This window comes from Phocoena sinus, chromosome 1 (assembly GCF_008692025.1).
Source record: "Phocoena sinus isolate mPhoSin1 chromosome 1, mPhoSin1.pri, whole genome shotgun sequence".
NCBI classification, from domain to species: Eukaryota; Metazoa; Chordata; class Mammalia; order Artiodactyla; family Phocoenidae; genus Phocoena; species Phocoena sinus.
In genome coordinates, this window is record NC_045763.1 from 115,072,227 (window position 1) to 115,353,860 (window position 281,634).

The window sequence follows — 281,634 nt, forward strand, 5'->3', positions numbered from 1 at the left end:
TCTCATTCCTTTCAAAGCAAACTGCTTGTTTTTCACAACATAAATAATGTATGTTCTTTAAAAACATAAAGAGAAAATACAGATAAGCAAAAAGAAGATATAAACCATCCACAACCCCATCTCCCAGACGTATATTTACACTTTCAGATACTTCTCTGGGTTTGTACACGTAAATGCAAAAAATGGCATTTATATTATTTGCAACCTGCTCTTTTCACTCTGCAGTTCATCATGGCCATCTTTCCATGGCACTAAATGTACTTCTGCAGCATCTTTTTAAATGATATCACAATTTAGATAACAACAACTATAATTTGTGTAGTGCTCTATAGCTTACCAAGCACTTGGTGTCCATTATCTTATTTCAGCCCTCGGAGTTCTCTCATGGAGGTCTCTCCCTTAGGTAATTCTCCTGCCAAAAGAGGCCGCCCCTGCCTCCTTTGCCCCCTGCCCCCCGACCCTGTTCCCCGGAAGTCTTAAACAATTTTTTTTTTTGTGGTACGCGAGCCTCTCACTGCTGTGGCCTCTCCTGTCGCGGAGCACAGGCTCCGGACTCGCAGGCTCGGCAGCCATAGCTCACGGGCCCAGCCGCTCCGCGGCATGTGGGATCCTCCCGGGCCGGGGCACGAACCCGCCGAACCCGCGTCCCCTGCATCGGCAGGCGGACTCTCAACCACTGTGCCACCAGAAAAGCCCCCTGGAAGTCTTTATATAGCTCCACCTCCATTCTTCCTGCTTCAGCAGCAGTTTCTACTCCAATTGCCGTTTGGAGAGATGCATGCTGGCTAGACCCCTCTCCTTCATCTCTACTTCTTCCTGCCTGACCCAGCTGTCAACCTCTGTCCTTTGGTCCACATGCTCTCCTTTCTCTGCCTCCTAGAGAGGAAGGGGCCTCTGTCTCATTTGCTTAAAAATCCTTCTGCCTAGTCTCAGAATGTTGTCCCAACTGCCACCCTAGCCATCCTTCCCCTCTCTCCCCCTGCACCTCTGCCCACTTCCCCTCTCCTGTCCAATTCTGCTTGAGGACCAGCTTGACACAACCTGAGAGGGTGGGAACCTGCGTGACCCTCTGCTCCCTCAGGATGTGACCCCTCTTCATCTCCAGATACAACCAAGCACAGAGTTTCCCTGTTGTTGCTCATGAGTGGGGATGGGTGGGGGCCAGACCCACAGAGAGCTAAGGGACAGGCTGGGGTGTCCTCAGAGCCTCCAGTGCATGTGTGAAGAGGGGTTCTGAACTCCTGTCTCCCTGCCTCTCTGGGGCTCCTCTCCCACACCCCCTTCCTCTGCCTGTTTGTCCCTCCTCACTACCTCCCCAGCATCCCCATCCTTTCCTGTCCTCCCTCTGCCTGACATCTGACAACGTCCCTGGTGCTTGAGAGCTGCAGCCACTGGGGGCGGGGAGAGAGACAGGAGGGAATGTCTTGTGCCCCTCCTTCTTTGTCCTAGGATTTCAGTTGACATCTTTATCCTGGGAGTGCCTCCCTCTGCCCACCCCCACCCTGACTGGCGGCCCCATCTCCCCTCTGTGGTGGAAGGGAAGATGGGAAGAGGAGCTCCTGGCCTGCTCAGTCCAAGACACCAAACTCTTCAGATGTTCTGCCTTCCCAGGACCAGATGAGGAAGCTGAGCTGGAGTATCTACTCAGCCAGCTACCATCCTGGGCAGGGGGCTACCTCTCCTGGCTTTGGAGAAGGGCAAGTGCCCCTGAGTTTGGGTAACCCAGATATTCGGGCCCAGGGGGCACTCCACCCCTCACCACACCCACCCTGAACGCCTGCCCCATGGCCCTTAGGCCTCCTTTCCACAGCGAGGACATCAAAACTCTTAGCTGTGTGGCCCCTTTGAGACCCTTCCTTCAGCCAGGCATCAGGGGTACCTGAGCACTTGATCTCAAGCTCCTGATCACATGCCCAGGGGCTCACCAAATGCCCTCCCTTCTGGCTCCAACCCAACCCCAACAGCCTGGATTCCTGAGTTCGCACATTCAGTGTCACTTCCCTCACTCTCTCCAGGGACAGATAGTGTCACCCTAGTGTCCACTCACTAGTCGTGCCTTTAGATGAGTGACCCAGAGGGGCTCCTGTTCATGGAAAGCAGCCGGAAGAAGCCCCAGGTGTTCAGGCCCTCTGACTCCTGGGCAAAGGTCCGGAGTGGGTAGGAGGTGCCAGCACACTGCCCATCGGCCTCACAGGGATGAGAGGACCCCCAAACTCTCCTTTGTGCCCCTGGGGGCGGGCACTGGTGGCCTGAGGAGTTGGGCATTGAAGCCTCTTGCTGGAAGGAGGAAGACCCTTGCTGTGGGGTAATGGCTGTGACTAACATCTCCCTTGTCCTTCACCTCAGCTAAGGTTGGAGAAGATGACAAACAACTCCTGGACCAGAGGAGGGGCTTCCACAGCATTGTTGACACTAGGCCAAGGGGAAGGTCCAAGTTTCTACTCCAGGTTTGCGCCCTGGCTGGGCATCTAAGACCTGGTGCCCCGCCATCCAAACTCCCTGGGACTCGGAGGGAGTATGAGGCTGTGGGGCTGACCCAGGAGCAGCACGCTGACCTCTCCTGTCTTCGTACCTGCTCTTCCTCCTACGTGATGATAGCCAGGAGCCACCCTGGCTGCAGCCTTCTGTTCTGTACCCAGAGCCTAGAGGAAGAGGAACTGTGAACACCCCTATTTGTCCTGCCTCAACCAAGGCCTGGTCCAGTGGCACAGCTCACCTGACCCCGGACCACTTGACCTCGAACCCTCCTGCCCCAGGCCTTTGGGCCTCTCGCTATGGAGGACTCCAATCTCTTCCCCACAAAGATGCATCAGTTGCTCCTGAGCTGGGAGGGGGTGGGACATGAGACCTAGAGCCTCCAGCATCCCTTTGCCCAGGTGGGGGACTTGACGAGAGGGCACAAGAACAGTTCCAAGGGGGTAGATGGTAAACATGTAATTCTTTGAATGCTAATCTGTTTCCACACCATTTCCTACCCTTCCTAGCCAGCTGCAGGTTATTTTTTCTGGACTTCTGTCTGAATCGGGGTGTGGGGGGGAGGAGGAAATCAAGAAAGTTGTTTCTGGATTATTTTAGTCACTGCCCTCATCCTTCTGCCTCTGTGGTAGGTGTCCGTCACTCTCCTTCCCCGGGCCAACCTGTTGTCTGTATTTAGCTGTCGCTGAGAGAGGACACTTCTTCCCTCCACAAAGCTTCTCTATATAGTTGGGAAGTCCCTTCTGAAGTCTAACCACCATCTTTCTTGCTACCTTATTACATCTACTTTTTTTTCTTTAATTTTATTGGAGTATAGTTGATTTACAATGTACATCCACTTTTTTTCTAGGACATAGATGGCAGCAGAGTTTGTCTTCCGGCATCCCTACATCTTTCTCCAAAACGTTCTTTTGGGCCAGTCACCACCTGCCCATCTTTGGAGGTGAAGCACAGGCAGTGTTTTTCTGAAGCCCTCTTTTCTTCAACTCCCAATCCCTTCTTTAAGCCCTTCCACATCCACATGCCCAGCGCTTCCTAAGCACGCAATGTCCCATCCTGTGGAGGTTAGGGGACATGGGTGGTGGGGAGAGGACTTGACCCCAGTGCTGCCCTCTGGGCCTGTGCAAGTGCAGGTGTGCTTGTCTGCTGTGCGAGTGTGTGGGTCTCAGATCCAGGGCTTATGTGTGGAGTCTCTCCTCCCTTGTACTCGCTGGTGGCCTGACACCAGCCACTCAGGGAGGGGAGGAGAGAACAACCTTCCCCACTCTTTTTTCCCTAAGCTGTGGTTCCGCCAGCAACCATTAGGGGTCACTGTTGCCTTAGCTAGCAATGACAGGCAGGGACAGGGAAGGGCAGGGGCGCGTGCGGTGGGACACGTGGTCCTTGCTGCCCACCTGGACCCTAACAGGATAGTGTCTGAGTTGTGGTTAGCATAGAGACGGCCTCGCACAGACTCATGCATACTCCGCTCATGCCTTAAGGAGCTGTGGTTTTCCGGACGGGTGCTGGAGTGAGCAAGTATAAGTTTATACGCTTAGAAGTATAAACCTCCGCAGAACCCCTGTGTGTGGCAGCATGGGAGCTCTGGCCCTGAGGACCTGGATGCAGGAAACGCTGATACAGGATGCGAAAAGGCCTTGAGCCAGGCCCAGCCCCTTCTGCTACCACCCCCTTCACCAAGGATTTAAGTCGTTCATCTGCAGCTCCTCCCCTTCGAATGCCCTGATGGCACTGGCATAAGAGCCTGGAAACAGACTCCCATGTGCTCCTTTAACCTGCCTCCGGGGCATCTCTGCTCCTGGGATGGAATAACAGTAGGGAGCCAGACACACAGACTCTGCTCTGACGTGTGTCCCCTGCCTTGCCTGGGGGGCATCCAGCACGGACTGGTGATGTCATCAGTACCCCTCCCCCACCCCAAGTTCTGCCCACTTCAAGTCTGTCCTGTGATACCCCAGGAAATGTCTGCCCAGTGGAAATACGGAGGGATGAGGTGTAGGGGACGGGTTGGTGAGGCTGGGAGGCCAGATACGAAGGTTTCCCTGCCGGGCTCCACCACTTCTGGCCACCCGAGCTGCAGATAATAGCAGGACGGTCCTGCTTCACTGCCATGGCAACCCTGGCTGCTCAGTCCTCACGGAGGTGGTGTTTGACAGCAGTGTATTTATCCTATATCACTGCCTCAGGGTCACCACCTCAAGTCCCCAAGGAGGGAGGGAGGAAGTTCATCCAGTGTTAACACCATATAGATGGAGAGATAATGGGCTGCCCCGGACCAGGGTATAAACAGACCTCGGCCTTTATTGTGCCTTCTCCAGTCTTCCCATGAGAGGCAGGGGTGGGGGGCAGAAGTGAGGGCAGGGAGGAAGCAAGGCTATTAAAGCCTTAATAATCCAAGGGTAGGAGGGGGATTGAGGGGGAAAGGACTGGGAGAAGGGGTGAATCTGCCCCAAGGGAACGCCCTGGAGAAGAGGAAGGGGGAGCACCAAGCTTGGGGTCTTTGGGTATGGCAAAGGAGAGGAAGTGGGGTGAGGGCAGGCCTCCAGGCCAGGCTGGGAACCCACTTGCCCGGGTCCCTGGGTTCTCCTCACAACCCCTGCGGAACGGGGCGGAGGGGAGGAGGTGAGAGGAGCAGTCACGTGGATGCCCAAACCCAGCCTCCCAAACACAGACAGAGAGGGTTCCAGCCCCGATTCTGGTTGCTCATCTGGTTTCGAAACGCGCTGGTGGCCCCAGATGCCCACGGGAGCTCCGAAGCCGAGGGTGGGGTTCCCCAGACGCTGCCTCTGGGGCGGGCAGGTCTCTCTTCCTAGTCTGAGTAGGCTCTCTCACTCAGAGGGCAGGATGTCTTGTCCTTGGTCTAACCTCCACTTCTGTTGTGGCCTTGATTACTTCCTCATGGAGGATCAGATTCCTGAGAAGATCTGTCCTGCCGTGACTCTGCTCTGCTCTCCCCGTCACCCCCGATCTGTCCTGCTCCTGCTCTCTGTGCCCCCCTCGGCTACCCCCTGCCCTGTCTCAGCATCTCACGGCTGCAAAGGTCAGGTCCCTTCCTCTCTGCCCATGGGAGGCCAACCAGCCAGGGAATGGGGTGCCCCTCAGTGCCCTGGACCCCCATTTTGGGGGCTGAAGTCTGAGGAAGCCCCTTTAGGGGTTGGCAGGGAGTCGGGCTCTGCATCTGTGGGCAGCAGTGAGGCCCGGGCCCCCCGGCACTCTGGGCTGTAATAGAAGGAAAGGAGGCGGAATGAGGGCCGCAGCTCTTCCTGTATGCTGTCCAGGATGTGGGTAAAAGTTGGGCGCAGGCGCGGGTTCTGCTGCCAGCAGCGGTGCATCAGCTCCTGCCTGGTGGAGGTGGGGGGCAGTGTCAGAGGCGTGCACACGTCCTGCCTCCTGCACTGAGAGGGTCAATCAGTGTGATTGTAGGGGGGGTCATGGGGGATTATGTCTGAGAGGGTCACAGGGGAGTAAATGGGGGTTGTAGTGGGGATTTTGAGTTGGAGGGCTCAGAGCTGGGGATCAGTGCAAGTAAAAGCATCAGAGGAGGTGGGCCAGACTCACGGGGGTGGGATAGGAATAGGCAGGGCAGACTGGGGTGACTCACAGCTGAACGGGACAGCTCTCCAGCTCCTCTAGGACCCCGCCATCCATGACGAACTTGAGCACCTGCTCATTGGATAGGCCCTGGTAGGGTTGTTCAGCCAGGGTCACAATCTCCCAGAGCACCACGCCAAATGACCTGGAGGACGCGGAGGAGGGCCTGAGCCCAGCACCCTTAATGCAGCTCAGCGCACCCTAAGGAGTGCACCCAGGCCTCTCCCAAGGCCCTGCCTCCACACCCCCTGAGCCCTCTGCTCCAGCCAGGCCCCACCAGACATCCGAGTGGGTGGTGAAGATTCCATCTTTGAGGGACTCAGGGGCCATCCAGCGCACAGGCAGCAGCCCCTTCCCGCCCTTGCGGTAATAGTCTGTCTCATACACATCTCGAGTCATCCCGAAGTCTGGAAAGCGAGGGTAGACGGGGTGTGGGGGAGCAGAGCCATTCACCAGCTCCTGCCCCAGGAATACCTCTCCCAACCCTCTCCACCTCCAAGAATCCTGGAATGTGAGGGCTCAAAGGACCTCAGAGATCATCCCATCCAAATCCTGCTGCTCTCGGATGAGGAGACTGAGATCCAGGGTGGGGGGCTATCAGGGACAGAGCTGTGGGACAGGCCTGGGTCTCCTCAAGCCTCGCTTAGGGGGAGTCACTCTACCCAGGCTGCCCCCACCCGCCTGGCCCCCTCTGTACCCCCGATCTTGACAGTGAAGTCCTGGGACACCATGCAGTTTCGGGCCGCCAGGTCTCGGTGCACAAACTTGTTGGCAGCGAGGTAGGCCATGCCATCTGCGATCTCACCAGCCATCTGGATCATATCTCCCAGTGCTGGCTGAGGGAGCCCAGGGTTGTTCTAGAGCCAAGAGAGGGGGCTAGTGAAGTAGGAGCTTGAGGCTGGACTCCTGCCCAGTGATTACCCCTACAGCTGTGCCCAAGTCCTCTCTAACTCCCCAGCCCCTCACCCAGGATCTTCCTGGTCCCTACCTCTGCCTCAGGCCGCAAGGATCGAAGATGGCTCTTGAGGTCCCCTCGGGTCATTAACTCCATGATGACCAGAGTTGGCTGGCCCTGAGACACCACACCCAGGAGACGTACCTGGGATGGATAAAGAGCCTGGTTGCAGCTCTACCCAGCTCTACCCAGCTCCCTTGATCTCCCTGGCCAAAACCTTGTTCTGCTCTCACAGCTGACCCAGACACCAACCCTCCTAACCCCAACCATGACCATAACCCTAATCTTGACCTAACAATGACCCTGACGCTAACCCATGACCTTAATCGATCTATCATCCCAATCTTCATGATTGAACCAACTCTGACCATGATCCGAATAATGATGTGAACACTCAGTATTGACTTCCACCAGGACTGATTTCAGCCCTAGCCATGATCCTACCATGGTCCTATGATGACCCTGTTTCGACTCTAACCCCAGCCATGAGCTTTACCCCAATTAGGATCCTAACCACAGGCCCAACCCTGAACTTGATGGTGCCCTGAAATCATCTCTGATCTTTTCCCTCTTACCACATGAACTTCACCCTAATTTTGACCCTGACAATGCCCTTGACCCTCCCTTACCACATGGTGACACTTGAATGCCTTCATGACAGAGGCTTCCTTGAGGAACTCAATGCGTTCTCGTGGGCTGGCCAGCTCATTCACCGTCTTCAGGGCCACGGGCGTGAGCTCCTCTCCAACCTCAAGTCCTTGTGCCAGCCCCTCGTATACCATCCCAAAAGAGCCCTGGCCCAGTTCCCGGATTATGGAGATCTGCTCCCGAGGCACCTCCCACTCATCAGGGATGTACACTGAGAGGAAGTGGGAGTCACAAGGCAAGGGTACTGCTCTCTGCCACACCTCCACCCACTTCTCTTCTCTTCTGAAGGGCTCGGGTCCCAAGGCTGCCTTCTCCAAGATGGTCTGGAAGTCTGCCTCTTCTCCCCTCCTGTCTCCCTTTCCCACACCACCCGTCCAGCCACCCCCAGACCTACTATGAGAGGCACTGAAGTACTCCGGATTCACAGAGGTATACAGCGTGCTGTTTCTGCAATGGGAGGTGAGAGGGTCAGGCTGGAAGGGTCCTCGGGAAGGAAGAAGCAATGTCAGAGGACAAGGAAGAGGGACATTCCAAGGAGGAAGGAAGTTGCTGATCATAACCCCTAGCTCTGATCAGGGTGACCCCTGCCTGGGGAACACCAAGCACTTTCCAAGCTAGTCTTGGTCCTAGTCCTGGGATCTGGGATCTGACAGGCTGGGAAAAGGGAGGACAGAAGTAGAGAAGCTGCTGTCTGCTCAGCTAGTCCTCAGAACCCAGCTAATCAAAGTCCTGCCCTCAGTTCCCTCTCATATCCAGCCCTAGGGGGATCTGACATCAAGAATCCCAGGATCCCAGGACACATCCTGAGGTCTCCTGCTTCTCCCCCTGCTATGATAGGACCAGTTTCATTAGTTCTCAGGCTAAGAGTATGGTGACCAACAGACCCAGTATGCCCAGACTGAGGGGTTTCCCAGGATTTGGGACTTTCACTACCAAAATCAGGAAAGTTCCAGGCAAACGTGGACAAGTTGGTCCCCCTAACTGAAAGGTATGTCTCTTTCCTCCATGCCGCCCCCAGGGGAAGAGTTACTGCTTCTAAGGAATTCCTTTCTGCTGTCTCATCTACTACCCTCTGATTGCACTGACCTTATGATGAGGGCTCAGGGAAGAAGGGGGTTGGGAACCAATATGGGACTTGTCATCACCTCTTCTTGCCGTAGAAGAAACCGAGGGCAGCAAGAATGATGAGTAGCATGAGGCCCACGGGGGTGACAGTGAGAAGGACGCGCAGCCCCCCGGAGTCTTCCTCCTCTGGTGGCCAGAAGGGTCAAAGATGGAGAAGTCAGAGGGTAGAGGACACTCCTCTTTCCACAATGGGAGGTGAGGATGGGGGAGGGATGGGGTGGAGGGGCCTGTGGTTTCCACAATGGGAGATGTGGCTGGGGACCCAGGTGGGGCTGTTTGGGAGTACAGGTCTGGGACAGCGGCTCTGCACACCTGGGCCAGGGATGTAGAAAGCGACACCGTCTGTCCAGGAGCCATTGCCAGCCAGGGAGGTTGCCCGAACTCTGGCAGAGTAGTTTCCAGGAGGCAGCAGGGCCAGGTGGACGCCCCCAAACTTGGCATATCGCAGGCGGGACACACACAGCACTGTGGCCTCCTGAGGGCAACACAGAAGAGCCGGCTGGGAAGAGGATGGAGGCACAAATTGGGGCTAGGTTAGGGTGTTTCCTGGGGTACCTACCTCTCCCAAGCGGCGGTACTTGATTTCGTACTTGAGAATGAGTCCGTTGGGGTCTGGTGGCTCGAGCCAGCGTAGGAGAACACTGCTCTTACTGGCTGCCTCCCAGGCCACCTTCCCTGGGATGCCATCAGCCTCTCCTGCGGGAGAGGGCATCAGGCAGCCCGGCCACAAGTATTTCCTCTCACCTTCATGTTCAAACCCAAGGGCGCTAAACTGGGAGGTTTGAGGAAACGCTGGGATTATGGGGACTGGAAAGGTTGAGCAAACTGCGGTCCTGAGGTTGGCGGGAGGTCAAACTGGCTGGTTGGAGCACTAATTGGTTAGGGTCCTTGGGGTCGGTGTGTGGGCGGGGTAGAGCTGGGGGGGGGTCACCTACTGTGGGGCATGGTACGTGCAAAGACGAAGGTGGCAGCGCTGCAGCCCACAGTGTGCGCCGCGTGGTTGCAGGCATGGATGTCGATCCGGTACTCTGTGAAGTGGCGCAGGCCCTTCAGCACCGCTCGCTCCCGGGGCACTTTGTCCTCCTGGATCTCGAAATCCGAGCTGTTCCCCCCAAGCCGGAGGGCCCCGGCTGCCCGGCGGTGCCTCCCTGAGTCCCTAGGGAGGGCGCGAGTCAGAGCCAGGCCCTGGTCCCGGGAGCCACGCCTCTCGGCCCCTGCTCCGCCCCCGCTCACCTTTGAGGGCTCTTATTGATGGACGTCACCTTCCAAGGGGATCTGGGGAGACCGGGGGATCGGGGGTGGGGTGGGCCCTGTCAGGCCCGCCTGGAAGGCGCCCCAGTGCCCTCTGCAACGGCGGACCGCCTCCCAACCCCACCCACAACCCAGGCCCCGCCCCCCCCGCCCCCGCCGCCCCGCAGACCCCGCTCGTCAACACCCTGGCCTCCCGGCTCTCTCGTGCCGAGACGCACTTGGGGATGGTGATGGCGTTGTGTAGAAAGTTTTCAAACTTCTTCTGGAAGGAGGCCTCCTGTGCCTCCAGCGGTGGCAGGACCTGCCCAGGAGGTGGGTGCTGGCAAGGGCAGCAGCCAGGCTCCCTGTCGGCCTCGAGCTCCCCGTCTTCGCGGTCGAAGCGGGGCTCGTTGTTGCTGGTGGGCAGCCTCAAGCCTGGTGCGGCGGCGGCGAAGGAAAGAGTTAGACTGGCAGCGCCCGCGGCCCGACGCCCCAACCCCTCCGGTCCGCGCCTCCTCCTTGCGCACCGCGGTGGCAGTAGTCATTGAGGTAGAGGTCGCTGTCCTCTGCCAGGCGTTGCCACAGCACCAGGTAGTAGGTGATGTTTCCGTTGCGCTGGGTCGGTGGCTTCCAGCGCACCAGCAGGTGGGAGGAGGAATTGGACGTGGAGATGACGTCCTGGGGCACTGTGGGTGCTGGGGGTGTGAGTAGGGTACAACTGAGGGGCTGCAGATCCCCCTTTCAAATACTGTCTGGTTATGGGCCCTTCTCTCTGAGGTCCAGCCTCCCAGCCTCTATAGGCCTGGTGTTCAGTGACCCAGCTTCTCTATTTCTGGTGCTTGGGTTCCCCCATTCTCACTAGGACCCAGGCATTTAGCTCCAAACCCCCTTCAAAGGCTTCAGCCTACCTGCAGGTAAGGTTCGGAGGTAGATGATGGGGCTTTGGGCTCCTTGGTGGGGGCTGTCCTCTTCAGTGGTCAGCGTGATGGCCCGCACAAACACTGCGTACTGTGTCCAGGGCTTCAGCGGGGCTAGGGTCACACCTGGCTCCTGGGTGCGGCTTAGGGGCAGTTCCACGTCCAGTAGGTTCCAGCTCTGGGCCCCACATGCATCTGGACCTACATGCTCTGTGGCATTCTGGAATGGGCTGAACACCCCATCCCTAGAGATGAGGGGCAGCTCAGCCCCAACCCCGGTTTCTAGCACCCCCTCCTCTCTGAATCACTCCAAGACTGTCATTGTCATGCTTCTTCCAGTATGAGGGCATTCAGAAGCAGGTGTGGGTCTGCCCTTTGGGGCAGGTGCCTTGTGGACATGACACACTCACTGAGTGGGTCTGCTCGGAGCTGGAATTGAGCCAGGATCCCCAGTATATCTCTAAGGGAGCACAGCCATAGCCACACCGCAAGGCAGATGCTAGGGGAATTTCCTGAAAGACCTCGAAGATTCTTTGCCCTTTGAGTCCAAAGGCAGTGGTGTATAGTCCTGCAGAATGTGAGCTGTACAACCGGTGGGTAGGGGTGGGAGGTCGGGGCTTTACATTGCAGTCCATGTTAGCATTCCTTAACGTGCGGTCCATGGCCCAGAAGATTCAGCATTACCTGAATGCTGAAGCTTGTTAGAAATGCAGATTTATGGGCCCTGCCCAGGACTAATGGAATCAGAATCTGTGGGAGCGGGGCCCAGGAATCTGTATTTAACAAACTCTCCAGCTCCTCGTGCTAGAGTCCTTCATCTTCCACTGAGGCCTAGGAGAGCCTTGGCCCTGTGAGCAGGCCTCCCACCATTAGTTTTTCTCCCTTCCTCCCAGGCCAGGCCCTGTGCTAGTGGGCAACTAAGATCTCTCCATTTTAATTCACAGGAAATGATTCCAAACCAGGTGGCTCCCATCTTCTATCTACCACAGAGGGTTAGTACTCCTCACTCCTGCTCTCCCAGCTTGCCTTCCCAAATCCATCTCTCTCCTCTAAAGAGTTCTATTTTTGATCCCTAGCCATGCTTTTGGAGAAGTTCTTCCTGTGGTCTAACCACTATCCATCCTGCTATGGTCAGTACATTCCCTCCAAAGAAAAGAGCAGCTGGTCCTTGGTTGTCCCTGCTCCCTCCCTTCCTCAGACTTTAATGAAATGCTGGCAAGGATATGCATAACACTGACCAAATTAGTGGGTACTTCCCAAACCGCTGCTGTCGGTACAAAACATTAGCCTAGTGAAGTGAAGTTTAATTATCCAGGCCTTCCCAGCAGGGCGCCTCTCCTGGGCTTTCAGAAATCCTGATTGTCCTCTCATCACTGGTTAAGGTGAAACTGAGGCACGAAGGGATGAAGAAGGTGAGAGGAGAGAGCCAGACGTGGGCCCTACGAGGGAGTACGACTCTGGGGTCCTGGCTTGCTGGCTCTCCACAGCCCCCACCCCGGGGCTCTGCCCTCACCTGCCTGCGGTCGTGAACAAACTGACGTGGTCGGGCTCTGACCCCGGCCCGCTCTGGCCCTGGCCCCGCCCCCGCTCTGGCCCCACCCACTCTGGCCCCGCCCCCGCCACTCACGACTCCTTGTAGTACACGATGAAGCTGAGTAGGTCGCGAGCCTCCAGCGGCTCGAAGCGCTCCCAGCGCAGCAAGATACGGTCGGCCTCCGTCACGTTGGACACGAAGCGCAGGGTGCGTGTCTGGCCTGTTCAGGGTGAAGGGCGAACACTTGCTCTTGACCGTGTTGAGAGCACCTGCTTGAGCCGCCTACTCCCAACCCCCACCCTGACGCCGCAGCATCCCACCCCCAACGTGGCCTCTGAAGAGAAGTGATCACATTGTCCCCTTCAAGCGTCCCCTTCCACCCGGGAGCATGTCTGGTGTATTTCAGTGTGTGTGAAAGTCAGCGTGTGCGTGCGTCTGGGTGTTCCTTGGGGTCACATCTCTCACTGCCAGGGTGCCAGGGGTTGGGGTATTGGGCCTCACAGGCAGCTCGGTCTCCGTTGGTGCGGGGATTGATCTCTGCCTTGTTTTGCCGTCCCTTCGTGCCAGTCACCTCCTCCAAGCGGTAGATGTGTTCCAAGCAGAGGCGTGGGTTGAAGGCGAAGTATATCTTGCCCACGGGAATGGTGAGCCCCGCAGCCACCCAGGAGCCCAGCTGTTGCAGGTTCTGGTTGTCCAGCACGTACAGAGTGTAGTTCCTGGGGGAGGCCAGGGAACCTTGCTCTGCACGGTTCTTGCCCCCAGTGGGGGCAAGGGGTGAGGAAGGGGATGTCTTACGGGTTCTTCCTGAAGGGGCTGCACTGGGGGCACAGGGAAGGAGCGGCACACAGCAGCCCACTCACACCAGTACACACGGGGCATTCGTACACACCCACTCGGTGCCACTGACCAGAAATGTGAGGTCCGGCAAGTCACCCACAGTCTGTGTTTTCCTCATCAGTGAAATGGGGTCAACTGTTTTTCTGCCTCCCTCCTTCCCTCATCTCACATTAATTGAGCACCTGCTACGTGCCAGGCTCTGTCCTGGCTTTGGGGACACAGGGAGGAGTGGGACTCAGCCTGGGGCTATGCCTCTCCAGCTGGAGTGGGGGCACCCCTGGGGGTACATGAGAAACCACTTGGCTGGATGGTAATTTAAAACATTATTTTGAAAAATCCTGGCTACATTAAGGGTAGGCCTCGACTGGTAAAGGTAGGAATGGGTTTCAAACCCAGGCAGTCTTGCTCTGCAGCTAAGAGGATCAGATGATAGCAATTATAGCCAATACATATAGAGTTATATGTAACTATAATTTTATGTAGTAATATATACTTTGTTTCAGGCTCTGTTTTAAGTGCTTTATACATAACAACTTAAGTAATATTCACAACAGCCCTAAGAAATAAGTAGAGTTATATTAACCCCATTTCACAGATGAGAAAGTTGAGGACCAGAGAAGTTAAGTAACCTACCCAGAGTCACACAGCTCGTAAGTAGCAGAGCTGGTTCCCATACTCTTCACCACAGTTCTGGGAGTGTTGGGGAGGAGATGAGACAGAAGGAACTATTTCTGACCCCTTACCCATCCACCATGGTGTCCCCCCGGATTAGTTTGAGGTTCTTGAAAAAGCCTAGGGACACGAGGGCAAAGGAGTGCTTGATTTTGAGGAAGCCAGTGATGGTCTCTACCAGTCCCAGGCTGCGCTGCAGCTCCAGCTCCAGGTTATCTGGGAATGGGGAAGACAGGGCTGGAGCAGGGGCAAGGAAAGTGATGGTTCCATTGGGAGGGGGGAGCTGAATGGGGGCCAAGGGAAGGGGGCCCTCAGGGCTGGGACCCAGGATGGTGGAAAGCGGTGCTTTAGCTGGATCATTGTAAGGGGTGTGGCCTGGAGGAAGGGTGTGGCCAGGAGGAGAGGTATGGTCCTGAGGAAGGCACTAACAGCCTTGACGAAGATTGAGGATGAGGCTCCCTTCCACGTGGGTGCAGCCCACCAGATCCTGGGCTGCCTGGACAGAGTCGATGGTCTTGGTGCCCACTTTGCACTCTTTGGGGCATAGCCCCTCGCATTTGTGGCAGAATATGCTAGTAGGGGCAAGCAGAGGATGTGGCATGAGCCCTGGACCAGTGTGGGCCTCCTCACTGCTCCAAGGGTGCCCCCCCCCCGCCCACCTGACACTCACCTGCTGTCATTACGGGTGAAGCCTGGAGGGCACTGGGCCAGGCAACTACCCTGGTGGATGCCAAAGGTGGAGGCGCGGCCAGGCACAGAGCGCAGGCTGGCACAGTGCTCCGCCGTGACGCAGCGCCAGGACTCATGCTGGTAGGTGCCTGGAGGGCACGCCCTGTGGCAGGCACCCTGGAAGTAGAGGTGACGGCAGGCGACACAGGCATGGGGGTCTTCTGGCCGGCTGCAGCCTCCCAGGCATTCAGTGTGGCAGCACTCACCCCTAACGGTGCAGGCCAGCCCACGGGGACAAGGGCACACTGTGGGCAGAATGCTGCATTAGACCTTACCCATGCCTCCTTGGTCCTAGCTCCACCCCCTCCTCCTGGGCTAACACTCTTAGTCTGCACCCAAATCCCTCCAGCTCAGATGACACCTGTTGCCGACTCTGTTTTCTGCAGACGGGGGCTCTTGAAGATAGGGACCGTGGCCCCTCTCTGTGACTCCTCACCTCCCACAGTGCCTAGTCAGGGGTGTCAGAGCTCAGGACCAAGCAGTGACCTTGTCTATCAGGGCTGCTGCTCCCCAGCCTGCTGTCCTGTCTAGGCCTAGTGCCCAGATCATTGCCAGGCATGGGGCCAAGGTGAACAAGTCAGCTTCTCCTGAGGAGTGAGGTCCAGGGCAAGGTGGGTCTGGGAGTGTGTAGAAGGAGGGGCCGTCCCTGGTCGTTTGACCCATGCCCCTGCCCATACTTCCTCCCTCTTCAGCGCTCTGCCCTGGGTGGGAGGTGGTCCCAAGCAGATGTGGATGGGTTTGCGGCCAGGTGCCAACGGCCTGGCTACCCTGCACAGTGGCAGCTGGATGTCTGTGGGAGCGATGCGTGTGGCAAGGGTCAGCCAGGGCGTGTTGACACTATACAGAGAGAGGACATGCAGCAGCTGTGTTTACAGCCAACAGGGAGATATTGGGGAGGTGGGGCCCAGTGGATACAGCAGGGATCTGGTTACTCTTCTGCCCTCACGCTGAGGCATTGGGGTGAGGGGAGCTGACCTCCAGGAGCTGCATGGCAAGAGCCTCAGCTTGGGGACCCCAGATCTGCTTCCAGTCTCTGAAGGTCTTCTTTCCCTCCCCTATAACTTTCACTTCCTCCTCCAACCATCCCCTCCTTATTCCACTCCTCCTTTTCTCCACTCTTTCCTTCTGTTTCCCCTCCATGTACCTTACCTCCTAAAGAAGATCCCACGTCACATTATTTGTCCTCACCTGCCCTGTCATTCATCTGTCACCTCCTCCTTTCTCCTTCCACCCAGCTCCCGACCTTCCCATTTCAATACTGCCAGCCTGTGCTGAGGCCATTTTCATCAGAAGCATAGAACTGTGAACATGGCCCAGGCACTGCTCTAATGTTTTACAGAATAGCTCGCTCTTCATCACAATGCTCTGATCGTTTTACAGATGAGGAAACTGAGGCACAGATTAGCTAAATAACATAGCTGGTAAGTAGTAGAGCCGAGAGTCAGACACAGGCCAGTCGGCTTTGCTCTTGTCCACTGCCCCATACTGCTGCTGTGTACTGACTTGTATCCATTCATGCCACCCTTCCCCTCCTCACCACGTCCAACTTATACCTATCTTTTACTGTCTCTCCGTAACTACCTGATGCTGTCTTGTGCCCACCCCTTGACTGCCTTATGCTACATCAGTTGTTTAACTTTTCTGAGCCTCAGTTTCCTCATCTGCAAAACTGGAATAGCAACAGCACCTCCCTCATAGGATGAGTGGGGATTAAAATAAATAGTGTCGGCAAAGTACTTACCCATACCATCTTATGGCCAGCCAGCCCCATTTGACCCTGCCCCCTCTGTGCCCCCAGTCATGTTCTGTGCCAGTGCCCACCTCTCTGGCAGTGGCTGGAGGTCCAGCACCTGTAGTCGGTGTGCCCGCTGAAGGTGGTCCTGGCACAGGGCTCGCCAGTGGCGCCCAGCACGCCAGGGCACACGTCGGGACACTCCTCGCCCAGCTTGTTGCCCACAATATGGTTGGCGCCAGGTGAAGGCTGCAGCAGGCCCCAGTCAATGGTGGAGAGGTGGCAGAGCTCCTGGTTCTTCTCCACGCGCACAGCCCCACTCAGCACGGCCCCCAGCGCTGGCAGCCCCACGTCCCGCAGGTGCGGCATCTCGAAGATGACCAGCGCGTAGCCCAGGAAGAGGCGGGCACCGCGGATGACCGCTAGGTTGGGGAAGAGGTCACGCAGGCTCTCCAGGCCATAGACACGGAAGAGCAGCAGGTAGTCGGTGACCTGAATGAGGCGTGGGAAGCTGAGGCCATGGAAGTCCTCGCCGGTGGCCGTGAACATGAGTAGGATCTGCAGGTGGCCCTCCACCACGCTGCAGTTTTCCAGTCGACGCAGCTCTGCCACCTCTGAGCGGATGTCCAGGCTGGGGCACACTGTGGGTACAAGTGCAGGTAGCCCTCAGTACCGTTTGGGCCAAGCACCCCATGCGTGACCTCTTCCCCGGGCCTCAGAGGCCTCATTGGCAGCTTGGAGGATCCCCACCAGATGAGCCAACATGGGCAAAAGTGAGCTTCTGAACTTCCCTCCCAAACTCACGTCCCCTTCTCAGTTGACTGCAACTTCATTCTTGCAGTCAGACTCCAAAACTAAAGCCTCCATGATTCCTTTCCTTGTCTAACCCCTATACTCTGTGGGCTCTACCTTTAAAATGTATCCAGGGCCACCTGAACTTCCTTCACCATCATCTTCTCCTGGCTTTATAGCAATAGCTTCCTAAATAGTCTCCTCACCTCCACCCTGTCCCCTCTTTCTTCTGTCTTCCACTCTATAGCCAGAGTGGAAACACAACGCACAAGTTGGATCACTTTCCTCCACTGCTCAAAACTCCCCAATGGCTTTCATCTAGCTGATGAAAAGCCAAAGTCCTTACCGCAGCCTACAGGGCCCCTGCAACTCTCCAACTTCACCCGCTTTCTCTCTCTTCTTCAGACGCACTGGCCACGTTGCTGTTCCTCAAACAAGCTAGCCAAGCTTCTGCCTTGGGGTCTTTGCACTTTCTGTTCCCTCTGGCTAGAACACTCTTCCCTCTCAATGGCTCCCTCACCTCTCTTAAGTCTTTGCTCAGATGTCACCTTCTCAATAAGGACTACTCTGACCATCCTATTTACTATGGCAACACTCCCTACTCCCCTTCCTACTTTTTTTGGTAATAAATAAATTTATTTATTTATTTATTTTTGGCTGTGTTGGGTCTTTGCTGCTGCGTGGGCTTTCTCTAGCTGTGGTGAGCGGGGGCTTCTCTTCTGGCGGTGCATGGGCTTCTCATTGTGGTGGCTTCTCTTGTTGTGGAGCATGGGCTCTAGGCACGCGGACTTCAGGAGTTGTGTCACGTGGGCTCAATAGTTGCGGCTCGCGGGCTCTAGACTGCAGGCTCAGTAGTTGTGGCACCCGGGCTTAGTTGCTCTGTGCCATGTGGGATCCTCCCGGACTAGGGCTCGAACCCGTGTCCCCTGCAGTGGCAGGCAGATTCTTAACCACGGCACCACCAGGAAAGTCCCACTCCCCTTCCTACTTAATTTTTCTCCAAATGCTTAACGCTGGCTAATATACAATTTGCTTATTTATTTTGTTTATTGTAAGCTCCAGAAGGGCAAGGATCATTGTGTAATTCATTGCTGTATCCTTGGTGCCTGGTATAGTGCCTGGCATGAAATTGGTGCTCAATAAATATTTGATGAAGGAATGAATGAATGAAATCTGTGACTGGGCAGCAGTAGTCTGAGCTTCAGACACTCCACTTCTCTCCCAGGCCTGAGAAAGCTAGATGCCTGGTCCCTGCAACTGTTTACTCTCGAAGGGACATTCCGTCGCTCCCATTGCCAAAAGTTCAAGTTTAAATTCCTCAGCCTGACATTCCAGGGTGTTGATAAACTGGGCCCCGCTAATACCTCCAGCCTCAGAAGAGTTCCTTGGCCTGCCAACACCCTCAGTTCTTGCCCTGAAAGCCTCAGGTCAAGCCCCCACCTTCCCTGGCCCTCTGAGTTAATCACTTCAGGCTCAGCTGCACTTAGTCCAGCACCCACACCAGAACACCTGGGGTATTGCCCCAACATTGCTTTCTGTCTGTCTGTCACCCCCTCCAAGGAGGGAGGCTGCTAAGGGTAGGACCCTTGTTAGTCAGCATTCCCACATGGTGCCCAGTTCAGGGCAGGAACCACTGGGCACTCAGGGGTTGTGGGTTGAATCGATGGACATCTGGATCCCAAGTCCAATCCTCCCTGGGGGACCTGGGTGTGTCTGGCTTCTCTGGATCGCAGGGCCCCAGCCCCCCTTTTCTTTCTTTCCCCAAGGCACATAGGACCATTCTCCTAATGGGCTGGATACCTGGTCCCTGCACTCACTTCTCCCAAGGATACCTTCCATGTTCCCCACTCGGGAAGAGTCAGGTCTGAAACCTTCAGCTTGCCATTCAAGTCCTGCTAACCTCTCCAGTCTCCACTCCCTCCCTTCCTATCCAGCCCTCAAGCAACAAGGCACCCATCATACATACCCAGGCCCATTCCCTGATGGTGAAAAGGGGGTGGCCAGGCTAGGCTGGCTCCCTGGGGCTTACTTCACACCTTGTCCCTGTTGTCATTAACGGTCCCTGTGCTTGGCTCTACCCAGCAACTGTGTGTGTGTGTATGTGTGTGTGTGTGTGTGTGTGTGTGTCTGAGCACATGCAGGTACACATGCATACACACAGACAGGGAGAATGAGAAAACACTTCTAGTCCCTCCAGGCAAAGGCCAATCAGGCTCTGCAGGCAGATGGGGGGTTCTCTCAGGAGCCCACATGCCACTTCCCATCATGCCCCAGCCTCTCTAGGGCTCCCCTGATGGGAGTCATTTGGAAAAACAAATCTACGACCTTCACAGGTTAACCCCTGCCTGCCTCCCTTCAGGACATGGTGGTGTGCAGAGCTGCACTGGGAACAGGACATCTGGGTCCCCTGACCAAACACCGCCCTCCCCCGCCCCCTGCCCCCAGGGCCGTGCTCCTGTCCTGACAACTGTGCTCCTGGCTGGCATTTGCTATGCCCTGTCCTGGCACAGCAGTGGAGGAGGCGAGGGGTGGAGGAGGCGAGGGGTGGAGGAGGGGAGGGGTGGAGGAGGCGAGGGGTGCAGGGGTGGGGCTATGCCTTGCAGGCAGTGCCTCTGTGACTAGCACTCTTCAGGGGACCCCCTGCCCCAACCCACTCACATCACTCCTCTGTCTCTGCAGGAAGGGGAGACTCTGTTCTGCCCCTGGAAGTCCCAGTCTGAGGGCATCACGGGACCCCTCAGGCAGGCACAGAGAACTGGATTCCTGAGTTTCCTCAGTCTGGAAGGGAATAGTGGGTGTGGGGAAAGGGACATCTCTTCATCCTTCCGCCTTTGAATCTTCCACCCTCAGCACTTTTTCCTCTCCCTGCCAAGCCCCCAGCACCCTCATGAGGACCACTTCGTCTACATGGTCCCAACCCCCAAAACCCTACACATGGGAAGTGTTTAGCCTGGGGACTAATTAAAAGAAGCTCCCTACCCCAGCGGATGGGCCCTCAAAGTGGGGGACATGGGACAGAACCTGGAGACAGGAGCCCAGGACCCCAGCCTATCTTGATCTCTCAATTCTCTGAGCTTCAGTTTCCTGTCTGCACAATGGGTTCAGTTACTTAATGGTGCCTAGTTTTCAGCTCCCCTTCCCATCCTGGCCCCTTTCCCAACATTCAGTGGCTCTAGAAAAGACCTCTAAGACTAATCCCCTCATTTTGACTCTCATTCAGGCTTTACTGGGATCACTGTTTCATAAGCAGGAATGGAGGACATCTATTCATCCCTGTTTCAGGGTCCTTCTCATTTCCCAGGAAACTGAGAGGAAAATGCCCACCTCTGGGAAACTAAATGCTCTTCCTGGTGGGAAGTCCTTCTGAGACCTAACCCCAGTCTTCATGTCGAAGTAAGTAAATAGACGTGTTCTGGCTGGAAGCTCAGTGTTTGGCCTCCCAGTCTGCTGGAAGGGAGATGGGGCTCCAGGAGACAGTGCTGGGGACTCACCCTCGCGAGTGTCCAGGCTAAATCCCAAGGAGAGGAGGATCACAAGCAGGCAGGCCACCCATGGCCGCAGACTGGGCACTGCCATTGTCTTAGTCCTGCCTTGTGCCCAGTCCTGGCTCTTCTCCAGATGGCTCCGGGGAGGAGAAGGACCTGACAGGCCCTAAGGGACACAGAGATGCAAGCTTCAGAGGGAAGGGGAAGGGAAGGGGCAGAGTGACAAAGAATCCCACACAGAGATGGCAGGAGACAGAAAAAAAGTCATGAGAGCCACAGAGACACAGACGGTGACAGGCCGCTGGAGCCAGAGACTCAGCGTGAAAACAGAGACAGAGAGATGAGGACAGAGATGCAGACAGCAACGGGAAGAGACTCAGAGAGGCTTCCAGGGAAAGAAAGTCACACGGTGCAGAGCAAAAGGCAGCGCAAGAGGCCGGTCAACCCCGAGGGCGGAGCAGAAGCCCGGGGCGGGGGCGGTCCCGGGGAGCGCGGGACTCGCCGGGGACAGTCTCCCCGGATCCCTCCGGGCGCGCTCGGCTCCCCAGCGCCAGCTGGCCGCGCTGCCGCTGTATCTCCCTGGGTGGCACGCAGGGGCCGCGCCCAGCTCCCGCCTCCCCGCCCCAGACCGAACGGATGGGTTTGCCGGGACCTCTCTGTTCTCTCCGCCCCTCCCGCCAAGCCAAAATATTTAGCCTGACAACTCAGGGGTGGACAGGTCTGTTGGGGAAATAAGGCCAAAATACAGGGGGATGGTGGGCCAAGAACAGAGCTCCCCCCAGCCCCGCTGCGGCTGAGGTGGGTCCCCCCTCCCTCGCCCCTGCGGACTTCTCCCAATTGGGGCTGCACTGCCGGCCGAGCGGCGGCAAGAGACCGGGCCCCTCGGGGAGGGGCGGTTCTAAGTCCGCCCACCTGCTGCCTTGACACCTGCGGGGTAACTGCTGGCAGCAGCGACCCGGTGAGCTTGAAACCCGGCGGGAGTGCGACCTGTCTCCGGAATAGTCAAGTCCTTCGCCTCTTTGAGCCCCTGGCAACCTCCTTAGGAGCCTGGCACTTCTGCTTTCGGGCGCAAGGCTCTGTCCTAGTTAAGTCCCTTAGTTCCAACCAAAATCCTCGTGGAGAGGGCAATGACCCCGTGGGGCCCCGCTTCTGTCTGGTCACCTTCCTGAATTCAGGCTACTTGGTCGGTCGGTCTGTCTCTGTCTCGGGAAATTGGGGGACAGTCTGTGCTGGGTCCCTGGTGGAGAAAACTCCTCTCGGAGGGCTTCCTTTGCGGGTTCCTTGGGCCCTTCTCTGCCCTACCCTTCTCCAAAAGTCCCTCCTCCAGAACCCCTCTTCCTTCCCCTTTCCCCGGCTTGAGGCCCGCAGGGTGAAGGGGCTGGGACCTGCCCTCTGACTGCTGCTGGGGACCCGGGGCTTTCCGGGTTCGCGGCTTCCTTGGACCGACGGGTCCCCAGCTCCGCCCGCGGGCGGCTCCCGCGTCCGAGGAGCTAAGAGAGCTATTAATTTCTCCGCGCAGAAATCGATGCTCTTGTCAGAACGGCGATCGATGCCAGCCCAGCCCAGCTTGGCTCTGCCCAGCCTGGGGGCCAGTGCCGGCTGGCCCGGGTCAGTGGCTGACGCTGGGTCACCAGGCGCCGCGCAGTGGGGGCTGCAGACTGCGCCCCCACCCACCCAACCTCGGAGGAGCTCACACCTTTGCGCGCGGGCTTCCAGCGCCACCCTGTGGCCTCTCCTGGAAATCGGCGTCTCGGCTCCCGGGTCTCCATTCGCCTGCTGTTTGGGGGCGACACCTTCCCTTTCTGTCTCTTTTGTTTTCCTTCCCCAGGTCCTGCGTTTGGTCATTTGGGGATCCCTTCCCATTTATTTCTAGGCTTTAGAGAGTGTTTCACCTAATTTATCCCAAGTGACGTGCACAGTCCCTCAGGCACGCGCCCCGTGCGGAGTGAGATCTGAGGCCGGGGGCTGGCTAGGATGACCTGGACAGCAAGCTTTCCCTAAGCTCAGTCATCTCCCCTCCCACCTAAATACAGCTTCTTTAGGCTGGGAGAAATAATGTATTAACTTCCCAGTTCCCCTACTTCCAGCAGACACCTCCGAGGAGTTCTGCGGCTGCCCTTCCGCGTCTCCTGGAGCTGGGGGTATCTTGGGGGAGTAGGCTGCCAGGGTGGGGGGCAGAGCTGGGGACTTAGAATAGGAGGGGGAGGGGTTGGAGTCAGGGGGGCGGAGCGAGGCCGGGCGGGGGCCGCTGGCTCCGCCCTTTCCTGGCGGCTGGGTCTTTAACACTGCCCAGCGCACATGTCGCGGGAAGCCAGGCAGCCGCTGCTGGAAGCGCACAGACGGCTGCCCGGCCGGGGCGAGGCGGGCGCCGCCGCGATGCTGCGAGGCGGACGGCGCGGGCAACTCAGCGGGCACCGCCGGGCTACGGGGCCGGGCAGCCTGCTGGCCTGGCTGATGCTGGCATCTGCGGGCGCTGCACCCTGCCCCGATGTCTGCTGCCCCCACGGCCCTTCGGGGCTGCTCTGCACCCGGCCTGGGGCCCTGGATAGCCTCCGCCACCTGCCAGGCGCCGAGAACCTGACGGAGCTGTGAGTGTCTGACGGGCGAGGGGGCGCAGGGACAGGCGGGCATAGCAGTGCCCCGTGGGCACTGGCTTGCCGCTTGCTTGCTGGATCAGGAGGGGCGGGCGCGGCGGGAGGCTGATACCGTGCAGCCCGCAGCTGTGCCTCGGCTTTCCTCCGCTGCCCTGGCAGCCTCCGCAGTTACTGCCTGGAAGTTGGGCTCAGGGCAGCTGCGGTGCCAGCTTCGAGGAGAGGAAAGGGGGCTCTCTGTGGACCAGACCTGAGAGAGCCCAGCCTTCTAGAAACCGCTTTCTGGAGCTCAGCCAGGAGTCCACCCTCTGCCCTATGCAGGGGCTGGTTATCCGCAGAGACATCACCCCCCACCAGTTTGGCATCCTCACCATTTTCCTTTTCCAGGGAGAAATCAGCCCCCTCCCCTTTCCTAGTCATGACCAGGCAACACCAATTCTCTCTGGAATTGGGAATTCAACTGGAATAGGTGGGAGGCGCTGAGGAGCCATAGCTTGGTGGTTGAGCTCTCTTCTTCCCACTTCCACCATCTCTTGTCCACACCACCTCTTGATTTGGATGTGGGAAATGAGAGCCCCACCTGGCTGCCCTCTCCCCACCCCATCTCCCTCACCACCCTTGTCTCCCTACTTTGGGCAGGGAGTCAGGGGCCTTGCTGAGAGACTCTCCTCCCTTCGGGACCGGAAACTAAGAGGAATCTCCAGCAATTGCAGTACTCTGACATCCTGCAGTAATTGGTTACAAAATACTCAAGTACTTTTTAGCAGTGGGTGAAACCTATGGGAGTATTCTGTACTTACTGGCCTAGAGGTACTCAAGCGTCGCATGGTGGTGGCTGGAAAATACTTGAGTATTCTATGTGGCTGGCGGGGCCAGCAAGACTTCTAGAAGAAGAAAGGAACTGCTAGAATATTCTCCTCCTGTGGCCTGGGGTTAGCGAATGGGCAAGGAGCCCTGGCCTCAGGTATGACAGGCTGGAAGGTATCTGAGGCAGGGGCCATCGATGTCTGGAAGTGACTTGAGCAGCCTGCGATAATTGGCACTGAGTTACTTGGGTATCTTGTGGTAATTAACAGGAAGGTACTTGATCTCTCTCCCTAATGGCCCTAGGGAGATGAGGAGGCAAGATGGCCTTGTCTTGGTCTGGACCTAGGTTTCTGCATGATGGGAGGGGGCCTGAGGTCCAGACTGCCACCCCCAGTCCCGTCCATTCATCACTCTGGGCCTTCAAAGCAGGGCCCAGGCTCCTGAATGTTCCCCATCAGCCCTCTCTTTTCCTGATTCCCTTCCAAGCCCCTAGTAGGTACAGCTGGGGGAGGGGGTGGAAGTGTGGACAGGTTGGGGCTGGGGGGGGTGGGAGGCATGCAGGGTGGTGAGCTGAGCTGTCCCTCTGGGTGGGGGGGGGCCGTCTAACCCCTGCCTCCGCCTGCAAGGTCCCCTCCTCCTCCCTCACCCGCAGAGCTAAGGAGGAGATAATGGACTCGAATAGACAGATTGATTATGAATCCAAACGAATGAGGCAGCTTTGAGCACGCTGCCTGACAGTTTGCACACACCCGGCCACACTACGTTCTCACCCCCTCCCGGGCTCCCTATAGCTCTAGGTCCTTTGGGCAGGGGCTGGTGGGGGGTTGGCAGGACAGGGACCTACTCTCTCTCAGAGTCACTGGAGTTTTACTCCCTAGACCTCAGGGGACTGAGGACCTGATGCCTGGCTGTCCTGCAGGGGCCAAGTCTGGGAAGGGCTGGCGGGGAGGGGTCATTCAGGCTGGTCCTGGTTCCCACAATTGAGGAAAGTACAGGGTAGAGGGGGAGAGTTCTGAGAACAGACAGTGAGTCAGGGGCCCCTGTGTGTGTGGTGGGGGCAGGCCTGACGTGCCGCTGCAGGGCAGCTGACTTCTCAGGAACTCCCTGGCGTGCTAGATCCAGAAGCTGGACAGGGCCTGCAGTGTCAGAAATCCCCCAGCCCTGCACGCCTGCTTTTACTTCTGTCTTTCTCTTCCCATCTTGCTTTCTCTGGCTCTCTGTGCTTATCTATCTGTCCCTCTGTCTCCATTTTCTTATCTGTCTCTCTCCTTGTATGTCTCTGTCTCTGTCTCGCTGCCTGTCTCCTCCTGTCGGTCCCTTCCTCCTAGGTGTCCCCGTTTCGCTCTTTGTTTTTCTGCACCCTGCTCCCCACCCTCAGCCTTCCCATTGCCCCCTCACTGTGAAACACAGCCACTCGTTGCCTCTCCACTGTCCCCAACTCTGACTCCGTCCTCTCATTGCCCCTCTCCTCTTCCCTGGGTCCCTCCTGGGGCAGGGAGGGGCTCAAGGGGTCCCTGACTGACAGCCTCTATGCCTGTCACTCACTTTGCTGAAAGATGGCGGGGGCGATGGAGGGGTTGTTTCTTGAGTGTGGGGAGGGACCAGCTTTGAGGGGGAGCGGGTGGGGTGTGTGTGTGTGTGTGTGTCTTCCCCTGTACGCGTGCACGGCAGTATGGGTGAGCCCAGACGGTGGCCCCTGAGCGGTGTGTTCGGGAGCGCATATTTACATGGCCACAGGGCTTCCTTTGTGCTGGGTGGGGCAGTGGCAGGGATGAGCGCGGGCCCTTTGTGGAAGCAAGCGTTTCAGCGTGACCCCCTATTGCTGAGCGTGCGCAGGGCTCTGTGTTTAAAAGCAGAACGTTCTCACGTGTGTGCGCGCATGAGAGCTATGCAGCGATGTTTGTCCCCGTGGGACAGCGTGAACATGCACACGGGCACACCTGTGGGTTCATGCATGCATGTGTGGACGTGTGTGAGGAGATGTGTCTCCGTGCGTATGTGTACACATCTGTGTGTGTGCATGCGAGTGTGCACGTGTGGCGGTGTGAGGATGCATGCACGGGACGGTGTGGCTGTGTGAGGTGGTGGGTCTCCATGCATACGAGGCTGCACGTGTGTGGGCATGCCTGTGCACGTGTCCGCGTGTAAACAGGTTTCTGTGTGACTGGGTGCATGTGTGCACACGCGCATGTGACTGGGAGGGAGGGAGGTGGGTGGGTGTGGGAACTCGAGTGTGGGCCTGGGCCCCTGTGACTCCCATCCCCTCTCCCCACAGCTACATCGAGAACCAGCCGCATCTGTGGCAGCTGAAGCTCAGTGACCTGAGGGGCCTGGGGGAGCTGAGAAACCTGTGAGGGGCTCCACACAGGGCCTGGGGGACCAGAGGGTCAGGGAGGGCTCAAGGGGCCTGGGAGGGGCGGGGGAGGACCTGAGAGGCTCAGGACGGAGGGGCTGGCCGCTCAGTGAGCTCAGTGGTCTCAGGGGTCCAGGGTGGCTGAGAAAGCTTTGAGGAGGGTGGGGAGGGGTCCAGGGCTCAGCACGGGGGACCGGAGGGCTGGCATGGGCAGAGAGTGTGACCCAGGGGGGCTACGACCCTCGGTGTTGATCCTGCTGCACCCTCCCCAGCACCATCGTGAAGAGTGGTCTCCGTTTCGTGGCGCCAGATGCCTTCCATTTCACTCCTCGTCTCCGTCGCCTGTGAGTGGCCAGGGCTGGGCAGAGGGGGGTGAGAAGACACCTAGGCTTGGGTGGCTAATGGGCTTGGCCCTCCCCAGGGAACTGTTCTGAGGAAGGCCCCAGCCTGGTCAGGGAAGTCGTTCCGCCCGTTCTCCTGGGGCCTTCTTCTCATCCACTTCACGGATGGCGGTGGCCTCAGCTCCCACCCCTGCCAGCTGGAAGGTCCTTCTTGCTGTCACACTTCCATGCTTCATGCTACAGGGACACTTCTCATAGGTGCCTGCCTCAGTTTTCTTCCCAGGGCTCAGATACACACCGGTCCAAAGGGAGCAAGGATCGGGAACAGGGCCCCGGGTTCTGGCTGGGACTCTATCTCCCACCTGCTCCCTGGCCCCTGGGATAGCCTGGGAGCTGCGGGATCAGATCTACCACTCGGTGTACTCCCCTGGGAGTCACAGCCACCCCTTCCGTAGAGGAGAGGGAGGGGCAGGGGTGGGCAGGAGACACCTCCAAAGGAGAGACCCTTGGAGTCCCTGGCAGCCCCTCTGAGGGTAGGAGTTCAGCTCCTCCTCTCACCACTGGCAGGTGGAGAGACGGGAAGTGTGGTGGGAGCCTGCCATTCAGAGTTGTGCTGGGTACTCTAAACTCTCTGTGTGTCCGTGATTTAGCAACAACGACGACAAAATGAGGTGATGTTACCCTCACTGACTGTGTACTAGGGCTTCAGTTAAAAATGTGTACTTGGGCTTCCCTGGTGGCGCGGTGGTTGAGAGTCCGCCTGCCGATGCAGGGGACGCGGGTTCGTGACCCGGTCCGGGAAGATCCCACACGCCGCGGAGCGGCTGGGCCCGTGAGCCATGGCCGCTGAGCCTCCGCGTCCGGAGCCTGTGCTCTGCAACAGGAGAGGCCACAACAGTGAGAGGCCCGCGTACCGTAAAAAAAAAAAAAAAAAAAAGCGTACTCAGTGACACCTCACGATACTTAGGTCAGTGAATCTTCACAATCAACCTGGTGAGAAAGGTAGTGTCATCTCCATTTTATAGATGAGAATTCTGAGAATCAGACGTGTTCAGTTTCTGGGCTGAGGTCACGCAGCTGTAAGTGGCAGGACAGAGGCACACTCAGCTCTGTCTGGCGCTGAAGCGGGTAGTCTTTGTGATCCCCCTGTGGCGGCTACCCTCCATCTCAGCCTCCACAAACTGAAAGACAGCTAGGCAAGGGGAGGGGTCAGGGCAGACCCCGCAGAGGCAGAGGGTCCCCGGAGTGGCAGCCTGGTGCAGGGTGTAGAGTCCTGGAGCTGGCCCCTCACCCAACTCCCTTTCTCTATCTCTACAGCTAGGGGGCTGGGGGCCTGGGGTCCCTTGCAGCCAGCTTTCCTTAGTCCCTGAGGAGGGGAAGGAAGGAGGAGTGGGGAGGGAAGCCGGGGAAGGACTGTGAGATCCTCACCACTGCGTCCGGCAGGCGGCAAGGGAGTGTGGAGGCCCCGTGATCCCCCTCCTCCTCTGGCCCCGTCCTGGGCTCTGTGGACAGGCAGCACAGATGGAGCCCCTGCCCCCAGCTGGGGCCTCAGCACTTTGCCAGCTGGGGCCAAGGCTTGGGGAGGGGTAGCGGCTGTTCCCTCAGACCACCCCGCTTCCCTGGGGTCTGGGGAGGGGGTTCAGTGTGGTTAACCCTTGTTGTCCCAGGGAGAAGAGCGGGACTCAGAGAGCCCAACCGGTCCCCCCTCTCCAGTGACTTGCGGGCTAGTTGTAGTTGCCAGGGCTGGGGTTGGGGGAGCCAGATGTCAGCTTCCTCCTGGCTCCTCCCCTCCCTCACACTGGGTCAGAGCGAGGTCGCTCGCTCACAGGGTCTGTCTGCTCTGTCTCAACTCCCGCAGGGATCTGTCCTTCAATGCTCTGGAGTCTCTCTCCTGGAAAACCGTCCAGGGCCTCTCCCTACAGGAACTGTGAGTGTGGGGACTTCCAGGGTCAAGAGCGGCAAGTGTGTCTGTGTGTGTGTGTGTGTGTGTGTGTGCACGTGTGCCCTCGGGCACTTGAACCTCTGTGTGACGGTATGTGTCGCTGTGTCTGTGTGGAACTTTGGGGGTGGGGTGTACTCTCTGGGGCCGCGTGTTTGGCTGTCCATATGCATGCTTGTGAACCCCCCCCATCGAAGCAGAAGCTGCAGGCCCACCCATTGAGGTGGTGATTGCCCTGGGCACATTTGGGGTGGGGGGTGGAGAGCTGGCCTGGACAACTGATTGCGTGTGTGCTTGGGGGGCTGGGGGCTGGCATGGTTCTCGGGGCCTGTGCACACCGGCACATCCTCCCACAGTGTTCGTGGGATGGGTGGGACGGCAGTGGTCCATGTTTGTTTGGTGGGCGCCTAAGACCTCTGGGTCACCCCGGAAGGCTGTGCCCTTCTCTCCTTGTCACCCTACTTGGAGACCTCACCTGGCTTGTCACCCTGGGGAGCCCAGGTGAGGGAATTCCACGTAGCCCACAGCTGGCTATCTTAGACTTTCGGCATTCTATTCTATAGGGGGGTCCATGAGAGGAACTTCTCCCGTGTCCCCACTCCTTCATCTCTAGACAGTCCACCCTGCTGTCTAACTGCATTCCCTCTTGCTGTAGTACTCCTTCACATCTGCCCTTCCCCTGACTCTCTTGGTGTCCCCCACACCCACCAGAGTCCTGTCGGGGAACCCCCTGCACTGTACCTGTGCCCTGCTCTGGCTGCAGCGCTGGGAGGAGGAGGGGCTGGGCGGAGTGCGGGAACAGAAGCTGCAGTGTCCCGGGCAGGGGCCCCTTGCCCTCATGTCCAACACCAGCTGCGGTACGTGCTGGAGGTGGTGTGAGGGGCTGGGAAAGAGCACCATGCTTGGGGAGAGGGCACTGGGCAGGGCTCAGGGGGTGAGCCCTGAAGAGGGACTGGGAAACGGGCATTGGCAAGAGCTGGGGGAAACTGAAGGTTGGGGGGCAGGGGCAGGGTCTCTGAGGAGGGTGGGAGAAGGAGCCCCGCCCTTGGGCGGGGCTCGGAGGCAGCTCCCAGCTCTAACGCCCCTCGGGCATCCTGGGCCACCAGGTGTACCCACGCTGAAGGTCCAGATGCCCAATGCCTCCGTGGACGTGGGAGACGACGTGTTGCTGCAGTGCCAGGTGGAGGGGCAGGGCCTGGAGCAGGCTGGCTGGATCTTCACGGAGCTGGAGGAGTCAGCCACGGTGATGGTGAGAAGCCCTCCACCGCCCGTGCCCCCATGCCCCCCTCCTGATTCGAGGCCTGCACAGAGCACAGGAGACAAAGACAGGGAAAGAGAGACAACAAATAAGAAGCACATAAAGGATGAGGGATGGACAGAGATGGTTTAGACCCCGGGACTAAAGCTTGTGCTGCTGGGCAGCCGCAGGCATGCACATGCCCTCAGGCCAGGCCCCGGCCCAGCAAGGACCCCAGGCTCCACCGATCCGCCAAAACTTAGGTCCCCACTCTGGGATCACGGTGCTGGCCACAAGAGAGAGGGTCACAGAGCCCTCACATATTGGAGCTGAGCCGGGGAACCCAACAGACCAACTCTCCCATCCACCTCCTTTCTAGATAAGGAAACTGAGAACCAGGGACAGGGCACAATATTTGCAGTCCTGCACCCAGGCCAGTTCTTGGGGGCCTTTTGGTCGTTTTCTAGAGATTCTGGAAGGAACATCCTCTTGAATGTGTGATGAGCATATTAATAAAGGAGGCACAGGTCTGGTTCCAGCTCTCTCACTAATTAATTCTTGGAGTGACTTTTGGAAAAATCCCTCAGTCTGCCTGCATTTTGGTTTTCTTATCTGTCAGCTGAGGAGGTAGACATGATGGCCTTCTGATGTCCTGCCTGCCTCTGGGCACTCTCTGGCCTCTTATCCAGATCGGTCTTTGGGCATCTTCCCAGGTCTTGCCCTTTGTCCTCAGGCTGGCGACAGGCAACTGAGAGTAGCTGTAGTTGACTCAGGAGGCCTCATGGACAAGGTCAGCAGGGGCCGACGTTGGGCTGTGCCCACCCAGAAAGCTGGCCCCTCATGGGTGGACACAGAGGGTCCAGTCCCTGGAAGGAGCTGGGTCAGTGAAAGCAGGGGTGTGGTGTTCAGTTTGGAGGCCCTCGCTTTGGGAGTGGAGTCAACCCCAGAATTGCTGGTTGCCCCTGGAACAATATTGAAGGAGGAATCACAAGCCACTGAGTGGTTCCTCCTCTCCTAGAGATCAAAGCCACTGAGAGTGAGTAATGGAAAAGGGGACAAGACAGGAGCAAGAGGCTGGGCATGACCATCTGTGGAGAGACCTTTGATAAGCTGTTTTGGGAAGTTGCAGGTTTTTGCTTTTCTCTTTGGGAGCTTCACATGTTTGCTACCACTTCTGTTTTCTGGAGACTTCCTATAGAAAAGCCACAGCCTAACTGGGTTAAATGGAGGGGAGGGGAGGCTGGTCCCTCTCAGGAGTGTGAAGGGTGGCAGAGCAGCTCCAAGGGAAGAGTTCACGGGACCCCGTACCCCAGGGTGACTTGGAGGAGATGGGACAGCTGAGAGAAGCTAAGGGCAGGGCTTCCCTTTGGGGTGGCTGGAACCCAGCCCTTGCATAAGAGGCTGCAGAGCTCCTCTGGAATCTTTGAGCTCACATATTCCAGTGGAAGCCCAGAGAAACTTCACCTTTCGTGGTATTTACTCAAGGGATTCCACATATACAAAATTTCCAGGTAAATCAGATTTGTCCACCGCTTCATCTATTTTCATCATTTTATGAAAATAGCTTTCTAAAATGTCAAAAGATCATTTTGTTTACCTCTTCAGCTTACAAAATAAGAAAATCTTGGTTCAGCAGGATTAAGAATTGTCTTAAGGCCATATAACGTCCATGGTGTCTTAGGAAGAGAATCTGAATCGGATTCAGTCTTTTGATGGTGATTCAGAACCAAGTCACTTAGCTTCTCTCTAACTTCACTCTCTTTTTCCATCTGCCAAAGGTAGTCACCATGATTCTACCGTTGCTTCTAAGTGCTGCCCTGTTACCAGCACCATCTCTTTGTTTCTGATCTTCCTTGGGCCGAGACTAAGTTTCTTAGAACTATGTGTAAAACAAGAATGAGTAGGTGGTGAGGTCCTAGCTGGTTTTCCAATTAGTTGTGCATGTGTAGTACTTGGGATTTGTGACATCTGTTTAGATGGGTGGTTTTATGGCTTGGGGTACTTTGTGCCTATCTTGAGGTTATTGGTTGTGTTCTAGAGTTTTCAGATCATTAAACAAATGATCCAGGAGACTCTGCAAACAAGCTCTAAAGGAGGGCCATTCTCTGCTATATTCTCTCCCACACCTTCTTCCTTCCCCTCCCTCCCGGCCTTCCTCCCTTTTCCATCTGGCCCAGAGGGGCTCCGCAAAGACATCAGCTCCAGCCACCCTGCCTCCAATCCCAAGCTAGCTGAAGCTTTTCTTGATTTTCCCCTTTCTTCTCTGACCCAGCAATCTGGGAGTCTGCCATCCTTGGGACTGACCCTGGCCAATGTCACCAGTGACCTCAATAGGAAGAACGTGACGTGCTGGGCGGAGAATGACGTGGGCCGGGCTGAAGTCTCTGTCCAGGTCAACGTCTCCTGTGAGTCCCAATGACTGCCCCTGCGCCCACCCCCATTCCTTCTTCCCTGAAAAGAGGATGTGAGCGTGGGGGGCTGCAGGAAAGGGGTGGGATGTGTGTGTCCACAGCTGCTCCCTCCCAGCTGTTTCCAGATTCCCATGAAAACCTGATCCTTTGAGGGAAGTCCTGGGGGCTCGTCAAGGCCAGAGGGATGGAGATGGATTTCTTTTTGGCCCCTGCCCAAGTCTTGCTACCTGAAGCCCTCAACACCAGCTGCCTGCCCGTTCTCACTGCTCTGCTCTATTTCTTCATGCCCGTTCCTCCTTAGAACTTTTGCCCTACATCCTAGTTTTATTTTTTTAATTTTTAATTAATTAATTAATTATTTATTTATGGCTGCGTTGGGCCTTAGTTGCGGCACGCGGGATCTTTCATTGCGGTGGGCGGGCTCTTCATTGCAGCGTGCTGGCTTCTCTCTAGTTGTGGCCCAGGCTTAGTTGCCCCTCGGCATGCGGGGATCTTAGTTCGATCGAACCCGCGACCTCTGCATTGGAAGGGGGATTCTTAACCACTGGACCACCAGGGAAGTCCCTACATCCTAGTTTTTTTTTTTTTTTTTTTTTTTTTGCGGTACACGGGCCTCTCACTGTTGTGGCCTCTCCCGTTGTGGAGCACAGGCTCCGGACACGCAGGCTCAGCAGCCATGGCTCATGGGCCCCGCCGCTCCGTGGCATGTGGGATCTTCCCGGACCGGGGCACGAACCCGTGACCCCTGCATCGGCAGGTGGACTCTCAACCACTGCGCCACCAGGGAAGCCCTACATCCTAGTTTTAAAAGAAGAAATTCCCCATCTAAGTTCCCCTTTAGGCTTACTGCCTAATTTCCCTAGGTCTGCCACAAATTATTTAAAATCTTCTATGTTATGTACATTTTTCTTCTTGTGAAACATAACATACATAGATATGTACATAAAATATATACACCTTAAACAGTAATTATTCTCACCAGCAGTTCAGAAGACACTCTCTTCCTCTCCCCATTCAGAACCCCATCCTTCTCCTCCACCCCATCCTGACTTTTGTGATAATCATTTCCTTGCTTTCAAAAAGAATTTTACACACGTATGCTTCCCTATCAATATGGTGGAGTTTTGTCTGTTCTTGTACATTATATAAATGGAATCATACCTCGTAGTATTTTGTGTCTAGTTTCTTCTGCTCAACGTTATTATTTTTTAAGATGTATTTATTATTTATTTTATTTATTTTTGGCTGTGTCGGGTCTTAGTTGCGGGATCTTAACGGGATCTTTGTTGAGGCACGAGGGATCTTTCGTTGACGTGTGCGGGTTTTCTCTCACTAGTTGTGACGCGCAGGCTCCAGAGCGCTTGGGCTCTGTAGTTTATGGAACGCGGGCCCTCTTGTTGAGGTACGCGAGCTCAGTAGTTGTGGCGCATGGGCTTAGTTGCCCCGCAGCATGTGGAATCTTAGCTCCCTGAGCAGGGATTGAACCTGCGTCGCCTGCATTGTAAGGCAGATTCTTTACCACTGGACCACCAGGGAGGTCCCTCAACATTATTTGTGTAAGATTCGTCCACGTTAATGGGAGTAACTATTAGTTCATTCAGTTCACTGCTGAGTAGTACTCCATTGCATGAGTGCTGGCTGGAATTCCAGTATCAATTGTGTGTGTGTATGTATGTATATATATATATATTTTTTTCCTATTATTGAGGGGCTTTTGTTTCTTTCAGGTTGGGTCTATTTCAAACCCATATCTTTTTTCAAAAAGTTTTTAAACTGTATATATATATATATATTTTTGTTTGTTTGTTTGTTTGTTTGTTTGTTTGTTTGATGTTTAGGCCCCCTTCCCGATCTTCTTAGGCTTGATTACACTTAATTTTTCTGGATCCCTCATCCAAAAGACTCCATGTCTAATTTCCATAAGCTGGTACCCTACTTCTCTACGACTGTTACTTATTTTCTTTAAACCCACCACTTAAGTTCTTTAAGCCTGAGTTTTATGTACCTGCTGCCTGATTTATTTCAGATTTACTGCCAGCTTTCTCCAAAACGTCTCTCCTTATGAATCTCTTAGGGCCTGCTGACCAGTTTCTCTTAGGCCTACCCCCTGATTTCCAGCTGTCCACTCCCAGCCCCACCTAGGATTGGTCAGGCCCGCAGCTGCTCCCGGACTCTGTCTGTCCCCCTCTCTGGCCCACAGTCCCCGCCAGTGTGCACCTGCAGCCGGCCGTGGAGCAGCACCACTGGTGCATCCCCTTCTCGGTGGACGGGCAGCCCACGCCCTCTCTGCGCTGGCTCTTCAATGGCTCTGTGCTCAACGAGACCAGCTTCATCTTCACTGAGTTCCTGGAGCTGGCAGCCAATGAGACCGTGCGACACGGCTGCCTGCGCCTCAACCAGCCCACCCACGTCAACAACGGCAACTACACGCTGCTGGCTACCAACCCCTTGGGCCAGGCCGCCGCCTCCGTCATGGCCGCCTTCATGGACAACCCTTTCGAGTTCAACCCTGAGGACCCCATCCCTGGTGTGAGGGCCACCCTGAACCCTGCCCCCTCTCCCTGGGTTCCACCTGGGTACAGATCCAGGTGTCCAGGGATGCCTGGCCCACTTCCTGCTGTGATCCTGACCTCAGAAGTTGGAGTGCCTGGTCTTGGACAGAAAGAAGCCTGGGGTTCTGGTGTCCAGCTCTGCGCTGTCCTCCTTTGCCCCTGCCTCCCCCAAACCCCAGGAGTCCTGAACCCCTGAGCTCTTCCATTCACTTGGGCTGGCTGAAGAGAGAGCCACGCACCAGGGCATCCCTGGCCCAGCTGGAAAAGGGCCACGTGCGTCTTCTCCCTTGAGGTCCAGCAGCTCCACCTCCCCACCCCAGCCCCACCCACGAAAGGATGAGTCCCAGAGGGGGAAGGGGACGGACGCACTGCTCTTTTCCCCATCTGATCGCTTTCTCTCCTCCCTCCTGCTGCAGTCTCCTTCTCGCCAGTGGGTGAGTAGCCCAGGCTGGAGGGCAGGTTCTGTCTGGTCCCTGGAGCTGCGGCTGGGGCAGGGGGTACAGTTAACCCGATCCTTGCGGGGTCAGCTGGGGCCAGGGTGGGGAGTCGGTAGAGGAGACACCGTGTGTGCCAAAGCCTATCCTTCCTGCCCTGTGTCCCCACAGACACCAACAGCACGTCCGGAGACCCAGTGGAGAAGGATGAAACACCTTTTGGGGTGAGTGTGGGAAGTGGAAGCTCGTCCAGGACTTTAGATCAGGAGGCCGGGCTAGAGGCTCATCTGCATGTCGGTTCTGGTCAGAGCACAGAGATCAGTAGAGTCTGGCCTGAGCTTAATCAGCCCCCTTCACAGCCGTGACCCAGGGGAGGAGGAGGCAGGTCTGCGGGCCTGGCTCTGGGCATCTATGCAGGATGGAGAAACAGTTTGCTATGGGGGAGCTCTGAGAGTGCAGACAACCCCCAAATCTGACCACCCCACACCCTCAGGTCTCCATGGCCGTGGGCCTGGCTGTTTTCGCCTGCCTCTTCCTTTCTACGACGTTTCTTGTGCTCAACAAATGTGGACGGAGGAACAAGTTTGGGATCAACCGTGAGTTGGGGGGCTGCAGAATGGCTGTCTGTCAGTCCGTCCATCTGGCTTTGTTTCCTGCTGGCTCTTCCCCACTCTGTCCGCTGTGTGAGGGCCTGTGCACACGTGGAGTTCTACAGAGTGTGTGTTTGGGGTATATGAGGACAGGCTATGGGGCTTGTGAATATGGGTGTGTCGGTGCTGGAGCTGGGGTAGTTTCAGAGGTAGCATCTGCTAATTGGTGGCTGGATTGTAGTCAAACACTAAGTGGGTCTGGGAGGTCTGGGCTCTGCGGGGGGAGCAGTGGGGGAGTTCTCTGGTGGCCCACGGGGCCTGGGGTTGGACAGGAGCCAGACGGAGAATGGCCATAGTGCCTCCCCTTCCTCCTGCCTGCTGTCTGGCTTCCTAGCTCTTCTGTTCCTCCCATGCAAGTTATGAGGTGGGGTCACCTGGCACCCTGCAACCTGACAGGAGCTAGAGTGTGTGCCTGGGCTGTGACCCCTCCATGTTACTGTGTCTCCTCCCAGGCCCCACCGTGCTGGCTCCAGAGGATGGACTGGCCATGTCCCTGCATTTCATGACATTGGGTGGCAGCTCCTTGTCTCCCAGCGAGGGCAAAAGCTCTGGGCTCCAAGGCCACATCATCGAGAACCCACAGTACTTCAGTGATGCCTGTGAGGGGCTGGGTCAAGGGTGCGGGCGAGCCTGTGTGTGTGTGTGTGTGTGTGTGTTTGTACGTGTGTGTGTGCATGTGTAGAAGCCCCTGTGTGTCACTGCCTTTGCCCACCCCAGGCCTGAACAAGCCTTCCCTCCCACCCCGCTGCCACCCGTGTCCACATCATGTCGTGGGGCTTGGTGAAGGTGTGAAGGCTCACTTTCAGTGTCCATCCTCCCCTTTGCCTGGAACCCCCTGTGCAGAGCACAGCCCTGCTGGACAGTCCTGTCCTTGCCCCTGTCCCATCCTTCCCAAGACTGGGTCTCTGGTCTGACCCTGCAAGCCCCCCGCAGGTGTTCATCACATCAAGCGCCGGGATATCGTGCTCAAGTGGGAGCTGGGCGAGGGCGCCTTTGGGAAGGTCTTCCTAGCTGAGTGCCACAGCCTGCTGCCTGAGCAGGACAAGATGCTAGTGGCCGTCAAGGTAAGACCTTGGCCAAGCGATATTGCTGGCCCGGGCCCCCCTCCCAGAGCACCATCATTCCAGGATGGGGTGCTCAGGCTGGTGGGTGGGAGGCTGGGGTCCGGCACGGTTCACGCCTTGTGGGTGGATGGGTCACCTTGGACGTGGGGAGGTCAAGGCTGGGCCCTCACCCAGGCCTGTCCCCGCCCCTGCCATCCAGGCGCTGAAGGAGGTGTCTGAGAGCGCCAGGCAGGACTTCCAGCGGGAGGCCGAGCTGCTCACCATGCTGCAGCACCAGCACATCGTGCGCTTCTTTGGCGTCTGCACCGAGGGCCGCCCGCTGCTCATGGTCTTTGAGTACATGCGGCACGGTGACCTCAACCGCTTCCTCCGGTAGGAGGGCCCGGCCCTGGCGCTGGCCCCTGGCCCGTCGTCCCTTCCCTACAAGCACATCCCTGCTTGTCCGCTGAACTGCGGGGGGTGGGACACCAAGAAGAAGCAGGAAGGCCCTGTCCGCGAGGCAAATGTGTGAATGTGAGGAGAGTCCGTGCGGAGGACAGAGCGGCACTGTCAGGGAGGTTGCCTGAGCAGAAGTCAGGAGCTGAATCTTCAGGATGGGTGGGCTTTGCAAAGTGTGTGTGCACTTGCGTGTGGCACAGAAGCCAGGCCTGTAGGAGGTGGCAGTTTTGGTAACTACGATAACAGCAATAACAGGCCTTTATCAGGCACTCTCCACGCTCCAGGCACTATGCTATATATTTTATAATTCATTCTAATTATGACTGTCTGTGCTTATACATATATGTCTGTATAATAATATAAACGTATATTTATTTTTCATAGTTTTTTAGCATATATGGCAGTTTACACTTGAAGAAAGTTACCAAAAATTCGTTTCTTTGGCTTTGGACAGAACAACTCTGATATGTTAACTAATTTGTACTGATAATTTTAATAACTTCAAGAAATGTACCCATTTCTCAGATGAGGCTTACAGAGGTTAAGTGACTTGCTCAAGGGCACACAGGTAACAAATGGTCCAGGGAGATGTGACCCCAGGCAGAGCCCTGCTCTCAACCCCTGACTGTGATGGCCACATATTCCCTTCGTCGAGTCCTACTCCGATGAGGTGGACCCCCTGTGAGGTTGGGGCAGTGTGAGGCAGGGAAAGGGCCAGGGTTTGGAATCAACTGTGGCTGATTAGCTGAGCCTACTTTGCCAAGTAGATTTCCTCTCTGACCTCAGTTTCCCTACCAGTAAGAGGGACAACGGGGGACTGTGGTTCTGGATGAGTGTGTTTGTACAGCTGATGGTAGTGATTTGGTCTCCAAACATCCCTTTGGGAGTGTCAGGTCGTTCATGTAGAATTTTGCCAGGCTGCAAAATTCAGCTGGGAGAGACCCCAGAGTTTGAGCTTATCTTGAGCATGGGGAGGAGCCAATGGAGGATGTGGAGAGGGAAGGAGGTGAGGGCAGACCTGAGGTTAAATGTGGAGGTGAATTGGCTCAGAGGAACCCAAGTCAAGAGGAGGCCAAAGGGGAACCCTTCCCCTTACTCACCAGATGCGGTGTGGGCTCTGTGCTAGGGACCGGATGCAAGCCAGGATCCATCTGGGGTCCAGGATGGAGGAAAAGCAGCTTTATTTAGTGGAGAGAGCACGGGGAAACCGAAGGAGGGAAACATGAAAGCTCCTAGATGAGTCTGGAAGACTTCCCCTAGGAGGGGCCTATTTCTATTTCTACTCGCCTCTGGGCCTCTACCTCTGCCTGGTACACTGGGTCTCCTTCCCATGCCCCTTCACCCACCCCTGTCCCCGACCCCTTCAAGTGGCTTACCCACCTCCCTTCCCAAGGGCTTGAGTCTCAGTTTAGATGTCTCTTCTTCCATGAAGCCTTCCCTGACTTCTTCCATCCCTACCCTGAGTGCCCATCAGGTGCTCCCCACATTGCACTGCTGTAACCTGTTTATCTGCATCCTACCCTCCACTGTAGCTCAGGTGCTTGGCACATTGGAGATGTTACCCAGAATAAGTGAAGAGATAAATTGTTGAGGAGAAAGTTGGCCAGTAGGAAAGGGCAGTACTGACAAAACCATCAGCTCAGACAGCTTCAGAAGAAGGAATATTTGGGGAATGGAGATGAATGATCAGGTACTGGTCTAGAGGGATGGCTGTGGGGAGGAGGAGGGCATCCTGGAAACCTTTGGAAGGAAGGCTGGATACCGAGGGCAAAGGTGAGAGAGACAGGAATCGAGGACTACCAGATTTCAGGCTCACAGCCTGAGTGGGGGATGTTCCCTTCACTGAGTCAGGGGCAGGCCTGGGGGAAGATGCTGAGCATCTTCGCAAGGGCTGAGTCGGAGGTGTACCCGGGCAAGAGATGTAGGGGCCAGTGGGCAGCTCCAGTGGGCTTGGAGTTCAAGGGGGCTGCCTGAGAGGAAGGCATTACTGTGGAAAGTGTGGGCACCAGTGGAAGCTCTAGAGGTGGGGCACACCAGCCGGCCCCCATCCCGGTCCCTCCAGACAGCTGCCTCCCCTGTTCTTTCCTTCCTCCATTCCCTGAGTCCCTTCCCCCACCCCCCCACCCCCCAGCTCCCTGGGCTCCCTTCTCTCAGGCTCCTGGGGGTTCTCTCCTCCCAGCCTATGCTTCTCCCTCACTCTTTCTCGAAGGTCCCACGGGCCTGATGCCAAGCTGTTGGCTGGTGGGGAGGACGTGGCTCCAGGGCCTCTGGGCCTGGGGCAGCTGCTGGCCGTGGCTAGCCAGGTCGCCGCGGGGATGGTGTACCTGGCGGGTCTGCACTTCGTGCATCGGGACCTGGCCACGCGCAACTGTCTGGTGGGTCAGGGACTAGTGGTCAAGATCGGCGATTTCGGCATGAGCAGGGATATCTACAGCACCGACTATTACCGCGTAAGTCTTTCACCCCGACCCCTCCCACAGCATCCAAACTGTAGACACGCTAATGCCGAGTCCCCCTCCAGTGCCTGCCCTTGCTGGGCACGCCCTCCTCTTCCTCAGGCGGTGTGGTGTCTGAGACTCTCTGGCTCTGGTTTTTAACCCTCCTCCTACCCCCTCGGCCCCCAGTGGAGGAGGGTCTGTCTCCACTATCACGGAGGGAAACGGGCACCATCGGTTTTTCCCTTTTAGCCCTGGGCGGGAGAGCCACTTCTATTTATTTTTAATGACGGGACTGGGGGCGGGTCTGCGTCATGCGTCAGGAGAGGCTGTCCGCGGTGGGCGCCCGCAGGAGGTGACTCAGCGCCCGCACGCCGGCAGGTGGGAGGCCGCACCATGCTGCCCATCCGCTGGATGCCACCTGAGAGCATCCTCTACCGCAAGTTCACCACCGAGAGCGACGTGTGGAGCTTCGGCGTGGTGCTCTGGGAGATCTTCACCTACGGCAAGCAACCCTGGTACCAGCTCTCCAACACAGAGGTCAGCCCCGCTCCATGGGTCATTCCCTGCCGGCCACCCTTTCCCCGCCCCTTCGGGTCGCTTTTTCAGGAAATTCTGTCCCCTTTTGCCCCTCATCCCACTGCCGGCAGGCGGGGCACCCACCCAGCATCCTGCTGACACTGCTCTCTCCACCCCAACCCTGTTCTTTTCTCACATTCTTCCTTCTCCTATTCTAACTGGCTCCTGGGGGGACCTCAAAGCACTTATAAATGGAGCCCAGACCTCCATCCCTAGCTGCATTTTATAGACCTAGTAGGCATCATCAGGGTGAAAGGGAGAGGCATGGAAAGAGGAACACAGCACGAGAGGGCCTGACGCTCCAGCAGGGAGGCTGGAGGTTAGACTGTAAGAAGGACGGTCCTACACCTCCCCTTGCGCTCCTGGCTGGACACAGGTGTTCCCTCTCCCAGAGCAGCTCCCCCCACCCCCTCCTTGGCTCGCAGCTGTCAGTTTCCATTTCTCCTCCTAATGCAGTCTGCTCCCTGGAGGCTGGTGGCGTGGGAGAGAGGGTTATAGATTTTAATTTTCTCAAGCACTGAGAGAAGGAATGGAATTAGTGCCGCCCATAACCCAAGCCCTCTAATGGCGAGGGAGGGAAGAAGGTGGGAAGAGACTCCAGGCCCTTCAAGCATCTCCCTGCCACAGTCTCTCCTTCTTTGGATCCCTTAGCTGCTCTTGCAGTCCTTCCTGGAGTTTAACTTCGATCTTTCCTGCTGCAGTTGTCTTTTAAGAGCAGCTAGGTCCCCACAGACTGGCACCTACAGAAGAGAAAAAAAGTGGGGTTGCCCTCTACCTTAAAATGCAAGCCAGCCACTTTTCAAGGCCTTTACCTGCAACCCTGATCTGTTTTCTTTTTGCCCTCTGGAGCTGAGAGATGGAGAACCCTTCCCTTCTTCCATGCAGCCCTCGACATTAAACTGATGGATTTGGCAAATGCCTTGGCCCCTCCCCTTCCTTAGCCCACCTGGCAAGTCTTCCTAGGGTCTGATTCCAGCCCTTTGGGATACAATTCTACCCCAGCCCAGCCCTCCCAGGGTCTCTCTAGCTTTAATCCTTCCACTGCTCAGTGTCAGAGTGGAAAGGAATCTTGGGATTCACTGCATCCTTTCAGACTATTAGTAGCTACGAGGCCCAGACATATCGTATGACCTGCCTTGGGAGCTTCAATGAGGCAGAGGCAGAGGTAGTGCTGGGTCAGGCCTCACTCTCCTGCCCCCAGCCCAGTATGCCCTCTTCTCTCTCCCTCTGGTGGCCCCAGGCGATCGAGTGCATCACACAGGGACGTGAGCTGGAGCGACCGCGTGCCTGCCCACCGGAGGTCTATGCCATTATGCGAGGCTGCTGGCAGCGGGAGCCCCAACAACGCCACAGCATCAAGGATGTGCACACCCGGCTGCAAGCCCTTGCCCAGGCGCCTCCTGTCTACCTGGATGTCCTGGGCTAGGAGGCTGGCCCAGGGGCTGGGGCTGAGTAGCCGGAATGCTGCAGCCTGCCCTCAGAGACCCCCATGGCTCCCAGCAGCCCCAGGGTGATCTCAAAGCATCTAACTCACCCTCAGCATGCGGGAGGGGACAGGTGGGGTCTGGGAGCGGAGGATGTTCCTGCTTCTCTAGGCAGGGTTCCGCGATAGCAATTATATTTATTATCCCTTGGCTGTGTCTCTTGCCAATTCTTGGGATGATGTCGTTCTGGGAGGGGGTTATCGGGACTCAGGTAGGGGGATGATTCTCTGGGATCCTCCCCCTCTCTGCTTAACCTCAGCCACCTACCCCTACTGCATGCAGCTCTCACCTCCACCTCGTAGTTGTGGTTTGCCTCCCAGTTCCATGGTCATCTTGTCCGCCTGGCGGTGAGGCAGCCTCAGGTCAAGCTTCCCGGACCTTCGGACCCTAATTGCCTATCTCTGTATTTCATTCAGGAAGGCTGCAGTAGGAGGGATTGAAGTTAGATGTGGAGGTGGACAGGATGGAAGCATTGGTGGGGTGAGTGTTCCTTGTATTGGTGCACCCAGAACAGAGCAAGCACACAATACAACAAAAGGTTGAGAAAGAAAAGGGGGGGACAGCTTGCGTATGTGGGCGCATGTGTGCATGAGAGCGCACGTGCGTGTGCATGCGCACGTGTGTGTGTGTGTGTGTGTGTACATGTGGCAGGGACAGGGAAGGAGTAGGATAAAGGAATGGTTGAGGGAAGCAGGACCCCTTGTTCCTTCCCCTTTGTCACTCTTCTTGGCTCTAAGTGCTTTGAGATCCATACCTGAAGGCCAGGAATTGAGCAAGGTGGCTATTTCCTAAGGACCAAGCCATCTCCCCATTCCATTCTGCCCGAGGGAGGAGGTAAGCTCTCCCTTCCCCTCTGTCCCTTGGAACACCACTGGCCCGAGGCTTCTGTCAGCTCCGAGGCTGGGTGAGGTCCCCCACCCCAGGACCTGGGCCCCGCCCCCATCTTCCTCACCCTGGAGCCGGGGAGGAGCAATTTTCTCCCACCCTCAGCCCCATCACTTCCAATCACCTGCCCAGCTCCTGCAATAACCCACGCTCCCCATGGCTCCTCAGGGCTAATGGCGTGGCTGTCTCATGTCCCTGGGTGCCCAGCTCTCCCCACCCGGTGATTCAATCTGGGTCTTATCACCCCTAGGCCTAGCCCGATGGTGTCTGCCTCTTGTCCAGGCTGGTTAGTGCTAATGGAGGTCTGACCCAGGGCTGCGGGCTGATTGATGGGGGTTCTGGTCCTTGAGGGCCAAGTTCAAAGGACCTCCTCTCATGCCCTGGGCTGGGTGGGGCTGCTGCTGCACCACCCCCGGGAGGGAGGGCTTAAGCAGAAGTGATTGGGAGGAGAGGAGGTTGGAATGTGCTGGGAGAGACAGGGTCAGGGGGTCAAATCCAACAGGTGAGCCCAGAGACAGTGCAAAGAGAGAGACAATGCAGACACAGAGAGGGGCAGGACCTAAAGACGTGGAGACAGGCTGAGAGTGCAAACAGAGAAGGAGAAAGAGACACACAGACGGATGGACACAGATGAAGAGACGGAGGCACAGATGAGTGACGTAAACAGACACAGGTGGGACAAGCAGCTGAATCAGAGTGTCCTGCCGAATAGCGTGGCCTCCTTGGAGGGTGCCTCTATCTCGCCCACACTCCCATCCTCTCCAACTCCTCAGGCCCCTTGAGCCTGTCTTCAGGGCCGAGGAGGGAAGTGGTACACACTTCCAGCCTTGGAGACTCTGTGGGTAGAGGTGTAGCGGGCCTGGGGTTTGGCCCACATTGAGCATCACTGAAGCAGAGGGGATGGAGATCAGGTGGCAGAAGGGACACGCCAGGGCATGTGGAGTGTTACCAAGGTCAAAAGCATGAGAGTCTCAGAGGCTCTTAAAACCACAGCTGGAGGTATTGCTGGAAAAGCTGGACAGGTGAGGTGAGGGGTTCTGGGAACAAGGTTAGGACAGGGAAAGGAAAATGCTGGGAGACTGTGGGAGAGGGAATTGGATAGCTTTCATCGATCTGGGAACAGGAGCCTAAGCTAGTGACTTTGATTCCTTCAGGCAGTCGGGGCCTGGGGCCTTGTCCTGGGTGGTAAGGAGGGAGCTTGCACCCACTTTGCCAGCTTCATGGCCTAAAACCCCTGTAGTCCGTTCCCTTCATTGATGGGCACGTAGATGAGCACATTGACAGGCACACCAGCCTACCCTGCACAGCCAGGAGTACACATGCAAACGTGTACACGCATGGCACCTCCCCCCTCCCCGACTCATAACTGTTGGATCCCATTGTCTTTAATGGTGCTCCCCCCACGCCACTGTGACACATGCCCCGTCCCTGTTAATCACTTCCTGGCTGTGCCAAGTCCATTAACTGCCATGCCCACCCCTGCCACACACACACCAGGGGCTAAGCACCAGCTGAGACGAACGCCTGCAGGGGGATCAATGGAATGGGGCCCTGAGGACCCCATGGGGAGCTGGGACAGGGACAGCCACCTGAGGCTGTGGGGATCAGACATCTGAGTCCCCCAGACCTGGTGTAGTTCCCCACTACCCCTCCCTCTCAGAGATAGCTGTCTTGGTTGGGAGACACAGGCTCAGATGAGGTGGTGGCTACTGCAGGAACACCCAACATTGAGGAAAGAACCCAGAACTCCCCTGTCTAAGGAAGCTTCTGCCAGCATCTCCACAGGGCTCTGGAGGGAAGGAATCGGTGATGCAGAAGCCAGTGTGGCTCCCCAGGGGCCCCCAGCAGGGGGGATGGGCTCTCTACAGAACCCAAGGGTCCAAGCCTTCCAAGGCTGACCCCCTCAGCCTTCCTAACCAGCCTCTGCCTCTTTCCTGTCTGTTCCCTTGGGGGCTGGATTCCCGACAGGAGGGCGGAGCATCTGTTCAGGTTTCCAGGAACAGTGCAGGCAGAGTGCTGGGACAGCCTGGGTGGAGAATGTCCTGTCCTGGGTCCCCTTGAACCACCAAGCTAAAGAGAGATCCTAGAGAAATTCCAGACTCCATAGGCCCTGGACTCGCTAAGTACCAGCTGGAGAAAGCCTGTTTTGCCCAATTCCTAACGTGGCCTTAGACAGGCTGTCCAATGAGAGAGGGGCTGACAGTCCCAGGAGGAGCCAGGACCCAGAAACCCCAACTTTCAGTCTACAGCCAGGCTGAACCACCAGGCAGTCCAGCCCCACCCCCAGAGGGGAGTGAGGAGAGGAGTGAGGACTCCACAGCTCCAAGCATCAGTCCCCTCCCAGATTCTCTCTCAGTCCGGCCCCGCCCTATCCCCCCGCCCCACGCCAGCTCTGACAGACTCCAGTGCTAAGATGGAACGTTTGAGCAACTCTGGCTCTGGGGCAGTGGGGAGGAGAGAGACCTGGAGCCAGGAGATGGAGACAAGACAGGGCCAGAGCTGCCAGAAAAGCCCACTTAGGGGCAAAGACAAGGAGAGAGGGGGCAGCCCGGAGCAGTGCAGAGAAACAAGAGGTACATGCATAGGGCATGGAAAAAAAGCAGATAGCCCCAGCTTTGGCCCAGAGCCCTGGGGCAGTGTGTTTTACTCTGAGCCCTTGGACCCAGAGGCTCTTTAACACCCCCTCCTACTCAGCTGGGTCCCTTCCTCTTTTTCGAGGGCTTGGTTCGCTGGAGATCAAGCTTCTAGACTCTGCAGCCAGAGTGCCTGTTTCTGTACCTACCAGCTCTGTGCTTAGCAATTTACACAGCCTTTCTGTGCCTTAGTATCCTCCTCTACAAAATGCAGATAATAATAGCGCTAGGGCTTCCCTGGTGGCGCAGTGGTTGAGAGTCCGCCTGCCGATGCAGGGGACGCGGGTTCGTGCCCCGGTCCGGGAAGATCCCACACGCCGCGGAGCGGCGGGGCCCGTGAGCCATGGCCGCTGGGCCTGTGCATCCGGAGCCACTCAACAGTGAGAGGCCCACTTACCGCAAAAATAATAATAATAATAATAGCACTAATCTCCTAGGGTCATCATGAGATTTAAACAAGTCTCATGTGTAAAGATTTTCCAATGAGGCCTGGCCTGTGGTAGGTGCTATATAAATGTTTGCTGCTTTCATTCCTCTCTTTTCCGCACTTCTTCCTCCTTTTCCACCTCCTCCTCTCTATCCTATGACAGGCTTTGAGCACCCCAGTCCCAGGCCTGGCCCTGGTCTTTGGGGTGGGATAGGCCAGGCTGGCAGGAAGAATATTTTGGGGAGATAGTGCTCACAGAAGAGAAGCTCTTGTCCCCTGATCCCAACCACCCCCTCCAGCTGCACCAGCTCCAGAGAGGTCTAGCCTGGCTGTGGAGTGTGTGAGGGAGGAGAGGGCTTCTCTCGCCCTCTGAAACCCCATGGGCTGTGGGTCTCTGGCTATCCCCCAAGCGGCCCTGGTGGAGGATGGGCCCCAGGTCTGCAGGGATGGCAGGGCCAGAGCGGCCCCCACTCACCGCCCCATCGACTCCTGTCCCTCAACTCTCTGACTTCCCCCAGTGGGAATTCCCCTCCTGGCTCACCTCCTCTGGGAAGCCCTCAGGGATTACTCGGACCTTGGTGCCCCTGTAGTGTGCTTCTAAGGTCACAGATCCTCCCAGATTCTGAGTCAGGTCTCCAGTGTACACATCCAGGAGTAGGAAACATGCTTCTGAGGCTTTCTACCCTTTAACCCTGCGGCCTCCCACTCCTGAGTGTCAGGAAGTCTTTCTTGCTGTCTACCCTCCTGCTTCCCACCTGGATCTGAAGGGGTTACTCAGCTCCAGGCCTGCCCACTGCAGGTCCCAGATGCCTGGGGCCTGTGGTCAGAGCTAATGTAGGAGAGAGTTGGAGGACAAGAGGGGATAAAGTTATTAGCATCTTCATCTTTGAGGGATATCGATTGTCGGGTCTCCAGACTCGCTTGGTCTTATAATGGGGCTCACGGGGGTGTTGGGAGGGGCTCAGAAAAAATCTCATGAAGCCTCCCCACCCCTTATCCTTGAGTGGGAGCTGGGCTGCCTGGGTTTTCTCAAAGGAAGACATGCAGAGACACAATGTGGGGGACAAGGGCTGAGACGAACGCAGAGGGGCTGAGAGGGGAGTTAGGGCTTGGTGCCCTGGGCAGGGAGCAGACTGTGGGGTGGGAGCTGAAGTAGACGTGGGCTTGGTTTCAGTTCACTGCCCTTTGCTTTAAGGGGTGTGTGTGTGTGTGTGTGTGTGTGTGTGTGAGAGAGAGAGAGAGAGAGAGAGAGAGAGAGAAAAGGCAGGGATCCCTCCTTCTGAGGCAGAGCCTCCTCCATTGACACATGAATGTTCTGTGATACGTTACCTGCCCCTCTCCAAGCAGCTGACTGAATGTTTCTGGTGTGATTCTGTGTGTGGTGGTGGGCAGCCCCTCCCAGTGGAGTGTGTCGCCCCCTTCCCACCCCCAGGGTGACTTTGGTCCCAGTGCGTCAGGTTTTGTGTTCACGTGTGACAGTCCCCGCGTGCTGGTTTGTGTGAACTGGGCTCTCTGCCCGTGTCTGTGCAAAGTCTTGCTCCTGACGAAATCACCAGGGATGTAGGCAGGGGAAGGGGCCGAGGGATCTGACTGCCCACCTCATCCAGGGGGCCCCTCTTCCAGCCAGAGGTTTTTTAGCTCCAGGCTGACTATCTTCACGGGTGGGGATGGAACTTAGATGGCAGAGAGGCTCCAAGGGGTGAGAGCCTCGGAGAGGGAGATGTGGTGCTGCTGGACACAGACGGGCACAATCTCCCTCCCTTCCTTCTGTCCCTCCCTCCGGATTCCTCTCTTCTCTTTTCCTTCGGAAGCAGGGAGGAGGGGTGGGGGAGTGGCTGCTTGGGCAGGGGGTCAGACTCTGTTCCTTTGGCTCCGGAGGGGCTGGCTTCCCCTCTGCTGGGCTGAGAGAGGAGGTAATTAATGGCAGGGAGGCCAGGAGGGGAGTGTGTTCAGGGCTAATGTTGGTATTAATCAGGAGCCGGTCCCCAGTGAGGGATAGGATTCAGCTGGGGCACTCGTGTGTGTGTGTGTGTGTGTGTGTGTGTGTGTGTTGGGAAGTGGGGGGCTATGGAGCACCAGGGGTTCCTGGCTCATCTTGTCAACCTCCCTTCCTCCCCAAAGTGCCCCCCCTCCCTTGCCCTTGTTTTTCTGGAAGTCCATCCTGCTATCTGTCCTCCAACCTCCTGCTGAGGGAGGGCCAAGATCCCTCCTCAAGTCCAAGTCCACCCCTGGATGTGGGGGGGGAAGGCCACCCCCCACGCCCAAACCCTTCACTAGCTCTTATTGCGGGCAGGAGGGCACATTAGGTGATTCCCGAGGCTGTCAGCCCTGCTAATTGCCTCTCAACCTTCCCTTCATCACCAAGGCGGCCCCCCCATGAACTCCATTAGCCACCCCCTCCCCTGATAGCCCCTAAATCAGCCCCAATTATTCACAGGAGGGGAGGCCGGGCTGAGCTGTGATTACAGCTAGAGTGGAGGGGGTGAGGGACAGAGCTCGAGTGCCACGCAGACGGGCGGGCAGGCTGGAGGCAGGGCTGGGAGGGGGAGAGTAGGGCGTGGGGACCTTTGGGCAGATTCAGGGCAGAGACCACCCAGGGAGGGACCTGGGAGCCTGAAACAGGGAGGGAAGGTCAGGTTGGAAGGTGGGCAACGGGCAGGGTGTGTGTGTGTCATAGTTTGTATTTCAGTGCGCCCACCCCCCATTAACACCCAGGAAGGTGAGGGAGAGGGTCAGCTGGGCACACGTCCTGTCAGTGGGTCGTCCTCACCAGTGTCATCAGCATCCTTGCCAAGCGTTTATGACATGCTTGGTTGGAGAGGCAGAGAGAGCAGCAAGAACGTGCTATCCTTTCTCCTTCTGGGCTTTCCTGAGAGGACCTCAGGGATCCTTTCGGCTCCCGTGGGCTGCGTGGGGCAGAGGCCGAGCTACCCGCTCCGTCCCTGTGTCTGCGTGTTCCGGAGCACACCTCTGTGCAGCTGAGGCTGAGACAGGGAGTGGCCTGCGACGTGTGCGCTGACGTCCAGCCTCCTGAGGTGAGTTGCGTGTCCAGGAGACAGTGAGGCCAGCCCCGTGTCCCACTCAGCCCCTCTTTTGAAGCTGGATCGGGGAGCCCTCTCCACCCTTTCCAGTTCCTTCAAGACCTCAGCAATCCCTTGCCATCCTGGAGGGAAGAGGCACCCGCTCCCTCTGTGGGCACGTGCTGCTGTGCTCTGAGCTCACGCATTCCTCGGCACCTCCAAGCCATCGGGTTGCTCCCTGGATCAGTGCCGTGGCCTCCTCCCCAGTCTCCCTGCTTCCACCCATGCTCTCTACAGCCTATTCTCAACACAACAGTCATTCTTTTAAAACCTGAGTTGTCCCATAACCTCTAGTGACTCCCTGTCTCACGCAGAACAAAATCCAACAGCCTTACCACAGCCTACAAGGCCCTGCAGATTTGACCCCCATTACACCTCTGTCCTTGACATCTCCCACCATGCTCCCCGGCTGCTCACTCAGTTCCAGTCTCCTAGCTAGTCTGTGAACATGGCATATGCTCTGGCCCCAGGGCCTTTGCACTTGCTCTTCCTCTGCCTGGAATGCCCTTCCCTCAGAAATCTGTGTGGCTCCCTCCTTCACCTCATTTAGGGCTTCACCTGGAGGATACCTTTTCAGTGAGGCCTTGCTGACCACCTTTCCAAAAACAGCACCCTCAGCCCTCCCTATCACTCTTCCTGTTTTGTTTTTCTCTATTTTTGTTTGTTTGTTTGTTAGAACACTCTTTTCATTGCCCATCGATAATTTGGTTTTATTCTATAGCTAATTACAGGAACAATCCTATTAGAGAAAAACATTGAAAACTCTTGTGTAGTTAGGACTAAAGGTGATAGCTGAGAAAGGCTCACTGAGGAATATTTCAAAGTGTATAGTGATTTTATAACAGAGTTTGTGTTGAGTGAACAGTAATCACTTGCTCTGGAGAATTCCAATATGGTAATACGAATATTCCTTCAGGGTATAAGGCGAGGAGAGAGATTCGTACAAGTCAGTATTCATTGCAATGGACAATGAATGTTGTCTACATGTTTTTCTCTAGTTTTTATGATAACACATCATCTAATGCGTGATGATTTTACTGATTTCATTTATCACCTCTTCACCAGCACTATTACTAGAATGAAAGCTTCATATTTTTACCTTTCATATTTAGGCAGAGATTTTTGCCTATTTTGTTCATGTCTCTAGCTCTTATTCATGAATCAATGAGGGAATAGTTGACTCTTTCCCCGATTAGCATGTGAGCTCTTTGAGGGAGGAAACTTTTATTTCTCCCCTAAATAAGTTAAATGTGAAGGTCTTAAAAGTGTGCCTAGGGGACTTCCCTGGTGATGCAGTGGTTAAGACTCCGTGCTCCAATGCACGGGGCCTGGGTTCGATCCCTGGTCAGGGAGCTAGATCCTATACGCATGCTGCAACTAAGAGTTCGCACATCACAACTGAGGAGCCCGCCTGCCGCAACTAAGACCCGGTGCAACCAAATAAATAAATATTAAAATTTTTAAAAAGTGTGCCTAGTAATCAGTAGGGTTTGTTTAATAAAAGTTAGTAGTTGCCATCAACATCATCATGATGTCATTTCCTCTGTATCCCAGGTGCCCGTATCAGGCCACCCAAGATGGCTGTTCTCTTGCTCTCTGTACATCCCCCGCTTGACCAGTCCCTGCTTCACCTACACCCTAGTCCGATGACTGACCTTCCCTCTTAATCGTAGAGCCTAATTAGCAAATGCCTACATACTTGCTCCCGGCCCCAGCTAGTGATTGCTCTAATCTTTAGATCAGAGCTATCTTCATTATGGTAGCTTATCAAAAGGCGGGGGGGGGGGGGAGCCCCCTCTGCTGGTTACCCTGGTAACTGATGAGCCAACCTGACATCATTCCCTCTCTAACTGGAACCTCCCTACCCCACCCCCACCCCCTGCCCCGTGTCGCTCCAGGACCTTGCTTCAGATGTGTAAGATCCCCCATCTATTAAACCGTTAATGCCTCTATCAATGACTCCAGGCTCTTTCTTTGGTCTTGAGGCCGGGCAATTACAGGGCTTGCAGGCCTGCGGATGCAGCCCAATACCAGGTAAACACAAAACAGGTGCTACTGAACAGAAGGATGAATGAGGACCTTAGGCCCCCTTGTACCTTCCACGGAGGCAACAGGGGAACTTCCATCCTTCTAGCTATAGGGCTGGGCCCGGGAGGCAGAGTTAGGGCCCAGGGACCCTGGAAGAGCATTGCACGGGGTGGCAGCCCTTTAACGATTATTGCGCACTTACTTGTGCCAGGCCCTGAGATCACAAAGATGATTTGGACCTGGCCCCAGTCCTTGAAAAACTGAGAGTAACAGAGAGAGGGGCGAGTTAAACTTTCACATGCACGAGTGGGATGCGGAGGGAGAGGCAGAAGCTGGAAAGGCTCCCAGAGGAAGGAAAGTTGAGCTGAATGGGAAAGGATGAGAACAAGTGACCCAGGTGAAGGAGGGAGGAGCGCATGTTCTTCCTCTCTGGTCCTCAGTCTCTCCATTTACCCCTCGAAAGTGCTGGATCAGACAACTTTCAAGGCTCCTCTGGCCTCCGACATGCTGCAACTCTATGATCTTTGGCCTCTGGACCCTGGATCTGTGCTCAGGTTTCTACTGCCCCCTGTTGGAAATTTTTGGTAACACTGGAGTCAGGAAAAGCACCGCCCAGCCTTGCCTTCTCCTTTCCTTCCTTCCCCAAAGTGAGCAGCACCATCCAATCCGCGCCTTCCCTTCACCTTCCACCTCTCAAAGCAGCAAACTAAACAACACTTGCTTGTATGTCAAATAGAGAATATTCTCAACACATTTTTTAAAATAAATTTTAATAATGGTTATTTTTTTTTGTTTTTTTGCGTTACGCGGGCCTCTCACTGTTGTGGCCCCTCCCGTTGCGGAGCACAGGCTCGGGACGCGCAGGCTCAGCGGCCATGGCTCACGGGCCCAGCCGCTCCGCGGCATGTGGGATCTTCCCGGACCGGGGCACGGACCCGTGTCCCCTGCATCGGCAGGAGGGCTCTCAACCACTGCGCCACCAGGGAAGCCCGGTTATGTTTTTTTTAATTAATTAACTTACTTTTGGCTGCGCTGGATCGCCATTGCTACATGTGCGGGCTTTCTCTATTTGCGGCCAGCGGGAGTTACTTTTCCTAGCGGCGCGTTGGCTTCTCTATTGCGGGGCATGTGCTCTAGGTAGTGGACTTCAGAAGTTGTGGCACATGGGCTTAGTTGCTCTGCGGCATGTGGGATCTTCCCGGACCAGGGCTCGAACCTGTGTCCCTTGCATTGGCAGGCGGATTCTTAACCACTGCGCCACCAGGGAAGTCCCTCAACACATATTTTTGACAAAGGTCTTGAAGCCAGAATACATGAAGAATTCATAACTGTTATAACCCAGCAATCCCACTTATTTTTTTAAAAGAGAATATTTATTTGGCTGTGCCGGGTCTTAGGTGCGGCACGCGGGATCTTCAGTTGCGGCACAAAGGATCTTTAGTTGCGTCATGCGAACTCTTAGTTGTGGCATGTGGGATCTACTTCCTTGATCAGGGATGGAACCCAGGCCCCCTGCATTGGGAGGGCGGAGGCTTATCCACTGCACCACCAGGGAAGTCCCCCCACTTCTAAGTAGAACTGGAAAAAACTCAATGCCCATCTACTCATGTAAACACAAATTGTAATATATCCATACAATGGAATACCACTCGGTGATAAGCAAGGAATGAAAGCCTTATGGTAAATGAAAGAAGCCAGATGTAAACTAGTACATATTGTATAAGTCCATTTATACGAAATTCTAGAACAAAAAATCTACAGTGACAGCAGATCAGAGATTTCATAGGGCTGGGGTTCGGGAGCGAGGATGGAGTAGTGGGTGGGGCGTTATCTGCAAAGGGGCACAAGAGAAGTTTGGAGAGAGGAAAATGTTTAAAAAAAATTTTTTTAATTGGGTGGTGGTTACACAGATGAACACATTTGTCAAAACTCGTCAAACTTGGGGGAAGTTCCCTGGTGGTCTAGTGGTTACGCCTTGGCGCTTTCACTGCCCTGGCCCGGGGTTCAGTCCCTGGTCAGGGAACTAAGATCCCACAATACCCATGGTATGCCCAAAACAAACAAACAAAAAACAAAACTGCATCAAATGAGGACATCGAACTAAGTGAACATACATCGAACAGTGAACATACTGTAAGGACAAATATTGTGTGATTCCAGTTATGTGAAGTACCTAAAGTAGTCAAATTCATGGAGGTAGAGAGTAGAATAGAGGAGTTGGGGGAGGAGGAATGGGGAGTTATAGTCTAATGGGTACAGAGTTTCAGTTGGGGATGATGAAAAAGTTATGGAAATGGATCGTGGTGGTGGTTGAACAATATGAATGTACCTTATGCCACTGAACTGTACACTTAAAAATGGTTAAAATGGGGCTTCCCTGGTGGCGCAGTGGTTGAGAGTCCGCCTGCCGATGCAGGGGACACGGGTTCGTGCCCCGGTCCGGGAAGATCCCACATGCCGCGGAGCGGCTGGGCCCGTGAGCCATGGCCGCTGAGCCTGCGCGTCCGGAGCCTGTGCTCCGCAACGGGAGAGGCTACAACAGTGAGAGGCCCGCGTACCGCAAAAAAAAAAAAAAAAAAAGGTTAAAATGGTAAAACTTATATTATTTATATTTTACTATAATAAAAAATGTAAAAGACCCTCATCGAACTGTACACTTTTAAGTGGGTACATTTTTAAATTTATGTCAATTATACTTCCAAGAAGTTGAATTGTAAAAGGCGCCAAAGAGGAACATACCTGTCTTACTCTTCCTGAACTATTGTAGATTTCTCTGTCGCGGGCGGTGGTTTGTAGTGGGAGCCCTGTAATCAGACGGACCACAGACCTTGGTTCAAATCCCGCTTTTGCCGCTTACGGATGTCCTAATTACACGAACAATGTCATGTAAATAGAACCTGTCTCGAGTTAAGGATTGAAAGAAGCAGCACCTAAAGGGCTAACGATGATGAAGGCAAATGTTAGTTGTTATGAAAATTGCCTCTGTCTCCTCAGAGACTGAGAAGGGAAGGGTGCCCCAAGAAAGGTGGGGTACAGGTTGGCGGCCTCCGGAGTGACGCCTTCTCCCAGGTTCGGTGCGCGGGCTGTGGGGAGGCGGACGCTGGCCGCGAGGTGGCGCCCAGCTCGGGTTGCCTCCGCGCGGAGGCTGCGGCGCGAGGTGCACAGAAGCGCCCGGGCCCTGGACCAAGGGGGCGGGCACAGGCGGAGACTCCGCCGAACACTGCTTCCCTGGATCACACCCTCCCTCAGGGTGCTTTCCGGCGGCCAGAGAAGCGGAGAGGGCTTTTCCCGGTGCTCCTCTCCCAGTCTGGGATGCTGTCGGTCGGTCCCCGGGTTGTATCTTTAATAAGGTAACGGTTGTTGGGCCTCAGTGGGAAGGTGCCTGACGTAGACGATCTCACTGATTCCCCTGCACCACCCCACTTTGCAGATAAGAAAGCTGAGGCCGGAGAGGCGGAGTACCCCAAGGCCGCACAGCTGGTGAAGAGTCGAGGAGGGACTCGGGCCCGGGGCCCCTGCTCTTCTCCCCTGCTCATCCCCTCTCTGCGCCCGATCCAGGCTGTCGGGTCGGCCCCGCCGCTCGGCCTCAGGTCCCACCCCTACACAGCCTCCCTCCCGGGCATTCTGGATCTCCCCTCCCCCGGCTCCCGGTTTCCTTGTCAAAACTTCCTGCCTTGGCTAGGGCCCGAGTTCCCACCCCCTTCCTGCCCCCCGCCCCTCCGCGCCCTTCCCCGCCCAGCGATCCACAACTTTCGGCCACTCCGCCGCTCTCGCAGTCGGCCTGGGACTCCACGCAGGGACCCCCGCCCTTTTCTCCTCCAGGCCCACCCCGGCGGTCCCCACCCCAGGCGGACGGCGAGATAGGGTCCCGAGGCAGGTGAGTGACCGCGCGCCCCTGGTCTCGCGACCACCCTGCACTGGGGGACCTCTGGATGGGGGGGAAAAGAGAGACCGACAGAGAGACCTGAAGGGGATGGGGCAGTGGAGAGGGGCCAAAGGGGATTGGGGGTTTCCATCCATAATGAAACAGCATGTAAATGACATGCAAATGAAGCTGTTTCCTAGCCCCTTATATGAGACTTTGTGTGTCCAGCGGCTGCCACCACCCCACTGGCCCCCTTTCAGGGCTGGAGAGAGAAGCCCTCTACTTGGCTGAAGGGATGTGTAGTGCTAAGAGCACCCACATTGGAGTCAAGGCTGCCCAGGTTCGAATCTCGACTCCTCTCCTTACCACCTGTAGGATCTTGGTCAAGAGACTTCACCTCTGTGTCTCAGTTTCTCATTTCTAAAAGGGGAATAATAAGATATAGTGCCTACGTTATGGGGTTGCTGTGAGGCTAAGATGAGCATAAACATGTCTCCTGCTTAGAACCGTGCCTGCTCAGTGTTTATTACAGTGTTGGCCCTCTCCCCACCGGGAGACACGTTTGAGGAGGATGGAGGGAAGGGACCCAGGTTTAGAGGTCCCTAGGGCTCATAGTTTTGCCGGTTTGAGGACTAAGAAGTTGGCCCAAGGCCTCAGGCATGTGGATCCCCAGAAAGCCCCATGGGCTGGTATGTGTGAGGGGGAGTGAGGGTGGGGGGCCCCGGAGCCCAGGCCCCAGCAAGGCCATCCCTAACCCCCACCCCATCTCCGGCCTCCAGTAGTGAACTTTCAGCTGTCCTGCTCTGGCCTTTTATGAGTGGCCTCTCCCGAGCTTGGGCTGTGACCCTAGTCCCCGGGGATGGGAACAGCTTGTGCTGGTCCGAGTTTCCCAGGCTCCCAGACTCAGCCAGACCTCGGCTCCAGGCAGGATTGGGCAAGGGGTCAGCTCTCAACCCTGGCCTAAGCGGGGCCTGGGTGGTCGGGGAGCTGTCTGAGTCCCACCCCATCCCAATCCATGATACAGTCCCTCTGTGTGGGCACGCGGGAGCCAGGGTGTGGGACAGCTCTCCTCTCTCCAGCTCTCTGTCTCCTGTTGCTGCCTCTCCCACTTCTGAGGTCTCCCAAAGTCTACCCGCTAAACTTGCCATTGCAGTTGGGGCTACCCTCTCTGCCACCTAGGAGCTGGGTTAGCCAGGCTCCCCTCTGTCTTCCTCTCTTCAACGGGAGGTGAAGTCGAGGGTTAGCATCTGTTTCTACACTACCCCCCCGACACACACACCCGCCGCTTCCATCCCCTATCAGACTTTCCCAGAAGAGGAAATCAGCTCTGCAGGCAGCCCCATCCACAGTTCGGAAACCTGGATAGAGATAGAGGTCGCTGGGCTGCTGTCTGCCTCCTCCCACCAACACATTCTGCTGGAGAGGGGACCTGGGCCAGGCAGGGCCTCCACCACAGTGCTCGGAGCTTCTCCTTTGAGCAGCCTTGGAAACCTTGAAAGAGAGTCCTCCCGGGATGCAAGAGGGGCCCTAGGGCCCATCCTAGCTCTGGGGAGGGTGTCTATACCAGTCCTGGGGGAGGTACCATAGAGGCTTCTCTATGGGGAAGAAGCCAGCAGGAGGAGCAAGAGAAGACGGGGAGGAGAGAGGGAAAGACAACGACAGAGATACAGAGAGACAGACAGTCACCAACAGACAAGGAAAACACAGGCAGAGGCATAGAGACTTCTGGAAACAACAAGGCCCAGAGGGAAGCGAGAGGCATATTTGGAAAAACAGAGCAGAGACTGAGAGAAAGAACAAGAAGGTGGTAGAGGAGGTAAAACAGGAGGAAGTCCGAAGACCAAAGAGAAATCACAGGGATAGAAGGACCTAAAGGGAGCAGCACAGCCTTCGGAGCTTGATAGACGTGGTCCAAATCCCCACCCCGCCTTTGGTGGGCTGTGTGACCTTGGGCAAATGACTTAACCTCTTCGGGATTTCTTTTTTCTCTTCCTTCCTTCCTTTCTTTTCTTTCTTCCTTCCTCCCTCCCTCTCTTTCCCTTTCTTTCTTGCTTTCTTTCTGCTTCCTTTCTTTCTGCATGGCTTATGGAATCTTAGTTCCCCTACCAGGGATTGAACCTGGGCCCTCGCAGTAAAAGCGCTGAGTCCTAACCACTGGACCGCCGGGGAACTCCCTGGGATTTCTTCATCTACGTAACAGGTGGCATAATAGTACCTACTTTCTAGGACTGCTGAGAGGATGAAAAGAAAGGATCCAGCTCACAATATGCATTTAACAAGGGGTAGGAATTAGTGTTAGAGCACCCACACATGGCCAGATGGAGGTCTCCAGAAACAGCACCGGGTGGGTGCTGGGCCATGGAGCTCGTGAGTCCCCTTTCCTGCCTGTGCCTCCTACCCCACCCCACATAGTGGCATCTGAGGCCTAGTCCGTCAGTGTAGGAGGTGGTGTGTGGATGGGCAGTGAGGGGTGTAGTCCCTGGGCCGGAGGTTCAGGATAAGGGCTCAGGCCCTGCGTGCGGGCACACTCCCTCCTCTCCAGGTGACTCAGTGTCCTGCACTCCCATGCACTCAGCCCAGAGGAACTTGGAGGCCAGCCCTGAGGAATTCCTGCCTGAGGTCGGGAGAGCAGGTCTGGAGACGCCTTTTACTGTGTAATGTTGGGAAGTTCTTTCTGAACTCCACCTTCCATCGACTTGCCAGTGTTGTGTCTTGAGGGCCCTAGAAGGAAGGTCCTGCTGTCTGGTGAGCCGGGGACAAGCCACAGCCTCCAAACGTCTCTCCCTGTCCCGTTTCCCACAGAGTAAGATTGGACTTACTCAAGTCGGAAAGGATTTAGAGTTTATCAGTCCATCCACTCCACACCATGTTTAATTACTGCCCACTGGGTGCCAGGCACCCTAGATGCGTGTGTGTAGGTGCTGGCCAGTGCTGGGGACACAGTGGTCAGGCAGGCAGAGAAGTGCCCTGACCCCACGGTGCTCCATTCCAGTGGGGAAGACAGACCTTAATAAAAATATAATGACCACAGGATGGGAACCTTGAAGGAACACCTGGGGGGCAAGCAGCCCACTAATAGAGCCTGGGACAAGAATGAAATTGGAGATTGTCCCAGCCTGGTAGGGAAACCAGACTCGCAAGCTGGCAGTCACAAGATGGGGTATATTACCTCATCCGTCCATCAGACTTGAGGTGCTCCCGGGCCTGTGAACTCCTGACTTGACCTGGGTTAGTCCCACGTGCCCCCAGAGGAGGGACACTGGTGCCTTCGGGGAAGTGAGTTTGGGGAAGTGTTGGGCCTCTCGGGGACTGGTCTATGTCCAGTATGGAGCCGGCCTCAGGGAAGAACTGGGGTCCTTTGGGCCACAGGGGTCCGTGTTGAGTGTGCTAAGAGCCTGGAGGAAGGTCCAAGGAAAGGGAGGAACAGGTGAGGTGCGGAGCCACTGAGGGGGCTTCCTGGAGGATACTGGCCTAGAAGGATGGGTAGGACCTGGGCATTCCAGGGGTGGCCTGGGCAGAGGTGGCCATGTGGTGAGAGGCATGTCCAGTGTGATGGGAGCAGAGGCTGGCCACCTGGGCCCTGGGCGCCCTTTCCTGCAGCGTGGGGAGCCCCAGAGGCATTAGAGGGAGACAGTGGCCAGAGCAGAACTGTGCTTTCCAACAGTATCTGGGGGTGGCAGTCAGCAGGGGGAGCTGCTCCCCGGCCTGTGTCACCCCAGGGCTTACCTCCCACCCCCCACTGCTTTGTTCTTTGAAGCAGATTCTAATCCTGCTGTTGCCTCTGCCGACCAGTTGGCCCTTGGGCAAGTCTTCTTACCTGAGACCCTCCATGGTCTCTCCTGTGAAATGGAGAGGGGTAACAATCACTCCACCTGTGGGTGGTGGTGAGGGTCCGGACTGGCTCTAGCTTCCAGTAGGCACGTGCTGAATGTTTGGTGAGTCAGAATCCCTGCAGTTTCTCTATTTCCTGATGAGTAAACAGGTCGGGCTGAGGACCCTCTAGCTTCTGTTTCCTGAGCCACAGAGAACACAAGGCCGGCCCCTCACCCCTGCTCCCTCCCCGCCCAGCCTCTGGAGCACATGCAGGCTTCCTGTCCCTCCATCCGGCAGACATGCCTGGCGTGCCGAAGGCCTGGCTAGGCTGGATGTAGGAGGGGCTCTATGTGTGTGTGTACAAGCGTGTACACGGGTGTTCTGAGTGGCACGTGGAGCAGAGAAGTCTAGGCTGCTGGCGGAGCTGGGTTAGAGGGCATCCCTGTATGGGGAGGGAAGGGAAGTCTTTGGACTCAGGATCACACTGCTGAGTGGGAAGGACTAAGTGATCCTGTCTCCATGGCAAAGAGAGGTTAGGAAAGGGCACAGAGGACAGACACAGACACAGGGGAGATCCTGAAAGACAAGAGAGCTACAGGGCGAGGCAACCTTGGCACCAAGCTAAGACACAGGGCTCGACTTGTGGATCATGGCTGGAGTTCAGCCTACACTCCATACCTGAAGGTGGATTCCCTAGTGCAGTGAACATACTGCACAACTGTACATGGTAGCCTTGATATAGAAAAGGAAGGAGAGAGGCAGAAGAGACCAAGAAACTGATGGAGGAAGAAAAACAAGACAGAAAGCAGAGAGTTTCTGATGAAGAGCAAGGCAAAAGGCAAAAAGAAAGAGGCAGAGAGCCTAGAACTTGGAGGATTCTGTTTTTGCATCGACACATGTCCACTGAGCTGCCTCTGGTCTGAGGCTCAGTTCCAGGATGGTCGTTGGAACCAACAGTTCCAACCCCCACTGAACCCTGGGAGATATGGGGTGTTATTCTCCCATTTTACAGATGAGGAAATGGAGGCTCACAGGGCTCAAGTGACATGCTTGAGGCCGTACAGCTTTTAAGTCCTAGAAGCTTTGGCCTTCAAGATGGGAAGTGGGGGAGAGAGAGACAGAGAGGAGGCACCAGTGGAAACAAGCAAGAAGCTGGAGTTGGTGCTCAGGCTGAGGGCTGGGGGGAAGTAGAATCCAGGCGTCCTGCCTCATCAACCGCCTTTGGCTTGGAGACATACCTGGCGGGCAGCCCATCGTTCTGGGGGATCAGGTTCTCTGGGGAGCCTAGTCCCCTCCCCTCCTCACTTCCTTTCTCTCTGTCAGCATCTAAGGCCCTATTCCCATTCCCGGATCATCCTGGGGGTTCTTCAGGAAAAAAAAAAAGAAAGAAACAGCTTTTCCTGGAATTCATACTCAAAGAGTATGACAGTGCCAAGGGGAGTGGAGAAGGGGTGTGATAGGTGCAGGAGGACTGAGGCTGGGGGTGCCATCGTGGAGACTGCAGTTGTTCATTGAGCTTCTTATGTAGCTCTCTAAACACTTATCTGTATCAACTCATTTATTACTCCGCAGAACAGTCCTACAAAGGGAAGTACTGTTATCCTCTCCATTTTAGAGATGAGGGAGCTGAGAGATGGGATTCGAACCCAGTTTTGAATGGGGGTGGGGGGTGGGAGGGGATGCAGAGCTCAGAGGGTATCCTTTGCTGTACCACCTCCCAGAGAAGAGCAGCTGGAAGGGAGCTGGTGGGGAAGTTCCTCTTGCTGTCTCACTTCCATCAGCCCCACTCTTGTTCTCTGCCTCCTACAGACATGGATCATCTCCTGTCCACTAGGAACTCTACTCGCCTCTCAGAGGCCCCAGACTCATCCCCCTCCTCCTAGCAGGGTTAGGATTAGAGTACAGTGAGGGTAGAGGGACTCCCCACCAGAGGAATCAGGCTGAACAGAAGAGCAGGGGAGGCGAGCTGGGTTGGGCCCTGTGTGGGCTTGGAGGCCGAGAGGGCTTGGAGGCCGAGAGGGCAGGGATACTGGGGGCTCGTGCAGGCGGGACTGGGGACTGGGTCGGGGGGGGGGGGGCCTGGCCAGGCGCCCAGCTGCTTTGCATCTCGAGGTGAAGGAGAGAGAAGTGTCAGCTCATTCTTGACTGTAAACACATCCCGGTTCCCACGCCTGTGATCGCGTTCTTGCGGCAGCCCCCAGCCTGATCCCCTTCTCCTGTCCAGCCCCCTGCCAGGCTCCCCCTCGCCATAACCAAGGCTGTTAAAAAGAGATGTAAAGCCCCTGGAATTCCCGCCTGGGCTCGGGAGAGCCTGGAACCGCAGGGATGGATCTGCCAGTCTGGGTTTGGATCCCAGCTCTGATATTACTGGCTGTGTGGCCCTGGGCAGGGAACTTACCCTCTCCTTGCCTGTTTCCTCATCAGTAAAATGAATAATCATACCTACCACAGTGGGTTGACATAAGCTTTACACGAAATGATCCATAGAAATTGCTCAGCACTCTGCCCGTGCCAACACAGTGAACAACATACGGGGTCGCACTAGTTTTCCAATTGTGAGGGAAGGTGTGTGGGTCCCTCAATCCAGAGGTGCCACGGAGGAAGGGGGCTGAGTAGGGGAAAGGCAGGGGTCATCTGTATGGGAAGAGGGAGAAGGGAGCCTACAGTGGGGGCCCCTGGGGTCAGATGGGGAGCCACTAGTTGTCTGATTTAAACCCCTTGAAGGGGCACGTGTGATCACAATAGCCCCCGTTCTGCTGGGACTGGAGGTGCTGGGGAAGGGTGGGCCAGGGTCTCAGGTTCCCTAGCCCCTCAGGGACAAAGGCTTAGATGGGAACAAGCCTAGGCAGCCAGGCTGGAGCTCTGGGCTCCTGGTCTGGCCTGTGTTCCCTCCTCAGGGTCTGGGGCTGGTGAGGCCAAACCCTGCCCCTCTCTGCCAGGATCCCCATCTCATCTCTCCCCTCCCTGCGGACCACCCACTGATCTCACCGACCCCATCCTGGCTTCCAGCCCCTTCCACTGACCAGCTGAGACCTTCTCTGTTCTCCAGTCCCACCCTGAAGCCCTTGGGAAAACAGAATCTCCCCACCCCTCTAGTTATTAGAGTCAACCCCCTGGGATTAGGGTCAGGCCCTCCACATGCTCCCCTGCCCATCTCGAGGTCCCCCTCAAAGTCCCCCGGGGGGAACCATTTCCTCCAGAAGTTGGTTAAGAGGAGGTGGCTGGTGGGAGGGGGCTGCTGTAGATGAGAGGAAGGACAGCCCCTCCCCTTTGCACCTCATCAGGGCCTTCCTGCTGCAGGTCTTGTCCATGTCACCGCAGCCTGGAGCTCCGCGGACAGATCCAGGCCCAGGTAAGTCTGGGGGTCCCTGTGTGGCTGGAGATGAGGCTCGCCCGGGGACAAGGGTGATGACCCTGTATCCAGACAGATTGAGCTCCAATTGGAGGACAGGACCCGCATGCCAGGGGCACAGTGGGGCTGCAGGAAGAGGGGAGTGCGGACCAGACTGAGGGATGAAGAGGGGGAGATACGTGGGGGGCTTGGGGTCCTGTCCATGGGCTTGCTGCCATGCACACTCGAGGGAGAAGTGGGGAGAAGGTCAGCTGGGATCAGACAGGGTGGGCCTGGGAAGGTGACCAGAGCAGGGCTGGGGTGAAGGGCAGAGTCTGGGGATATTGGGAGAGGGAGCCAACTGTTGGGGAGGGAACTGGGGGTTGTGTGGTGGAAGGTCCAGACTATGAAGGGCTGAAGGGCACTCCTGACTGTGGCCTGGCTCCCTGAGGCCAGGCTGCACCCCTCCCCCAGCCTCCCCCACATCCTACCTTCCAAGTTCAGGGTGGTGGGAGGACAGAGCCACCCCACGCTCTGCCCATGACCATGCTGCCTGCGGCCCTCCCCACATACACACATTCTAGCCAGGCTCTGTTTCCTGGTTTCAGGCTCCGTATCATGAGCACCGGGATCCCCCAGGACACTCTCTGGGCTCCTCAGGCCCAGGGGCCCAAGGGCCCTGTCGCCCTGCCCCTGGCTCACCTGAGTTTCTCAGGCCCCAGGATGCCATAGAGGCCTGGTGAGTTACCTGGGGACTGAGGATGGATGGGAGGGACACAAAAAAGACTACAGGTGGAGATCTGCCCTGGCGGAGCTGTGATGGGGCCACTAACCAGAGTCATGGGCAGGCCTTGCTGCTTTGCAAGACAGGAGGGGGGTGGTGGGTAGAAATTTGCGGTGGGTAGGAGGGAGCCTGGGGAGGAGAGGTGGGCCAGCCCAGCTGCTGAGAGGGTGGGGAGCAGGCTGGAGGGTTTACTGCTGGGGCAGAACGCAGCAGTGGGGTGCGGTTAGGTTAGGGAGCATCCCTGTGAGCGCTGCCCTGATGGGAGCTGAGAGCGGCCCGCTGGGACCCTGGGAGTGTGTGGGTGGAGGGCCTGGGGTGGGGCCTGGAGGCAGGCATTCCAGAGATACTCAGGGGGCTAAGGGGCCAGCTACCACGACCTTTCTCTCTTCTCGGGGAAAATTATAAGCAGATGTGGACGCCTCAGGGCGGCGTAGAGGAGGGAGCCGGGCCGGGGCAAGTTAACAGAGAATCTGAAACTGGCGGGGTGGGGGGCGGCGGGTGCTCTAGGGCCTCAGCTGCTCCTGAGCTCAGGAGCCAGAAAGAGACTCCTCTGAGGTCCTGACCTGCTTCCCACCCACTGGGCGAGGCCTGGGGGTGGAGGAGAGGGGGAGGAGCCCATTTCCAGATGGCTGGTGGGTGGTCACAGGGAGGTGGCGGCTTCTCCTGAAGCCTGAGGCCAGGCTGGGGACTCCCTGGGTGATAGCACCTAGAGCTGGGTGCAGAGGTATGCTGGCAAGGCTTTAGCAACCGGCTTCGGTGGGGGGCTGGGTGGGGGGATGGCCGTGATTTGTGATGTTTGCTGATTTCCACCCCCATGCTTGGTTTCAAGCTACTACTGTGACAGCACTGAACAAGGAGTTGGGAAGAGAAGTCATGATTGGCTCTCAGAAGTCAGTATGCGCCCTGCCAGCGCACCAGTGGTGGGGAGGGGCCTCCTTCAAGGTCACCTGGACCTAGCCCTACTCCCACCCCATAAAGCAGGAAGCCCCTAACAGCATCAGGGTGGTTTTGGCCTCTGCCTGCCTACATCCAGTGATGGGGAGCTCACCACCCGAGGTCGCTGATTCCATCACAGAACTGCTTTGACCGTTGGAAAGTTCTTCCTCTAACTGAGCCCAAGTTGGCTTCCCTTATAACTTCCCTTCATCGGCTTGGTATAATATCAAAGTGCCCTGGGTAGGGGCTGTGCTGGGGACTGGGAATTCAGGCACAGGTCCCTGCCTCTAGAGGTCATGGTCAGGGAACAGGCACTAGAACAGTGGTGTGTGGGTGAATGGTGCTGGGGGTCCCGGAAGGGATGGGTGGGGGCAGTCTGCCAGTGTGGATCGGGAAGCAGGGCAGGGAAAGAGGGGTGTGACACTTGGGCTAGACCTTGGAAGGTGAGTGCTTAAAGTGAAGAATGGGGGGGAGGACGTCCAGACAGAGGAAACCGTGTGAGAAAGTCTCAGAGGCATGGCCGTGCTCCATCTGGTCAGGAATCAGACCTGGAGCCTGGGAAGCCTGGGCCAGAGGACCAGAGCCTCATCTCTTCTGCCACCCCTGCTTGGTCTCTGCAGAGACTTGGCCCTCCAGGTTTGTGGCTGCAGTGCCCCTCACCTGCTCCACACCTGGCCCTGTCACAGGCCTCAGCAATGTCACCACCTCTGCGGGCCCTCTTTCTCCTGGCCCTGGGCCTGGGGCTGGCTGGAACCCTCAACCCCAAGGACCCCAACACCTGCAGCTTCTGGGAAAGGTGAGAGAGGGCCCCTGCTGTGCCTTGAGGGCTGCAAGCCCCCAGCTCCCCATTCTCCCCACTGGGGCTCCTCTTTCCAGTTCCCTCCCTTGCCTCCTTCCCTTTCTCCAGCCCTCACCTCCCTCCTATTTCTGCTTCTACTCTCTCTGCTCCCCTAGATGGGATGCCTCTGATTCCATCCCCATCTTGATCTTGTCTCAGTCTCCATCTCAGCTGTGACCCTGTCCTTTCTTTATCCCCATCCCTTGGTCCCTGTGCGAGGCTAGCTGCAGGACAGAGCACAGGGTAGGAGCCATTCACTATGGGACAAGCAGAGGGGCTGGCCCAGGGAGAGCCCAGGGGACAGGGCTGGGCAACAAGGCCCAGGGCAAGATTTGGCCAGAAGTGCTTCAACCCATCTCCATCAGCTGGGCCCAGAAATCGGTTCTAGCTCAATTTCCCCACATAGGGAGAAGGAGGCGGTGGGGACTGGAGGGCTGGAATGGAATATTCCCAGGAATATTCCAACTCTGGGAGGATCCCTCCAGATTGAAGCAGGACAGATGGGGGGGTCCATCCTAGGCTCGAGGGAGCAAGCCTAAATATCCCTCACTGTGGCCAAGCCCTCTCACCCCTGCTCCGCTCTGCCAGCTCAGACCTCTCTCCCTGCCCTGGGCCCCGACTCCATTCCCTGTCTTGCAGCTTCACCACCACGACCAAGGAGTCACACTCCCGCCCCTTCAGCCTGCTCCCCTCGGAGCCCTGTGACCGGCCCTGGGACAGCCCGCACACCTGCCCCCGGCCCACGTGAGTGTCCATCCCCCTCCATCGGCAGATGGGTGCCAGAGGAGCTGCCTCGGCCCGGGCCTTGCCCCTCTGTACCCCCATTCTTTTCTCAGAACCTTTAGAGTTCAGAGGAAGCATCTGGCCTCAGGGCACTCAAGGCATGTTGTGTGTGGGGTATGTGTGTTTGGGGTGTGCAGGTATGGTGTACTGTGTGCATGTGTGTGGCCAGATGGGAGGCAAGGAGGGAATGTTCTATGCTACTCCAGCTCAGAGTGTTGGGCAGTGCCCCAGGCCTCCCCCAGTGCCGCACTGTGGAAGGTTGGAAGCCGGGGCCTCTGCGGGGAGGACTGAGGGCCACCTCTGGGTCTCCCCCAGGGTTGTCTACCGGACCGTGTACCGCCAGGTGGTGAAGACGGAGTACCGAATGCGCCTGCAGTGCTGCCAGGGCTTCTATGAGAGCAGCGGAGCCTGTGTCCGTGAGTCCTGGGTGGGGCCGTGGAATGAGTGGAGCCTAGGCCACCTAGTCCTTCCCTGCCCTCACCAGGGTGGGGCTACTCCTCTGCTCTCCGCTGGCCCTGTTGTCTCTAGGGACAAAGCTGCCACTTCATACCTCTGTCTCTAGCTGTCCCTATGTCTCTCCCACCCTCTCTCTCCATGTCCCTCAGCAGTCTCTGGCTCTGCATCTCTGTCTCTGGGCTGCCTGTATCTCTCTGTCAACGTGTCTCAGGACTCCGTGTCTGGCACTCTCTCTGACTCTTCCTGTCCCTGTCTCTCTGTTGCTATCTGTCTCGACCTGTCGCCGTCCAGTCTCTCCTGTCCCCCGCCCCCAGCACCCTGAAACCCCCAGAGCAGAGCCCGCTCTGTCTGTCTCTCTCCTTCTCTCAGCCTTGGACCATCACCAGCCCCTACAGAGACCCCTGCCCAGCCTGAGCCCCCAGCCCAGCCCCTACCCTCTCTCTGGACAGCATCCATGTCTGGTCCCTACGTGAGGAACCCCGCCTGCCCATTTCCCAACAAGGTGCTTCCAGAATTTCACAGAAAGGAGCTCGGGAGTCCGGAATCCTGAGGTCTTGACAAGCTCTGACCTGAGTTGCTTTACTCTCAGTCTCTTTGCATCTTAGAGGCAGAACTGCTGCTTGGCGAACTCCAGGTCCCTGGTGTGGGAGGAAGCTGGGGTTAGGCTTCAGAGAATAAAAGGTGGGTACGGCAGGGGTGGAAGCATCTTCTCACACACACCCCACCCCATCTCTGCCCCAGCGCTTTGTGCTCGGGAGTGTGTTCATGGCCGCTGCGTGGCACCCAATCAGTGCCAGTGTGTGCAAGACTGGCGGGGCGACGACTGCTCCAGTGGTGAGTGGCTGGTGACGGCAGGGCATGACCCCTTGTGCCTCCAGGGATGCAGAAGCCTTGGGCACACCCTCCCTACCAGGGCACAGGTGCTTAGGCCCCCAGGGCGATCACCCAGCAGAGTCCCACTGCAGCCAGCAGCCTTTTCTGGAGGTGTGGTACAGGGGGAGGGGCCAAAGCCGGGCATGGGGGCATGTGTGGGGGCCAGGACACAGAGACCGGAACTAACTGGAGGCTGGGGAGGGGAAAGACCCCTGGTGACCCCCTTCCGCTCTCCCATCCCACAGCTTGTGCCCTGGGAGTTTGGGGGCCACAGTGTGACAAGCCCTGCAACTGCGGCAACAGCAGCTCCTGTGACCCCAAGAGTGGGGCATGTTCCTGTCCCTCTGGGCTGCAGCCTCCACACTGCTTTCGGCCCTGCTCCCCTGGCCGCTATGGCCCTGCCTGCCAGTTCAGCTGCCAGTGCCATGGGGCACCCTGTGACCCACAGACCGGAGCCTGCCTCTGCCCCCCAGAGAGAACTGGGCCCAGGTGTGTAACAGGAGGAACACACACTAATGGGATCGCAGACACAGGATGCACGGGCATATGTGGGGACACAAGGGGACTCAGCATCCCAAACGTGGGGTTGGAGTCAAGAGGCCCAGACCCTGGTCCCAGCTTTGCTGCTCGCTGGATGAGCAACCTTGAGCAAATCATTGACTCTTCACGTGTTTGTTTCCGGTCTGCAAAATGGGAGCAGTATCGTCCACCTAGAAGGTTTGCTGTGAAGATAACATGAACTAGCGTGTGAGCGAAAGCACGTCCCAAATTGGGGCTGAGACAGGGACGCAGAGAACCCTACTGCAAGGCAGGGTGCAGGGAGAGCTGGGGAGTCACAGGAGGGAGAATGTGCATCTAGCTGGAGATCAAAGATCCAGCTTCATGGAGGAGCTCTGGCGTTGAGCCCTCAGGATAGAAAACCACGGCAGGCAGACGTGTTGCCCCCAGAGGGACAAGCATGAGCAAAGGTAGAGGTGGAGCAGAGGGTGCGTGGAGAGCACACGGCACCCATGGCTCTTCGCTCTACCCCTCCTGATGGGGCTGGGTGTCCCTGCCATTTCCAGTCCTGGAAACGTTTGTTTTTTGATCCCTGCAGTACCCAACAGGGAAGCGGGGGTGAGACTCACTGAGCCCTGGGGTCGGGCCTTCCTCTTGGGGAGGGCCTGTTTGTGGTTGACCAGTCCTTGGAGGCAAAGGGGGAAGCAGGTACTGCTTGTTTACATACTGACCTCACCCCCTCTGCCCAACAGCTGCGAGGTGTTCTGTTCACAGGACAGTGTTGGCTTCTTCTGCCCCAGCACCCCTCCTTGCCAAAATGGGGGTGTCTTCCAGGCCTCTCGGGGCTCCTGCAGCTGCCCACCTGGCTGGATGGTATGAAGGGTGGGGCCTGTGGGTATGAATTCTGTGGGCGGTTCTCTATAGGGCTCCCAGGAGGATGTGTGTGAGGTGGGTAGGCTGTGTGGGCCCTGGAGAGGTTTGAGGGTTTGGGATGTAGGGGTATTGACGGGTCCTGTGGCCGTGGGGAGAGGGCTGGGCTCCTGGGGCTCTGTCGACCTCTCACCCCCACAGGGCACCATCTGTTCCCTGCCCTGCCCCGAGGGCTCCTATGGACCCAACTGCTCCCAGGAATGTCGCTGTCACAACGGAGGCCTCTGCGACCGGTTCACCGGGCAGTGTCGCTGCGCTCCGGGATACACAGGGGACCGGTGAGTAGTGTTGGCCTGGGGTGCGAGTGGCCTGGGGTGGGCCGGGAGCGGCGGCGGGCTGCGTGGCCAGGCTCACTCCCACGAGGTGCCCAGGTGCCGTGAGGAGTGCCCCGTGGGCCGCTTCGGGCAGGACTGTGCTGAGACTTGTGACTGCGCCACGGGCGCCCGCTGCTTCCCGGCCAACGGCGCGTGTCTGTGCGAACACGGCTTCACTGGGGACCGCTGCGCCGAACGTCTCTGCCCCGACGGCCTCTACGGCCTCAGCTGCCAGATGCCCTGCACCTGCGACCCGGAACACAGTCTCAAGTAGGCCGCGGGCACTGTGGTCAAGGGGTCTGGAGGCCAGTGGGAGAGGCCTTCGGTGCTGAAGCCACCGGAGTCACAAAAAGGACTTAGGGCGGGGCAGATCTCACAGAAGGGAAAAGGGAGGGGCCTCGGGGACGGGGAGAGACCGCTCTCAGAACAGCACCGAGCCTCCCCGATGTCCGCCTCAATTCGGCGATGCTCGGCTCCCACCACGCGGAGGGGGCGGGGAAGTCGACCTGCGGACCCGGCCTCAGACCGCTCCGCGCCCCCGCCTCCGCCCGCAGCTGCCACCCGATGAGCGGGGAGTGCTCTTGCCTGCCGGGCTGGGCGGGCCTCCACTGCAACGAGAGCTGCCCGCAGGACACGCACGGGCCCGGCTGTCAGGAGCACTGCCTCTGCCTGCACGGCGGCGTCTGCCAGCCCGACAGCGGCCTCTGCCGGTGCGCGCCCGGCTACACGGTGAGGCGCGCCCCGCCGCGAGGGAGGTGCCGGAGAGGCCCGGGAGCCCGCCCGCTCCTCTCACTGGTGCTCCCGCCCGCTCTCAGGGCCCGCACTGCGCTAGCCTCTGTCCCCCTGACACCTATGGAGTCAACTGCTCCGCACGCTGCTCCTGCGAAAATGCCATCGCCTGCTCGCCCATCGACGGCACCTGCGTCTGCAAGGAAGGTAACGGGTTGGGATCTCCCGGAAGGGGATTTGGGGGCGGGGCCATGCGAAGAAGGGAGGGACCAAGGGTAGGGGCAGGCCAAGGGTAGGGGAGAGGCTGCAGGGTAAGGGTGGAGGCACTGGTCAGCAGCTGGACTGCTGGGAAAGTAGCCAGGCTACTTCCTTCCTGGAATATCCGCTTTGCTTTTTTTCAAACACAAAAATCCCAATTGTCCTTAAAGGCCCAGGCCAGAGGTACCTCTTTGCAGATCATTCCTCATCCTCAGACATACAGAATCACAGAATGGCAGCTCCAGCAAGGGCCTCGGAGATCTACCAGGGGTGGCACGTTGGCAACCTTTAGGCTAGATTCGGACACAGATATGTTTTGTTTGACTAGCTCTCTATCAGATTTAACAAAAGTCCAGTCTCCAGTCCCCACTCCTCCCTATTGTCTTACACATGATCTGGAGAACTCATTTAGTTACCTGTTGGGGCCTCTGTAAGCATTTGGGTTTGCTGCCACCCTCCTTCATTTTGCAGAAGAGGCAACCAAGACCCAGAAGGTGGTGGTGCATCCCCAGCGGTCTTTCAACCTTCTGTCCAACATCCAACAGTTTCTATGCTTGTCTCCTATGCGGTCATGGGCATCCCCACCCCCAGCCCCAGCTCATAGTGCAGAGCCTGGCAGAGCCAATGCCCAGTGTGTGCTTGCTCAGGAGGGGAGCCAGGTCCCCATGCCTACTTGCAAGTCCCCTCTTCCAGGTTGGCAGCATGGTAACTGCTCCGTGCCCTGCCCGCCTGGAACCTGGGGCTTCGGTTGCAATGCCAGCTGCCAGTGTGCCCACGAGGCAGCCTGCAGCCCCCAAACCGGAGCCTGTACCTGTACCCCTGGGTGGCACGGGACCCACTGCCAGCTCCCCTGCCTGGTAAGTGCACAACAGTCTGCCTGCCTGGGGGAGGGAAGGGCACAGCACCCCCCAACTGACTGGCGTATCCTACCCTCCACTCCCTCTCCAAGAAGGGGATGTTTGGTGAAGGCTGTGCCAGCCGCTGTGACTGTGACCATTCTGATGGCTGTGACCCTGTTCACGGACACTGCCAGTGCCAAGCTGGCTGGACAGGTGAGCGTTCTGGGTGTCCAGGCCCCAGGCTTACTGTGGAGTTGAGGGGTGCATCCCACAGGACATGTGTTCAGAAGAAACCCTACGGAAGGGGGGGCCACAGGCCAGTCTCATCCTACCCCTCTCACAGGTACCCGCTGCCACCTGCCCTGCCCTGAGGGCTTCTGGGGAGCCAACTGTAGCAACACCTGCACCTGCAAGAATGGGGGCACCTGCATCCCTGAGAATGGCAACTGTGTGTGTGCACCTGGATTCCGAGGCCCCTCCTGCCAGAGATGTGAGGCTCCCTCCCCTCCCCCTGCCTGCCAGCAGTAATGGGCAGTGTAGTGTCAGATGCCTGGAGCTCCCACTCTACCCCTCTTGGTCTCTTGTGCTGACTCCAGTCTTTGGGCCGGTTGCTGCAGTGGGAGGGAGGGAGGGAGAGAGTGGGGTCATGGGCTGACTGAGGGTTGGCCCCTGCCCCTGGTCACCACGAGCCCCTTTCGCCCAGCCTGTCAGCCCGGCCGCTACGGCAAACGCTGTGTGCCCTGCAAGTGTGCTAACCACTCCTCCTGCCACCCTTCGAATGGGACCTGCTACTGCATGGCTGGCTGGACAGGCCCTGACTGCTCCCAACGTATGTGGTGGCTCATGTGTCAGAGCATGTGTGCATGCTGAGGGGGTGGGCTGAGGACCAGAGGCTTCCTTTCCCCTGCTCCTGGGTATAAAAGCCTCTGAACCCACCTCGATTCAGCCATTTATATAAACACTATAAACAAAAATTTATTGGGCATCACCTACATGCTGGGTATTGTTCTAGGTGCCTAGGATGCAGCAATGAACAGATCAGGGAAAAAAATTCCCTGCCCTTCTGCATGGGAGGCCTGAGAAAAGCAGTGTTTGTACGGGGGCGGGGAAAAACATGAGCTCAGTTTTGGACATGTTCTTTTTTTCTTTTGGATTTGCCAACTTATTTTTATTTATTTATACATGGCCTCTTTCCCACATAAATATAAGAAGGACATCATGGAAAAGATTAGTCCAGAAAACTGAGTCAAACAAATTTTGAAAAGGGGAAATGAGAAGCCATTACCACGAAAAAGATGGGCAGGGTAGAGGGAAGTAATCTTGGACAAGAGTTTTTCCATAGAATTCAGTAACTACTCTTAGATTTTTTGCTAGTGTCAGATACACAAAAATTATGCCTTGAATAGTGTAGACACTTATTTCTCTCTTATGTTAAAAAAAAAAAAGGTCTAGAGCTAAGCAATATAGGATAGTTTGGAAGCCTTTGGTTGTCTGGCCCTGGTCACGTTATTTTGAAAGTCTGTCAGATAGGCAAGTGCAGAAGTTAAGCAGGCAGCTGGGCACGTGGGTCTGGAGTTCAGGCAAGACACAGGGCTGCGGATAAGCATTTGTGAGTCATCAGTGTGTAGATACGGTTCAAAGCCTTGGTGCCCCTGGGGAGACCAAAGCTGAGCTGAAGAGTTCAGCGATGCTGGGGGCTGAGAAATCACTCAGGGGGGGGCTGGCCCTGCCCGCCAGACAGGCTCCAACCTTGTCTCCTGCAGCGTGCCCTCTAGGACACTGGGGGGCCAACTGTGCCCAGCTCTGCCAGTGTCGCCATGGCGGGACCTGCCACCCCCAGCATGGGAGTTGTTTCTGTCCCCCAGGCCGGACCGGACATCTCTGCTTGGAAGGTACCAGCAGAAGGGGAACTCCATGCCCCTGCCTCCAAGTCAGCCCTAGCCTGAGGAGGGGACCGCTGTTCCCTGGCCCCTCTGATCCCCGCCTGCCTCCTCGGCTCTCTAAACAGGCTGCTCTCCAGGGGTGTTCGGTGCCAATTGTTCCCAACCATGCCAGTGCGGTCCTGGAGAGAGGTGCCACCCAGAGACTGGGGCCTGTGTGTGTCCCCCAGGGCACAGTGGTGCCCCCTGCAGGATTGGTGAGTTCTCATCTAGCCCCCTCCCTACCCACACCCCGCCCCGCACTGTCCCCAGGGAACCAGGACACAGGTACATGCCCAGGTCTCTGCTAGGTGGTACCCTTGTATCACCCTGCCCCTCTACTGGGGCCTCTCCCATGCATGCATCCCCAGCTCACCAGTAGGGCCAAGACACTGTCCTGAGTGACCACCCCATCCCCCACAGGAAGCCAGGAGCCATTCACCATGATGCCTACCTCTCCAGTGGCCTATAACTCACTCGGGGCAGTGATTGGCATTGCAGTGCTGGGATCCCTGGTGGTGGCCCTGGTGGCGCTGTTCATTGGCTACCGCCATTGGCAAAAAGGCAAAGTGCACCATCACCTGGCAGTGGCCTACAGCAGCGGGCGGCTGGACGGCTCTGAGTACGTTATGCCAGGTGAGCTGGCCTGGGGGCGGGGACGCACATGAGTGGCTGGCTTTTAGGTACAGGGCAGATGGGGTGCGGGGCTCCTGCATCCCTCCCTGGACCTTGTAGGTGGGAAGCGGGGAGTTGGAGAGAGTGAGAGAGGTCAGAAGGCTGATTAGGGATCTCCTGGAACAGGCCCAGGCTGGTCTCTGGCCGGGCAGGTCACCCTGCAACTGTGTCTGTCTGTGCAGATGTCCCTCCGAGCTACAGTCACTACTACTCCAACCCCAGCTACCACACCCTGTCTCAGTGCTCACCTAACCCCCCGCTCCCTAACAAGGTCAGTGTTGGGGGTGGGGATGCACTCTGGATGCCCTGTGGGCACAGCCCGGTTCTCCGGAAAGCTCCAGCCGTGCACGCTCTCCCTGTCCCACCCCTCCCCTGCCAGGTCCCAGGCAGTCAGCTCTTTGCCAGCCTCCAGGCCCCTGAGCGGCCAGGTGGAGCCCACGGGCATGATAACAACCACGCCACACTGCCTGCTGACTGGAAGCACCGCCGGCAGCCCCCTCCAGGGCCTCTGGACAGGGGTAGGAGCCTGGGGCCCAAGGCCTCTGGTGAGGGGGGATGTGTACAGCCCAGCGTCCTGCTTCATCTGAGTGCGTGTGTCTGTGGAAAGGGATTCTGGGCCCCAGTTCTAGAGGAGGTGGGACCTTGGGCAGGGGACCAGGGGCCTGATTGCAGGTTGCTTTCTCCTCCTCAGCTAACAGCCACCTGGACCGAAGCTACAGCTGTAGCTACAGCAACAGGAATGGCCCAGGCCCCTTCTACAGTAAAGGTGAGGGCAGGGCAGGGCGGGGGAGCGAGGGAGGGAGCTGCGCTGGGGTTTAGGGGCCAGTGCCTCCACCGAGCCTGATTTCTTTCCCCTATCTTTAGGGCCCATCTCTGAAGAGGGGCTGGGGGCCAGTGTGGCTTCCCTGAGCAGTGAGAACCCCTACGCCACCATCCGGGACCTGCCCAGCCTGCTAGGGAGCCCCCGGGAGAGCAGCTACATGGAGATGAAAGGCCCTCCCTCAGGGTCTCCCCCCAGGCAGCCGCCTCAGCTCCGGGACAGCCAGAGGCGGCGACACCCCCAGCCAGAGAGAGACAGTGGCACCTATGAGCAGCCCAGCCCCCTGACCCATGGTGAGCCTTCCTTCTCCACTGGGGCAGAGAGAACAGGGACCAGGGAGGTGGGAAAAGAGAAGGGACCGAGGGCGAGAATGCGGAGTGGGCATGAAGTGGCAGCAAGAGCAGGGCCTTTGGGGGTCAGACTTGGGCTCAAACCAGGCATGACGTTTGGGAAGTCACACTGCCTCTTAGAGCCTGTAGGTGGCGGTACCTCCCTCAGAGGGCTGAGGATTTGAAATGGTGGTTTTACAGCACCTGAGCTGTAGACTTGATACCCAGAAAAGGTGGGAACAAGGCAGGTGACAGAGCATCTTCCTATCCTGTGAGGTGGGCGGGTCGAGATGGGCTCCCCCACTGGCAGCTGAGGAGCTGCACAAACTGGCCTATAGCCAGGCACTATGCATCCGTCTTCCGGTAGAAGAGGCTGGAGAGGGGAGGAGAGTGGTGGGAAGTGGGAGGAGCCGCCTCCTTCTCATCTTCATCCCTCTCTGTCTCCAGACCGAGACTCTGTGGGCTCCCGGCCGCCTCTGCCTCCGGGCCTGCCTCCTGGCCACTATGACTCACCCAAGAACAGCCACATACCTGGACACTATGACTTGCCTCCAGTACGGCATCCCCCGTCACCCCCACTTCGGTGCCAGGACCGTTGAGGAGCCAAGATGGTGTGCAGAGGTCAGCACACCGGTTCTTTGCTGCTCAAGGCTAAGGACAGAGCCCGCTGTACCCTGCCAGGAGCAGGGAGAGGACTGGCCGGCCGTGAACATGAACATGTTTAATAGAGGAAGTGAATGGAGAGGAGATGGGAGCCTGGCTCCCAGGTTCTACCATGGGAAACACTGGTCAGCAGGAAACCTGTGTTCCTTTTCCCCAACCCATTGCTCCCCAAGGCCCCCAGGGCCCTGTATACATAAACTGGTGGGTTGAATGTTGCTGGATAACTCTGATTTCAGATTGCTGTAAGAAGTGTATATTGGGTAACTTTTCTGTGCACTCCCGGGCTAGGCTCTGTGTGTGCGTGCATGCGTGTTTTCAGAGGCGTACCAGGCACTGATCCTGTCCTGGGGCACTCACTATATAGTGGAGAGGCAGCCCAAACCCAGTTAACTCTAGAAATAGCGTGACTGGCCTCCCTGCATTCATTTGGTACTCCCGCCAACCAACCGCTTCAAAATACAAGCTGGTTAGGTTACCCCTGCCTGAAAGTCTCCGTGGGTGCCCCATGGCCCTTGGGCTACAGTCAAAATTGTCCAAGGCCTTAAAGGCTTTGCTGGCCTGGCCTGCCTGTCTCTTCAGCCTCACTCTGAACTGTGTTCCCTGTCACTCTGCCCCAGTCACACTGGCCTCTACGTCCTCCTATCAGCCACACGTCTTCCTACTACAGGGACTTGGCACATCTGGAATGCTCTTCCTCCCCCACTCACCGGTTAACTCCTGCTTGTCCCTCACACCCCGTGTTCTCTTTCACAGCACTGGTTACTGATGTGTTCATGTACCAGTTACCTGCAGAAGGCCTACAGGGTGCCAGGCACCTCTGTAATGTGTTTTTTTTTTTTTAGTGTGATTATTTGATTAATCTCTGCCCCCCCCACCAGACTCTTAAGTTCCCTGAAAGCAGGAATCCTGTGTTTATGTTCAACACTGGCTCCCCTTGGCACATGGTAGGCACTCAATAAATGTTCCCCCGAAGGCTGAGTGGCGGAGTGAGTTAAAACTATCAGTGGTAAGTGCTGGCAAGTGCTAAGATAGCTGGGCAAACTGGTGCTCTGAGAGCTGAAAGACTGCATAGGTCAGAGTCTTCCCCAAAGGGTGGCGTTTCTACAGGGGAACAGCGCAGAAGCTCAATGGTGGGAAGGTCTGGGAGTGGTGGTCGGGGAGGGTAACAGACTGGAGTGGGGAGGCTGGAGCCCGGAAAGCAGAGGGGAGAGAGCATACTCTGATGGGGGCCCAGTAGGGTCTAGGCTACCTGAGGACTTTGAATCCAAGATTTCTTGGAAGCGTGACCCGCCTCCTAAACTCGTTAGCGGATCAACTAAGTCCCCAGACCTCCAGGAGGCTACATATATATGGGGTCGAGATTACAAACCCAGAGCCACGCCAGCTCGCTAACTCGGTGGGTCTCTCTGGGCCTTTTCCATCAGGAGTCCTCTCCTTACAGGGTAGGAGGGCCGACCCCAGAGAGTGGATCTGTCTCCAACCGGACCCTGTTTCCCTAGATTCCTCCGACTGCCGCTATCTCTAATACACGGGGTCGGATCCCGGCTTTCCCCGGTTCAGTTTCTCGGGTGACTTTGGACAGCTCCTCGCCCGCCCCCTAGCCCCGCCTCTCCGTCCTGGTCTCGCTCTAGCCCAGCCCCCTCCACTCCGGTCCAGTCCGGTATCCACTCATCTTCCTCCGCCACGGCTCCGCCCAGGTCCTTCTCCTTCCGCACAGGGTCCGCCGGGTCCGGCCCTCCAGGGCTCCAGGGCTCCCCTGCCCCTGTGACCCAGGGCTGCCCAGGCTCCGCTCCGGCCCCGCCCTTCTCGGCTGCCCTAGTTCCGCGGCTCCGCCTTCCGGGCTCCTTCCGCCCCCTGATGACTCTGTGGTGCCCCCTGTCGGCCTCGCGTGCGCTCTGTGGTTGCCCCTTGCCCTCGGGCCCGCCCACCTCGCGTGGTTGTCTTGGAGAGGGACGCTGAGGCGACGCCGCGGCAGGCGGGTCCCGCCTGTGGACGCGGAATAGAGCCCCTTGATTCGGCCACCTCCAGGGCGAGCCGCACAGAATCCCGTCCTGCCTCCTTGCCCCCGTGAGTGTCCCCAGAGTCTCTGCGGACGGCACCAGCATGTCGGGCGAGGCGAGCGCACCAACAATGGCCTCACCCAGGGCCCCGCGTCCCGGGATCCAGAAGTCATCCGGTGCAGTGACCAGGAAAGGGGACCGCGGGGCCAAGGAGAAGCCGACGACCGTCCTGCCGCCGGTGGGGGAGGAGGAACCCAAAAACCCTGGTACGCTGGTGGCGGGGTTGGGGGATCAGGCCTCTAGGCTTCTCCGCGCGCTCCCAACAGCCACTCGTCGCTCGGGTTAGCCAGATTGGATGGGGCGTCTTCGTTGTGCCAGGCAATGGCGGGCGAGACAGACGAGCCAGTAAATAATAACAGAATTTCTGGCGCTGAGGAGCGCTATGTGGAAGAGGGCTCCACCAGCTGAAGTTCCTGGCACATGGTAAGGGTGTTCTGAGTGGTCACCGTTGTGAGGTGTGCACGTGTTACTAGGCACGTTTCTTCTCTGTAGTATGGAGTCCTGCCCTGCCTATCACTGGGAGGTACAGTAGAGTTGATGGTGAGAAAGGATTTTATAAACTGCAAATTCACTTGTTCACTCAACAAACGTACATTGTGCACCCACCCAAAGCGCCCTGCTCCATCCTGGGACATGAATCACAGTTTTAGTCCCAGCACAGTTCCTGAGACTCAGCTTGGCAGACGTTTGAATTGAACTTGATCTTAACGAAGCCACACTCTGGTTTGGGATGCTGACAAATACAGTAAGATGTGCTAATTTCTATCAGAGAAGAAGGTCCAGGGAGTGGTGGAAAGACACAGGGGCGCTGCCGGGAGGTGCCTCTGAGTTTAGTTTTATAGATATTCATTCATTTATTCAACAATTACTTTTTGGATGCCTGCTCTGTGGTCAGGTCCAATAGAAAGAGAACGAGATGGACACAGTCCAGCTGGAATGGAATTTACATTCTCTAGGAAAAGAAAACCATTGGAAAAGTACGCATATGAGTGTGGCTCTTTATGTTGCAAGTGATAGAACCCCAACCCAAATTAATTATCCGCAAAGGGGAATTGATTGGAAGGCTTCTTGATTCAAATCTACCAGCTTTGCCTTCAAAGAGGGACAGGAACTTGCTGTCTCTGGACTCAAGGAAAAACAACTTGGGAAAAGACTCTGATTGTCAGACATTGGTCAGGTGCCATCTCCTTGTCAGTGCTGCTGGCTGGGCGGCGGGGAGGAAGCTATGGGAGCTGGAGAAAGAGCATTTTCCAGAAGGAGAGACAAGACAGGATAGAATCTCCTACAGATATGAACCTAGTTACATTAACACACACACACACACACACACATACATACATACATACACACACACACACTCACACCACTCTGGCTGCTGTGTGGAAAATGGAGTGGCAGAGGGAGAGAATGAAGGTAGGCAGCTGAGTTACGAGGCATTTCAATAGCCCAGGTGAGGGACAGTGGTAGTTGGACTCGGGTAGTGAGGCAGATGGGTTAGGCTCCTTGGAACAGTACTTCTGAGGTAGAAAAAGAGTTGGTTGAAGTAGTGGATGGGGTGGAAAGTGGGGAAGGTAGCAAGAATGATTCCATGTTTCTGTACTGGGCACGGGGTGGGTTAAGGTGCCATTCATGGAGACAGGCAGGCCTGAAGGAAGAGCACGTAAGAGATCTCCAACGGGTGATGTCGGCTGAGCAGCTGCATGGAAGCGTGTGGAGCGGTGAGAAGATGTCAGGGCTGGAGATGTGAATTGGGGAGCTGCTGATGTTTGGGTGCCTTTAAGCCCTGGGAATGAAAGAGATTCCCCTGGGGAGGGGGGAGTGGAACCGGAGACAGGAAAGGGCTCAGGACCCAGACTCAGTGATCTTAGAGGAGAAGGAGCTCCCCCAGGCAGGGGGAACCAGAGGGGTTGGAGAGAAAGGGAGTGATAACAGGACAGGGCCACACGGTCACAGCGGCCTTAGCAGCCGCTATCATGTGTTGTGGCAGGCAGGGCTCAAATGGGGTAGCGAGTGAAGGCAGTTGTAGGAACGTTGATAGATTGAGAGGACATCGCATCTGGTGGCTTCTATTTCTCAAGGAGCTACGAGGCAAGGTCATAGCGAGTGTGAGGAGGGAGTGTGGGAGGGGAGGAGAGCAGGAGCAAGGCCCTTTCGGAGCTGTGCTGCCCACTAGGTCGCTGCTAGCTACAGCCCAGAGGTGGAACACTTCCATCGTCCCAGTATGTCCTGTCGGGCAGTGCTGGTCTAGAGCAGCGGTTCTCCCTGGACCATCTTTGGCATCATCGGTGAGCTGGTTAGAAATGCAAATTCACAGACTCTACCCAGCCTATGGAATCAGAATTTGGGGGCATGGGGCCCAGCAAACTGCTTTAACAGGCTTTCCTACTGATTCTTACAGAAAGATGTTAAAGTTTGAGAACCTCTGTTTGGGGAAAGATGGTGTGAGTGAAGCAAGGAAGGACCCACCCAGCAGAGGGAAGAGTCCGGGAAAGCAGGCAGCGTGCAGGAGTCAGCTGTACGAGGGGCTCCCCTAGCCTCCCAATGCCTCCTCTCATCAGCCTCGTCCATTCAGCTAATGTCTCTCGGGTGTCTGTGTTCCCCCTGATGTCTGGGTGCCTGTGTCTCTCACCCTTTTGCCACGAGAACCCCCAAACCTCTCTGCATCTTGCCCCACAGTGCTGAGCACACGTCCTGCCAGCTCCCCTGCACCCTCCGGGCAGGCTCCCTGCTGTTGGCTGCAGGGGTTCTGTCGGGGGCACAGTCCCTGCAGCGCCTGCTGCCTGTGGGGCTCCAGGCTGTCCTGCACTTGGAAGAGCAGGCTGGCACCAAGCCCACCCTTCTGCCTCCGGTTTCTCGCCTTTGCCAGGGACACCCCTTCCCGTCTCAAGGAACCACTTCTTGTTGGGATGCCCATGCAGGAGCAGGAAAGAGCAGGGGTCTTTGGGGACTCAGGCACCTCAGGTTTGCATAGCCCTCAGGATGGGAAGTGGTGGGCATCTGTCTGAATTAATAAAACTCTTGAATGAGTTAAGATTTCCAAAGCATATATAGAACCGTGTGGGACAGGAATAAGTGCTATATCAATGTTTGCTAAATAAATAAAAGCCTACCACCTTGCTGGGCCTCGGTCTACCCGAGTGCGGGCGTGGGGATGGGGGTGGGAGCGGGGGCAGGTGGAGAGGTCCTTCTGCTTTCCTTCCTTTGCTCACATCAGGCCTGGGCCTTCTTTCTCTGTGTGACTCTGGGCAGTCCCCGCAAGGAAGGAACGTGGGAGGACGCTGGGCTGGGGAGGAGGAGGCCCCCCAGGGAGCGGAGAGCGGGAGTGGAAGCGGTCTTGACCCACAGGGTGGGTGGACGAGCCGGCACATAAAAGAGGCGCCCTCATTGTCTACATTCCACGCCCTTTAGTCCCCTTCCTCCGAGGTCTTGATTTCCCACTGTTTCCTCTCAAGTGTTTTCAGTGTCGGTCTCTACAACGCATCTTACATGTTAAAAATGGCTGTGAGGACGTCTGCCTCGATGGAGGGGCCGCTGCCCGCCCAGAGGCCCGAAACCCCGCGCGGACGAGCGTGGGAACGCGGCGCAGTGCGCCGATCCCTGGCGGGCGGGGGCGCGGGGCTGGGTGGGACGTCCTCTGGTCTCTGCTGCCCTCTGTTGGCAGCCTTGGGCTACAGGCGGCGGGCGCGGCGCCGCGCTACGCTTCCCCTCCCGCTCTCGTCCCCGCCCCCACAGAGGAGTACCAGGGCACCGGCGTCCTCGAGGTGGACTTCGCTGAGCTCTGCACGCGGTGGGGCTACACGGACTTCCCCAAAGTGGTCACCCGGCCCCGCCCGCACCCGACCTTCGTCCCCTCCGCCTGTACGTCGGAAAATCCCACCGTAGGTGAGTGACAGTGGAGACGCCGGGGTGTCTGCCAGGCCTACCGCGTCCATCCCCCATCGCACGGCGGGCCGAATGGGGGGGACGCGGGGCAATGTGTGTGAGTGAGCGGGGTGGATTCAAGGGGGCTGGTGGGGAGGTGGGGGCGCTCTTCCGTCGTCCTTGCCAAACCCTTGCAGATGTGGCTCTGGCGGAGTCCTCCAATCCCGCGGCTCCCTGGGAGCCGTCCCGGCCTCAGCCTCTCCGGCTCCCGTAGGCCGGCCGGGGCGTGGGGCCTGGGGGCGGTGACTCTGCCCCCTCCCTCCTTCCCCGGCTCCTCGCACCCCTGCCTTCTAGACGAACAGCCGCTGTCCGGGTCCTGCAGCTTCAACAGCCTGGAGAGCAAATACGTGTTCTTCCGGCCCACCATCCAGGTGGAGCTGGAGCCCGAGGACAAGTCCGTGAAGGAAATCTACATCCGCGGTGAGGTCCGCCCCCCCACCCCCACCCCCCTGTCCCTCTCACCAGCCGTCCACCACAGCACCTCTCCGGGCCTAAGGCGCCTTCTTCCTTTCCCTTCCGCAGGTTGGAAGGTTGAGGAGCGTATCCTGGGTATCTTCTCTAAGTGTCTGACCTCCCTCAGCCAGCTTCAGGCCATCAAGTGAGGAGACATGGGGGTGGGGGAGGGGCAGGAGGCCAGTGTTGGAGACGGGCCACCAGTGGTCTGGGAGAAAGAACTGAAGGGGCATGGAAGGCCCTGGGGACTGTGTGGAAGGTGATAAGGAAGGGTGTGGCTGGGGTGTCAGGGTGGCTGGAGAGGACAAGGTGGGAAAGAGGTGGTGCTCCAGCTGCGTTTCTGTGCTTCCCACCATCTCCAGCTTGTGGAAGGTGGGGCTGACTGATAAGACCCTGACCACCTTTATCGCCCTCCTGCCTCTCTGCTCATCCACGCTCAGGTGAGCAGAGGGGAATAGGCAAGGGGGAGGCTACCTGGGTAGCCTGGCTAGCTGGGTGGTCAGAAGTGAGCGGTTTGGAGACGGGGGTGACAAGTTCCAGCTCCTGTGGCCTGGGCTGGCATCCCTGTGGAAAGAGGGTGCTGCCACTGTGTGTTGGGTTTTGAAGCTCCCATCTGACAAGCAGTGGGGTCCCTTTTTCTGCCTACTCTGGTGCCTAAAGAGCCTACCTTTGGGGCCTTATCCCCTCTCCTCTCCATCAGTCCCACCACTACCCGCTCTCTCCCTGGAGGTTCCTCACTGCCTGGTGTCTGACACTGTACTAGGGACTGGTTCTTATCCTACAAGGACTGGCAGTCCAGTGAGGGAGGGAGAAGGGCATAGGAGTGGATACTGCACGGCACTGTGGGGACTGTAGTGGTGGAAGAATGGTTCATGAGAGACATGGAAGGCTGCCTGGAGGAGGTGGTGCTAAGCTGAGCCTTGAAGGAGGAATAGGAGGGGGCCCCCTCGGCAGGGAACGGGGAAAGGGCATTCTTGTATAGGAGGGAGCCAGAGCAAGATGTGGAGTAGTATAACCACAGGGGTGGTTGCTGTATAAAGGACACAGCTGATTTGGCTGCCCTTTGTTGAAGCTCCCCCAGCGCCCTTGACTTCTCCTGCTTCACAGAACCACTGTCACTGGCTTGCCTCCTCACCTGTCTTCCTCCTGTAGATGGGATGGATGCTTCTTGAGGGCAGGGATTGTTTCTCCTTCAGCTGGAGGTCCTTGGGTGCTCTTTGTCTTGAACACCACAAAACACATATTGTATTCCGTCGTGGGAATTAGAAACAATTTAGCCAGCAGGAGAAAAACTATAGAATTCATCTTAATATGTAAAAATAAGTCAGGTCAACATGATAAAAATAATTAAAAATAAATGCAATCAAGTTTAGATGCTAGATGAGCCAGGCTGAAAGGTTGGGCAAATATCATGAGAGAAACTTTTAAAAAATTAATTAATTAATTTTTGGCTGCCTTGGGTCTTCATTGCTGCACGTGGGCTTCTCATTGCTGTGGCTTCTCTTGTTGCAGAGCATGGGCTCTAGGCACATGGGCTCCAGTAGTTGTGGCATGCGGGCTCAGTAGTTGTGGTGCATGGGCTTAGTTGCTCCATGGCATGTGGGACCTTCCCAGACCAGGGCTTGAACCCATGTCCCCTGCACTGGCAGGCAGATTCTTAACCACTGTGCCACCAGGGACGTCCAGAGAGAAACTTTTTTTTAATAGAGAATTTTCCAGCCATTAATTTCATTTTTTCTTGTGACTTGGAAAAACACCTCCATTTTCTCAGTACTGTTGGAGAAGCCACTGCTTTGTGGAGGGGTCATGTATTGGGTACCTATTGCTGTGTAACAAGTTACTTCAAAACGTAGTGGCTTAAAAAAAAAACAAAAAACAAAAAACGTAGTGGCTTAAAACAACAAACATATATTATCTCACAGTTTCTGTGAGATAAATCCGGGTGTAGGTTAGCTGGCACCTCTGGGTCGGCGTCTTGGTGAGGTTGCAGTAAGGCTGTTGGCTGGGTCTTGACTGGGGCTGGAGCATCTGCCGCCAGGCTCACTTATGTGGCAGCTGATTGGCCACAGCGCCTCCACTCGGGAGCCTTTCCACAGGTCATCTGGGTGCCCTCACCACTTGGCAGCTGGTGCCAGAGAGCACCCGGGTTGGAAGCCACAGCCTTTTTGTAACCTAAACTTGGAAGTGACAGCCCATCGCTTTTGCCGTATGCCATTCATTAGAAGTGAGTCACTAGGTCCAGCCACACTCAAGGGGAGAGGATTACATTGGGGCACGGATACCAGGAAGTGGGGATCACTGGGGTCATCTTAGAGGCCCTCTTACCACACGTCACTAACTCTGGGGAGTAACCCCTTCACATGGCACACTTCTGGATTTCTAGTCTGGAGAACTGTCACATAATTGGGTGGGGCGGGTGTGTGTGTGTGTGTGTGTGTGTGTGTGTGTGTGTGCATCCTTTGCCTCTGTTTCCAAGCTGCTTCCCAGAGCTCCACTCTTCCTCTTTGTCCCCTTCCCTCATCTGGCCTCAGTGGTGCCTCCTGGGTCTCAGATCTCCCCCACCCTCAGGAAGGTGTCTCTGGAGGGGAACCCGCTGCCGGAGCAGTCCTATCACAAGCTCATGGCAGTGGACAGCACGTGAGACTCCTTTCCCTCACCCCCTTTCTCTGGGCCTGCCCCCCATTCCAAGTCACCCTTTGTTCCCACGCTTCCTTGCCCCTCCAGCACCTCTCCAAGCACCCTCAATTCCTGCCTCTCCACCCTCAGACCGAATGGCCCTCCTCATGCCCCCGTTTTCCGAGGTTCCGGGGAACGCCCAGGACCCCGTGTTTCCTGTGACCCGCGTTCTCCCTCCTGCTGCCCAGGATCGCGCACTTGTCTCTGCGGAACAACAACATCGACGACCACGGGGCGCAGCTCCTAGGCCAGGCTCTGTCCACGCTGCACAGCTGCAACCGGACCCTGGTCTCCCTCAACCTGGGCTTCAACCACATCGGTGACGAGGGCGCGGGCTACATCGCGGACGTGCGTGCGAGGCCGGCAGGGGCTCCCCCGCGCGAGCTGTGGCGGCCCGGGGCCAGCCAGCTCACTGCCCCTCCCTGACCCCGCAGGGCCTCCGGCTCAACCGCTCCCTGCTCTGGCTGTCCCTGGCCCACAACCGCATCCAGGACAAGGGTGCCCTGAAGCTGGCCGAGGTGGGTGTGCGGGCTGAGCGGGGCTGGGGAGAGACCCCCACATCCTTCCGCTCCCCGGGCGGCTGAGCGCGAGGTGCCGCCCCGCCCCAGGTCCTGCGCCCCTTCGAGCTGACGCACACCGAGGTGGTGAAGCGCCGGCGCCTCCTGCTGGAGAAAGGTTCGCAGGAGCGCTTGCGATCGGTGAGGAGCGCTCGGAGCCTGAGACCTGAGCCCTTGGAACCGCTGCCCAGGTCGGCTGCTTTCAGCCAGCTGGCCGAGTCTTAACCCGTCCTCTCTCCCTGTGTCGTGACCGTTTTGCTCTCCGACCTGTGCACAGATAAAACAAACGTTTGGGTTCTTACTGCAGAACCACTCCGCAGATGGTAGAGTGTATTGGTTAAGAGGACTAGATTTAGACCGCAGGGACTTGGAATCTGGCTCTTCCACAAAACAGCTTGGTACCTTGGGCGTGTGACTTAACCTCTCGGGCCTCAGTTTCCTCATCTGTAAAATGGGCATAACTGTACCTAGCTCATAGGATTGTTGACAGGATTAAATGAGTTAATTCATCTAATACACCTGGAACAGTGCCTGGCACTTAGTTAAAAATATGTCAGCTACTGTTTTCTCCCTCAGTATGAGTCTGAATGCCACCTCCCCCCACCCCCAGCTCATCCCTGGGTCCCTCTGCCGTTTCTTCCCAAGAGCACCTGCACCAGAAGGGTCCCAAACAAATTATGTTAGCATTTAGGCAGGGAGATTGGGGTAGGGGTGCTGCCTGTCCGACTGCCACCCAGGCATGAGGCTTCCCCTCACTCCTCACTGGGGAAGGGGCGCCGGATTCTTCCTCCTCCATCCCCTCCCATTTGTGAGCACAGCCTTCCACCTCTCGACATGGGGACTCCAAAACAGAGCGTGAGAAGAATCAGCTGATGAGGGTCAGCAGTTTTGCAATGGTGGAGAAAGACAAGATGCAGACAATGAAGACCTCTAAGGGTCTGGGCAAGAAAAAGGAGAAGTCCGGGGTAGGTGTGCTGTGGGCAGCAGAGCCCTGGGCGCTGCAGGAACAGGGCGGGGCGGAGGGAGGAAGGCCTTTGAAAGTCCACCTCTGGCCCCTCCCACACCCGTTCCCCATCTGCCAGGGAGGTAGGACTCTCATCTCTCTTCTTACATCCCCCACAGGAAGTGGTGAAGAAAGAGGAGAAGCCAGGGTCTGGGCAGTCACCCACACAAGGAACCCCTAAGAAAGAAGACTCCACAAAGACAGGCAAGGCGAGTAAGTGCTAGCACCCCTCTGCGGTGCCCACTTGGTGTGGAGGAAGGAGGAGCACGGGGCGGGATGCGGGAGGCCTGCGCTGAGCTAGTCTTCTCACCTTGATGTCGGAAGCCCCAACCGGCCCCATCCACGGCACTCCACACTGTTCCTCCTGGGCTGGACCCCTGTGGCCCTGCCCTCGGAGAAGAAACCCGCCTACCTAGCTGGGGGTCCCCCCCTTCAGCTCTATTTCTGTTGTACCCAAACCCAAAGTTTGAGGAGTCCCCTTCCTCGCCGCAGTCCATTCTCTCTGGGGAAACTGAGTCATATCAGAGGTCTGCACTGTGCATTCTGGCTCCTCTTCCCACTCCAGAGGTAACCATCCCTGAGCAGAAACTAAGCAAGGGAAAAGGGACCAAGACTGGGAGCAAAGAGAAGCGCAGCATCCTCCTGGAGACGGAGGTAGGCTGCAGGAGAAGCGGGGGCGGGGGGGGGGACACGTCCCTGGGGTCCAGTCCCCCAGCCTTCCTGGGATGGAGTCTCCGGCCCTGTACTGTGGCAGCAGCCACTTCAACTCACATTGTGTCCTCAGTCCTGGCCCCCTCCCTAATCCAACCTGGGCTTGCAGGGGGTAACAGAGCTCAGTGCCCCCTCCCCTTCTACCTTTACTTGCTTATTAGGAGCCCACACTTTTGATCCTCTGCCTCAACCCAGTCTGCTTCCCGAAAGGCCATTTGTTCTTCACCAGCACACCCACGGTTGCTCGTACAGTTGCACAGGGAACGAAGCACATTCTCCTTTGCCCCTGCCAGCAACTCCCCAGGAGGGCAGGGTGTTTTCCTAGTCGTGGTACTACGCCCACCCTGTGCACAGCTACTGGAGACCCTCTGTCCTTTGCCCCTGGAGCCTCCCTTTTCTATTTAAACTTGGACCAACTTGTTCCTTGCTTTGGAAACCTTCCTGGACTGCTGACTCCGTAGCTCCCACCCCTCCGCAGTGGAGTCAGCTAACCCTAACCCTAACCCGAGGGCTATCTGTCCTTACACAGGCGTACCTTGTTGTATTGTGCTTTGCGGATTTTTTTTTTTAATACAAACTGAAGGTTTGTGGCAACCCTGCATCGAGCAAGTCCGCTGGTGCCATTTTTTCCCCAAGAGCATTTGCTCACTTCGTGTCTCTGGGTCACACTTTGATAATTCTCTCAATACTTCAAGCTTTTTCATTATTATTATATTTGTTATGGTGATCTGTGATCAGTGATCTTTGATGTTACTACTAGGATTCGCCGAAGGCTCAGATGATGGTTAGCATTTTTTTTAGCAGTTAAGTATTTTAAAATTGAGGTATATACGCTGTTTCTTTAGACATAATGCTATTGCACACTTAGACTGCAGTATAGTGTAAACATAACTTTTACACGTACTGGGAAACCAAAAGAATGTGACTCGCTTTATTGCGGCTGTCTGGAACCGAACCCACAATATCTCTGAGGGTGTGCCTGTGTTCTGTCATCAAAAGACCTCCCCACCTTGTCAGGGAACGGCGCCTCCACTTTTAGGAGTCTTCTCTGGCACCCAGGACAAGATCTTACAAAAGAGGAAAGTCGGGTGGAGAAGGCGGGCGAGAGTTGCCTCTCAGTGCGTTTTCTGTCCCTGCCCCAGGCTTGATCCGGGCTGCTGATTCTCCCCAGGACTCTTGCATTTTCCTCTCATCCTGCCTTTAGCGTCATCGCCCTCATTGCTCTACCTGTTAGGAATTACTTAGTGAATGCCAACACACTATTTCATGCCTCTGCACCTGCTGCCACCCCCGCCCCCCCCATCTTCATCTGACAGGGACCACGTACTATTCAGATGTCAGCTCACAGGCCACCTCCTCCAGGACCCCTGCCGAGACCCGCTAGCTGTGGCTCCCCCATGCCCCCAGAGTACTGAGCTTCCCTCTGTCAGCTCTGATGGCATACTGCATTGCTCTCTCACTCTCTGGCTCCCCTGCACACAGCTGCTTCTTGAGGGTATGGGCTTATTTATCTTTGTATCCCCAGCACCTGGGACAAAGCCTGGACTGTAGCCGGCCCTCAAAGCATGTGTGTTGAATGAATGAATGAATGGCCTGTTGACCAGCTCCCCTCTCCTCTGCTGCAATCAGTATTCTGCCTGAGCAGGTGGTTGGGGAAGCTACTGAGGTGGTCAGCCCTCTCCTGGAGCCCGTGGAGCACCGAGATGGGAAAGTTTTCATGCCTGGGAACAGGGTCCTTTTGCATCTCAACCTTCTCCGTACGTTGGCTAACCCCGCCACGCCCCACCTTCCTGCCACGAGGCTAGCTGGGCCCCATGCTGTCACAAGGGTGCCCCCGCCCTGGCTCCACGGAGCGGAACCTGGTTCTCCAGTGGTTGGGCATCGTGATGGTGAAGGCCCTCTGGCACGGGGCTTTGGGGTGGGGGTGAGGGAGGTCAGACAAAGGAGGCGTCAGAGAAGTAGAGCTGGAGTGAAATTAGTCCTAGGTGAGCGACCTGGGGAGCTGGGGGAGCAGGGGGTTCGTTTTGGAGTAAGAGGGTTCGCAGAGGGTGTCCCGTGAGGGTGTAGGCAAGAAGGAGGTTGGTAGTGTCGGAGGCCACGTCGTCTGCTTCTTCCACCAGGAAACCGCATCACAGAGGTGGGGCTAGAGGCCTTCCTAACCGCAGTGCAGTACCAGGCACAGTTCTCCGAGTCCAAGAGCGCGTCCAAGGGCCCCGTGGGGCTGCTGTGGCTGTCCCTGGCGGTGAGTCCCCAGGGACTGCAGCTGCTGCAGGCAGCTTGTCTCCCTGTTTCCAAGACAGGCCTGTAGTTTCCCTTATTCTTTTTTTTTTTTTTTTTTTTAAATTTATTTTTTATTATTTTTGGCTGCGTCGGGTCTTAGTTGTGGCATGTGGGATCTTTCGTTGTGGCACGTGGGCTCTTCGTTGAGGCACATGGGCTCTTCGTTGAGGCACATGGGCTTCTCTCTAGTTGTGGCATGTGGGCTTAGTTGCCCTGCGGCATGTGGGATCTTAGTTCCCCGACCAGGGATTGAACCCGCGTCCCCTGCACTGGAAGGCAGATTCCCAACCACTGGACCACCAGGGAAGTCCCTCCCTTATTCTTTATATCACAACACAGCCTTCCTCTCTTGCTGTGAGATGGGCGGTCGCACTCCTTTGCCTTTTCTCCATGTCCTCCAGCCCCCAACCCACCCCGTCCCAGGAAGTGGTTTTCTCCCAGATGGTTAATCTTCATTGCTTTTGTCAGCTATCAGCCTTCCTTTTCTTCCTTCAGAAAAACTGCTTCTCCCCGCAATGTCCTGCGTACACCACGATCCAAGAGCTGATGCTGCCAAGGGACCCTGCCAGTAAAGCCAAGCACAAAGAGGAGGCGGCTGTGGCTTCCTCCACCTAGTCCCCTCCCACCTTCTTCCCAGAGATTCTGGGCCACGGAAGCACCTCCTTTCCATGTGTGGGTTGGACTTCCCACGGGAGAGCTCAGATCATTAACAAAGTCTATCGCTGTACTTTTTTCCTTGAGGTTGTCTGAAAACTTTGTCCCAGAACTACTGGGAATATTTGGACTTTGCGCCTGTTAACAGCGCGTTGACATGGCCAGAAATGGCCGAATGGCTTTATGGCTCTGCTGGGGGTGATCTCAGCCCCTCTGGTGGTGGCCGACCGGGGGTGTTGCTCTCCTGCCTCCTCAGGACCTAGTTCTTGCTTGCCCAGACCAGTCACTACCCGTACCAGCCGTCCCCGTTCCCTGGAGGACACGTGATACACGAGGGTTTGCACTGCCTCTGCTCTCAGAGGCAGAAGGGAAAGACTTGGGATAGTAACGTGCAGGCTGAGTGGAAGAGCGGGTGGGGCAGAGGGATGGAGCACGGGGCTCCACCCTTCCACCCTCCTGGGCCCCGTCCCCCTTCTGTTGCTCCATCTGGCCCACGTGTCTGGACTGGTTTGGAGGAGGGGCAAGGGCTCAGCTTACGAAAACGTAGAGTTGTCAGGCTGCTTTAGAGAGGGTGCTGAGTCTCTTCTCTTGTCATCTACGTAGCAAAGTCCAAGCACTAAACACGAACCCTAATGACACTGCCTGCTGCTGTCAGCCGCCTGAAACCAGAGCCACCCAGACAGTGCGGGGGCCAGAGGAGTCAGTCAGGAGAGCTGGGGGCCCCGACTCTTCACCCTCAGCGCTGCCTCCACTGAGGTGACCCGACCTTGCCCCAAGAGCACAGGGCCGGCTTCTGGGGAGCTGACATCCACTCTTCGGGGAGCGTCCCTCCTTCACCTCTGGTCACATCCTCTTGGCCCCGACTCCGCTTTCTGTTGCCTGGACAGAGCCCTGCTGTCCCTGCCAGCGCTGCCTCTCTGCGGGGCTCCGTGGCCCTCCACAGTCCTCTCTCTGCCTCTGACCACCTGTGCTGCTGCTCAGCCTCTCGGCGGCTGGCTGAGCTTCTGCAGGGAGCAGCTCTTTGAATTCCCAACACTGAGCACATAGCAGGAACTCTCCAGTAACGTCTAGCCTCTCCAGTTACCCCTGCCCGAGGCCTTCTAAAGCTCCAGTGGATCTGTACAGTTCTTGTCTGCACCCCTACACTCTATCAAGAACGAATCGTGTATGTATTCTGATGCCCAACTAGACTGTAAGCTCCCAAGGTCAGCACTCAGCACCATGTTGGGTTTGGAGGAAAAACGTCAGTTGGGGGAAAGAGAATGTGTCCCTTAGTCCAACGACGACAGCAAAGAGAAGCAGTTTGAGTGGTTACAGCCCTGGGGGTGTGGCCACGTCTGATGAGCTGCTTCCAGGGGGTGCCTGTGGGAGGACGCGGAGGACGGAGGACAGCAGCTGGCCAGGCCTCTGAGATGACCCTCCCCTGTGTATTGCCTTTAAAGTCCTGAAGCTCACTGAGGGCAGCTCACGAGGGCTCTTGATGCTGGGGCCACTGCGTGCGCGCGCACGCACGCGTTGTCATTTTGTGTTCTGGCCACGGGGGCTGTATCGCTTAGTCTGAAGTTCAGAGAAGTGCACATCTGGAACTTCGGGAGAGAATACGGCAAGGCCTGGGTCTGGGGCTGCCTTCTGTTCCCTCTACTCAATTCCCATCAGTCTCAGAGGGAATATCACAGTATCTCTGATCACAGCGGTTCCAAGAATCACACACACACCACCACAGTTGAAGAATATTTAACTTTTCTTAAAAAAAAATCTTAACCATGAAAGGAAGAAAATAAAAGAGTATACATTATTTTAACAGCAAAACAGTCATTTCCATATCTGTATTTTATATATATTATATATATTTATATATATATATGTATATATACACCTAGCACAGTGTGTATATTCTATTAGTCTGTGGGGAGTGGAGTGGATGTGGTAATAGGGGCCAAAGCTGTGGTGGCCCCTGGGGATGGTCCTAGGTTAGTTTAGGGACTCCAGCATTCAAACCCCTACTCCTACCTCCCTGGGGCCCAGCTTTCAGCTCTGTACCTGATACACTGGTTTTCTATAGGGAGAGGGTGGGGCAGGGTGGACACAGGTGGGGTAAGAAGTTCCCCTGAAGATGAGAAGTCCTAGGAGGGAGGGAGTAGCTCAGCACCGAGCTGCAGAGGCTAGGCTCTCTGGCCAGGCAGGGCCGGAAGCTGGAGGCCTTCTTGCCTACGGGAGGTTGCGGGAGGGGGGGCGGGGCGGAGCGCTCAGGGCTGGCTCCACCTTTGGGCCCTGATCCTGGAGCCGGGCTGCTGACAGAGATACAAGTGAACCTCCTCTTCCCTCAGCAGTCCCTCTGTAACTGCCTTCGGCACGCCAGGATCAGAAACAAAAAAGGTCAAAGTTATTTACAATAGCAAAGATGCACATACAATACATACATATTTATAGGAAACCAAAGTGACAAAGAGAGGAGAGGTGGAGACACCCACCCCAGCCTTGGGGTCCTGTGGAGACGGGAGGGGAGGAAGAAAGTGCATTTACACTGGAGCCGCCTCCTTTCACCCGCACTGGCTTGTCTGAGGGCACCCACACATACAGGCGCGCGCACATACATGGGACGAGGGGGGCCTTTCAGATGCAGTCAGCATGCTTAGGAGACACAAGGCCTTGAAGGGTTGGGCTGAAGGGAGGGGAAAAGACACTGAAACTTGACTCCAATCTGAGCAGACCAAGCAACATGCGCATCTCCCCCCCCGGTCTTGGCTGGAGCTGTCTCTTCAACCGCCTGCCTCCACCGCAGGGAGGAGGTTTGGGCTCTCCCCACCCTGAGCCCTGCCTCAGGCCAGTCCCTAGAGGAGGAGTCGGGACGCGGAGGATTCGGTGGTTTGGACAGCTACGGTCCTGGGGACGTGGCCGAGTCCGCCGGGCCGTCTTCCAGCGGGGCGTTGTGGCCTGCAGGGATGTGGGGATGGCAGTGAGGGGCTGGCCTCTGAGATGACCCTCCCTCTGTGTTCCGCCTGCAAAGTCCTCAGGCTTGTGAGAGCAGCTCTTCAGTGCCATCCTTCCGTGACAAGGCATTCTCCTCCTCCAGAAACCCTGGAGTTCCCTGTGTGACCCGGAAAGGGCTGCGTACTGAACCCCACTTCTGTTCTCTCGGCCCCCAAAGCCCCACGGGTAGGTATGGGTCTGTCTTCCTAAGCTGGAACACAGCCATGGCCCTGGCCCATGCAATCTGCTTCTGAACCGCTTATTAAGAACAGGTTTCAGATGTGAGACGAGGCTCCCCCTGGTTTGTTATCTCCATAACCCAAGGGAAAAGAGGGTTCAGTTATAAGTTTCCCAGTTTTAGGGGAGCTTCCGTGGGCCTTCCCTAAAATGACCTCTTTCTGAAGCTGAGGGAACGAATGAATGAACTGTACTCAGGGGGAGACGAGGCCCCTTCTCAGAACTCCCGCGTCCTCACACTGCATGGCAGTGCTTCCTCAGGAGACGGAGGCCTTCTCCCTGCACACCCCACCCCAACCCCGGAGGACTTCACTCACCGTCCTCAGGGCAGGGCCCCAGTTCACAGCTGTCCCTGGAGTCAGAGGCCAGGTGCTCCTTGGCTGGAGGGGACAGGGAGCTGTCTATCCATCTAGCTGCCTCTGTGTGGAAACCGCCCACAGGCGTGGTGCCACCAGATGACTCTCCCCCGAGGGACCTGAGCAGCTCTTTGTGGGCCAGCTCCATGTCCTGGAAGAGTTGTAGAGGGACATCTGCTCTCAAGCCCCTCTGTTCATGAGCCCCTGGGGAAGGGGCAATGCCCTCTTATCCGTGGGGTCCAGGGGGTGGGGTTGTGCTTGAGGGCGGCTGGGTGGGCTGAGGGTAGAGCCCCAGGCCACGAGCTAGGGCTCCCATGGAGACACACTGTGTAGCTCACTCGTGTGGGTGATGGGTCTCGGCGCAAGGGACTGAGGCCTCCAGGGTCCCAAGCCCTTACCTTGAGCCTGTTGAGCTTGACGGTGAGCTGCTCGATGGTACGGAAGAGGGCCAGGCTGGGGGGAGAGCGGCCCAGGCGCCTTTGATCTTCATTGCCTTCCCGCAGCGCGGGCCGAGGCGCCGGCTGCCAGGCAGGGAGGCCATCGGGCTGGGAGGGCCCCACGCGTGCCCCCGAGGGGTCAGTGCTTGAGTCCAGGGGTCCTGCCGGCATGCTCACGTAAAAGCAGTTTCCTGTCCCCAGCAAGACAAAGCGATTAGGAGGCAAACAGAGAGGAAGTCTAAACCGTCTTCCGCTCCCCTGGTGCTCCCCAGGCCGGCTGACGGGGCCAGGGAAGCCATCCTGCAGACGCGCTCGGAGTAGGCTGGCCTCGTGCTGCCTACCAGTCTCCCAAAAGCCCCTCTCTGCCAGAGAGCCTTTGAGATGGCGACTTTGCTCAGCTTGGCCCAGAGCAGGGGAGATGCTTAGTGGTGGAAGCTAAGGGAGAAGGGGCAGGGTGGTCGCGTTTCTTCTGGGAAAGGGGAGCGGCTCCCATTCCCTGAAGGAAGGGTAAAGAGGGCGTGGGCTGGTTTTAGGCACTACCTCCTCAGGCTCTGCCCCATCTCAGGCTCTGCTGCTGAACTTCGACACGGTGCCCTGCCCCAACTGCCATCTATTTCACGATCCTCGAGGTACCTCAACTCATCAGAGGGGGTCGGGGACACACAGAGAAGGACGTAAGGCTGACTGACAGGGCAGTAAGCATAGGTAAGTGCCCAGGAGACTGGAAGGCCACGTAAGCCCTTTTCCACAGTGACACTGGATGGCGGCTAGTGTCGGGGAGAGGTGGCTCAGAATGTCGGGCTAAGGACACTGGGCCCTGGGCACTGGGCCAGGCTTCCCCGCCCCCTTTCGTGACTAAGCAGAGCTGCTTGACCCTACTGCTTTGAGCCGCTCTCGGAGAGGGGCTGGCACAGGGTCCATCCTTCCGTCTTCAGGCCCACGTCCTAATCCTCACCCATTCCAGACAGTTCAGGGAGTATGTACGGAGGTGTGTGGCCACGTGACTGCAGGCAAGGGTCTAACATCTGAAGCCCAGTTCTGCCCCCGTGGGCCTGCATTCTAGCCCTGGCCTGTCTCTGGCTCCAAGGAGAAGTTCATTACCCGTAGCCTTTGCTCCGCCTTCCACTTCGGGTGGCTCAGGCTCTGACTGGCCACTCTCTGGTAGTGCAGGGACAACTTTGCTGCCTGCCACCTCAGCTGCACCGACACCACCACCAGGGACAGTAGAGACTGAGAGAAGGAGAGGGAAGGGAGAGAGAGTAGGAAGGAGAGGGAGAAGGAAGGGGGGAGGGAGCGGGGGTGGAGAAAAAGGGAAGAACAAAGTGAACGCAAGATCACACATGATTATACCCCGGGGAGCTGAAGACAGCCGCTCCACCAATTCACCAGAGGAGAGAGCAGGGAGGTCAGGTCCCAGAAACCCAGGAGAGAGCACACACCTTGGGCAGATGGAAAGAAAAATGCTCCTGGAAAAGGAGGCAGAGCTGGGCACTAGGGGAGGAAAGGAGACCCCCTAGCACTAACGTGGACCCCCCCACCCCCCCACCTCAACCCCTCGAAAGCATCCCGCGCTTCGGTTCATCTTTCCTGCTGTGCTCCTCAGACCGGGCTGCCCTCTCTTCAGCTTACTCTTCCCTCCCTCCCCCGAGCTCTGGCCAGACAAACCTGCCCTGAGTCCCCATCCCAGCCAGTCTGGGCTTTTCGTGTCTTACAGCCTGCCGGGCGCTCATTCAACACAGCCCCACACTCCCCATGCGTCTCCCCAGCCTTGTCCTCAGCCCCTAGTCTTGGCTCCACCTCTAGTCCCGCTGCCACCTCCATCCTACACGCCAATTCCTTCGCTGCTCTCTGGAGTCACCGGCTGCAAGAACCCGCCCTTGTCTTTCTGGGAACGAAGCTCCTGAGAAGAGCCCCACTTTTCCTTAGAACTGGAAGAGCAGTGAAAAGCGCTAGCAGAAACTTTTATTGACAGTTGATTTGTGCCAAGCAGTAGTAATATCCTTACATTGTAGAATGAAGTCCAGAGGTGATTCAGATTTTTGCCTAAGGTCACACGGGTACTAAGTGACGGAGCTAGGACTCTGCGCCTAAGCTGTACGACCCCAAAGCCTTTGCGTGACAGCAACATGTCTCCTTCCCCCAGGATCTGGACGAGCCTCTGCACACATGGTTTGCAGGACAGAGGCGGGGAAGGAAGTAGCCATCTGGAAGACTCAGCGCTACCCTAGCAAAATTGGGCGTGTGTCTCCCCAGTGGACACCCCAATTTCTTGTACCTTTTCTCACAACTTTGTAACTTCCTGTCGCCTCTGTGCTCGAAGCTTCTTCCTCTGGGTTCCTGTCCAGCTCAGGAGATTCCCAGACCCCAGAATTTCTGGTCCTTGGGCGCAGGTGTTCCAGAGAACAGAGAGCCATGTCCTCCTGCTGGCCCCGCTCTGGCCCTGAGAGCGGGGCATTGTCCCCTTCACCCCCAGTGGGAGCTCGCCCTGGGGAGCCTGGGTCCCAGGGGTGAGAAGTGATGCTGATGACGGAAGCTGTAGGTGTCAGGTCGTCCTCGGGCTCCCCGGAAGTCTGTGGGTCCACGGGGCGAGCTGGCAGCAGGCTCCACAGGATCAGGTGCCGCAGGTTCTCCACTGGAGGGGAAACAGGGCGATGGCTTCCTGGAGACAGGACTACACACCTCGCCAGTCGGGGGAGGGTGCAGAGGTGGCAGGAGGGCCACTGCTCCCCTCTCCCGCAGCCTTCTTGGTGAAACTGCTTCAGTCACAGGGTGGAGCTGTGGGACTCGGGCCAACCAGCTGGGTGGGTGGGTGGGGGGACAGGAATGACAACTGTCTCTCTGCATCCACCTCTCCTCAAACACAACAGGGAGAGCCTTTGAGCAGGTAAGAGAGTGGGGTGTCTGCCATGGTGTTCACAATGGCCATGCTACTGGGGCACCAGGGGGCTGACGGTTGGGGCCATGAGGCACTCACCGTCCTCCAGGGCTGCATCGGCGAGTCCTTCCATGAACAGAGGGCCTGGGAGGGGCAGGAGGATGGGGTCCCTTGTCCTGCTGCCCCTGTTCTCTCCATCCAGGGAGGCAGAAGGGTGAGGCAGGGTACCCAGCTCCTCTTCTTCTATGCTGCCCTCCTGCTTGGGGCCCTCTAGCAGGACCGGGTGCTTCCCTTTGACCCTCTGCTGGGGCCCAGTGCCTGTTTTGGATGGGAGGACAGTGTAAGACAGGGAAAGAGGGAAGGCACGTATGGGTTGATCCCAGGCCCAGCTTTGGGTTCAAGGGGCTGGGAACATTGCCTGATTCCACAATGTTTACTGAGTACCTACTATGGCCAGGCACTGTCCCAGGCTCTTGGCATACATCAGTAAATAAAACAGAGATCCCTGCCCTACGGAACTTAAATTCTAGTGGACGGACATAGAGAAAAATAAAATAAGTAAATTGTCTACATAAATAGAGAAGTGCTACAGGAAAGAAGAAAACATAGCGCAGGGTGTGGGAGGTCAGGAATGCTGGTATTAAACCGAGTGGTCAGAGAAGGTCTATTGGTGCAAAGCTGACACCTGCACAAAGACTTGAAGGGCGTGCGGGAGTTAGAAGCATTCTAAGCAGAAGGAAACAGAAAAGGGAACCCAGCCAGGGAGCCCACCGGGGAGACTTCTCTCTAAACATGAGACCCTAAGTTATTTCACATAAAAACTCAACGAGAATTCTGTCTGAGACCCTCCTGCCCCTGCCAACCCCATCCCGGTGACTGTACCTTCAGCCCTTTGGGCTCCCTATCCCTGCCCCCACACGGCTCCTGTTGCCTGCAGGTCTGAGTGCATTCTGCTCTCCGTTAGGCACCCCCGGACCTGACCGCCCCTCTCTTCCTCCCCTGCTCGATACCTGGCACCCAGAGAGCCCAGGTTGAGAGCTCTGTTCAAGTGAGCTGGCCTACATTCGCTTCAGCCTGTTCTCTTTCCTCTTCCAGACTCTTTCTTCCTCACTGTTTCTTCTCTACCCTTATCAAAACCTCACACCTCTGGCCCCGACAGCCCTCTCCCATCACCCCCACAGGCACACCTGACCACCTCCCTACTGTGCCTACAGAAAATGGAATGGGTTGGGCTCCCAAAAAGACAGCTCAGGGGACTTACCTCCAGGTACTGTCTCAGGCTCTGGCTCACTACGGAACACCTCGGAGTCATCCAGTCCTTCCCTGAGGGAAGAAACAGCCCAGGGTAAGAGAGGATCGCCTGCTGGGAAGTCTGGCTCTCTGCCAGCCTGGAGGAGGTGGCCGTGTCGTGAAATTCCACTCGGGCCTCCTGAGTTGGGATGGGCAATGAAGGAGCAGGGCCCAAGGAGGGAGGGGTTTAGACTCCGGCACCTGCCATCTGGCCGGCAACCCGGAGGGGAGGGTGGGTGTCGGCCAAGCTTCTCCTGGTCACGATTTTATACCCCCCACCCCACTTCAGGCACAGTCTCTACTACAGCCGAGTGGGGGGCTGCGGGGGGAGAGCAGACGGCGACGGAAGGCAGAGATGTGAGGGTACCTTCCGCCACCTGCCCGCTGACGTCTGCCGCTGAGGCTGCCCATCCCCAGGGGTGAAGGGCTTAGAAGCAGCAAACGAGTGGCCTGGAGTGGGGATGCTGAGGGGGCCTGGAGGGCTAAGCACCTGCTGGGTGTGGGGCTCTGGTGGGCTGGCTCCTGGGGGCCTGAGGGCGGCGGGTGGACGGGCTTTGGGGCGGCTCCAGGGTGCCTGGTGGCGTTCCGCACAGCCTCTTCTAAGAGCTCCATCCATCTGTTGTTCAGCAGGAACAGAGAGGACTGGTGATGAGAACAGGACCGAGGCACACAGCCTCTCCCCTTACCGACCCCCTGCGTCAGAGCTGCGAAGCCCTTCGCCAGGCCCTGCTCTGAGGACCCCCCCTGCCCAGCGGGGTCCCCTTCCTTGCAGATCTGACTGGCTGCTCACATTGGGTTAGATTCCTCGCACCTACCAATTACTGAACACCAACCCTCTGTTACTCGTTGTGCTAAGCATTCTATATCTATCTCTCTCTTTTCTTAATTAATTAATTAATTATTGGCTGCGTTGGGTCTTCGTTGCTGTGCATGGGTTTTCTCTGGTTGCGGCGAGCGGGGGCTACTCTTCGTTGCGGTGCGCGGGCTTCTCATTGTGGCGGCTTTTCTTGTTGCAGAGCACAGGCTCTAGGCACGTGGGCTCAGTAGTTGTGGCTCGCGGGCCCTAGAGCGCAGGCTCCGTAGTTGTGGCTCGCGGGCTTAGTTGCTCTGCGGCGTGTGGGATCTTCCCGGACCAGGGCTTGAACCTGTGTCCCCTGCATTGGCAGGCGGATTCTTAACCACCGTGCCACCAGGGAAGTCCCTCTATATCTCTTCTTTCTCTCAAAATAACTCTCAAGAGGTAGCATTATCCACATTTCGCAGATGAAAACCCGGAGTCTGAGAAACTGCCTGACTCAACCTATCTCCTCCCACCGTGCCACGCTGCCTCTGGCTGGCCACTGTTGGGAATACGGGTGACTGAATGCCCCGGGTGGGGATGAGGGTCCCGGAGGCAAAGGCCTTCGAAGAATGTGGGCATTTGCAACGCTTGATGGGGGAAGGGAAGAAAAACCCCAGGGGAAAGAAGCGGGGCCAGAGAAAGGAAAGCAGCCTCAGAAAGGCTGGAAGACTGCTGGGGACTCCTCCTCCCTAGGGCAGGCCTGCTCATGGGGTCAGGGGAGGTGACACTGTAAACCTCTCTACTCCTGTCTTATCTCCCACTTCCCCTCAAGGCCCCGTCCTGTGAATGCTCTGGGGCACAGCCCTGGCCTCCCTGTCCACATCCTCATACACCACCCTGGTCCCAAGGGGACGGCAGTTACATGGGACCCCCCCGCCCCCGCAATCAGGCAATCCTCACGTGTTCTTGTCTGATGACGTCAATGCCACCAGCTCGTAGATCTGGGGCGGGCCCAGCTCGGAGGTACAGATAATGAAGAAGGCCCGTTTATCTGTGTGAGAGAGAGAAGGCAGACGGGTCTGCATTGGCGGCGGCAGAGGCACGACTGCAGCCTGAGCCGAGGCGGCCAGAGTGCGGACTTGGAGTCCTCGCCCTCGGCCAGCTAAGAGTGCAGCGCCGGACGGACCTGGGTCCTCAGAAGCACCTGGGGCTCGCTCACAGAGGACAGAGGCAATTCTGGGTCCCCTAATGCCATCTTCACAGCCACCCCCATGACCTCTCGCTTTCCGAACGGCGAAGGCTGAGGGGTGTACGGTGCTCAGGGTTTATAAAACTGCATCACACCCATCCTCCCTTTACACCCCGCTCCAAGAGACAGACCTCACCCCCCGTGTTACAGATGAAGGAAGCGATGAGCCCAGAGAATCTGGCTGCCTGGCTCTTGCTCCAGAGCCCTTCTTGTACACATTCTGCTTCTCACTGAAATGCTCTGAGCACCGGACCAGGCTCTGGACTGTGGGCGCGTCCGTCTCTGCAAGCGAGCTCTGCCCGTCACTTTTGCAGCAGGAAGGCTTGTCCTGCTCTTCTCTGCCCAATTCTGCTACCTCATCCTCAGTGCCCACATCCCATCCTGCCTGAACCACGCTGTCCTCCCTCATCTTGGTCCCCCTCCTACCCATCACCCTACCCCACGTCGGACCACATCCTCCTGCTTCAGTGAGTCAGGGCTGGGAGGAAAGGAACACAGGTGGGCTGATAAGTTCTGTACAGCCCCAGATCGGCCGCGCACCACCCAGTGCTCGCTGGACACGAGTAACAGGGCTCACGGCCCCGGGGTGTGGGCCGGCTGGGACTGTCTCCTCACGGGTACCTGTGGCCACGGAGCGGATGAGCACGGCATTGAGCTTGAGCACCGGGCTGAAGGTCTGCTTGCTGTCCGAGGAGCCCACGGCTGTCTTGCTGTGGCACTTCAGCAGCAGCTTCTCATCCTGTTTCTGCAGCAGCACGAGGAGGTCCTCCAGCAGCAGCACATGGAGGTCTGGAGGGGTGCGGTGCTTGTGAGGTGTTGTTCTCTGTGGCCCACTCATCCCCCATGAACACATGGGGTACCAGAGGCTCTTGGACTGTCATCTGCAGGATCTAGGAAGCCCTGGAGTCTGGTGACCTCTGACTGCTTTGTTTTTGGTCCTTCCTCCCCGTGCTGTGCTTAAGGAGCCCTGAGCTCTCATCCCCGGTCGTGTTTCACGCTGCCTCCTTACCATCCCTTTAGAGCACCGGGTACAGGGCTTATGATCCAGAGAGGGAAGAGCCCAGGGGCAGTGCTCTAGATTCCCTCTTGGCCCCAGTCCCCTGGCACTTACCCAAGGTCTTATCTTTGCTGATCCTCCAGGTCAGGGGCCCCTCATGGATCATCTTTCTGGTTGTAAGATCCAGACTCTGTTAAGGAGACACCATATATTCAACAAGTATCTGAAAACCTAGACCTTGTGCTGAGGTGCTGGGCATCAGTGGTGAACAAGAGTAGTCCTTGCCCTCACACTCCTGTGGGGGATGCAGACAAGTAAAAAGGCAACTACAGAGTCACGTGCCACGTGCTGTGCTGGGGGATATGCCGATGGTTCTGGCAGGGGTCTCTCTCCCCGCTACTACGTGCTGTGTCCTCTCCCAGGATCACTCTGCTTCACCTGCCCTTTCCCTCAGCTTTGTGTTCTCCCGAATGACCTTCACCTTTACCTTGAGTTTACTCCCATCCCCCGCTCTCCCAGACTGAGTTCGAACATCTAGCCTCTATGGTAGGGCTGTCTGCCCTTGTCTATCTCGGGATGGGGTGACAATGGTAACCGGGGCTGTGTGTATTCCAGGGCCCCCGTCGCGCCATCCTATCACAGACAGGCCCGGGTCTCCTCCCCTCCACCTCCTCCAGGTCCTGACTGGAGCTCTGCTCCTAAGGGCGCCCAAGAGGTACGTGCGCCATGTGGGGCTGACAACGCTGCAACCTCAGCCTCCTACCTTGAACTCCGCCGCCAGGGGGTTGCTGGCCCTCTCCAGGGAGGTGGTATCCAGACGTTTCTGGTAGCCCTCTAGACGGTGCCGGTTCTCTGTCTGCTTCACTGCTTCATTCACGTACTTGAGAATTTCCCGGCACTGATCCCGGGCCCGGCAGAGTTTCTCGTGCTCAGAGGTGCCACCTACCCACGGGGCAGAGAGGAGGTGGTGAGGGCTCCTGCCTGAGAAGTCTGTCAGAGCCTGAGCGTGCCTGGCTACCGACAGCCGCTGGCCAGTCGCCGACCAGCAGGGATGGGTGGAGATATGCCACCCTTGCCTAACTTGGACCTCAATCGTAAGGACAACTTACACTGAGGGTCCTTGTGTTTCAGACCAAGGCTCTGAAGACACCGATAGCTCTTGGGAACTCCTGCCACAGCCACTCTACAGGTGTGGAGGACAGGAACGCGGACAGGGACTGTGGGTGATGACAGTGATGGGGTGTGTCTCCCTCTAGGAACACCTGCTCAGATCAGGTTGTGGTTCTTCCCACTTCTACACACTGACGCCAGCATCCCACACTTGAGGGTGGTGGAAGCTGCTCAGGATCCCAGGGACAGTGACAACCTGCGGTTAGACCCCCCTGTCCAGCATGGTCCCCTACTCCTGTGGAGTAAGCACGCATGGCTGTATCTTTTGTGCATCGCACAGAGACGTCCAGCAGGGGGATCAACAGGGCTAAAATCCGGCCACAGCCTCTGGCGTGGGACCACGATCCTCAGAGGAGCCAGGGTGCCCTCTGTGCGCTAACCTGTGTCACTCAGATGCTTCCCTCTGATCTGCACAGACGCCCCACACAGGCCAGAGGCAGCCCTTACCTCCTCCTGCTGCTCAGCACATTGACAATCGTTACCTTCTTTGAGAGTGACCATAACAACACAAGGACGAAGACCCTGAAGACCAGAGAGGTCAAGTGACTTGCTAAGGACACAAAGCAAGTCAGTGCTAGAACCAGGGTCTGAGCTGCGGGCTGCTGCCTCCCAGGGCCAGCCTTCCGTGAGCCCTACCCTCCGTGTGCTTGATGATGTTCTCCAGCAGCAGTGGGTACTTGGTGAGCCGCTGCATCTCAGAGATGATGAGGTCTCTAAGCTGCAGCCGCCGGCACTGGGGGTGGCTCTCAGCCTCCTAGACACGAGGAGGAACAGAGGAAGACGACAGCCTGGGTTACGAGCTGGCTGTGAGCTCAGGACACGAGGACCGTGCGAATGCCGAGTAGGGCCTAATCCCAGAGGATCGCTCAGAAACGGAGGTGGCAGCTTCTTGCTTAAATATTTAGGGGAAGGTTGGTGGGGGCAGGAAGACGGTAGCCCAAGAAGGGGATATGGTCAAATAAGCCACGTAAAGCAGGTATTATTCCCACTTTATAGACAAGGAAACTGAGATCCATCTAAGTAGATACAGGCACTGGTAGGTGAGCGGGGCCTTCCGATGGCCAGTCCCGTGTCTCCGTCTTGAGAGCGAGTATGTGTCAGTGTTTCTGAAGAGGGGGCGTTGGGGAGGGTGTGGATGGAGCAGCAAGTTGCCGTTTACCCTCCCCTGTAGAGAGAAGAGGCCAAGCGCCTGGAGCTGGGGGCCAGGAGCGGAGTCTGGGAGATTGTGGGTGAACCCGGTTAACTGTCCCCCTCCGCCTCATTGGGTGAGCTACGACTGAACTGGCTGCTTTCGGTGGCGATGAGGCAAGGCCGAGCGTACCTGCATGAAGAGCTGGAACCGGCTCTCCTTGCGCTGCCTGGTCTTGATCAGCTCCAGGGCGATGGACTGATAGGAGCAGAACTGCGCGGCCACCTGCTGGAGCTCCTCCCGGGCGGGGCCGTCGAACTGCGAGGCAGAAGGGACACCACATGGCCCTGGCCTCACACCCCTGCCTGGGACAGCTCCCCCCCACCTCCTCTGCCACCTCCTCCAGGCCTGGGCAGCCGTACCCGAGCCAGCATGAGGTCACTGACTTCTTTGATGATGGGGCCCTCCTCCCGGAGTTTCCTCATGGCTTCACACCAGGAATCTGGGGCAAGGAGAAAAGACAGAAGTGCCTGGGGTTGAGCCGCATGGCCAGGCCCTTCATGACGAGAGAAGAGGGATCTGACGGCAGGGCCGTGGGGCAGGGCCTCAAGTCATTTCACTTGTGGGGGGCTGGTATGCCGATGTTCAGGCTGCACGTCAGGTTCTCCCACCAAAGAGGGCTGTTGGGGGCTATCCGCTCGGGGGGTCCTGGCATGCGGGCAGAGCTGGGGCAGAAACCTGAAGGCTGGCCAGGGAAGGGGGCAGGCGGGGTGGGCTCCTCACTGTGGATCTCGATGAGCTCGGGCAGGTTGGGGAAGAGCCGCGCCAGCTCCTCCCGGGGCAGCAGGCCCTCCTTCTTCATCCGCTGGTAGAAGATCAGGTCCAGCACCCGGAGTGTGCGCAGATGGGAAGCCTCTGTCACAAACAGCTCTGAGCGGGGGCAGTGACAAGAAGGGGCAGAAAGGCAGAGGGAAAGCCCGTCAGCAAGGATCTCGTGGCCTCCAAACCACCTTTGGTGCTGGTTTCAGATGGTGCGACAACTCCTCTCTCCCCAGGGGCCGCTCTCGCCCCCAGGCCCCCCACTGTTTTCTCTACCACCATCTGCGCCTGAGGCGCCCTGCAGCTGTTCCCGCCTGAGTCTCACCGTTGATGACCTCCTGCCGGTCAATCTCCCTCTGGCTTAGCCCAGCCACCACGTCCTTGCCCACTGCATGCTGCCAGTTTTGGGCGTCGGGCTCTGGCTCCAGGTCAGACAGCTGGCCCAGATCATCTTCTAGGAGGTTGGGGAGGAGGGCATCTGTGCCGAACCCCAAGCTGGGGGACTCAATGCTCCTGGGGGAAAACAGGCAGCTCAGCGTCACACGGAGCAAAAACTCAAACACGGGGTTTGTCCCTCCGCCTCCTGCCCACCCTGCTTGCCCAGGGCCCACGGGAAGCCAGTGGGCCACGAAGAGGAGCTGCACCGCCAGCTGGCCCCTGGAAGGGGAGCGGGGGCAGCTGAGCACGGCTGGGACACGGACACCTAACAGGAGCTACGGCACCCATCACTCACCTGCGGCCCATTTTGGGGGTGAAGGGAGGGGTTGGGTTCTCAAGAGACCTGTGGAGAGAATGTCAACTCTCAGCCACCCTCTGCTCCTGCCCGGCCCCCAAGATATCAGCGGGCTGAGCCCCTGAGCCCCACCCACCTGGTGGAGAGGCTGGAGGCAGAGGACGAGGCTGACTGGTGGAGGCGGGCGGCCTCTGCGGCCGCGTCCATGTCCACGTCGCTGCGAGAACGGGGCACGTTCTCTGCCTTCCGGGACCGCTTCATCTCCTCCCGGCCCTTCAGGCTCTCAGAGCGGCCCAGGCGAATCTCTGAGCGAGAACTGGATGGAGGGGGCAAAAGACCTTGGGGTCTTACATCTGGCCAGCTTTGACCTGCTGCCCCATCTCAGGGGTGCCTCAGCGCTTCCACCCCAAACACCAGACCCAAAGGGTCCCAACTCTACAAAATCCTTCCTTTCCCCAGCCCAGCTGGATGGAGAGAGCCTCTCAACTTCCTTGCGACTGGTCAGGAAGGGATCCCAACAGGAAGGTGAAATCTGGGACTAACAGAATCAGACTTGTGGGGTGTCCGGATGCCAAAGACCCCAAGTCCCCGTCAGGAAAGCTGTGGACACCAAAGTCCCTCATCAGGGACGACAAGGTCCCACCTTCCCTGCCCCTGGCCATCTCATGGCCAGCTCATCTGGCCCTCTGCTCTGGAACAGGTCGGCTCCCACCTTGGACTCTGCTTGAGGCGGATCTCTCCTTTTACAAGATCTTTTAAGAGGGAAGTAAGAGCACCATCTTCACACACTCTAGTATTCTCCACACTGCCTGTCAGAAAATTCTATCTGCTGTTGAATTCCCACCCCTCCAGTTGTGATGTGGATTGTGGATTTCTTCTGTTCTTATCCTGACAGCATCCTTCCTAGGCTTCCAGTCCCCTCTTGGGAGCAGACCAGCTTGGGAGGGTGCTTACAGGGGCCTGTTTACTGATGGGCAGGAACCTGCTCCCTGGCCTACCGTGCTTGGCCACTGAGTATCTGTGGGGCTTGATGAGATGCTGACGACTGGGTGTTGCTCTTTTTTGAGTCCTGCAGTGCATCAGCCCTGTGACAGCTGGCATCTCTGACCCCTGGCTGCCCCAGGATGGTGCCTCCCCCCATGGTCCTGCTGGGCTAGTTCTTTGCTGACATTATTACTAATCTACATCCTGCTCTGCCTCTAGGACAACAGAAGGCCTGGAGAGTCTGGAGAGCTCTTAATAGCACAGCAGGTTGCTGCAGAGAAGGAGCCAAATGCCTTGGTCTCCGTTCATCAAGTCTCTCTGAACTGCCAGAGGATCCCAATGCCGCTCCCCCGCCCAAGTCCTGAGGGTTTGTCTGCAGGGTTAGAAACCATACTGCCAGCTGATGCCCTACTGAACTCACCCCCTGAAGTCTGACAGAACAATTCCAACACAGACTAACTCAAAACACCTTCACCAGTGCCCCACAACGGGTCACTTTAGCACCACAACAAACCTCATGCCATGAGGCTCCTGGGGCTTCTTTCAAGTACCCAGAAGTGAGTAATGATCCCACCAAGAAGTGAGGCATACAACCCACCTCCGGCCAAAAATTCCTGGACTACTGCTGTCTACAATCGGGGGCTTCTTATACCCGTTTAGTTTCTACGACAACCTCTGACCCACCATGTGCCGCTGCCATTTCTTCTAAGATTGTCAGTGAACTCATAACCATCAAATCCAAAGGCTTCTGCTGAGAGTAGACTCAGAATCCCAGTGAATGTCTCAGGGCAAATTTACCTAACAACTTGAAGAATACGTTTACAAATGGTCTCAAATATTGCCTCAAAATGTTGATAGTGTATCTTATAATTGTACATTTGATACATCTGTAAGATCACACCTACCCCAGCAATCATATAATTTGTATATTTAATTTACTCAGTAATATTAGAACTCAACCTCTGACCCCAGTACAAATCTAACCTTTATCTTGCCTAAATCTTTGTTAATTCTCACTATGGCAAAATCTTTTAATGAGTATTAAGCTTATAAAGGCTTAGTAACAACAGAAAGGAGTAACCCTGCATACAAGCAGGAACATTTGACTTACAGTTTGATGATTAGTTATTTCAGGGGTAAAACAGTTTGACTAATCAGGCTGCTGCATGCTGGCTTGCCTTTGGGTCTGCCTTTAGTCCAGCTCAGCAGTGTACACAGGAACTAGTTTTGCATACACAAGACCACATTTACTGTACCTCAAGTGTGCCTTAAGGAATGTGCAGGGATGTTTCTGACTACAGGCAGTTCTCACTTCAAGTGCTGGCTACAGAATTTCAGACGTGACCTGATGGCTGCCGTGCCACAGTCAAGAGCAAGTCTAAGAGTACATTTCACCAGCAGAGAAGGGCTCTTCTTAGAATCCGGCCAGAGGTGGAGAATGTGAGCAATGTCACAGCCTCCATTCCCCTTTTGCTTCTTGAAGGAAGAGCAGTTTGTTTTGAATCAATGACCTTTCTTTTTCTTCGCTGAGATGTACATCTGAGGCCCAAGTTACACCGTCTGCCTTTAAACCAGCCAGCAGAACCTCATCTCTAACTCTCTTCTTCACCGACGCCCCAGACTGTCTTTAGCCTGACTTCCTTATTGCCCAGGATTTCCCTTCGCCCCACTCTGTACTCTTCTCTAGCTTTGTCATTTAGGGTTTCCCGACTAGCTGCTTTATAACATAATCTAGCTCATTCTTGGGGTGGAGGCTACTGCGTGGCCAGGGGGTGAACCCAAAGGAAATTTTAAAGGCATATGGTTCTCGGACTGGAAGGTCAGGGGCCCTGCTCTCTCTCCCGCTGGCCTGATCACCAACACATAGGCGGGAAGGCTGGGGGAGAGGGAGAGAGCTCTACAGTGGGAGCCTTACCGTCTAGTGGGGGGTAAAGTAGCTGGCATTGATTGAACCTTAGCCCCGAACCCTGCCCACGCTCCCCTCTCTGGGCGGCCAGCAGGCCCCAGCCAGCCGCTGCTACCTGTCGCTCTCCAGCAGGTCCTCGGGAAAGCTTCCTGTGGAGAGTCGCTGCGTCCCGGGCTCTGGGGCGTCGCCCTGCTGGCTGTTCTCAAAGTGCTGAATGATGTTCCTCACGTTGCCTGGCTTGACTGGAAGCAGAAGAAAGATGATGAAAGATACTCTGCTCTCTGTTCAGGGATGACTTCTCGGGGCCCTCGCTCCCCTCTAGCCCAGAAGACAGCGATGAGCAAGCACGGATGAGAACAGCATGGGGCTGAGGGTCAGGAGACATGATAGGAGCCCTGGCTCTTCTACTGTGTGGCGTGGCGCGGGCAGTCCCTCCACCTTTCTGGGGGCTGCTCTTTCCTGGGATGCAAAATGAGAGGGTTTGAAAGTGCATTTGCTATGGATATTTCTTTTGGCTCTCACATTCTTTATCACAGTGGTGTTCATGCTTGAGAATCGTTGCTAGGTTATTCCCAAGAGCCATATATGTGTTAAAAAAAAAAAAAGATATCCAGGAAGACCAAAAACACGTCAACCTTGGTATAATTTGGCCAGGTTGCCAACTTTACCAAGCACTTCTCAAATTTATACTACTTTTAGAGTTCACTATTTCTGGTTTTCCTTGACTCTCCTTTCTGTTCTTTCTGCCCTCACCCCCAGCTCTTCCTCTCCATCATTAAAGAATCAGACCCTCCATTACCAGTGAGGGGGGTCTTAGGAGGAACAGAGGAGAGATGTCACTCTCTGGCATTCAAATTCCAGATGCTTTTCAAAGCTAAGACAAAAGAGAGCTGTTCTCGTTCAAAGTAGAGAAGGCGGGTAAGAGAGTAAAAAAGGCATAGGTGATGCCATGTGGAGACCCTGGAGAAGAGAGCTCAGGCCCAGGGGCTCAGTGGCTCCTATCTTCAAAGTTGATTAGCTCAGCTCCAGGTCCAGGAGGTCAGAACAGGAGTTGGGCTCAAGATGCTGCTCTGCCCGGACCAATAGGAAGGATAATAGGATGGGGAAGGCAAGACAAACAGCCCCGGGCGCCAGGCCCTGGTCCTAACCACACTAACCAGAGATTCTGACATCGACATATACAAACTTATAAATCTCCCTCTGTATCTAAACTTGAGATTCGTAAGAAAATTTCCAAGCCAGAGGAAACAGAAAAACATTTAGCTGGTCTCTTCAAAGCTCACAATTTCATATCCTTTAGGCAGGTCATGTTTTTCTAAAACTGCAAAATAGGTGACTGTGTATATGTGTTAGGAGTAGGGACTGTTACCATCACTCCCATTTTGGAGATTTGAGTCAGATCTGCCTGTCCCAGACTGTGCATCTGGGCCTTGGGGCAACTGCAGCAGCCAGGGTCAGCTGTGCAGCCACAGCCCGGAGCATCCCTGGCTGGGTGATGACTTGGGAGCTGGGGAACGTCCTATAATAGAATGCCTCCGGGCAGAGCCCATTGTTCCCTCTCCCAAGGGCCACTTGGAAAAGGCCCAGTTCTTGGGATATAGTTACACCCTAGCTGTGACAAGGAACAGGTGTGGCCCTGAAATTTGGTATAACTGAATAACCCAGAGTAACAGGGGAAAAAGACATGTAGAAAGGAATGCGTTTTTTGAAAAGGGCAAAGTTTTCATCAGTAACCTTTGCTCTCCCTTCCTCCATTCTCTGAATAACAATGAAACTAAACAAAAGTGAATTATATGTCACTAACAATCAGATACATTCACTGATAAACAGGGGCAATAGCGGATGATCCTAAACAGCAAGGTTCTCAATGCTGAGAGGCTTTCTAGCTTTGGTGGGTGTTCGGTCTTTAGATACGCATACAGACTTGTCTTGATGTCCTGGGAACTTGAGAACATCAAATCAAACCATGAAATGACAATAGAAAGATATGACTCAAAGAGATGGTGAATACCCAGCATACTTATCCTCCCTTGGGATCAGCAGCCCTACCCTGGGTGTTCCTGTTGCCTCTCAGGCTGACACAAAGCAAGCAGCTTGGGCAGGGCTGCTCGTCTCAGGCCTGCTGCTTGCCTCATGCCTGCCTCGGGCAGGGTGGATGGGAGGAAGTATGTGTTAAAAACTAAGGGCCTGGGTTTCAAGGCCATTCTTTTTATTTTTTCCATTGTTTTATAGACTTCCCCCCCCTAATATTTCTTTACTTATATTGCTTAAAATAGCATAACAAGTCTAGGAATTTAACTTTAAAAATAATTTTGAAAATCATTATCTTTAATTGTCACTTTATATAAGGTGAATTCTAGCAACAGATTTCCTGATTGCCTCTCACTGCTATCTCTCCCCTGGATTTACTACAGAACCTAGAAAATATTAATCACTTTAATTGTATGCATATGGACCTCACTGATGGGAAATGAACCTGCCCAGTTCTAGGTTCTAAGCTCCTCTGGGTTAATGTCTGTTATATATGTATTTATTTTTGATACATAGACTCTAGAAGATATTAGGCCTCTAACATACATTCGTTAGGGTCAGTCTCTCTCAGTGACGCTGTGCTGGCAAAGGTAAGAGTCAGGAGATGAAGGTGCTACAGTGAAGGACTTAAACAAAGGAGATGATAGAAATGAAAATACCCCAAGGCAAAACTGCTGAAGACCCATTAGGTACTAAAAACAACCCCATATAACACTCAAAACTGAGGATTTTATTATTATTTCAATTGAAAACAAAAATGTGAGGAACTTGTACAGGACATTGCAACATGCGAGGGTTTCCCTCATCTACATAGAGCCCCAGACTTTTGCAGCCGCATCCACGGAGAGCTGACAGAATGAGAGAAAGGCCGCAGGCCGTGCACCAGTCTTGGAGGGCCTAGAAGCTGGCCTCTGCCAGCACTGCCAGGAGGAGCTGCACGGTGCCGGGGGGCAGTGCCCCGGCCCCTCCCACCCTGCCTTAGGTAGGCAGAGTCCTGCGCCCAGCGTGAGGGCAGGAGCCCCTGGGCAGGCACCCCTGGGCAGGCGTTTGTGTCATGGGGAGCTTTAGCAGCATGGAGGAACATACAAGAGTAATGGAGTGAGGAAAGGGAGGGAGGAAAGAGAGCCAGGACAGGAGGCGATGAAGGAGAGGGGAAGAAGGGCAGACAGGACTTGGGAAATGGAAACTCAATGCTAATGCAAAGAAAAACCCAAAGAAAATGGTCCTTTTACCTTCCACAGGGGACAAGGGAATATGAAATGCTAAAAGAAAACAAACAAAAACAAAAGTAAACCATGAAAAGTCAAATTAATGTTTCAAGAGTCAAAATAAAAATTACATCAAGCTGGAAAATGAAAGGTAGTGGCAAAAATCAGGGCTGATCTAGTAGAGTCCCCTCCTCTCCCCTTCCCCCAAGGCAGCGGTTTCAGGAAAGGCAGGAGGCCCATGCCATGGCCCTTCCCAGATCCCCAAGACTAACACTGGGGCCTTACGATAATGACTGGGAGGGCCAGCAGCAATGTCCAGACAGATGACACACAATTGGGAAGAGATCGGTGACAGGATCCATGGAGGTCTGGATTACCGATGGCATGAGGGGAGCCTCTGGGTCCCAAACCTGCTCCCTTTCCACCTAGTTCTGCTTAATTGAAACCCTCCATCAAGGGCCCATAACTGCTCCCAACACACAGGCCCTCAGGAGGACAGACAAGTCCATGGATGAAGGTGAAGGAGGCACTGACTGTCAACAGGGCAATCTTGTCAAGGGGGAAATACTCCTCTGCATGGCTGTTCAGTATCTACAACTGTCTCTGAGTTCCTAGACCCAGGGACTGGCTTGGCCTCCTTGGCTCTGAAGCAGTTCCCTGTACCTCAGGGGCCGTCACTGGGTGTGGCAAGGGGAGAATGCAATAGCACCAAGAGGAAGCTGCGACCTCAGAGTTTGTTTGGGCCTTTGGCTGCCTGAAGCACAGGAAGGCCCTCTGCCAACATGCTGGCCTGTGAAGGGGCCGAGGTCCCTGTCCAAGGCTTTGCTCCCCAAATACTCACTGCTCTGGGAAGAGCTTTTGGGCTTCCCGATGTACTTGAGGATGGGGTTTCGCTTCTTGTCCTCCAAGGCATCCTTTTCTTTCTTGGAATTGCTGCTCTGCTGAGATAAGAGACACTAGGGTTTGGAGAAGGTCCCAGTACCCAGACTGGGCCACTGGTCACCGTGCTACTGCCTCTATGACTAGCCCTAAACAAGCAACAGGAAAGCAGACTCATGCTTGTATCTGATCTAGCACATCTGCTTCTGGTCTGGGACTGCAGGGAGGGAGAGGGCTGCTCTAGTTTGGGGATTCTCAATGACTCTCCCGGTCTGCCTCAGCGCAGGAACCGTGCCAAGAGATGATTCTTTCTAGGGGAGCTCTGTCACCTTCTTGGTCTTCGGGAAGAAGGGTAGCCACTTGTCCTTGTCAGGAGCGGACTGGGCCTTTTCAGCTGTGTTGGAAGGTCGTGCTTCTCGAAGACGGATGCCCGCATGGCTCATGTAGGTATTGAGGGCGAAGTCCATGGGGGCACTGTAAAAGAGGAATGGGGGCGGTGAATCGGCAAGCACCAGCAGGTGGAAGGGCTGGGACTGCTTTACACAAGCTCCTCACCACCACCCAGTGGGGTGGCGAAGGGCCAGGGCATTCAGCGGGAGGCCCAGAATATTCAGATGGGACAGCAGGCAGAAGCCGGAGAAAAGTCTTGGCTGGCATGACTCCCAGAAGAAATCGTATTCTTCTCCTACGCAGAACGCTCCCTAACGAGGGGACAGTGGTCAGCGGAAGGACGTGTCAGTTCCCCAAAATATAAGCAACTAATAAGCCATGGGCGACGGTTGAGGCCCACAGCTAATGTCCTCAAGCGTACACACAGGGGTGGGGTGGCAAAGGGATGCGGAGAAACGCCAACCGGCCCCTGCAAGTCCAGGTAAGCTGCCTTTGCCACCACCCACCCCAAGTACAAGGAGAAAAAGAGATGGAAATGATCTGTCAAGTAGCTTCCAACTGCCACAGATGAAACTGTCCAGAGCTCTGTGTTTAAAACTGTATTTGCCTCTCAATTCGGCAGACAGATTATCTACTTTGTGGATTCAATGAAGCAAATGTTTCGGCCCTGGCTTTCGTCTTCTCTGAAACAGACCTCTAACCCCATCTTCTCTCCCTTATTGAGTGCGTGTATGCTCAAGGAATGCACCCTCGTTTGAACACTGGCTACTGAGAAACAAAGGGACATGTATATAGGCTTCAAGGAAAAAAAAATGTGTCAGCAGAGGAAATGTGTTGTACCCTAGCTCCCCTCTGCAGGTGCTGCTAACACAGGCTGATTCTATCACTGCTCCTTCTTTCGGTGGTTTACGAGAAAGAAGTGGGGAGGCAGACACAGGGCTAATGTGGGTGGAGAAGAGGAGGCCAGGAAGGGGAGTGTTGGCAGCTTGGTGTCTTCACACTGAGGAGCAGACCCACGTCCCAGGCAGTGATCCCCGAGTACCAGGGCCTGGGCCTCGTGACCTCCTTGTGGTTACACAGACATCTGGAAACTAAACTTGGACAGATGGTGATCCTCTGGAGCTAGGGATTCGCCTATGATTGGCAGAGATGCAATGCCCAGTAGCTCAACCCCACTCCTTCCCACCTTGATTCAACCGCACAGACTCACTCACCTCCTGTCTTCCTCGTATTTGGACCTGGAACAAAAGAAAAGAACAGATGACTCAGACTGCAAAGGCAGAGGCTCGCCCGCCTGTGCAAGACTGGGAGGAGGGTAAGTTCTTTCCTAGAGGAAGGGAGCGGGTGAGGAAAGGGAGGAGGATGATAAAAGGTCAGACTCAGACTCCTGGTCTCAGCTTTGGAGCCAGCTTGGGGCTCAGGAGGTGAGGGCTCTCATTCCTCCGAGGGGCTCAATTAGCACAGACTGATGGTGATGATGGTGTCCTTAGCCAGCTAAAAGGAAGGGGAATGAGGCAAATACAGCTTCTCGCTTGGTATCTGTTTCAGCCTCTGAAGCTACCACGGAGGAAAAGGCTCCTCTTTGTGTCCACCTAGAACTAAATTAGAAGGGTTGGGCTGACACTGAGGCAAGAGGAAAGAAGATGAGGGCGCAGAGATAATACCTTGAGACCTGATTCAGAGGAACCTATTTAAAAGCGGTTAATGGTAACAGCAACTAATGCTGAGTGCTCACTACGGGCCAGGCACTATTCTAAGCTATTTACACGTATAATATTTACACGTATAATTAATTACTCAAAACAATAGGTCTCATATCTCCATTTAATGAGGCTAGCGCTTCCTTCTTTTAAATAGAAGCCTTTATAAGCAGGGTGCCTGTGCTGTCCATTATAACCCCACAGAACTCTGTGGTGTCTATGACCTCAGAATAGGCTCGGTCAGGTTTTGCCACCATCCCTGGCATGGTCGGGGTGATTAGTGCCATCTGACTGCTAGGGAAACTAAGGCCCAGAAAGATTCAGGGTTTGGCTGAGGGCCAGAGGGTTGTTTTCAAAGAATATACCCTTCCTGTGGGACCTCATCTGGTCTCATCTCCAACCCGGATCTCTTGTCAAATGCCAGACTCATCTATGCAGTTGTCTACTCAAATCTCCAGTTTGATGTCTAAAGATCTCAGATTTTGACATGTCCGAGACTGAGCTCCCGGTTTTCTACCACAGAACTGTCCCTCACACAACTGTCCCTAACTCGACTGATGGCACCTTCGTCCTTTTAGTTGTTTAGGTAAGAACTGTGGAGTCTTCCTTGGTTTTCCTTTCTCTCACATCCTATACATCAATTTTTAGGAAATCCTCCTGTTGGTTCTACCGTCAAAATATACTTGGAGCTGACCTCTCTTCACACCCTCCATCGCCAATTCTCTGGTCGGAGCCCTACTGCGTGGGTTCCCGTAACTGATCTCCCTGTTTCGAACCCCTCCTTGTTCTCCCATCACCCTCCACCCACCCTCGAGTCTCTCACAGCTCCAGTGGCTCCTCATTCACTGAGAGAAGAAAACTAAAGACCTTAAAACAGTCCACAGGCTCTGCGAGGCTGCTCTTCCTGTTACCTCTCTGATTCAGCACTGAGCTTCTCAATTTTCTCTGGCCACACTGGTCTCCTACGGTTCCTCAAATACGTCAAGCACATTCCTACCTTGCCCTGTTCCCTCTGCCTGGGATGCTCTTCCCCTAAGATATTTCCAAGGATGACTCCCTCACTTTCTTCAGTTGCCCAAATGTAACTTTCTGGATGAGGCTCTATTTGAAATTGCAACCCACTAGCTCAGGTGCTCCTGACTCCCCTCAGCCTGCTCTATTCCCCCCCACCCCCAGCCTTATTTTCTAACATAGTATATAACTTACTTATTTATTATATACTGCTTTCTCTTCCCACAATAACATAAGCCCCACAAGCACTGCTGTTTGTTTATTAATGCATCCAGGAGCCTAGAACACTGCTTAGCGTCAGTGGGGACTCCACAGAAATTTGCTGGATTGAAATATCACTCTTAGTAGAGACTGTTGAGATCATCTAGCCCAATCTCTGTCATTTTAGATGAGACCAAGGTAGATGACATAGCTTGATCAAGGTCACACAACTACTCGGGACTTCCCTGGCAGGCCAGTGGTTAGGACTCTGCGCTTCCACTGCAGGGGGTACAGGTTTGATCCCTGGTCAGGGAACTAAGATCCCACATGCCTCACAGCGCAGCCAAAAAAAAAAAAAAAAATCACACAACTATTGAGTGGAAAGAAGTACTGGGGTGAAAAATCTACCTCTAAGCCTGCAAGTGTCCCTACAAAGTCATCCCAGGCACCTGGGACACTTATAGAAAATAAGACTGGAAAGATTCAACCACAGCAGCTGCGCCAGAAGTTCCTTAATAAGTTTAGTTAGGCTAGTCCTCTGATGTGATTAGTTAAAAATAGTCCAATTTCCCATGAACCACCTGCCTCCTGAAGGAACTTTATTCCCTGGAGAATCACAGCGTGGTTCTCACACTCAGCATCAGATATGACCTTAGAGCAAAAAGGAGAACCGTCAAGAAGAGGCTAGGGAGGGGAAGCAGAAAGCTCCCTGCATTCCTGGAGCCCGTGGTTTGTCATATTCACCAAATTACTGTCAGGAGCCCCAGGCTCTGCAACTCCCTTGAAATTCCTGCAGCCCCAGCCTGAGAAATGAAGCAAGAGGGCTGGACCCTCCCCATCCTTCAGGGAAAGACGGATCAGGCAAGCAGTGGAAGAGGGGGAGAGGTTGGGAAACAGACCCACAAAACACGTCAATCTGTGCAGCATGTTCGGGGGTAGAAGTGGATCGGAGACTCACAAAATGTCTCCTAGGGCAGCCAGCTGCTTCTCTGCCACCTGGCGCTCGCGGAGAGGGTCCCCATCCAGGTCCAGAAGGTCATTTTCACCATACAGGCTTCCCAGCCCCAGAGTGCGCTTTGTTCTGAGCCAGAGAGACACACAGAGAAAGAAACACATGTACATCATTGCTGGACAGAGAGTGAGGCACACATACACACATCACAAGAGATGCACACACACCGCAGGGGAAAGAAAACGGGCGAGGAGGCAGGGGAGAGAGCAGGACGGGGGGCGCCGGGCACCTGTAGTCATGGATCTGCTCCTGGATCTCTGGCATGGCTGCCTCCTGAGCCTCACAGAGAACAGCGCGCACGTCCTCACCATTCCGCAGGCGCAGGTCTGCGGTGGGAGCCGAGGGGAGACAGATAGGGGAGGGATGTCAGGAGGAGGAGGTTATATCTGCTGAGCATCTTCAAGCCTCTTAGCTCCCTGGGGTACCGCGAGGGAAAGCTGGCTTTCTGCCCTCCTGTTAACCAAGGGAAGTGGAGGCCTGGACCTACCAGGTCATTCCTGAATTCAGGACCGGAATCCTGACATCCAGGTCCCAAGGCAAGGACAAAAACATTTTCAGGGTGTTCTACACTCCATTAAGTGGGGAAATATTAAAGTCCCTCTTTGGATGTGTCCAGACGCTGCTGCCCTCTGACATCATGTGCAAACCTCTGAGAGGCTCATTCTCCTTCCACTGACCCAGGGCCAGCTCGCAAGGCTGAAAAAGGCAAGGAAACCTAACTCCCCACCAGAAACTGGAAGGTGTCTCTCCTGTCCCTACATTCACCCTCTGCCTGTGCCCATAAGCTTTCCTATCATCTGGGCCCGTAAAGTGCCTCTTTTCCAAGGCAGCTTCAAACTATTACGTCTAGAAAGCTCCCATGATTAGCCTCTCAGATTAACATCCTCTTTCTACCACCTCCCTCAGCTCTTCTAGTCGTGGCTTGAGAGTGAGACGGGAGCAGAGCAACTGCCTCATTCCCTGCCTCCTCACTCTGTGTGAGTTGAGGAACTCACGCAAACGAAACCAAAAGAACAAAAATACTCCAGAGATCCTGACTCTCAGGTGGGGTGGAGTGAGGCACTGGTTTCTGTATTTTTAAAGAAGAATTCCCCAAGGGATCCTGATGCTCGACCAGGCTTAGGAATCCAATTTCCTCTTTGTACAGATGAGCCGACTGAGGCCCAGAGAGGTCACATGGAAGGTTGGTAGGAACGACCCCGCTCTCCTAACCAAGCCTTGTCTCCCTGCGACAAGCTCCCAGGCAGGGTCCGTTCTGTCTGTGCTTGTCCATAAGCTACCGTGAGGAGTTCTGGAGGAACTGTCCCTGTTTCCCCCTATCTGAGAACAGCTGCCCAAGGCAGGGACTATGTCCCCCCGACCCCTCGTCCCTTCCTGAGGGCCCAGCACAGCAAGGCGGACACCAAGAGGAGACTAACCGTCCTAGGTGCCAACTTACCAATTTCAGCCTGTAACATCTCTGGGACCTTCACTCTCAGAGGCTAAAAGACAGAAGGGTGGGGGCAGAAGTGGTGAGATCCACACACCCCAGGGGATGTGGGAGATACTGTGCAGAGGCAAGGAGGGCTCCAGAACACCAGCTTCTCTCCCCCTTTCCCTACACTACCCTACCCTCCACTCACCTCTCTCCAACTGAATTCTAGGCTCGGGATTTGAGAAGTGGAATCTGAGGTGGCAAGGCAAGTTGGGACTCTACTCCGAGGGTGGCACCTGTACTCTTCCCACTCTTATTTCAAGGACATCAAGAGGCATGGAATGGAGAGGTTCCCCAAAGTGGACTGGTACCAATTTAGTAGCATGGGAGAAATCTTGATGAGGCGATTTGATGGGCTTCCCCGCTCCTTCACTCCCAAGGGAAAACTGGCCTCATATTACCAAGTCTTCCAGTGAGCACAGCGCCTGGCTTTTGCTTTACGGCTACCTGCCAGCTGGACATTGCGGTGGTTCCGTAACAGCCAACAGGGAACAACGAGCAGCTCTAACCTCCTTACTCAAGACCCACTGAAGGGGGCAAAAATAAAAATCTTGGGGAAAAGCCGTTTTTTCCCCAGTCTCATTAGTCCTAGTAGCTTACTGCCAGATGAATAAAGTCATTTTGGAATTAGTTTAGTTGATCAGATTAGAAAGTCTAAGATGGGAACTGCCCTCTGCAGGCCGAGGTGCTGCCGCCGGGGGGATCCCTGACACATCCCTGGGAGCTATGTCCAGATGCAGCGTGCTATCCACCCCAGACACTCTGGGGTCCCCTCCCTCTGAACCCTGCCTTGGGGCAGTAAGAGCACGTCAGGCAGAACTTCAGAAATCTGGGCTTGCCTCTTGGCTCACTGATTTCTACCATCTGATGTCTCTGGGCCTCTGTTTCTGCATCCCAGAGATGGGCAAGGCAAGGAGAGTTGAAGGGAACCAGGGCATTGATCCAGGGGAGAGTAATTAGGACTTGGTGCAAGTTCTTTTTCTCCAAACATTTCAGAGAGAGGCAATGTGCACTCTACCTCGCTACATGTGGGCAAAAGAGGTCCAGAGAGGAGATCAATCTTTAGAGTGGAGCTAGGAACAGAATCCAGGAATCCTCTTTAAGAACCTGTCTCCAGGGACTTCCCTGGCGGTCCAGTGGTAAAAAATCCGCCTCCCAACGCAGGGGACGTGGGTTCGACCCCTGGTCGGGGAACTAAGATCCCACATGCCGTGGGGCAACTAATCCCGCGTGCCACAACCACCGAGCTCGCACGCCTCAACTAGAGAGAGAAAACCCAGCCGCCACAACTAGAGAGAAGCCCACGCACAGCAACAAAGAGCCCGCACGCCGCAACAAAAGATCCCGCATGCCTCAGTGAAGATCCCACGTGCCGCGACTAAGACCAGATGCAGCCATAAAAATAAAATAAATATTAAAAAACCCCCCAAAACCAAAAAAACCTGTCTCCATTCGGCCTGAGTGTTTTGCTTAGTTTTTCCTCTGCCTCTGAATGGTCAAACAATATAATAAAATTGAAAATTGTAATCCAGTCTATGACCGCCTTACCGCATTTTTCTCCAGGAAAATATTCCAGATGTCTTTTCCCAAGCTTCGGGAATCCTTGGGGTTTGTTTGCTGATAAACTTCTGCACACAAGTAAAAAAGCTGGGAGAGAGAAAATGGATTAGAGCAGTGATTCTCAACCAGGAGTGCTTTTGCCCTCCAGGGGACAGCTAGTAATGTCTGGAGGCATTTTTGATTTATATCTGGAGAGGTGCTACTGGCATCTACTGGGTGGAGTCCAGCGATGCAGCTAAAGATACTGCCATGCACACGACAGCACCCCACAACAAAGAATTCCAAAGGTCAGTGGTGCTGAGGTTGAGAAATCCTGGCTTAGCACGTTTCAGAAACCTGTGGTAAGTCATCCCCACCCCTTGGCGCACGCACACACATTCCCCCAACGCAATCTCTCCTCAACCCTGTATCCTCTCCACACTTGACATTTTGTCTTGTACTTGTTTATCTGTTGTTTTAAAGGGTTCAGGTGTTATTTCTCTTTGTGCTGTGCCTCGTCTTCATTCAGGAATGCTTCTGAGATACCAGCGCTTGGGATGTACACGCAGGTGTTCACTGAACACCTGTTGAGCAAACGGATGCTGACTCTGGCTTCTAACAGTGGTAGCCCCGGAAAGGAAGAGCCGCAGTGCATGCCACGGGCAACAAGTTTATTCTGGAGAACGTGACAGCAGCCTCTCTCCTTCATCCCCCTTCCTAAGCAGCTGAGCAGAACGACAGAAACTGGTAAAGCTGCTGGCTCTGGGCAATGTCGCAGAGCACCCCGACCTCCATCCCACCACGATCTTCCTTGTCATCACCTTCAGACTGAAGACCTTTTACCACCTTCCCCCTCTGCCAAGCTTTCTTGCAGTAACACTGTATACTTGCAAAGGGCTGCTCTCTCAACTCCCCACTGTCAGTCTGTACCCACCTTCATTCCAAAAACCTAGAAAGACCATCTCCTCCAAGCAGACCCAGAACGACAGCTTTCTTGGCCCAGCTCTCCTGTTCCTCCCTGTGCTATCGATGCAGTTAGCAGTGAAGAATCCCTTCCACCTAGGTTGCACCTTCTTTTCTATTTTGTCTCTGTCCTCGAGATGCCTGACCATGCCCATGGATCTGACTTATGACATCTACAGAGCAGGGACAGAGGCCAAGCACAAGCAGGTACTCAATCGAGACAGATACTTGCGACTTACCAGTGGACTGGGGTCCGCCTGAGAGAAGATGTACCGTAGAAAAACCCCCAGGTGAGCCGGCCGTGACTTAAGTTTCTCAAAGTCCTGGAATATGATGTCGCTCTGGAAGGCAGAAGGACAGGCAGGGCTGGGGGGCAGAGAAGCACCGCCTGCCCCAGCTCAGCCCCCATGCTCCCTGCCTGCCAGGGCTGATAAGCGCGGCCCCTCCCGTACGCCCCCTCACAGCTGGTGCCAGTCCAAGCGCTTCTAGTCCAGAACAGCAGGTACGACAGAGAATGAGGAAAGGAAAAAATCAAGAAACTGTTACCTCGTTGTTGAAATAACCCGGGTCATAATCTTCCTCTGGGCCAATAATTAAAGGCTTTGGGCTTTGATCTACACCCTGGGGGAGAGAGTCGAGTTGTAGAGATGAGAGGTCAGAGGAAAGGGATCCAGCCCCCTCAGTGGAGTTTGGTTAGTGACAGCATGGCACTGAAGGGGAAGGCCACGCGGGGCTGGTAAACACCGGCATCTCACTACCACCCCCCAAATCTCAGAGAACAGAAAGAATGATTTCCACTTGCAAGAAGGCAACTGCTTCTGGGTGGGGCAGGGCAGACTCAGAGCAGCCTGGTCACATGACGTATGAAGATGGGAAGTGAGAGAAAGTGCTCTCTTCCTGCTTGTGAAAGATCTGAGGAGGGAGTGTCAGCCCACAAAATAAGAACCTAGAGCTTCTGCTGGACTGGTGGGCAGGGGCTCTGTTGTTCTCAACAGACCGCCCCCCACCCCAAAAACACGCCCTCCAAACCTAGTGTCTTCCACAGCGCTCCTCTACAGTTTCGGTGTGCCCTCTACCCCTGCTGGAGGAGAGCTTTGTGGTCCATCTCTGCCTCCTTGAGCAAAAGGGAATGGAGCTTTGCCTTCTCCAACAGCGTCTCCATCACCTTCCCTGCCTGCTCAAGAATCTATGGTAGATTCCCCATTTCCAGTCTAAAATCCAAGTTTCTCAGCTTGGCTTTCTCTCTTTCCCCCTTATGCCATCGATTAGGTCTGATGAGAGAGTTCATACTGTATAAACGTTTTAGACGCTTCATTGGACAAGCCTTTCTCCTAAAGGTTCCTTGAGCTTTCAAAGATTTCCTACCAACTATATTTTTCACTCAATTCACTCTACCTCATTTTCAGTGATTCCTCAACAAGGACTATGCTCTGGAACCCATCTGGAGGAGGCACTTCTCATGGCTACTTTTTCTCAGGCCCCAGACACCCTCCTATTCCACCTTCTCAAGGGGCCTTTCCTGACGGTTCCTCCCTGACACACCTCACTCATTTTTGTTCTCCTGGGTATTTACAGACTCTATGCTCAGAATGACTGAGTACAGAACTCGAGAGACCCAGGATGCATCTCAGAGATCAGAGTCTAGCACTCACTTATAATGGCATGCTGGAAGTTGCAGAGTCAGGCCTGATGTGCTGGACCTGAATTCCTCAGACACATCCTGAGTATCCTCCTCTCCCCTAACACCTTAGTCTCTGAATCCCTTGGGATCCAGGATGCCCAGGGGGTGTGGGATGATCACTTCTGTCTCTGCTTGGCTCTCTAGTGAAACCTGAAAGCACTAGGTTGTTGCTTGTTTGGGCGGGAGGATTTATTTTTTTAAAGTCTTTACAAACATACAGTTTTTCTGATTGCAAAAGCAGAATATGTTTATCATAAGAAAATCAAACATTGCAGAATTACGTAACAAAGTTTGAATTCCCTATGATTCCATCCCCCAGCTGCTGCAAGTTTCATGGATAGCACAGGTTTCCACCTTTGCTCTTACTAACATAGATTATTATTAAGAAACTGGAACTATACTATATTTGCTCTTATCACTCAAAAATAGCAATTTAAATAGTTTTCGGAAGTTGAAACAAATTCAGAGGAGGAAAAGGACTCCAAGACCAATTACTCTACACCTGCTTCTATTAGCCACCTAAATGAAAACCTCCCTTAAGAACACCATGTGGGGGCTTCCCTGGTGGCACAGTGGTTGAGAGTCCGCCTGCCGATGCAGGGGACACGGGTTCGTGCCCCAGTCCGGGAAGATCCCACATGCTGCGGAGCGGCTGGGCCCGTGAGCCATGGCCGCTGAGCCTGCGCGTCCGGAGCCTGTGCTCCGCAACGGGAGAGGCCACAACAGTGAGAGGCCTGCGTACCGCAAAAAAAACCCAAAAAAACAAAAAGAACACCATGTGCACCTGACCCTGCCTGGAAAGCCTGACCTTGGCCCTATAGTACTACTAAGGGGGAGTGGTGGTGGTGGTGGTGGTAGTGGAGGAGTGGGAGGGGTAATCAAAGAGCGTCTAGGACAGGAGGCAGCCCTGCACTGGGGCTCAGGAAAACTAAGTTCTAGTCTGATGCTGCCATTAGCAAGCTGAGTCCTTGAATGGTCCCTTAGCCTTTCTCTGCCTCAGTTTTCTCACTGAATGAAGATTCTAATGCCTATCTCCTTTTCTGGTGGTAAGAATTAAATGAGATTTGTTCCTAAAAGATCTAGCACAGCAGCTGGTGCACTAGGCATTTTAATACATGTGAGATCCACTTCCCTGCCTTTCCCCCTCCAAGATCTGAAAGTAACTAAACTCTATCCTATGGGGAGAACTAGCGCATCAAACGGTGTTTGATGTTGGTTTTAATATAATGGCAAATTTCCTTTAAAAATAAATTTAAGTTTTAAAAAGTGAGTTAGCTTAAAGAAAAATATTAAGTAACATTATATAGTTGGTATGAGGATATGGAAAAAAAATTATGGTGGTAGCAGATGAATTTTAAGAAACACTGCTTTACAAAACTCGGAGCTTTCTTGCCACTGTCTCTAACAAGGAATGACCTAACCTCTGCCTGAACAATGACAGGCAATTCCCGGGCTCTCAAGTCAGCCCATTCCATTGTCTGATAGCTCAGGTTCTTTGCAAGCTTTTTGCATGGAGCCAAAAACTGTCTTCCTGAAATCTCCCCTGGACCTAGTTCTACCCTTGAAAGCAGTGGCTTTCAAATCAGGCTTTGCAGAACCTTAGGGCTCCTGAGAAGTACCCCTGAGGTGGGGGCCGAGGTGGGGAGATTGATTAGGAAAAGTCCCAGATAGCTGAGCATTTATTTGTTTTCTGTATTAGGGTACCAAATAATAAGATTTTGCTCAAGAAAAGGATTTTGCTAAAGAAAGAGAAGATTGAAAATTAGTGTTCTGGAGAAACACTGAACCAACCTATTTCCCATTCTATACAGACATTAAAAGAAAGACCAGCGATCTGCTCCTTGGACATCACTTCCCTACAGATGCATTCACGGACTCTTCACCCAGAAACTGAGATAGCCTTACTTCCATGTATGCATTTAAACCATGTTCTCCCTTTACTATTTGTCCTCTAGTGTCTATCTCAAAACAGGGTTTAGTCTGATCGTTCAAGGCCACGTATGGGTAACCCAGTTCTGAAAACAGGGAAAGCAAAAGCGCACGGTGGCTCTGATCACTCACCTGGTCACCGCTGGGGGGAACCAATGCATCCGAGCCCTGCCGCCTGTGGTGCTGGGCCACCCGGGCCATGATCACAGGGGAGGTTCGAGGACTGTCCGGCCCAGGGTCTGACAGTACTGAGTTCCGATTCACCAACGACTAGAGGAACAGAGAATTCTGTGAGAAGAAAACTCGTCCAGGGACTTCCCTGGTGGCTCAGTGGTTAGGAATCCGCCTGCCAATGCAGGGGACACGGGTTTGAGCCCTGGTCCGGGAAGATCCCACATGCCTGAGCAACTAAGCCCGTGTGCCACAACTACTGAGCCTGCGCTCTAGAGCCCGCGAGCCGCAACTACTGAGCCCACGTGCCTAGAGTCTGTGCTCTGCAACAAAAGAAGCCACCACAGTGAGAAGCCCACGCACTGCAAAGAAGAGTAGCTCCCGCTCGCTGCAACTACAGAAAGCCTGAATGCAGCAACGAAGGCCCAAACGCAGCCGAAAATTAAAAAAAAACACAGAAAACCTCATCCAGAAGACCCTCAGGGCTCTGCTCGTTGGCTAATAAAAGTCCAGGACTTACTCTGTGCCTGACATTATACTAGCCCTTGGTTATGTATCACCTCATTTAATGCTCACAATAGCCCTTTGAGGTAGAAACTATTATTCCTCCCACTTCTCACACAAGGAAACTTAAGACTTGGAGAGGTTCTGGGACTTGCTGTAGGTCGAATAGTTAGTAATGTGGTATTCCCTGGATGCAACCTGGGCAGTCTCAACCCACTGCCCACTAGGCTGCATTGCTTCCAGATGTGGAGCCCGCAGGGGAATGTCAACTGTGGATTATTTAGGACCCTCCTCCCCCTTCTTGGTGTCTTTCTGACATACTGATCCTTCCACGTACATTCATCATCTTCCCACGAATAGACAGGAGCAGTAAAGAAATAAAATTCCAACTATTATTTAAAATTAGGTTTTAAACATGTTTTCAATTACTTATTCACATATTTAATTAAGCTGGCTAAGTAAATATTTTGCTCGTACCATTATTACTTCTTCCATTCACTCTTATTTTTGTATTGCAAGTTTATATTTGCAATTAATATATGCAGACTGAGAACACCCAGAAGACAACCTTTGAAGCCAAAGCCTGAAGTTCTTCTGACCACTCCAGAAAAGATAAGTTGTTCAAGTACAGAAAGATCTGTGACAAAGAAAGAGAGGCTGCCACCTCCGATTAGGCCAGGTTCATTGTATTACTCCAAGATGGTGTTATTCGCAGCCAGCTGGCAATGTGTTTTTGGTCCAGTCATTGTTTTAGGGAATTTTCGTCTCTGCTCCCTTACACTCAAAAAAGGCTTGCTACAGTTAAAGATATGGCCTCTTTCTCCACCCGACTCTGTACTACAGAGTTGACGATGATAAAACAGAAGCTAGATTCATTGATCTTGAGTGCAGGATGCATCTGAACCCCCTTTTTTTGGATCCCAGAGCAGAATGACTAAAACCCTTGGAACTGGAACTATACCAGAGGGCCACAGATGACAGGCCAGAGGCCTTGGTGTAAGCAGTGAGCATAGAACTTTTAGGTGTTCAGAGAAGGAAAACTGAATGTATGGTTTTAAAAGGGGCTCCCCCCGCTTTGGCACTCACCTCGCCGAGGGAAGGAAAGCGCTCTGTGCCAGAGTCCAGGCCACTGTCCCCCTCCTGGGAATCCAGAGAGAGTCGGCCTGAGAAGAAAAGAGTTTACACAGTGAGGAAGGAGCTGTGGCCTGGGGGAAAGAAGGGCCTTTATTCTGGGAACCTGTGCCCAGGGCAGGAGGGCGAAGCTGTCACCTGCCTTTCTTTCCCAGTTTCCCTTCAGCTCTCTTACACGACTCCCCGAGAACCTTTACACCTAGCTTTTACCTACCTGTACACCTGAGCCCAGGCAGTGTCACCTCCTAAAATAATCCTCCACAGCTCTACCTTGCAACGAGTGCTAGCCCTCAGCTCATCCCAACCCTCTTCTGGTTCCCATCCATCTCCTCTTACGACAGCATCTCTTGAGCTCCTAGCTGCTAGGTGCTGGGAGGCATGCTGTTGTCTGGACCACCATCATTCTAGTATTTCCCTGGCACTTATCTATCCAGGGCTACTGGTTATACACTCATTTCTACTGAATAAGTTGTATCCAAGTTCCCTGTCACTGGTACTGCTTTCTCTCATTATTCTATTTCTCAGAGGCAGGGACTATACTTTTTCCCCCTGAATCTGCCCCAAAGGGACGGGACAACAGAATAGATAAGAAATGTAGACTAGAGATGTGCCAGAGAAAAAAGGCGTGCTGACGGGACTCACCTTCTGATGATCTCTGGCCGGTGTCACCATATAGCGGAAGTATGTCCTAAAAAAGAAAGGTCCGGAGGGTGGACATATGCTGTGAACCTCTCTCCCTACTGTTTTCCTCCTTCCCTCAGTCTCAGCAGATAACATCTGCTTACAATTAGTGGCCTCTTCTGCTTCATTGCCTGAAAAATGCCCCTTTGGAAGAGCTATTGCTTCATTTGTACAGTTTGAGGAGAATGGTGACCCCTAATGGTGAAAAGGGAGCTTTACTACTAGTAAAATTCTAAAAACTTACTTGATTTCTCACCCTGGACCTCAAAGCGTCTATTGCCTTAGTTGGGCTGGACACAGAAAGAACTTCCGAACTATCAAGGAGTATGAAAAGCTCTAGAAGATGGAAAGCTCTGCCTCTAAAGATCTTTGAAGACTGACAGGCGCTGGACTGGGGCTGACCAGCCATTTGTGGAGGGAATTATGTTGCCAGTGCTTTACTGTTTATGACGCACTCTTGTCTATATCTCATTGAGTTTTTCAACAACTCTGAGGCAGGTATAGTACTCCCATGTTATAAATGAGGAAACAGAAGCCCAGAGATTTTAAGTAACTTGCCCAAGGTACACAGCAGGTAAACTATAAAGCCAGGGTTGGCGCTCAGACCCCTAGATTCCAAGCTGAATGTTTCAGACTCAACAACTTACAGAGCACACGAGCACAGAGGGAGCGGCAGCAACAAACATGCACTGGCCCCGTGCTGAGGGCATCCTTTAATTCTGACAGTACCACTACTAGGCAGACCCTGCCGTAGCTCCATTTCATAAATGAGGACACCAAGGCTCCCAGGGATTAAGTCACTTGCCCAAGAGTCTTAAAGCTGGTGAGCACTATAGCTGGGAGGTGAATCCAGATGGTCTAAGTCCTAAACCTGAGCTCCTATCAACCGTGTGATACTGAAAGCCCTTCAGAAAATAAAAGTTTAAATTTGATTAGCCTGTGTTTCCCAGACTTCTTTGATCTTCTGAAAAAGAAAGTAGATAATCCTCAAATAATTTCTATTGGCTTTGGCAAATATTATTCTTGGAGATCTTAAAGTTTTTGGAGAGTTACTTATTGACCCAAAGAATTAAGACCTGATGGAGAGAAGTAAGACACTAATTAATACTTATTAATTAATAAGTCCCTGACTAGAACAGATAAGGAAGTGCCTCCTCTCTGGGATTTCCCACAAAGTGTGGTTAGTACTGCTACAGATCCCTCTCAACTGACGGGAGATCCTTTACTTAGGCTGACTTTTAAAAGTGCTCGTACTTCTTTGAGAAGACCCATTACTGGAGGGAGAGGTGATGGGAAAAGCTACCAGATGAATACTGAGTAAAATTAGTGTCGGAATATACATCAGCTATGAGGAAACTACCCAGAAGGGGATGGATAATTAGGAGATTAAAGCCGACAGTCTGGTTTATTTCATATTTCTTTCTTTCTATTGCAACTGTAAGCTGCTGGAGGGCAAGAAACAGGCTATTTCTTTTTATGGGATCCCAAGTGTCAGGACAGTGCTCAGTCTCTGTGGTGCTATATAAAGAACTGCTGACCTCTGTTTCTTTGTAAAACACTAAACACTCACTAGCTCAGCCCTGCGGTCCTGTATGACTCGGGAAGCCTCTGTCCTAGATTTCTCCCTCATTCTCCCCTCCGTCCACCTGCACGTGCCCTTCCTAGAGCTACGCCTATCATCACTCACCACTAAGCCACCAGTCTCCTGCTGGATCTTCAGCTGTAACTGAGTGACTCGCCGCCGGGCGCCTTCGATCTGCTCTTCCAGCAGGCTGCCGGGGTTCCGGCTATACACCTCACAGATACGCTGGGGGGCGGGGGGGGGGGGGCAAGGAGGACAAGGAGGAAGGGAAAAGGCAGAGGAGTGGTTAGTAGAGAATGGATGACTCACCAGTGGGGAGAGTAGGCAGTTATCCCAAAACAAAGAGGAGAGAAAGGAGATCTCTGCCTCCTAGGAGATACATGTTATTTCACCATCACTCAGGAGCAGAAAGAGGTATAAATGGTGAGAAAAAGAACACGAGGCAACTAGAGAAAGAAGACATGACACAAAGGCCCGTCCTAATCTGACCTGTTCTTAAGGCCTACTTGCTAAATGAGGTCTTCCTTGACTGCTGCCGAAGGGTTAGATATTTAAGTGACTGGCCAGGCCAGCACACACAAAAAAGTGCTAAGGAGGAAACATACACACAGTGAGAACCACAGGAGATGAGAGGAAGAAGCACCCCCGTCCCCCAGCCCTGTAGCTGGGAACCACTCTGAGACTTATCTAGCATCCTCCCAGCATACGGCAGAGCACAGCATGTGTGTTTAGGGCTTGGGCTTTGCAGTCAGGGAGGCCTGGCTCTGAATTCTGGCTTACTAGCTGTGTAGACTTGGGCAAGCTTTACTACGTCCTCATGGATCAAATGGAGATGACGGTACCTGCCTTTGGGGATAGCTGTACGTTCTGAATGAGATTACGTATGGAAAGTGCTGAGCAGAATGTCTGGTGCATGATTACTTGACTGAATACATGGCAGCTATTATGTTTTACTACCAAATGAAATGCTCAGTGAAGTTGGCGGGTTAAATAGTTAAATAAAGACATCGGGTGCACATTTTCTCCAAGATCGTCTGGGGCCATACTTGCCGTCTCATCTTCTCCACGCCTCTCAAGCCCCCAACCCTCCTCTTAGTCTCTGCAGATAGTATCGGCTGGTAAGAACTTTCCCAACTTTACTCCATTTCAAGGCATCCGCAGCCACCCTTTCCCTCTGCCTCAGAATAGAAACTCTGTCTGAATCTTCCACAAGGTTAGTGCCTCCAGCTGCCTCGGGCTCCTCTTGGGCATCGTTCAGGTATCTCCAAAGTCTCCTCTTTCCAATGGCTCCTTCCCCTCACCCTACAAAAATGCTCGTTTCCTGTCTTAAAACAAAAACAAGCCACTACAACAAAACCTTTTCCATCAAGTCTGATTATTCTTCAAGCCACCGCCTCAGTCTTTTCTCTTTCCTTTCACAGCCACATGTTTCCAAACAGGAGTCTCTATGCAGAGCCCAGACTCCTTAGCCTTCCAGCCACTCTTCAGCATACACAGCCGAGTTCCGCTCATCACCTCGCTCTTCCAAAGGCGAAATGACCCATTGGCTGAATCCAATGGTCTCTTCTTAGTCCTCATCTCTCCAGACTTCTTTAAACACCCACCTCCTCCAAATGCTACCCTCTTTTGACTTCTTAACTCAACACTGTCTTGGGTCACCTCACACCCCTCTCCCCAACCACAGCTTTACCCCCTCCTCCTCTCTTCAATCTAGGTGAGCCTTCAGCCCCGCAAACATTTACAGGGAGCTGATACACACCAGGCCCTGTGCCAGCTGTGCAGGAGGAATATGCAAATGTAGGCATGGTCCTGGCCTTTAAGGAACTTAGCCCAATAGAGGAGGACAAATAAATAATTAAAATACAAATACAACAGCAACTGGTGTGATGTTAGAGGTTGGTGCGGTGTGCTACAGGAGCACGGATGTTCCGAAATTCTGCCCTCAGCTCTCTCCTCTTTTCTGCAGTGGTGCCCTAGGTGATATTGTCTAGTCCCCAGTTTCAACTACCACCTGTATGCTGAGGCCACCCGAATCTCTATTTCAACCCAATCTTTTCTTCTGAGGTTCATCCTTGTTATCTCCATGTGCCTGGTGGATGATCTTTTTATCTGAACCTCCCATGGGCGCTTAAACTCAGTACGTCCAAAGATTACCTTCACTCCTTTCCCCTAAACCCTGCTCCTCTCTTCCACCTCACTCCATCGATGGTATCACCATCTATGTAGGCACACAAACTTGGGGCTCTCTTTGCTTTCTTCTTCTTTACCTCCCCCTTCCAGTTGATAAGTTCTCCTGACCTGACCCCTGAGATAGCTCCCATTGCCAACCCTCTTTCTGTTCTTTTTCCTTTTGGCCACGCCGAGTGGCATGAGGGATCTTAGTTCCTCGACCAGGGATTGAACCCATGCCCCCTGCAGTGGAGGCGCAGAGTTCTAACCCCTGGACCGCCAGGGAATGGAGGGAATTCAATGTGTCTCACATTGCCATCCCTCCTTCTGTTCTTACTCCTGCTGTTCTTGTTAAATCGGTCATCATTTTTTTTTTAAATTTCTCATTAACTTTAGTTTTTTATTTTTTTTCATCATTTCTTTTTTTTTTTTTTTTTTACTCTTTTTTTTTTTTTTTTGTACACGGGCCTCTCACTGTTGTGGCCTCTCCCATTGCGGAGCACAGGCTCCGGACGCGCAGGCTCAGCAGCCATGGCTCACGGGCCCAGCCGCTCTGCGGCATGTGGGATCTTCCCAGACCGGGGCACGAACCCCCGTCCCCTGCATCGGCAGGCGGACTCTCAACCACTGCGCCACCAGGGAAGCCCCTCATCATTTCTTATCTACTGAAACAGCCTCCGAGATAGTTTCCTTATGTGTCAATCCACTTAACACACTTTTCTAAAGAAAACTGATTTGAAGATATGATCACTTCCCTACTCAAATCCTTTGATCAATTCCCACTGCTTTCAGAATAAACTTCAAGCTCATCATGGTACTGAGGGCCCAAAGCACATTCCAGAGTGAAAAAGACTGAACCCAACTGGAATGTCATCTCATGAAGCCTCCTCTGATCACTGCATAATTAATTAATCCTTCTTTGGGGCTTTAATGGCATTTAAAAAATATTTAAAAAATTATTATCGACATATAATTCACATAACCTAAACTTCACCATTTTAAAGTATACAATTTAGGGGACTTCCCTGGTGGTCCAGTGGTAAAGAATCCGCCTTCCAAGGCAGGGGACTCGGGTTTGATCCCTGGTCGGGGAACTAAGATCCCACATGCCACGGGGCGACTAAGCCTGCATGCACACCAAAACCAAGAGCCGACGCACGGCAACGAAAAAGATCCCGCAGGCCGCAACTAAGACCCAACGTAGCCAAAAAAATAAAGAAAATAAATAAATATTTTTAAAAAAAGTATACAATTCAGTGGTTTTTAGTATATTCACAGAGTTGTACAAACATCCCCACTATCTAAGTCCAGAACATTTCTATCAACCCAACAAGAAAGGAGTCACTCCCAATTTCCCCTTCCTCCACCTCCTGGCAACCACTAATTTACTTTCTGTTTTTATGGATTTACCTATTCTGGACTTCCACACAGATGGAATCATACAATATGTGGCCTTTTGTGCCTGGCTTCTTTCACTTAGTCTGTTTTCAGGGTTCTTCCATGTTAAAGCATGTATCAGTACTTCATTCCTTTTTATGGCTGAATAATATCCCACTTTATGGATACAACACATTTTGTTTATCTACTCATCAGTTAATGGGAATTTGGGTTGTTTCCACTTCTTGGCCATTATGCAATTAAGCAATGCTATTATGAATGTTTATGTACACGTTTTATGCTTTGAACTCTCTTGGGTATATACTTTGGTGTGGAATTGACAGATTGTACATTTAATATTTTGAAGAATTGCCAAACTGGCTGCACTACGGTGGAAGTAGATTAGGATAGCGGATATGTAGACAAAATATAAACAAACATTTCTCCAACTTCTCCACATGCTCACCAATAACTGCTATTTTGGCTCTAGCCATCCTAGTGCGTGTGCAGTGGTATCTCATAGTTCTGGTTAGCCTCTCCCAATGACTAATGATATTAAGCATCTTTTCATGTGCTTATTGGCCATTTGTATGTCTTCTTTATTGGACTGTGTATTCAAATTGTCTGCTAACTTTTAAATTGGGTTGAGTTTTAAGCATCTATTACATATTCTGGCACTAGACCCTTATCAGATATATGTGCTGCAAATATTTTCTCCTATTCTGTGGTTGTCTTTTTACTTTCTTGACAGTGTCCTTTGATGGATAAAAGTTTTTAATTTTGATGAAGTCTAATTTATCTTTTTTGGGGGGTTGTTTATGCTTTTGGTGTCACAGCCTAGAAACCATTGCCTCATCTAAGGTCATAAAGATTTATACCTATGTTTTCTTCTAAGAGTTTTATAGTTTTTAAAAATAGTTTTAGCTCTTACATTTAAGTCTTTGATCCTTTTTTTTTTTTTTTTTTTTTTGCGTTACGCGGGCCTCTCACTGCTGTGGCCTCTCCCGTGTGGAGCACAGGCTCCGGACGCGCAGGCTCAGCAGCTATGGCTCACGGACCCAGCCGCTCCGCGGCATGTGGGATCTTCCCGGACTGGGGCACGAACCCGTGTCCCCTGCATTGGCAGGCGGACTCCCAACCACTGCGCCACCAGGGAAGGCCCTTTGATGCACTTTGAGTTAAATTTTGTTTATTGTGTGAGGTAAGAGTTCAAATTCATTCTCTGCATATAGATATCCTGTTGTCCCAGAACCATTTGTTGAAAAGACCATTCTTTCTCCACTGAACTGTCTTGACACTGTCAAAAACCAATTGACCATAGATGTATGGATTAATCTCTGGACTCTGAATTCTATTCTACTGATCTATAGGTCTATCTTTATACCAGTACCACACTATCTTGATTATTCTATGACTTGCATCAAAATGCAAGTATCAGCACTTATTATAGTGCAGTACAACTTTATCTTCATTCATCCATTGATATTCTACTGGATTATAAACTCCTTAAAGGAAAGATTCATCTCTCACCTATCTTTATAACCATTCTAACCTTTGTCCCTAGCACTGGCCCATGCCTCCACTGCAGCACACACACAGTACCTAGCACACAGCAGGAACTCAAAGTTTGTTAAATAAATGAGTGTATTTTCATGTCTTGGTGCCTTTGACCTATGCTGTCCATTTACCAGCATTCTCTTCCTCATCTCTTTTGCCTACTGAGCCCTATCCTTCAAGGCCCAGCTGAAATACAATCTTCTCAGTGAAGTTTCCCTCACATTTCCCATTATTAATTAACTGCTCTCTTCTTTGTGCTCTTATTGCAAGCTCTTTGTTCCTCCCACTCTCTTACCGTAATATGAATTTTCCCCATGAGATTGTAAACATGTTGAGGGCAAGAACTGTCTAATCGTTTTAATCTCTGTATACTGTAGGAACTAAAGCAATGCTTTACATACAGTGGGAACTTAGAAATTTGTTGAATTGAAATGAAGGGGCAAGGAGCCCACTGTAAGCCATGGCTATTATAGGAATCTGGTTATTCCCGTCCAGCCAAATTAATCTTCTTCCTGTTCTCCCTGTGCATCATTCCCCAGGCCTGGAAATCTCTCTGCATCCCCTCCTCCATCAGCCTGGCCTGGCATTCATCCCCCACCCCCACCTTCCTTCCCTCTTATCCTTCCCTTCCCAGAACCTCTAAGATCAATTCCAACTGATTTTCCTCAGTTCTCATGTCCCCTCATTTTATTCTACCTGTCTCATCACTTGTTTGTATTCTCTCTACATAGTCACCATTCTAATCTATTACCATAAGCTCTATTACCCTATTCACTCTATCCATCAAATTCTGCTTTAACAAATTCCACTGGCCTACGACAATTCTTTAGTAGTCCTGAAGTTTGACTTTTTAAGGTTTTACTGTGATAGGATATGGCCTGCAAATTAAGTTGTACACATTGGCAGATTGCTCTGATAAAGTATTATTTCATTAAGGCAATGGCCAGTCTACCCTCAGCAGCGACCTTACCTGTAACTCTTTTTCCTCCTGCCTCAGCATATTCCTAAGGATCTGGGTGGCATGCTTTTGAAATTCAGGATCCTAAGAATGGAAAATACGACAGTAGTGAGAACTGGGGACCAGATCAATAGCTTTTATTCTCGTCTACTAGCTGATTCCTGGTCGAGGAAAGCTATGAGAGTAGAGCCTGGGTCGTAAGAATGTTTTGTATAACACTCAGTATCTCACTGAAATTCAGTAAACATAAAATCTGATTTTGATTTCATTCCTAATTTCCTAGAAACCCTGGCTGTAATCACATCTGTTATCAATTGCTCTCTGAAGTCTCCCAGGACTTGCTGGTCGGTCTTCTTTCCAACCAGAAAATCCTGTTCCCTATTCCTACCTGCCTCCTGTCCTCTTTTAACGCCTCACACAGGTTATCCGGGTCCTTGGGTTCTCTCCCTACTATTCTTGTCCTTTCCTGACTCTCTCCCCTACAGACTAGGCTCCATATTTCCTTCCTCCAAGCAGCCTTTCTCCCCAGGAAGCCTTTTCCCCTACTCCTTGACTTATTCCATACCCTTGTAACAATGACTGGCAACAGTCTTTACAGATGCCTCTGACCATGGCTGGAGCTGTGCACCTTCTCCCCGACGGGGAGGAGAACTCTCAAAGGGCCTCCTTAGAGTCTTGCACACACACAGGAAACACACTGCATGCTGCTATCTGATAAACTGCAATATGCACTTACATGGAAAGAGGACACTAAGGCATGGAACACCCCTTTAATGCAGTTCTCATTTTGCTCTACTTTTTGATGGCCTTCATACAGCTCTTTGGCTTGTCTCTTTCCGCCAGCCTGCCATTTGATTTAACCTGCTTTCATTCCAATGGGGAGCTCTTCCAAGGGACACCAGAATGAGGAGAGGAGTAGGCAGACCATTACCTGCAGAGGTTTCGGTCCTGTGATGCGCTGTGGAGGTGGCAGAGGTGGAGGGGGTGGTGGTGGTGGGATCACAGGGGTGACTCGGGGAGCTCCTGCTGGGACTGGGTCCTGCTGGGGCCCAGAGACACCAATGGACGAGGGTGAAGAGCCCAGGAGGGTCAGTGCAACATAGGCACCAGCTGGAGGAAGGCAAAGAGAGGCTTGCTCAAGTGGTATTGTTCTCAATAGCAGACATTCAAGGTACAAAGGAGGGGGTTCTCCCTTCTCCTTCTATTAAGCTTATAATTCTGCAGGTAAAGTTCTCCTCACTTTTAATGCCCCACCTGTTCTCTAATTCCTGTCCTTCCATCCTGCATCAACACAAGTATCCCTTCCTTCCCTTTCCTCATGCAGAGACCTCAACCAAAATCCCACCCGTAACTATGTGGGAGCTGCCTGCCCAGTCCCTTGTTTCCTGGGACTGGGAGAGGGGAGTGAGTGGTATCTGAGTGAGACCTGGTCTTAGTAGAATATGATCTAAAACGTAGGGCAAAGATGGGTGGAAAAATAGAGCTGTCGGATGAGAGACTAATAGTGTCTCCACTTGAAATGACAGTGGGGAACTGTGGTAGTCTACGATGATCAGGCCAAGAAGAAAGACTTCGGCTGCCTCGCACGTCTACAAAGGAAGCCTCCTGGGGCAACAGGCCTGCTTCCACCCGTGCCCCATCTGATCCCCTAATCTCTTTCACTGTCAGCTCTCCCCAACTCACATTTGATAAGCTTCACCACTTCCAGATGTGAGCTATTGGTCACCATGGTGCCGTTCACCTGTTGGGGGACAAACGACATTATTGAGTAATGGCAGTGGAAGCCCAGGGGATCCTTCTCTTGGTCAGTGGTCAATTGCCACTCCTTTAGGGAGCCACTTATCAATGTTCTCTAGCATAGTAAAACATTACAGAAGCTTGGTCAGAGTCAAGAAGGGCCTAGAATATGGAACCCAGCTATCTTAGTCCCCAGTCTCTGTCACATTATACTACTCACTCTCATGGTACCACCCCCCTACTCAGTGGCTGATGACAGCTGGTACGAAAACGGAAGTGTGGAGGATGGCCAAGGCCAGAAGTGACGCTGCACCCCCTCCTCTGGGGGCGGAGAGGGAAGGTCACTCACTTTGATGATCCGGTCGCCTTCTTTCACACCGGCTTTCATGGCTGCACCTCCTGTGAGGAAGGAGAAGGCCTGGTCAGCAGAGCCCCACAACCTTTCCAGAGGTGGCTGAATCTATACCAACAACCCTGTCAGGTCACCTTCCCCCTCAAATCTCTTCTCACCTCTCTGTGTTAAGTGCCTCAAATGCTGGGTGTACATCCTATTCTGCTCCAGTGACACAACTCCCTTTGAGCTGGACTGGACTGTATAAGGACACATCTCTTGCTCTTTCCTCCACCTGGCTCAGAAGCCAGACTTCTCCTCTGAGAGCCAGGCCAAGGTGGCAGAGAGGCAGGGCCATGCTCTGCGGAGAGTAATGTGTGCTTTATTTGAATGTGTCTAGATGTTCCAAGGTCAAATAAGAGTTATTTCTATTATCCAGTGGGAAGAACGAGTTCACTGTAGTAAATAATCGCTGAAGTAATAATCATTTTTAAGAGGAATATGAGAAAAGGATTACAACAAGCGTTTTCAAACTGTGGTCCCTAAGCCCTGAGAAGTTCACAAGGATATTATGGGGGTTCCTAGCATTAAGGATGATAATGATCACTGCTTTATTTTCTGTTAAATTGTTCTGGAGCTGCAGTGGTTTTGATCACCATGTACAGTCATCCCATGGTATCCACCGCGGATTAGTTCTAGTACCTCCCACAGATATCAAAATCTGTAGATGTTCAAGTCCCTTACTTAAAATGGAGTAGTACACACCTGCAGGTTTCGAATCTGTGGATTCAACCAACTGCAGATGGAAATTTCAATCTGCAGTTGGTTGAATCCATGGATGCAGAATTCTCAGATGCGAAACTCGCGGATATGGAAGGCCAAATGTAGTTTTAAATAAGTTAGAGTCCTAGTTTAAGTTATACCCAGGAAGCATAAGAAACACTAATGATGAGATAAGTTCATGAGGGACTCCCCTGGGGGTCCAGTGGTAAAGAATCCACCTTCCAATGCAGGGGACTCGGGTTCGATCCCTGGGTGGGGAACTAAGATCCCACATGCCATGGGGCAACTAAGCTCACGCACCACAACTACCGAGCCCACGTGCCTCAACTAGAGAGTCCTTGTGCCACAACTACTGAGCCCGTCTGCCTCAACTAGACAGCCCACGTGCCACAACTACTGAGCCCGCACGCCTCATCTACTGAGCCTGTGCACTGCAACTACTGAGGCTGCGTGCTCTGGAGCCTGCACGTCACAACTAGAGAGAAGCTTGTGTGCCACAAATAAGAGCCTGCGAGCTGCAATGGAAGTTCCCGCGTAATGAAACTAAGACCCGATGCAGCTAAATAAATAAATAAATAAATAAATATTTAAAATATGTTCACTCAGAAAGCTTATTAAAAAAAAAAAAGAAGTTCACGAGAAGCATAAAAATTATGTTTCTTGTAAATCTGCCCCAAGATGATCCTTAAATCTGTAAGTTACATTCATCTGATCAAAACAAAACTCCGACAAAGCACATGTAGATGTTTCTAGTCTGAAAAGAGAAATTACAGTGATGACTACATTCCAATTTGGCTTTTCAGTATTGGGACCCAGACTACCCTCATCTTAAGTGTGCTATTTATGGAAAAGTACTTGCAAGTAGCTTGAAAACTCTCTTTTACACTGTCATCTAGAAACTAAAGGTGGAGGGGAAAGAGCTATTTTGCCTGAATGTATGAAACACATGAGGTGACTTCTAATAACTTAGGGATTAAAAGAAATTAAACTCTTCAGAGTAACGGAATTAGAGCAGAAGTTCTAAACTTCAGTAAGCATGAGACTCACCAGGAGAACTTGTTAAAAAGCATATTCCTTGACCCCCTTGCTAGCAAGTGATTCAGTACTTCTGGGACTGGGCCCCGGAATGAGGATTTCAATCATCCTAAGGGCCTAGGTGATTCTGATGTAGGCAGAACACAGACTACACTTTGAGAAACAGTGAACTGAGAAGCCTAAAATCTGGAAAAGACAACAACTGCTTTGTTGCTCTTATGATTTCAATGCCAATCCAAATGAATTCTCTTCTTCTCTCCTGCCCGAAGTACTCATACATACACAGATTTTCCAAAACTCGTATTTTACTGCAAGCCATCCTTTTGTTCCTTCCTCTCCAGGTCTGAGAGGAGGCAAAATTGGAAGAGTGCTGAACTCACACTTCACTGGAGGGGGTCCCCATACTTTTTGTATCAAACAGACCATAGAGGCAAAGTACAAGTTACTGGCAGTCCCACTTGCTCTGTCTCACCCTAGTCCAGGAACCTTGAGAGAATATGGAAGCAAAGAATAAAAGTATCTTTTCAGAGCTCTACCCTAGGATATGAAAAACAAACCTCTCACGGACAAAAGTTAACTACCAAACATAAGGAGCTGTAATTATTTATATCCCTGTATGATCCACATACCTCATTTTGGTCATAAATTTGAAATTCTCTTTTCACTTTTCCCATTAAATAAATCCCAAATATTTCTCCCAAATTATGTAAGTATATTTCCTTCCCATTTTGCACTGTACTTAGTGGGAAAATGCTGGCCTGCCCCCTACCCCTTTCCTTGTACTCTTCTTCAAGCCTATGATGCACCACGTTGCCAGGCCCAATCCCATGGGCTACACTGAAGTTCACTCCTGTTACAGATACTTGCCTGTGTTAGGGATACTTGCTTCATACTCTCCCCTACTCCCGGCTCCTTCCTGATCACCTTCTTCAGTCTGGGTCACTTAACAGCAATGATTCTACCACCTGACATATGATAGTGCTTTGAAATATCTGAAGCTTTTTCACACATCACTGGTTACTCGATCGATTTGCTTATAATGCCCTCCCTTCCCACCAAATTTCTATCCCGCCAATGTGTTTTCCATGGCCATCTTTCAAACTACTCCTGAAATCCTATTTTCTTCTAAGGAGGCTTCCTAAACTGATCACAAGGGAAATACTTAGCTTCGAACCACCAACTACCCAAATACAAACTTACAAACACCCTTTCCTCCCACGTACTGTCCAACACACATCTTTAGGTCATTTATTACTTACTGTTAAAATATCTGCAAATACATTTAGACCAGCGTGCCTGTCTCAACTGTGAACTGCTGCAGCACAGTGACCATTCGTGCACGGAGCAAGGTCATGTGAAGGTGAGAAAGAAGAAGGCGGGTCTTCGATTTCTCCACGGCATCTTCCAACCCAGGACGAGGAGCTCCCCTGGAGGGCAATCAGGCACCTGCCTGATGACCTGAAGGCTATTCTGCCATTTTCACACTTCCAACAGGGGAAACAAGCCTGGAGTGCGATCCCTAGAAATTCTGCCTGGAAGCTTAGCATTGTGGAGACTTCCCCAGATGCCCCTGGGGAACCAGTTCTAGAATGAATCATTCATGCCCCAGGATGCCCAGGCCTCCAGAGAAAGCACGTGCAAGTCCTTCAAGTCCTATGGCACTGTCACATACATGGTGGCTTTGTAAGAACTTTTTGTAAGAACTGCAGGTGGCAGGGACGCAACACTCACCAGGCCGTACAGACTGCACCAGAACAATGCGATCCCCGCTGACTGTGAAGCCGAAGCCATGCTGGTCCTTTTGGATGATGACACAGCGTTGAACGAGACCTGGTGAGAGGTAAGGAGCAGAAAGAAGGGAGTTCGGTAGGAACTGTCATCAGAAAGTTAGTGCACACAAGCCAAGACCAACCCAGGGAGGCCCCAGTGTTTCTTCCTCCAGAAAGCCTTTCCAGGTTCCCCAGACTTTTCCTGCCCACACACACTATTGAAATGCCTGCCTTCCTCAGTGATCGACAAAACCCGGTCATCTACTCCGTATGCTATACAAGAAATTCCTTTCTCTGAGGTGCTGAGATGTTTGTCTCTCTTATGTATGTCTGTCTTTTTAGGCCTGTTTGGGTGAGACTAGTCGAAGAAGGGGATGGCCAACTCCAGCCTGAAGGCTAGTGTTACAGAGAAGCAGCCCTGGGACTGAAGCCTAAGTGAGACTGGAAGTTTTCCATTAAATTACGTCCAATGAATACAGCAGATGGGACACCAATGCTTGTTGATTCTGCAGAGCTGGGTAACTCACGTGGGGTGACTGAGGGCTGGCCCCTTGTCAAAATCCAGGGAAGGATAAATGACAAGAGAAAACCCTGTTTGTCACACATACAACCATATGCAGAGCGTAGGAAAAAAGAAAGAGAGACTATAACTCCTAACTGACTCCATCCCTATGGGCGTGTACTAGACATCGTGCACGTGTGCAGGTATGTGTGACTGCTTCCTGTGATGGAGAAAGCATGAATTATAGAGTTAAAACTCAACTGGTTTCAGGTCCTGGCTTTGTCTCCTACAAGCCTGTACACTTGGCAAATTTTTTAACCACTCTGTGTCTCAGCTTCCTCATCCATAAAATAGGCATGATAAAATCTACTTTCTACAACTGATAAAAGGACTGAATAAGGTAATCTGTATAAAGCATATAACACAATACCTAGCACACATTATGAGCTCAATATAAAGGCTAAGTTGTTTTATATCTGGGGTATACAGATCTGTCTGTATGGGTAAACACCTCTGTGTCTACGTGTTAATGCCCCGAGAAGGTTACCTGTTGTCTCAGAGGTGTCGGAGGGTTGGCGGTGGTGGGAAGGGGACTTGCGTTCAGGTGCTGAATCTCCCAAAGACAGGCTACTTAACCTGGAGAAAGAGTAAGAAAAGCACAACAATGAATTGGGCAGGGAGGGACCAGCCTTGTAGCAGAAAGAAGCTCTGTCAAAGGGGCCCTGAGTCTTGGGTAACAAGAGACCGACCCTCTCACCCTGTAACCCGCTCAATCTGGTGGGAGATCAGCCACATCTACACCACTGGCAACATCACCTATCTGGAATCCTAGGATGGCAAGGCAAGCATGATCTCTTTAATACCCAGCAAGGCGTGAAGGGAAATAGCCCTTCCTGGAGTCAGGAGACAAAGAGACAGTAGCAAGAACAGGGTGTGAACAAATATACATGCTTGTTGGGTCTTACCAGGCTGCAATGGGGCTGATGGAACAGAACGGAGGCAGCAGAGAAAATGAATGCGAGAAAAAGACAAGAAAAAACCAAACAGCTAGTTAGTTTTAGGTGATGATTTTTAAGGAAGGGGGGACTGGAAGGCAAGGATGGGAGGGTCACAAACACACAGAGGCCTGCAGGGACACAGCAGAGGACTGCAGTGGCTGTATCAGAGACACTCTCTCTCACTTTAGCTTCGTCTCTTCGTCCCTCTACCAAAAAAGGGTCTCTAGGAGGGTAACTAGGCCTTTAGCTGGGTAATTGGCAACTTTACCTGTTGGGTAATTGGCAACTTGTACCCTGTTCTAGAAAGGAGGCGTACAATGATGACCCAAACCTCTGAAATTCCATTTATTTTGTGTGTACCATGGGAGAACAGGAATCTGGTCTGTTTGCTGGTAGTATTCCAATCCCATTCCTACAGCCAGCTTGAGGCACCCTGCTTAGAAACTGTTAAGGCCCTACAACCTCAAGGTACCACGGATCACCAAACCAGATCTAATAATAGGGCCCCTGCAGGAAGAGGAGAAGTTCAGATCATTGCTATGCCTCTCCTTTTCAGAAACGTGTACAAGTTGCCAGTTCCTACTCAATAGTTGCTGCCCCTCCAGAGGGGGTCTCCTATTCGTATCTAGCAAATGACTATGCAGAAGGGGCTTCATGTAAGCGCTGTGTGCAGTGGCAAAACACTGCAAAGACTCTAAGTGTTCATAAGGGGTGACTGGTTAAATGAACTGCAGTACATCGATATAATGGCACAGTATTCAGTCACATAAAAGAATGAGGGGGCTCTTTATATATGATAAGGAATAGTCTCCAAGACATGCTGTTGAGTGGAAAAAGGAAGATGCAGAATTATGTAGACGGTAAAAGAGAAGGAATGATTTGTTTATATGTTTGCTTACATATATATAAAATGTGTAAAATACCTCTGAGAGGGTACAAAAGAAAACATAGATCACTGGTTGCCTCTGAGGAAGGAAACTGTGCCAGGGGCAAAGGGATGGAGTTGGAATCTTTTCCTTATCTTCTTGTTCGTACCATTTAAATTCTGAGTCATGTGAAGGTACTAACTATTCAAATAATAAATACAACACAGTACAAATAAATAACTTTTAAATTTAAAAGAGGGGTCTTCTTCCCCCCTCACCCTGGCACCCCACTTACCTGGACAGGTGAGACTGCTTTTTACTGGCTGATCTTTGGATCAGAGAGAGAAGGACATCAAGGAAGAAGAGAGCGTGGGGCCCAGGAGAGAGTGATGCAGGAAAGGAGGAAGCAGGGAAGAAAAACCAAACAAGACATAAACCAGACAAGACACTGGAGGTGGTTGGTTTAAAAGAAAAACCACAATCAAGCTAAGAAGGACCCGGGGTGGAAACTGGCCAATGCAGTAGAACCACCTTACTAAAATGCAGATTTACCTGTGCCACTTTGCTGATTAGAACGTTTTAGAGCTTCCCCATTGTACTTGGGAGAAAGGTCACCCTGTCTTCAAGCGAGGCCATTAGGCACAGCATCGAAAAGGAAGTACTGCCTGATGCCCCTCCGCTGTCTCCCACAGCTCCCAGTACCTATCCTTACTGCACACAATCAGTGGAGCTGCTTGTGCGCTTGTCCGTAGGGCTGTAAGGTCCACGAAGTCAGGGTGGTCTTGTTGATCAGCACCCCCTGTGCCTAACACAGTGAATGCGCCGTCCTATTTTTGGTCCCTGCTCTTCACTGTTCTTTCTCTTGCCATGGTTTCCGGCTCCTGTCTTTGCCCATACCGTTCCTTCTTCCTAGATATTCTTCTTACTCTACTCCCCATTACTACACCTGTCAGCCAGACAAGAAGGTGAACTTCCAGAAGCTACAACTTCTGGCTTTCTTCAAATTACCCTAGTCCATCATGCCCTGCCACCCCCCACCTCCTCATCCAAGGTAAAGATTCAACTTAGCTCATCATTTAATAAGTGTCCTAGAATCTATGCATGATAACTAAACGTACTGTGGTAATCATTTTGCAATACACGGATGCCAGGTCACTATGCTGGACATCTTAAACTTAGGCAGTGCTGTGTGTCAATTATACCTCAGTAAAATGGAAAAAAAAGAAGTCCTAGATTCTAGACCCGTGCTATCTATCTAATACAACAGCCACTAGCCACATGTAGATATTTAAATTTAAAAATTCTGTTTCTCAGTTGTACTATGGCTAGTGGCTACCATACAGGACAGTGCAGAATAAAACACTTCCATCGCTGCAGAAAGTTCAATGGCACAGCGCTGCTCTACATACTATGCCAGGCACTACGGGGTACAAAAACGAGTAAGATACAGTCACTTGCAGGTAATGGATGAGGTATACATATAGAACTTTAGTATAAACACTGAAGGGCAACAGCTCCACTCCCCACATCGGTGAGGGATTCTCAGAATGAACTATAAAAGGCTTTTTATTCCAGCTGCTCATCTGCTGTCTTCGGCTTGATCCACAACATCCCACCCCTGGGTTACCCAGAATGGGCTTGCACTTCTCCCTCCTTACTACTTCAGGAGAAAGCCCATTCTATCTTGGGACAGCTTGGGCCTCCTCCTTGCCTTGTTCTGCTTGACTCTGCAGGAAACTGGTTTCCTATGCCCACATTTAAGCTTAGAAGGAATGGTCTGGTAACTTAACCTGGTTTGGTTTTGCATTTGAGCTAGGTTGTGAGCTGTTCAACGTAACTCAAAGCACATGAAGCCAAGGTTTATGTACCTGGCTGTAGAGGACTGTTAGGGGCAAAGACAAGGATCATTTCAGCAGCCATTGATAGTTCCTCTAAAAAAAAAAAAAAAAATCACAGGCTAGGGCAGAGACAGTGGAGGACATGGGGGATTACAACATAAGTATAATTTTAACAGATGCAAAAAAATTTTTTTTTTCTCTTTGAGAGCTTAAAGGAGGAAAAACTACCACTGAATTAGAGGAGGAAGAAATGCCTGTATCAGCAGATCAAAACTTTAATGGTGGGCTCTCCCTCTTCCTGATGATATTCCGATCAAAACTGGGCAGCAGAGATCAGATTCCAATCAGCCTAAATCTGATAGGCATGGAGAAGGCCCAGGAGAGTAGAGAAGTTCCCGCAAAATTTGTGGCTCTCTAAACGGCATCATTGAGATAGATCTTCTGAATCAACTTCTCAGTAACCCCCATATTTATCCAGTCAGTTATGGAGACTGATAAGTCCTTTTATGTTTTCCCAGAGTTGCTCCTTCCTTTACATTATCACTGATATCCATCACTTTAAGCCACATGTCCATTGCCTCAAGTCTGGATGACTTAAAAAAAAAAAACAAAAACCTCTTGTTTTCACTCTCCAGTCCCTCCAGCATTCTACCACAAAGGACTAACTTTCCCAAACAATATTTCCTTGGGTCCCCCCCTGGTCAAGAACCTATGATTTCCCTTCTTACTCTCTATATGATCGGATGTGCGGGCATTTACCTGGTGTTAAAGGCCTTTCATCAAGTGGATCCAAGTACCTTTCAAATTCACTCTTATTACTTGTTCACTTTTCCTTACCTCTGCTGGATCCTAAAAGATTCTGTGCTCATTCTCACCTCTGCTTTATGAAGACCTCCATCCCTTCTCTTCTCTATCCCTCCTTTACTCCTTTTTCAAGGCTCTGGTCAAATGGCACTGATTCCATGAAGCATTCCCTGGCCACTGCAGCTCACATTTCTTTTACCCCAACATTTTTTGGGAAAATTTTCAAACCTATTATTAAAGTTGAAGGGGCAGCATGATGAACACCTATATACCCTTCATCTAGATTCACCAATTAACATTTGTCACTTGCTTTATCTTTCTATGATTATACACTTTTTCCCATTTGAAAGTTGCACACATCATGACATTTTACCCCTAAATATTTCAGCATATGTCCCCCGAGACCCTTGGAATTCTATATAACCACAATGCCATCAGCACACCCAATGAGTTTAACTTTGATACGATAATATTATCTAGGGCTTCCCTGGTGGCACAGTGGTTAAGAATCCTCCTGCCAATGCAGGGGACACGGGTTCAATCCCTGGTCTGGGAAGATCCCACATGCCACAAAGTAACTAGGCCCGTGAGCCACAACTACTGAGCCTGCACTCTAGAGCCCACAAGCCACGACTACTGGAGCCTACGAGCCACAACTACTGAAGCCCGCGTGCCTAGAGCCCATGCTCCGCAACAAGAGAAGCCACAACGATGAGAAGCCACGACGATGAGAAGCCCGCGCGCTGCAACGAAGACCCTACACAGCCAAAAAATAAAAACAAAAAATAATATCTAATATATAGTCTATATTCAAATTTCCCTAATTGTTTCATTAATCTCCTACATAGTTGTTCCCCAACTGCCTCAATACACGATCCAGTCAAAGATCTCAGAATTGCATTCGTTCATGGTTTTTAGATTCATTTAATTTAGAATATCACCCCCTGCCTGCCCACTTTTCTTGGTCTCTCCTAACACTGACATGTAGAAGAGTTCAGGCCAATTGTCTTATTGAATGGCCTGTAACAGATCTGCCTGTCTCCTCAGGATTAGATTCAGATTACACATTTTAGAATAATATTAGATAAGTGATGTAGCATAACTTGCCCATTTCTGGTGATCCTACGTTTGATTACTTAGATAAGTTGGTGCTCCTAAGATTTCTCAATGGTAAAAGTATATTTTCCCATTTGAATTAGTGGGAAATCTGTGGGGTGATATTTTGAGACTGGTGAATATCCTGTTGTCCAACAGCTTCCCACCCAACAGTTTTACTATCCATTGATGATCCTGGCCTGAACCACTTACTGCACTGGTGGCTGCAAAATGGCATTTTGGGAAAATTTTCAAACCTATATTAAAGTTGAAGGGGCAGCATGATGAGGTGAAGGAATTCTATCATTCCTTCTACATCTATTAGCAGGCAATCTTGCAAAGAAGGTCATTTTGTTCCTTTTCTGGAATAGTGCTATGAACTCATGATTTTTTTTCCCTCAATGCAATGCATTATAATCCATTACTGCTTTTAAAAAAATGTTAAAGTTGTCCCAGTTTGGCTGGTGGGAGCTTCTACAAGCCAGCTGTGTCCTTTAAAGTGTCCCTACCTGTCTCTGAGTGCATCCTTATTTTCTGGCACACACACAAAAATACTCCAGGCTCACCTTGTATTTTCCCTATGTCAGACTTTGACTCAAACATTTCTCTAAGAAGCCCTGGTTCCTTTTAGTAGGAAATGTATTTAGAAACAAGATCTGGATGCTAGGTGCTCATTGCTGCTAAGCCCTCACTGCTTCTAGGCCCTTTCAATGGACAGAGCCAGGAAATAAATTAAGAAATTGTGAGTTCACAATAAAATCTTGTTCGACTCCAACACTACACGGTTCTTCCTCATCTTCCCCAACTCCATATTTTATCTTCCTTTTCCCATAGTGAGAACCTTGTTCACAAACAACAGTAATACATTTACTCATTTGCTCTCTTCTGTAATACATCAAATACTGTTTTCAGAGTTACTACATCAGTAACACCGGCAACAGCAAACTTACTAAGTAAAGTTCAGCGTTTCCTTGCAATTCTTTCTGTCCTTAGACTATATCCCACTAAAGGTATACAGCCAGTACTGTGTGTGAAAGTTACTTTGGATGAATTCTTCTTTATGTTATCAATTTGAAGTGCATTTAGGTTACTTTTTTTTTGGCTGCACCATGCAGCAGTGGGATCTTAGTCTCCCACCAGGGACCGAACCTGCGCCCCCTGCAGTGGAAGCGTGGAGTCTTAACCACTGTACCGTCAGGGAAGTCCCTAGGTTTCTTTTTATATTTGTCTGTAATTTTAGGGTTTGCTTTTTCAGGCTTATTTATTTAATTTTATTTTTTGAATCTGTCAAACATTTACATGGTTGAAAACTCAAAATGCAATTTAAAAGGTATATTCAGAAGTGTCCCTGTCCCTTCATCCCACTCCTCCCCAAGTAACCACTTTCATTTGTTTTTGATTTTCTGTGTTTCTTCTTGTAAAAACTAAGCAAACACATATAAATACTCTTTTTTCCTTTCTTGCTTCCACAACAGGTAGTATCCTACACCTTTTACACTTTGATTTCTCACTTAATATACTCTCAAAGAAACTCCGTATCAGTTCACAGAAATCTTCCATTTCCTCATCCTTTTATTTACAATGCAGCCCACATTCTTTCACAAATGTTCCTCCTTCCTACACTGCTCCCTATCATCTGCTGTGTTAGTCCTGCCTCTCTGCCAGAGGGCAATCGTTACAGGGTGTTCTTCCCGGTATGCTCTCCAGCACCAGACACAGGATGGGCGCTCTGCAAATACATGGTGAAACAGCCTCCTCATCCTAGCCTAGAGGGTGTGTGAGGAAGCAGGGAAAGTTCTGGTGACCTTCCAGACAGCAAAGCTGAAGAGTGGTACCAGCCCACAAATCCCTGCTGTTGGCCTATGGTATTTGTGTGTGTGTATGTGTATACACACATACACACACATATATGTATATATGTGTGTTTAAAATTAATTGTTAAAAATCAGGCAATTTCATATTCAAAAATACAGGTTTCTGGTTTCTCTTGAAAAGGCAGAAGTTCTGGCATCACTGGGGCTTTAGTCTCATATGGTGACAACTGGCTTAAGCTGGGTGGTATCAGCCCCTTCCAATGGGAGGTCTCTTCATCCTTAGCCCCACTCCACCACAAATGTGTAAATGAGGGAAAGGCCGAGAATATCCCTGTTCTGTGATAATAATTATTAAGTTCTTACTAGCTCCCAGGTACCATGCTAAACATCTGACATACATTATCTTATTTAACCATCACAAAAGCCTGGTGAGGCAGGTAGTACATCTCCATTCTCGGATGAGTGAACAGAGGTTAAGTAACTGACTTCAAGGTCTGTGTTCCTGAACAAAAAGCTATATGACCTGTGCCCGTATGTAGACCTAATTGGTCTTTACTGGGCTTTCTCTATTTTCTTTTTTACATACATACGTACACACATGCACACATATACAAACACACATAATATATACATCTCACATGTGCACACATATATAATATATATGATGATATATACATGAGATACAAATACATATATGCAATACATGTATATGAAGATATAGAACACATATGATAGACAGATAGATATAAAAAGTACACTATACATAGGCTGACCTAGGTGTTTTGAGTCTGGGGCAAAGCAATGTTCTTGAATCCCTGCCCAAAGCGAGGAGTAGTAACCAGGAAAGAGCTACCTTGCCAGGACCTTAGTTCTAGATAAAGTCCACACTCACTGAACCCTGACCTGGTCCTACTGGTCTGGTTTCCCTTATCTGCCAGGGTGGAGCTTTAAGCAGCTTCCTGGCACCCTAACTTTCCAAGGATTCTGCCTCTGGGTAGAATTTTCCCCATGGTCTGAGGCTGGAAACATAGCACATCCCTATAGTAAATAAAAGAGGCCAGTTTGCAGACAATCCTTGCTGACAAAATATGACATAAATGCTCCCTAAGAGCTTATATAACTGAAGACATTTAGAAGGAAAAAAGGGTACAGATCAAGTAAAAGCAGTGGTTTCAATCAGAACCAGAGTACAGAGTTAACACTTTAAATGATGTTGCAGAAAAGCGTTGGGCTTGGAAATCAGGGAAATTCAGGTGCTAATTCCAATTCTGTCTCTAATTCACTGTGGGCCACTACCCACTTGAGTTCTACACGTGTCAATTCTCTCATCTGTAAAAGTAGAGGGCAGAAAAATGGAGTGGGAAAGTAGGTAATGTAGCCAGAAAAGGCTCACATCTCAAGTGGATCATTTACTAGCTGAGGAGCAGCATATGAATTACTTGAGGCTCTAACCCTTCGGGTTCAACTCAGCAGGTCTGTGGTATGAATACTATTTTTATTTCAACAGGCAGTCCAAGTGATTCCTTATTTAGAGGACAGTAACTTTGAGGAACTCTCAAAACAAGTTCCTTAACTTCTTAGTCTATCATCTATTTTCCCTGGTAGACCTTAAACCCCTTGAGAACAAGGACGGCATCTTACTCATCCTTGTAACACCGGCCAAGGTCCAGCAAAGCATCTTGTGCGTGGTGGGCACCTGTTCCAAAATGTTTGCTGAAGGAATGTACACGTCCTTTCTTTCTCCCAGAGCTGAGGCGAGGATCAAAGAGGTAATATTTGTTAAGTTCTTTGGAAGTGTAAAGTCCTATGCAAATGGCTCTACTGTGTTTTCTGAAGTCTTGTCCAGGTCCAGATTGGGTGACCTACACTCAACATGTGTCAGAGGTGAGCGGAACAGTACAAGATTGAGTGAGTGAACAATACGTGGAAAAGTGGGGATGACTCCTGGTGTGTTCTAATTCTAGGTAGGGCAGAGCCAGGAAAGCTCTCCTTTGCACTTCCATGAAGGACTCCCGGAGAACAAGAGGCTTGGGGACTTGTTTGACGATCAGGGCAGACAACTTGGCAGACGGGGTTGTGTGGAGGCAGAGAACTGGTATGCCGACAGGGTAGCACGCGGCCCATGTGGTATGGTCTGGAAAGCACAGCTTTAGGGGTAAAGTACGGGCTCCAGCTCAGGCTCAGCCTTGTCCTCACTGTGTAGTCTCAGGCAAACCACCCAACCTCTCCAAGTCTCAGTTTCTCAATAACAAATGTGGGTAATTCCACTTTCCTCAAAGGGCGATGGACGGAACCAAATCACCATCACGGATCCCTCGAAGCTAAAATGTTCACACTGAAATCAATCTCCCCAGCCCAAGCCTGACCCTGGCTCCTGAGCAAATAGTTCCTCCTCAGGAAACAGGGGCACACACAGTCGCTCATGCCAGAAACCTGAGTTATTTTTGACACCCCCTCAAATCTAACCAACCGCCAAGTCCTACTGATATTACCTACTATTATTTTTGGAATCCACTTACTTTTGCCCCTTCCTGTCACACGCTGTTGGAAGACACCTCTCACCTAGAACAACTGGTCTCCTCACATCTCCTCCAGCCTCCACTCCTTTAGAATTCACCCATTCTCTACACACAGTCAGGGGGTTTCTTCAAAAGATAATTTAGAACACACATCACCCTTCCGTGGTTTCCCGCTGTCCTTGTATAAAGTTCCAAATCCTCTGCATGGCCTGGCAGGTTCTCATCTCTTGTGCTTCCTCCGCTGCCCTCCACCTTGCTCACTATACTCCAAACCTAGGGGCCTTCTCTCCCACCTCAGCCAGGCCAACTCACACTCATTCTTCATGGTTCAGCGTAAATGCTTCTTCTCAGCGAAGCTCTCTCTCCGATACCCAAGAAGCTGAATCTCCCCTGAAATTTCCCTTTGCAATGTCTAACTCAAGAGTAACTAGTTATTTGGGTGTTTTCCTGATTGTTTAATGTCTACTTTCCTCATTTAATGATAAACTTCATTGTCTCTTATTCTCTAGAGCACGCAGCAGCTCCAGAACACAGTACATAGTGGACATTCAATAAATACGTGTTGAAAGATGAAATCAGATAATACACACAAAAGAACTTTATAGACATCAAAATATCGTAAGCACATACTTACCATCAAAAGTGTTCTGAGTAACCTCCACAATGCGTGTATGTTAGGGTTAAACCCACAGTTTCACAGTTTTAACAAAGGCTAAATGAAGTAGGAAGGTGTTAGCCTCTCCATGCACTTACAGCAGGGAGTGACATCAACCTGGCTGTAAGAACTGGTTAAGCTCCTAAAGTCTTCCATCTCTCAGATCTCTAGAATCCAATTCTGTACACAAAGCAGCGAAGCATTCACTAAACAAGAAAATGCATGTTAGGATGTGCTGGTAACTACAAAGTAGATCTGGCTGAGGGATGGCCAAAGGAGGAATCAGAGAGGAGACATTTAACCAGAGCCTGGGGAAGGGTGGAATTCTGATGGGAAGCTGTGCTGTGCAAGGACATGCTAGGGGGAGGAAACAGCATAAGCAGAGGCACAGAAGGAGGTCAAAAACACAGCGAATTTGGTGAGGCTGTCAGTGCATCACAGGGGAGAAAAGAGGAAAGGGCCAGACCAGAGGAGTGAACAAGAGATACAACTGAAAAGACATGGGTTCTCGTCCTGGTTCTGCCACTTAACAGCTGGTGGACATTAGGAAACTCTCTCAAACTCACTGAGACTCAGTTTCTCCACCTAAAAAATGTGGATAACTCACCTGCCCTGCTCTACCTATCTCATAGAGCTGCTGTGAGCATTAAATGAGGTAGGGAATATCAAAGGTTTTCAAAACTAAAACAACATATTCATGTTAGGAAGTACAAGGACAGAGGAAAAGGTTAGGGCAGGTTATGGATTTTATTCTTTACAGAGGGGAGCTGTCGAAGGTTTTCTAGAAGGGAGTAACAGGAGCAGATCTAGTTCCTTAAAAAAAGTAAAAATAGAACTACCACATGACCCAGCAATCCCACTACTGGGCCTATACCTTGAGAAAACCATAATTCTAAAAGAGTCATGTACCACAATGTTCATTGCAGCTCTATTTACAATAGCCAGGACATGGAAGCAACCTAAGTGTCCATCGACAGATGAATAGATAAAGAAGATGTGGCATATATATACAATGGAATATTTCTCAGCCATAAAAAGAATCGAAATTATTTGTAGTGAGGTGGATGGACCTAGAGTCTGTCATACAGAGTGAAGTAAGTCAGAAACAGAAAAACAAATACCGTATGCTAACACATATATATATGGAATCTAAAAAAAAAAAAGGTCATGAAGAACTTAGGGGCAAGACAAGAATAAAGATGCAGACCTACTAGAGAATGGAATTGAGGATATGGAGAGGGGGAAGGGTAAGCTGGGACAAAGTGAGAGAGTGGCATGGACATATATACATTACCAAATGTAAAACAGTTAGTGGGAAGCAGCCGCATAGCACAGGGAGATCAGCTCGATGCTCTGTGACCACCTAGAGGGGTGGGATAGGAAGGGTGGGAGGGAGGGATACGCAAGAGGGAAGAGATATGGGAACATATGTATATGTATAACTGATTCACTTTGTTACAAAGCGGAAACTAACACACCATTGTAAAGCAATTATACTCCAATAAAGATGTTAAAAAAAAAAGACAGGTCTGACTGCAGGAGTAGAGTGGACAAGAAGAGATTAAGGCTGGAGGCCCAGAGAACAGGTGGGGCAGAGATGATGTGTACCTGAATGAGAGTCCAGCTGCTGGGATATAATAGCAAAGGCAGGAGAGAGAGAGACCACTGAGAGTGGCTGCTGGAGGCCGACATGAGGAGTACCTTCCGGCCCTGCACTATGTAACAGGGAAGCCGCAGAGCACCCGAAATGTGACTAGTCTGAACTGAGACACTGTCAGTACAAAATACACACAAGATTTCAGAGACTAAGTACAAAAAAAAAAAAGAATGTAAAATATTAATAATTCTTATATTGATTACATGTTGAAATAACATAGTTTGAATATATTGAGTTAAATGAAATACACATTAAAGTTAATTCACCTGTTTCTCTTTACTATTTCTAATGTGGCTACTAGAAAATTTTCAGTTCCACTCGAGGCTTGCACTCTATTTCTATTGGACAGCACTGATCTGGCCTCCTCTGGCCACAGCTGTACTGCACTGTGCCTTCTCTCCCATGGCAGGGCCTCGTGCCCTTCAGACCAGTCAAAGGAAGCTAGAAATCTGCCCAGAGTCACTCCTCCCACAGCACCTGCTACACGTTTCTGCCAAAGCACTTCGTACACGGGCACCGACCTTTCTCCCTTGTTTGCTGGACTGTGAGCCCCTGAGGGTGCGCCACAGCGTCTCTGGAGCCCCAGTGAGGAAGCAGCGAGCCCTGCTCTGGGGGCGGCCGTCTGCAGTGCTAAGCAGAGAACAATGCCACACGATCCTGGCTGTGCACCCTTCTCTTCACTCAGAAGCCAACACCCCACTAGCCTCCCAGGCTCTACCAGCACAGGTATAGATGCACATCTGACGTCTACAAGTTGTCACACATCCTTCAGGAAAAGCTCAACGCTCAGGCTATGCCCAGGAATTCGAGCTGATGTGGAGGAGCGGCGTAGGGGAGTGTGGAGTTAGAACGGGCGTGTGTCCTGGCTCTGTCTCTGATCATTTGTGTGACCGAGGCAAAGTTGCTCTCTGTGATCCTCAGTTTTCTCATCCACAAAACTGGAATACTAGCTACCTGTCCTGCAGGGCTGTTGTAAGAACTGGTGTAATGTAAGTGACGTCTCTAGCACAATGTCTGGCACAGAGCAATGCTCAAAAAATGACTGCTATTCTTGTTATTTATGAGACCCTAAGTCAAACATAATTAGTAAGCTACTGCTAAAGCCATCATATCCTGCCTCACAGCACAAAATAAACAAATTTTGAGTTATCTAATACAGACGCAACCATCTCACCGATCTCCTCTGAAGCAAATGACCTATTGCTGTTATATCAGTTGACATTCATTTGCTTTTGTCTAAGTATCCTCCAAACTGCCACCTTTGATAAAAATAATGTGCTTCAGGACAGAAAGAGGAGACCAGGAGACCTGGATATCAGTGCTAATGCTGCCATTCACTAGCTGTGTAATTCCGTGTGTGTGTGTGTGTGTGTGTGTGTGTGTGTGTGTGTGTGTGGTTTGGGGGTGTGGCAGTGCACACAGAAAGGGAAATCATGGAGATCATGGAGGCTGCCATAGCAGCAGGGAGGGAACAGGCCAAAGTGGTGAGAGGGCAGGACTGACAGTCTAGACATCTGGGTTCTAGACCAAATCTGCCCCTATTTTTTTGTTTACCCTTGAAAAAGGAGAAGAAAATTATATAGAACAAGCACCTAATATGTTACAGGCATTCATTTAATCCTCACAATAACCTGGTGAGGTAGACATTGTTATTTTCCTTAACAGATGAGAAAACGAGATTCAGAGAAGTTAAATAGTTTGCCCAAGAACACAGGTGCTAAATGATAGAGCCAGGAACATGAGCTTAAGTTGGCCTGACCAAAGTCCAGTCTTCCCCTCTCAGCACCTTGACTTCCTCTCCTGCAATGAAGGGGCTGGACCACATTATCTCTTGTCCTTTCTCACACTAACGTTGCATGATTCTTTGTCCCTCACCATGTTTCTTTGGCATATCAGGTCTTTGCACCCAGAGGGGGCTCAGGTAGAACTAAATTCATTCGACTGGGAGAAAACAGTAGACACCCTCACCAACAATCATCTAGAAGCACTTCAAGGTCTGCACTGGTAATAAGGCCCACAAGATGGCTAAGAATATTTTTATTCATTTCCCAGTGTTCACAAAAGCAAAGGAATAAGAAGCAAGCCTAGAATTCACAAGGTAAAGAATAAGCATCTGTCGTAAGGCCCAAGGCTTAGGAGGGTGGAGTGGAAAGGGCCTCCACCTATGGAAGGAGGTTTCTTCCTTGCCTACATGATACCCACTGTGTGACAGTGGACAAGCCACATAACACCTCTAAGTTTCAGCTTTCGTGCTGGTAAAACAGGAAGATCACGCTTTGCACTTCTCACAGGGCACTGTGATAACTAAATTATTTGTAAACCAAAAATCACTCTACAGGTATATCTTGTTTTACCTAAAGTTTTCCTGGAAAGATAAGTAAACGTGTCCTGAAGTGAACCCTCCGGAAGGTGATGATACTAATTTAAAAACAAACTTTCAAAAGACTGGGTTTTCTTAAAGCAAGGCATACCTTGCTTTCTACTCCATAAGAAGAGAATTGTTATTCGAGTCAGTTTTTTATTGTTGGCACAAATAAAGGACAAACCAGAAAACAAATAACCCAGAATAACAGCCAATCCAAGAAGTCTCCATTTTGCTTTAAAAAAGTTTTGTCGTTTGTCTCAGAAGATTCACCTTTTTGCTTTACTTTGTTAAGGTGGGTTTTAAATTACTGGTTTCAATTCCCTGAGTTCGTAACACAATCATTAGGAAAGTACTTGGTGGCAGAAGAAAGCTAGTCTTCGATTTTAAAACTGCCGAGGTTACACCGTAAAATGAGTGACTAGCAGAGGTAACTTGAGTTGGCGTGGGTTGACAGTAGCACATCTGCTCTTCTTTGCAATCCCTTTCCTACCTCAGGGAGGTGGTACCCTTTTCTTCAGCTGAGGTAACTGCAGGAAGATGCAAATCTAGTCATAGCATCTAAGCTACCAACTGTAATGGGGGAGGGGACCCAGAACATCATAGGCTGAGCGTCCCTACCCTCCACATTCTTAGCTAGTGACTTCAGGAAGCCGTGCCTGAAGCAGAGAGAAGAAAGAAGGGTGGGGGTGGGGGCTTCTTCTCCAGCCTGCAACAGGCTCCCTACAAATTCCTGTTCCATCCTCCTAAAAACTGCCCGGAAACTCCCCTCCTTCTGGAAGCCTTCCTCAGTTAACTCTCTAATGATGACCACTCCTATACTTTGCATCCTGCTAGCCCTTAAGCATTTGATTTGTGCTATAAACACATATATCCTTGCCTCCATATTACTTTAAAAGGGAACTCAAGTATTCTGTGTTTTGTCTAATGAAATACTTGTTCTGAAGGAAGGACTCACGGTCTTCTATTTTTGTGTCTCTTTAGCACCTGCATCTCCAGCCACCTGACCTGGGCCCCCCAACCAATAACCTGAGCTCTACAAGGGGTACTTTACATAGTTGGTAGGAAGCTGATAGAAAGCCAGCCAGAGAACACGTGAGTCAACTTCCCTAGTAGCCAGATCCCCGTAGCTCTCTTCGCAGTTTCATCGCCATGTGATGCACTTTGGACCTCTCTAACCCTTACTCCCTCCCCTCATGTTGACTGATGGGACCGGGACTGCTGGACCAGCCACTGTTATTAAAACATAAACTTGGCCTAAGACAACTCCAAGCAACAACTCAGGTATATGCCTGCCTGAAAGGAGGTAGAATGGGCAGACCACAAACCAGAACACTCCACTGGCTCTGCCTAGCTGGGTACTTCTCGAGTCTGCTGATCTAGCTCATACGCGCAAAGAGAGGAAACCAGCTGCTGCCTTCTCTGTTGGGGGAGATGCCAGGCCATTTTGTGGGAAGACAAGGGTTTTTAGAGCAATGGCTGTTAACCACTTCCAGCAAGTGCTGCTGCCTCTTATACCCTTTCCTACTGAATGAAACCTTTCATACTGGGGTGGGGTGGGGGGCTGCACAACAGTGGAAGAGATTATTAAGAACATAAAAGTTAGGGAGTTCCCTGGTGGCCCAATGGTTAGGGCTTGGCGCTTTCAATGCCGTGGCCCAGGTTCAACCGCTGGTTGGGGAACTAAGATCCTGCAAGCTTCGTGGCACGGTCCAAAAAAAAAAAAAGACAAAAATCACCGGCGCTGGGAGATGGAACTATAACCCCCTGTGTAGGTGGACAGAAATGATGAGCATTTGTTCTACACAGCTGCATTTCAGAGCACATGATGTGACCCAGTTTACTCTCACGCAGCACAGGGTAGTTTAAATAATCCTGGGGGCTTGAAGCTCTGGATTATAATCATACTTCTAGGCCTTCGTTTCCTTATGAGTAAAGAGTGTGGTGGCATGTGCATGTGGAGGGAGTGACGCGGAGAGGAATGGATGAACCAGATGGTTCCCTGCAGCGCCTTTCCAGGGGCCTGGAAAACATACTCTTTATTCTATCCAGGCACAAATCATATTACAATGAAGTTTTATTATGTCAACAAGATACCACCTTGAGCAGGGCAGTAACAGTACTTCAACTTGGAAATCGCCAGTCTCCAAAACATAATCTTTAGGAATCCAACCTGGATTAACCAGGAGAGAAACAATTGGCAACTGAGAACTAGTGTTGATTTTATCCATGCACGTAGTATATACTCAATGAAAATGTGTTGAACGGTGAATGACCGACCTTGAAATTCTAACTCTTCCCAAACTCCAGTGCTCCAAATAGCTTACCCTTGTCCTTTGGCCCAGTCTTCCATGGCTGAAGGCAAGTATTACCTGCTCTAGGAAGCTTTCTCATTAACTAGTGCAACTTCTCCAATGACCTTTTTACTATTTACTAAATTCATTTCTGCTGCATTTTGAGTCCATACTCTTATCACTTAGCACTTGATTGTTTTCAAATTTTTTCATCCATATTGATCATGTCTCCCTCCAAATAGATAATAAACTTAAGAGCAGAAATCCTGTTATATTCCTTGTTGACAGAGCCCACAGTAACGAGCACAGTGCTAATCATGTACTCTTAGTACATACTAATTGTGAGGTAACTGATTGATAGATGAGATACCAGTGATGACTACAATGATGAGAGCTAGCATGTTTCTCAAGCACTTACTGAGACAAGACAGTATGATTAGGAGTGTAGGCTCCTGAGCCCCTCTCTCAGATGTAAATGTTGGTCCTGCCACTTATTAGCTATGTGACCTGACAAGTTACTTAACCTCTCTGTGCCTCATCCTTAAAATGGGGATAGTAACAGTACCCATCTCTTGGAATTGTTGTTAGGACTTAATTATTTAAAACGTAAAACTAAAATGCTTAGGCCAGGGCCTGGTCACAGTAAGAATAATCAATAAATATTAGCCTTTTTTTTTTTTCTTTGCGGTACGCGGGCCTCTCACTGTTGTGGTCTCTCCCGTTGCGGAGCACAGGCTCCGGACGTGCAGGCTCAGCGGCCATGGCTCACGGGCCCAGCCGCTCCACGGCATGTGGTATCCTCCCGGACTGGGGCACGAACCCGTGTCCCCTGCATCGGCAGGCGGACTCTCAACCACTGCGCCACCAGGGAAGCCCCAGCCATTCTTATTTATTTAATCCTCACAACCACCCTATGAATTGGTACTATTAATGTTGTGGTTTTATAGTCGGAAGCTGAGGCACAGAGAGGTTAAGTAACCTGCTTAATTTCATGCCTCCAGTGAGGGAGATGGAGCTGGTATTTGAATCCAACCAGTTTAACTTCAGAGCCCGTTCTCTGCTAATGCTTTGCTCTCTAGTTCGAGACAGTTTTTACCACCTATTTTACTTTACCATAGATCCTTTTTTTTTAAAACTGAAGTTTAGTTGATTTACAATGTTGTGTTAGTTTCTGGTGTACAGTAAAGTGATTCAGATATATATACTGTTTCATGTTCTCTTCCATTATGGTTTATTACAAGATATTGAATATAGTTCCCTGTGCTATACAGTAGGACCTTGTTGTTTATCTATTTTACATATAGTAGTTTGTATCAGCTAATCCCAAACTCCTAATTTATCCTCATCCTGAACCTTGGTAACCATAAGTTTGTTTTTGCCACAGATCCATCCTTAACTTACGTCAGTGTTCTCTTGAAATCTCAGATCACAGATTCAAGATGACAGGGATTGGCTGCTTATTTTTCCATATATGAATTTAGATTCTGCTAACATTTATTAAGCATCTGCTGGGTGGCAGGTGTAGTGCTAAACAGTATTTCATTTGATTCTCAGAACTCTGAACGTAAGTATTTTACAGATGAGGAAGCTACAGTTCAGAGAAGATAAAGGACTTGCCTGAGGTCCCAAGGTTAGTGATGGCTTGTGCCAGGACTGGAACTCAGATTCCCTGTCTCCAAGTCCAATAGCCAGTCCTCATTAAGCCCGGCTGGCTCTGGGTTTTTCCTGGCACAAGCGTAAAACACAGTGCGGATTACCATTTATACTTCTGCTGGCCAAACACACAGGCTTTGCAATCAGATCCCGGAGTTGGTAATCCTGACGCTGACACTGGCTCTGTGACCTCAGGCAAGATATTTAATCTCTCAACCTCAGGTTTTCCCATCTGTAACAGAGGTTAGTAACTACTTTGCTGGATTGTTATGAGATTAAACGGTGCATTCCTTACAGCATTTAGCACAGGGTACACAATAAATACCAAAAATGCATATTACCTTTTACTCTTATCAACACACCATGAGTTGCTCCCTTACATTAGTCTAGCATTTCCTCACGTATTATTTAGGAAGATCCCTGTAAAAAAGACAGATGTTCGGACTTCCCTGGTGGCTCAGTGGTTAAGAATCTGCCTGCCAACGCAGGGGACACGGGTTCAATCCCTGGTCCGGGAAGATCCCACATGCCGCGGAGCAACTAAGCCCGTGCGCCACAACTACTGAGCCTGAGCTCTAGAGCCCGCGAGCCACAACTACTGAGCCCATATGTCACAGCTACTGAAGCCTGCATGCCTAGAGCCCATGCTCCGCAACAAGAGAAGCAACCACAATGAGAAGCCCACTCACCACAATGAAGAGAAGCCCCCGCACACCATAACCAGAGAAAGTCCGCGCAGCAGTGAAGACCCAACAGTGAACACCCAACGCAGGCAAAAATAAATAAATTTATTTTTTTTTAAAAAAAGACAGATGTTCAAATCAAATGACAGATGGGAAAACTAAGGTCTAGAGACATTAAGCCCCTTACCCAAGGTTAGGAACAGAGTTCATCTCCTAACTTTCGGCATACAACTCTTCACCAGATCTGGCTATCTGCCGCCTCTCTAATGTCCAGAATTTCAGAATATACAACCTTTCGTTCAGTTCCAAAGGAGGGCCTTGTAGTCCTAAGACTATCCTAATTGCCCCTTTAGAGCTTTAGGGATTCACCCTGCCCACCCCCCAAGCAAACACGGGTGCTGGGCAAGTTGTTCCAAGTGGAAAATTCAACTCCATCCCAGGCGGAAACCCCAAATCTCTGCTGTTCCAGCAGATTTCCAGGACGTGCTGGCTCCCAGAAACCACAATTACAGGCAAGCTCAAGGCAGAGGAGTAATTACGCCCATACCATCGGCTCAGCAGTCTCTTGGCCTCTCCCTCCAGGGCTGACTCCATCTCTCTACCTCTCCCATCCCCCTCACCCAAACCCCATCTCAACCACTGCTCAGTGCAGAGAGATGCAATGGGAATTTCCATCCTTTCTTTCTTCCAGCCCTGCTCCACTTCCAGAAAACCGAAGAAGGGTGCGGTGAGGGGGGAAAGAAGTCATCTCATGGATATAACTAATGCTGAATGGCAGCAAGGGCTGAAAGTTATTTTCACAGAAAGAGAAGCATTCTTGAGGCCCCTCCCCTCAATCCATCCCCAATTTCCCACAAAGATGACGTCGGGAAGGAATTTTGTGGGTGAGACCCCCAAATGTGAAAATGAAGGGGATCCTGTGGAATAGGAAACAGCAACCTCAATCTCTCCAGACGGAACAATCTTGGCTGGACGTAGAATGAAAAAAAGATGACATCTAGAAGGCCAAAGGGATCTAGAACTCTAACTCATCTCTAAGATCCTAGAAAAGTCTTGTAGGGAATCTACCGCTCCCAGAGTGCCTCCTAATCTTGGCTAACAGGAAAGAACGTCAGACCTCGCCTTCTTTTCTAAAATTGCTGCTCTTCTATTCTGAAACATGGGACTGATGTTCCGGTTATTTCAAACTCCAGCACAAGGGTACTTTATGTAGTACCTTCCTTCTCCCTTCTGTTGTCACCGTCCATTGCTTGGGTGGTGGATTTGCTCAGCTTAGCTCTGATGATTGCTCTGGATATACCACTACAGAACAGAATGCTGTCCCCTACTGCTGCCAGTGGTCTCAGGGCTGTCCCTACTTCCTGCCCCCACAATGCTGAAGGCTTTCACTGGGTCTGAGTACCCTAGAATCACCTCCAGGAACTCTCAGGAGGTGAAGTGAATGTGGCATAGGGCAGAGGATAGGGGATGGGGTGGTATCCCAAATAGGGAGTGGACCTCAACATCCTAGAGGGCTTTTGAACAGTTATGGCTCAGAGGCCAGAAATGAAGGTTGTCAGAGCAGTTTCTTGAGGCCAGTCCAGAGCCCTCACAATTGTGGTTGACAGAGCAAACTGAGAAAAGCCCCAAAGCAGACCGGTACTGACCCAATTCCACCCATCAAAACCGTACTTAAAACATATTAATCCTGGGACTTCCCTGGTGGTGCGGTGGTTAAGAATCTGCCTGCCAATGCAGGGGACGCGGGTTCAATCCCTGGTCCGGGAAGATTCCACATGCTGCAGAGCAACTAAGCTCATGTGCCACAACTACTGAGCCTGCATTCTAGAGCCCGTGAGCCGCAACTACTGAAGCCCACGCGCCTTACAGCCTGTGCTCTGCAATGAGAAGCCACTGCAATGAGAAGCCCGTGCACCGCAATGAAGAGTAGCCCCCGCTCGCCGCAACTAGAGAAAGCCCGCGCACAGCAACCAAGACCCAATGCAGCCAATAAATAAATAAATAAATATGTTTAAAAAAGAAAACATATTAATCCCAAGAAGCTTTCCTTGATTTGCTCCTACCAACCTCTCCCCTTCGGCAGGAGTGACCTAAGCCTTCATAAATTCACTCTGTATTATTGGCTAGTTACTTACAACAACCTCAGTGAAAAACAATCAGCCATTCAAACCATTTATTTCAAGTTATATTTGTCATATCCAGCATGACCAAAGACGAACACCTCTGTGGAACTCACTCCACAAAGACCTCATTTGTGCACTAAACGACACTTGTTTTGACACTCTTTTTCTAAGTGTTCTTCAATCAATATACTTCCACATCTCTGGTTTCCCCAGCTAAGCTGTAAATTCCTTAAGAGGAAAGGATGTGTCTTCCACTTTTGAAATATCTTTGTATTCTCTCCCCTCTGTCGGTCACCTGGATAAAATAGGTGGGTTTTTTTGCACAAGCACATACGTACACACACACACAGCATCCACTACAAAATATAGGATTCTACAAAGCACTGCTTGATCCACTTGTTCGACAAACCAGCTGACAAATGGCCACTGACACAAGTCACAAATCTAAGGGACCAGATAGCCAAAGAAAAACTCGAGATATTCAAGATGGAGCTACACAACCACATGGGCTAAGAATCAGAGGGTTGGATTAATTAGATGACTACCAAGATTCCTTCCAATCCTGAGGCTGATTCTGATTTGAAGACAGAGTGGGACTGAGGGAGGGAGGTGGGGGGCAAGGATGCATCCCATCAAAAGCACTATAACCACAGGATAGAATTTAGTCTCTCTGTCGCTCTTTCTAGGGCTTAGAAAAAAAGGGTTCTGAGGGCAAGAAGTGGACACTCTCTGATCCTGTTTGCCCTCTGGTGCAGAAGTCTGCTTTGGAATGGGACTCAGTGCTCTAGTTCTTGGAAACACAGGGGAAGTCAGCAGGCACTTGGACAGGGGTTAGGTCAGAAAGGTAGTGAAGATGGCAGTGACCGATGAATGGTTTCACCACCTGCCAGCACCTCCTTCCCTGGATCATGCTGAAACTTTAATGATCTGACTGATATGTGAAACCATCCCCATAACCCACTAACTGTAAATGTGCCAAGGGCCAGAGCCAGAGGATGAAGTGGCAGCCACAGATCTGTAGGATGAGGCCTATGCCACAGGCCTAGTGAGGATGGGGTTCCTGCAGGGACAGCCTGGCTGAGATTAGCAGCCCTTTAAATCCTAACTGACGTGTGTTAGAATTTCTCCCCTATAAGGTTCTGTGCGCTCAGGCAGCAGTGAGGGGGAGACAGGAGAGAGGCCAAGATGTGACTTACTATGTGAGGAAAGGAGAGAGCTCCTCACCTTGTGTTAGCCTGTTCTCTGCACACATCACAGGGCACGGTGAGAATGAGAGGATGGAAAGGAATACAAGGCAGAAGGGAAGAGTCAGAGATGGAATAAATGCAGATGTGAGATGAACAAAGTGAAGAAGGGGAGGAAGTAGGGAAGTTACAAAAGAAAGGGGAGAGTAAAGCAAGAGCATGACAGGATAAAAAGATTTGGGATCAAGGGCTACGTGGAAAGATGTGGAGAAAGGAGAGGGGAAATTAGGGCAAAAGAGAAAAAGCATTCAAAAGGGGAGAGAAGGGAGTTGTAGAACTATTTAAACATCAAACTAGCTCAGGAGTTGGTACATATTCTAAGGCAGCCAGATTCTCCCAGACTGTGACAGCAGGGGTGTTAAATGGAACTCATTACAGTCTTTGGGTTGAGATTTATAAAAGGGCTGTGAAATCATTAATTAACGCAGAGTGTCTGGCAGAGAACAGGATGACGACGCGGTGGTGGGGAGAAGGATTAGTGGAGAGAGAAGTGGGTAGTTGGCAAACAAGAACCAGGTTTGCTGCAGGATTTCTGGATTACAGAGCTTTCCCTAGCAAGGTCTCAGTTTCCAATCTGGCTGTGCAAAATTAAACACACTCTCTTCCAGGTTCAAGATGGCACAGTAGAAAGGCATGCTCTCACACCCTCTTTCGAGAACACCGGAATCACAACTAACTGCTGAACGATCATCGACACGAAGACACTGGAACTCACCAAAAATGATACCCCACATCCAAAGACAAAGGAGAAGCCACAAAGAGACGGTAGGAGGGGCGCAATCACAACAAAATCAAATCCCATAACCGCTGGGTGGGTGACTCACAAACTGGAGAACACTCTTACCACAGAAGTCCACCCACTGGAGTGAAGGTTCTGAGCCCCACGTCAGGCTTCCCAACCTGGGGGTCTGGCAACGGGAGGAGGAATTCCTAGAGAATCAGGCTTTGAAGGCTAGCAGGATTTGATTGCAGGGCTTCAACAGGACTGGGGGAAACAGACTCCACTCTTGGAGGGCACACACAAAGTAGTGTGTGTATTGGGACCCAAGGGAAGGAGCAGTGACCCCATAGGAGACTGAACCAGACCTAACTGCTAGTGTTGGAGGGAGGCGGGGGGTGGCTGTGCCTCACCATGAGGACAAGGACACTGGCAGCAGAAGTTCTGGGAAGTACTCCTTGGCGTGAGCCCTCACAGAGTCCACCATTAGCTCCACCAAAGAGCCCGGCTAGGCTCCAGTGTTGGGTCGCCTCAGGCCAAACAACCAACTGGGAGGGAACCCAGCCCCACCCATCAGCAGACAAGCGGATTAAAGTTTTACTGAGCTCTGCCCACCAGAGCAACAGCCAGCTCTACCCACCACCAGTCCCTCCCATCAGGAAACTTGCACAAGCCTCTTAGATAGCCTCATCCACCAGAGGGCAGAAAGCAGAAGCAAGGACTACAGTCCTGCAGCCTGTGGAACAAATACCACATTCACAGAAAGACAGACAAGATGAAAAGGCAGAGGGCTATGTACCAGATGAAGGAACAAGATAAAACCCCAGAAAAACAACTAAATGAAACGGAGATAGGCAACCTTCCAGAAAGAGAATTCAGAATAATGATAGTCAAGATGATCCAGGACCTCAGAAAAAGAATGGAGGCAAAGATTGGGAAGGTGCAAGAAATGTTTAACAAAGATATAGAAGAATTAAAGAACAAACAAACAGAGGTGAACAATACAATAACCGAAATGAAAAATATACTAGAAGGAATCAACAAAAGAACAACTGAGGCAGAAGAATGGATAAGTGACCTGGAAGACAGAATGGTGGAATTCACTGCTGCAGAACAGAATAAAGAAAAAAGAATGAAAAGAAATGAAAACAGCCTAAGAGATCTCTGGGACAACATTAAATGCAACAACATTCGCATTATAGGGGTCCCAGAAGGAGAAGAGAGAGAGAAAGGACCAGAGAAAATATTTCAAGAGATTATGGTCGAAAACTTCCCTAACATGGGAAAGGAAATAGCCACCCAAGTCCAGGAAGCACAGAGAGTCCCATACAGGATGAACCCAAGGAGAAACATGCCAAGACACATAGTAATCAAATTGGCAAAAATTAAAGACAAAGACAAATTATTGAAAGCAGCAAGGGAAAAATGACAAATAACACACAAGGGAACTCCCATAAGGTTAACAGCTGATTTCTCAGCAGAAACTCCACAAGCCAGAAGGGAGCGGCATGATATACTTAAGGTGATGAAAGGGAAGAACATACAACGAAGATTATTTTACCCAGCAAGGATCTCATTCAGATTCGATGGAGTAATCAAAAGCTTTACAGACAAGCAAAACTAAGAGAATTCGGCACCACCAAACCAGCTCTACAACAAATGCTAAAGGAACTTCTCTAAGTGGGAAACACAAGAGAAGGAAAGGACCTACAAAAACAAATCCAAAACAATTAAGAAAATGGTCATAGGAACATACATATCAATAATTACCTTAAATGTGAATGGATTAAATGCTCCAACCAGAAGACACAGGCTTGATGAATGGATACAAAAGCAAGACCCATATATATGCTGTCTACAAGAGACCCACACTTCAGACCTAGGGACACATACAGACTGAAAGTGAGGGAATGGAAAAAGATATTCCATGCAAATGGAAATCAAAAGAAAGCTGGAGTAGCAATACTCATATCAGATAAAATAGACTTTAAAATAAAGAATGTTACAAGAGACAAGGAAGGACACTACATAATGATCAAGGGATCAATCCAAGAAGAAGATATAACAATTATAAATATATATGCACCCAACATAGGAGCACCTCAATACATAAGGCAACTGCTAACAGCTCTAAAAGAGGAAATCAACAGTGACACAATAATAATGGGGGACTTTAACACCTCACTTACACCAATGGACAGATCATCCAAACAGAAAATTAATAAGGAAATACAAGCTTTAAATGACACAATAGACCAGATAGATTTAATTGATATTTACAGGCTATTCCATCCAAAAACAGCAGATTATACTTTCTTCTCAACTGCGAACGGAACATTCTCCAGGATAGATCATATCTTGGGTCACAAATCAAATCTCAGTAAATTTAAGAAAATTGAAATCATATCAAGCATCAAGCACCACAATGCTATGATATTAGAAATCAATTACAGGGGAAAAAACGTAAAAAACACAAACACATAGAGCCTAAACAATACGTTACTAAATAACGAAGAGATCACTGAAGAAATCAAAGAGGAAATCAAAAAATACCTAGAGACAAATTACAATGAAAACACAATGATCCAAAACCTATGGGATGCAGCAAAAGCAGTTCTAAGAGGAAAGTTTATAGCTATACAAGCCTACCTCAAGAAACAAGAAACATTTCAAATAAACAATCTAACCTTACACCTAAAGGACCTAGAGAAATTAGAACAAACAAAACCCAAAGTTAGCAGAAGGAAAGAAATCATAAAATTCAGAGCAGAAATAAATGAAATAGAAACAAAGAAAACAATAGCAAAGATCAATAAAACTAAAAGCTGGTTCTTTGAGAAGATAAACAAAATTGAAAAAGCATTAGCCAGACTGATCAAGAAAAAGAGGGAGAGGACTCAAATCAATAAAATTAGAAATGAAAAAGGAGAAGTTACAACAAACACCACAGAAATACAAAGCATCCTAAGAGACTACTACAAGCAACTCTATGCCAATAAAATGGACAACCTGGAAGAAATGGACAAATTCTTAGAAAGGTATAACCTTCCAAGACTGAACCAGGAAGAAATAGAAAATATGAGCAGACCAATCACAAGTAATGACATCGAAATTGTGATAAAAAATCTTCCAACAGGGGCTTCCCTGGTGGCGCAGTGGTTGAGAGTCCGCCTGCCAATGCAGGGGACACGGGTTTGTGCCCCGGTCCGGGAAGATCCCACATGCCGCGGAGCAGCTGGGCCCGTGAGCCATGGCCGCTGAGCCTGAGCGTCCAGAGCCTGTGCTCCGCAACGGGAGAGGCCACAACAGTGAGAGGCCCGCGTAATGCAAAAAAAAAAAAAAAAAAAAATCTTCCAACAAACAAAAGTCCAGGACCAGATGGCTTCACAGGTGAATTCTATCAAACATTTTTAGAAAAATTCTATCAAACATTTAGAGAAGAGCTAACACCCATCCTTCTCAAACTCTTCCAAAAAACTGCAGCGGAAGGAAATCTCCCAAACTCATTCTATGAGGCCACCATCACCCTGATACCAAAACCAGACAAAGATACAAAAAAAAAAAAAAAAAAGAAAATTACGGACAAATATCACTGATTAATACAGATGCAAAAATCCTCAACAAAATACTAGCAAACAGAATCCAACAACACATTAAAAGGATCATACACCATGATCAAGTGGGATTTATACCAGGGATGCAAGGATTCTTCAATATATGCAAATCAATCAATGTGATACACCATATTAACAAATTGAAGGATAAAAACCATATGATCATCTCAATAGATGCAGAAAAAGCTTCTGACAAAATTCAACATCGATTTATGATAAAAACTCTCCAGAAAGTGGGCATAGAGAGAACCTACCTCAACATAATAAAGGCCATATACGACAAACCCACAGCAAACATCATTCTCAACAGTGAAAAACTGAAATCATTTCCTCCAAGATCAGGAACAAGACAAGGATGTCCACCCTCACCAGTATTATTCAACATAGATTTGCAAGTCCTAGCCACGGCAATCAGAGAAGAAAAAAAAATAAAAGGAATTCAAATTGGAAAAGAAGAAGTAAAACTGTCACTGTTTGCAGATGACATGATACTACACATAGAGAATCCTAAAGATGCCACCAGAAAACTAGTAGAGCTAATCAATGAATTTGGTAAAGTTGCAGGATACAAAATTAATGCACAGAAATCTCTTGCATTCCTATACACTAATGATGAAAAATCTGAAAGAAATTAAGGAAACACTCCCATTTGCCATTGCAACAAAAAGAATAAAATACCTAGGAATAAACCTACCTAGGGAGACAAAAGACCTGTATGCAGAAAACTATAAGACACTGATGAAAGAAATTAAGGATGATACAAACAGATGGAGAGATATACCATGTTCTTGGATTGGAAGAATCAATATTGTGAAAATGACTATACTACCCAAAGCAATCTACAGATTCAATGCAATCCCTATCAAATTACCAATGGCATTTTTTACAGAACTAGGACAAAAAATCTTAAAATTTGTATGGAGACATAAAAGACCCCGAATAGCCAAAGCAGTCTTGAGGGAAAAAAACGGAGCTGGAGGAATCAGGCTCCCTGACTTCAGACGATACTACAAAGCTACAGTAATCAAGACAATATGGTACTGGCACAGAAACAGAAATATAGATCAATGGAACAGGATAGGAAGCCCAGAAATAAACCCATGCACCTATGGTCAACTAATCTATGACAAAGGAGGCAAGGATATACAATGGAGAAAACACAGTCTCTTCAATAAGTGGTGCTGAGAAAACTGGACAGCTACATGTAAAAGAATGAAATTAGAATACTCCCTAACACCATACACAAAAATAAACTCAAAATGGATTAGAGACCTAAATGTAAGACCAGACACTATAAAACTCTTAGAGGAAAACACAGGAAGAACACTCTTTGACATAAATCACAGCAAGATCTTTATTGATCCACCTCCAAGAGTAACGGAAATAAAAACAAAAATAAACAAATGGGACCTAATGAAACTTAAAAGCTTTTGCACAGCAAAGGAAACCATAAACAAGAAGAAAAGACAACCCTCAGAATGGGAGAAAATATTTGCAAATGAATCAACGGACAAGGAATTAATCTCCAAAATATATAAAAAGCTCATGCAGCTCAATATTAAAAAAACAAACAACCCAATCCAAAAATGTGCAGAAGACCTAAATAGACATTTCTCCAAAGAAGACATACAGATGGCCAAGAGGCACATGGAAAGCTGCTCAACATCACTAATTGTTAGAGAAATGCAACAACAATTGCAAAACTACAATGAGGTATCACCTCACACAGATTAGAATGGGTATCATCAGAAAATCTACAAACAACAAATGCTGGAGAGGGTGTGGAGAAAAGGCAACCCTCTTGCACTGTTGGTGGGAATGTAAATTGATACAGCCACTATGGAGAACAGTATGGAGGTTCCTTAAAAAACTAAAAATAGAATTACCATATGACCCAGCAATCCCACTACTGGGCATATACCCAGAGAAAACCATAATTCAAAAAGACACATGCACCCCAATGTTCATTGCAGCACTATTTACAATAGCCAGGTCATGGAAGCAACCTAAATGCCTATCGACAGACGAATGGGTAAAGAAGATGTGGTATATATATACAATGGAATATTACTAAGCCATAAAAAGGAATGAAATTGGGTCATTTGTAGAGATATGGATGCATCTAGAGACTGCCATAGAGTGAAGTAAGTCAGAAAGAGAAAAATAAATATCGTATATTAACGCATATATGTGGAACCTAGAAAATGGTACAGCTGAACCGGTTTGCAGGGCAGAAATTGAGACAGATGTAGAGAACAAACGTATGGACACCAAGGGGGGAAAGCGTCGGGGGTGGGGGGTGGTGGTGTGATGAACTGGGAGATTGGGATTGACACGTATACACTGATATGTATAAAATGGATGATTAATAAGAACCTGCTGTATAAAAAAATAAATAAAATTTAAAAAATAATAAAATAAACACACTCTCTTCCCTCTTTACTCAAATGCCACCTTAGGTGGTCTTCTCCGACCACCATATCTAAAACTGCAACCCTGCGTTTCTGATACTTCTTATTTTCTCTTTAGCAATTATTACCTAATACATTATCCTTTTATTCCTTATTTAATTCACCTAGAATGTAAGCTCCAGGAAGGCAAGAATTTTTGTCTCTTTTGTTCACTGCTATAGTCTCAGTGCTTACAATAGTTCCTGGCACAAAGAAGATGCTCAGATACTCAAAAAAATACTTATTAAATAAAAGAATAAACCTAACTCCATTTAAATCTAAACCCATTCAGCTGCCTGAGAGAATGTAACGGGGAACATTATAAATAAGTCAAAATAGAAAATAATGCAAATGCAACCTCACAGAATCATAAATGTTAAGGGCTAGAAAGAATCCCAACATCCTCATTTCACAGACAAGAAAACTGAGAATTGGAGCCTTTGTTATGGACTAAATGTCTGTGTTCCCCCCACCGCCCGCCAAATTATTATTTTGAAGCCCTAACACTCAGTGTAATGGTATATGGAGATGCACCTTTGGCAGATAAAGAAGGTTGAATGAAGTCATGAGGGTGGGGCCCTCATAATGGTATTTGTGCCCTTATGAGAAAAGACACCAGAGAGTTGGCCCCCTCTCTCTCTCCAGGTGTACACACCAAGGAAAGGCCAGTGAGCACACAATGAGAAGGCAGCTGTCTACATGCCAGGAAGAGGCCCTCACCAGAGCCCAACCATGGTGGTAACCTGGACTCAGACTTCAAGCCTCCAGAACTGTGAGAAAATCAATTTCTATTGTTTTAAGTCACCCAATCTATGGTATTTGTTATGGCAGCCTATGCTGAGTAAGAAGGCCTTTAATTGAATTTTTCTGGGTCCTCTAGTGACAGGGTGAGAACTAGAAGCCAGGGCTCCTATGCCAGGTTGGTGCTTTCTATTACACCAAGGCCTTGGAATGTGTTTGCACATCAATGTAGGGGTGTTGGCCGTTTTGGAGATAACAACACTGGGAGAAGCCGGAAAAATGGGTTCAGCAGCATCTCTATCTCACCCTTTATTCAACTCCTCAGAGCTTCTCACTCTATACTTAGAGCCAATGTCTTCGCCTCTGGGAGAGATACAAAGAGAGCTACTCTCCTAAGTCCTGCTTCATTCCTTCACAAGGTGGGGAAAGGAACAAAAGGCAAGGCACAGCTTTGCTTTCAAAGGCTTTTCCTCCCAGCTGTTGTTGAGTCACAAAGTTGCACTCAGGAGTGGGAGTTAGTAAAGGCCAAGTCTATAGGAAGTGAAAAGTCAGATTGCCTGGTATGTCACCTGTAGGTAAGTGGAAATGAACTGAAATAAATTCTAGGGGCAGGTTAGAAATATCACTCGTGCACATATTTAAAAACTCAAGTGGGTGTATATTAAACTTTAAAATCATGACTTTCAGGTGACCTCCTTTATCTCTTCCAAAAGTCCACTTATCGAGTATAAAATGGATTTATACTTAATATGCTTCCCAAACGGCTCAGAAATCTTTGTATTTATAATCACATTTATCTTTATCGATAGTTAATAACTATTTATTGGTACTCAGAAGTGATTTAGACATCTGAGGCATATATTAAGGTAGAGGCATGATTCTTGTCCTTGGGAAATTTACAATCTGAGGAGTTAGGAAGACAAAGGCAAAAGAGAAGTGCAAATCCACAAAGAGCCAACTGTTTACAAACAGTACTGAGTAATAAATACAGTGATCAGAAGATGGGGCTCTTCAAGAAGAGTAATCCTGAGGTCACTGGTATTGCACTAAACTCTTAAAGGGCAGCCAGAAGGGATAAACACCCTTCTTCTATTTCTCCTAGCTTCTAAACCAAAGTGAACCACGATTTGACCTAAACACAAGGGGACTCCTTATCAACGCAAATTCATTAGGTAGTCTGAGCTAGCTGATGGAAAACTTCTACAGGGGTGAAGCTCGTCTACCTGGCTACAAAGTCCTCAACACACTAAGTAGTCTAGCTCTGAGCCATTTCATTCCACTACAAAAGCATGCCACCCCCAGTTCAATATTCAGTGGCTGAATCTCACTCAACCTCTCTTGCCTTCTCCCAACATGAACTTGCTTCCAGGAGCACCTATTAAATTCTATCTCATCCTTTCCTCAAAAGCAAACAAATAACCCACTGCTAATATCAAAGGTGAAAGACTGGCTGCCTTTTCCCCAAGATCAGGAGCAAGACAAAGATGTCTGGTCTCATCACTTCTTTTCAGCATTGAGCTAGGGGTTCTAGCCAGGGCAATCAGGCAAGAAAAAGAAATAAAAGGCATTCAGATTGATAAGGAAGAAGTAATACTACTTCTCTTCACAGATGACGTGACCCTGTATATAGAAAATCCTATGGAATCCACAAAAAACTATTCGAACTAATAAATGGCCACAGGATACAACGCTGATATAAAACATTTATATATCTATACACCAGCAATGAACAATACAAAAATGAAATTAAGAAAACATTTCCTTTTTAATAGTAGCATAAAAATAAAATACCTGGGACTGAATTTAACAAAAGAAGTGAAAGACTTGTATAATGAAAAATACAAAACACCATTGAAAGAAATTAAGTGAAAAGATATCCATGTTCGTGGGTTAGAAGATTTAAGATTGTTAAAATGGCAATACTCAGGACTTCCCTGGTGGCACAGTGGTTAAGAATCCGCCTGCCAATGCAGGGGACACGGGTTCGATCCCTGGTCCAGGAAGATCCCACATGCCGCAGAGCAACTAAGCCCATGCACCACAACTACCAAGCCTGCGCTCTAGAGCCTGAGAGCCACAACTACTGAGCTCATGTGCTGCAACTTATGAAGCCCATGTGCTCTAGGGCCCACATGCTTCAACTACTGAAGCCCTTGCATCTACAGCCCGTGCTCTACAATAAGAGAAGCCACTTCAGTGAGAAACCCGTGCACCACGACGAAGAGTAGGCCCTGCTCACCGCAACTAGAGAAAGCCCGCACACAGCAACAAAGACCCAATGCAGCCAAAAAAAGCTAAGGAAAGAAATGAACCCATTTGTGAACCTTACCATCTAATAATGTTAGTCTGTGTCTTTTTTTTTTTTTTTTTTTTTGCGGTATGCGGGCCTCTCACTGTTGTGGCCTCTCCCATTGCGGAGCACAGGCTCCAGACGCGCAGGCCCAGCGGCCATGGTTCACGGGCCCAGCTGCTCCGTGGCATGCGGGATCCTCCCGGACCGGGGCACGAACCGGTATCCCCTGCATCGGCAGGCGGACTCTCAACCACTGCGCCACCAGGGAAGCCCAGTCTGTGTCTTTTAAATAAACAGAAACCTTAAAAAAAAATGCCAATACTCCATAAATTGATGTATAGATTCGATAAAATCTCTATCAAAATCCCAGGGTTTTTTTTTTTTTTTGCAGAACTTGACAAGCTGATCCTAAAATTCATATGAAAATAGACAGCTAAAACAATCTTGAAAAAGTTGGAGGATTCATATTTCTCAACTTCAAAACCTATAGTAATCAAGTCAGAATAGGACTAGCATAAGGATGGACATATAGGTCAACAAACTAGAGAATCCAGAAATAAATCTTCACATTTATGGTCAACTGATTTTTGACAAGGGTGCCAGGACAGTTCAATGGAAAAAGAACAGTCTTTTCAATAAATGGTGCTAGAACAACTGGAAATCCATAACAAAAGAATGAAGTTGGACCTGGTTCACATCACACGCAAAAATTAACAAAATGGGTCATTGACTTAAATGTAAGAGCTAAAACTGTGAAACTCTCAGAAGCAAGCATAGGAGTATATCTTTGTCATCCTGAGTTAAGCAATGACTTCTTAGATATAAAACTAAAAGCATAAGCAACAAGTGAAAAAATAAACTGGTCTTCATTAAAATTAAAAACTTGTGCTTCAAAGGGCAACATCAAGAAAGTAAAAATACAATCCACACAATGGGAGAAAATATTTGCAACTCATATATCTGATAAGGGACTTGTAACCAGAATATATTTTTAAAAAACTCGTATAAGTCAACAATAAAAAACAAACAAACAAAAAAACCAGGGAACTTCCCTGGTGGTGCAGAGCATAAGACTCTATGCTCCCAATGCAGGGGGCCTGGGTTTGATCCCCGGTCAGGGAACTAGATCCCACATGCATGCCGCAACTAAGAGTTCATGTGCCACAACTAAGGAGCCCTGGAGCCGCAACTAAAGAGTCTACCTGCCGCAACCAAGGAGCCCACCTGCAGCAACTAAGAGCTGGCGGAACCAAATTAATTAATTAAAAAAAAAGATAACTCAATTAAAAAATTGGGCAAAAATTTTGAATAGACAGTTCTCTACAGAAAAGATATAAATGGCCAATAAGCACAAGAAAAGATGTTCAATATCATTAGCCATCAGGGAAATGTAAATCAAAAGTACAATAAGATACTACTTCACACTGACCCTGAGGGCTAGAACCAAAATAATGGTAAATAACAAGTGTCGGTGAGGATGTGGAGAAATTGGAACCCTCAGATATTGCTGGTGAGAATGTAAAACAGTGCAGTCACTTTGAAAAACCATTTGGCAGCTCTTCAAAATATTAAACACAGAATACCATATGACACAGCAATTCCACTCCTAGGTGTATATACCCAAGAGAACTGAAAACATATATTTACACAGAAAGCTGTACACAAATGTTCATAGCAGCAGTATTCATAAAAGTCAAAAAGAGGAAACAACCCAAATGTCCATCAACTGATGAATAAACAAAGCTGGTGTATCCATACAATGACATATTAAGCAGCGAGAAGAAAGGGAATGAAGTACTGATATCTGCTACAACATGGATGAACATGCTAAGTGAAAGAAGCCAGTCACAAAGACCTTACATTGTATGATTCCATTTATGTGAAATGTTCAGAATAGACAAATTCACAGAGATATAAAGTAGATTAGTGGCTTCTTGGGGCTAGGGTGAAGGGCGGGGAGCAGCAAAGAGGAAGGGCTGCTAATGAACAGGGCGGTGTTTTCTGGGGTACTGAAAAATTCTAAAATTAAGATTGTGGTGATGGTCTTACAACTCTGTGAATATACTAAAAACCAATTAACTGTATACTTTAAATGGGTGAACTTTATGGTATGTGAAATATATCTCAATAAAGGTGTAAAACAAAAACATAAACGAAAAACAAACAGCCATCCACCCCCACACTTTCCTGGGTTTACTGATTAGAAGAAAAGATCTTTCCTAGAACTCTCATACGACTACTTTCCGCATCCTCTACTCCAGATGGATATGTATCCTTCATATATCCAAAGTAAACAGTTTCTCTTTCTAGGTATTAATTTGATATTTTTGCTCAATCATCTATGTTGAATCTGGATAAAAAGAGAACCTATTTCACAGTATTTTTTAAAAATAGATTTATTTATTTTTGACTGCATTGGGTCCTCGTTGCTGCACGTGTGCTTTCTCTCCTTGTGGCGAGCAGGGGGCTACTCTTCATTGCAGTGCTCGGGCTTCTCACTGCGGTGGCTTCTCTTGTTGCAGAGCATGGGTTCTAGGCGCAGGGACTTCAGTAGTTGTGGCATGCGGGCTCAGTAGTTGTGGCACACGGGCTTAGTTGCTCCATGGCATGTGGGATCTTCCTCCGGGACCAGGGCTCAAACCCACGTCCCCTACACTGGCAGGAGGATTCTTAACCACTGCACCACCAGGGAAGCCCTATTTCACAGTACTGTTGTTGAATATCAAGCACTATTTAGAACAGTGCTTTATATAGTAAACGCTATTTAAGCTTTAAGTTACTATCATCATCATCATCATTTCTGAGCCATTCATTCAACAGCATTTATTGAGTGCCTAACGTGTATGAAGAAGCACTGCTAGGTTTCAAAAGCAAAATAAGACACAAGTCAGTTTCTCCTTCCTTGTCTGATGCAAAGTCATTGAGGGTCTTTAGATAAGGGTGCCATTTTGGGTGGTTGATGAGGCAGTGATACGGGAGGGGGAACCTGGAGTTTACAGGCTAATATTCATGTGGACTCCTCATCCTATGCTCTGCTATCTAGTGTTGAACGTCTGTAATTAACTACATGCCTGGACCACTGGCCATGGTTGCTCTACACTAGAGAGAAATCGGGTTTATTTCCAGGACTGAATTACGTTTCCCTGCCGTCACCTGTACTTGGGTCTGTTCCCAACTCCTTGCATCTCCCATTTCGACCCACACACATCAGAAGCCTTGTCCAGTGGGTGGGTTTATTTCAAAGGCACAGTCACTTTGGTTTTCCCTATCCTGCTTTACATAGCACAGCCATGCTTCGCCATGCTCACTCATTGAACGCCTAGCAAACTCCTGCTCATTCCTCAAGCTTCAGATCAAACATATTAATACCCTGGTGAAGCGTTTCCCTGCCTCTTCCCCAGCATAGTTGCTCACATCCTCCCTCCCTCTATTACAGTACCTCTTATTCTGCAGAGCAAATCTGTTTATGGGTCTCATACAACACACTGAATTCCCTGAATGTATTTTCTTTTTATCCCTTAATTCCTAAGATTTTCACCTCCACTCAATCTCCTCTACTCACTCCCAGAACTACACACTTTGGATCCTGACTACGTCCAGAATACTTCCACCTTCAAAGACACAAACCCCAGTTTCCCTCACTCTCACATTCAGTCCCGCTACATCTGCTCTTTCACCTATGAGTGACCTCACCAGACCCTTCTATTTTCCTTTCAGGTGTCAGCCCCCTCTTGGCTTCTCTTCTGTAGTTGATCACCTGAAGTCACAGTCCTGACTCCTTTGTACCTCCGATCCTCCATCAAATGTGTCCAGCAAACCAGCACTGCAGCAAAACTCCCATCTGTGGCCTCTGCTCCTATTGCCAGTTAGGTAGACTCAGTTAGCTGGGGAAAAACCACATTGCCATGCAATCCTGCGTGCAGATCCAAGGTCTCCAACCTTTGTCAGGCCTTTAGTGTCTCTAGTCAGGGCTTTATTAGCCCAATTCCCTTTTTCACACCCTCTCCACCACCACTCCAAACATTCATGGCTTTCCTCAAGTTCTGTATTTAAAGCCTGCCCTCACGCTATCCTAAGGTTGTTTTTCTTCTGACCTCACTGAAATAACTAGAGTCCTCAGGCATATTCTTCTTCAATTTCCTACTTCTACCTATGAGCTCCTCAATCAACATTCACACACATCTTAGCTACTTTCCTCTAATCAAGGCCCTCTCACAAGGTCCCTGACTCCACTCCCCTCTGCTTCCTCAGGAACTCCTCCTCTCCTAAATCTTCAGGATCCCTCTAATACTATTGGCTCTACCACCTCAACCCATAAATTTATCCAAATCTCTCTTAACCTGAGGAGAAAGTATTTCCTTCGCCCAGAAAGCTCCTTTAGCTTTTACCAAGCAACCTCTTTCCTCATCCAGACTTCTGGAAAGTATAGGGTAGTCTGCACTTACTATCTTCACGTTTTCACCTCCCACTTACTCTTCAACCCACTGTAATCTGACTTCTACCTCCGGACACGGATGGGATTGTTTTCAGTAAGATTGCTGACCCTGAACTGTTAATAGTCCCTTAACTGAAAGTTTGAAGGATTTTCTTTTCTAGATCTCATCAAACTGGATTTCTCTCTGCATCTGACAATGCTGATTTCTCTCTCTCTTTCTCCTTCGGGTCTGCCACTCTCTTCACAGGAGACAGTGTCTACTCTGGTACTTTTAACCAGCTCTCAAAACAGTGATGACTCCCAAAGCTTCTTTTCAGCCCTTAGACTCTCTCAAGTTTCTGATTTCTATATGTAACTTTCTGGGGAGACACCTCGACCTGTAAACACTCAAACTCAATCCATTGAAAACCTCATCTCCGTACACCTCACCTCTTTACCACTCCTGTATTCTCTCTCTCACCCAACGTAGAGACTCTGGCAATCAATCTCGACTCTTCCTTTTCTCTAACCCCATAGCCAGTTAAACAAGAAATCCTGTCAGTATGATACAAATGTTTATATTTCTCATTATGTCCCCCTCTACTTCAGGACTTACAAGAGACCCAGTTGGCACTGTGCTTAAGAGCACAGACGCTAGAGCCACAGTGCCTGAGTTTGAATCCCAGTCCCACAACTTACCAGCTCTGTGACCTTAACTCTCTGCAGCTCCTTATCCTCAGTGTGAAATGGGGACACTAACAGAACCTAGCTTGCAGGGTTCTTACGAGGAGTAAAGGGGTTCTTATGTGCAAATTGCTTAGAACAGTGCCCGGCACATAACAAACACTGTATTCGTTTTTAGTAAACAAACAAACAAAAAGCAACCTCACTTTGCTCCCCTGACTGGGTCAGTTATCTTTATTCTGTGCCCCTAACTCACAGTGCACATCCCCATCACTGCACTCACCCTGCACTAAGTTATCTGTTTAATAGTCTGTCAGCCACTTGAGGCAGGGGTTGTCTTATTCACTCTTGCAGCCCGAAGGCCTACTGTCACACATGCACTGTAGCCCTCCGTTAAGGCGTAGGGTGTGTCTGCTAACGATCATAAGATCACAGAGGGCTTTAACACGTGCGGCATAGGTATGTGCAGTTCACTTCTTCTTACCCCCGCAGGAGCAAGAAGCATTGGAATGGAAAATTGGCCACCAGGTTCTTAGCGCATTGGTCCGAGGGGCGTGTTTCCCATGGTGAGCCGGATACACTCATTTACTCAGTCGAGAATGTTTACTCAATTCCTACCATGTGCCAGTCGCTTTGCTATATTGGTCCCCGCCCTCTGGGAGTTCTCAATTCAGGAAAGTGAGAGATTCTTTTTGCCAGGGTGACAGGAAGAATGAAGTCATGACTCATTTCAGAAACAAATAAGGAGTGTGGATATGTCTAAGTTTTTAGCCTTCCTCTATGATAGCAAGCAAGATTTCTCACCTCTAAAATGAAGAGTGCTGTTAGTGTTTCTTAAATTATATCATTTTACAAATGAATAAAATACTAAATTCTAGAAGAAGAAGAAGAAGAAGAAGAAGAAGAAGGAGAAGGAAGAAGAGGAGGAAAAAAGAGGAGGAGGAGGGGGAGGAGGAGGGGGAGGAGCAAGAGGAGGGTGAGGGGAGGGTGAGGAGGAGGAGGGTGAGGAGGAGCAAGAGGAGGGTGAGAAGGAGGGGGAGGAGGAGGAGAAGCAAGAGGAGGGGGAGGAGGAGGGGGAGGAGGAGGGGGAGGAGGGGAAGGAGGAGGGGAAGGAGGAGGGGAGGAGGGGGAGGAGGGGAGGAGGAGCAAGAGAAGGGGGAGGAGGGGGAGGAGGAGGAGGAGGAGGAGGAAGAGGAGGGGGAGGGTGAGGGGAGGGTGAGGGGAGGGTGAGGGGAGGAGGAGGAGGAGGGGAGGGGGAGGGGGGAGGAGGAGCAAGAGGAGGGGGAGGAGGAAGAGGAGACCGAGAAGAAGGAGAAGAAGAAGAACCTACAATCATTTACTCTCTGGTGGCCTGGAGAAACTTCCTTATCTATAAAATGGGAATGATCCTATATTATTTAGAGGAGCCCAAAGCATGACAACTAGACTAAAGAGAAATTATGCCAATACACACACATTAGTGTCTATTTAGCACCTCCTACTCACCAGATTCCAAGAAATATGCTGGGGCTACGAAGTCAGAAGCTTACTTCTCCTTCAATGTACATGACAGGAGAAATGTAAAGACCTCAGGAGCTGCTATAAGAATTTAAAAAATAACAGGATACATGCTAAAGTGCTTTTTAAAAAACAAAACAAAACTGCAGAAATTGGGACTTCCCAGGTGGTCCAGTGGTTAAGACTCCACGCTACCAATGCAGGGGCCCAGGTTCCATCCCTGGTCAGGGAACTAGATCCCACATGCATGCTGCAACTAAGAGTTTGCATGCTGTAACTAATGAGCCCGTGTGTCACAACTAAGGAGCCTGCTTGCTGCAACTAAGACCTGGTGCAACTAAATAAATAAATATTTTTTTAAAAAAAGATCAAGCTCACTTTATTAAAAAAAAAACCTGCAGAAATGGGGGCAATAGTACTGAACTCATAGGGTTCTTAAGAACACAGCAGCATAATTTACTATTAAGAGTAACATGGTATCAAATATCCCTGCTCCCACGGCTCCTGGTCTCAGGTCAGTGAGATTTAAGGCTAGAAGCAAAGGCTGTTGCCTTCATGTAAGATTAAAAAAAAATAAGAAGAAAGAGAAAAACAACTAACTATAGATAAAGATGTAGTCCTTTCAGACTTTCAATAATAAAGTAAATACAGTTGTACCTCAGTATCTAAGGGGGAATAGTTCCAGGGCTCTTCCACCTGCCACCCCCGGAAGCTCAAGTCCCTAATATAAAATGGCAAAGTATTTGCATATAACCCCTGACATCCTCCCATATCCTTTAAATCATCTCTACATTACTTATAATACCTAATACAATGTAAATGCTATGTAAATAGTTGCTGGTGCACAGCAAACTCAGGTTTTGCTTTTTGGAGCTTCCTGGAATTCTTTTTTTCTGAATTAAAAAAATTTTTTTTTTGCAGTACGTTGGCCTCTCACTGCTGTGGCCTCTCCCGTTGCGGAGCACAGGCTCCGGACGCGCAGGCTCAGCGGCCATGGCTCACGGTCCCAGCCGCTCTGCAGCATGTGGGATCTTCCCAGACCGGGGCACGAAACCGTGTCCCCTGCATCGGCAGGCGGACTCTCAACCACTGCGCCACCAGGGAAGCCCTTTTCTGAATATTTCTGATCCGAGGTTGGTTGAATCCATGGATGCAAAAACCCAGGACATAGAGGGCCGACTGTAACTAACAATCAGGATGGGGAGGGTGTAGAATTTCTCAGGACAGTGTAGTTTAAACATTTTCCTATCAATAATCTCTGAGTATTCTTTTATCAATCATACCCATCCAGGCTAGCAGCAGGCCTGCAGAGATCATTTCATTCTCTCCCCTGATTCTGAATCGCCTCGCCTCGAAGTTGCCAACGTACTCTGCATCATAACTACTATGGCACTTACTGTACTTACTTGTTAAATTAAAATTACTCGTTTATATGTCTGTCTCTTCTATTAGTCAATAGATAGTGACTGACACAGAGTGGATACTAAATGTTCACTGAATGAATAAAGGAATGGATAGAAGGACTTAATAATCCCCTTTTAATTTATTTTTAAAGAATCCCTAGTGAGGGAGAATCCAACATATGCTTCACACGTCTAGCAAAAAGTTATAAAATCCTGATTTTTCTCCCAAACTCAAAAAATATACAGATTAGAAAAGAAGAGGCAAAGCTCATCATTTGCCAACAGCATGATTTAGAATCAAACAAGCGGTTCTAAAATCGTAGGGAATTAACAAAAAAGCTGTGAGAATTATTGACTTTAGCAAGGTAGCAGGATACAGGATAAATACATAAAAATGAATATCCATACATACTGACAAAAAATAACTGAAAATTGATATTTAAAAATTATAATTTAAAATGGCATCCAAAATATGAAATATTTAGGGATAAATTTGACAAAAGATGTGTAAGACCTGTACACTAACAACTACAAAACACTGCTGAGAGAAATTAAAGCCCTAAATGGAGAAATAGACAAAGTCCAGAGATTGGAAGACTGAATACTGTTAAGACGCCAATCCTCTCCAAACTGACCTATGGATTCAACACAGTCTCAACTGTAACCCCAAAGAGGCATTTTTGTAAAAACTGACAAACTGATTTTAAAATCTGCATGAAAATGAAAAGGACCTAGAATAACCAAAAATAATTCTGAAAACAAAAGAACGCTAGAGGGAATTCCCTGGTGGTCCAGTGGTTAGGACTCCGCGCTCTCACTGCTGAGGGTCAGGTTTGATCGCTGCTGGTCGGGGAACTAAAATCCCACAAGCTGTCACAAGCCGTGTGGCGCGACCAAAACAACAACAACAACAACGCTAGAAAACTTGTATCATCTGATATCAAGACTTATTATAAAATGACAATAACCAAACCAGTGTTACTGACAGATTAAGGGAACAAAGTAGAGTCCAGGCCACACACATATGATCAACTGATTTTCAGCAGAGGTGCCAGTGCAACTCAATGAGGAAAGAATACTCTTTTCAATAAATAGTGCTAGAACAACTAGATATCCATAAGCCAAAAGAGATAATAACCTCAATTCTTATCTCATACCCTATATAAAAAATAACTAAAAATAGGGCTTCCCTGGTGGTGCAGTGGTTGAGAGTCCGCCTGCCGATGCAGGGGACACGGGTTCGTGCCCCGGTCCGGGAAGATCCCACGTGCTGCCGAGTGGCTGGGCCTGTGAGCCATGGCCGCTGAGCCTGTGCGTCCGGAGCCTGTGCTCTGCAACGGGAGAGGCCACAACAGTGAGAGGCCCGTGTACCGTAAAAAAAAAAAAAAAAAAAAAAAAAAAAAAACTAAAAATAAAGCACAGATCTAACGTAACAGCCAGAATCATAAAACTTCTAGGAGAAGATCTTACTTTGAATTTGGCAAAGATTTACCTAATCAATACAAAGAGTATAAACTATAAAAGAAAAAATTGATATAGTGGCTTTCATCAAAATTAAGAGCTTTTGATCTTCAAAGACACTGTATTTTGCTGCATGCAAATGTGAAATGAGTTTTAAAAGATATTGTTACAAAAACGAAAAAGCATGTCACTGGGAGAAAAGAGTTGCAAAAATATATCTGACAAAGAAATTGTATCTAGAATACACGAAGAACTCTTACAATTTAATAACTGAGTTAATACTGAGCAATTATGCCCACTTAAAAAATGGACAAAAGACCTGAACAAACACTTCACCAAAGAGGACATAAGCATGGCAAACAGGCACATAAAAAATGTTCAGCGTCATTAGTCATGAGGGATATGCAAATTAAAACCACAATAAGATATATTACTACATACATACTAATATGGTTAAAATTAAAAAGACTGACCATACCAAGTGTTGGCCAAGATGTAGAACAACTGGAACTTTCATACATTGTCTAGTGGGAATGTAAAATTGTAAAACCATTTTGGAAAATAATTTAGCAATTTCTTATGATGCTAAGCATATACTTACCATATAACCCAGCCAATCCTCTCCTAGGGTTTACACAAGAAGAAGGAAAACATGTGTCCGCACAAAGCCTTGTACATAAACGTTCATAGCAGTTTTATTTGTGGTGGCCCAAATGTCCATCAACAGGAGACTGGATACACAGATTATCCATAAAATGAAGTAAAACTCAGCAATAAAAAAATACACTACTGATACATACAACAACATGGATTAACCTCAAATAATTGTGCTGAGTGAAAGAAGTCAGGCAAGAAAAAAGGACATAGGGTATAATTCCATTTATATAAAGTTACAGAAGATGCGAACTAATCTACAGTGATAGAAAAGAAATCCCTAAGGATAGTTTCCTGGGGATGGGAAAGAAGAGAAGAGAGAGAACGAGATTACAAAGGGGCATAAAGAAACTTTTGGGAGTGATGGGTATGTTTCTCGTCTTAATTGTGGGGATAGTGCCACAGATGTACACAATGTCAAAATGCATCAAATTATATACTGTAAATGTATACATTGATTGTAGATCAAATGTACCAGAATAGAACTATTAAAAGGAAAAAAAAAACGCATTAAGGGAAAAAAAAAATTCTGAGTCCACACTGGAAACAAAACATTGCCCTTTTCAATTATAGAGATGCAGGCAGTCTCTATTAACTGGTAACACAAGTGTGTCCCGAGACATTCTGTTCATTATTCCAGGTCACAGTGCTGCTAGACCATAAAATGAGGCAATGGTTTCTGGATTTAAAACAGGAGAAAATCGCAATATGTACATACACACTTGCATTCGATCTCTTTACACACACAAATGATTAATCAATTGATGCACAGGCAAGTCCTACTAAATACCCACATTAATGGAGAGGCAGCACAAGTATTCAGCAAAAACGTATAATACAAAAAGCATTTTCATTTGCCTTTGTAATTGAACACGTGGTCTTGTTTTTCAGAAGATATACCTAGGGATGTTGGGCTTTGACTAACGTTAAAATAAATTCTTTTCCCCCCCTATTTTTTACTAGAGCAGGAGCTAAGGAGTTCAGAGGTGGCAAGGATAAATTACAACGCTGACATGGATAAAGCGATTGAATTAAAAGCATTCACACATATCCACCAATGTTATATACTTACAGGGAAATGTCTGCCTACGTGCTCCCCACTCACTCTCATGAGCTCTCCAGAAGAGCTTTTCTGGGTCTCGAAATGCTTGTACCTCAAGGTGAAATGTGTTATAGCCTGCTTATGCACACATCAGAAAAGGTGGCAAAAGCCAAAGATTTAATGCTGAGATTCTGTCAGTAAATTCTCAGCAATTACAGTCTCTGATGAGCCAGTTGCTACTTAGGAAGGAGGGAGACAGACAGGTGTGATGGGGTACACAATTCAGGTAGAAGAGAGCTGTTCAAGAGGATTTTAGGCCAGCAGAATAAGCTGTTCTTAGATGCTTTCAGGTGGGCACTACGGAGATGCATCCTTCCAGTCCTAAAGTCTTTATTTAGTATTTATTTGGGCACAGCAAATGCTGAGCACTAAAAAAGAGAGAAGAATCACAGATACGTCCTTCCTCTGCAATGTTTCTTATTCAAAAAGGAGACAATGACAAGGACACATTTAAAATCAAATTAATAACCATCAAGGATATAAATTTCATTATCATTCAAAATGCATCTAATATTAAGTCTTAATTGTGTGGCCATGTAATGGGAGTTTTCAATCTAAGCAATAACGATAGGATTTCAAAAAAGGAAAACAGCCCAAATAAATGAAAGCAACTGTTGGTTATCTATGCTAAAAAGAGGGGCAAAGTAAAGCAGTGGTAAGAAAATTTGACTAAATTCAAGTCTTACTTTCCTATTCTAGTCCTGACACTATGCAGTCACAGGAAAACTGCTTAATTTATGCTTCAGTTTTTCACGGGAACCCTAATCTCATAGTGCTAGTCTAAAGATTAAATAAGACTATATGCACAAAAATTATCATCAAAATGCTAGCATACTGAATCCAGCAACATGTAAAAAGGATTATATACCATGACCAAGTGGGATTTACCCCAGGAATGCAAGGTTGGTTTAGCATAAGACATTTCTCTAAAGAAGATATTCAATGACCAAGAAGCACATGAAAAGATGCTCAACATCATTAGTCACTAAGAAAATGCAAATCAAAACAATGAGATTCTACTTTACACCCACTATAATAAAAAAGACAAATAATGACAAGTGTTGGAGAGGATGTGGAGAATTAGAAGCCCTCACAGACTGCTGGTGGCAATGTAAACTGCAGAACAGTTTGGCAGTTTCTCAAAATGCTAAACACAGGGCCATCCTATGATCCAGTCATCCTCCTACGAGGTATATACCCAAGAGAACTGTAAACAGGGACTCAAACATATACCTGTACACCAATGCTAACAACAGTATTATTCATAAATAACCAAAATGTGAGGCTTCCCTGGTGGCACAGTGGTTAAGAATCTGCCTGCCAACACAGGGGACACGGTTCGAGCCCTGGTCCGGGAAGATCCTACATGGCACGGAGCAACTAAGCCTGTGTGCCACAACTACTGAGCCTGCGCTCTACAGCCTGCGAGCCACAACTATGGAAGCCCGTGCTCTGCAACGAGAGAAGCCACTGCAGTGAGAAGTCTGCACACCACAACGAAGAGTAACGCTCGCTCACTGCAACTAGAGAAAGCCTACATGCAGCAACGAAGACCCAACACAGCCAAATAAGTAAATAGATAAACAAAAGATGGTATATATACACAATGGAATACAGTATTATTCAGCCATAAAAAGGAATAAAACTCTGACACATACTACAACATAGATGAAATCTGAAAATATGCTAAGTGAAATAAACCAGACACAAAAGAACAAATATTGTATGATTCCATTTACATGACACGTCCAGAATAGGCAAATCTATAGAGACAGAAAGTAGATTAGTGGTTGCCCGAGGGTGTGGGGAGAGGGGAATGGAAAGTGACTGCCAATGGGTATAAGGTTTCTTTTTGGGGGTGATGAAAATGTCTGGTGTTAGATAATGGTGATGGTTGCACACCCTGAGTGTGAATTTTATGGCATGTGGATTATATTTCAATAAAACTGTTCCAAAAAAAATAATATATGTGAGAAGACTCAAACTGTAAAACTGCAAAGTAATGCAGAAACACAAGGGATTATGATGATGCAAATAAATGGCTGTGGATTGTGAAGTCATGAAGGTTAGATGAAGTAGCAATTAAATCAGCCAATTCACTAATCCTCAAAAATCTTGTCTGCAGGTATGGGACGTGCCCAGCCTGCTATGTATTTTACATCGAATGCATTTATCTCTTGACTTTAGGGTACATTTATAAACAATTCGCTTTTCACCTCTGACCAATAAAGACATGTTAAAGCTAAGATGTATGGGGGAAGGGAACAAAATCCCATAGAAACCCACCCTATTCCTAAGTTTAAGACGTTTGTAGGGGTAAGGGAGAGGGGAGAATGGGGAATGACTGCTAATGAGTAAGGGATTTCCCTTTGGGGAGATGAAATGTTTTGGAACTAGATAGAGGTGACGGTTGTACAACGCTGTGAATGTACTTAATATCACTGACCTGTATATTTTAGGTGGTTAATTTTATATTATGTGAATTTTACCTCAATTTTAAAAATAAAAGCACAGTCTGTTGGTTAAGGGGGAAAAAAAGATGTTTGTATCTGTGCCACAGTAAAAACAGTAGCGATTTTTAACTCAGTAATTATGCCCATCATCTCCTGCCTAGATTACTGCAAGAGCTCAATAGTCCTTCCTGCTTTTCTCTTGAACCCCTAGTCTATTCGTAATACCAGAGAAAATCTTTTAAAAGGTGCATCAGATACGTCACTTCTCTGGCATCTTGAGTGACTATTCCTTTATTATTCATTTCATATTTTTTGAACACATATCTCAGGTTAAATATCTGCCTGTAAATATTAAATCCCCATAACCTCTAGCACAATGCTGACATACCAACCTGGGATCAATACACATTTCCTGTTGAAGTCAATTAATTGCTAAATAAGACTCAAAGGTAAAATCAGGAAGCAGAGGAGATTCCTTATCTCTACCAAGCTGCCAGTAAGCTCCCTGGCTGTGAGCTGTGATGCCTTTATTCCACCCTTGCTGCTTAAGGGTGCTTAGATCTTTTGCAGGTGCCTTCCCAACTAGCCTTTAGGTTCCCTAAAGTCAGGGACCACTAGTCTCCATTATCTTCCCCAAGGCATCTAGAAGAGGGGTAAGCACATAATACAGGGCAGGAGTAGATGCTGATGGAGACGATGGAAGCCAGAATGAGACGGGGGATAAATCTGGTACAGAGGGAAGAAGAACCTCAGATTCCAGTGGGATTCATGCTGCCCGCTTGTTATCTCATCCTTCCCTCCTCACCACCCCTTCTCCATGCCCTCCTGAAGCTGTGGGCTCCTAGCCCTCTGAGTCAGTAATCCTGCCTCAGCCAATTTATTTTCTAATCTTGTAGCTTTCATATAAAAGGCTCTCCATGAGATTGACGGTGACAGACAGGACGGCCACACAGATGAGCAGGCTCCCCTGTTAATAAACACCAGGGAGGGAAGGCACCCCATTCAGGGGAAAGACGGAGGAGCTAAGTTGTATCAGAAGGGAGGCAATTCCAAAAGCTGGAAAGAGCTATCGAAACAGTGTGTCCTGGTGGAACCCACCTCCAAGGAGGGAGAGGAAGAAACAGAAACTAAGCCAGCTGAAGAGAGATGCCTCCCTCATGCCCTAGGCTCTTCCTCACAAGTATACAGTGAGGTTAGAGTACAACAATAGATGGAAAGTGCTTTGAGGAATAAAAGCACTGTATAAATGGTTGGTACTGCAAGGATTATTATATTAAGTGGTTCTTTTCCTTTGTCTGGTTTGTGTCCTAGTTCTTCCAACAGTACCCTAATAAAACTCCCCAAGCATTGGATCACCAAGACAGGAAATGAAATGAAGCAGACTCTCAGTCAAGAGCCCCTGATGACACAAGTATCAATTTGGAGGCAGTGGCGGATCACCAGCAGGGTCAGACGCAAAGAAAGCATCAGTTTTGCATCTGACTTTACTCTCCCTCAACTGAAGACAAGAGAACTTTAACCACTTTGGGAGATATTTTTTTTCTATCTTCTCTAGCTACCTTCCCATCCTTTTGCTCATTCCATGCTTCCTAGCCTATAAGCACTATTTCTCAGACCCTCCTGCTAGAAAACACACACACACACACACACACACACACACACACACACACACACACACACACACACTTTCCCCAATTGGGAGGATCCTTTTCCAAAGTAACCAAGCTCACAGGGCTCCCAAGGAACTCAATCTCTGGTGTAAAGAATAAAAGCGGCAGAGGCGAGACCATGGGAGGAAAACACAGCTCAGAGTCCCAGATCACTGTATGGCTGTTACAGAGAAGGTAGGGCTAGAATGGTAGAAGATTTTGTCTGCGTTTACCTCCTTCAGCGAAGACTAGGAGGTGGAAAGCGATTTCTGAGATCAGTCCTGTGGGGCTCCCCGGAGCTCTGGGTGATTAAGAGTGTTAAACAGGGCCCAAAACAGACACCGTCCTCAACCAAGGAGAGGAAACCCAGGATTTAAAGCCAGGGACCTAGGTTCACTACAGTTGTGATTTCAAGTCTCAACTCCCGTGAGCCTCCGTGTTCTCGTATATAAAGGAGAAAAATAACTGTAATAAGTATATATCAGAAAGAATGACTGTTAAAGCACTTTCCAAAAAATAGTAAAGTGCTGGACAAACCCCAGTTGTTATTCCGGATCTTCCCCTATCCACCCTTCTATATACTTATACGGTTGGATGTAGTATCATATGAGAGAACAAAAGGGTGTAGGACTTGGGTTTCCCTACAGTGCCAGATGGATTAGAGTTAGCACTTAGTAAGTCCGAAAAGTTGCAAGAACTTTTAACCAAGAGAGAACCAGTCAACACTTGAACACCAGCCGATTAAAGTTATTGGAAAAACCCCAGCTGGAGAATTTAGGGCACTAGCTGGCACCACTTAAAGGGCACAGAGCTCAGTTGTAAGTACTACAGGAGTATTACAGGTGACAGAAAAGAGAAGCAGATACGACATAAAAATCAACAGGGATTTATGTGGCGAGAGATACGGAAAAAGGAGAAACCTGAATCAAGCAGCTAATCAGGTAAGACTTCACTAGGAAGTAAGTTTGGAAGTGGTATTTGAAGCACAGGAGGGACAAAAATTAACCATAAAGAAATTAAGTGACTGTGGCAAACTGAATTTTCCAAAAGCAACCACAACAGTATTTCCCATTCTTCATGCCACTCCCCATCAGGAGGTGGCGTCCATATCCCTTCCCTAATCCTGGCCAGGCCTTTGTGACTCCCTCCACTAATAAGAGTAGGGCAAAACTGACACTATGTGATCTCTGACGCTAGCTCATAAAGGGTGATGCAGCCTCTGCAAATATCACGGGATGCCTGCTCCGGGAGCCTTCAGTCACCCTGTAAGAAGTCTGGCTACCCTCACCCCACCATGTGGAAAGAGAATCTACAGAGATTCCAGAGAGAGGAAAAGAAAGAGACAGAGACAGAGAGAGAGACAGAGACAGAGAGACAGAGAGACAGACAGAGAGAGAGTCGAGGAGCTCCAGCTGTTTCAGCTCCCAGCTGCCTTGAGTCTTCCCAACACAGGGGCCACAGTGAAGAAGGCTTTGAAGCCCAGGCCAGGTTGGCCCCTATATAACTGCACCTGTTTGAGAGATCCCAATTGGGAACAACTGCTTAGCTCAACCCAGTCAACCCCCAGAATTTTGAGCAAAATAATTAGTATTATGTTAAGCCAATGTTTGGGGTGGTTTGTTATGCAGCAATGGATATTTTGAACAATACTGATCTGTGCAAAGCCTCCATGACCAGGACAGCTAAGTCACACCTAAGGGATGGGGACCTGGCTCATCCAACTAGAGACTATAAGATAGGAGGTAGTAATGAGTTAATAATAATAGCTAGCATATACTGAACTCTTAACTATGTCAGGTATTTTGCTAAGCGCCTTACACGCATTACTTTTACTTAATTTTTGCAAGAACCCTATGAGAGAAATACACTTTTTCTCATTTTCCGAAAGGAAAAACTGAGGCTGAGAGGGATGGAGTAACAGGAAGCCCAGGTCTATTTGACACAAAAGTCATATTCCTAACAACTAGTCTGTACTGCAACATGGTGAGTAGAACCTTAAAGGAGTGACCGAAGTTCCACAGATTAACTTGAGAGTTGGATGGATCTCAGAGATCAAATCCAACTTTCCTATTTTACGATTGATGAAACTGAGAGGCCTAGCGAGGTAAGTGACTTAGCTGATAACTGTATCCATTACTCAACAATAAAAAGACAAGTAAACAGGGACTTCCCTGGTGGTCCAGTGATTAAGAATCCACCTTCCAATGCAGGGGACACGGGTTCGATCCCTGGTTGGGGAACTAAGATCCCACATGCCACGGGGCAACTAAGCTGGTGCGCTCTAGAGCCCTCATGCTGCAACTAGAGAAGCCCGAGGGCTGCAGTGAAAGATCCTGCATGCAGCAACAAAGATCCCGTATGCCACAACTAAGACCTGATGCAGCCAAATAAATAAATAAATAAATGAATAAATAAATATTAAAAAAGACAAATAAACAAAAAATGGACAAAGGATTTGAATAGACATTTCTCTAAAGAAGACATGCAAATTGCCAATAAGCACATGAAAAGATGCTCAACATCATTAAGAAAATGCAAAACAAAATCACAATGAGGTACCACTTCATACCCACTAGGATGGCTATAATCAAAAAGACAGACAAAAAAACAAGTATTGGTGAAGATGTGGGAAAACTGGATTCTCACAGTTTGTTGGTGGGAATGTAAAATGGTGCAGCCACTTTGGAAAACAGTTTGGTAGTTCCTTAAAATGCTAAACACAGACATAGCATATGATCCAGCAACTCCCACCCTAGGTATATACCCAAGAGAAATGAAGAGATACATCCACACAAAAACTTGTACACAAATGTTCATAGCAGCATTATGCATCATAGCCGAGCAGTGGAAACAACCCAAGTGCCTGTCAACTGATGAATGCATAAACAGGAGGTAGTATATCCATACAGTGGAATATTATTTGGCCATAAAAAGGAATAAAGTACTGATATGTGCTGCAACATGGATGAACTTGGGAAAATATCATGCTAAGTGAAAGAAGCCAGGCACAGAAGGCCACATATTATATGATTCCATGTATAGGAAATGTCCAGAACAGACAAATCTATAGAGACAGAAAGTAGATTCATGGTTGCCTGGGGCTAGTTGGGTGGTGTGGAGAGTGGCTACTAACGGATACGAGGTTTCGTCTGGGGTGATGAAAATTTTCTGGAATTAGATAATAGGGATGGTTGTACAACTCTGTGAATACACTAAAACCCACTGAACTGTACACTCTAAAGTGGTGAATTTTATGGTATGTGAATTATATATCATAAAGCTGTTAATTAAAAACTTGTATTCCGGGACCTCCCTGGTGGTCCAGTGGTTACGACTCCGTGCTTCCACTGCAGGGGGTGTGGGTTCCATCCTGGTCAGGGAACTAAGGTCCTGCATGCTGTGCACTGTGGCCAAATAAATAAATAAATATTGTATTCATTCATTTAGTAAAACTTTACTGAGCATCCATTCACTACACAGTCCAGGCACTGCAGGGTACACACAGATAAGGCCCCTGAGTAGTTTAAAGGTGCCACACTGCTTAGTGGAAGAATGCTCAGTCACTTCTGAGATTTTATTCTTCGCAAAGTCACTGAACTTACCCGGCCCCAGAGTGCCACTCTTTCCCCATCATTAACCAACCAGGAGGCAGAGAGGGAGGGAAGTTTCCTTCCTCTTGGATAGTGAATGCAAACCTCAGGTCCTATGGGGAGGCCATGGACAAGGAAAGCTTATCGGGAAGAGATTAAATACTCAAGAGACTTGATTCCCGATTTACCAATCTCTTTTCCTGGAGGACACCCTTCACCTGTGTCAAGCAAACCTGATGTCTGGCTCCCTCAAAGATTCACACATTTTTACCAGTGAACCTGGCCAGGGGGACAGGAAAATGATAAGAGCACTAGGCTAGGGCTCCGTAAACACAGCTTTTTTTTTTTTTTTAATCCCAATCCCATTGTTTACTAGTTTACAGACTTAGGCAAATCATTAAAGCCTCCCTGAGCTTGTTTCCCCACCTCTAATATGGGAATGCAAATACTTGCCTGGACTACCTCAATAAGATAACATACCAAAAACACTTTGCAAACTACATATCATACCGCAGAAATACAAAGAAGCGCCATCATTATGGCACTCTTATCTCGGCCTTATAAACCTTCCACCTTTCTCTCCCTGTCAATCGTGTCCTCCCCTACTTTAAAAACTGACTTCTTCTCTTGGGTCTAATCTTTCCTTTAATCCTGTCACACATCTCCCCTCCTGCCTGTCCCACAGCAGACTCTGATGTATGCTAACCTCTGACTTAAGACAACCTACTTCTACCTGGAAAAAAATGAACTCAAAGGCCTATTGATGGGGACTAAGGGGCTCCATTTTTTTCTCCTCTTCTTTCTGACCAAGCTTCATAAAAGAATTGACCAGACTATCACCCTTTCCTCACTGCCTCTTCCCTCTTAAACTCACTGCAAACTGGCTCCTCCCCACGTCCCCCCAAGGCCATGAAAATCTTCCTAGTTACTAAATCCAGACACTTCTCTATCCTTTCCATCCTCTGCCTCTTGGGAGCACTTGACACTGCTGGCCACTCCCTCCCTTCATTTCTGAGATTCCACACTGCCCGGGCTCCTGTTTTCCTGCCACTCCCCACCAGTCTCTTGTGTGGGATCCTCTTTCTTTGCCTCACCTTTGAATGCAGTGTCCCTCAGGGCTCTGTCCAAGGCCCTCTTCTCACTCTACACCCTGTCCCTGGACAGCCTCACACTTCCACCACTCGGTCCAGATGTTGATGACCCACACCCCAGCACGCCCTCCTGACCTTCAGGACTGTATAACCAGCTGCCAACCTACCGAACAGCTTCCCTGGGATCTCCCACAGGCACTTCAAACTCATGATGTCCAAAAGGGACTCCTTCCCTCAATCACGCTCTTCCTCCTCAGTTCCCCTTTTCATTGAATAGTACCACCCGCCAGCCCAAGCCAAGGAAAAGGCTGTGAGCCTTGCCCCCCGCTTCACGCCCCCCCCACCCCATAACCAACTACTTAGTCTTCTAATCCTTCATTTTTCTCCATCTCCACTGTCACTTCCCTAGTAGAGGCCACCCTCACCTCCTGCCCAGATTACCACAATGGGCTCCTAATTTGTCCTCCCTCTCTATTCTTTTGTTCTTTCAATTTAAATGTCCACACTGCAGTCGGGTGATCTTGTTTTTCTAAAAGCCTATCTTACCATGTCACTCCCTACTTGTCTTGCAATGGTGCTTCACTGCTCTCAGGATAAAGTCCAAAACTCCTAATAGGGAGGATTACATGATTCCCAGGCTCTAGCTCCTGTACGCTCCTGTTTCATTTAATTAATTGTTCCAAGGTCTCGCTATAGACCATAGCTACTTTCAGCTCCCGCGACACCATGTCCTTCCTTTTCTTCTGTCTTCAGTACATGCTGTTCCTTCTGCCTGGACTTTCCTTCGCTCAAGCCTGGCTCTCATTTTCTGGCCTCAATTAAAGGTCACTTCCTCCAGGAAAGTTTCTTTATTGTCCCTCCCATTTGCTTCAACTGATATCACAGAAGAGTTCAGGGTGGTATCATACAACTCCTGCTTGCCCGCCATCTCCCCATACAAAACCACAGGCTCGGGCTTCCCTGGTGGCGCAGTGGTTGAGAATCTGCCTGCCGATGCAGGGGACACGGGTTCGTGCCCCGGTCTGGGAAGATCCCACATGCCGCGGAGTGGCTGGGCCCATGAGCCATGGCCGCTGGGCCTGCGTGTCTGAAGCGTGTGCTCCGCAACGGGAGAGGCCACAACAGTGAGAGGCCCACGTACTGCTAAATAAAAACAACAACAACAACAAATAAAAACAAAAAAAACACCACAGGCTCCCAGAGGGCAGGGTAAGCAACTTATTCATGTTGAATCCTAGTGGCTTGAGGGGCACCAGCCAGTGAAGACTTGTTAAATGGACCAATCCCCTTATTTGAGGGATAGCATGAGTATTCCTAAACCTCAGACCCTATTCCTGTGAACCCACTGAAGCCCAAGTGGTTTTCTGCCCCCATCCCTAGGGCTCGGAGAAAAGGGTCTGCGGTTTTAGTCTCATACAAGGTCCCATTCACAAAGCTATTTACTACACTCTCTCCAGCCACCTCCCCCCAGAACAACAGTGGCCTTTCTCTGCAGCAGCAGTCTCTTGGAAGGAAGCTTCTGAGGGCTGTGCTCTGGGAAATGAATGGGGCCAGCCTGGGGCAGGCAGGACAATGGCAGGGCGGGCCCTGTGCCCCGTCAGACCCCTGCAGGGAACAGCAGCCCGGAAACCAGGCCGCCAATGGGGAAATCCCCCCGAGAGCTGGGAGAAGCTGAAGGCAAGCAACCGCAACAAGGCTGCTCTGTCCCTAGAAGAAATACTAAGCGCCCAAGACCTAGCACCCAGTAAGAACAAGGGGAATTCTTGGTCTCCCTTCCTAGCAGCAATGTTTAGAGTTGCTTTCTTGAAATCCTTTGGGTAGGCAGGGAGGGAACTGGAAATGTCAAGAATGAACTACAGTTCAAGTCAGGTAACTGAGGGAGGAGTATACCTCGTATAGACAGAACTCTACTGAGCACGAGAAGACAATCTAGAAAAATGAAGAGACATCGCTTTTGAACCCTGAGAAACAGGATAAGACACAATAACCAACGTAAAACATGCCAAGAATGGAAGAGCACCAACATTTATTTATAATAGTTGACCACGTGCTAGGGATTCTGCTAGATCTTTTATATAAAGTATTTTATACCAACATACGAAAGATAATGAGTCCAATTGCTATATGTATGTGCAAAAGGAATGTTGAATAATATAAATATACTATAGAGTTTGATGATATTAACCAGAAAAGGTCACCCTGAAGGAATTAAGACTAGCCGGAGTTGGGGAGAGAAAGAGAACACTCATATAAAGATGTAGAAAGAGTGATGTGGGCCTGGGAAACAGGCTAGCCTACCTGAAGCGGGACGGTAGGGGACAGTAATAAGACCTACAATTAGTGAGATGTGGGCTGAACTGAAGCAAGAAGGCATGGATCCCAAGCTGGGGAGTTCGAGCTGGAAAGGAAAGACACTGTGCAAAGGAGGTTTCCAGTGAAAAAGGATCGACTTAGGACGAGATCTTCTGCACCTTATTTTTAACTAGTACCGTCCTGTGTTTGTTCAGTATGTTCCCAGAGCCATGCCTGTCAGTCCTCAGTTTAGAATCAGCACAGGTCTCAGCACCCAAGCACAGGTCTTCTCGCAGCTGAGGAGAGTCCAGGCCAATCTGGGGTCCTTGCCAAACCAAATGCCTCAACAACGCTCACCAAATGTTTGGCACTATAGAATTCACAAAATGCTTTTACACAAATCGTCCTGATCACACAGCTAGTTAGCGGAAAAGCTGGGACTCACACAAAGCTCTTCTCACTTCAAGTCCTGTTACTCTCTATAATCATGCTACTAGGATGGTTTCTGCAGAGATATCCCTTGAGCCCTGGAGTTTGGTCTGCAGTGGGGGAGTGGGGTATGATTAATTAATCAGGATATCAAATATATGCTAATCTCCTCAAATCATGACCCCATTTCCTAAGGGAGCTCTCAGAACTCACTGCCTCTCTCCTCTCTTTAGAAGACTGCACTGAAGACCTCTAAATCTATTTGGTAGAAACAGCCTAACCTAAGGGCCTCAGCAAGATAAGTATCATTCGATATGCTATGTTCAGTGAATTGCTGGGTACCAATGGGAGGCAGAATGACTTTTAATGATGGTCTTAATCTCTCTAGCAATAGCCAGTCTCCAAAACTTGGGAACCAAATCTGATTCAGCCTTAACATACATACCCTGTTGGTTTTCCTTCCAAAATGTCTTTCAAATCCTACCCTTCTTTGTTCTCACATTATCTTCTGTTCTCTTCCCACTTACATAATAATATTAGAATTCTTTCCTTAAACATTCCTTTTATCACCATATATTACACAAACCTTGCTGGTTCCCTTTTTCCTACCACATCTGGTCTGAATACCTTTATCCCCCCCACGCTCCCACCATACTCACCTTGACAACCTAATTTCTCTGCTCTACAAAGACCAATACTCTTACCATCCTGAGACTACCCAATGCTTGGTTCTGCCCCAGAACCTTTGCTTATGTTGTTCCCCTGGTCTGAAACAGCTTCCTCTCTTTCTTCAACCTAAATAATTTCTAACCACCCCTCCCCTGGCTTTTCTCACTAGCACCAACTTTCGACTTATCTCTAAACGTGCCTTTTTGGTCTACATCAAGATTCAGTAATGACGTACTACCTTTTTATTGTTTTGTGTTGCTGCATTAATTACATTTCCCAACAAGAATGTAAGCTCCACATTCTTGCAAATTATCTATCAGAACACTAAGAACTGAGCTGTGCATGGAGTTATTTGATAAATATCTGCCGTCCAACCGACTGATTGCAAGTGCCACAGATCATAGGTCATCATCTGGAAGGTTGTGAGATTGGTCCCATTCCCTCTGTGATTTGATGCCAGTCCACGACTGCTGACTATAGATCTCATTGCACCATTTTATGGTAGCTTTAAACACTGGAGGACAAAGTGCTGGAAATCAGGCCTCTGAAATCACTTCACCCTAACTTTTCAAAGCCCCCTTCTCACACATTCACGTCTTAGTTTGCTATTCTTTAGAATGAGGAGAATCCTGAAGAAGTCAATGAGGACGACAGAGGGATACCAGTGACTTTAGGGCCTATGTTGAAATCAGAAGTAAAAGACAGGAAGATGGACTTAAATTGTAGCAAAGGAGGAAATTCCCTGGTGGTCCAGTGGTTAGGACTCGGCGCTTTCACTGGGCTGGATTCAATCCCTGGTCGTGGTTGGGAAACTAAGATCCCGCAAGCCACACAGTGGAGCCAAAAAAAAAAAAAAATTGTAGCAAAGGAAAAATTGGGATTCAAAAGAATTTACAACTATTCAACTCATGGAACCACAAGAGATCACTGAAAATGGGAGCCCCTCAACCTTCTGGACCAGCTCAGGAGATGCCCTATTTGGAGTCAAGAGGAAAGGGAAGAGGAGGATCCCCTAAGACTTAAGACTTCTGTGATTTTCCCCTCAAATCTGTCCAACTGTTTTAGGACCATAAATCTGGGTGTTCTTCCAGGCCTTGAAAATGTCTTCCAAATCCTACTCCAATTTTATTGGGGGCCACAGGTTTCCCCGCCTCTCCCCACACTTCCACTTCCACATCACTGTGCTTCTTCCACTTTCCCCTCCCATTTCATCAGACAGCTCTGTTCCCTGGTTTTTTCAAACTTTCGTTTTCACTGGTTTTCAGGAAGGCAGATAGGATTCCTGAAAAAAAAGTCCTGGCTCACTGAAAGAAAGGGCACAGGCATTATGTTTTCAGAGGCTCAAAGAACATAACAGCTAGAAGGAATCAAATCTGAGAAGTCGGCTACCCTGATTCACTCATCTATTTACTTGGATGCTGGGGGTCTTCCACCAGGACTCCAAACCTCTTTTCATAGGGGATCTAACACAACTTTTCATAAAGTAATGATTACTTTTTTCTTTTGAGACCACAATCTGCAACTACTGTAGTCCTGCTTCCCTCCATGGGGCAAAGGAGTGACCCTGGATGCCACTAGCAGGTCTATGCTTGGGTCTTTTCCCAATACGGTGATTGAGGAAAGAAGAATGCACAGTCCATGGGGAAAAGGGTTTCCAAACCACATGACAAATCTTGAAATTAAGTTTTAAAAATAATAAACCAATAAAATGGATTTTTAAAGGCAGTGCCACTATGAAGATGTGAAGCAAATTCAGTCAGTATAGATTAAAACCATTCCTCTTACGTTTTATGGAACTTCAGCATTCAGCCCTTTCACATACATCAGATTCCCAGATCTTTAAAGCAGTATCACTGCTATCCAAAAGACACTATCCGAAAGTTTCCAAACTCTATTCCACGAAGGTTGCGAGCTTCCAGAACTCTTTTGTCTTTATACCAATTTGGAAATTAGCCGTATGACCTTCACAGAATCTTTCTTATTTCTGATGAACTCATTGTCATTTAACTTGTCACATTTGTCTACCCTCCTAAACAGAACAAAAGGGACTCTGACTATTTAAAAAAAAAAAAAAGCTAAATCAATTTGTTCACCAAAGGGTGCTCTTTCAGAAATGTTTCTGAGTATGTGAAGGTAAGCTCAGCCTTTTCCTGCTCATAATGGTGATTAATCACCAAATGTTTCATCTGCAAATCCACTGCCATCTCTCATCTCACGCCTGGAGAGCACAAGGGTACATTCTGGAGAAGACTCAGCATTTCCGGGGACTTACTCTTTGTAGTTCTGGATCCCTGTCACTGTTCTGGGAGGCCAACCTCGAAACTAGGCAGAAACTCAGCTGAATGTCTGGGGGTTTCTTGTTCCCAGGTCTCAGTAAGAACCTGAAGTGCAAAGGGGGAGCCTGAGGTGGGACGAACCTCCCCCCACCTCCTTCTCAGACAAGCCCAGTCTCCTCAGCCTAGGCTACCAGCTTTTCTTCTCTACAAACGTCCCCTCAGCCTGAAGGCTCTTTCCTCCTTCCTCTGCCTTTTTCTCCCTCCTCCTCCATACACTTCATGAAAGATTTTGCCTCTTCTAAAAAAAAAAAGGCTACAGGCTAGGGAAAAGTTACATTCAATCTCAGATCCCTGATAAGGAACAGTTGCTGGCTCTGGGTTTATTCTGAATTAGGCAAGTCATACGCTTCTAAAACAAGGAACAGCCAGAGATCATAAAACAAATCCTTTCTATCCCCATCTAAGGAAGCCAAGGTAGCTCAAGCCTCTCCCATTCATCAAAATTCCTGGGAAGGAGATTCAATAACCTTCCCCTTCTCATATTCTAGTATCATCACCCAACCCTGACCACTAGAAACGTATGCCTTCTTTCTAACCTCATGCACTTCTGCAACAAAAATGCCTGTTCGCTCTGGTTAAATTCTTCAAAACAATGGAAAGATCTTTCAGTCACTCTTAATTTGTTTTGGGCCAGTTCAGAAAGTAGTGCATGATGTTAAATCAAATCCATGGGTTTACCATCTAAAAGTTATAGAGTTTTGGTTTAGAAAGCAATTTGAAATATATCATCTAATTTGATTTTAATGTTGTTTTTTTTTTTTTTTTTTGCGGTACGTGGGCCTCTCACTGTTGTGGCCTCTCCCATTGTGGAGCACAGGCTCCGGACGCGCAGGCTCAGCGGCCATGGCTCACGGGCCCAGCCACTCCGCGGCATGTGGGATCTTCCCGGACCGGGGCACGAACCTGTGTCCCCTGCTTCGGCAGGCGGACTCTCAACCACTGCGCCCCCAGGGAAGCCCTAATGTTGTTTTTTTAAAAAAATATTTATTTATTTGGCTGCATCAGGTCTTAGTTGCGGCACTCGGGATCTTTTGTTGTGGCGTGCGGGCTTGTGGCGTGCGGGCTTCTCTCTCTAGTTGTGGCACATGAGCTCCAGAGCGCACAGCCTCAGTAGTTGCGATGCTCGGGCTCTCTAGTTGTGGCACGCTGGCTTCAGAGCATGTGGGCTCAGTAGCTGTGGCACACAGGCTTAGTTGCCCCTCGGCATGTGGGATCTTAGTTCCCCCACCAAGGATCAAACCTGTGTCCCCTGCATTAGAAAGCAGATTCTTAACCACTGGACCACCAGGGAAGTCCCTATCTAATTTGATTTGCTCCTTTCAATAGCACCGTTGAGAAAGACACGATAAGTGTTACAATCCTCAGATGACAAGCTATGTGAAAATGTTTGTGAACCGGAAAGCATTTCATATAAATGAGCTATTGCCTTACATATGAGGAAACCAAAGGAGGCATGTGATTTGCCCAAGATCACACAGTTAAGGGGAATGCCAGGGCTCAAACCAAGAACTCTCAGCTTAAATCTAGTACTTCTCCATTTGCTTTGGTCCTCACATAAGCTAACTATCTCTGAACAGAGAAAAGCTGTTTTATGGATGCAAACTCCTAACCCATCTGGCCATCTCAACAACATTTGCCATGGAGAACTAGGCAAATGGATATAGATAGCTTAGCAAAACTCATTACCATTCCTATAAAAATAATTCAGTATTATTACCTCTGCTTGCAATATCAAACACACATTAACAGGCAATAAACTGTCCACGGACAAAAACTGAAAAGGACATGAACAGCTACAATTTAGCCCATCTTTCGCTAACAATTGATTAACACTGTAAGATCAAGATGAGCTGCAAATACTTCATGTTTCTTTGGACCCAGAAGTCACTTCCCAAGAGAGGATTAAAGACTCTGCTGGATAAATATTCCACAGCCTTCTATTCTTCGAGCCACAATCTCTCTCCATAGACATGGTCCTCCATGCTTATGTCCTAGAAAACACGCATCACCTAGGAAGCCTTCTCTAATTGGCCTTACTTTGACTACACTTGAAATTAACACATGAATGTTGAAAAATCTGAAACGGATGAATTTATACAGGCTGACATGTTCACTCAATCCAATATTCGTTTGTCAAATATTTAGTGAGCACTCACCCCATGCAAGGCACTAAGCCAGGCGTGCAGGCTATAACTGAGCAAACAAAACACAGTTCCTACCTTTACAGAGCTTATAGTCCAGTGTTGCTTTTATGTGGTCTTCAGGAGTCTTAAACCTTTCCTAGTTCCTCAAGTAGATTGCACGACCTTTGTAAGCAAGAACTGCATACTTAAATTTTTTGAAACACTGAGCACAGCACCTTACACTACGCTCTCTAAACAGCAAATTGATAAACTAAAAGAGAATCCCTGACTCTATAATCTGAAATCCCTCCACTCAATCTCTCCAGTATGGTGTAAAATTGTGTAAAACTGTAAATTATTTAAAATCCACAGGGTCTTGAATCTGAGATGTCAAAATAGCCCATAGAATGAACCTACTGCTAAAGGGGTACGATCCAATACAACTGGAGATACCGTGAAGGGGACCCAAGTCCCAGAACTGATCCTTTAATGGGGAAGAGAATTGGGGTAGTGGCAGAGGTGAGGAACACACTCACCCTGCGAAGCTCCATTATCCCAAGTGCAAGGGGGTTCTGAAAAGCATCTTACCCTACTGCCAGAAAGAATAAAACGGGGCCCCCGCCCCTATTCCACAGGACCAGTATACAAACCTACTTAGACAGGGTGGGGCAAGAGAAAGAGCCTCGGGTTCAGAACCAGAAGACCTGCGACTGAGTCCAGATTCTACCAATAGTCAGGGAAGATGGCACTGGGCTAGCCAGGTATCCCCTGTGAGCCTCAATCACCCCTTCTGTGAAATGAGAATAATAACCTCTGATTTGTCTGCCTCACGGAAATATTGGGAGGCTCAAATGAGATACATTCCTATGAAAGCACTCAGAAAAACCATGCTATACAAATCCCGAGAGACTGTGAGGGTATGCAAACTCCCAGAGGAGCATCTTACACTATAGCCCAGGAACCTTCATTGCCTTTTTCTTGTACCCCCAACACCTGGGTTTCCATCTGCTCACATCTCTGAATTCAGAGAAACAGTTCACCCCCAAATCTCAAAAAAGCAAGTGCGCTAATTCCCAAATTCCAAGAGGATGAAAAGAGAAGGGCAGCCATGTAACCATTTCAACTTCTTGCCTTGACACACGCTTCAGTTCTCCCTTTACAAGAGTCAAACTAGAGAGAAGCCAACAAAAAGGGGAAGGGATGGAGGTTCAAGCAGCCACATATACTATCTGTCCTTTGTGGCTATCTGCCTTCTCTCCACTGCCAAGTCAGGTCCCCATCTGGGGACTGCTGAACTAATCTAAATGGGACTCTGAGGCAATACAGAGATTAGTGTTTGGGAGAGAGAGAGATTGTATCATTTTAGGCCACATTCCACAGCCCAAAAGAAATTATTATCAGCATGGATTATCAAAGGTTAACTGGACAGGGAGAAAACAATTGTTCCCTTGCAAATATTCTTCCCTATCTCTCCAATATATATATATTTTTTTCCAGGCCCAGTCCTTCCATTTGCTTGTTCAGTCCTCCAACCAACCATCCATCCAGCACCCACAAAACTACCCTAAAGACTCTCAAGGAGAAAAGGTTGAGCAGGAGAGGAAGGGAAAAGGCAGACACCTTACAAAGTTGTAAACTGTAGTGTTACCAGTGATGGGGCGACTGGGCAGACTCTTGGGGGATGTGGGTGGGGGGGGGGCATCCTGTGCTCCGACTCTAAGGGCCAGTGCCTCTGCCCATTAGGCCTAAGAGCCTAAAGCAACTCCTTCGGGCTCTAGGCAGAGGGAAGGCCCATTTTGCAGAGTCAAGCTTATTAAAAACGGCTTGGAAGATTTAACCTAGCGCATCAGCTGTTTGGCAGATTTCAATTAAACCCCAAGCTTGGAGAGGAAGAAATTCTAATGCTGACCTATGCATTTTGGGGGCCATTATCAACCACCGGTAAAAATCCAGACCTGTATGGGTGCAAAGGCTGTTTCTGTCCCATCATTCAGGCCAAGAACATCCTCCTCATTCTAGAAATGGGATCCACCCCATCACCAAGCCCCACCATTCCACAACAACCAGCCGGTGGAGGCCCACGCCCCTGCCAGGGCCCTTCCCCCAGCAGCTCCGACACCTAAAGCCAGTCCCAATCACCCTTGGGGTCTCACGTGACCAGGCCTGTGCCCGCCTCCCACCCTTAGGCTGGCAAGTTAGGGACTCAAATTCAGCCTCTGGCCTGGCAAAAGTCAAAGGCGGCTGGAAAGCATTTCCCCCTCTTTCCCCACTTCTGGCGTCACTGCCTACTGTTTATACTTAAAAAACACTGAATCAGGAGATATGTTTTGAACATGGACACACACAGAGGGAACATAAACACACATGCCCAGAGAGTCCCCAGAGACCCCACCAATTCCCACAGCCCAACAGAGACCCTTCTTTTGAAACGCTTTATCAAAATGCAACACTTTCCCTCCCAGTCCTTCCTTAAGTAAGTGTTGAAAAACCACATTATTAGCAAACTTACCTGTCTATACTCTGGGGTAACCTTACACTCATGGTTTCTCAGTGTCTCCACAGTTCCAGAATCCTGTAGTTTTGATGTCTTGATCAGGACTGAATCGCTTGCAATTTTTAAGAAAGGTGAGAGGATGGCCTCCCAACTTGAAGACAGAATCCTTTTTCTTCCAGCTCTCAGGACCCTGGTAACTGAAGCTCCATTCTACTTCTACCAATTAACATGGTCTCCTTTCTTAGCCCCCTTTTCCCCTCCCCCCCTTAAAAAAAAAACAGAAAAAAACCGAAAGAAGAAGAGAAAAAACTATGACCTTCTTAGAAACCAAAAACCCAACCACAAATCTCTTCAAGGTTAGCGCTATGGGCTTAAAAAAAAAAAAAATCACAGAAAGAATGTGCCTTCAAAATATCAATCTTAACTGCAAAATATAGATAAAAACCATCCTTTTAATCTAGTTTTCTTAGCTGTCCTTCTGTTGGCAAGACAGCCTCAAGCTCCAAAGGGGGAAAAAAATAATGCTCTGGTCTCCAATGCTTAAAACGACAACAAATATACTGAGGGACCAAAAAAAAAAAAAAAAAAAAAAAAATCCAAATTGACACCTGGAAAAAATCTTCCAGCTGATTTGCACAGTAAAAAAATAAATAAAACCATACACTAGTATGTACACAACAGCACTCCTTCCTAGTCCAGTGCAACCCTGGGAACCAAAATTATGAATTTCCTTAAAAAAAAAAGCTTTTATATGAAAGGTTTTGAAATTCTTAAATGAGCCAATCGCACCAAAAAAAAAAAAAATCAAAGAACACCTGAAATGCAATGCTTTTTACCTTTAAAATGGTAGCAATACCACAAACCAGAGAAAAATCTCTGAAAATATTCTCCTTTTCTTTTTCCTTTAAACTTGCAGGTTTCTCCACCTACCCCAGCCTGACTCCCAGCCTAGGTTCGGCCTTTTTCTGAAAGACAATTTCCTGAGTTAGTTCTGTTTTGCTCCTCCACATCCAGGATCCGAAATTTTCTCTTGCCTCAGCCTCCATGAAACGGAGATTTCGCTTCTTCCCGTTCCCCCTGTTCTCCCTCTCGCCTGGCCAGAAAAACTGCTCCCTTATTATTAATAGTTTGGATTATTATTGTGGATTTGAGTTCGAGGTGGGATATTCCTCCACACCAGCCTCCTGGACAATCCGATCGCCTGGCTTCTCTCGCTCGGCCTCTCTTTTTCCTCCCTTTCCGCCCCTCGCCTAATCTCGCAGGCAGAAGCCCACCGCGCCTGGCGCAGGACCGCCGGCGGCCTCCGGCTCCCGGCCCCGCTCGCCCGCTCGCCCCACGCCCGACCGCCGCGCTCCGGTCTCGACGGCGGCGGGACTCCGGGCTCGGGCGCAGGCAGGGAAGGCGGCGGCGGCGGCAGGCCGGCACGGGCAGGCGTCCGGCTCCCGGCGTCGCGGCCGTGCTCGCCTCCTTCCGGGCCCCTTCCCCCCCGGCTCGCCGCTCGCTCGGGCGCAGGCCCGGCCGGCCGCCCCCTCCCCGCGCTGCCCTCCCTCCTCCTTCCCCGCGAGCCTTTCTCCTTCCCTCGCTCCGGCGGGGGCGGGGCCGCAGGCTCCTCCTCCCAGCGCTGCCCGCCGGCCTTTCCCCTCACGCCGCGGCTAGGGGCGGGGGCGGAAAGCCGACCGCCCTTCCCTTCCCTGAGTGTTGAGGCCGCGGCTCCCGCCCCCCGGCACCTCTCTAGGTCTCCGTGTGCGCTCTACCCCGGCGCGACCCCTCGACGCCGGTTCTCGGCGGGTCCCCTCCGCGGCCCCACAGTCGCTGGCCCTGCCCCTCGGTGCGGCCTAGCCGATCCCGAGCTTAGCCGGATCCCTGGCTTTTCCCGGCCTGGCTCGCCGGCGACCCCGGCCCGGACCCCGCGAGTCACACGGCGCCGCCTCCGCCGCCGTCACCACCCCGGCCGCCTTCTCGCTGCTTCCCCTTAGGTGCTTTTCCCCCTTTTACTGCCCTGAGCTCAAGACCTGACCTTTGTTTCTTCCCCCTCTTCCCACCCTGCTGCGGTGCCCGGCGCTCCTAGGCCCCCTCCCCACGTGGACTGGTTTTTGCGTTCACCGTCGTTAACGCCTGCTCTCCCACCGCCTCTGCTCACACTACCTCCACCTCTTTTCTCATCTTATTTTTCAAAAATTTGTCGCGGCCCCCTGCCTGGGTGCCAGGAGCTCTTTTAACCTTTTCCTTCCGTTTCGGTGGTCCTCCTCACTTCTAACACCCACCGAAACTGCGGGAAGAGACCCTTCTGCTCTTCCAGCTCCGGTTGTTTGGGCATCTTAATACCGGGCTGGGTAAAGTGTTTTTGAACTCGATGGAAAATCCTTTCAAGGACAGTTCTATTTTCATAACCCCCTCTCAAAGAATCACGGTTTCTAAATCTTTCCAAGTAGCATGACATTAGTCAGAAGGTCCCAAGCGTTATGGTTAAAAATAATTAAGACAAAAAGGAAATTTTTTCATTAGGACTGGGGAGTGAACTTTGTCTTCTTGCCTGGGTAAATGCTATTGTAAAATACCCTGCGGAGGTGGTGTGTTTGCATATGTTCTCTCCCTTCCACACCACCTTGATGGTTCTGGGGGAAAATACATGTATATGTTTATTTACCCACACACATCCATAAGCAGTAAAGAGGGATCTGAGTGACCCCAGTAGTGTTAGAAGTGATGAATTTGCAAACAGCAAGAGGAAAAAGAAACTAACAAGCATCCGCTGAGGACCCAGAATGAACTAGAACCTTCCTCTGAATTATACCAGGTACAAGTTGGTAAATAAAAGAAAGAACTTCACTTCATCTCCACCAACCCCTAGGCCAGAATCCCCAAAGACAAGTGGTCTGCCCGGAATCTGAGGCACCACAGTTCAAATTTCTACTGACTTTGTTGCTTATTCCCTTCCTATACTACCTGCAAAAATGATGTTCCCAAATGTGGACACTTGTTCTATGGTGATAGGCCAGTGGTCACCAAACATTTTTCTTATCATGCTTTCTTAATCTATGTAATACTTTTAAACAATTATATACATGTATTTTATTACATACGTTATAAATCTTGCTCTAGAGTAGAAATATTAAAAGATCAAAATAAAGGTGAAGTGCATTTTAAAATCGTACTTTTTAGTGGAAGTTAATGGCTGTCATGACTGGAAAAGATGCTTGTCAAAGAGGTAGAGTCAAGCAGAAGGAGTGCATTCTTTTTTTTTTTTTTTTTTTGCGGTATGCGGGCCTCTCACTGTTGCGGCCTCTCGCGTTGCGGAGCACAGGCTCCGAACGCGCAGGCTCAGTGGCCATGGCTCACGGGCCCAGCCGCTCCGCGGCATGTGGGATCTTCCCGGACCGGGGCACGAACCCGTGTCCCCTGCATCGGCAGGCGGACTCTCAACCACTGTGCCACCAGGGAAGCCCAGGAGTGCATTCTTGATTGCATTTATTAAATTATGATAACTCATCTTCCTATCCCATTCACCACGAGGCAAAGGCTTTTAATTGAAATTCAACTAGTAAATTTACAGCTTAAGTCAATCAGTCCTCTTGAGTGACTGGAAGGTTTTACATTTTATATTTTTAACAAATGGGTCCGAACCCCCTTGGAAGTATCGTTTAGATTTTTTAAACAGATTTAAAATTTTTGTTTCTTAGTTTTCAAGTGTGCAGACAAAAGTTTTACAGGTGAAATACACTGTTTTTGGTGATTAAAAAAATAACAGGGACTTCCCTGGCAGTCCAGTGGCTAAGACTCCCAGCTTCCAATGCAGGGGGTGCGGGTTTGATCCCTGGTCAGGGAACTAGGATCCTGCAAGCCACGCAGTGCCGCCCAAAAATAAATTTTAAAGTAACAGTTTTGGAACCATTTCAGCCAGGCATTTTCCAAATGCTTTCTCAATAAGCATGAGTTTCTTTAGAAAAGCAGTAACTTTCCCACTAATTAATAGACTGTCATCTTCACCTTGAAGGGACAGATTAAGTGGATTTTTGTTGTTTTTTGTTTTTGAAAATAAGTGCTAGATAGTATACTCTTGCCAGCCATTTTTGATAAAACTTTGTAAAATAAAAATGTGTATCCCTGCTTTGTTCTATATCTCTTTTTAGGCCTCTCCCAGGAGATAACCAATGAATCTCAGCAGAACAAGAATTTTCATGGTCATTTTCCCTGTCTTTACTAAAAATTGTAAAGCTTGTAGCAATAAGAGGCTTATTTTCATCCAGTGGATGGCATACATTATAAAGAAACTGAATGTCTGAACTGTGTGTGGCATTACTGCGGGTTCCTGGAAACATCTCACATACTGCACGTGACAGATGACCTCTGAAGTAGTGACCCGGTGAGAGTGCTAGGTCAGGCCTCACACAGTATATTAAAGATAAATAATAATAAATATTAATATAAATAGTTATTTTTACTATTGTTAAATACTATTGTGAATGCACTTAAATATTTTCCTCTTGCAGAGAAGTGTATCTCTTTGTATACTCCACTTTGAAGACTGTGGGGATGGCGGGGGTGGCCTTAGCAGGATAGAACTCCCTGAAGTTAGCTGGTCATTTAAGTGAACTGCAGTCTCAGTTCAGGGTAAAAAATATATTAGATTGTACCCAAGACAGACTAGGTAATAGGAATCTGGAAGCAGCTGTTGGTTAATGAAAAGAGCACTAGACTACGAATCCAAAGAACAGAGATTGTTTGGGGCTGTATTCCTTTCTAGCTTTGTGACCTGCTGTTTGCAGGTTGTAAGGATTAAGTAAGGTCAAGCACGGGCTCTGTAAACTACAGATTGTTGGGCAGGAAAATCAGGATAAACGTTAAGAAGTGATATCTTGAATCGACAGAGTCCTTTTACCTTTTTTCCAAGAGCTCTATTAATAAATGAACCCTCTCTGCCCAACATCCTGTGGGATAGGTAGGGCATTCATTGATGTTCATTAGTCGTTAGGTTAAATTTATTTACACTTAAGGAAACTATGGCACAGAGAAGTTTTAGGTAATTTGCATGAAATCCCATTAGTTTGATACATTTAGGCTTGAGTTCATACCTCCTCATTTTTAGGTGAGAGAAGCAAAGGAAAAACCTTTTGTGTGTGTGTGTGTGTGTGTGTGTGTGTTGAGAGGGAGTCTAGAAACTTAATACTTAATTGCATAGCTGAGGGAGAGCTGTGACGGAGAAACTTGAATGGTTCCCAGTGTGAGTTCTAGAGAAGCAACTTTTTCATGCAGAGACAGCCTCAGCCCAAACCAGGAGTAAAGTCTAGAAAGACGGACTCCAGGTTTCAGTCATTCTCCTTCTGGGATGCTGTTAGGAGACAGGCCTAGCAAATAAATCACCAATGGAGGGACAGTGCTACTGTTTATTGAAGACCTTTATCCCTCTTCAACCTTTATCAGTTGGAAAAATGATGCGGAGAGGCTTGCTTAATTAAGGTATTGTTTAGTCCTAAGGGTGAGAAAATGTTATGGTTTATGTTTTAGCTGATTTAGATTTCTCTGGAGTACTTCTGGGTAGCCAGAATAACCAATATTAAACCTCTATTACAGATATCATTTCATTGTCACTCAGAACATTCTGATCATTCAACCTGTTGAGTTCCCAATAAAATTTTAATATGAAGAAATATCAAATAATAATACCCAAAACATACATAGTGCTTACTATGTAAATACTGTTCTAAACAAACTATGAGTATTAACCACTAGATCGTCTCAGCAACCTTTTGAGGTGGTTATTATCCTCATTTTCAGATGGGAAACAGAGGCTCAGAGCTAAAGTAGCTTGCTCAGGGTCACAGAGCTGGGGACACAGGCAGTTTGGCCCCAGAGTCTATGCTTAACTGTCAACTGTACTGGCTGTATGTTACAGGCACTGGTGAAAAAAAAAACAAACCCCAAAAACCAAAACCAAACCAAAACAAAGAGCAACGCACAGACAAAAGCTTATCAGAAAGAAGAGGTGCAGGGCTTATTGAGGAGAAACTGGGGAGGGTGGAGCTGGTAGTAGAGGTCAGCGGTTTAACTCCTCAGCTCTCCAGAGAGTCATTTTTCCCATGATGCAGTGAACAGCAAATTTTATCTTAGTGCTCTCACGTCTTTGTCTCCCTTCTCAGTGTCCCTTGGGATATCACCCCCAGAAATTTGCTCCCTCATCACTTTTGAGGATCTCAAGGCATTCAGTGGAGAAGGGACTTCTCACCTTAATTCCCACTGAGGGGAGGTCTGCATTGTCTATGGTGTCACCTCTCAGGTGTGCACTCCAGCCTCCCAAGCGTGGTAACTTCCTGTCTGTTGTTACCTTAGAAACCAGCTCTCTCCCATCAACACCCCTAGTAGCTGAGACGAATTGAATAACAGGGAAGGTGCCAAGGTAAGTTGTAAAGGGAAATGTGTGAAAGAAAACCAGTTTTAGATTGAAGGTTAATATTTCGGAAGTTGGGTGTGTTATGTGTGTTATTTTTTTCCTCCCAATAGGAAAAAGTACGCAGGATCAAATGCAAGATACAAAAAAGGTGAGCTACCAAGGGGAAGATTAAAAAAACAAAAAAGCAAAAAACGAAACCTGCCCAAAGCCTGCTTTAAAAACTGAAAAATGTCCTTTAAAAATTTTGACATACGATAAATTACACATATTTAAAATGTACAATTTGATAAGTTTTGACACACATGAAACAACCACCACAAATCAAGATAATGAACATATTTATTATCTCAAAGCTTAGTCTTGCTCCTTTCTAATTCTTCCCTCCCACTGCTTCCAACTGGACCCCCCACCCCCCCACTCCCGTCCTAGTCCCTGGGCGATCGCTGGTCTGCTTTTTTCCCTAAAGATTAGTTTGCATTTTCTAGAAGTTTATATAAATGAAATCATAGAGTATGTGTTCCTTTAGATATGGCTTCTTTTACTCAGCACAATTATTTTCAGATTCATCTATGTTGTTGAATATATCAATTTATTGCTATATGGCATTTTTTGAATTTCAATTTTTGATTGCTTATTGTAAGTTCATAGAAACACAGTTATTTTTGTGTGTTGATCCTATATCCTGCAATCTTACTTATTAGTTCTAGTAGATATTTTGTAGGTTTTATCAGATTTTCTATGTAGATGATCATGTTGTCTGAGAATAAGGACAATTTTACTCCTTCCTTTCCTATATGCATTCCTTTTATTTCTTTTTCATGTCTTACTGTGCTAGCTAAACCCTCCAGTGTGATGTTGACCTCACTAGTAAGAGCAGGCATCCCTGTCTTGTTTCTTATTTATTTATTTATGGCTGTGTTGGGTCTTCGTTGCTGCACGCGGGCTTTCTCTAGTCGTGGTGAACAGGGGCTGCTCTTCGTTGTGGTGTACGGGCTTCTCATTGCTGTGGCTTCTCTTGTTGCAGAGCATGGGCTCTAGGCGCACAGCCTTCAGTAGTTGTGGCACTCAGGCTTCAGTAATTGTGGCTCGCGGACTCTAGAGTGCAGGCTCAGTAGTTGTGGTGCACGGACTTAGTTGCTCTGCGGCATGTGGGATCTTCCTGGACCAGGGATTGAACCTGTGTCCCCTGCATTGGCAGGCAGATTCTTAACCACTGCACCACCAGGGAAGCCCCCTGTCTTGTTTCTGATCTTAGGAGGAAAGCATTGTTTTTTTCACCATTATATATGATGTTATCTGTAGGTTTTTCATAGATGCTCTGCTATCAGGTTGTGGACGTTCCCTTGTATTCTTAGTGTAGCACCGCTGGTGTAGTAGTATCATGCAATATTCCCTTGTATTCCTAGTGTGCTGAGAGTTTTTATCATGAATACATGTTCGGGCTTCCCTGGAGCGGCTGGGCCCGTGAGCCATGGCCGCTGAGGCTGCGCGTCCAGAGCCTGTGCTCCGCAGCGGGAGAGGCCACAACAGTGAGAGGCCCGCATACCGCAAAAAAAAAAAAAAAAAAGAATACATGTTGTATTATATCAAATTCTTTTTCTGCATTGACTGAGATGATCATATGGTTTTTCTTCTGTATTCTGTTGATATGGTGAGTTTTCAGTGTTGAACCAACCTTGAATTTCTGGGATAGACTCCACCTGGTTATGATTTTATATATTGTTTGATTTGATTTGCTAAAATTTTAAGAATTATTACATCTATATTCATGAAAGATATTAGACTGTAGCTTTATTTCCTTGTAATGTTTTGTCTGGTTTTGAGTAATGATGACTTCATGGAATAAACTGGGAAGAGTTTCCCTTCTCTTCAATTTTCTGAAACAGTTTATGTGGAATTGACATTATTTCTTCTTTAAACGTTTCATAGAATACCCCAATGAAGCCATTTGGGCCTGGAATTTTCTTTGTGGGAATGTTTTAAGTTACAACTTCAGTCTTTTTAATACGTATAAGGCCATCTGGATTGTCTATTTTTTTTGACTGAGCTTTAATAGACTCAGTTTTGTAAAGAACTTATTCATTTCATCTAAGTTTTTGAATATATGGGCATAAAGTTGTTAATAATATTCCTATATTATCTTTTTAAGATGTATAAAATCTGTAGTGATGTCTACTTTCTTTTTTTTTTTTTGCGGTGCTTGGGCCTCTCACTGTTGTGGCCTTTCCCGTTGCGGAGCACAGGCTCCGGACGCGCAGGCTCTGTGGCCATGGCTCACGGGCCCAGCCGCTCCGTGGCATGTGGGATCCTCCCGGACCGGGTCACGAACCCGCGTCCCCTGCATTGGCAGGCAGACTCTCAACCACTGCGCCACCAGGGAAGCCTGTGATGTCTACTTTCTTATTCCTGATGTTTGTAACTTCTTTTTCCCAGCCAATCTGAGTACAGGTGTATAAATTTTATTAGTCTTCTCAAATAACCAGCTTTTCGGTTTCATTGATTTTTTCCCCTATTGTTTTTGTTTTATTGATTTCTGCTCTGATCTTTATTGTTTCCTTTCTTCTGCTTACTTTGGATTTCATTTGCTCTTCTTTTTCTAGTTTCTTACAGTTGAAGTTGAGATCATTGATTTGAGATCTCTCACAGAACCTGACTATACTGGTACTCTGATTTTGGATTTCTTGCCTCTGGAATTGTTAGAAATAAATTTTTGTTGTTGGGCTTCCCTGTTGGCGCAGTGGTTGAGAATCTGCCTGCCAATGCAGGGGACACGGGTTCGAGCCCTGGTCTGGGAAGATCCCACATGCTGCGGAGCAACTAGGCCCGTGAGCCACAACTACTGAGCCTTCGCGTCTGGAGCCTGTGCTCCACAACAAGAGAGGCCGCGATAGCGAGAGGCCCGCGCACCGCGATGAAGAGGGGCCCCTGCTTGCCGCAACTAGAGAAAACCCTTGCAAAGAAACAAAGACCCAACACAGCCAAAAATAAATAAATAAATAAATAAATAATAAAAATAAAGGAATTCCTTAAAAAAATTTTTTTTGTTGTTGTTTAAGCCAGTCTATGGTAATTTTTATAGCAGCCCAAATTGACTAAGACAGTTTCATTGACTTTTTCAAATTCTCTGTTTTATTTATCGCCACTCTTTTGTTTTTTCTTTCCTTTCGCTAGCTTTGTGTTTAGTTTGCTCTTTGTTTTCTAGTTCCTTACAATGTACAGGTGTATATTTATGATTTCTTTTTATCTCTCTTACTGGCTTATTAACTATAACTTTTTGTTGTGCTATTATAGTATAATTCTTAATTTTTATCGTTGACTAACTTCAAATGATATTATACCACCTCACATATAATAATCTCCCAGGTTTTATGCTATTGTTAGCATACATACACTTTACTTCTACATGTGTTGTAAATCCTGTAATATGTTGTAAAACAGTGAATTGTCTTTTAAACTTATTTAAATAATAAAAATGGAAGTTTTTGTATTTATCTACATAGTGACAATTTCTGGTGCTCTTCATTCCTTTGTGTAAATTGAAATTTTATCTGGTATCATTCCTTCTGTCTGAAACACTTCCTTTAACATTTCTTGTTGCTGGTGTAGGTGATGTGCTTGGTGTAATTATTTTCTACTTTCTTGTGCTTGGGGTTCATTGAGCTTCTTAGATATGTGGGTTATGGTTTTAGTTAACTTTGGAAATCTATTGATTAATTATTTCTTCAGATATTTTTGTCTGTTCCCCATCTCTTTCTTCTCCTTGGAGACTGTATATTAGGCCACTGAGATGTCTCACAGCTCACTGATACTCTGTCTTTTTTCTTTTCATGTTTCATTTTGGATGGTATCTAGTGCTATTCTACAAATTCATTAATCTTTCTTTCTGCTATGTCTAATTTACTGTTAATCATATACAGTGTATTTTTCATCTCAAACATTGTAGTTTTTTTTGCAAGAAGTTCAGTTACATTCTTTTTAAAATTCCTCGTATACCTATACTTAATATGCCCAGTCTTTCTTCTAGCTTCTTGAAATATGAGATGCAGTCATAATAACTATTTTTGTGTGTTAATTCTATCATATGTGTCATTTCCGGGTCAGGTTCAGTTGATTGATATTTTTCCTCATTATGGGCCTTAATGTCCTACTTCTTTGCATGCCTGGTAATTTTTAATTGGGTGCTGGATATTTTTGTATTCCTATATATATTCTTAAATTTTGTTATAGAACACATTTAAGCTTCTTGGAAGCAGTTTAACCCTTTCAGGTCTTGCATTTAAGCTTTGTTAGGTGGAACAAGGACAGTATTTAGTCTAAAGTTGATTCCCTCCCCCTATCCACAGCTACTGAGGTTAGGTCTTCTGTGTACTCTGTACGACGGCCTAGGAACTATGAGATCTTTCACTTTGGCTGGTAGGAACAGGCACCTTTCCTGGCCTTGTGTGAGTTTCAAGGATTCCTCTTTCTAATCCTTTCAAGTAGTTCTGTCTTCAATCTAGGATATTATCCTCCCACACATGCACTGATCTAAACTCAGCTGAATACTTAGGGGGGGCCCAGTGCAGCTCTCCGGAGTCCTCTCTTTGTGCAGCATTCGCCTTCTGCTATTCTGGCCTCTGGCCTCTAGCCACCTTGCCCTCCAGGACTCTCAGCTTTGTCTCCTCAGCTCTGGGGCACTACTGCACTCCACCTGGGCTCCCCCTCCCTGTGCTTTGGCCTGGAAACTTTGTCCGGGAAGTAAGCTGGAGCAACTAACTAAAGGACTCACCTCATTTGTTTCCCATTTCCCAGGAATCACTGTCCTGCATTGCCTGGTCGCCAGTGTCTTGAGAACTGTTGTTTTATATATTTTGTCTATTTTTTTAGTTGTTTCAGTTGAAACAATGGAATTCAGTCCCTATTATACTTTCTTAGCCGGATGCGGAAATTCTGGCTTGCCTTTTATTTTCAAACTTAAACCCCGACTCTATACTTAAAATTTGAAAAATTTTCTCATTGGCGGAATTAAATTTTAAAGGAAGGCTTGTCATGCTACCATTTTTTTTTTTTTTTTTTTGGCAGTACGCGGGCCTCTCACTGTTGTGGCCTCTCCCGTTGCGGAGCACAGGCTCCGGACGCGCAGGCTCAGTGGCCGTGGCTCACGGGCCCAGCCGTTCTGTGGCATGTGGGATCTTCCTGGACCGGGGCATGAACCCATGTCACCTGCATCGGCAGGCGGACTCTCAACCACTGCGCCACCAGGGAAGCCCCATGCTACCATTTTAGAAGGGAGGATTTTCAGCCTGTTATGGGCTCTTGAGCCAACTCTCTGGCTTTGAATTTTGGATCCTCCAAGATTCAAGATTCAGGCTGTGTGGCCTAGGGAATGTTAATTAATTTATTTATGGCTTATTTACTTATACACATTTTAAAATGTGTATAATAATAATACCTTCCTTATAAGGTTGTTATGAGATTTAAATGAGTTAATACTGCAAAGCACTGTGCATTGCCTAACACGTAGCAGGTGATTATCACATGTTAGCTAGTCATATGTATGAAGAGTGCAATCAGATAAGCTTGGCTAGTGTGGGCTATAGATTGGTGGGAAGTCATGAGAAGTGAGGTTGGTAAGGTGGATGGGTGCAGCGGAAGAAGGCTGCAAGATTGAGCTATTGGGTTTAGGTGAGATAGAATAGACCTATAAGCACATGAAAAAATGTACAACTCCTAGTAAGGGGTATAAATTAAAATAAGATTATGGGAATTCCCTGGCAGTCCAGTGGTTAGGACTCCGTGCTTCTACTGCAGGGGGCACGGGTTCAATCCCCAGTCGGGGAAATAAGATCCCACATGCCATGATGAGGCCACCCCCCAAAACCAAACAAACAAAACAAAACACAAATAAAATAAGTCTGTTTACCTATAAATATCAAATTGGCAAAGCATTAGAAAGATGAAATTATCTATTGTGGGCAGGAAGGATTCCATGAAATAAAAACTCATATTGAGTGAGTGAAGTAAAAATTAATTTTAACTTTTTGGGGGACAATTTGGTAGAATGAATAAAAAGCCTTAAAGTGGACATATCTTTTTTCCTCAAAGTTATTGAGATATAATTTACATATAACCCTGTGTACAATGTGATGACTTGATACACATATATAGAGTGAAATGTTTACCACAACAAGGTCAGTTAATACACCTTTACCTCACATAATTACCATTTCATTGTTGTTGTTGTTATGGTGAGAACATAAAAGTTCTACTATTGTAGCATTGTCAAGTATACAATACACTATTGTTAACTATATCACCATGCTATACATTAGATCCTTGGAACTTATTTATCTTATATCTGAAAGTTTGTACCCTTTGATCAACATCTACCCATTTCCCCCACCCCCCAGCCCCTGGTAACCACCATTCTACTCTCTGTGTCTATGAGTTCAGTGTTTTTAGATTCCATATGTAAGTGGAATCATACAGTTTTTGTCTTTCTCTGTCTGACTTATTTCACTTAACATAATGCCCTCGAGTTTCATCCATGTTGTCGCAAATGGCAGGATTTCCCTCTTTTTAATGACTGAATAATATTCCATTGTATTGCTCATATCTTTTGATCCAGTAATTCCTCAAGGATGTTCATGGCAGCAGCATTGTATATAGCAAGGAACAGTTGGAAAAATGCCTGACGATACGAAACAATTAATTGAGTTACAGCCCAGCTATATCCTGGAATAGTATTAGGTATCCTAACTGTATAAAACAAAACAAGAAACAGAAAAATATTTCTATACACACACACACACACACACACACACACACACACACACGACTGTTAGGCAACACTCCAAAATATTAATAATATTATTTCTGGGAGATGGAATGACAGGTTATCTTTCTGTCACCCAATTCCAAAGTGGGAGGTGGGAGTGGTTGGGTTCTACACACCAAGTAATTATCTGACACCAGCTGAGTGTCCCATAATTCATTTCAATTCCGATACTATCTATCTGGAGATAGCATCAGATTCCACAGGTTAAGGGCTCAGTCCCACAAGACTGCCCTCCACTTTAGATGCAAATTGCAAGTCTGGGTTGTCACCTGTGCTTCTGATCAACTGGCTATAAGTCAGAGGTTCCCGTGACCCCCTCCTTGGGTTCTACTAACCTGCTAGAGCAACTCACAGAACTCAGGAAAACAAGTTACTTACTAGATAACAGCCAGATGGAGGAGATGTAGAGGGCAAGGTGTGTGGGAAGGACCTTGGAGCTTCCATGCTCTCTGAATGCCACTCTCCCCACACCTCCATGTGTTCACAAACCCAGAAGCTCTTTAAACCCTGTCTTTTCAGGGTTTTATGGAGGCTTTATTACATAGGCATGATTGATTAAGTCATTGGCCATTGATGCTTGAACTCAATCTCCAGCCCCTCTCCTCTCCCTGGAGGTAGTGGGAGCTAAATGGGGAGACTGAAAGTTCCAACCCTCTAGTCACATGGTTGGGTCCACTGGCAACTAGCAGCCATCCTTAAGTGTGGTCCAAAAGTCACTTCATTAACATAACAAAATACAAATTTGTTGCTCTTATCACTTAGGAAATTCCAAGGGTTTTAGGAGCTCTGTTCCAGAAACCGGACAAAGACCAAATATATGTCATTATAAATCAGAATATCACACAGGTGATTTATATCTTCTTCTTTATACTTCTCTGTTTTTTCAAAGTTTTCAGCAATAGCCTGTAGTAATTTAATAATTAAAAAATCTAATATATTTAAAAAATGATTTTAATTTTAATATAGGACAGCAGGGAGCCAGCAAGATCATCTGGTGGAGAAGGAAAAGGGTAAATACAGTATTTAATTCTAGCAGCAGTATGGAAAGTAGGATGGTTAAGACACAGATATTCTGATGACCACTTCTTTATATACTTGAGTGAGTTTCACTGGAAGCTTTTGGGGAGTCCTGCACAAGGACCTGCACACAGAATGACCCTTCCCGCCTGCATTTTGAGAGGGACGTCACAAGGAGCTGCTGCTGCCTGCAGCTCTCTGCTGGCAGGATGGGCTCCCTGCTTGGTGGTTTCTGAGAAGCGCGCATGGCAGCTTCAGGGAGAGCCCAGCATGGCTGCCAAACTATTCTGATGCCTCACTGATCCTCACAGCTGGTAAGCACATAGCAGTCAAACTGGAGAGATTCTCCACCAAGATTGCAAAGACTCCAAGAGGGGGAAAGACCTGGCCTTTTCTGAAAAGTGGGTTAACATGAAGGATAGAAGTGAGAGGCTGGAGGGGTGTGTCGTGAGATAGGCTGAAGGCTGAAGCTGGAAATGGGAGTCCCAGAATGAATGTGTGGGGCAGGCAAAAATTCAGTTCTGAGATGAATGAAGATGGAGGAGCAGAAATTAACTGGAGTAAAATGAGCATTGGATGAAGGGGGCAACTTTAATCAAATAAGAGGTAGTACTTGGAGAAGCCCTTGGAAGCGTCGAACTTTCCTTATGGTGTTACAAATCTTCAAGGTGGTGGTGCCTAAATAAATAAAACAAATACCCCTCTCCCCCAATAAAAAGGGAATTCCCTGGCGGTCCAGTGGTTAGGGCTCCGCGCTTCTACTGCAGGGGGCACGGGTTTGATCCCTGATCAGGGAACTGGGACCCCGCATGCCTAGCTCTATAGAAAGGAGTCAGCAAAGAACCAGTTATCTGAGCAGAGGTGAGTGAGTGAGGGATATGGAGGCTATGGGTACAAAGATGGACTGTTAATAAAGAGAGCCACTTATGTGCTAAGCAGATGGACCAAGCTAGGTAAGCCAGGTTAGCACAGACAGCAAGGAGCACCCAGGTCGAGTCCATGGAGTTTAGGTAGTAGAGCTCAGCCCACGAGCCAGGGAAACACCTGGTTATGACTGAGGAGTGCAGAAAAGCTGAGCATTGATATGCGGGAATCCCAGCAGAGTGCTGACAGCAAAGGTAGGGAGTACTGTACTGGGAGGTGGGGAGCCACCTCTAGGCTGTCATCTTCTAGACAGGGGTTCACAGAGTTCTAGAGCTGTGAAATTTCTTGGAGACGACCCAATTTAATCCCTCCCCCTTTTTTTCCTAGAAGAGAAAATGGAAGCCCAAAGAGATGATCATGTCTTCCATCCTCTTGGAGACTCTTATCGTCTAACTACACGACTATCTACTCCTATTTGTTATATAGGGAATTGACATATAAGGAACTGGTCATATCTAAGATTCTGGAATCTTGCTCATAGTCTTTCTGTAACTTGTGGATACTACCATCATCTTGCACAGTTCCAGGGTCAAAATAAATGACTGTCCAATGTTCAAGCTCTTTACCTTCTAATGTTCAACTCCTTTTACTTTTGCTCTATACCATCCACTTACTCTTATGGCCATATCATGGGCCTTATTATCACCCGATTCTTTACTTTGAGTTCAATATCCTTGGCTACAACTTCCTACCCTACCCATCCTCCAATTTCTCTAGTTAATCGGCCTAGATCTATGACCTATCACTTCAATAACTCACTTATCGACGCTCTCAAATGCATTGCTCTCTTGTAAACTTTAACCCAAGAGCAGCATATCTGTCCCCCTTTTCTGACCCTACGTCTGTTCTGCTGAGGACTGTGGGGAGTTGCCCAACCATGGAATTTAACACTAGTACAAATTCATGGTCTTTTACCATGAATTCCTGTGATCCTGTGTATTTCTGAGTGGTATCAACTCCTCCCCTCTTCTCCATAGCAACTCTTGTAAATCTCCCCACTTGCCTCAAGTGTTCCCCACCATATCCCTTCTCACTCTTGTTTTATGAGGGGGGGAAAAAAAAGATGGTTGATTTCTGGTTTCCAGTCTGGCACGTAAGGAGCTTAGAGTTAACATTCCATCTTAAATTTTAAAAAAGTAAAATCTGAACAAAATGCAAAACCAACAATTCTTAGATTTACCAAATAAGTGAAGTCACAGGGCAAACTGCTGCTCTCCCAAGTTGGAGAAATAGATACACAGATACAGAGACTCACATCTGACCAGAGCAGAAACCCATGAGCAGAAACTTCCATTGGAACCAGAGCTGGGGTAGGAAAACCTGATCTGTAATTGACAAATTGCTTGAGGCTCAGTGTGGACAAGTCTGAAAGTTAAAAACTGCAGGGTGACCCAGTCATGGGTGGGTGGGAGGCACCCATTTCTGTGAGTTTTGCCTCTAGGAGCCCTACCAGGACTTCACAGTGAGTAATGGAGAAAAATCCCTTTGTGTTCTGGCAGAGGGTTAGGGGTTGGTGGGTGGGGGGGAGGAGAAATACATTAGAGTAGTCTGTCCGTCTTAATAAGGTGTGCCCTCAGGAGAAACTACTTTACCGGGGCTTAAGCTGCTAGGGTTTTAACAGAGCCTAACCTATCTGGGGGAAGGGAAAATATCCAACTCCAGCCCCCTTTAGGGGAGGGAAAACTTGAGAAGCCCTGGTGAAGTTCACAGTCCAGGGGCACAGGCTCACTAAAAGACGGAGACCAAATCATAGATCTATAGAAAAACTCCCCTCCCACCAGACCTTACCACTACGTTACTAAAGGCCTGTTTACCTCAGTTCCTTTTACCCAGGGCATCATGTCTACCTTTCAACAAAAAATTACAAGGCATACTAAAAGGCAAAAAACACAGTTTGAAGAGACCAAATAAGCATGAGAACCAGAGTCAGATATGGCAGGAACGTTGGAATTATCAAACCAGGAATTTGAAAACAAGTTATGGTTAAGATGCTAAGGGCTTTAATGGAAAAAGTAGAAAACATGAAAGAACAGATGGATAATGTAAGCTGTAAGATGGAAATTCTAAGAAAGAATCAAAAAAGAAATGCTGGGCTTCCCTGGTGGCGCAGTGGTTGGGAGTCCGCCTGCCGATGCAGGGGACGCGGGTTCGTGCCCCGGTCCGGGAAGATCCCACGTGCCGCGAAGCGGCTGGGCCCGTGAGCCATGGCCGCTGGGCCTGCGCGTCCGGAGCCTGTGCTCCGCGACGGGAGAGGCCACGGCAGTGAGGGGCCCGCGTACCTCAAAAAAAAAGAGGCCCGCGTACCGCAAAAAAAAAAAAAAAAAAAAAAAAAAAAGAAATGCTAAAGATCAAAAACACTATAACAGAAATGAAGAAGGCCTTTGATGGGCTCATTAGCAGATTGGACACAGCTGAGGAAAGAATCTCCACGCTTGAGGATACAACAATAGAAAAGCAAAAATAAAGAAGACTGAAAAAGGTGGAACAGAATGTCCAAGAGCTGTGGGAAAAAATACAAATACGTAACATGCATGTAATGGGAGTATTAGAAAGAGAAGAAAGAAAGGAACAGAAGCAATGTTTGAAGTAATAATGACTGAGAATTTCTCCAAATTTATGTCAGACACGAAACCACAGATCTAGGAAGCTCAGAGAACACCAAACAGGAAAAATGCCAAAAAAGACTATACCTAGGCATATAATATTAAACTTCATAAAATCAAAGATAAAGAAAAAATCTTGAAAGAAGCTGAAGCTGGGATTGGGGTGGTGGAGAACACCTTACCTATAGAGGAGCAAAGATAAGGATGACATCTAACTTTTCCTCAGAAACCATGCAAGCAAGAAGAGAATGGAGTAAAATATTTAAAGTGTTAAGAGAAAAAACCCACCTGCCTAGAATTCTATACACTGCAAAATATCCTTTAAAAATGAAGGAGAAAAAAAAATGAAGGAGAAATAAAGACTTTTTCAGACAAGCAAAAATTGAGGAAATTTTTTTCACTAGACCTGCCTTAGAAGAAATGTTTTAAAAAGCTCATCAGAGAGAAGGAAAATAATATAGGTCAGAAACCTTAATCTACATAAAGAAAGAAGAGCACTGGAGAATGAATAAGCAAAGGTAAAATAAAACCTTTTATTTTTCTTATCTTAATTGATCTAAAAAGTAGCATTTTGTTCAAAATAATAATAATAGCAACAATATATTTGATTATGTATTCATGTATATATATACACACACACAAATATGTATATATGTGCTTATGTATAAGTGAGATGAATGACAGCAGTGATACAAGGGACAAGAGAGAGAAATTAGGAATATCTTATGATTATGAGGTATTGCACTACCTGTGAAGCAGTTTTTTGTTTGTTTGTTTATTTATTTATGTATTTATTTATGGCCGCACTATGCGGCATGTGGGATCTTAGTTCCACAACCAGGGATCGAACTCATGCCTCCGGCAGTGGAAGCGTGGAGTCTTAATCACTGGACCGCCAGAAAGTGGACTTGAATTAGTTGTAAGTATTACATTATAAACTCTAGGGCAGCCATTAAGAAAAGTAAAAAAAAGAAATACAACTGATATGCTAAGAGAAGAGAGAAAATGGACTGATATAAAATGTTTAATTAAAACCACAAAAGGCAGAAAAAGTGTGGAAGACAAAAATAGGAACAAAGAACAAGGGCAACAAATAGAAAATATGGTAGCTATTAATCCAACTATATTAATAATCACTTTAAATGTCAACGACTTAAATACACTAATTAAAAGACAAAGATTGTCAGAGTGGATCAAAAAACAAGACCCGGGCTTCCCTCGTGGCACAGTGGTTGGGGGTCCGCCTGCCGATGCAGGGGATGCGGGTTGGATGCGGGTTCGTGCCCCGGTCCGGGAGGATCCCACGTGCCTCGGAGCGGCTGGGCCCGTGGGCCATGGCCGCTGGGCCTGCGCGTCCGGAGCCTGTGCTCCGCAACGGGAGGGGCCGCGGCTGTGAGAGGCCCGCGTACCGCAAAAAAAAAAAAACAAAAAATAAACACAAGACCCAACTATGTGTTATATAAAAGAAACCCACTTTTTTTTTTTTTTTTTTTTTTTTCTGCACCATGCAGCTTGCAGGATCTTAGTTCCCTGACCAGGGATTGAACCTGGGCCATAGCAGTGAAAGCACTGAATCCTAACCACTACACCACCAGGGAACTCCCAAGAAACCCACTTTAAATATAAAGAAATATATAAGTTAAAAGTAAATGAAAAAGATTCACCTATTTTCCTGTTGTATATGTCTCCTTTGTTGACAATAAATTATTTTTTATTAAAAAAATTAATGGTTGGAGAAAGATATACCATGTTAATACTAGTCAAAAGAAAGTAGAAGTGGCTATATTAATTTCAGACAAAGCCAACTTCAGAGCAAGGAAAGTTGTCAGGGCTAAAGGGGGTCATTACAAAGTGATAAAGGGGTCAATATTCCAAGAAGCCATAACGATCTTTATATGTATGTACGCATCTAACAACATAAAGTAAAAAATACATCAGGCAAAAACTAATAGAACTGCAAAGAGAAATATATGAATCCACTATTATAGTTGAAGACTTTAACTCCCCTCTATCAGAAATGCCCAGATCCAGCAGGCAGAGAATCAGTAAGGACATACTTTAACTCAACACCATCATCAATCAACTGGATATAATTGACACCTGTAGACTACTCCACCTAACAGTAGCAGATTATATCTTCTTCTCTAGCTCACATGGAACATCCACTAAGGTAGACCACATTCTGGGCCATAAGACCCACCTTAACAAGTTGAAAAGAGTAGAAATCATACAGTATCTGCTCTCATATCCCCATGGGATTAAACTAGAAATCAATAACAGAAAGACAGCTGGAAAATCCCAAAATACTTGGAAATTTAACAACATACTTCTAAATAACACATAGGTCAAAGGAGAAATCTCAAGGTAAATTAAAAAATATTCTGGGGACTTCCCGGGCGCTCCAGTGGGTAAGACTCTGTACTCCCAATGCAGGGGGCCTGGGTTCGATCCCTGGTTGGGGAACTAGATCCTGCATGCATGCTGCAACTAAGAGTTCAAGTGCTACAACTAAAAAGATCCCACATGCCAAGACGAAGATCCTGCACGCTGCAACTAAGACCCGGCACAGCCAAAATAAATAAATAAATATTTAAAAAACATATTCTGAACTAAATAAAAATACAGTTTATCAAAATTTGTGGGATGAAGTGAAAGCAGTGCTTAAAGAAAAATTTATAGCGTTGAATACATTTATTAGAAAAGACAAAAGATCTAAAATCAATAACCTAATCTTCCACCTTAGGAAACTAGAAAAAGAAGAGCAAATTAAATTCAAAATAAGAAGGAAAGAAATAAAAATTAGAGCAGAAATCAAAGAAATTAAAAACAAGAAATCAATAGAGAAAATCAATGAAATGAAAATCTGTTTCTTTGAAATGACCAATAAAATTGACAAGCCTCTAGTAAGGCTAAGAAAAAAAGCGAGATGTGGGCTTCCCTGGTGGCGCAGTGGTTGAGAGTCCGCCTGCAGGTGCAGGGGACATGGGTTTGTGCCCTGGTCCAGGAAGATCCCACGTGCCACGGAGCGGCTGGGCCCGTGAGATATGGCCGCTGAGCCTGCGTGTCCGGAGCCTGTGCTCCGCAACGGGACAGGCCACGACAGTGAGAGGCCCGCGTACCGCAAAAAAAAAAAAAAAAAAAAAAAAAAAAAGCGAGGTGACACACATTACTAATATCAGAAATGAAAGAGGGGACATCACCTCAGAACTCATGGACATTAAAAGGATAATAAAGGAGTATTATGAATGGCTCTATGCCAACAAATTTGATAACCTAGATGAAATATACAAGTTCCTTGAAAGGTACAATCTGTCAAAACTCACACAAGAAGAAATACACAATCTGAATAGTCCTATGTCTTTTAAAAAATATTGAACCTTATAGGGTTTTGGTAATAATTTAATGGTTTATAACTTTAAAGTTATTGGAATATTAGCTGGCATATAGTAAGCACTCAACAAATGTTAGTTATTGTTATACTATTAGTATAAGCTCATGAACGTAGGGTCTGTATGTATCATGTTCATTGTCCAGTGGTGTGCTGGAGCCAGCTTGTACCAATTGTGCCCATTTCTTTCCAGTTCCACATTCAGAGATGTCACAGAGCTTGATATTGACTATGGTGGCAGTATTTACACCCTGGTAATTGGCTAATGCTTCAAATCAGGGATTTTTTCAGTTTGTTTTTGGAGAGCTGGTTTACTAGTATGCCATTATCTAGTCCAGTGCCTAGCACTTAGTACGCACTCAGTAAATATTTGTTGAATGAATAAACATATGACCACAGTCCATATGTTTAACTATTTCATTAGGCTCTCTTCAGTCATACCTTTAACTGAATAAGGCTCAGTGTGGAATTTCTTATCATAGGAGACCCTTGCTGTGTGCATTACTGGGGTGTTACTTGGGTGGTACCTGGCTGCTCTCCGAAAGCAAACCTTGGCATTCTTTCCTTCCAGTTCTGGTTTCTTTGAGTCATTTGACAAAGGGGAAGAGGAACAGGAGGCAGAAGACCATCAGAAGTGACTCATCCTGATAAGCTGGGCTGGTCGAGGGTCTCAGGAGTCAGCATCCAGTATGTGTGTGTGGAGCCTGCTGTAAGGCTGCTACAGCCTTGGGTTTTGCAGCCTTGAGATTTCTGTGAGGATGTCAGAGTGAGTGAGGGAAGGTCATGAGACTCAGTGTGTGTACTAGGCCAACAAGAAAATGATGTGTGGAACTGATGGTAGATGTTTGAGACCAGCTGCAGAAGAGCCCCGGATTATGTGAGGGCCATGAGAAGGTAGGGGTAGGGCGTGGAAAGGGAAGGTAGGAAGGAGGCAGGCTCTTGTTGAAGAGGATGCCTTTAGAAGGCTTTTGGGGGGAGGGTTCAGATGTGGGACCCTCCGTATTACAAGCAGGTATAAGATCATGTTTCAGTCTAATTGTCATTTTCCTTTTTTCAGTCTCCTTTCTTCTGTCAAATGATAGTAAAACTTGATTCTCCCCCAGTGAGTATGTATTGGGGGGATGTGGGTTTGGGGAAGAGAAGGTATGTGACATATTTGTCATTATAATTATTAGTAGTACTATAGGATGTTAGCTTCACCACAAAAATGACATTATTGCTTTACACCTTACAATAATAGCACATGCTTTTACAGTTTTTATTTGATCTTCCTACTTGATCCTGCGATGTAGTTATGGCAGATATTATTTACTTTAAAAATTTATTTAACTTTAATATAAATAATACAATCTTGTAGTTTAAAAATCTTAAGTATAAAATATTTGCAGTGAGAAATCTATTTTCACATCTGTCCTTTAGCCACGCATTTCCTTCTCCCCAATAGGTAACCTTTGTTATTAGTTCTGTTTATTTTTCCAGACGTTTAAATGAGTTGACCTAAAACAAATAGACTGCTAGATATCTGGCCAGCAAAGATGGGTTTATTCAGGTTCAGCAGAGAATTGCCACCTTGGCAAGCCATCTGCAAGTCCCGCCAACCGCAAGGGAAGGAGAACAATTTTTATAGAGAGGAAAAGGAAGTTGAGAGGGCTATTGTAAACAAAAACTCCATGGCTTTTCATTGGCTAAGTTATTTCCAGGAAAGAAGAGGGGTCTTTCTTCTTCCTATTGGGCTCTGCTGTTATCACAGGGAGTAAGAGCTCCCCCTTCTGGTCTCCCCACTCCATTTAATTGAGGTTTCTGTTTATCAATTTTTTACAAATGCCTAATCAAGTAAACATGAATATGTTTCCCCCTTTCTAGACAAATGATAACAACCCATGCATACTGCTATGTACCTACTTTTCCTCTTAAAACAAATCTTAGAGGTATTTCGACATCAGTACACAAGGGGCTTCTTTTTTCTTTTTGTCTGTGCACTGTGTTCCATTTTATGGATGTACTATAATTTGTTTAACACTGCGGGTGGACATTTTGGTTGCTTCCACTATTTTGCTTTTGAAACCATGCTGCATCGAAGTCCCTTGTAATTTTGCACCTGTGCGAGTTTATCTGTATGGTCCCTGTTTCATAGATGGGCCAGCTGAGACTCAAGGTGATGCAATGACAAGTCCAAGGTCACAAATGATCACTGAAGCAAATTCTACGGCCCAGCCACTGTGAGAGTTTCCCACTACTACAACATGGAACCTGGGTTTTAGTTCAGCAGCCGTTGTTTCATGCTGCCATGGCCAGGTCCTGCCTAGGTGCTAGCCCTGTAGAGATGGGGAGGGACCTATTTGACCCTGCCTACGGGATAAAAAAGAGCCTCTGCAGAAAGGTTAACTTTTGTGTTTTACTTTTAATAATATGAAAAACAAATGCGACAATCGTTTAGGATCAACTGGGTGGTGTTTTATAACCTAAATTTGCCAAATGACTTCAGTGTCTGCATTTGCCTTTGTCTTTGTGGTGGGTTGGCACCAGGTAGCGCTGCTTTAATTGTCTCAGCTAATGAGAAGAGAACAGAAGAGGACTCAATATGTAAATGAAACATTTGTGCCTTCGGGAGGCCAAATGTCTCCCAGCAGGCTGAGTGAACAAAGGGTTAGCAGAAGTTCCAACAGAGAAAAGTGGTAGGAGAAGTGAGTCATTGCACGCCTGCCAAACTCCAGAGACCCTGCGCTGGAGGGATCAGTTCCACAATCACATTTTGGGCAGCAATTAGTTTCAGCAAACATCATCTGTCACAATAAATTAATGTTATTATTTTTAAATGTGTTGGTTTTTATAGTTTTGTTTCTATTTAATTGGTAAATTGCTATTGCTTTTATAGTTTTATGTACTGTAAGTATAAATTTATATCTAGTTTTATGCCTATATCTATTTAAATGGCATTATAATACAGATAAATTACCGATGCTGGGGGTACAAAGACCTTTTTTTCCTTTGAGGGGAGCTACTGAAGGGTTTTGAGTCTCATGATCAGACTGGCTTTTTAAACAGAACGTCCTGGCAGTATGGATTATGGATTGGAAAGGGACAAGCTTAGGCTCTCCAAGAGGCTGGTGGGGGCCTAAACTAGGTCAGTGTGGCATTGTCCAGAAAAGAATAGATTCGAGAAATGTGTAGGGGGTGAAACTGGTAGGATTTGGTGACTGACCAGGTGTAGGAAGTGAGGGAGAAAAAAGCTTGGCCTGACACTCTAGTTTCTACTTGGTTGTAATAGGCTAAATTGTGGTGTCATTAACTAAAGTTAGAAACAGAGAAAAGGGGAGTGAGGAGCAGCGCTGGATGATAAGACAAAGAATTCCATTTGGGACGTGATACAATTGAGCTGCCTATGGGACAATGAGGCAGAGATGCTCGGTGGGCAGCTGGACCAATAAGTCTGAAGCTTGAGTCAGAGGTCAGTGCCTGCTGTGCAGATGTTGTGGTAGTTAAGACAAGACGAAACTAGAACCGTCTAGGAAGCATGTGTAGGATAAGCAGAGCAGTGGCCAGTGTTTTGCAGAACACTGGAGATGGGGGAGCAAAGGGGAGCCCAGAAAGGAGTTTGAAAAGGAACAGTCTTAGGAATGGGAGAGTTGAGAGGGGATGGATCTTAGCAACTAATGGAACAAAGGGTTTTCAACAGTGTTGCATGCAGGGGAGAGGTTGAATAAGTTAAGGACCAAAATGCGGTCACTGGATTTAGTAATATGGAAGTCACAGAAAAACATGGCACCAGGTCCCTTCCTAAGCCCCAACACAACCTTGGAATCCTTCTCAACGATGTGCTGCCTAATTGTGGCCCCAGACAGTTAACTGGAGTTGGCACAAGAGTTGACACCTACCTGACCTTCCTTGTTTGGTACCGGTGGGAGGGGTTACATCACTGGGGAAACAATCCATTCCTAGGACTGGAAAAAAGGACCGGGGGCAGGGGAGGGAAGCCTCGAGCGGGAAGTGGAGTAGACCGAGAGGAAGGGAGTGGGATATAGGTAAGAGAAGATTTAGAACAGATGCTAAGAGCTGACCTGGGATCAGAAAAAGACTTGTGAGGACCCAGATGAGGGCAGCTACATGGTAGCACCTTGTCCTGCAGTTGTGGGATTTCCTCCATCAATCCATGGCAAGCTGGGGTAGGAAAAGTGAATGGGATTGATTATATAGGGATTGATACCCAGGATTTGCTGTTCCAAGTGACCCAGGACAACTTATTCTTGGGGACCTTGGAACCTTCAACTGAAAAACAGATGGGTTGGACGCATGATCTCTCTGGCTTCACTTCTAAGTTCCTGGCAATGGTCCACGGTAATCGTGTTATTTGGGTCTCATTCCATTTGGATGCAAAACCTCTGGCCCAGAAACCAAACCTTACCCATTGCTTGCTTTCCTCAGGCTGAACTTTCCAGGTAATTACTGCTATGTTCACTCAATTTTCCCCTGGTGGGTTGCTCTGACTGGTCTGAGTCTCTGAATGGTTAAGGACAAAGCAATGAAAGAATTATAAACAGTATTAATTGTGATAGTATTAACATTTCAAGTGGAATGAATAGCTCCCAGTCACGTGACCAGATACATTACTTTTATAGGTAATTATGATAAGTAATTAACACTAAATAAGTGATTCCTAACCTGGTGCCTGGAACATTTTCTTCTTCCCTTTCCTCAAAACCTTCTGAAAAGTTCTCCTTTTGACTAACCCTACTTCCCACCTTTATCCTTAACGGGCCATAATATGAATTTAAACTATCTTTCAAATATTGTATTAGTGAGGTAGCCTTTGTTCCCAATTTTTTTTTTTTTTTTTGTACACGGGCCTCTCACTGTTGTGGCCTCTCCCGTTGTGGAGCACAGGCTCCGGAGGCGCAGGCTCAGCGGTCATGGCTCACGGGCCCAGCCGCTCCACGGCACGTGGGATCTTCCCGGATCGTGGCACGAACCCGTGTCCCCTGCATCGGCAGGCGGACTCTCAACCACTGCGCCACTAGGGAAGCCCTGTTCCCAGTTTTAAAGCGGGAGAGTCTAAGTTATAAATGGCATACGAGCATAAAAATGTTCAGTTGCCCTCACCATTTATTTGATACAAACTGAAGACGACAGTAATGACGTAACAGTTTACTCTTATTAATAAAGGTGGGGGAAGGTGGGGAGAGGTCATAGCTGCTGAGGGTCCAGGGGAGCTCATCCTTTTCAGTTGGCATCATAGGCCAGCACTTGAAGCAGGACTATGGAGCCAGGTGGCTTGGATTTGAGTCTGGCTCTGCCACTTGCCAGGAAAGTGACCTTGAACAGGTTGTTTTACCTCTCTACTGGTGTCCTTATCTGTAAAATGGGATGATAATAGAGTCTACCTCCTAAAGCTGTTGTGGATTTTGGATGAGCTGACGTATCTGAAGCACTTATGACACAGCTGGCTCGTGGTAAGCGGTGTGTAAATGTGGCTGCTTGAAATATTATCATCTTTTTGGAGGACAGTTGAGCAATATGTATCTAAAGCCATTGAAATGTCATAATTTTTGACCCAGTTATCTCACTCCTGGGAACGAACCTCAAAGAATTAATTTAAGGAAAGACAAAGATTGTAACTATGGACAAAAGTTTTGAAAACATTTTATTTACAAAACAAATAACAAGAAACAACCGAAAAAAACCCACCGAAAGGGTAATGGTAAAATATATGTTGTATAAACATGATGGAATAGTCTGCCCTAGTTAGTAAGGCAGACTACTACTAGTAGTAGTCTACTACTACTACCAGGCCACTAATAGTCTGGTTAAGATGATCAACATTAATTACAGGGACTTCTCTGGTTGTCCAGTGGTTAAGAATCTTCCTCCTAATGCAGGGGATGCAGGTTCTATCCCTGGTCAGGAACTAAGATCCCACATGCCATGGGGCAACTAAGCTGGCATGCCTTAGCTAGAGAGAAGCCTTCGTGACTCAACAAAGAGCCTGAGTAGTGCAACTAAGACCCAACGCAGCTAAAAAAAACAAAAACAAACAAACAAACAATTAATTACAAATACATAACGAAGTGTTTAATGTTGGATGAAACAAGAGATCACAAAATTGTGTATCTGTTTTGATAACTTTATAAAAAATTGGCACATGTTGCTTGGCTTTCTGTGTTTGATAATTAGAAAGGACTTCTTGAGATTTACTTTTAGGTATTCTATTTTATTTATCTTATTTTATCTTATTTTATTGGAAGCAAGTTTATTTAAAGAGACACATTCCATACGGATAACACAGTTCATCTCAGAAGGTAAGAGCGGCCTACTTTTAGGTATTTTCCCTGGTGGCGCAGTGGTTGAGAGTCCGCCTGCCGATGCAGGGGACACGGGTTCGTGCCCCGGTCTGGGAAGATCCCACATGCCTCGGAGCAGCTGGGCCCGTGAGCCATGGCCGCTGAGCCTGTGCGTCTGGAGCCTGTGCTCCGCAACGGGAGAGGCCACAACAGTGAGAGGCCCGCGTATCGCAAAAAAAAAAAAAAAAAAAAAAAGTAGGTTGATTACTAAACAAAATTCACGTTTAAATTATGTGTTGCACATGTATGCAGAAACCTTGCCTCTCCAGTGCTCGGTACTCAGTCGTCTGCTGTGACTGCCGGAGCCCTGACCCGGGCACACCCCACCCTCCTCTCCCTGGCCAAGTCACCTATGTTCCATGCAAGGCACTGGCTCCTCCCACGCTGTCTGTGACCCTTCACAGATGAGAGTGTCTCAAGGGCACCTCAGAACCTGGCAACACAGTGTTTGGCACGTAGCTCTCACTTAAGAAATGCTTGTTGAATTATATATACGTGTGTGTGTGTTCATATCTGTGTGTATGGGTGTATAAAGCATATACGGTACTTGAATTTTTTCTCCCCTCTTGGTCAGAGTCTTCATTAGGGGGAAAAAGGGAGAGGATAGGGATTCTCCTCATTGCCAGCAATGATTCAGGGCAGCAAATACTTTGCTTCTGTTTTTGTTTTGAAATGTCCGAGGCCTCTTCCATATGCTAATCAAGTGTTCCAATGACAAAACACCTTCCATTTAACTATTGTGTGTTGCACCACCCTAAGAAAACCAGCCTTTATGGGGACACCATATTAATGCAAATCAGACAATTAGAGGACAGCACTAGACAATATGCAATCAAGCGACAAAATGTACACAAAAAGGAAAATGTTTGCTACTATGGTCATATTAAAAATTAAACAAGACTAATTTATAAAACAGAAATAGACTCACAGACATAGAGAATAAACTTATGGTTACCAAAGGGGAAAGGGGGCAGGGAGGGATAAATTAGGAGTTTGGGATTAACAGATACATACTACTATATATAAAATAGATAAACAACAAGGTCCTACTGTATAGCACAGGGAACTATATTCAATATCCTGTGATAAACCGTAATGGAAAAGAATATAAAAAATAATATATATAAATAATATACAAATAATATATAATACATATAAATAAATAAAGAATATATATATATATATATATAAAACTGAATCACCTGAAAGTGACACAACGTTGTAAATCAACTATACTTCAATTAAAAATAAAAAGAGGGGCTTCCTTGGTGGTGCAGTGGTTCAGAATCCACCTGCCAATGCAGGGGACACAGGTTCGAGCCCTGGTCTGGGAAGATCCCACATGCCGCAGAGCAACTAAGCCCGCGAGCCACAACTACTGAGCCTGCACTCTAGAGCCCGCGAGCCACAACTATTGAAGCCCGTGCGCCTAGAGCCCGTGCTCCTCAACAAGAGAAGCCACCGCAGTGAGAAGCCCGCGCACCACAACGAAGAGTAGCCCCTGCTCACAGCAACTAGAGGAAGCCTGCGTGCAGCAACGAAGACCCAACGCAGCCAAACATAAATAAATAAAATAAATAAAGTTATTGAAAAAGAAGAAAAAATCACACAGGAATAACTTTTAACATTTCCCTCTCAGTAGATAATTTGCTCTTATTTCTAAGGAATTTTAAGGGCCTCTTGAAGTCTCAATCCATGTGATTATGGTGAGATGGAAAGAACATTAACTGATAATTAGGAAATTTATGTTCTGAATTTGGCTCTTCTGCATGTATGATTTTGAACAAGTCCCTTCTCTCTGGGCCTGTAAAATTAGGAGGTTGGGGCTTCCCTGGTGGCGCAGTGGTTGAGAATCTGCCTGCCAATGCAGGGGACGTGGGTTCGAGCCCTGGTGTGGGAAGATCCCACATGCCGCGGAGCAACTGGGCCCGTGAGCCACAATTACTGAGCCTGCGCGTCTGCAGCCTGTGCTCCGCAACAAGAGAGGCCGCGATAGTGAGAGGCCCCCGCACCACGATGAAGAGTGGCCCCCGCTCGCCACAACTAGAGAAAGCCCTCGCACAGAAACGAAGACCCAACAACACAGCCAAAAATAAATAAATAAATAAATTAAAAAAAAAAAAAAAAAAAAAATTAGGAGGTTGAACTTGATGATCTCAAAGGTCCCTTATGGCTACTAATGTCTGGTTCATGAAGCCTGGGAGTTCTGACGCCCTAAAACTCTGCTGGAACCCAAGTGTTCTTCTGTCCCTGCCTTGGGTGCAACAGAGTCCAGGGCCTGGGAGCAGGGGTTGGTGAGCTGGATTTGCTGTGTCTTGCCCTGGTTCCCACCCCTCCTAGAAGAAGGCTGAGCATCTGCTCCATACTCTTCTCAGAGGACGCTGATGGCCCCAGCGGGCTAGAGGGTGTGATGTCCAGGGTTGATGGCTGCACCCGACTGTACCAGAGGAACTGACAATCTGCCCTCTGTTTTCCCACTAGACCTGTGGATCCTGTGGTGAATAGTCCATGATTTGCAAATGGGGTTTGAAGTAGGAGAGTTCTTATAAAATATTTTTATCCTGCAACTCCCTTCCTCCCCTCGGAAGACTCGAAGGTGCCCATCACCCCTTCACCTCAAACAGCGCCCCCCATGGTTTCTACCCACCCAGCCTGGTCCCGAGCTCTGAACTCTTCGGATCACTGGTGTTGACTCTGGCCACCAGAGGGCACTCTTGCAACGTGTAAACCAACAGTTCTCTTCGCGTTGGTGGAGCCTGGGTCGCATCTTTGCCAGAACATCTGGACTTGCTGAAGCCTTTCTTAAGTGATTCTCAACCAGGCACGGTTTCTTCCCCTGGGGGGAACATTTCACCAGGTCTAGAAGAGGAGGCTGGGGGAGGGTGCTACTCGTATCTAGAGGCCAGGGATATACTAAACATCCTGCAATGCATAGGATAGCTCCGCACAGCTAAGAATTTTGCAGCCAAAAATGGTAATAGTGCCGAGGTTGAGAAACTCTGCTCTCCTTGAATCTGTTGTCTAAAGCACAGAGTGCACCACCTGGAAATTTATGTCCTCTGAAGCTGAGCTTTCAGTCTCCTGGGTTCACCTACTCTAAAAAGAAATTTTAGAAAAGTGACCACAAAGCATTTTTCATTGCCTGAAACGTGGGGGTCACAGCAACCACGAACTTCTGAAGAGGAGGAGGGGTCAGGCAGAGGACACATGGGGGTCCTTGTTATGGGACCCTGTTCCCGAGGCTGGCCTCTCTGAACAGGACCCAAACCCTATGACAGTGTGATCCAGTTCTTTGTGCCACAGCAGACAACACTAGCTCTTTGTCTCCCCAAACTGGACAGGATGATGGGAAAGCCCCAGGCTGGGTGTTCGTCCTTCTTGTAGGGCTGGGGATGGGCCTGGGCCTGTGACTTTGGGAGCAAGTGAGAAGCAGTTTTCACTATAGCTCCTAGGATCTCCTGGGAGCGACACCCTGAGGTCCCCTTTTTTGGCATCTGGGGTAAGGGAGGGAGACTGTGATGAAGCCCACTCACAGATCCTTTCTCCTGGCCTATACCCCGCTTGGAAGCCTGGGATCTGGGTTCCTTGCTCATCTTAACCTTTCTGTGCGGTGAGGGCTTAGCCCTGCCTTACTCTGGGTCTCTCCTTCCCCAGTCCATCCATGAGAACATGCGCCTGCCCCAAAGGACTGAGAGGCAGTGGGTAGCAGAATGAATAGGGAGCTCTGAGAGAGGGATGCACCCCTACTCTTTGGATGAGGGCCAGGGACAAATGATGGGCAAAGGGACCCTCTGTGCCTCCTTAGTTTCTGCTCTCCATCATGGGAAGAAAGTGGAGACAAATCCTAAACCTGTAATTGGCAGCCTAGAGATAAGAGAGCAATATGGTTCCATTGCCTTGGCTCCTGGAACATCCTTTTCTTTGGGCCTTTCCTTGGTTGAGCAAAAGACCCCTCTCTATGTGTCCCCTCCTCCCCCAGCCACCTGATGCTTCAGTTGGCTCCCCTTGTCATTCTTAGGACCTGGGGTGCAGAGGGAGAGGGACCCCTTCCAACTCCCTCCTTCATCTCCAGCCCTTAAAACTCTGCTCAGAGGTCCATGGCAGGGATCTGGGGGTCATTCTGTGAAGACCCGTGCTCTGCTCTTAGGTTCCTTCCTTGAGGTTGATTTCTCACTGGCCAGGGCAGCTCCTCGGGCTACAGCTTCAGCCTTTCTCTCTGGGACATGATGGCAGCAGAAGGGAGGAGAGTGGCTGGCTTGATTCCTACCCTTCCTCCCAACCCCCTCTACCCCCTTCCCATCAGGAATCTTGGGTGCTGTTTAACTCCATACCAGATCAGAGGGCAGCAGGAACGCAGCAGGGGGTGGTCAGCCAAGAGGGAGGTTTGCCAAGGGCATTTTATTCATGGTCTGCCGTGGAGTATTACAGAGCTGAGGAGGCCCGTCCCTCCTGACCCCACTTGCTTGGGTCTTGGGGAAAGGAGGGGACAGGAGCTCCCAATGTCGCAGAAATCAGAGGGATCGGAGAGAGCTGCATGGAGGGGCAGGAGAGAGAGGGGAGACCTTAGCCTGATGAGGGACAAGGGCCCCAGCGAAGAAAGGGGTTGCCCTGAGACTCGGAGAACAAAACAACTCCTGACCCTTCCCCAGCTTAGACTCTTAATTTCCCGTCTCATGTGAGCAGGGATAGGGTCTTTCAAATGATGGAAACCTATGGAAACCCCATTCCCTTTCTCCCTCAAAAAAAGTTGAGATTAAGAATGTCTCCTTCATCTGATTAGCAGTTTGGTGGGGGGGGCACTCTGCCTCAGTTTTCCCCTTCCCCACATTCACTTTTTCCCTGCGATGCCCCCCGCCTCCTTGGGTGCAACTCCGTTCCTTCCGATCGTTCTACAATTTAAAGCTGTTTCCAGCCAGGGGAAGGAGCAAAGCCAGAAGGGAGGTAGATAAGAGGTGAGATAGAGTTTGGGGATACCCCCCCACTTCACATCTTCCTCTCCCATTAAGGAGGATCCAAGGGCCACACTGCTTTGAAGTTCTCCAGATTGGGGGACACAGGACTTTCCTCTACAATGTAGGGTTCCTGCCTCTCTGAGGAGAAGCCCTCTCTGGGATCCATCGTGGCATCAGGCTTTACCTCCAGCCCCTCGGGCCTCAGGCTTGGGAGCCAGAGCCTCTCCCTAGCCCCCTGCGCCAGCCCGGCCAACAGAGGAAGGCCAGGAAAATGCCGGGCCCCTGGGGTCCCTGCAGCCCCTACAGGTCCTGGGAGCAGGGTGTCCGGCATGGAGGACCCTGGGAAGTGTTGCCCTGTGGGGACAGGGGGCAAAAAAGGCCCTGAGAGGTGGGGCCAGTCAGAGGGGACAGGGGGTGGCAGGGGAGGGGTGAAGGAGGCAAAACTGGGAAGTTTGTCTTGGAGGCTCCCCAAATGGCAGCAAGGGCTGAGCCGGCAGGGGGCTGGGGCAGAGCCAAGTCCTAGAGAGGGAGAGAGAGAGAGAGAGAGAGAGAGAGAGAGAAAGGGTCAGTGAGTCCCCACCGCTGGAGATGTCTCCTTTCTCTGCCTACTTCCCATTTCTTTTTTTTTTTTTGCGGTACGCGGGCCTCTCACTGTTGTGGCCTCTCCCGTTGCGGAACACAGGCTCTGGACACGCAGGCTCAACGGCCATGGCTCACGGGCCCAGTCGCTTCGCGGCACGTGGGATCCTCCCGGACCGGGGCACGAACCTTTGTCCCCTGCATCGGCAGGCGGACTCTCAACCACTGCGCCACCAGGGAAGCCCTCCCATTTCTTTTTGCTCCTGCTTGAAACCTTCTCTCCCCACCTGTGCACCTTCCTTTTTTCTTTGCTTCACATCTTATCGTAAATGTCCTCTCCTTGGGGAAGCCTCTGAGCCTTCCCAGCCTAGGTGAGAGCCCCTGGACTCCCCCCTCATCCTTCCTGGTACTCTCCTCCAGGGCCCTGTTGCTTAGAATCAGGAGTCATTTGTGTGATTGTTAATATCTTTGTTTCCAACACTGTGGTGGCAGGAACTGTGTCTGTTTTATTCTGGATCCCGGGATCCAACCCAGCCTGGCGTGTATTAAGTGCTCAATAAAAATGTGTTGGATGAATGAATGAGGATATTCTTTGCCATAACTCAATGGATCCATTCTTCACTCTCCTTGTCCCTGTAGCAAAGGACTCTAGTTCTATTCTAGCTGGGCAAAGATCTAGTTGTGTGACCCTGGGTTTGTCATTTAAATTCTCAGTCCTCAGTTCCTTCATCCACAAACCCCCTGCTCCCAGCTAAGATCCAGCAGCATCATGGGGCCTGCTGAGCTGTGAGGCCAAGCATGTGGGGTGAGCCCCAGCCTTCCCCTTCTCTGGCTGGCTCTGGACTATAGCTCTCCTCCTCCAAGAAGCCCTCCCTCCTTCCATTCCTTCCAAATCTGCCCTGTTTCCCCAGGATCCTGCAATAGGGACTCCTAGCCTGGGATCTCTGGGGATGATTATATAGAACTTCACACCACTTTCTATAGTTCAAAAAACCTAACTCCAGTTCCACATTTTTTCTTAGCAAGTATCAACCCAAGGTGATGACATCAGCAGGGCTATAGTTAGTAAAAACTGGAAAAAAAACGTAGTTATTACTTAATTCATCCGATTTATGTGGTAGGAACAATATTTCTGATGTTGGATCTGTGAAAGGGGAAAATAGTGAAAATGATCCTTCATGAGGAAAAGCGTGGAGACCCCTGCCAGGGTGTACCTTCTCCTAAGTCACTGTCCTTTTCTTGGGATGTGGAGACTGCTGTCTTCCCCCAGGAAGGTTGTGTCCCTTGGGGCTCCTGGGGGCAGTGTCCCCCCTCAGGGCTCCACAGCTGAGTAGGCGTGTGGAGAAGATGGTCCTGAGAGTCCTCCTACCCCTCCCCGCCCCTTCCCAGCACTGGTCCTGCAGCTTCTGCCCCTGGCTCAGTAGTCCTGGCCGCTCTTCTGCCCAGAAGCAGCTTCCTCTCTTGACACCAAGTGCGGTGAGTGAAGGGCTGGCACACCCTTCTGGAATCCCGATCCAGAAGTGGGCCTGTGGCTGCTGCTAGGCTCCCAGAGACCTGAAGCGGCTTAATGTGCCCCAGGACCCAAGCACAGGCAGGGCCTGGGCACCCGCAGAGGGCAGGCGGGTGCAAAATACCTCCCGCCAAGCGGCGGCTCGCCAGGGAATGTTTTTTGATTTCCCCCTCATAGTTTCCCGGAGAGAGCAGCTCTGTGCCCAAGGCATTCCCAGAACTGGGAAGGGGTGGGTGTGGGTGGAAGAACAGAGAGGTGTTCAGGTGCTGTCTTGCTGCAGGCTGCCAGACTTGTGGCCCTACGAGTCCTAGCCGGTCTTGGGCCGCCCTACGCCCACAGCCTTGGCTGCGCTCGTGAGGACCCAGAGCCAGGTGCCCTGCATTCTCTGGGAGGTGGGACCTCTGGGCTCTCAGCTGCACTTGGGTGGGGTGAGGGCCATGGGTCTTTGTTCCATGAAATTACCAGAAGTGGAGGGATAGGTCTTGGGCCTCTGCAGAAGAGCCTTGTGTTGGTCAAGCGTCTCTGTTGATCTTTTTCACAGAAAATCTGACTTTGCCTCTTCCCAGCTTACAGTCCTGGAAGAACTGGCCTCTGCCTGCATTTTTGCCGTGTCCCCCTCCGTCACCACGTGCTGTCACACTGGCTTCCTCCCGCTTCCTCTTTCCCGCCCCAGGACCTTTGCACACCTCATTCTCTCTGCTTGCCATGCTCTCCTCTCTCCCTCTGAACTAAGCTGGTACCGATTTACATTTTGGGTCTCAGCTCAAATGTCACTTTGTCAAGGAAGTCTTCCCGGCTGCACCCTGAACTTCCCTGTAGCAGTTAGCACAATTATCATTACTTATCCACTTGTTGGATTATTAACTGAATGTCCGCAAACCCCCTCTTGTCTACAAGCTCTATAAAGGCAGTCTTGCTCACATTGGCACCCCTGGCCCTAGGACAGGGCCTGGCACATTCAACAGGAGCCCATGAGCTATTTGTTGAAAGAAGAAATGAGTGAATAAGGGAATGAATGGGTGAACTTTATCTTCCCAATCTCTCTTCAGTTGGGCCTCCTTCTCCACCCATGGCCCTTGCCTTGGTTCTGTCCCCATCGTCCTCTGCCTAGATGATCTTCAAAGCCTCCAACATCAGTTGTATGCCTCTTCCACCACAAACTCTACATCAACCCAAGTCATCTTTGCAAAATGAACAACTGGATGTGCCTCTCCCTCTGGGTCCCTCCTGTCCACAGGATCAAGTCCAAGCCCCCTCAGCATGGCTTCAGAGGCCCTCCGTGACCAGATGCCTGTCTGCCTCGCCAGCCTCGTCTCTCACCCGCCTCCTTGTTCCCACTCCCATCACGCACCTTACTCTCGCCATGTAAGCTGCCAGCAGATCTTCAGATTTACTATACTCACTTGCAGCTTTTTACTTCACAAATGCTGTTCCCTCTGCCTGGGCATCTTTCTCCATCTTCTTCACCTGCTCAGGTGTAGCCTCCTCCAGGAAGCCCCAACTCACCTGCATTCCCATAGCACCTCGTGCTTCCCAGAATCTCAGCACTGGTCACTGACCATCCTCCCATCTCTGTTCCCTACTGATCTCCGAGCATCTTGAGAGCCATCTTTCATCTCTGGGTCCCCACACTTAGTAAATAGCTGGTGAGCAATAAATGTTTGTTGAATGAATACATGACTTATCCTTTGATTCATGCCCCCTCACCCATGTGGTCAATCAAAAGGGTCCTCCCGGGGGCTTCCCTGGTGGCGCAGTGGTTGAGAGTCCGCCTGCCGATGCACGGGACACGGGTTCGTGCCCCGGTCCGGGAAGATCCCACGTGCCGCGGAGCGGCTGGGCCCGTGAGCCATGGCCGCTGAGCCTGTGCGTCCGGAGCCTGTGCTCTGCAGTGGGAGAGGCCACGACAGTGAGAGGCCCGTGTAACGCAAAAAACAAAAAAGGGTCCTTCCCTCCTTTGCTTAAGATTCCCTGAGCCCACCCCAGTCCTGACCACTCACGGTGGACAATGCTGCTGCTTCCCTTCTTGTCCCTGGAGGCCTCTGGTGGTCCTTGAGGGGTCCGCTGTCCAGCCAGCTGCTCTGCCATGGCCCAACGGGTGGACAGCCTGCTATGTAGGAGCTGGGGAGTGAAGAGAGCAGGCTCAGGGGTTGAATGGACCCTCCCTGGCGTGTATTCCCCAGTATATATTGTTTGTTTTAACGACCAGTCATTAAAATAATGAAATACTCTCATAATGGTCGCTAAGTCAACACTGCCCACATGTCCTGGACCCGCCCCTGAGACCCCGCCACCCCCTTCCCTGCCATCCTGGCACAGAAGGAGTTGTTCTCTCTCATAGGCAGGTGCTCTACTATAGGGATCGTTAAATATGTAGGGGTGATTCAGAGTATCACCCCCACCCCTGGGACACTCAGGGACTAAGGATGCAGGGGGAGAAGAACATTGAAAGCTGATGGGCCCCTGAGGCAGAGAGGCAGGTTCCGGTGGAGCTCTGGGGACGGGACCGGCTTTCATGCCTACCTCACTCTGTACACCCATGGGCACCAGGGCTGGTTGAAAGAGAGCAGGGGCTCCCAGCAGCAAGTGGAGGGATGGCGGTGCCCGCACCTCCCACAGAGGGTAGTTGACTACGATGAGCTTGCTGAAGTTGAACTTGTAAGTGAACCTTTTGCCTTTGGTCTTGTGCAGGATCCTCTTATTGTAGTAATATCTGGAGATTCCAAGGTTGAGAATAAAGGGTTGGCCCAGTGGCAGGGAGGATGCAGTCAGAGACGCAGCCACATCCCCCGTCCCCAGGCTGCCAAGGCAAACCCCAAGCTGTTCCTGGATAACCACTGGACATCTCACCATACTCCAGAGCACTTCCCAAGCCTTGGAGGGGAGGGAATCTGACAGGGGTGCCAGAAACCACGGCTCTTTTCTTTGAACTCTGCCCTGTCTGGCCACGTCGGCTGCCTCCTCTCACCTGAGGGCCCGGCTCAGCTTGTCATAATTCATCTGTGGTTTGCACTTCCTGCGGCCCCAGAGGCGGGCCACCTCGTCTGGATCCTTGATGACAAACTCCCCGTACTCTCCCTGCTGCCAGGCGATGACATGGCGGAACTCCTCCTTCTGCAGCAGCTCCAGGATGAAGTGCCATAGCTGGATCTGCCGGGAGCCCGGGGACGACTCGGCTTTGCAGGCCCAGTCGGGGAAGACCAGGCCTGGGGTGGAGAGGGGAGTGAGCGCCGTCCCACTGCTCCCGAGGCCTCTGGGGCACTGCTGGAGCGCAGCTGGGACACCTGGCGGAGGCTCACCTGAGATCCAGAAGTTACAGGAGGTGATGGCAGGGGTGCCCTCATCCAGGCAGCTGCAGTGCATTGTCCATTCCGGGGGGGGGGGCAAGAGCTGTGTCTGGGTCTTGGGGGGAAATGGTCCCTTCTTAGGAGGAAGCTAAAGAAGGCAGGGGAGAAGGAGGTGAAAGAGGAAGGAAAGAGAGAAGAGGGAAGAGACTAGGGGAGGAAAGGGAGACTGAGGCAGGGGAGCAGGGTCTGAGGCAGGAAGCTCCCCCCTAGCCAGGCTGGGCCCAGTCTCCTCTGGGGACCTCCTCACTGGCCAGGGGCTGACCCAGGGCTTGGGGCTTGAGGCTGAGCCGCTTTATAGATGGGGAGGAAGGCAGAGGGTCCTAGGTCCTGCCGCCGCTGGGGGATTTAGACAACGACACCTTTTCTCAGGGCTTAACAGGATTGGGGTTTTTTCCCAGGAGGAGACAAGTGAAAATGTAATTAATCGTTGGCTCTTTCTAAACCTTGAGTGTGAGGAGTTGGCAGATACACAAACCCGCACTTTTATAGTACTTAGAACAATTTTACATTTGAGAAGAGGAGGGATTTTTGTGCATTTTATTCACTGAGGAGTCTCGAGTGCCTAGCAGAGCGCCTGGCATGTCATGGATGTTCGAGAAATGATTGTTGGTAGAATCAATGAATGGTGATGAATTTATCAAGGGTGTCACTATGTGTTTAATATCTGTCTTCCCCTTCAGAGTGTCAGCTCCCTGTGGTCAGGAACCCTGGCTGTCTTCTTCCCTGCTGGCTCCCCGGAACCCATCCTAGCCCAGGGCCTTGTACTCACAGGGGCTCTATAAATATTTGTTGAATTAATGAACCATGGGCAAGGAAGATGGAATCTTGCTGGTTCCCAATTTGGCTTGGGGGTGGGATGGGGGTGGGCCTTGAGATGGGGGGAAGACTGGGGAACGAGCCCTAGTAAGATAAACTTGCCTGATGCCGGTGAGGGGAGGAGAGGAAATGTCTAAGTCACAAAGCCTTCCGGATGGAACTAGGATGGTGCGAAAAGCTGGCTTCTACTGTCACTAGTGCAAGATGAACTGATAGGCCAGAGGCTGAGGAGGGATGGGAGAATGAGAGGCCTGCTCCTGGGGCTGGGCCCAGGCGCAGCGGACTACTTGCGCACAGGGGACTGGCTCACACCACCTGGGCTCTGGGTTTCCATCTCTGATGCAGTTGGCATGAGGCGAGCGCTGTTCTCAACCAGAACTTATTAGGCCGTCAGGTCTGGCGGCATGTGGGGGCTTATCTGGAGTAGCCTCCACACTTTCCAGATGAGGCTCAGAGAGGGAAAGTGACTTGACAATGGTGTATGGTCGTCCCACCCTCCACTCCTAATTCACGGCACTTTTTCATACAGCGTGCTGCCTTAAGGCTTGAAACAAATCATCTGTAGCCGTGCTTCTCCAACTCTAAAGTGCATAGGAGTCCCCTGGCGATCTCTTTGAAATGCAGATTCTAATTCAGTGGGACCTGGTGGAACCTAAGACTCTGCATTTCTAACAAGCTCCTAGGTGATGTCAGCGCTGCTGGTACCCGGGCTGTACTTTGAGTAGCAAGAATCCATGGGAAACAGCATTAAGGAGCTGTGGGTGTTGGAAAGTCAAGGAATCCCAAGGAATCCCAAGAACAAGGTCCTACTGTGTAGCACAGGGAACTACATTCAATATCCTGTGATAAACCATAATGGAAAAGAATCGGAAAAAGAATGCATATATATGTATAACTGAATCACTTTGCTGTACAGCGGCAATTAACACAACATTGTAAATCAACTATACTTCAATAAAAAAAAAAAAAAAAGTCAAGGAATTCCAACCCTGCCCTCCTTCCCCCCACACTAAGAGGTCACTGGGTCTCTGGCTCTCCTTTTCCCAAGGAACACTCAGCTCCAGGTGGGCCAGTGGACAAACCTACAGCCCGCTGGGGGCAGGTGTGTCCAGGGGTACCCAATCTGGCCCCAGCAGAGAGCCTCTCTGGAAATTAAGGCAGACAGGGCTATGAGTAGGTCTGTGCCCACTCTGAGTCTGGGTGAATAGGTTTTCCCACCCATCCATCTGTCTCTAAACTGATAGCTGATATTCTGGAATCTTCTCTCCTTCTTTTCCTCCCCTGAAGCAGATGTCCCTACTCCTCTCCCACCTTCCTTTCCTGCTCTGTCCATTGGGAAGTTCCTCCTTTGTCTAACCTCCAGATGATTGGGATGTCTCCTACCTCATCTTAGGAAAATGGGTGGGGAAATAGGGGGAGCGGAGGTGAGAGATTCCAAAGGAGGACTGTTCCTTGGAGGAAGCAGATAGAATTCCTAGGGCTGCGGTGCCTCCTGCTGGATCTGATGATGTTTCCTGGTCTGGAGGGTTTGAGACCTCAGGGTAGATTTAGAATCTGGCAAGAAGAGAACAATAAACCCACCGCAGAGCAGACACTCAGGGCACTCTGCACTGTGCTGAGAAATTGACACACCCTGAACCTCACAGGAAGTATCAGATGAGGTGGAGCTCAGAGGTGCTGACTAACTTCTCTAAGGTCACACAGCTCTTAAGTGAAAGAGTGGAAAGCAAGAACTTAATACAAAATACAAAATTTATAATATTCAGCCACCTAGGTAGGCTACCAAACCCTCTCTCCTGCTCCCTCAAAGAATCTGAAGCCAAATATGACACGCAGGCTCAGCGGACATGGCTCACGGGCCCAGCCGCTCCGCGGCATGTGGGATCTTCCCGGACCGGGGCACAAACCCGTGTCCCGTGCATCGGCAGGCGGACTCTCAACCAGGGCGCCACCAGGGGAGCCCCTGATTATTATTAATAGGATTAATCCCCTTGGCCCACACAAGCGCTCATTACAACACACGTAAGTTTTAGGTAATTATTTAAGAAAAGCAATAGCGATAATGATGATAAAAAAGAGAGCCTTAACCTAGATGTTGGAGCCAAAAGAAATGTCCCAAGCAGATTTTAGGTTTTAAGAGTTTAGTTAATATGAGCTGGGCCCCTATCATGAACCCAGCATTGGGCTTGACTTTTCTTTTCTTATGTTACTTCATTGAATCTTCACAACCCTTCGTGGTGGGTGTTATTATCTCTGTTTTGCAAGCTGAGGAAATTGAGGTTCAAAAGATTAGAAGACTTGCATAAGATCCCAGGGCAAGTGGTGGAGCCGGATGCAAACAGGTCTGACTCCAGGCTCTGAGCTGTAATTAGTCAATCAGGGCAGAAAAGTTGAGGATGAAACTTGGGAGCAGAGGCAAGGCTTAGGAGGCCCTGGGTCCTGAAGGAGGTGCTCCAGTCTAAACCTGAGAGGTGGGCTCTTGGCCAGAAAAGTGATCAACAGTGGGGGTCGGGGGGAAGCCAGAGGATCGTCAGATGGGCAGAGTGGAATACAGAGAGGTGAGGAGGACAGGAACACGCCCAGGATAAACAAAGGTCAGAGCTCAAGACAAGACTGCCTCTCTGCAAAGTAGAAACTTGCATCATAAGTCACTTTGTCGTTGGCCCTTCTAAACTGCTAAAGTGGATTGTCCCCATAATCTGATTGATTGGACACAACGAAGTCTTCTCAGTGACTGCTTGATTGATGAGTGGGAAAACGGACTGTTTATAAATTCAAAGGCGGCCAAAAAGAGGGCAAGAGGGTCGGCGAGGAAGAGAGTGAATCAGAGAGAATGAGACAGAGAAATAGCATCGCGGAAATCGGGGATGCTGTGGATACAGGTGAGGTTCAGATACAGCCCTGGGAGACTGAAAGATCTGAGTGGAGAAACCAGCCCCGAGGGGCAATGAGGGAAACACAGAGATGGCAGTGTGGGGGGATGTGTGTGTAATATTTTCTGCTTCTTAGCGTCGAGCAAACTGCTCATCCCCGCCCCGCCTCCAATCAAATCCCCAGTCTGATTAGAAGCCTCTGGTCTCTCCCCTTGATCTCAACCCCAAGTGGAGAGCGGTTAGTCCTGAGACCTCCCTTAATGCTATTAGCGAAAGCGGCTTAGGATGGAGAGCAGGACCAGCTGGGGGCCTCAGAAGGGCAAAGCCAACACCTTTTCCCTGGGGAATTTGGGGGAGGGGCAGGGATCGATGTCCTTCTTCACCAAGGGCATCTTATCCCTTCTTCTGCCAAACCCAGACAGCCTAGGGCAGAGAGGAGCTCTTCTGGACGCTCCCTGGCTGGGAAGCTGGCCAGCTAAACCCCATCTCCCTCCCGCAGCCTCAGCTCTTGCTGCCATCAGCCCACACCTGGGAGAGGCGCCTCCCTCTCTGCCACTGCCCCAGCAGGGTCCACCCTACTTCCCCTGAATCCCTCCTTCCTCCTCCTCAGCCCTGAGCCCCCTCTCCAGGCTCCCTCTCAACCTGCTCCCATTGCCAGTGCCCCCTCGTCGGGTCTCAGATCTTTATCGCCTCTTCACCCCACCCCCACCCCCCAGCCCCTTGCAGACTTGTCTCTGGCTCTTGTCTCTGTGGTCCCTGGGGGCCGTGGGATTTTAAAAGGTTTGTGTTACTCCATGGAGTCGAAATCCAAACCCAGACAGCCCCATGCTCCACCCCCAGACCTGCCAGGAAGGGCAGTTAAAAGTCATGGGGAAAGTCACAGACCCCCCCCCCAAGGACCCAGGGGTTGGGGAACAGGAATTGGGGTGTCAGGAGACCAGCTTCCAGCATCACACCCACTGCTCCCTTGGTCTGGCCCCTCCAAGTCTCTGTTTCACTTTGTTTGACCTTTAATCTTCAACTGTTTCCTCCTTTCTTACAGTTTCTCTCCTCTCCCCTCTCAAGTCTCATTCTTCCTTGTTTCCACTTCCTGTCTACCAGGCTTCTCTTGTCTTACTTCTCTAGCTCCTTTCACTTTCTTTTTTCTCTGTTGTCCATCCTTTTCTGTCTCAGTTTCCGTTGGTCTCTCCATTCCTGTCTTTACGTCTTATGTCTACAGATCATACTGTCTCCTGTCTACAAATCCAGTGATCTGTCTGTCTTGCCTCCCCCTGTGCCCGTTTTCCTCCTTAGAGGGTGTCCCTGCCTCACCACCTCTCACCCAGCCTGCCCTCTGTTGTGCTGTCTCTGTCACTCTCTCTCTTGGTCACTTTCTGTCTTACCTCTTTCTGTCTTTCTCCTGCCCTCCTGTCTCTCACCTATGCTTCAGAGATGGAAACTAAAACCCAGGCCCCCAGCTTTCCAACTCAGGCCCCCAGATTTCCGACCCAGGCTCCTCCAGTGCCCCTGTCCTCCCCCCAGCCCTCCAGCGGCCCCTTGCCCTCTCTCCCAGCACAAATTCAGTGTCAGTTCCTTTCATCTCATTCCCATCAGCTGGGCCCCAGGGGATCCCCTTGACTGGACACCCCCTGATCCTTCCCTTCATCTCCCCACCCAGGGGACAAGAAATCCCCTCCAGTAGGTGGCTGAGGAGTCTGGCCAGCTTCAAGGAAGTGAAAGCTCTCAGCCAAGTGCTGAGCTGGGATGAGCCGGCAGGCCTGTCTGGGGCTGAGTAACGGGGGGTTGGGGTGGGGGGCGGACGGACGAGGAATGCAGCAGGCAGCGGGCCTCCCAGGGCACTTTCACCAGCTGGGGGCCTCTGACGCTGTCTCGCTCAGTCGCCAGCCCTCAATGCCATGTCCGCTTCCCGCTTCTGCCTCAACCCTGGCCCTCGTACCCAATCTTACCAAGAAGCCTGAATTCACCTTCCACTAAGGGCCAAACCGGACTCGAGACTCCATCCATGTGCCCTGGACTCTCTCCCCACGGGGCCCCACTGCCCTCGAGCAGGGTCAGAAGGGGGTTGGAGGTGGAGTGGCAGCGGCACCACCTTCTTCCCAGTGCTTGCCCTCTTGTCTGTTGGGAAGAAGGGTAAGACCTTTCTCTGCCATAGAAGCGTCACCGTCTGTGCCTCTCCAGCCTCACCCAGCCCACCTCCGCCCCAGCTGTCACGGGGGTGCGCCTGACACGGGGCACCCAAGCTCTTAGATTTCAGGCTTCTTGGACCTCGTTCTTTGGGAAGAAGCCAGGAGTCTGAGAAAGTGAGGGAAACGGATGGATGGGGCAGAATCCCTTCAGTCCACCAGAGATGTCACTTCATCCGAGCCCGGTGCAGGTGGGAGCACAGCCTTAACTCTGCCCTCGCTGGGACCACCTCCTACTCCTTCCCATGCCCGCGCTGTGATGCCCACCCCCTCAGTGTCAGTCCTCCCCCCACTACCCTTCAACCTGGCCACACGGATGGCAGCAGTGAGCTCTCTGAGCCGCTGAACTCCCTGTAGGTACAGACAACAGGGCACAGGGATGGCTGAGACTCTCATTCGTTCAGCCCCAAGAGCCTGACTTGGCCCCATTTATCGCAGGAGTCTTCTCTGCCCCAGTGAGCCGACATCTGACCCCAGCTGTGCCCCATCTGGGGAGAAGAGCCTGGTGCCATGCCAGACCTGCTGTCTTTCTGGGGTCCCTGCCTCTCTCTGCCCTGACTGCCCTACACCTGCCTCTGCGCTGTCCCACACCTGGATGGAAGAGCCTGGCCCCTCCTAGGCAGCTTCAGTGTGGCCCTCGGGCTCTCATTTTCACCCCGTGCCTGTGTCTCCTTTCTTTTCCTCTTCCCAGTTGCTCTGCGACTGGCTCCACAGCTGGGGTAGGGGTGGGGGAGGAGAAGGGCTGTCCCTCTGGCCAGCCCCAGCGGCAGACCTGCCACCAGAGCCCCTTACCTTGGTGCAGCAGCTTCTCCGGGCTCAGTCCAGCGGCTCCTTCTGGCGCACTCCTCGCCCAGCGACCCCTCGCTCATCGTGTGCTGAGTTAGGGTTACTTAAAATGAGAGCGGGATCTCCAAGCTCCCAGGGGAGCTGATGTGGTTTTTCAGACAATAGCATTAACCCTTCGGAGGCCAGTGGCACCACGGCCCTGAGCCCCCTCCACCTCTGTGGGCGGGTAGGGTGGGAGGGAGGGTCTTCCACTGGGTCCTTTGCATCCAGAGCCTTCCTCTGGAGCAGATGGCTCCTGAAACATCTGACCAACAGGGAGACTGGTGAGAGGGCTACACCCGCTTCAGTTTTAGGAAAAGGGACACTGAACTGCCGGGAAGTCCTTCCAGCTGTCTACTCTTCCAACTATAAGTCAGCCCTACTCTCATAGAACGTCCTGTGGACATGAGTCCAGGCCTGGACAAGAACCCCCTCTTCATAACCTCTGACTCTTAACACTACCGCACTCCCTGTTTTCCCCTCGGAGTCCCAGGTCCCACCTCGGCTCGCATACTGGTGTTGAACCCTCATGATCTGTAGCCTTCCTCCTAGTCTCAAGTACTACAATGAAACTAATAGTTTACCCAGTCACCTTTTCTCTAAGGTTTTTAAAGCACTTATTATGTCTCTTTCCTCTTAGGGCTCTAGAAAACAGATTTTTCCTTTTCTTTATAAATACTACTTAAAGTTAGACAGCAAGAAGAACTGCCCACTAAGTCATAAACCAGACAGGAGAAAGTAACTGCAGGGGCATCAGATACCCTGCTAAATAAATATCAGGAACAAGATAAGGTGGTAGAATTCCGGAACACACGGGGGAGGGCATGGAGAATTTAGGTAACTGACCTCAGGGGAAACTAGAGGAGAGAGGCTGTCAAAGACCAGAGCCTCTGTTTTTAACGTCCTGGGGACCAAGGGACCCTGGAGCCTGTTGGGTCTGTGTCCAATCTCCCCAATCCCTAGTGGGGAGGAAAAGATTGATGGCTGTCATTGGGGAATCAATATGATTTTCTTTTTTTTTTTTTCTCCTTGACTCTGGGAAGCCAAGTTTCTCTCTCCCCGACTACTCCCCCCATCATTACACAGCCCCTCCCAGCCTTGAGCTGATCGAGATGGGAATGGAGGGCCATGGAATTAAATTCTGGGGGTTGTTTTCTGGTTAAATCAACCGAAGCTAACATGATGGAAAGGTGAGAGAGAGAGGCTGATTGCTGGAAGAGACAGGAGCTAGGGGCCACGAAGAGAGGGTCCTTGTTGGGGGAGAGGCAGGAGGACCGGGCTCCGAGCCCATCGAGGGCAAAAAGGAAAGAGGTTACAAAGGGAGGGACGGTCCAGAACACTGTTCCAGGGAGTTGGATGCAGGGAGAAGGGAGGAATATTAGCCAGGGCGAGACAAACTTGATCTCCATAGAGGACAGAGAGCTATAGCCAGGAAGACTGAGGTTAGTGCCAAGACGTGTTACTCCAGGCATCTCTCTCAGATGTCACTGGTGTTTTCTCACTGGAAGGGCTGGCTCTGCCCCTTTGCTCACCTTCACCCCATCCCATTTCCTTCATTTAAGGATTTAGGACCATGTGAGTTCAGAGCAGGAAGATGCCAAGGTCAAGGAGAGGATTCTGGGGAGGTAGAGCCATTCCGTCCTCCCCCTCCCCCACGAAGGCCCCATTGGAAGCGCAGGTCGTGGCACAATCTTTAGTGGGAGAACTGGGACCTACACGGTGGGCCTGGACTCCACAGGTCCTTCAGACCACCTGCTGCCTCCACAGGCTCTCCTGGGAGGGTGACATCTGACAGGCCTCCAGGGAGGGAGGCTCAAGGCTTTTCTCCTGTCCCACTTCCTGCCACTGTCCCAATTCCCAGGAAAGTCCCTCACGTTGCTAACTTCAAGTCCTTGTGAGAACCAGAGCAGCTGCTTCTGAGACTATTAGGGTTTCACCTTTTCTCTTCTGCTGCTCCACACGCTGTCCCTGCCCACTTCCTCTCACATGCCCGTAAACCTGGTCACAGCAGTCCCCCCGCCACCGCCCCTACCCTTTCTGTACAATTCACATTTTGATGGCTGGCCCTCGTAGGGGAGGCTCGGTGTGGGATTAGGAAGCTGGGCACTTGGCACAGACATTGGCTTCTAGGGTGGGACCCTGAGCCTCTCTGTTTCTTCCCTGAGACACAGGCAAATGGCCTAGTGCCCTTTGGGGAGGGGAGGTCCCCTGACCAAATCCGGCCCTTTCCTTTGCTCTTTTGAGCATCTCTGTGTGCATCCGGTGCCTGGTGCGGTGCCTGGACACGAGGCTGCTCTACAGATGATCGCCGAGTGGATAAACCAACAGGTACCCGACCAGCTCCCCACACTAGCTAATCCAACTACCTTAAGTTGCAACAGGAAGCCTCAGCATTTTAAACTGCCTTCAAACCCACAACTTCGTATCTAGTAACTGTACCTGGCCTGACGCAGCCCCCTAGACGACGCTGACACAGTAATGGGGCCCATTGATGCGGGGGTGGAGACCCCCATCCCTGTCTGGGGACAGGAGTCAACAAGAGGCAGCCCTTCCCACTCTGCGGCTTAGAGCTGGCTCTGGGTATCTCCCAGGGTCACTTGGAGAGGAGTCTCTCAGGGCTGATCGGGGCGCAGGGCGGGGCTGGGAGGAGCCCCTCTCCTCAGCTCCCCTGCCAGCCCCCAGGGTGTGATGGCACAGACTCAGGCGCGCAGACTGCTTTCACAGCAGCAAAGCCAAGGATGCTCTATCTGAGCTGCAAGTAGACTTTTCCTGTTCTAGTTAGTGGCTATTTTTCATACTTGAGTAACCAGCACGATAGGCTAAATTCCTAGTCTGTCGACACAGTCTGACATACTTTGTATCAAGACCTCACCACCCTGAACGGGTCCTCTCAGGTCTCATTTGTGCCTTCATAACCATCTGACATTAACATGGGCAGGACCGAAGACCCACAGATGGGAGATCAGGCCCTGGGGAGGGTTTCCCCAGGCACTGTAGGGGGTGAGGGGCTTGCCAGGTGGGGTAGAGATGAGGAGGTGGTGTTATCTCCTCCACGAGGAACAGCGAGAGGGAAAAGAAAAAGACTTCCTCACTCTCTTCTTGTTCTTCTGCCAGGACCTGGCCTGGGGTGGTGGCAGCCAGTGCAATGAATGAAGGTGGGGGACTTGGCTGGTTCCAGGAGGGTCCGTCTGGCCAGTCCAGGTGTGACAGAAGGAGACTATCCCTTGATAAGCACTCCTTGCCAGCTGTTGGTGAAAGAGGGATGGTTCCCACTGGCTCATTCCCGTGAATCCCCCATCGCTCCCCAAGACTGGGTGGGGCCCAGTGCACCCCCATGGGGGACTGATGGTGACTGAGACTGGACCCAGAGGAGGGAGAGGAAGTGAGGGGAGGGAAAAGGGACACGCCTGAATGGAGGGATAAGGTCCTTAGGTGACCGGAAAGGGGGGAAAGAAAAGGAGGTGCCAGGGGAAGCTTTTGGAATCAGACTCAGGGAGACAAAGAAGAGGCCGAAGGAGAGGAAGAGGAGAGGGAGTGGATGAGGCAGAGGGAGGAGGTGAGGCTGGGGATGCGGGAGGAGGCGGGGCTGAGGCAGCCTGGGATGCAGCTTTGGGATGTGGGGGCAGGGGAGGGGAGCCGCGGGTGAGTGTGTGCAGCCAGGGGCTGTGGTGTTGGTGGCGACTCTTCATGTCCCATTAGTGGCAATGGAAGGTGACACGCGGGGATCGATACCAATCGAGGCAACAGACTCCCAGTAATAAACCCATTTCACTCACACTTCTCCACCCCCAAGAGAGGGAGCCAGGGCTTCCCACGCCCGACCCCCTCTCTAGAGAGGCTGCTCTCAGAGCTGTCCCCAGTCCTGGCACTGGCGCGGGGGCAGGGCCCGCCAGGCAGAGGGAGTCTTCAGCAGGGAGGAGGGGTGTGCTCTCTCTATCTGGTTCTGTGAGCCTCAGGCTGAGGTCCCCTGAGAACTTCAGGCTGGGCCCACCTTCTCCTCTGGGGCTGAGCCCAGCCAACACCCCCAATCCTGTGAGCATTTCCAAGGCAGAACAGGGAAAAGCTCTGGAATGTGTGGATTGGCTCAGTCTGTGGGCGCAGGTGAAGGCATCTTTGTGCTCCCGGGTCTTATTCGCGCCTCTGTGTGGGCGTCTGAATGTGTGTCTCTGTGTCTCTGAGGAGTCAGACAGTGAGCGTCTCTCTGTGGATGTCTGTCTCTACGACCGTGTGTTTTTGGGTGTAGGCGTTTGTGTCAGTTTTTGTGTTTCCGCCGTGCGTTGTTGGTGTACCGTGCGTGCCTATGTGTGTCCACACACACCTGTCTCGAGGAATGCGGGTGTGAGGCGGGGTTTGTCTGTGTGTGAATCTGAATGCGGGTGTCTGTGTTTCTGTGGGTGTCTGCTTCTGGATGTGTGGGCTGTGTTTTTGTTTTAGAGACTGTTTATGTCTATCTCTGTGTATATGTGTGTGTGTGTGTCTGTCTGTCTTTGTCTCTGTGGACACGTGGGAAAATGCTGCTGGCCTTTTTGTATTTGTACTCAAACCCTGCTCCCATCTGGTTTCTCAAACTGGGCCTCATGCGGTATCCTACCTTCCAGGTAGGGTGCCCCACTGTCCCTGGGACAGAGAGGTTCCCCCAAACACAGGACTTTTTTAGAACTAAAACTGGAACAGTGTCAGGCAAAACGGGACAGTTGGTCACTCTTCTTCCAAGCCCGGATACAAGGAGGCCAAAGTGGATGAATGCAGGTGTCAAGGAAGGAAGGATGAGAGAATGATGGGGCGTGGAGAGTTGAAGGAGAAGCTGGAAAGTTTGAGGCATTTGAATGGAAGAGGAACGTAGAAAAAAAAAAACAAATGCTGTGGGAGCAGCAGGAGGAATGCTGGTTAGACTCAAGGAAGAACTTCCCCAGAGCACAGAGACGGGACTCTGGAAATTAAGATGAGAAAGAAAAAGGATCAGTTGCCCTCTGCTCTGGAAAACTCTGGTGAAGAGTTGGGTTGGGCTCTGTGGAGGACATTGGCAGACAGTGATGGTGCTTGCCAGCTCATGGAAGGTAGGATGTAGCCAGATGGACCCTGTGGGGCTCCCACCCTCCTGCACACCCCGCACTGCTTCCTCTGGCTCCTCACTGGGTGGGATGAGTTTGTGGGGCTCAGATATGGGACCCCCCGCCCTCAGCGCAGATGGTGTCTGGACGCCCTGCTTTGAGTCCTTCCCTCTCCCCACCTGGTGGGCTCCCTTCCTCAAAGGGGACAGAGTGAGCCTGCAAGGCCCTGGGTGGTGTGCATGGATCGGGTGGGGGATCCTGAAGGCTGTAGGAGGGAGAACTGGTTTATAATGTCCTAGAGTCTCTAAGCTCTGTGGGGAGAGCCTGAGCCTTATCCATCATGTTCACGATGGAATTCCCAGTTCCTACTTCAGTGCCTGGCACACAGTCTCAGTAGAAGTTTTGAAAATAGAGCTCCAATGCTAAGAATCTTCACACCCTGGGCCCGCTCTTTTTTTTTTTTTTTTTTTTTTTTTTTTGCCATCAGAGTGTTTATTTCAGTTCCCTCTACCCATTTTTCTTTTCTTTAATTAATTAATTAATTTATGTTTTTGGCTGTGTTGGGTCTTAGTTTCTGTGCGAGGGCTTTCTCTAGTTGCGGCAAGTGGGGGCCACTCTTCATCGCGATGCGCGTGCCTCTCACTGTTGCGGCCTCTCTTGTTGCGGAGCACAGACTCCAGATGCGCAGGCTCAGTAGTTGTGGCTCACGGGCCTAGTTGCTCCGCGGCATGTGGGATCTTCCCAGACCAGGGCTCGAACCTGTGTCCCCTGCATTGGCAGGCAGATTCTCAACCACTGCGCCACCAAGGAAGCCCTGGGCCCGCTCTTGACATTGCAGGCGCCTGTGCAAGACAACAGGTGGACAGCTGTCCCCTAGGCTCATACTCAGGAGGGTGCGTCCAGGGTGGAGGCGCATGCGTGCCTGGACACAGCTCTGGCCATCGCACAGGGAATTCCAGGGTTCCAGGAATCCAGAGTGTGTGCTGGAAGGAGGCACCTGGTTGCAGGTGGATGGATCCCCTTGGCCCCATAGACTTCGCACCAGGCTCGGGGAGCTCCTGCTGGCAAATGACAGTCTCAGTATCTGCTACCACTCTGCCTGGCTGGTCTGTGAGCTAATCTGGGGCTGAGCTTTGCAAGATGGCGAGAGAGCTGAATCTTGCCCAGCATCTTCCAGCATTCACTCCCCTCCCGGGACCTTGTCTATAACTTTTGTGGGGGTCTTCTTGTCCTGCCCTCAGATGGGTCTTGTCCATTCTCTCAGACTGGAGGCTTCAGGAAGACAAGAACCATTGCTTCTCAGATTGGGGGCTCCTGGGAGGAACAGTCTGTGGACTCCCTGGGGAGTGGCTGAGTCTCCTTCCCTAGTTTTCCTTCCTCCAGCTGAAGGACAGGCTGCCTGAACCCTGAGGTTAGGGGATTGGGCCAAGGCCAAGGATGGGGAAGGTGGGAGAGGGTGAGGAAGGTGGGCAGGAAGGACACACATTGGGCCACAGAGAGGGCAGGGGACAGACTGGCAGGACACATAGTTAAGAGCAGCCGGAAGGACAGAGGCAAGACTCTGCAGACTTAGTAAAGGGACGTCCAAGAGCCTGGCTGAGGAGTTGGGGTTTCCAGGTCTTGCAGGGGAGGAGGATGGGTGGGGCGGTGAGAAGAGACAGATTGAGACCAAGGCCTATGCAGCCTGTTCCCCCCAGCTCTTATCTGGACCTTGGAGAACCTGGGGTGGGCAGACATTTCCACTATCTGGGGCCAGGAAGGGTTTCTTAAAAGAGAATTTAGGGGCTCCGAGGGCAGGCTGGTCTTAGGTTCCTCTATCCACCTCTGTCCCCCTTCCCAAACACCAACCCAGGGCAGGCTAACCAAACCTTTATGTTCATATATATACATATATATATTTATTCTGTGTTAGGGAGCCTTGTGTCAGGCTGATAGGAAAAAACACGGGGGAGAGAGACGGGAAAGTCAGGAGAATGCGGAGCTCAAATGAGACCCGAGATAAAGCAATTACCTGATCAATACGGGTGAAATTGAGTAATCTAGCGGATCAATACCATGGGCAGGAGGTTGGGCGGTTGGGCGGGGCGGGGGGGGGCGCTCCCTGCTGTCAGCCCTGCTCCCCTGCCCACCCCTCCTGCAGCCCCCGCCCACTCGCTTCAGTTCCCCCCACCCCACCTCCTTGGGAATTCATCTCTAGGTCTTCCTTCCACCGCTGCCTCTGCACTCTGTCCCCCAGAGAATCACCCCCTGCCCCTCCCAGCTTCCAGAGAGTGCTCAGGCCCCCGGCCCAGGACTCCGTGTCCGTCTCATCTCCCCCCACCCATGCCCTCTCCTCCCTTCCCAAACTGCTCCACTCTCAACAGTCCTTCTAGGTTGATGCCTCACCCTCTTTCTCCATCTTCCCCATCCCCACTCTGGTTCCCCCTTGGTGGGGTCCACAGCCCAAGCCAGTTGGATAGCCAGCTGCCCACATCTCTGTCCTGAGGCCAAGTGTGGATAAGTGGTCCCCCCCCACCCTCAAATCAGGTAGGAGCTATCTTAAGGACCAGAACTAGGTTTGCAAGGACCAAGCCTTCCCCATCAGCTTTGACCTGACTGCTGGAGAGGGAGTTGTGCCTCCTGCTTCACTGTTGCTCGCAATACAACCTACCTACTCCATCCGTAGAGCACTCCTTATGTGCTAGGCGCTGGCTGAGCTGGACTCTGCGGTCAGGAGGCTAGGAGGAGGACCCTGGTTCTTGCTGATCCAAAAGTGGTGGTGTGGGTGCTGCCAGTGAAGGGCACCAGTCCATCTGAGGACTGCCTGTGTTTAGAAGGGATCTTGGGGCTCTGCTTTTTTTTCCCCAGAAGGGCTGTGGAGGAGAGTGAGAAACTCCCCCAGTGTTGTGGGGGCATCTGAATTCCTGCCTGCCCAAGTCAGTACCGAAAATTCTCCGGTAACCAGAAAAGTCACAGCTCGCTGGGAGATGAAGGGAAAGGCTGTGGCATTGTGGGGAGAGCCCTGGAGCAGGACCCCGAGCCTCCTAATTACCTGTCTTTGAACTGGAGGTTCCTGATGGGTTAGGAGTGTCTATATTTGACTGCGAAATCCTAAGACAGAGTCTAGCATCCAGCAGGCACTCAGGAAATGTTAGATGAACAAATGAATGAATATTGTCACCTGGCCACAATCTGCCTTGTGTTTCAGTTCATTATGTTGGCTTGTTTCCCTCAGTAAACTGAGTCTCTGTGAGTCTCCAGAGAGCAGGGACTCGCTGTGTCTCCTGGCACGTGGCCATGTCAGTTTCAGGAATGAATGACTGACTGAAAGCATGTGTGCCTCTCCCTCTCTGGCCTGGAGGTCATTTCAGGGGAGCTCACACCAGTGATGATTCCATAAGATTCCCTTAGAGAAATCAGGGGCCTCTTTAAAGCAACTCAATCCCCCATCCCTTTCTTCTAGCCTCTGTGTGTCATCACTGAGGGGCAGGGAGGTGTTTACGAAAAAGCATGGAGCTTGGAGTCAGGAACTCTGGGTGAGTCCTGGTTTGGTTACTCACTAGCTGTGTTGACCTTGGGTGATTCACTCAACTTCGTTGACCTTTGTTTTCTTCATCCCCCAAATGGGGATAATAATAGTAATAAGAATCCACAGAGGGCAATGTTGTGGATCAACTCGTGGATCAAGTAAGTTAAAGCAAGTGACAAGAACGTACAAATGTTACTTGCAGTTGGTCACCAGAATTCCAAAATTTCAACATGGGCGATAAAGATTTTTCCCAGCTGGGCCAGGAGTGGGAGAACTAAAGCAAACTTCCTTTACTGTGATATTCTGAAGACAGGCTTACACCGCAACCTCAGTTTCCCCTCCCTTTTCCTTCCAGTTAGTTGCCTGGAGGTCAAAATCATACAAAGAAATCTCTACCCCACTCTCTGCCTGTTTAAATTACTCTTTGAGGGATTTGGGGGAAAAAAACCCCAGAAGGCCAAAAAAGACACACTGGAACAAAGGGCCCTGAAGCCCGAATCATGTTTGCAAGGCTGACCTCTGTCTCCTGGACAGAGGGGTCCCTCCATCCTCCTCCCTGGTCAGGTTCCTGCAGAACGTGGGGTGAGAGGTCAGAGACGGCCTCCCTCACGGACCCTTAGCTCTCTGGGACCAAGGTTGTAAGGTTCTCACTGTTCTCCTAAACCAGTCTTCGGGCTGAAGCTGGGATGGAGCCAGCACCTGACAACTGGGGCAAGGGGCAGTGACACTGGGGCAGACACCTGCTGCCTCTTGGCTCTAGACCTTCACTTCTCAGTCCTAGCCCATTGTTGGGCGGCACCCTCCCCATTGTCTCCCTAGACCAGATTCCCAGATCCTGGAGCCCCGGAGTTTGGAGATGTGGGGCTTCTCCCCTCAACCTGGGCCCTGGGGGTCAGGGTGGGGCTCGTCTGCATTCTGGGAAGGCTTTAATCTTTGATCTTTATCCCTCCGTGACCGGTCCTCGCAGCCCAGCCCCGGGAGCCTGTTTGTCCAGAGATAGAGGCCCCCTCCCCTAGGCCTGCTGCAGGTGCTGGCTTTCCTTCTGCACTCCTGATTGGGACACAAGGCCTGACTCCTGGAGAAATGCTAAGGTTGGGGTCCCCCACACCACCCCTAATTCTGCATGTCTGATTAGAATAAAGTGTCTTCACCCTTGTCTCAGAGATCCAAGGCCATGAATGGGCAAAGTATGGGATTCAGACTCATGAGACAGGTTTGAATCAGTAGGACAGGTCACCCACTGTGGACCCCTACTTTCTCATCAGTAAAACAGGGATCATAGTGTTAGGGGGACCACTGACTGAAAACTGCCTGCCCTGGCCAAGCCCGATAGTAACCACTTGCATGAGTTATCTTACAACAGGAGGTCCTGGTAAGGAACGTGGAACTAACAAGCTACCACCAACCAGAAGAATTTGGGAAAGGTCAAAAGGAGAGAGGAGACACCAGTCCGTATGTCCTATCAACCTCCGAGAATCCTTCTCACTAGAATCTATTGGCTGAGCGATGTGCGCGCCACCAGGAAGGACCCTGGGCCAGAATGATTGTCCAGAGACAACCCGGAAACTAAGCCCATCACCATAAAACCCGAGACTGCGAGCCACGTGGCAGAGCAGTCCTCCTGGGTTCCCTTACCCTGTGGCTCTCTGCCCCAGCGCCCCTTCCCAATAAAGTCTCTTGCTTTGTCAGTAAGCGTGTCTCCTCGGACAATTCATCTCCGAGGGTTAGACAAGAGCCCACTCTAGGGCCCTGGAAGGAGTCCCCCTTCCTGCAACAATAGTATCTTACCTCCTCTTGAGAGGGGGCCGATGGAAGTGATGTGAAGGCAAAAGCCCTGTACAGAGTACAGGCGTAAATATCTCTGTCGTGTCATTTAAAAAAGGACTTTGAGTACTAAATGCTTTATGTGCATCATTTAATCTTCAGAACCATCTTCTAAAATAGAGAAATAGAGGCACGGAGAGCTTCCATAATCTGCCCAAGGACTCACAGCCCATAAAATGGCAGGGGTGGGACTATGGGATTAGAGCCAATTCCACTTTATCTCCCTTCCTCAGGGAGTCAACACACCCAGCTCCTGAGAGAGGAGGGAAGCAGAAGCTGTGACGAGAGAGGGGTCAGGGGTGGTGGAGTGGGGGGATGACTGAGACAGCAGTCTTCCTTCTGTCCTCGGTATTCCAAACTCGCGCTCTCCATCTGGACAATCAAACCTCCTTCATATATCTCTTGTTATTCATTTATCCAGCAAATACTCATCAAGCGTCCTCAGGCTCCGGGCAGTGTGCTGGGCACCGGAGAAAACAAAACGACCCCTGCACCAGCCCTCGGCTTCTGGACCATCTTGTGAGAAACCGGACCGGCAGAGCACTGACAAAATTGTCTTAGGGTGGTGGCACCGAGGTAAACACGGGCTGCAATAGCACACAGACGAGTGCCCAGGAAAGGCCCCTGGAGGCAATGACGTCTGAGCTGAGTTCTGGAAAAGATGTAATTGGTCAGGTGAAGTGGAGGAAAGACGTCTGTCTCCAGGCGGTGAGTTCAGCAGGGCCAAGAGGCCTTATGGCATGAGTGGTTAAGAACACAGGTGTTGGGGCTTGAACCCCGGTCATACCAGTTAATGTCTCTGTGATTTAGTGCTCCCCTTGATGAAATGGGGATTAATACAAGTAAGCCCTTAACGTGCCTGGCACGTGGTAACTGCTGTCTCTGCGCTGGCTGTTATGGTTGGAGCTTAGGTTTTACGTGGGCTGACAGAGTGTGTGTATGCATGTTTGTGTGGTTAAGGATGAGGCTGGCAGGGTAAACGGGAGCCAGATTATGAAGGGCCTTCTAAACTAAAGTAAGGACTGTGAACAGGGAGATAATGGGGAGGCTTTGAAGGGGTTATTCCCTACTCACTCATGTCACAGGCTCTGAGACTTACTTTCCCCTCATCCTTCCTCCCCCGTCCCCCACAAGTGTTCTCACCTTGAAGCTCCATCTCGTTCCTCACTGCTCACCACCACTCACTCCTCTTTGCTCAGAATTTGAATAATTGCCATCCAATTCTATGCACTGAATGGTCAACATTGGGTGGCAGAACCGGTGGCCTGGAATCCCGAGCTCAAAACTATCACCAGTTTCATTCCTAACACGTCTCACTTTGCCTTCAGCAGCCTGAGGAAGGAAAAGAATCAGGAGGCTCTCCTAGCAGGTGGGTCTGCACCCAAGTCCATTCATTCATTCTCAGCCTGATTTGGGTTGCTTCAGGGAGTCACCCAGTTAGCCTCTGTCATTTCACCTTTTCCTGCCAAAATGAGTTAATAGTCTTCTTAAGCAGAAATGTTAATTTGACAAGCTGGCCTTCGTGCTCCTCTGTGGTCTAGCCCAAACTCTTTTGCGTAATATTGGGGATGGCCATTGCTAGCGGAGTAAAATGTAAACTCTCCGTGTCTCCTAAGACCCTTCATAATCCATCCTAGTTTGCCTCTTCAGCCTCACCCCTCATCAATTTCGGCCTTTCTGAACTCACAGGACCCTTCCATAGAAGTCAAATTTAACACCTGGCTGTGATTCTACCAATGTTGTTATCTTTAGAGATCACTTTGCCTTATCTCAAGAGTAAAATGAGAATACTTAGTCCCGCACCATTTTCCTTAGGGTGTGTTGTATGGTACTCAATACCCCATTAAGATCTCCTACTCCTCTGGATTCCTGTCCTCTACTGGGAAATACTAGGTTTCCCTAGCACTGGCTTGTCATGTACTTAAAAACGAAACAAAATCAATAATCCCCAAATCACCTTTACTGGGTTTATTATTCACATGGCTGAAAAGTCACCCTTTTAGAGTGATTTTAATTCAGTGGCCTTTCTATTCAAATTGTTGTACCACTATCACCACTAACTCCAGAACATTTTCATCACCCCAAAAAGAATATGTGACCCATTAGCAGTCACTCTCCACTGCACCCACTAACCTATGTTGTCTGTGGATTTGCCTATTCTGAACATCTCATGTAGATTCATACAAAGGGTGGCCTACTGGGTCGGGCTTTGCCATGTACTCTTAATGAATCCTCAAATCAATCTTGAGGTAGAAATTTCCCCACTAACTCGTGTCCCTGGCTTCAGTTGTCCTTTATCTAGCAGCACCTATTTTTTTTTTTTTATTTTTTTTTTATTTTTATTTTTTTTGCGGTACGCGGGCCTCTCACTGTTGTGGCCTCTCCCGTTGCAGAACACAGGCTCCGGACGCGCAGGCTCAGCGGCCATGGCTCACGGGCTCAGCTGCTCCGTGGCATGTGGGATCTTCCCGGACCGGGGCACAAACCCGCGTCCCCTGCATCGGCAGGCGGACTCTCAACCACTGCACCACCAGGGAAGCCCCTAGCAGCACCTATTGACTCAAGGAAATTGACAACCTCCAAAGCTGTTAAGGGGCCTACCCTCACCGTGTTGGCCCCTGCACAACAGGAATAAAAAGTGTGAGGTGGGTGAGCTAGCACGCACGCGGCACATTCTCTGGCACGACCACCTTGGCTTAGTGTATCAACAACAAAACCAACGCTCCGCAAACATTACTTAAAAGTATTTTTTTAAAATTTTATTTAACTTTAATTTCTGAGGTAAAATACTTTTTTTTCTTTCAACTTCCATAACAAAATACAGAGCTATCAGATACCCCTGGAAAAAATATGTATATTATACATATATTTCTATAACATTACATCATATATATATAATATATATATGCAAAAATTTGAAGACTTTATAGAAAGCGGAACATCTAAAAGGCACTGCACAATGGAGTAAGATTACTTACATTTTATGTACATATACACACTTTATTCTGCTTAAGCGGATAACTAGTGAAGTCATCTTTCACATGTGAATTCCCCAAAATCCCTGCATCGCAATTTTATAACTCAAAGAATGCCTAAATATTTCAAAACAAATTAACTGGTAACTTTTTTTCCCCCAAGAAGAAACAAAAAAAATGGAACAGTTCTTGAAAGATTGGATCAAAGTTTTTTCTCTTTTGAACAAAATTTAAAAGTATGTTCCATTACTGTCTACAAAACAAAAAACACAAACATAATTATGGAATAAATAAAAAACAAGGGACAAACAGCCAACTGACTCTACCCGCTTGGTGAGAAGTGGTATACTTCAACTATTTTTTTTTTTTTTAATGCTTCTGAAAGTTTCTTGGCCCACTGAGGACTAGGGTGCAGTAATTCCCTGTGTTAGTTAGCGAGCTGGGTTTAATGCAGTGCAGCTTGAAAACTGGGGGTTGAAGGGACTTAGTGAATTGTTTATATTTCACTCCTAGCCGTTCTTAAAAAAAAAAAAAAAAAAAGAAAAGCTCAGCAAGGCTGGATGCCCTGAAGAGATCTCTACTGTTTTCTTCTCTAGAGTCAAAAAAGCAAACAGTTTGAACAGGTTCTTAATACATGTTCAAGATCTGTATCTGCAAAACGTTAAACATTTGGCACAGCAAAAGGTGGAAAAAATGGGGAGGCAAAATACGTCTGGTGTTGTCCCCCCCTTTCCACCTGCTGTTCAGTGATGAGATGCTCGCGGAAGAGAAAGGCCTGGCTTTGTGCCAGGCTGGTGACAGGTGCTGCCCAGAGTGGGCTCCGGGAAGAAAAACTATCTCCCACCCCTTTGCTCCAGGAAATATCAGTGACCTCCACATCCCCTGGTCCACTTCCCGGGCAAGCCCAAGTCTGGCTCTGTGTAGGACCCTCCCCCCAACCCCACTGTGCAGTGCAAATCAACCAACAATTTACTGGTGGAATGGCAATCAAAGGAAACAGTTAAACACCAAACAATTTCTTAAAGCCAAAAACAGTTTTCATGGAGTTGAACATTTTTTGAGTGTGTTTTTTTCAAGTGTAAAAGCTGTGACTTTTTATTCAAACAGAAGCAGCATCTAGGAATTAATTCTGGCACTTGGGTTCTAGGGGGTTACAGGTTTGCATCACGGATTTTTCTCCCTCTTATTTTAAAGGCCTCATGTTTCTATTCCTGAGTTCATACTGACACCTGCCGGCCCTCCCCTCTAGTGGACAGAGACGGTGGGCAGCCAGCCTCCCTGGTTAGATTGGGCAATGCCAAGCAGAGATGCCTCTTCCACCTGCCTGGGCTTGCTTTCTGATTCGAGGTAAGTCGAGGTACAGAGAAAGAAACCGACAAAAACACAACCAACCAAAGGCAGCCTGACCGAAGCCTGAGTTGTCAGGGACCATTCTCCTAATCCTTTTCCCAGGGAAAGACAAGTCACTCACGGAATTTGAATCAAACAAGGGGGCGGACAATTGCCGAAAAAGAGCATGATGAACTCAAGTCCTCTTAAGCCACCTAACAACTCACCCACCGGCTCGAACCTCTCCTGGGCCCCTCTCTCACGCACGCACTCCAGTTTAAAATAGACCCCCCCCCCCCCCACCATGAGAAGACAACCCTCAAGTGCCTCTTAGTACACTGAGTTCACCTAGGCTGAGATGGAGCCAGGAATCTATCTCTCCAACTTCTAGACAACATCCCCGTGCCCACTCCTTGCCCCTATCAGAGACGCAGTTATTTCTTCTCTCTGCTGCTCGTGGATCTGAGCCATGTTCGGTATTTCTGTATACTACTGTGTACTTACATGTGCGCACACGCGCGCACACACACACACACACACACACACACACACACACAGTTGGCCGTGGCTTCTTTCTCTCTGCCCCTAATCCAGGCTCCTTTTGATTCATGTAAGATCAATACTTTCCCATTCCTTTGAAGTTGCTGGAAGGGAATTTCCCATGAAGAAACAATTCCTGGGGTCTCAGGCAGGACAGTCAATTGATCATGAGAATTAGTACAATCTAGGGGAATGGGTATGGCAAGAACGGCAACACCACAACAGGACAGACAACCACTGCTTCACTTACACCAGGCCTCTTGGCATCTGTCTCCCTTCTGTGTCTCCTGTCTACCGCTTCTTTCAGCTTCCTAAACATCCACTTGTACCCCCAGCTACCTTCTGTGTTTCCAGGTATCACCTGCCCTTAACTCCCACAATCCTGCCTTTTTGCTACCTATCCCAATACATCAAGGGGGGATGATTAAATACCAGCTTAAAATTTAACCATCTTCCAACACTCCTGGATTATCTGAAAAGACGTCTATGCCCTTTTACAGGTTTACGTTGACAGACCCGTATCATGTTGAAGTATGTTCATTGTTAAGGCTTTGACTTAAGAAGACGATAAGAGAACCAGACACTGCAGAAAGACATCTTCAACTCTGTCACGTCTCTCAGTCAACTCGCTCAGTCACACGTTGGTTTGGCTCCCCAAACCCACCATGAAGAAAAAAAAAAAAGAGCATTGTTGTGTTTTTGTTTTTAAAGGCATTGGGTTACATCCTCCTGCCCTCCTCTTTCTTCCCTGAACAAGAGTTTATAACTCCTCATGGCTTCTTAAAAGGTGAAGTAGGTGAAATGTCCAAGAAATTCACAGCAGGGCTTCCTGTCTCAACAAAGTAGCTGAAGGCTCAGCGCCTGTGCCTTGCCAGCCCCGCTCTAACTGGCAGTACATTTCACGTTTCCTGAAAACATTTTATAAAAAGGAAAAAAAAAAAAGAAGCCAAACAACAACAAAGGGAAAAAGAAAAAGAGCAACACCTGAACATCCTCCTGCCCCCGTAAGACTGAGATTCTTATTCCTCCCCTGAAATAATTATAAAGAAACATTTCAGGCAAAATACTTAGTATTAATGGTCTCTCACTGCTCAACCTCACTGCTCAACCTCCCAACCACGCCCCTTTCCCTTTTATGTGTATGTCTCAGAGCAAAATAAATTCATTAATGGCTTTCCATATAAAAATACAATAGAAAAGAAACAAGTCTGGAACCTGAACTATCATGGGACCCAACAGTATCTTGGCCCTCTGGGAGTTTGTCAGAAAGTGTAAGCCTCAACAGGAAACAGAGGCTCTTTCTTCTTTCAGTTCAATACCCTTCCCATGTCCTACTCACCAGGAAAAAAAGTGTGTTCACATCCCATCTAATTTACAACAGAAGATACCCCCATCCTATCCCCCAAACATAAAAATACAAGTCTATGCCCCTAGAAGGATCAAACCAGCCTAATTCCCTCCCCACCCCCCACCCTGAAATCCTGCTACATAAATACATGTATGTTTGATTATAGTATAAACAGCTCCCAATCAACTTCCAGTTCTAAGCGTCAGCAGCAGCCGTTGCCAAGCCCCGGGGTCCTGACCCATTCCAGAGGAACTTGCCATTCTTACTCAGCTCCCGGGCTTCAGGGTCATCGTTCCACCGCCGCTTCAACCGAAGCTTGGGGGGCATCAGGGCATCTTCTTTCTTCTCAGGTGCACCGGGCTCTTTGCCAGGCCTGTCCTCACTGTCTTCAGTCACCTCTAGGGGTTCTTCACTTGGGGTGCTAACGGGTACAGAGGGCCAGACAGGCGGTGCAGCCGGGCGGGCAAAGATGGTGCCTTTTTCCTCTTCTGTGGTCCTGCTTGGCACACTGCCCTCTTCTTGAGCGCGCTCCTCCTTTTCTCGTGCCGACTGCCTGAGACTCTCAGGATCCTTCTCAGAGGCTGGTTCCACCTTAATTCTCGGGGGGACAGGAGCCAGCGTGGAAACAGTGACAGGCGCTGCCTCCTCGCTGCTCTCCACCCTCTCCCGGTTCTTCCGCCCGACAGGTGGGGGCTGCAGCTTGATGGAAAACTGGGCTGACTCCTCAGGATGCATCTGGCACTGCAGCGGTGGAACCATGAGCCCTGGGTAACGAGGAAATGTCCGCGGACTCAGATGGTAGTTGAACACAGAACAGGCTTGAGAATGAAGGTAGTGTTTCATTTCCTCAGGGTTGAAGGAGAAGCAACTGCTGCTGGTGAAGGGGCTCAGGCCTGGCGACGGGCTATAGGAGAAGATGGTGGGAGTCAGGGAGAGGGCTGGTGAAATGGGGACATTCAGGACGCCTCCACGGCCGGGGATGGGAGAGATGGCGAAGGGACTATGGGGGTCAGGGTACATCCCTGGCCTAGAGAACAGGGGAAGCATGATGTCAGGTTTGCGCTTCTGATGGCCAATCCCTCCGCCGACAGCATTTCGGGAGGACATGAGATCCACACCCCGGCGCCAGTCAGCGGCTGAGCCATCCTCCAGCTCCGAAAGCTCCACCTTTCTATCAGTGCCAGTGCTTGACTCCTGGCCAGAAGCAGTTAGGGAGCTAGCAGAGAACCGCCCTGGCTGCACATCACTAGTTGGAGAATGGGTGTCCAGAGGTGGGAAGTGGAAGCGGGAAGAGGCTGTTGGCACTGGTGGCGCACTCTGGGGAACCACACCTGTGAGGGAGGAAAAGACAAAAGGCCACTTTGGAGGTCCGGTCATTCACTATCAGCAATTTTACTCATGCTAAACAAGTACAAGATGTTGAAGAGCAACAGAAAATAAACATTCCGGCTGGACTGAATCCCTCAGCTGCCTGTCTCCTCAGCTTCCTATACTCAGTTTAGTTGCCACCTTTCTCTAGAGTCTTACTGTCTTCACAGTACTCATTACTATCCAAAGTATCATTCACTTGTCTATCTGTATTCTAAAACATAAATCCCACGAAGGCAGGGACTTCCTATTATTTGCAAGTAGATTTCCAGCAGTTCAGGGCTTAATAATTAGTAGGTGCTCAATAACTGCCAGTTGAATGAATGAATGGCTATTACAGCCTTCTCCTCTGCAACTCTAAACACTGTATATATATCACCTGCTTTAACTCTCAGCTTTGCAAACCATCTTTTCTTTTTTTCATAATTTTGGCCATATCTATAAAGTAAGCAAGCAAACCAAGAGCAATGAACGAAACTGGGAACGGTATATATGTAAACAATGCATTAAAAGGCTGAAGACCCTGCACCTCACCTATATGAACACGAACAAGACCACATTTTAAGAACAAAAACATCACAAAAAGAGGCTATGTTTGTTAAGGTAGGTTCTCATGGTACACCTTTTATCATTTCTGATATACAGTCATTACTTTGTAGAGATTCAAAAATTTTTAAACCTCTCCAATCTATTTTCTATTATACATATTCTGTATAATGATCTCCACTACCATCCTGCTTTCAAGCACTGAGGATGCTGCGAGAAAGTCGAGTACCTACCTCTTTCCCCAAATTCACAGACTAAAAACTGAAGCTCTAGGCAGAAACCAACACTGTGCTACACATGTCGACTTCAGAGCCTCACAAGTTCTCAACTCCCCCAAAAGGTCCTCCTGACAATCAGAGCATAAGAGAGGTATGAGGGCTCAGGGATCCTTTGGGCGCCTGGGAGGCATCAGGGGCTCCTGATGATGTCAGGAGGGCTATTTTTACTCTGAGGGAAGGATAAAGGAGAAGAAAAAATAAGAAAAACCCAAATAAGTGAAGTGTGGTGATCCAGGAGAAGAAACAAAAAAGGTGCACGAGATACGATGTGGGTAGGAGTTGCTTGCAGTCTTCTATTCTTGTTATAATTGAGTCATCCTCAGATAGGACTCTGGAGTCGGTAGGTATGTGCAAGACTGCAGCTTTCTTGGCACATGTGCCTGAGTAACACTGTGCAGAGCAGCATTTCAAAATGATGTTCCGCAGAAAACTGGTCTGCAGGTCTTTTTTCTAAAACCACTGATTTAATTGCACAATTAGGAAAAACAGATGGATGACCTTGAATATAATTTGAGTAGAGTCAAGAGGGTCTCCAAAGCATCACTTCTACTAGCTTATTACAATGGCTAAAATTCTATTCTTTTTTGATTCTCCTGGATCTTTATTTTGTATTAAGAGCACATCTATTCAAAAGCAAAAAAACCACTTCTATGTGTTCTGAAGGACTGAATAAGTATAATGTGTGTGGGGGAAGGGAGGTGGTAGAGAAGGTCTCGTCTCCTAAACAATTTAGTTTTCCGCTTTGTTTTTTCTAAACTGGAGGATATCTCAGTCCCTACACAGGCTAAGGTATACTGTAAATCTGCAAAAAGGAGACAGAATACATAGCATTTTCCAAATGCATTTAGAGGGAGTGAAGGAAGGCAATTTGGAGGTGGCATTCTGGATCCCTCACCTCCGAGTAACTGCAGCAGCCCTATTTTTATATGTTGTATCAGTATGTTGAGATAACAAATCTAAGATTTTGTCTGAAAACTAAGTTTGCTGCTAAAAGAAGTATGAATAACACTGCTTTGAAGAAGACAACCTTCGTGGAGCCACTATGAAATCAGAGTAGTAGGGCTGGAAAATGTGGGTTTGAATCTTAGTTCCAGCACCTTCTACCTTGTAGCCTGGTACAAGTAACCAACTGGTTTTTGAACCCCTTTAGCAAAACGGAATAAGGCCCTTGTCTAAGTTCAAACCCTGGCCCTACCACTTAATAGCTGTGTTACTCTAGGTAACTTACTTACTTTTCCATGCCTCAGTTTCATTACCTGTAAAATGGATAATAACAGGACTAATCCTCATGCTATGAAAACTACAAGAGTTAATATTTGTAAAGTCCTTCAACTGGTACCAGCGCATAGCAAACTGCATGTGTTTGTTAAAATAAATAATTTTTTATTAGACAATAGTCATGATTAAAAAAGCAAAACTTTAAAAGGCATGTATCATTTAAATATGGACCATATATTAGATAATAGTATTAGAGCATGTTAAAACTTCCTGGGTATGGTAATGTTATTGTGAGTAGAAGGAGAATGTCCTTGTACTTGGGAGATACATACTGAAGTACACAGGGATGAAGTGTCACATCTGCAACTTAATCTCAGAAGATTTAAAAAGTATATGGAAATATAAAGCAAATGTTTATCTATTGATTAGTGAATCCAGATAGAGGATATATGGGTGTTCGATGTTCAATTTTTTCCTCAATTTTTCTGTAGCTTTAAAGTTTCCTAAAATAAAGATAAAAAAACTGGGGTGGGGTGAAGTGAGGTCTCAAGTCCATCCTTGAACTGGTCTGCTCTCTCCCCACACCCTGACAGGCAGCATTTTTACTAGTATCTTCTGTGTATCTTTCCAAGGTTTCCTATGTAAGTACATTTAAAAAATACATTTTAATGTAAATATTAAAAATACATTTAAACATTAAATATTAAAAAAATAATAAAAAAATTTAAATGTATTGCTTCTATTTTTAAAAACACACAGTTCAAAATAGCCCAACTGTATCAACCCACCATCTAGACAATATCTCTCTAGCCTCCAGGATCTTAATCCACATAGCTCTGCTTCTTAGAGCATTTATCACATTCCACATTGTATTCCGAATTGTGTTAAACCTCATATATCTTATCTCTCCTGCTAAATTTTAAGTTCCTTGAGGGAAAGAACTCCCCCATTATCTTTTTCTTTTTCTTTAGGGCTTAATACATTATCTGTTGAACAAATGAATGAATCCCAAACCAGAGAAGGAATGTATGATCTATTTCAATAGCTCAATCTCTCAAGAATTGTTTCCTGAGAAAGTGTCCAACAGATAACTGTATTCAAGCCACTCTGATCAATCTTTGACTTTGCTGTCATCCTTAATTTTTTTTTTTTTTTTGCGGCACGCAGGCCTCTCACTGTTGTGGCCCCTCCCGTTGCGGAGCGCAGGCTCCCGAAGCGCAGGCTCAGCAGCCATGGCTCACGGGCCCAGCCACTCCTTGGCATGTGGGATCTTCCCGGACGGGGGCACGAACCCGTGAACCCGTGTCCCCTGCATCGGCAGGTGGACTCTCAACCACTGCGCCACCAGGGAAGCCCTGTCATCCTTAATTTTATCATTTGTAAAATGAGGGTACTGAGATGTATACTTTATTTGGCTAGGAGATTTGCATGAGTTAATTCACAAAAACACTAGGCAAAAGTACCTCCATTAAGTAGATGTTCAATAAATGTTACATTCCTTTATCATCATAAAAGTTAACCTGAAACATCTGGTCTATCTGGGTAAAAGTTCTCTATGAACTAATGACTCTAGTTCTTTGGGGTTATCTGCAACCAGGATGTAAAAACGAAGTAGTATCCCTAAAAGTTTTGCTTTCCCCATGACTTTTTGATTAGGATCTTGAGCTTAGTTAAGGATCAGTGTTGGTTCAACCACCTTCAGGCACAATAGGTGGTGCTAGGCCACTACTGTTAGGTTTCTAGACCAGAGTCTTCATATAGTGAGGGTCCAGATTTCCTTTCCCTGGAAAAGCATATTACTCCCAAGGGCTGATGAATGCCCCATTCCAGGTTGTCCAAGTGGCTGGACTTGTGGGTTTTCAATAGAAAAAAAAAATGGGTCAAAGACAGAAGAACAAGACTCACACACTCTGGTATACCCAGCTAGAGTCAAAATTCCTCTAGGTACACAGGAGGGGGGTAAGGGTGAAAAATAGAGGAAACAAGATTCCAGTGGTTAGAACAGGTTTGATTTCCTAACGCCTCTCCCTCAGGCACAAGGAAAGAAAACAGGTTGTAATTAGAGAGATGCATTCCAATACCACTTTTATTTTTTTTTAAATGCATGCCCCAGGGACAGAAGGGAGTGGTTACAGAAGAGATGGAACTGTAATGATAGCAACATCAAGCTAAAACTGCCCTAACTTGTTGTGTGTAGTAATTACATATCTGCCACGGATCTCAGCATTATATTCTCTCAGCCACACCCCTGCTCTAATTTTTCAGGTTTCTTCCAACTTTTCTCTGAGAAGTTGTAATACTACAGAATCACAATCAGATTTCTTTGCCTTGTACAATGCCACAAGGACAGAGCATTAATGGACTGCTCAGAAACTAGTTAAACACAATCTATTTTCTTAGGCAGGGGTCTGATTTGCATCTTAAAACAAACAAACAAACAAACAAACAAACAAACATCCTTATCAGAGACTGCTTTCTGCATCCCTGAAAGGCAGACCCAAAACCTCTGTGAGAAGCTGTAATGGAAACCCGTCCTGTGGAGAGCCTAGAGGGGAAGCCTTGCAGCACTTCAGAGGAGAGAAGGTCAAGTAACCCCAGAGTCCTGTTCTCTGAGGCGCTGTTGGTGCAGATCAAAGACACTGCTTTTCACTGCAAACATATGAACCTCCTTTCTGTGATCAAGGATGCTGTGGTTTTGATGATATTCACTTGATAAGGGTGAGCTTGGTTGTTTCATAGAAAATCGGAAGTGTTTGTAGAAGCTAGTTCTTGTCTATGAAAGAGCCACTGGGCAGGGTGTTAAAACTCTGAGTCCTGAACTTAAAGATCAACACAAACCTATGGAACACCATTCCTAAAGAGGACAATGCAATAATATCTAGGAGATGACAAATAATATGCAGAAAAAGGAACCAAATAAACCAAATCTATCTTGATGCTGCAGAGTCTATCACTTCCTGTGAGATGAATGGGAAAACTTGAGCAAGAACGCAGAGGAAATCCAGGGGATCATATTACTTTGGTGTTTCTAAATACCCCTTAAATGTGACAAATCCTAGACCTGGGTTTTTTTTTTACACTGAAGGTCTATTTCTGATCATTTCTACAACTGTCCATTCAAGGATAACTCAAACATGTGTGTCTCAAACTGAATCCTCCTCCAGAAATTTACGTTCATATTTGACTCTATAAACATATGTCTCTAAAAGTCCCATCAACTCCCTAAATCAACATATGCTTCTGGAATCCTGAACCCCTGCTGGGATCACCTTTCCTTTTCCCAGTCACACTGAGCAGATAACAGAAACCATGGGTGTGTTTTCCCTTCATAATGTACCTATGTCCTAGATTTCGGTTTCTGAGGGTCCAGAAGAAAGCTTCTGAGAGAAGCAACCAACTAGGCAGGGTATTACAGCATTATATACTGGGACTTACATGATCACATATTAGACCTGGGTTTTTAAAATTCCTTTTCAACTCAAAATTTATTCCCCACCAAGAGAGGTTTGCATCTTACCACTTGACCGTATGTTGATGAACGGGTAGTTGGGCATCACCAGCTTGTTGAAGTTAAATTTATAAGTAAACCTTTTCCCTTTTGTTTTATGAAGGATCCTCTTGTTGTAATAGTATCTGTAAAAACAGGAATGCACGTCAATTTATCTTCTAGCTACTGACAGTTTTTGATATACTTAGGTAACCACTAAGATCAACAATTCTTGCTGAGTATTACTTGCAAACATCACTATCATTCTTTTGCAGCCTTGCCCTTAGGTTAGAGCTGGGAGACCTAAGAGCGTACTTTTCCCATTCAATTTTCAACTAAATTCTAGTCCTTTACAAAGACAATCTCACTTTGAGATCCTGAACACCTATCCTAGCCCCAACCACCTTTCTTCTCTCTCTCTCTATGGTTTCAATTCTTTAGTCCATTTCCTTCCTGTTCCACTGTATGTCACTGCCTTGTTTCTCCTTTCTGCCTTGCCCAGGTGGGGGCAGACAAATCTCTTGGGAGACCTGATGTGGTTAGTCTGGAGGCCTAAGCTCAAGGCATAGACAAAGGAATGTAGAACTGTTTTATGGTGGCAGGTCAAACAATGGTACACCCTGATCTGGAAAACAGCAGTCAGCCTGGCCTACTTCACTTTCAAAAGGAAGTGAGAGGCTCCAGCAACGCTGCTGCCCAGATTTTACGTTCAGGGTCACTAACAGTGAAGGAAGGCAAGGGGATTTCAATGTACCTAGAACCCTGAGGCTTGAATCTATTCAGTGGCACAGGTTATAAACTGGCCCCTGGAGGGCTAAAGGGTTATGAAATGTAAAGACTGACAAGGGGAAAAGAAAACCTGCGAAAACTTATAATGACCAATCTTTAGACATGCTGGAGCAACCTATGAACTGACAACTCACTGAGCTCACTGACTGGTTCCTGAATAGCTAGGGCACTACCATGCGGTGAGTGCTCTCTTGTGTGCTTGCTTCGCTCTTTTTCTAGTTTCTTCCAGGAGAGCCTAAAAAAGAGAAATTCTAAGAGATTTCTAACAGGGAAGTGTAAATTAATCATTTGGATTATAAATGAGCTCCAATCCAGGTTTCACCACACATTCTCGCCCACTACAGAGCAGAATTGGCTGTCAGGATCCAGTGCCAGCCACGTTGGAATTCCCTCCTACATATAACCAAAGATATGCCTTTTCTTCTCCTGTGCCTGTGCTACCCAGATTCAATAGCTCCCACTCCCACTTTAAAGCTACACCTAAAAAAAAAAAAAGCTACACCTATTCACTAGTGTAGTCTCTTATCACCTGATACCTTTTTTATCTAACATTCACCAAACTACTGAAGTCTCCTTCCAATCTGTTAACACAATGGATTTGGGAATCCTTTCCCTCACCTCAGGGCCCGGCTCAGCTTGTCATAATTCATCTGTGGTTTGCACTTCCTGCGGCCCCAGAGGCGGGCCACCTCGTCTGGATCCTTGATGACAAACTCCCCGTACTCTCCCTGCTGCCAGGCGATGACATGGCGGAACTCCTCCTTCTGCAGCAGCTCCAGGATGAAGTGCCATAGCTGGATCTGCCGGGAACCCGGGGACGACTCTGTTTTATAGGCCCAATCAGGAAACTGATACCCTTTAATATGAAAAGCGCAAGATCAAGGTAGTCAGGAGCTAGGAACATACATACCTGTATCCCCAACCTCACATTCCAATGCTCAGAATCTCTAGAGTGCTGTGCAAACATGCCACAAACACCCTTTCGGTCAGCTGGGGCTAACCACAATAGCCGAGAGGAAAGCAGAGAGAAGTTACCTTTCCTTGTGGCAATCATTAAATCTGATAAGAGCTGGGCAGCAGCACCCAGGTGTCTAATCTCTTACCCTTTCAGATCTTACTAAATCTCATGCCTGCTTTCTGTAAGGACATGAAAGTTCCAAAGGGAACAAAAAGGAAAGATAATGTTTTAGGAAAATACCACCTTACCCTCAAGGTTGGAATTGTGTCTCTAACAGGAGAGACTCTAAAGCTCGGGATAAGGGTGTGGTGACCAGACATGTTAACATTCATCCATAGGAAACAAGCCTACGACTGTCCTAGCAGTATCTACCCTGTCAAGAGGCTGTCAGCCACGGTCTGGCATTTGTGAACCAAGCCCAAGTGGAGAGAAAAGGAACCACTGAGGGACATTCCAGGTATGTCAGAAGATGATTAACTTCTGCTCACCTCCACCTCCTTCTGGCTTTTCCACGATGCTACAGCCTGCTTTCATTTTCACCCTCCTGCTGAGAGATACAAGCCACATCAATTACTTTAAGGTGCTATTTAGTTATTATCCTCCCAATGTTTTCTGGCACAGCCTTTCCCCAAACTTCTTTTTTCCTGTCTTTCCCTCCTTATGTAACCCTCTTTCTTCCAAACATGTCACCTCCAAACTGCTAATCCCCAAGTCATCAAATGATGGTGCTCAAGTCATCAGCTTCAAAGGCCATAATTATCTCCCACCTGACTTTAAGCCACAAATTGTAAACACTGTGTTTAATATTTGCTTTCTTCCTCCTGACCAGTCCTTCAAATGTAAAAAAGAAAGGGTATGGTGAAATGAGTCCAAAAAAGCAGCCAAAACAAGTCAAACAGTTTGTCTTCTATTACTAGACAGGCCCAGATGCCAAGATACACAAGTCTGAGTTCACCCAGATGTACCAGTTTAAGGAAGAGTTAAAAAAAAAAAATCCAAAGCCATCTGATTGCCACTCAAGAATGAACATCTGATTTTGATTTACTTTCCTGAATTATGTGAGATGGGAGAAGGAAAACTTCTCCCAGTCAGAAACTGCCCCTTCCTCCTTGAAACAACACCCTGGGATACATTAAGTAAACACACCATATGTACAGTTACTCTATACAAACACACACACACACACACACACACACACACACACACACACACACACTCCCCCAATTTTTCTTTGAGAAAACATTTTACATTTTCTCCCTTTAACAGGAAGAAAAAAAAAGCAAGCATTTCTGGGAAACTTCTGTTCAACAAGTGGAGGGAGTCTGGCTGTGATTTGAATTCATTCCACTCAGATTTACAGTTCCTTAATAAATTTCCTGTTCCTAGCAGCAAGCAGCCTGTATCAGTCAATCCTTTAACAAAAAGGAGGGAAGGGTAAAACTGCCAGAGGGATATGCGGGCAGAAGGCAGATCTACCCTCAGCCAGGCAGTTCCCCAGGGTGAATGACAGGCCCTCAGTACCAACATTAGCAGGAGTCTGGAGGCAATGTAGGTGCCTTAGTGACCCTAGGGTGGGGTGGGTACAAATTCCTAATCTTGAAATTTCATCTAACCTAGGATTCCTCTAGATCCTTTGAATCTTTTTTCTCACCATACACATTAAGAAGACCAGCAAGTTTCGGGCTATGAAACTACCAGGGAATGAGGATGAGATACATACCCCAAAGGAAGGAAAAAACAAACATAAACACAGACACAGAGTTACACACACAAGATACACAATAACAAGGCCCCAGAGCTGAGGCAGGAGTTTCCTCTCCCGGCTGCTTCCATCTCCGTGACAATGAGAGAGGAAAAACACTAATTTCCCCACGGCTCCAGGAAGCTGCCCTGGACGCTAACAACTAGATTGCTCTGTCGGTTCGCGAGGTCTTTATTCTGCCACCGGAATGCCTTCACCCACCACGACCCTGCGATCCAAACCCCGCTGCAACAATGACTTGCCCAGGAAGCTCTCTCCCGACATCCCAACTCCCCGATTTCACCCATAAAGGCCTCCCTCCCAGGGGCCCGGAGGCGCCTCTCCATGCCTTAGGCAAATTCATTCCGAGGACACTCTGTCCAAGTAGGATCACTCATCTCAACTCTGCAAAGCCCGGCAGGCCCCTCGCCTCCCTCGGACCGCGACCATTCCCCAAAGAGTGAGGCTTGCAGAGTCTGGTGCCGCGGATCCCCCGCTGCAGCTCCCGCTCCCGACTTCCGCAGCCCCGGGAGCCTCCTTTCTACCTGCCTCCCGGCCGGGCCTCCCTCGCCCCGTGGCCTCGAAGCTCCGCGGAGCCACCGCACGAACACTGCCTGGATCCCCGTCGCCCCTCAGCCGCGGGGCCCCCTCCCTCCCCCGCCCCCCGCACTGGGGGAGGCCCGGCTGGGTTGGTACGTGGCTCGCCGGGTGGCCCCGACCGCAGGGACGCCGTCCACGCCGAAGCCAGGGGTTCTGCCCAGAGGAACCTGGCGGCGAGGCCGGGACTCACCTCTCCCCCGCACGGTCCGTCTTCGGTCCGGTCTCCTCCGCGGCGACTCCGGCTCCTCCTCATCCACCCCAGCAGGAAGTGACCTCCTCGGCTGCTTTCGTCACTTCCATCCTCAGCGGAGAGGGCGGGGGAGGGGGCGGCGCCCTCCTGCCGGTCTCGCAGCAGCGCCGCGCCGCGCCTCACCCAGCCGTGCCTCCCTTTCCTTTCTCCTTTCCGCAGACGCCGGCTTCCGCCCGCACCCAGCCCTCGGCGCGCGCTCCTCCCGCCGCGCTGCCCGCGCAGCCACCCCGGCGCGGCGCGTGCGTCACGTTGCGGGGACACGTTAGGCACGCTCGCGGCGGGCGGCAGGGCGGGATTCGGCGGGACTCGCAGGGGGAAGCGGCTCTAAAGGCCAGCTGGGCTGCTGGGGGCTTTTCCGCCGGCCTGGTGTGGGCTAGGCGCTGACCCGGGGGTCACGCCTGTCGCGGGAGGGGACCTCGCAAGAACCCACGGGAACGGGCCCAGCGCCGGCATAAAGCTTACCCCAGACCGCTGAGAGGGGGTCCCCCGTTTCTCCGTAAAAGGGCCCAGCGACCTCCCAGAGAGGAGCGCCTTTACAATGGGAAGAGATACCCGCAGACCTCAGAGGTCGTTCGCTGCCATCTAAGAAAAGAGTCTTTTCAGATACTTACGAAAGAATCCGCGAGGCTTTCTGTGAAGCGCTTTGCTTAGGCATTACAGCCTCCACCTCGCTCCGTTAGGGGAGTGTGACGTTTCCTCGCTGACCCCCAACCCCCTGCATTTAGTCTTCATTTGTCCACATCTAAGCAGCTTGCAAGTTTTCTCCCTAAGTCATTCAACTACATCTCTCCTCTCTTTGTCTTCCGTCTTTTGCTTCTGCTCAAGCAGTTATAAGCATGTTATCCAAAGCATTTTTTGTTCTTCCTTTAAGGTTCACTAATGGTAAAGGATCTCAAACATCTACTTTATCTCCATCCCCAGCCCCATATGCCTGAGTGATGTCCAGGCCTGGTTTCACTCCAAAAGGAGAAAAAAGGGAGGAGTGGGGATCAGTAAAGGTGAAGTAAATTAAAATGAGCAATAAGAGTGCCAGAAGTGAAATGGAGTTGAAGGACAATTTGGGATAAAGGAGTAAACTTCTTTTTGTACTGCTGTTGTAACAATACCTTTATATCCTGAATGCCAGGAAGAACATGAAACATCACCATTAGTTGTTAGAAAAGTTGGCTTCCAGTTTTGGGTTTGCCACTAACCATTCTCCAGTTACTGTAAATTAACTAGTAAGTTGGTTCCCTCTGGGCCTAAAGTTGCCTTTCCTGTTTAAAAAGAAAGGATAATAGCATTGGTGATACAAGGTCTTTTCTAGTGAGAAAATCCTATGTAGGTGAATAAAATGAGGAAAATTTAAGTGCTCTCATAGAGAGGACCACTGTAATAGGGAAGAATAAATTACTTTAACCTTTGTATCCTATTGCTTTTGCTACAAGTTAATCACTAAAAGGATGTTGCCTATAACCTTAAATTATACATAATCGACTATCTCTGGGAACTCTGCCTCCCATGTAATGAGCGTTAAGCTAAAATACCTTTCTTTAGCTCACAGGAAACCTCCTGACCAGGTCCACCTGGAAACGGCTGCAGGGAGGAAGAAATTAATACATCCTGGAAGCAGGACTTTACCCCCCTCCCCTTTTAGTATAAAAGAAGCATGAATTCTAAGTCAGGGAAGATGGTTCTTTGGGACACTAGTCCACCATCTTCTCCATCTGCTGGCTTTCCAAATAAAGTTATTCTTCCTTGCCCCAACATCTCATCTCTCGATTTATTGCCCTGTTGTGCTGAGAGCAGTACAAACTTGGACTCGGTAACACTACCAATATTTTTAACTATACCATGAGCTCTTTGAGTGCAGGAACTTTGCACTTCTGCAATGTTCTCCTTCACCATGGCACTGCTGCCTTCTTCAGCCACTGCAGACAGGCTTCACAACTTGGAAATTCTTGTTCCTGAAATGTGGAGAGCATGAGCTTTCTGAAAGCACAGGGGTGGAAATGCTCAGATACAGTCTGGGAGTCAAGACAGGTAATCTCTCTTGAATTTCCACTTGCTCAAAGCCCTCTTTGTCCACTGACTGCCTTCTACCCCCTTCCTACCCATCTTTATAATTGTTCCATATGCCTAAGGATACATTTCTGTTTTAAATCTCACACTGTTAGGTCTGCTCCTGCCACAACACAGCTAATCCACTGCTTCTTAAAAAAGAGAAAAAAAAGAACTCTTAAACATTATTTTTCTTCCAAAAAACGCTTTGTGAATTGGTGTGTGCGTGCGTGTGTGTGTGTGTGTGTGTGTGTGTGTGTGTGTGTTCCTTCCCTGGCTCGCTTTTCTTTATTTCTCCCATTTTCATTTATGCACTTACATTCTCCACATCGCAAACTTAGCTAGCCACGTATGTGATATAAATGCTTTCCTCTCTATTCTTGTCATAGATCACTATGGTAGATCTACTGTAATAGATACCGTTGTATGTCACGTACATATTTGTTCTTCTTAGTGTGTTTGTCTTAGATTGCAGGCCCTCAGAGGTTAGAGCTGCAGTCAGTAGGTCCCTACAGTGCCCAGAGCAGTTCTGTGTCATCATTTGAAATGCTTAATGATGATTATTTCCTTTTCCGCGAATGTGCTTCTGAGACTGGCTTCTTCCCACCTCCCTCATACTCAAGTCTCCCAGTAAAAATCAGGTAGCTTCTTTTCCCCAAAGTGTGTCCTCACTAAACTTGGATTCAGAAGACTTGAGTTTCCATCTCAGTTCTGCTCTTTGCTAACAAACTGTTTTCTGACTAGCCTCTGAGTTTTGACCTCCTCATCTGTAAGGATATCCTTGCTGAGGACAGAGTGTAACAGCGTCTGTGGAGCGCTTGTCCACTATGAAACCCTTTATAAAGGTCAAGGATCCCGATTACTCTTGCTACCACCCCATTCCCTACTCTGTTCTTGGTATCAAGAACTCAAACTTTACTTATCTCCTAATTTCACAAACTTCAAGTGGATTTAACGTTTCAATCTTGGGTAGGAATCTAATGGAAAAAGAATTTTGCCTTGAGAATTAGGCTTCTTGAGTTTCTCATCTAGGCACTATTTTATGAAGGCTACACTGAGGCAATACATTTCAACCACTGTGTGCCTTGGTTTCCCCATTTATAAAATGACCATGACAAGAACTTCCAGAAAGAAAAATACTGTAACATTAAGACTATTTACATGGATGAGGTCAAAGACTGAAGGCTATATATGAAATCAACTTATTTCCACTCTGTGTGACTCAGTTTCCCCTTCAGTAAAGTGAAGATAAATGATTATAAGAGAATAAACTTTGACTACATATTATTTGCATTTACCACATTGGACTCAAGTAGCTCATAAGATTTTGTGTTTTGGTTTATTTTTCCCATTAACTCAAAGTTGTTGTGAGGCCAGAGGAGTTAATGTCAGTAATATGAGTGGGGATCCCCAGATTAAAGGTTAAGTGAGTCCAAAGCAGAAGTAACTTTGCCCAAAGTCACAGCTCAGCCAGGAGGAGCAGAGAGCCTGACTGTTATTTAGCAGTGACTTATGGACTCAAGGACTCTCCCTGATTCCACGTCCATCACAGTCCACAAATACCCCTTTCTCTCATTTCCCTTTTTTAGGTCTTGGTTCCCTCATCTCAGATCAGCACTGTGGAGAGGGTAGTGAGAGATCACGAAGGAACAGAACAGGAGAATAGGATTAACATGAGGAAATGACCACTTAAGCTATTTTGGCTTTTTTTTTTTTTCCTGGCAGCCTAGGAGAAAGTTTCCCCTAAACAAATGTTTGATTGCCAGAATCTTTTTCTTTCTTTCTTTCTTTTTTTTTTTTTTTTCTGGGCCACGCCGCATTGCCTGGCTGTGGGGTCCTAGTTCCCGGACCAGGGATTGAACCCGTCCCCAAGACAGTGAAAGTGTGGAGTCTAACCGCTGGACCACCAGGGAATTCCTAGAATCTATTTCCTAGAATCTATTCACTTATTTCAGAAAGCCTGCCGAAGTTAATTGGAGCAGAGGCCTAGATTTCCTGGTCTTAACTTATCTAGGATGTTTTTTTTCCAAGACCCTCGTGTATTTGTTCCCCACTTATAAGCCCTGAGCCTTGACCTGTTTGCCACATAAACCTTTTTGCTATCTTTTGTATTTATTCACTGTTCATATCTGGCTCTCACTGTATTCTCTTTATGACTGTCCACATCATTTGTCATCTGAAGAGGGCAGAGACTGTGTCTATCTAATGCTCATTATATAATGGCTAATAAAAATGATAATCACTGTAGTAGACTTGGGGTTCATAGTCTAACAAACACCAGTAATGGTTGTTGTGAAAAATGGAGCGAGGCCTCAGATCCTATTAATTAACAGGCAATCACCTTAAGAATATTTTTAAAAGCTTTCCTTTAATAACTGTGCACACATTTTTTGAATGTGTAGAATCTTAGAGATGGAATGAATGTCAGAGGTCATCTATCCCATCCTCTCTCTAAGTGCTACCAGCCTCTCCTGGAACCCTCACGATGATGAGAAGGTCACTGCTTTGCCCAACACCTAGTCAACCTAGATTTTTAAAATATATTGTAAACTACATCATATTCACAAAAGAGTATATGAAAATATACGTATATCAGTTGAAGACAATAATAACACAGAGTACTTAAGTACCTACAACCCAGGCAGAGAATAGAAATTACCATACCCTAGAAGTCTTCTTTTGTCCCTCCTGATTCATTCAAGTTCAACGTTTAGATCACCCTAATTATAGAAAGTTCTTCCTTATATGGAGCTGAAATGTGTTCCACTGACATAACTACCCATGACTCCTAGTTCTGGCCACTGGGGCTACACAGATTAAATTTAATGTTTCTTCCATGTGACAGCCCATCAGCTCTTTGAAGACAGGTATTATGCCTCCCTAAGTAGTTGCTGGAAAAAAACAACCTTAGTTCCTTTTCTCTCCAAATGTGGCTTCAATAACTAAACACAGTCCTCCACAGACCTGGTCTGAGCAAAGTAGAGAGTAAAACTATTCTCCCTCCTTGATTTGGTTGCTCTCCCTGCCCCCTCTTTTTTTTTAAGGTGGCTTTGGATAGGATTGACTTTTTCAGAGGCCGTAGTACACTGCTGAGTAGATAGCCAAAATTCTCATGGCTTTCTTTTGGGAACTGTTAACCCAGGACTCCTCTGTTAAGTAGTTTTAAAATCTAAATGCCAGACTTTACGTTACATTAATTCTTGTCAGTTTTATTTTGTTGGTTTTGGTCTGTTATTCATTCCAGCCTGTCTATATCATCTTAATTTATTAGAATATATTATAGTGTAATTTTGATTGAATTTGGAGCAAGTGTGAAAAAAATGCAGAATACGCTGAAATGCCAATGTTAAACTACTCTAAACACAGTCAAATATTTTCTAAATGCTTCAGAAGTCACTGCAGTGTCTCCTCAATTATTATACCTTTGATCTGCGAGATGCCAGTTAGCGGAGTTGCAGGTAATGGGATTTCAAATAGCAGAGTGCTTAGTGCATGAGACTCTGGCAGAGAATTAAAGCCACTGTGGAAAGCAGAGAACATCAAAGCAAAGCTAGTCATTATGTTGGCAGGAGGGAGAGGGGAGTGGGAGTTCATGTACAGTAGTTGGACATCATAAGGAACTGGGAATCTATCATATTTTGGCATCAATTCAGAAGGCGGAACTCCTAGATACATGTACTGCCAGGATATTTTTCTCTCAACAATAGATTATTGTAATGGGCTTGGCTAATGTGCTTGCAATAGTGCATTAAGACCAGGTTCATTGGCACAATTAAAACAAATCACCAACATTATAATAACAGGTCTTGATTTTGCAGCAAAAATCTGGGCTGCTAATACTTCAAGGAAAGAAGAAAAAGCCAAAACTTGGAAGGAAGACACCCTAGCATGCACGTTCTTCTCCTGGCTGTTAGGAAAGCACCTGGGGCACAGAGAACAGGCACCGCAGAAGCACAAAGACACACACAAGTGCCATCTTGTCCAGCTTCTACGTTATGCAGATGCTGTTTGCAGACCAAGTCCTTTCCTGCCCCTACATGTCAGTGTGGCCCAGAACAGTGCTAGTTTCTCTTACAAACCTTGTGGAAAATATTTTGCCCTAAGACTGCCCCTGAAACACTAATTGAACCTGAACGTTTAAATTGAACCTCATTACTTGAACTGCGTGAAGGAGATGTAGGTCCCTTGGATCTGAAATAGGGCGAAAGGAGACTGAACTCACGGTTACACAGTCTCATGGTGCCAAACTACACACTGCCTCTGGGAACCTGGTTACTTGTGGCAACTTTGAGTTTTCGCCTCCCTTGCTCCACACACCTTAGCTGCCTGGGTCCCTTCTCCTTGTTGCAGAGAGGGAAGTTGGAATTAGATGGAAATCCTCAGAGGCTTTCTAACATTGGGGAACTGCCACTAAATCAGTCACTTATCCCTACAACTAATGCCATTCGTTAGCTAGGTGCCTGGCTCTTCCCTATTCTGTAGAACATGGAAGATCAGATACTTGGGGATCAGTGCTTTGTGGGGAATTGTGACATGATTCCTGCAACTCCACAGAACCAAAATCAAACATCACATAAATAGCTCAGTCTTATATTTGTTAGTCTATCTTTACTTCTCAGATGAAATTGGTCTAAGCATTATGGGCTCATTGGCCAATCTCATCAGGATCATTCTTTGTTAGAATAGAATAGGTGATATAACTACCTGGTGATAAAGAACCTTTAGAAATACCAACAGAGCAGAAGGGATGCCCAGTTCTGGAAGACATTTTTCTAGAAAACATAATAACTTCTTAAGTACGTAATGATATTTTTTCAAAGCATTAAATATATTCTAATTTTTAAATATTTTAATTTTTTTATCCATCGATCATTCATTCTACAACAACTCATGCATCAGTCGCTATATACCATGCACTACGCCAGACTTTGGGGAAACAAAGCTCATGGAGCTTGGTCTCTTCTGATTGAAATAACAGTTCCATTAGCCATACTCCCTACAGATATTTAAAGGTGTGAACCACAGACAAAGCAAGCCAAATATATGAACAGAGTTTAATGTTGTAATCAAATATAACATAAACAGGTTCATCTAGTTCATTAAATTCTATTTGTTCATTCCTCCAGTAGATATTGGCTGAACACCTACTATGAGCCAGGCACTGTGCTA

The 281,634-nt window shown here is 49.9% G+C and overlaps 7 protein-coding genes across 33 annotated transcripts; 3 read left to right on the forward strand and 4 right to left on the reverse strand.

Annotated features, from left to right (window-relative positions):
* Nucleotides 1–5,573: 5,573 nt before the first annotated feature.
* Nucleotides 5,574–21,685, reverse strand: INSRR (insulin receptor related receptor). Its single transcript, XM_032637655.1, has 23 exons — nt 21,635–21,685; nt 20,729–20,888; nt 16,535–17,086; nt 14,655–14,958; nt 14,414–14,556; nt 14,056–14,200; nt 12,977–13,191; nt 12,569–12,695; nt 10,933–11,171; nt 10,552–10,719; nt 10,264–10,459; nt 10,028–10,069; nt 9,730–9,950; nt 9,354–9,490; nt 9,107–9,269; nt 8,815–8,920; nt 8,064–8,116; nt 7,651–7,880; nt 7,055–7,165; nt 6,764–6,923; nt 6,344–6,473; nt 6,077–6,211; nt 5,574–5,817 (listed from the first exon to the last, which is right to left on the reverse strand). The coding sequence occupies exons 2-23, from the start codon at nt 20,811–20,813 to the stop codon at nt 5,574–5,576; spliced, it is 3,906 nt and encodes a 1,301-aa protein (XP_032493546.1). The 5' UTR covers nt 20,814–20,888; nt 21,635–21,685.
* Nucleotides 6,737–42,187, forward strand: NTRK1 (neurotrophic receptor tyrosine kinase 1). 3 transcript variants are annotated; one of them, XM_032637667.1, is made up of 17 exons: nt 23,050–23,310; nt 26,396–26,470; nt 26,746–26,817; nt 28,673–28,741; nt 29,465–29,610; nt 29,860–30,002; nt 32,263–32,395; nt 34,602–34,928; nt 35,370–35,387; nt 35,559–35,611; nt 35,881–35,983; nt 36,490–36,636; nt 36,971–37,101; nt 37,301–37,473; nt 39,749–39,989; nt 40,356–40,514; nt 41,794–42,187. In XM_032637667.1, exons 1-17 carry the CDS (start codon nt 23,099–23,101, stop codon nt 41,977–41,979), a joined length of 2,388 nt encoding a protein of 795 aa, XP_032493558.1. In that variant the 5' UTR covers nt 23,050–23,098; the 3' UTR covers nt 41,980–42,187. The 3 variants fall into 3 exon arrangements, with proteins under 3 accessions (XP_032493566.1, XP_032493558.1, XP_032493560.1); XM_032637675.1 differs by lacking the exons at nt 23,050–23,310; nt 35,370–35,387 and adding an exon at nt 6,737–6,845; XM_032637669.1 differs by lacking the exon at nt 35,370–35,387.
* A 12,146-nt stretch (nt 42,188–54,333) lies between these two features.
* On the forward strand, nt 54,334–75,721 carry PEAR1 (platelet endothelial aggregation receptor 1). Of its 12 annotated transcripts, none has more exons than XM_032649668.1 (27): nt 54,334–54,440; nt 54,521–54,680; nt 54,913–54,967; nt 62,053–62,120; nt 62,708–62,838; nt 64,440–64,615; nt 65,297–65,401; nt 65,756–65,856; nt 66,638–66,730; nt 67,015–67,258; nt 68,020–68,140; nt 68,339–68,475; nt 68,569–68,781; nt 69,066–69,240; nt 69,327–69,447; nt 70,192–70,355; nt 70,448–70,550; nt 70,681–70,827; nt 71,041–71,166; nt 72,101–72,229; nt 72,346–72,474; nt 72,680–72,892; nt 73,114–73,202; nt 73,311–73,449; nt 73,623–73,697; nt 73,796–74,044; nt 74,528–75,721. In XM_032649668.1, the coding sequence occupies exons 6-27, from the start codon at nt 64,515–64,517 to the stop codon at nt 74,677–74,679; spliced, it is 3,126 nt and encodes a 1,041-aa protein (XP_032505559.1). In that variant the 5' UTR covers nt 54,334–54,440; nt 54,521–54,680; nt 54,913–54,967; nt 62,053–62,120; nt 62,708–62,838; nt 64,440–64,514; the 3' UTR covers nt 74,680–75,721. The 12 variants fall into 12 exon arrangements, 11 of the variants coding, with proteins under 11 accessions (XP_032505559.1, XP_032505569.1, XP_032505618.1 ...); XM_032649678.1 differs by having other exon boundaries at nt 62,069–62,120; XR_004352287.1 differs by lacking the exons at nt 54,334–54,440; nt 54,521–54,680 and having other exon boundaries at nt 54,792–54,967; nt 62,069–62,120; nt 73,058–73,202.
* Nucleotides 75,722–80,853: 5,132 nt separating this feature from the next.
* On the forward strand, nt 80,854–89,219 carry LRRC71 (leucine rich repeat containing 71). Of its 6 annotated transcripts, XM_032622878.1 has the most exons (13): nt 80,854–81,144; nt 81,247–81,322; nt 81,540–81,617; nt 83,746–83,814; nt 84,042–84,201; nt 84,288–84,371; nt 84,462–84,551; nt 85,229–85,375; nt 85,533–85,626; nt 85,979–86,067; nt 87,770–87,881; nt 88,245–88,366; nt 88,900–89,219. In XM_032622878.1, the coding sequence occupies exons 1-13, from the start codon at nt 80,862–80,864 to the stop codon at nt 89,017–89,019; spliced, it is 1,524 nt and encodes a 507-aa protein (XP_032478769.1). In that variant the 5' UTR covers nt 80,854–80,861; the 3' UTR covers nt 89,020–89,219. The 6 variants fall into 6 exon arrangements, 3 of the variants coding, with proteins under 3 accessions (XP_032478769.1, XP_032478782.1, XP_032478789.1); XR_004348469.1 differs by having other exon boundaries at nt 87,770–88,366; nt 88,900–88,926; XR_004348485.1 differs by lacking the exon at nt 88,900–89,219 and having other exon boundaries at nt 87,650–87,881; nt 88,245–88,275.
* A 1,557-nt stretch (nt 89,220–90,776) lies between these two features.
* On the reverse strand, nt 90,777–202,305 carry ARHGEF11 (Rho guanine nucleotide exchange factor 11). 7 transcript variants are annotated; one of them, XM_032622801.1, is made up of 41 exons: nt 202,074–202,304; nt 139,844–139,932; nt 138,757–138,855; nt 135,226–135,275; nt 134,823–134,880; nt 134,071–134,249; nt 133,152–133,223; nt 127,184–127,303; nt 125,458–125,503; nt 124,771–124,847; nt 123,142–123,279; nt 119,946–120,020; nt 119,639–119,740; nt 118,446–118,544; nt 116,862–116,904; nt 115,653–115,749; nt 115,370–115,492; nt 112,714–112,737; nt 111,439–111,583; nt 111,072–111,171; nt 110,255–110,284; nt 107,107–107,233; nt 104,238–104,417; nt 104,102–104,149; nt 103,694–103,881; nt 103,333–103,479; nt 102,972–103,051; nt 102,742–102,867; nt 102,057–102,174; nt 101,014–101,192; nt 100,365–100,440; nt 99,875–100,042; nt 98,965–99,055; nt 97,714–97,839; nt 97,195–97,256; nt 96,033–96,251; nt 95,334–95,690; nt 94,160–94,288; nt 93,020–93,249; nt 92,583–92,772; nt 90,777–91,992 (listed from the first exon to the last, which is right to left on the reverse strand). In XM_032622801.1, the coding sequence occupies exons 1-41, from the start codon at nt 202,103–202,105 to the stop codon at nt 91,934–91,936; spliced, it is 4,698 nt and encodes a 1,565-aa protein (XP_032478692.1). In that variant the 5' UTR covers nt 202,106–202,304; the 3' UTR covers nt 90,777–91,933. The 7 variants fall into 7 exon arrangements, with proteins under 7 accessions (XP_032478692.1, XP_032478702.1, XP_032478748.1 ...); XM_032622811.1 differs by having other exon boundaries at nt 111,072–111,168; nt 202,074–202,303; XM_032622857.1 differs by lacking the exon at nt 94,160–94,288 and having other exon boundaries at nt 202,074–202,305.
* A 32,226-nt stretch (nt 202,306–234,531) lies between these two features.
* ETV3L (ETS variant transcription factor 3 like) lies at nt 234,532–240,043 on the reverse strand. Its single transcript, XM_032653785.1, has 5 exons — nt 239,871–240,043; nt 239,540–239,777; nt 239,095–239,284; nt 238,572–238,692; nt 234,532–235,001 (listed from the first exon to the last, which is right to left on the reverse strand). Exons 1-5 carry the CDS (start codon nt 239,932–239,934, stop codon nt 234,532–234,534), a joined length of 1,083 nt encoding a protein of 360 aa, XP_032509676.1. The 5' UTR covers nt 239,935–240,043.
* A 20,421-nt stretch (nt 240,044–260,464) lies between these two features.
* Nucleotides 260,465–274,631, reverse strand: LOC116762635 (ETS translocation variant 3). Of its 3 annotated transcripts, none has more exons than XM_032649869.1 (5): nt 274,366–274,631; nt 272,323–272,378; nt 271,495–271,732; nt 270,118–270,233; nt 260,465–264,521 (listed from the first exon to the last, which is right to left on the reverse strand). In XM_032649869.1, the coding sequence occupies exons 2-5, from the start codon at nt 272,366–272,368 to the stop codon at nt 263,386–263,388; spliced, it is 1,536 nt and encodes a 511-aa protein (XP_032505760.1). In that variant the 5' UTR covers nt 272,369–272,378; nt 274,366–274,631; the 3' UTR covers nt 260,465–263,385. The 3 variants fall into 3 exon arrangements, with proteins under 3 accessions (XP_032505760.1, XP_032505756.1, XP_032505767.1); XM_032649865.1 differs by having other exon boundaries at nt 272,323–272,381; nt 274,366–274,630; XM_032649876.1 differs by lacking the exon at nt 274,366–274,631 and having other exon boundaries at nt 271,495–271,676; nt 272,323–272,381.
* Between the last annotated feature and the right edge of the window lie 7,003 nt (nt 274,632–281,634).

What these genes read in the sequence shown, in the direction of transcription:
- INSRR (XM_032637655.1), bottom strand. Translation starts at nt 20,813, where the DNA reads ATGGCAGTGCCCAGTCTGCGGCCATGGGTGGCCTGCCTGCTTGTGATC. An exon ending in TTCTTCTACGGCAAGAAGAG is followed by an intron (nt 8,117 to 8,814) that starts GTGATGACAAGT and finishes CTCCCATTGCAG; the next exon opens with AAACAGCACGCTGTATACCT. An exon ending in ACCACCCACTCGGATGTCTG is followed by an intron (nt 6,212 to 6,343) that starts GTGGGGCCTGGC and finishes CGCGTCCTCCAG; the next exon opens with GTCATTTGGCGTGGTGCTCT.
- NTRK1 (XM_032637667.1), top strand. Translation starts at nt 23,099, where the DNA reads ATGCTGCGAGGCGGACGGCGCGGGCAACTCAGCGGGCACCGCCGGGCT. An exon ending in GCCGAGAACCTGACGGAGCT is followed by an intron (nt 23,311 to 26,395) that starts GTGAGTGTCTGA and finishes CTCTCCCCACAG; the next exon opens with CTACATCGAGAACCAGCCGC. An exon ending in ACAGCACCGACTATTACCGC is followed by an intron (nt 39,990 to 40,355) that starts GTAAGTCTTTCA and finishes GCACGCCGGCAG; the next exon opens with GTGGGAGGCCGCACCATGCT.
- PEAR1 (XM_032649668.1), top strand. Translation starts at nt 64,515, where the DNA reads ATGTCACCACCTCTGCGGGCCCTCTTTCTCCTGGCCCTGGGCCTGGGG. An exon ending in TCCAGGGCCTCTGGACAGGG is followed by an intron (nt 73,450 to 73,622) that starts GTAGGAGCCTGG and finishes TCTCCTCCTCAG; the next exon opens with CTAACAGCCACCTGGACCGA. An exon ending in AGGCCCCTTCTACAGTAAAG is followed by an intron (nt 73,698 to 73,795) that starts GTGAGGGCAGGG and finishes CCCTATCTTTAG; the next exon opens with GGCCCATCTCTGAAGAGGGG.
- LRRC71 (XM_032622878.1), top strand. Translation starts at nt 80,862, where the DNA reads ATGTGGCTCTGGCGGAGTCCTCCAATCCCGCGGCTCCCTGGGAGCCGT. An exon ending in GAAGGAAATCTACATCCGCG is followed by an intron (nt 81,145 to 81,246) that starts GTGAGGTCCGCC and finishes TCCCTTCCGCAG; the next exon opens with GTTGGAAGGTTGAGGAGCGT. An exon ending in TGCTGTGGCTGTCCCTGGCG is followed by an intron (nt 88,367 to 88,899) that starts GTGAGTCCCCAG and finishes TTCTTCCTTCAG; the next exon opens with AAAAACTGCTTCTCCCCGCA.
- ARHGEF11 (XM_032622801.1), bottom strand. Translation starts at nt 202,105, where the DNA reads ATGAGTGTAAGGTTACCCCAGAGTATAGACAG. An exon ending in TTACCCCAGAGTATAGACAG is followed by an intron (nt 139,933 to 202,073) that starts GTAAGTTTGCTA and finishes CTCTTTCTCCAG; the next exon opens with GTTAAGTAGCCTGTCTTTGG. An exon ending in GGGGCCCTGCCCTGAGGACG is followed by an intron (nt 91,993 to 92,582) that starts GTGAGTGAAGTC and finishes ACATCCCTGCAG; the next exon opens with GCCACAACGCCCCGCTGGAA.
- ETV3L (XM_032653785.1), bottom strand. Translation starts at nt 239,934, where the DNA reads ATGCACTGCAGCTGCCTGGATGAGGGCACCCCTGCCATCACCTCCTGT. An exon ending in CCATGGGTGTACAGAGTGAG is followed by an intron (nt 238,693 to 239,094) that starts GTAGGCATGAAA and finishes TTCACTCCCCAG; the next exon opens with CTCCTACATAGCAGGCTGTC. An exon ending in AAGCAGCAGCATTGTCCACC is followed by an intron (nt 235,002 to 238,571) that starts GTGAGTGGTCAG and finishes CTCCCTCTCTAG; the next exon opens with GACTTGGCTCTGCCCCAGCC.
- LOC116762635 (XM_032649869.1), bottom strand. Translation starts at nt 272,368, where the DNA reads ATGAAAGCAGGCTGTAGCATCGTGGAAAAGCCAGAAGGAGGTGGAG. An exon ending in AAGCTGAGCCGGGCCCTGAG is followed by an intron (nt 270,234 to 271,494) that starts GTGAGGGAAAGG and finishes CTGTTTTTACAG; the next exon opens with ATACTATTACAACAAGAGGA. An exon ending in CATCAACATACGGTCAAGTG is followed by an intron (nt 264,522 to 270,117) that starts GTAAGATGCAAA and finishes CCTCCCTCACAG; the next exon opens with GTGTGGTTCCCCAGAGTGCG.